The 225,373-nt window shown below is 44.2% G+C and overlaps 8 protein-coding genes across 14 annotated transcripts in view; 2 read left to right on the forward strand and 6 right to left on the reverse strand.

Moving 5' to 3' along the window:
• Positions 1–4,594: 4,594 nt before the first annotated feature.
• DCX (doublecortin) lies at positions 4,595–87,560 on the forward strand. 4 transcript variants are annotated; one of them, XM_068152003.1, is made up of 7 exons: positions 4,595–4,702; positions 6,255–6,645; positions 16,832–17,172; positions 60,664–60,766; positions 64,659–64,796; positions 73,902–73,996; positions 76,392–87,560. In XM_068152003.1, the coding sequence occupies exons 2-7, from the start codon at positions 6,282–6,284 to the stop codon at positions 76,446–76,448; spliced, it is 1,098 nt and encodes a 365-aa protein (XP_068008104.1). In that variant the 5' UTR covers positions 4,595–4,702; positions 6,255–6,281; the 3' UTR covers positions 76,449–87,560. The 4 variants fall into 4 exon arrangements, with proteins under 4 accessions (XP_068008104.1, XP_068008106.1, XP_068008107.1 ...); XM_068152005.1 differs by having other exon boundaries at positions 64,659–64,781; XM_068152004.1 differs by lacking the exon at positions 4,595–4,702 and adding an exon at positions 5,330–5,392.
• A 9,814-nt stretch (positions 87,561–97,374) lies between these two features.
• On the forward strand, positions 97,375–156,482 carry CAPN6 (calpain 6). Of its 3 annotated transcripts, none has more exons than XM_068152007.1 (13): positions 97,375–97,456; positions 104,496–104,666; positions 129,358–129,489; positions 130,305–130,513; positions 130,852–131,044; positions 134,771–134,964; positions 137,124–137,201; positions 138,447–138,642; positions 142,379–142,501; positions 143,925–144,127; positions 144,768–144,889; positions 151,437–151,573; positions 152,114–156,482. In XM_068152007.1, the coding sequence occupies exons 2-13, from the start codon at positions 104,502–104,504 to the stop codon at positions 152,294–152,296; spliced, it is 1,935 nt and encodes a 644-aa protein (XP_068008108.1). In that variant the 5' UTR covers positions 97,375–97,456; positions 104,496–104,501; the 3' UTR covers positions 152,297–156,482. The 3 variants fall into 3 exon arrangements, with proteins under 3 accessions (XP_068008108.1, XP_068008109.1, XP_068008110.1); XM_068152008.1 differs by lacking the exon at positions 97,375–97,456 and adding an exon at positions 97,730–97,850; XM_068152009.1 differs by lacking the exon at positions 97,375–97,456 and adding an exon at positions 100,669–100,708.
• Positions 153,154–155,371, reverse strand: LOC137447976 (nucleolin-like). 2 transcript variants are annotated; one of them, XM_068152015.1, is made up of 5 exons: positions 155,264–155,371; positions 154,613–154,738; positions 154,099–154,399; positions 153,654–153,896; positions 153,154–153,258 (listed from the first exon to the last, which is right to left on the reverse strand). In XM_068152015.1, the coding sequence occupies exons 2-5, from the start codon at positions 154,735–154,737 to the stop codon at positions 153,190–153,192; spliced, it is 738 nt and encodes a 245-aa protein (XP_068008116.1). In that variant the 5' UTR covers position 154,738; positions 155,264–155,371; the 3' UTR covers positions 153,154–153,189. The 2 variants fall into 2 exon arrangements, with proteins under 2 accessions (XP_068008116.1, XP_068008115.1); XM_068152014.1 differs by lacking the exon at positions 155,264–155,371 and having other exon boundaries at positions 154,613–154,758.
• Positions 156,022–162,042, reverse strand: LOC137447977 (serine/threonine-protein kinase PAK 3-like). Its single transcript, XM_068152016.1, has 6 exons — positions 161,880–162,042; positions 160,817–160,865; positions 160,205–160,314; positions 159,987–160,104; positions 156,651–156,750; positions 156,022–156,218 (listed from the first exon to the last, which is right to left on the reverse strand). The coding sequence occupies exons 1-6, from the start codon at positions 161,957–161,959 to the stop codon at positions 156,022–156,024; spliced, it is 654 nt and encodes a 217-aa protein (XP_068008117.1). The 5' UTR covers positions 161,960–162,042.
• Positions 161,958–171,757, reverse strand: LOC137447973 (serine/threonine-protein kinase PAK 3-like). The gene is made up of 13 exons (XM_068152010.1): positions 171,559–171,757; positions 170,840–170,965; positions 170,501–170,626; positions 169,841–170,287; positions 168,376–168,532; positions 168,018–168,081; positions 167,596–167,644; positions 166,984–167,093; positions 166,763–166,880; positions 165,546–165,645; positions 164,917–165,113; positions 163,453–163,590; positions 161,958–162,136 (listed from the first exon to the last, which is right to left on the reverse strand). The coding sequence occupies exons 2-13, from the start codon at positions 170,939–170,941 to the stop codon at positions 162,047–162,049; spliced, it is 1,698 nt and encodes a 565-aa protein (XP_068008111.1). The 5' UTR covers positions 170,942–170,965; positions 171,559–171,757; the 3' UTR covers positions 161,958–162,046.
• Positions 171,758–183,846: 12,089 nt separating this feature from the next.
• Positions 183,847–202,095, reverse strand: LOC137447975 (serine/threonine-protein kinase PAK 3-like). Its single transcript, XM_068152013.1, has 20 exons — positions 201,897–202,095; positions 201,178–201,303; positions 200,839–200,964; positions 200,203–200,625; positions 198,738–198,894; positions 198,380–198,443; positions 197,958–198,006; positions 197,346–197,455; positions 197,125–197,242; positions 195,908–196,007; positions 195,279–195,475; positions 193,815–193,952; positions 192,240–192,496; positions 190,374–190,422; positions 189,762–189,871; positions 189,581–189,658; positions 186,084–186,183; positions 184,802–185,756; positions 184,151–184,276; positions 183,847–183,937 (listed from the first exon to the last, which is right to left on the reverse strand). Exons 2-13 carry the CDS (start codon positions 201,277–201,279, stop codon positions 192,407–192,409), a joined length of 1,674 nt encoding a protein of 557 aa, XP_068008114.1. The 5' UTR covers positions 201,280–201,303; positions 201,897–202,095; the 3' UTR covers positions 183,847–183,937; positions 184,151–184,276; positions 184,802–185,756; positions 186,084–186,183; positions 189,581–189,658; positions 189,762–189,871; positions 190,374–190,422; positions 192,240–192,406.
• A 14,694-nt stretch (positions 202,096–216,789) lies between these two features.
• LOC137447978 (serine/threonine-protein kinase PAK 3-like) lies at positions 216,790–224,361 on the reverse strand. The gene is made up of 6 exons (XM_068152017.1): positions 224,202–224,361; positions 222,335–222,383; positions 221,723–221,832; positions 221,505–221,622; positions 218,151–218,250; positions 216,790–217,718 (listed from the first exon to the last, which is right to left on the reverse strand). Exons 1-6 carry the CDS (start codon positions 224,279–224,281, stop codon positions 217,522–217,524), a joined length of 654 nt encoding a protein of 217 aa, XP_068008118.1. The 5' UTR covers positions 224,282–224,361; the 3' UTR covers positions 216,790–217,521.
• Positions 224,277–225,373, reverse strand: part of LOC137447974 (serine/threonine-protein kinase PAK 3-like) — a 9,803-nt gene continuing 8,706 nt past the window's right edge. The window contains exon 13 of the mRNA XM_068152012.1: positions 224,277–224,458. Within this exon, the coding sequence (XP_068008113.1) occupies positions 224,369–224,458 (90 nt within the window). The 3' untranslated portion in view covers positions 224,277–224,368. The remainder of the gene's footprint in view (positions 224,459–225,373) is intronic.

Here is a 225,373-nt window from a genome sequence, read left to right on the forward strand (position 1 = left end):
GAGTGACAGACAGGATCTATGCTTGAAAGAAAGCACCTTGCATTTCCAACTTGAATGTGACATGAGCCCTTGTGATGGCTTTGGGATTTTTTTTATTCCATTATTTAAAATTCCATCAGGAACATCCTAACTGTAACCAATGTTACAGTTAGCAGGTATTTTGAAAGAGGCTGGCAGTCAATTCTATTCAATTAGAATTACTGTATAAAATGGAATTACTGGGAAGTTATTAAATTCTTGGCCATGAGGCTCCTAACTACTATGATGCAGCCCATGGACAGCTTCAGAGAAAGGAAACATCTGGATTTCTTGTGGTTACAATTGTTATGACCATGGCTGAGCCTTGCAGACCATATATCATACATAATTTGGTCAGCAAAAATGTTCTGACAACCTCAGTGAGGCTCTGCATGTTCCCCAGGGTATAGGCACATGGCAGACGTTTCCATGGTTTTCTGCAAGCTTTGCAAATAGCTGTTAAGGGAAAGTGTTGCCACTGAAATGCCACCAGAATTTGGCTTGTAGAACTCAGGGGGTCTGGCAGGATTTATCTGAGATATCCTGGGGTGTGTACTGGGGTGGGATGCTTCATTTTCTGCAGTCAGGGAATTTGTTTTCAGCTGGGAAAGTTTTAATGATTGTGATGATTTGCTGGTAGTAGGGAGGGGATGGAGCCAGTAGAAATATAGTGCAGAAGATATTTTCTCTTGGATGACTGTGATGCATGTTAACGCTTTCTTGTATTTGGATGTATTGAGACTCTCTTGAGTGACTTCATCCAATAATTCATTATGAGTTGCATCATTTCCAGATACTACAAAGGGCTTATTAGCACAGGAAATGGCCTTTTCACTTGCAGCCTGCTTCTCCTTTATACTTCAGAGGATGCAAATGCCTCTTTCTCCCAAATTTCAGCAGGAGTTTGTCTGAAACCAAAGTCATCTGTTGAGATTGAGGGCAGCTGCCAAAGTCTGCAGCATTGACTCAGCACAACCTCTGCGGTCTGGAGGAATGACAAGCCTCACCCAAGAGGCTTGTGGAGCACAGATAAGGAGCTCCACATTGTTGGGCTGCTGGATGTGGCCTTGGAGCCCAGTTTCTTCTTCCACCCTCTCCTCCTTCCCCAGACTTTTGCCCCTGTTGCTCCTTGAGGTTTCCAGTGATTTAGGCTGTAGAAAGGTCCAGCCCTCTGACTCCAAGATCTGAATAGCCTCTGCATATGGTTACAAGGCCTGAAGTGGTGAATCTATGCTATTGGAGGTGTTCCTTCACCCTTCTCTCCCCAGCATCTGAGCTGACTTTGGCTCACTAGCATTAGTATTTAAAAGACTTTCAGATGTGTGTGGTCCCTGTAAAAATAAACCTCCAAAGGAAACAAATGTTATGTGGGGAAAGTCTGCCAAGTCCCAGTTGCTCATTAGCTCATAGTATTATGTAGGAGAGACATAAGTCTGTAGTCTGATATAGGGTGATTCTTTGAACTATCACCTCTTCTGACAATTCAGGTCTAAAGCCTGTTGCTCTGTAGGGTCAAGATTGAGACATTGGCTTTATGGGCTTTCAGTTTTGAGTGCCTTGATTTAGTAGAGCCCTGAAACATTAATTTGTCATTTGAGAGGATTTTGATGTATAAGTTGACAGCAAGCAAAGCTTTGAAAGAAATGATCAGGAATGACATGATGACATTTTCAAAGCAGACCAGAAGAAGAGAGGTTAAAATAAATGCATCTAAATAGACTGACTTGAAAATGATGAACCAAGACTTCTTTTAAAAGCATTGATCACTTGATTAAAGTTTTTCTGGAATTCTCGTTTGTGGTGCAGCCAGACCTCTGCTGCTTATCACCTTAACTTACATGCTGGGCTATCAGATGTCATTTTTTACACAAGTCAGGATGATGTATAGCAAAACAACTGGGCATTGACAAAGAGCACTTAATACTGAACTCCCAATGATGCTAGAAACTGGATTTTTCCAGTTAGCGAGGAAGTTAGCACAAACCAGTCTCAAAATCCCTTTTACATGTACTCTGTCTCTGTCCCTTTCCAGATTGTAACAGTTGCTCAGCAATGTCAACAAACAAATCTTTATACAGATTTAGTTACACAAGCCAAAGTCTGAATGTTGGCTTCCTGAAGGAAAAATTATTCACCTGATTTAAAGCAGATAATTTCATCTGAAGAGCTAAATTTCTCTTTCCTTTTTAGCTAAGTGAAATTATTGATGGGAATAATTTTCTTTCCAGTTCTCAGTCACTCATAATGCTGAAAATGGTTCAGATTATGGTGTCTCAGGGGGTGAGTTTCTTCTGACGTAAATAGGTTTTGACTAGCATTAACTCCTTAAGGCCAGCAAAGAAGCTCTTGTGCCTGACCAACAGCAATGAAGTAAGGAACAGGCCCTTGTGTTTATCAAGAAAGAACTATTTATTGCTGTGACTTGCTGCATAGCTCAGCCAATGTCTGTCGTGTGAGGTGATCCTGCTCCCATCTGAAGAGAAGCAAATATGGTGTGATTCCACTGAGAACATGTGACATCCATCTGGCTCTAGGGCTCTTCACCTCCAACAATGCTCCAGCTGCTGAGATCCTTCTTGTTTCATGGCAGGATTAAAGAAGGGCTACTGTATGAAGGTGATTTGGGCACCTTTTAGGAATAACTTGAGATGTTACCAAAGATGAGCATTGCCATCATTTGCTATATAAACCTTATCCTTTGCTCAAGAGCAAACACCAATTCCCCTGCTGAAGGAATTCTGCTTTTAAAAGGGAGTACCCATGCTCTAAAAAGCTTCTGGCAGTGCCCTGAGCAGACAGATCCTTGTAGACATGCTTCATCTTCTCACCAGCGGGTATGGTCTTAGATGTGGAAAGAAGTCAAGAGCCATCTGTTAGTGCTGTTTGAGCCCCCTTTCTGTCTTCAGAACTCTCCATAAAAGTCAAAAGTGGGAGATGAAGAAGTTGTACAGTTGCACTGACTACATGGGTTTACATCATCCTGTCAGGGTATGTGGTACCCTGAGGTAGTATCTGGATCCTTAGACATCATCCCAAACAGTCTGCCCTTATCTGTCAAAGTTCTGTGCACCACAAAGGCTGAGTTTGGGTCTTTTTTCTCTGTTTTTGCTGTTACTGTACTTAGCGCGCACACACACACACACACACCCCCCGGTTTGTGTCTGGCACATTTTTGAAGTATGAATAAATTTATATTTACAGCAGTAGTGTGGTCCAGGGAAGAATTGCTGATCCTGGGTAGATTAGTCACATAGTTATTACCAGATCTTACCTAATTTGGAATGGGATCTAATGGGGAGGACAAGGCTTAAAGTCCCACCTACCTCTCACATTTACAGCCAGAGACTTGCTGAAACACACCCCGGAGAGTGCACAGACCCTGCTCTTCTCTATGGTCTTCTCAAATGCTAATTCCTGAGGGAGTAGAACAGATCTGTGGTGTCCTCTGTAATGATCCCACCAATCACATAAGGAAGCAGCTAGCTGCTGCAGAGGAGCCTTGGAATAAAATGATGGCTTCAGGGAATAAGAAGCTTTTTACAAATGTCATGTGTGGAAGTTGCTGGCAAATGAAGATGAGCTTCCAGTGCGTTTGTGTCAGCGTTGCCCAGACCGTCATGGACAGGACAGACAAAGCTGGAATAAATACTGATTTTTCCTGTGTAAATATGATACTGCTGTGGTGTGCCAGAATGACAAAATCTGATATTTTCATTCAGAATAGACAGTGTTGCTAGGAAAGATTCCCTTCTACAGATGGAAATATTGTCCCATTTCCAAATAAAGATGGGACTAGCAGAAGTAGGGTTAGAAATGGGGTTAGGGGTGTGGCTCTGCTAACTGCAGGATAGAAATCTCTACCCAGAAAACAAGTGAAAGATTTTGCTGTCACAGTGAAAGAACCCAGTACAACTTTTTAACAGCTGAGTCCTCCTGCAGAGGGATCAGAAAAGAAATTTCTCCTCTTTGTTTGGGACATGAGCCAGATTGAATGTGTTGGGTTAAGCTTGTGTTGAATTACTCTGTCCTGAACCCCTTGGGGATTTGAATGAACTGGGATTCAGAGCTCTGGCTTTGGCTTGTGTCCAATGTTAATGAAGAAAAATTATTCAGGGGCAACACATGCAGAACCACCAAGTGAATTCCCCCTTTCTGTTTGCCAGTGTAAACCATGAATGCTGTGTAAAACCAGTGCAGCAGCAGAACCGTGCCCAGTTCCACTGGGCAACCTTTTCCTTAGCTGATTTCCCAAGGCACAGGAGACCATCACCTCTGTGTACTGGTAATCCTATAATATTGGTACATCGGGCTGATTATGCTCTTTTTTCAGTGAGGGCAGATGCTTTTTTGGTGAAGACAGAGCCAAGGAGAAGTTTGCACCCTTCAGAACATCACCCTGAAACTTACCCCTTTGAACTTTTTGTTTGCCTATCCATTAACACATCTAGAGGTGGAATGAACAGATATTTTATTCTCAAACAGAGAAGACTGCAAGCAGCTGACTGATGATGAGAGTAAAAACCACTGAGGCAAAGTTACCGTGAAGGGATTGAACAAGGCACTAGGACCTAGGAGGCGTCTCATCCACCCTGGCAGGAATTTCTTGCTTGGAGCTCAGACAACAAAGGCAGAGTGAGCCTGGTTTTCTTTCTCTCAGCATCTCCACCCTGCGCGCTGAAAACCGGTGAGTAGAGCTTTTTTTGGAGTGACTTGCATGCAGAAAAGTAACAGATGTCAGAAAGAAAGGAGCAGTCTTTCTCTCAGTACCTTACGGCATCTGCAGTTCATTTTAAAATCAAAACGCCTCGCATCCTCTGATCCATTCCCGAAGTTGCTTGGATGTTTCATTGTTCAGTGCATGACACCAGACTCAATCTACCCCAAACAGTATCGTGGGGAAAAGGTTCTCATCTTTGGGGTTTCTGTGCAGATTGCCTGCATTGTCACCTTCTGCTGTACTGCAGATTGGGGACAATGATTTTTCTTACACAGCTCACGCTGACGTTGTAAAATAGAGGGAAGAAGCTTTGCTCTGGCAGATGTAAGGGGTGGGGAAGAGATAGCAACAGCTTTTCCCAGATTTATACCTGGCTGCCAAGTGCTGGTGTGAACCCCCCTTTTGCCCTGTGCTAACATGTAAGCAACGTATGTGAGCTGCATGTTTTTGGCTGTGCTGGAGGAGTGGAAGGGTATTTCTGTTGCAGGGTTGGGGGTTCCTCCTCCTTTTTGTGTGTGGGGTAGTGCAGGAGATAGGTTGTTTTGAGCATAAACTAGCAATGGTGCAGAAATTCCTGCTTGCTGCATGCCAGCTCGTCTCAGCTTTTCTGTGCTAGTGGCTGGCGCTGGGAGCCCCCCGTGCTCAGAACAATGAAAGGTGAGCAAGCAGGGGCGGCGTGTCTCTTGGGAAAGGGGCACTTCCAGCAATTAAATCACTTACGGCTGGAAGGGAGGTGGCAATAGCCCCTTTCTTTTCTCCTCGTTAAAGGGGAGCAGAATGCAATTCAGAGGAGGTTCAGACTGAAAGCAGCTTACCGAAGCCTCATTTCAATGACAGACTTTTTTTTTTTTCTTTCCAGTCATTTCTTCTTAGAGATGTAGGCTGGTCCTGGGAATTGATTGATGGGCTAGGAGGGGGCTGCGGATAGGGGGAAGGGTGGGCTGGATCTCATTGCTAACCCTTATTGAACAGGCTGTCACAAAGAAACTGCTTATTCCCCTCTGACCATTCTTTCATAAATGCCAGTTTATTCTAATGTTAAACATTCAGACGTTCTGGTTCCTTCCTTGATTCGATAGATTGAAGGGCTGACTTACTGGGATCTCCTTGTTTTCTGTTGCCAAAGGAAACCTCGCAAGGCTCGGAGGTGTAATTCATTGCCAACTGGTGTTTGGCCGAGTTTTTGGGGACTGAGTTGTGATTGCCATATATCGCTTTGGTCCCGGATCCCAGTTTACTGCACTTTGAAAACTCCCAGGTGCAAGAGCAGACAGCTCTCTGGAAACGTGTTCCCTTCCCCCAGCACTTGGATCCCTTTCAAAATGCGAGGACCCCTCCTACCCTCAGTCCCCAGAATCGATACAAATCTGGGTCAGGGGAGGGGGCTCTTCCCAAATGCATCTGTCCTGCTTCAGACACAGCTCTCGCATTAGTGTCGTTTTGCTCTCTCAGTTGTAGCTCTGCTTAGCTCTAACCGGCCCCTTTGCACTCCCTCTTTCCTCATCTCCTTCCTGCTCAGCTTCAGATCTTTAGGGTTCACCAAACTATGGAACTTGATTTTGGACACTTTGACGAAAGAGACAAGGCGTCCAGAAACATGCGAGGCTCACGGATGAACGGGTTGCCCAGCCCCACTCACAGTGCTCACTGTAGCTTCTACAGAACCAGGACCTTACAGGCACTGAGTAACGAGAAGAAAGCCAAGAAGGTGCGTTTCTATCGCAACGGGGACCGCTACTTCAAGGGGATTGTATATGCCGTGTCCTCTGACCGCTTCCGAAGTTTTGATGCTCTCCTGGCTGACCTGACCCGATCCCTGTCCGACAACATTAACCTGCCTCAGGGAGTCCGTTACATTTACACCATTGATGGCTCGCGGAAGATCGGGAGCATGGATGAGCTGGAAGAAGGTAATTGTCATCGTTGGCTGGTGCAGTGAGGAGGCGGGGTGGGAAGGGGGCTGCACCATTTGGGGATGCTGTTGAGGTCACAATTCCTCGGATGTGGGGATGTTTTTACCCTCTGTGCTAAACCTTTCACCTTCCTCTCTGCAGAGGTGCAGGCGAAGGTGGCAGTGCAAGGGCTGACACCGAGGTGTCCCCTAGCACACTCACTCGGGTACAGATGTAGAGCCAGAGGGGTGTGTCATACTCTTGCCTAGCCATGGCTGTGTCCACTGCCCCAGGGGCTGCTTGAGGATGTCCCCACGTCTGTCCAGGCAGGGTGGGTGGGTGATTCAAATGGATGCAGGTGGTGGCTGGGAGTGATGTGGGTTTTGCACTAGGGTGGATGGGTGTGAAAGGAAAACCAAGGGGTGCTGGGGGATCTATGCAGTGTGTGTGTAATGGGAGTGGGTGGGATTTGTGTATGGGGGTGTTTTGAGGGGTTTGAGCACAATGTGTGTGTAGGGGTGTGGTCAGGGCTATGCAGGGACTTGTGTGTGTGGAGCAGAGTGTTGGGGTACAAGCAATGTGTGGAAGGTGGATGTGTGGAAGATAGGGTGTTAAGGGTTTGAGGAGTGTGTGGAGGGGTGTGTCAGGAGGCTATGCTTTACAGGGGCACTTAATGAACAAGGTGTGTGTATGGAGAACGTTGTTTTGGGGAGGTTGCACTTGGTGAAATGTGGGGGTTGATGTGTGTAGTGTTGGTTTTCCTTGAGAGGGTTCATGCACAGGGTATGCTGGTTTGTGCTGAGGGAGTGTGTAGAGGTGTCTTGGGCTGTGTGAGCGTAAGAAGATGGTGCAAATAGGGTCTGTATGGAAGGGAAGCGTATCAAGATGTTTGGGGCAGGGGAAGGCATAATGGGGGTGAATTTGGGAAGTGTTTCTTCAGGGACTGTGTGGTGGGGTGAGCTGCTGTGTTAGGTTCGTAGGGGAGTGTGAGATGGCATCCCCTGTGAGTCAGGTCTGAGCGTATCCCTGTATCTAGGGAGGGTGTCAGTTTGCCTGTTCCTCTGAGTGTCACTGTCTGTGGGATGAAGGATGTATCAAAAATCAGTCCTGTCCAGAGTAGGTGGCCTGAGGACTGGCTTGCTCCTGTAAAGCTCAGCTGCCTGCCTTGTCTGTGCCTGGGCAGCTGCCTCTGCAGCAGTGGGCTGTGGCCATGGGGGCTGCATTTCTCCAGGGCCATCAGGATGAAACTGTTACATGGCCAGTTCTGTCTCCTTGCCCAAAGCATGACCATGGGCAAGCTCTGCTAAGGGCAGAGACAGAGTGGGGTACACAGAGGACACCCACAGACATCCTGTTTTTCTCCTCCCTGAGCAATTCAGATATTCCCTTCTTTGTTTGGACCTGGAATATTCCAATTACACTGTTACAAGACAGGAGTTGCTCTTCCCTGCTCTGTGATGGTTTTTCTCCAAGCAGGTGACCTGGCTGTTTGATAACTACAGAAAATCCACAAGTTTTTCACTTTTATTAAAGACAATGGATGTGTGTGAGGCACTGAACTGCAGGGGCAGTGTCGGCAGTGAGTCATTGTGTGACCTTGACTAAAGCATCTCTTCTCTATAATTCCTCATCTGCCAACTGGGGTACCAGTTCCCCTAAAATACTTCATGGAAAAAAGCATACAGAATAAATATTGTGTTCCATAGAGGAGTTTTGCTGTAAAGAAATTGCTGCTTTTCAGAGAGAGAATGCAGTCCTAGTGGAGTTATTCTCAGCCCAGTTACAGCTGTCAAATGGAGGTGTGGCCTCCCTTAATTTTAGAGATTCTGCCATGTTTCATTCTAATCTCTTAATATGGCCACAGCCTTCCTCTAATGGCAGCTCTCAGTCCTGCTTTTCCTAGGTTTTGTGTAAATCTCTAGGAAGAATTCCACAGGAGAAAATGCAGTTCTTTTTTCTTTTTATACTCCTGTTTTTGTCAATGAAACCTTTAGTTTGATATGCCTGCTTTACACTGGGTTTTGCTTCAGATAAGAAGGTAGCTAGGTCCTGAAAACATTTTTTTACTGGTTAAGGTGCAAACAGGAGGTGCTGGTGTTTGGATTCTGGCTTTGTTCTGCTAAAATGGTATCTGGAAACAGCACTGGGGAAGTGGCACTAAAACAAAACCAGTATTATCTCTATTGCTGTGTCCTCATAAGAGCATCAGCTAGGAAAACACAATCAGAGTGAAAACAAAGGAATCCAGTGCTTGAGAATGCAGAAGTAGATCTGTGTGCTATTATTGACAGTTTAATCATAACATTATTCCCATATTTCTACACATCTGTTGTAGACAATCTGGAAATGACATTACTTTTGATTTTATAATGCCATGGTTGTAACCAACCTTGTGTAAGCTATGTGGTTAGCTTGGATGTTCGTGTAACTGTGTGCTAGGTACATGCAGGGTAAACCAGAAATTCCAAGTTCTTGTGCTGTGGCATACAAAACCAGTACACATACGTTTGCTGTATAAACTAGCTTTCTGGTTGGAGATCGAAGGTAGCAAACCCACTTCTGGTTGCTATAATGTGACTAATTTATTACTGTAGCTCCCATTAAACAAGTACAAGTTAGGAAAAGAAGTCATCAGAGAGGTTTACCTCAGTATTTTGATTACAAAAGTTGGTGAATTACTGAGAGTTTTCATATTATGTTCTAAGTACCTGATTACTTCTGCATGATTTGAAAATGTTTTCATATGGTGTAGTCTGAATATATTTTTGGAGCGTAGAGAATGGTATTGTACAATAGCAATATCTTTGAAACATTTCAGGTGAATGAAAACCCCTCAGTATGCTGCTAAATAAATGGGAGTTGGAAATAACCCTTTTGGTCTCAGACCCAGACTTGATAGTCTTTCCCTGCTGGGCATTTGGAGTTGTTCTCATTTGGTTCTGCATGGATATTTTATTTCCTGGTCTGTCCAAGATGGATCAAGTGAATTCTGTCTTACTCCTTGATCACATCCCTCCTACCTGCCAGTCAAGATGTTCCTCTCTTGTTCCTGTTTTGGAAGCCCACCAGGACTCTGTCACATAGGTGGGTTTTGTTGCCTGATGAGTTCTTCCTCACCTATCACTGGCTGTTTTCTCCATGCTGCCTTCTGAACCAGAGGGCTGGCTGTCTCCCAATGACTTTCTGTCTAATCTACCTGTCTGATAATTCTTGTCTCCCTCCTCTCACTCATAAGGTTGAGGGAAGTGATTCTCCCCACTCTGCTCAGTTGAGACCCCACCTGGAGTACTGTGTCCAGCTCTGGAGCCCCCAACACAAGCTGGTATTAGAACAGATCACATCATCACCCAAGTTTCTGTTGGTCTTTTTGCCTTTGTCATCTGGACAAGGTGGCTTATTCCTTGGTCTGTTTTGAGACTCTATGTTCTTGTAGATCCATTGTGGCAAGTTGGCAAATTCCCTGCCTAAGCTCTGATTGCTCTGTGAATGGGAGGCTGGATAATGGAGGAAGCTGATGTCATGCATTGACTTCAGCAGTAAAGATGGCTTAAGAAATGCCGTTCTTGGCCACGTGTTCCAAACTCAGATTGCAACTTGCTGTCTCCATTGTCCCATAAATGAGTTCCTCGTGGGACAAAAGATTTTTAAAAAATATTTCTTTAGTCCTCTCCACATTTTTGCTGGTTTCCCATGTGGCCCCACCAGCAGTTTCTAGACATAATGAAAGGAAGAGTGACCTGCAACTTGAGAGTGAGGGAAAGGCACTAGGTAGACTCCTGGCTGCTGAAGCCATTGCAGCCCTGACTTAATCTCAGGACTGGTTTGTTTGCTCTGGAGGATGGGACTAACACTTCCCCAGAAGACAAATTTCCCACTTGTAAAGATTAGCCATTTATCACAATATATTTAGAGGTGCTGACCAAATGGGGCGTCCTATGTGCAAGGCACTGTTTAAATGTATAAGGAGAGTTCCTGCCTAGGGAGACTATGGTCAAGGTGGAAGAAGGTGTTATTACTGGTGAGGAACTGAGATGCAAAAAAGCAGTCTGACTTGGTTGTTCAATCTGTAGAGAAGACAAAGGTGGAAGCCCTTCCTGAGCCTTCTTCATGGTCTGGTCAGTGGTTTGGAGGTACTTGCACCTTTCAGGTTTTTTACTGTAAGTGGACTTTGAACCTGCTTCTAGTTACTTGCTGATTTCATGTGAGTTAGGTGTCCCATGTTGTGTATGGTCATGGTCAGAAATAAACATGAAAATAAACCCATCAAATGCAGCATGGATTAGATGTGGTCAGTAAAGGGAGAAATACAGGCATAGATTAAAACTAGAGCTCTAAAGGCTCAGTATTTAATTGAAGCTGTAGAGCTCCTCCCTTCTGAGCTCCTGGTGTGCTCAGGCTGTGGGGCAGGGCACAGCTACTCTTTTGTAGTGGTCCGGGGGCCCATCTGAGGGTGAATTTATGCCCTTGTCCTGTGCTGGGCTACTTGTCTGATACTTGTTCTTATCTCAGATTAAACACTAGAAAAAGTGGAATAAGGTTTTATTTTGCTCAGTGGAGTTTTATTGCAAATGTTCCTGGGCTGTGTGAAATATTCCAGAAAGTGTTTCCAATATTTTTTTATTATTATTATTCTGTTATGTCCTGGGGAATCTTTTCCAAAATCTTGTCCAGGAGTGTTTAAAGTAATCATGGGAGGGTCTCCACCCTGGAGTGTATGGAGCCTGGTGTGTGCTGGGACTGAGGGGTTTATAGGAACAATATTGAAAACTCCAGCCAATGCGTGTTTGTTCCATTTTGCCTGGAAAACTGAAATCCATGTAGTCCAATAATGAAGTCTTGGGAACCTGTGGCATTGTTTTCTATGGCTGCTGTCCTGACAGCTTGGCTAATTACATCCTATGTAGTGAATGTATCCTTGTGATTCTGCTTTATTTTCTTGCACATCCTGGCTGTCACACCAGGACTGGTGTGGTCCCATAAATTCTTTACAGGCATCATGTGGTTTTGAAGGTGATTTGGTAATCATGCATTTCCTTCACTTTTTCAATGGAACAAGAGGTGCTTCTCTCTCATGAGAGAGAGAGCTGTGGAAGAGCCAAAGGAAGAAAGCTCTTCCAGAGTCAATTTTGATGTGGTGTGGGTAGGTCTTGAGGCAGGGAAAGATCCTTTTTATGCATATAGAAGGAAGTCCATTTGAAACTAAAGGCCTACTTTAACACCCTATGTAAAGAACTCTATGAGGTGTTTAATCCACTTAATTCCTACTGAAGTCATAGTCAATCCCCCAAAATATAGGAGCTGGGCACAGCATCACAATCTTAATTTTACAACAGCTGAGTTTTTGGACTAACCATGAGCAGTTACACTTTCAAAATGGCCTCAATCCTGCTTTCCTGATTTTTCTTGCAACTTCTGCCTGCAGTTCATCATACTTGAGAATTTACTGGTGCATGCTGAGAAGGGATAACTTTTTTGAAAGCACAGCCTGTCATTTTTAGTATTGTCACAAGGAGCTGCTGTAAGAGGGTTGAAGGATTAACGCTCATCTTGAGCTTAGAGTTTCTCTAAGAAACCTTCTCTAAGGCATACTTTATCTTTGCTGAGATCATCCCTTCTTTAGGAGCTGAATAATCGCCTTGTGCTTCTATCAAGTTGGTAGCACAGTCTGTGTAATGCACTTGTTGCAACAGTAATTCAGTGTTGCAACCCAGGGCTTCAAACGGCAAATATGCTGATGACAACTAAGGTCAAAAGTCTACGGTCTGTCCATCTATTGCTGAGGGCAGGATGGAAGGAATAAATAAATGCCTCATCTGTCTGGTGGCATGATAGAAATTGTGACACCTCTGGAGCACACTGTCTTGATGACAAGAGCACATTATCCTGCAGGGCTTTGGCTTCGCAGTGCAGAAAGGGCATCTGGCATTGACCTGGCACTGCACTACAGAAATGCCCATGGTGTGGTGGTGTTCACAGCACGTTTGGTCTTGTCAGGATGGCACTTCTCACTATTACAAAAGCTTCCCACTCCCAATGAATGGATGTGAGTCTCCCACTCCCAATGCATGAGTCTGAAGCTTCCATTTGGGATTTTGTTAGAAAATAATGACATAGCTGTTCATCAAACCTTCCCTCTGCCTGCAGCTGGATTTCTGCATGTGTACACAGCTGCTCACTGCCTAAAGATGTGTTCCTGAGAGCATTTGTGCACAGAGAGATTTTTACACTTAGGGCTGGGAAGCAACATACCTCTTGGAGCTACTTCTTTTGCTTTGGACAATCTCATATCCACCTCCTTCCCTTTCCTTCTGCTATGCTGTGCACATCTTCTGCAGCCACACTCTGTCTATCAGTTCTATTTCTTTGACTGGCACAGTTCTACACCTTGATTTTTCATTATAGTCCTGGCAATGACAGAAGTAGCATAGAAACTGACAAACCTGTCCTCTTTCTATGGTAGTGCTACTGACCCTATGATTTCTCTTTTGTGGTCTTCTGTGTTCAAAGCTGGCAAATTCACAGGTCTTCACCCCATGCTTGTGCAATCCTTCTGTGACTTCCTGGTAAGTTATGGGTAAAACTCAGCTGTGAGAAGTGAAACAGCACATGTTCCTAGCTGACAGATGGTAAAAGGGATGTGCCTTAATATGGAAATTGAATGATAATTTTGCTGTTGTTTGAGGGTGATAAACTGAGTTTGGGAAGACATCAGTTGAAATTAAAACTCAAGGTTACACCTAGGTGAGGGAAGAAGGAAAGATAAACTCCTTTTTCTTGGAGCTACACTGCTACAACAGCAGAAATGTTACTGAGAAGAGCTGCTACTCTGATCTGCTACTCTGAAGTGTCAAACAAACTTCTGTCCAGTTTTAGAATTCAATAAAATATTTGCTAGGGCTTGGGTTGTGACAGTTTCAGGCTATGCCTTTAAAGCTAGCTGCAAACCATCACACGGGTTAAATGGAACAAAGTGAGAAAGAGCAAATTACATTTTCTGCTTGTGTCTGTAAGCATAATTTGAATAGTCAGTGTGTATAAATGCACAACTAATACCACATTTGTGGAGACAAAGCCTAGAAGAACAGTATTTTCCTCATGGCACTATTGCCTCCAGTGTATACTCTGGTAAGTACAGCAGAGAGCTGTGATGTGCAGTGAGGAATTTCCAATGACTCATCTGGAAGTAAGAGTAGTAGTACTCTATCAAACTGACTAATAATCCCTTCTGCTTACTTTAAAACAGATAATTTATGAATGGGAGGTATCCTCTATATCTATCTATAGAATATAGCACAGATATATACTTCCTTTCATTGTGCATCTTCTCTCCCAAAATATTACATAAACACAGATGAAAGTCAAGCTCTTCAGTAGCAGATATTGATACTTCTATTTTACAGGCAGGGAAGCAGAGGTGCAGGTGAGGGGAGAAGCTTCCATAGGGGCAGGGATGAGAGTGGGATTCAAATCACTTATTCCTAGAGTTGCATTTAAACACAGAAGTCTGTTTTCTCAAAGGATAATGCTACAGTTCTGCTGAGCATGCTTTTACAGGCTCTGCACTCCAGGTATTATGGGCTGGGGGCTGGTCTCAGGTTCGTGGGAGGGCTGAGTCCCTGTGATCATTTCAAACTCTAGCTGTAAGACAGAAGTGTGGGCCTCTCTGCACCAGGTGCTGCTTGGCCAAAGCAGATGAACAAACCACAACTTATCATTTATTAATCAGAAAGGCTTAAAGTATTCCATGCTTCTGGAAAACAATATCTCTGGTGGGAATTCTTTTTCATGTATAGTACTCTGTGGGCTGTCTTTATGCTTCTACTGAGTCAAATTCAAGATATGTAAGGAATGAAGGAGAATCAGCTATGGGTCAATTTATTGAGGGCTTCTGCTGACAGAATGCATGCCTCAAATTGAGAATTTTATTGTTCATTCAACCAGCCAGAACCTCCTGTAGGGATTATTGTGTTAGTCTGGGGTACACTGGTTGATAAAATGCCCAACTGGCAGTGTTCTGCATGAACCTGTACAGTTTTTTTTCTGCTTTCCGTATTTCTCTTCCATCTTCAGATGGGACAACAGGATATCTGCTTCCTGCTGAAAATTATTTTGATCATTTTATGCAATGGGGAAGACAGAGAGAAGCTGCAGTTAGTGATGTAAACAGCCTTAGACAGGGTCCCCTAAGTTACAGGCAAAACTTGAAACTAATTTTGGATAGGATATGGAAGGGCTTTATCATGACTTACTAACAAGAATGTATTCTCTACCATGTATTCATAGTTTCATAGTTTCATTCAGGGTTGGAAGGGACCACAAGGATCATCTAGTTCCAACCCCCCTGCCATGGGCAGGGACACCCCACACTAGATCAGGCTGGCCAGAGCCTCATCCAGCCTGCTCTTAAACACCCCCAGGGACGGGGCCTCGACCACCTCCCTGGACAACCCATTCCATACTTTATGAAAGCTGGGTACAAAGTTAAGGTTAAAAAAAAAAAATGTTATCATCCTGCATATTTTCTATGGTTGTGAGTGGCATCAAAGATTCAGCAGTGATAAGAACACAAATACTACACAGACCATTGTCTAAGTCTGTTAAAACCTTCTGTTTATTGTGTACCTGATCATGGTCTCTCACTATCTGTTCTATGAAGGCATTGTGTCGGTGCCTCCATCACAAATGCGATTTAGAATAGAATAAACCAGGTTGGAAGAGACCTTCAAGATGATCGCATCCAACCCATCATCCAACACTACCTAATCAACTAAACCATGCAACCAAGTACCCTAGTCACCAGAAGGATGACTATGGACATTATACTGGATGTGTTACAGACCTGGACCATAAAATTCTATGGAAATTAGTGGGCTGTTTGGAAATCCACATTTAGACCTTTGAAAATTGGATGTCAAATCCTGCCCTAGAGATCCTATAGTGGAAAGCAAGATTCAGATATTTTGTGAGCTTTTCAAACATGTTCAGGCCCTGAAGTCTGCAGCAGGGACCACATGAGGAAATGCAGTCTGTTTACATAAGGAAGGATTGTTCTTGAAAAGAATTAAATCAATTTTGATTTCAAACCTATCATAATATTTGAAGACCTTCATTCTATAATGCCAGCCCAATGAAACACCAAAAGAAACTCAGTAAGATCTTACAGGTACCCATGTCATGCCTTCAGTTCCTATTAAAATTTTATCTAATGGCGAGACAAAAGTTTCTTCCTCCAGCAGTGACTGACTTTTTTTTCTGTGTCCTCAGTGCTCAGCAGTCTGAGTCATTTCAGACTAGACAGCTACATTCCCTTAGGGATACTGGTTTACAGTCTTATTCTAGTAGTAACTCTTCTAGCATCCATCAGATTTGCAGGCGCAAAAGAAGATCCTGCAAATCCTTTAAGGTGCTTCTAAAGCCTTAGACAGGGTCCCCTAAGTTACAGGCAAAGCTTGAAACTAATTTTGGATGGGGTAGGGAAGGGCTTTATGATGACTTACTAACAAGACTGTAATCTCTACCATGTCCAAATTGGGACTGAATATATTTTTGGTTAGTATCAGCCATATAAACCAAAGCAGTGGTATTTGGTGTAGTGTTTTATCATAGCTGCCATGAAGTCTGTCCTCTAATAAACCACTGACACGATAATAAAGTATGTTTGTTATGCCTGTTAGATTTATCAATGCTGCTTTTGGCAGAGGCTGTTCAAGTACCAGATTTTTATTCTTTTTCAGCCATGGCACAAAAGATACTCCTGATATCTTCTTGGCAGGGGAGGAGAGATTGAAGTAGTAGCTAGGACTGTAAAGGTGGGGAGAAAGTGGGCAAATTTGCAAAATACTGTAGGTGATAAAATGAGTTTGGTGTTTAGGAGCTTTTTAGACAGCTTAGTTACATCTTCAGGTACTTAAGTACCTTTATTAACTCTCAACCTTTTAACCCCTGTTTTACATGGATTGGGTAGTAGTATGGATTTGCTGATGTAAGCTATGGATGACTTAGGTACTTTGGGGAAAAATTAGTCACAGTTTAAATAAGCATAAATATAAAATGAATATAAAATGTTTTAATAAGCTGTCATGGAAGTGCTCATGAAAACAATTAATGATTGACACAATTAATGGGGGAAATGCATAGTGTCTATTTTTTAGCAGTCTTTCAGTCATAACTGTAGAGTCAGGCTGTTGTTCATTTCTTTCTAAAGGGGAGAGTTACGTCTGCTCATCTGACAACTTCTTCAAGAAAGTGGAATACACCAAGAATGTCAATCCTAACTGGTCTGTCAATGTAAAGACATCTGCCAACCAGAAAGCACCTCAGTCTCTGGCCAGTAGCAACAGTGCCCAAGCAAAAGAAAACAAAGATTTTGTACGTCCCAAGCTGGTAACCATCATCCGCAGCGGGGTGAAGCCCCGGAAGGCAGTCCGCGTGCTCCTGAACAAGAAGACTGCCCATTCCTTTGAGCAAGTTCTCACTGACATCACTGAAGCAATAAAACTGGAGACAGGAGTGGTCAAAAAGCTGTACACCCTGGATGGGAAACAGGTAGGAGATTTTGCAGATGTTACACCTTTTTCTTTCTCTTATCTTGAGGCTTTGCTGACTCAGAACAATTTTTGAAGCCTAAAATTAACCCAGGATGATCACTGCCATATGTTCACTTAGAAGTCAGGCTTCTCATGCCAGTGGTTACGTTACTAAATTTTTGCTGATATTAATATCAAGTAAAGAATGCAGCCAACCATCTGAGCAAGACAGATGAGTTGTCCTGCACGCCAGCATGCAACGTGTGTCTTCCGGACTAGCTAAATAAATAATGTGGGGAGTTCGGCCCACAGCCACCAGTTGATTTGGCTCTGAAGTATTTGCAAGAACTCTTCAGCTTTAAATGTGCTGAGAGAAAATGTGTCACTTGACTTTTCTTGTTCTCAGATGAAGGCTTGTGAAGATAGACTAACTGATCCAAGTGTGGCTAGTTTCATAATTAGCAGGAAAAGCATGGAACTATGTTGTGGGTTTTTGACTAAATGCACGAAGAGGTAACATGCAGAAGGGAATTTGGGTCTAAAATATTTAGTGGGTCAACATAATGTGCTTCATGTCTATATTTTCCTGGAACTGAAGGGAACATCTGTCTCTTGTTAGCAGCTACACAGCCATAAGCCATTTCATATTGCTGTAAATATGAAAGCCCTTAAAGGAATGCTGAGGATAACTTTGGGGACTGGGAAGAACTAAATTCTTCAAGGACAATTCTGAGCCTGATTTAATGGATTATCTTGGTTTTGTCACTATTTTTCTTGCTTCAGCAAAGCACTTGTGCAGGGTTTGGACACTGACTATTCTAGGTATTGATGCTATTGCTTCAAAATCCTGACTCTGGCGAAAATAATTAAAATTCTGGCTCTTGAAATGCCATTCCAACCCTAGGCAATATGTCCAACTAACAACATGTAGGCTTTGTGTATGAAAATGTTCATCTTTCCAACCACAAATATAGGCTCATAAAGTGTCCTGCACAGTCCAGGTGCAGTTGTCTGGGAGCTGGAAGCGGCACATCACTCTAACCTGCCTGATATTCTTGCTTTGTCTCAAACTCTGTACCCTGCACATTATTTGGTGGATACTGCTGGTTTCAGATATACAGAAATCTCATCTGCTTGTCAAAGCTTTTCTTTCCACTTGTCTCAACCCACTATTTTTTCTTTGTAAGATGTGTAGTTTGTAGATGAGTGGGTGACTTTCCAATTAGACTGTCCATAGGTACAGTACCATGCTGTAAATAAGCACTGATACAGGGAGTGATGCATGGGAAATCTTGAAAGTAGCTGGGGAAAGAGGAAAGAGAGAGCCAAATAGTTTGTCTTCACTGAGGAAATCACATGTGGGCACAAGACCATGAAGTTTTGAATCCCATCAACAAATGATTTAATAGATGGATCTGACCCAAAGTTGCTGCCTTCTCATGCTGACATGGAGTACTGCTGCTCTTACAATTGTGAATGAGGATCTTAATCTGAACCTGTAAATTTATAGAATCATAGAGTGATTTGAGTTGTAAGGGATCTTAAAGATACCTACGTTCAATCCCCTGCCATGGGCAAGGACACCTCCTATGGGACCAGATTCCTAAAGGCCCCATCCAACCTGGCCTTGAAAACTTCCAGGGTTGGAGCCTTCACAACTTGTTTGGGCAGCCTATTCCAGTGCCTCAGTACCCTCATGGGGAAAAATGTTTTCCTAATGTCTAATCTAAATGCAGCTTCTTCCAGTTGGCAGCCATTACCCCTTGCCCTGTCACTATTGCCTCAGTTGTTTCAGAACAGCCAACATTTTGGAGGTGAGATGTTGCTTTGGCAGGTGTGCAGAAATAGGGATGCACTATGAGCTTCCATCAAACTGCATCCACCTTTTAGCTAGGTACAGGAATAAATGGTGCTTCCCCCTCCTCCACTTCTGACTGGAGAGCAAAATCAAATCAGCCCATAACCGACAACTTCAACACCATTTTTTTGTTGCAGAAATGTGATTTCAGTAAAGTCTGAGTACTGGTACCACATTTAAATTGTATTCTTGGTGTTAGAATTCACCATTTAATGAAACGTGATATTTCATGGTGGGCTAGAGACACCAAGGGGAGTTCAGTGTAAGCAAACATACACATGCCACTGCAGGCATTGAAAAGAGGGAGACCTTGATTTGACAAAAATAGAATGTTTGATATTTCTTTGTGGCATCAATTACCATTGAAGATTCCTGAAGAGCAAACCTAGTTCAACCAGGCTTTGTTATTGGAAGGTTTCCTTCAATGTTTGGGATTTTTAAATGTAATTTTATTTGATATCTTCCACCTTTGAGTGTTTTTAGGATTGAAACTAGAGCTAGAAGATTCTGCTATGGGTGCAGTGTTTGCTGTTAGAGTTTCCATGACACATTGCTCCATAAAAATCTGACCTTCTGACATGATATGAGAGGGGTTTGCACATCTGACTCTGACATCAGAAAGAGATTCTTACATGCCTAATTCTGAACAACAGCATTTTATTTTCAGGAGTAAATATTCATGCAAAACCACAAGCTGCTCAAAGCTGAAATACTGACAAGCATCCTGACAGTCTGTCTCTTTGAGTGTCACCAGAGGCACGTTACTCCCTCTGTTGTGAGATGATAAAATTTACAAAGGGGACGTACAAAGAGAAATCATCCTTCTTCAGTCCATGAGCTGTAACTTAATGAGAAGAGATGATTATTTTATTTATAGGCATTTCCATGGTGCTCATCAGTAGAGTAATCAAGATGCTTTAGAAGCACAGACAGTAGAGGCAATGATGGAGTGGTGTGTAAATAATTACATTTCTATGCACTGCAGAGCTGCTGCATTTGGAGTGAGAAAGCAGTTAATTGAGAGCTGGATGGGCTGTGTTTGAATTAATGTTACACTCCAAACAACAGGGAGGTGGTGAGGGTTTTTTAAAGAAATTTTGTTTCTTTTTATGCCTTGGGGTTGCCTGTAAAAATATAACCCTTTGGAAACTGCTAAATTTGCATCTCATTAATATGAAAAGCTATCGCATTTCATAAACTAAAAGTAATTTTTTAACTTGATCTTGCACATGTTTCTAATGCCTTGTGCCTTGTCTGTACTCAAGCTCCTTCCCTCCTTGGAACATATCATCACCTCTCGATGGACACACTAGAACTCAAAAGGGATTTCAAATTGTTGACCATAATGAGTTGTGACAGAGAATCACAACAGAGGTTTAACTTTTGAACTTTTCTGGCCATAGAGGAAGTGTTACAGGTCAGAGAATTCAGTGCATTAAATACTGAGGTGGATTGAATTCAGTAGTTGGCTTCATGGCTACAACTGCTGTTGTGTAGAGATGTGTAATATATATAACTGATGTATATATATGAAGGATTTAATTTGGTCTGATCTGTGGATCATGTGGGTCAATGCTTATCAATATCTAAAGAGCAGGGGGCAAGAGGCTCTATTCAGTAGTGTCCAGTGACAGGACAAGGGGCAACAGGCACAAACTAGAAGCTAGGTTGTTCTGTCTGAACATGAGGTAAAACTTTGCTGTGAGGGTGCCAGAGAGGTTGTGGAGTCTCCTTCTCAGGAGAGATTCCAAACCCACCTGGAGATTGTGATCCTTGACAACCTGCTGTGGGTACTTTAGCAGGGGTGTTGGACTAGATGATCTCCAGGGGTCCCTTCCAACCCCCACCATGCTGGAATTCTGTGTAATTCTATGATCATGCTGGGAAACAGTTGTGTTGGTAGATTCTTTTTCTTTTTTTAAACCCCTTGTTACACCCAGTGTCCCAAATAAGTCTGAATTCCTGGGAGCACTGGATACTTTATAAGCACATGGTGACGGTTTCTGCCTCATGTCATTAATAAACAAAATTAGAAAACAAGAGTCTGAGACTGTGGATGAAGTTGCACACAGATATTTTGGATGCAATAGTCTAAACTAGACATTGCCACTGTTATAGAGATTTAATGTCCTGTATGTGCTTGCACTTCTTTCACACCATGGTGTGAAATAAGTAGGTGTTTTTCTGGAAAGGAGGAGGCTGTTCCACCATTGACAGCCCAGTGCCCATCATCTGCTTTCTGCACCCTGCTCTGCAAGTGATGTCTGTCTGCATCCATTCCTGTTTTTAAGAACAGACCTGTAAAAGCTAATGTCTTCTGTAGCTGCCGAACTTCTATTTTCCTGCACTACTTCGTATTTGAAAGTCTGTGGGTTGTTCAGTGAGAGATGTAGCAACAAAAATCTGGGGGTTTTGGGGTGGTGGTGTTGTTTGGCTGAGAGATCCACTGGAAAAACCAGAAATTCCCCAGGTGTGTTCAGTTGTGCCTGAGCATAGATACTGTCTGTAGTATGAAATTCCTTCTGCTTCTTCTCTAGCTGATATATTGCTATGTCTTAGCTAAATACCCCATTCTGTGAGCCATCAATTAACATCACCAAATGAACAGAATAAGGGGCTGTTCCTAGTGGAAAGCTTGTACACATCAGTTGCACATAAATAGAGATGTTCTCAGTCAACAATCAGGGAAATAAAGGTCGTTTTAGCCATAACAATTTCCAATGGTCTTTTCTGGACTTTGAAATCTTCCAGCACAGGGAGGAGTCACACATGTACTATTCACTGGCTTATACCTAGCCCAGACAAACTGCTCCCATTCCAACTGAGTGTTAGCTGTCTTGTCAGCGGAAATTACATAAATTTTTCATACCTCAGGACATTTGTGACTGTACTCCTGAAAGAATTTCTGATCTTAATAAAATGGTCCCCTCTTGCTTTGATAAGGATTTCATGTGGTAGGTGATGAGTGAAGGTCATCCTCTGTTTGCAAAGCTGATGCAGATGCCTAGGAGGCCAGCCCACCTCTCCTGTCCAGAGACGAAATTGCCATTTCATTTCAGATGACTTGCATTGAGCAAGGGCAGCAGCCACAGAGGAATAAGCAGGATGACTAAGCTCACGACAGTTTAAAGGTTGGGATTTTAGGTTCAGAGCCAACCAACTAGTTGATAAATCAGCTCCTAGTATGGCACTAGCAGTAAAAACCTACCTTAGATGCATCCATACAAGTTGCAGTGGAGAAACCAATCAAACTTTGCAGGTGCTCTATTATTTTACTGCAGAAATCATATCACTATGACACAGAACAAGGTTTGTACCAAATTATATAAATAGCTGTAACAGCTGCAAGCTGTAATTGATGCTCAAGGAGAAGGAGAATACCTCCATGATGTACCTAGTAACATCTGCATTGCTGAAAGATCAGAGGGAAATATTCCCTCTAGAGCCCTGGAGGTAGTTAACTTACACCCTGAGGCATGAGGTTCAAGGTTACAAAGCAAGCAAATTGGGTTGTGTTTTAACATATGTCAAGAGGTGGGATGTCAGAAACTTCTCATCCTTCTGAGACTTTGTAATTGATTTGCCCTTTTGGATACTGGAAAACTGCACTGAGGAAGCCCCAGAACACATCAGTTTGCTTTGTGTAGTCACATAAAGCTCGGATCTACCCCCAAAGCAAATGAGAGGGAACAGCAGGAGCTGGGTGCGAGTGTGTTTCGTATCCTGCCTCCTGCAAAAGGCTCTGCAGCAGCCAGCACTAACAGAGGTGAGGCCCATCTCCCTATTGCATAAAGCTATAACAACAAAACTGTATCTGTTTTGCATCCTCTTCTCAGTCCTTTCTTCTCAGTGCTTCTTAACTGCTGAGATTAGGCAGGCCTTGCATAAAACTCTCATTTTGATACCCAGCAGACAGATCTGGATTGCAAGCCCTAGCAGAGGAATTTTGCAGGCAGGATCTTTGCCCTTAGTAGGGTGGATCTCTGCAATGTGTTGGGTTAGATCTGGAGAGAAGGTCTTATGAAGAGCAGATGAAGAACTGGAGTTGTCTAGTCTGGAGAGATGGAGGCTCACAGGAGACCTTGCTCTCAACAACTTTGTGAAAGGAGATTGGAGTGTGTCGAGTGTTGGTCTCCTCTCCCTAGTATCAAGTGATAGGGTGAGGGAGGAAATGGCTTCAAGTTGCACTCGAGGAGGTTAGGCTGGGTATTAGAAGAAACTCCTTCACTGAAAGGGAACATTGGAACAGGGTCACGAGGGATGTGGTTGAATCCTCATCCTTGGAGGTGTTTAAAAGATGCTGGTTTAGAATCAGACATGAGAGTCAATAGCTGGACTCAGTCTTAAAGGTCTTTTTTCCAACCCAAATGATTTTGTGATCATTCAGAGTGAGGATGAACTCCCAGGCTCATTCCTCATTGCTTTTTCAAGTTACTCTGGGTTTGGGTTTTTGCATGAGATGATTCTTAACAACCATGTGTCATGCAAGGAAGGTTAGTAATAATGTATGGGCCGAAGAACTTCTGAACCCAAGTCTCTCACAGTGCCAGACAACACAACCTAGTTCTCTGTCTTTAGGGAGCTCTTAGTCTGTGCTGGGGATTCAGCATTGCCTGATTCATGATATGACTAGACACTAACACAGACAAAACCAATTAGTCCTCAGGTATCCCTTAAGGATTTCATCATTCGCTAGAATGAATAGGCCAAGCTTCCAGGAATGTGTGTCTAAGTACTTAGGATAAAAAATTCAGAAGACCTTATGAGATGTTATTCAGAAAGTTTAGGCTTATTAATTTATGTTTACTTAAGTCTCTGGGCCACAGAGTCTGGGTGAGAAGTGCCTGCCTGCATTTTAAAGTGGAAGTAGTCTGATCCCAGCAGCTGAAGTCTTGATCAAATCTCTTTTCCCATGAGCATTGAGACTGACCTGGTTGCCATTAGTGCAGTTTCCAACCAAGTCCCTAAGGCACATGTGGAGCAAGGGGAGACAGGACAGGAGACCACCACCTTCCAGATTTCTGTAGATATTTTTCTATTGCTTTGCTTCAGCCTCAGGTTCTGGAGGTGTCCTGCTCCCACCTGCTAGCCAACAAGGCATGATGCTGTGTATTTATTGGCATTTTATGTAAACATGGGCTAAAGCTGCAGTGACTCCATTGTTCTCTTCCAGCAGTGAGGCTCCAAGTCCAGCAGCAGCTCCAGAGTTGCACTGCTGCCTGCTGAAAATGGTGGTTTTTCTGGAAACGACCTTGCTAGTAGAGATGTACTGACCAAGATCCACATGAGCACCTGCTACTTGTGTCACAGATGGCAGCCTGTCAGAATTACTGAAAGATGCAGTCAGATCTGACCTGCTGACCCAAAAGTACATGGCCCCTATTACTGAATCCTGGTGCTATTCACACCCCAAAAGAGATGTATGCTAAAAATTCAATCCTCACTAGCATCTTTATTTTGGCAGTTCTTTCTGTCATACAGAGTGACATGTTCCTTTTTTGCTCTGAATCCCAGGAGAGAAGAGGATTATTCACTGCAGAGCCAGAGGGTCTATCTAGGAATAAATGGGCTGAAAATGAGCAAGGGAAATTAGGCTGAATATCAGGAGCATAACAAGAAAGCCCTGAACTTTTTCCCACTGCTGGTTTGTATCATCACATAAAATGACGTTTCTGGTTCTTTTGTGGTGCTCAAGATGTCCCACCAATGTGAAGAAGAGTCTTTCCTGATCTGACAGGGAGCAGATTATACTGAATGACTTCTGAGAATCATCTACCTTAATGTGTGTAGTCTAGCAAATGTCTTATTTCTTTTGATCATGTAGAATAATTAAATATGTGTATTTTCCCTGTTTGTAATGGGGATATATCTTGCTCATTTTGATACGCTTGAGTCCCTAGTCTTAAGCAGTGAGTGGCATCATGTACAGTATGTTTGCTCACTTCTCCCTATCTGCAGTAGCTCGGAGTGTGTGTATACTCCCCTGACCTCACCCAGAGCAAGACACCTAGAGACTCTGAGGGCAGTTGGTGCCATATTCCACATCTCGTAAATTCCACCCATCTGCCTGAAACCACTTCTTCCCTTTTCAGGTCAAACTGGCCTTTGATTAGAAGTCTGTTCTCACTCTACAGCAGGTTACTTATGACATAACTCACACTTTTCATAGAATTGTGGAATGGTGTGGACTGGAAATGACCATCTAATCCAACATCTTCAGATAGATCAGGTTGCTCAGAGCCCTGTCCAACCTGACCTGAAATGGTTCCAGGGATGGGGAATCTATCTCCTCTCTGGGCAACCTGGATCAGTTTTTCACCGCCCTCATTGTAAAACATTTCTTCCTTAGATCTAGCCTAAATCTGTTTTCTTTAGGGAGAGCCTGCACTTAGATGTGGGTAAAGGCACACAGCCTCATAATAGAGGTAAGAAGTAGTGTGATAGAGCTGTCATGCAGCACAACAGTATCTCCTTCTTGTCCCTGAAATCACACATGCAGAAGTGAACCAGTGGTTATTCTTTCTTGTATGTAGTGGGTGCATCTTGGTGGAGCATTATGTGTTAAGGAAATGAATCTGTGTTGCAAAGGGCCCAGACTGAGTGTGACAGGTTGTCAAAAGTCTCCTTATCTTGTAGTTTGAACATGTTGTCAGCATTGTTTAGGGATCTGTGTGTGGGACAGTGAGGGAAGGAGACGTAGTTTTGCTCGTGTGCAGAGGATAATAGCTTCCATCCACCCTTAGGTCTGCCAGGGGTGACAAAGATATTGGCACAGAAATGTGTGTAATAAAAGTATGTCTAAAGGAGTTGAGGAGAAACTAAGTTGGATCAAGTCCATCCAGATTTTCAGAATTGGCTAGGATAGGGCTGCACATGTGGGAAGTGTGGAGACAAGCCGTGAAAGCTGAGGACCATTCCAGCTTGTGTCAGGGCTGCTCAGGCTGCAGCAAATTGATTAGCATACAGAGCTGGGACTACAAGCCTGCTCCTGGAGATGTGCTTAGCTCTGGATTCAGACTAAATAGGGAAAAACAAATGAGGCTAATAACCAGAGCATTCACTGCTCCAAGCCATGAGACACACCCTCTCCCCTGTGAGCATACAGCCAACCCTTTCTGAGTTAATGCACATAGTTCTATTTCCCTGGTTAGCATCAAGCACATGCACATAGATCTGTCTATAAATACATGTTACTAAGTGCTGCAGAACATAACTCTGAAACTCAACTTGCTGACCTAGCAACCTACACTCTCCTTTTAGTTAAAGAATCCCAGAGACTGTTTTGCTCCAGCAGTGATATCCTCATGTTACTGTTTTTCTCTTATTCTCATAAACTAAAAGTGTTTTACTGGAGTCCTCAACTACACTTTGAAAATGTTTCCCTACTTTTAAGTTATTCTTTGAGATAAATGCAAATCTTATTGTCATTAACCTTTTTATAATTAGCCACACAATCTAAAATAAATAGGGAATTTGTATGCATTGGCTCATGATGTTTTCTCATATTTTATCTTGAAAGCTACTTGAGATCAAGGATATTTCAGCTAGAATGGGGAGTGGGCATGCTGCTCTTTATTAATTCTTTTTTCTTTTATTTCCCCAAATGGGGGACTTAGTTATGAACAACATGGCCAAAAACCAGACATGGGGAAGATGAGATAATATGCACTACTCATTAGAAGGATTTTTCCTGGGGATTTTCCTTCAGTCAGAATTGGCGTGAGAGGTCAGTCCTCCAGGTCTGAGCTCTGTTATCTGGAGGACAATGAACACAAGGAGCTTTATTGGCTCCACAGGAATAATTATGCAGCCAGGGAGCCTGCAGGGCAGCCAGGGAGAGCAGGGCTCCGGGCTCCTTCTCCACTCCCCTGCCCTGACCATCTGCTCTGTGCTGCTTATCTGGCACTCAATCCCCTGTGGCTGCCAGGGCCCACATCTCTGGTTCTGCTACTGCCTCACTGTGGACTTCCTTGTTGTGAAAGACCATTTCAAGCCACCATGTGAAACACCTAGCCATGCTAACTGTGCTACTGAGAGAACAGCTTCTGACTATGGATCTCTGTCTTTCATTGGGTTCTCTGAACAGGAGAAAACAGTGGGGTTAGGAAAGCATCTTGTGATGCATGCATGCTTCTGTGAAAGAAGCACTTCTTCATGCTATTGCTGTACCCCTATGCTTGTGACATCTCTCCTGCACCCTTCCTCACTCCCTCATGCCCATAATGTTGCTAGAAGAGGATGAGAGAGGGCAGGAATGGTGATCAATGGGTGTACCATTCTGCTCTCCATTCAGCAATGAAAATACAGTAGGAAGCTTCTGTACTAGATAAATCAATTGAAATGGAAGTTAAAATTGTGCAATACACGACATGGCATAAGAGGCTATGAATAAACAGAACTTCTGCAAGAAAAAAGTTTCACCTTGGTGATATATTAGTACAGAATAATAGAACAAATAGCATCATGGGTAAAAGAGTGGCTATTTGAATTTTAAAAAATCATGAGGAAAGGCTCCTTCAAGAACCTACTAAGGAACCTGAAGTAGTGATAAGAAAGGAAAATGTCACAGATGGGAAATCACTTGGGAAAAGCAACCAGGTTAGAAAAATTGTTATCAGAGTGAAAATTAAGTATCAAGATACAAGTGGTATTTACGGTGTCACCTTTAGTGATCAAGATATGAAATACTTGAAGATGATGAAAGAATAATTGTCATAAAGTTGGGAGACAAATGAGAGACCTACTGAGATGAACAGGCAGTATAATGAATGATCATGACTGCAAAGCAGCATACACGGATAGAAATTACTCTTATCTTTTAAATTAAAAATAATTATCCTGCAGAGAGGACTGGTCTTGAGGCAGGCTAGTAAGGAATATCACAGGATTGAAACACCATGTTAGAGCATATGGTGTGCATTCAAAATTCAGGCAGAAAGGAACAGCTTTTTGAAATACTGGGGTGTTCCATTTACCCTTCCACTGCACCTCTCCACATTCGGAAATATGTCTCAAAATATGGAAAGTAAATTAGAAGTTTCTCAGTGCCTGTGCTGCATTGCAGCCCCCTGCAGCTGTCCCATCTTCTCCTGAAGCAGCTAGAAGGGCTGTGGTAGCTCATGCAGGCATGTGGTAACTCTCTTGTTAATGAAGTATGTTAGAGCTACATTTTAAGCAGGTTACAAATGGTCAGAGTGTGCATAGTATGGAGTGTTCAGTGCTAGATAATCAGGCTCTCCAACATGGCTCTCCAAGGCTTCTGATTCTTGGTATGGTTTTGTTCCTGTAAGTACGAAACTGGGATTTTGCCTGTGGCTGGGTTATGGAGGTGACCTCACACCCAGTAAATTTGCTTTCTTCACAAGTCCAAAGTATCTAGTTGTGCAAAGATGTTGCAAGAAGCTGTAGCTCTACAGTTGGGGAATACCTTAACTTTCTACAGACAGTTTACACAAGTCATCATACCACCATTAGCACAACGGAACATTTGAAGTGGGTTTGTTTAACCTGTATGGAGTGGTCCTACCTTTTACACTACCATCATAAAACATACTGCTCTTCTCCCTTCTTCCATGCTACTTAGTATATAAAACAACTTGTGAAGTATTTTAATAATGGAAACAAGCAAAAATACATATAGCCACTTCGACTTTGTCAAGAATTTTATACCTGGCAGATAAATTATTTGGGAACAAATGCTGAGAAGCAAAAATCTTTTTGAAACCTTAAACCTGAGCAGTCTTCCATCATGGAGTTCAGCTTCCTAGAAAGGCAGTAAGAGGACTAAACTTCCCTCTCTCAAATGTGCACATATCAGGAACCTTATCAACTGCTGGCAGGCTGTAGGATTACATGTAAATGAAGTGTGTCAAAGAGTCGAGTTAGATAGTCAACATTAGGAGCTAAGAATGTTATTCTTGCCTACTTGAAAGCCCTTCATAATGGATTAGAAACAAGAACTTAGATCTCTTAATACCAGCTGAAAATTGAGGCATCCTTTTGCTTCTAGTGATTTTCAATACTTTGAGAGTTGATGGTACTGAGGATTTCCTGCATTTTAGACAACCTCAGTCACAGAGGGTTGCAAAATTATGTGTGTATTTCAATCAAAATGAAAACCATAAGGCTGGCTGAATTTTGTATAAGAGTCTCAACAGAGTTGGTGGCATGTGTTATTTTTAGCACTGTAAAGCAGCAAAGATCTTTACAATGTTGGCATTTCTTGCAGTTTTAAAATGGAGAACAGCTTCTGAAATGTCTGCTTTTCCTTGGATTTCTATCCATATCATGAGCTTCTGTGTAAAGTTTTTGCACTGCTCTTGGCAGCAAGTAGTGATTTGGTGTCAAAGAGTGCAGAACTTCCCCCTTTTTATGCTGTTTCTGCAGAATTCTTTTTCTTCCATAAAAAATAGGTGCTGGAAAAAATACCATCTGATCCTGACATTGATTGTTTGGGTTATTTCCAGCTGCATGTGTGAAATGTTGGATCTTGTATAAAATCCACAATAAATAAGGAAAAATAAAGTTGGGGCATAAGTGGATATAGTAAGCACTAATTTACAGATCTTACACTGTCTAGTACTGGTGAAAACCAATTGTTATTGTCTTCTAAGCACAGCTCACCAAAGTCTCTCAAAAGCAGAAGGTAATTGCCACAGGAAATACATTAGTCACAAATGAGAGGGTTCAGTGTGCTTCAGGTATTCAAGCAGCATGATAGGGTCTGGGGGTTGTTGTCATCAGTCCTAGCTTCTGCTGCAGTGTGTGAGCTAGGTTAAAGTAATAAATTTGGTGTTTTCAGACAGGCATGCCCTAACACTTTTAAACCCACAGGGAGGCTGCATAAGTTGGACAATTTGTCTTTAATATTCCAGTTTGAAAAGTTTTTCACACAAGTTTGTTATAGTGTTGTGGTGGTGGTGGCTGGTTGGTTGGTTTGGTTTTGTAAAACAGAAGATGAGTCACTTGTAAGATGTACTGATGATACCTAGAGGGATGATATAGGTCATGGTTTCCCATCCCTTCTGATTTCAAAGAGTTCCTGAGATTCTGTAGGAAGAGCTATTACTATTTCTAATCATTTTCTGACAGCTAACATTTCTATACCAATCAGTACAACAGTCTCAGAGTTCATTTATCTCTCTCTTTCATACCCTCCCATTTTATTCATTCTCTGCTTGAGTCCATGGGGGTTTGCCTGTTTGCTTTGCTCTCCTTGCCATATTGTTTCAATTATCAGACAATCTTTTTTCACCTCCACTTGACTTACATGTGGATTTAACTTACAACTGGGACAACATAGTTATTCTGGCAGCTGTACAGGGGACCAACTTATGTTGCTTTTTGGACCACCAGTGAAGATTAATGAAGAATACTAAGTTTTGATAGCATCATAATAGACTCAATCCCTCTTCTTTTCATTGCCTCCAGATACCATGTCCAGGATACCTTGGTATAGCTCTCCAAGAATCTGTCCTCTAAAACAAAATAGGTGTCTGGGCTCTGCTTCCTCAGTGGGTGAGATCCATTGAGGGTGATCTCCTCTTGTATCTGGTGCCATATTTAGGCAGGAGACAAAGCAGAGATTGATTCAGTCCCAACCTTCACATGTGTTTCCTCTCCATAAGTCATGCTTTCACTTCCTTTTTGTAGTCTGGCAGCTGCAAGGGCTGGTTGCTTGGTGACGCTCTCAGCAGCACAAAGAGCTCTCAGCTGGGAGGCCAGGTCTGTCGGCCACAAACAGCTGGGATAATTTTATTTGTCTTTCTCTTGTTCCCTTTAATTGCAGGGAGCTGAATCAAAGTCAACAGAATAGAAAAAGGAGCACTAGCAGGTACTATTTATGGCTTCTTTAACATCCACCTTTTTCTTCCTATGTCAGGGGAGTGCCAGTGTGTGCCAGCAGTGCCCTGTTATTCCAGAAACACAGGAATACAATTAAAAGACACAATTTCCAGTTCTAGTTCAGCAGGCTCTCACCAGGTCCCATATAAAAGCAACATGTGAGGCTGTGGTTTGACTTTATGAACTGATGTTCCTTAATCCATCATGTGACTGCTCACCTTTTATTCCTTCTAATACCCATATGCTGTGCAGGTCATGCCTATGAAATAGCTGTGAATGACTTTACCTCAGAAGGATACACCAGTGCTTGGATTTTGTGCAAGATAAATATGAATAACTTCCAGAGGTTGTGATTTAAAGATCTGAGCACATGCCTTGGTTTCATGAACACCTGATTTCTCGTTTCTGCTCCTGTATAGACTATATCATCCTAAGTTTTTTGGTACTTCCGATGATTTCTACTTAGGATCAGACTGTCTGGACCGAGACACAAGAAGGTATAGAGGAAAAGGTGACAGGGGACACCAGTGTTACTGGGCTTGTGCTTTTGGAGTATCTGGACTTCCGAAGCCAGTGACAGCTCACTCTGTGTTGGGCCTCAGTGTTGCGAAGTGCTGAGCATGCTGGCTTAGATGCATCACAACATTTAAGCATGTGAATAGCTCCCTCCAAGGCAGTGTGTGTGGAGGTGCTCTGCAGGGTTTGAGGGGCACTGTTAAGCACTGGGGGAAAGCAAGGAAACTGGCCATACCTGAACCCGGTCTCTTATTAATACCATTATATTTAATAGTGAGCAGTGACTACATTCCTGAATTACTGCAGCTGTAAGCTCTGCTTTTGCAGGACTTTTTTCTTATTTCAGGCATAAATCATAATATATTGTTGTCAGTTGTTAATTCTATGCTTTTGGGTGGTTTAATTATGCAAGGTGCTAAGCAGTACAAGTAAACCCTAACACTGAATATTTACAGTTCACTGATTAAATGCACACTAAGATGGACAAGCTAAGTCCAGAAAGTGTTACTGGTTTGTGCATTTTCTTCCCTGATCAAAAGCCCTGGGGTACCAAAGAATAAAACTACCTTTTGAGAGTTTAGGCCACTCTGTTCCTCGGGCTAAAGTCAAGGGAGGCTGAAGAACATGAACTGAAGTGGAAATGTACCTACCTAGCACAGTGCTAAATCTAGCATGCAGAGCTGCTGAGGGAATGGACTAAGTTGGTGTCATCTTATCTAAGGGTGAAACTGAGTGCTCTAAATTTTAGTGCTTCACATCTATGAGCTGTAATAGTAGGTGTTAGAGGAGATGTTCTGAAAGTTTGGATCTCTTTTTTTATGCCTATGTGCCTGCAAAGAGCCTTGTTACATGAACCTTTTCAGTGAAGAGACAGCAGCCCAGGTAGTATTTCTTTGCTAAAGTGCATGTGCTTGAGCTAGTGTCTCTTTTTCGGTCTGAAAACATCCATGTAATTATGACATCATTTTCTTCCCTGAGCTAGTGGGCATTTTTACATTCATGATTGTTACATAAATTTTGTTGATTCTAAATCTAACAGTTTTTTTTTATCAACTACTTTCTGATTTACTACTTCAGATGTAAATGTGCCAAGGCAACAATCAGGGCAATCCCATAGCTCATGCTTTAGGGTTTAGGGTGATCCCTGAAGGGATCAAGAAAGAATTGGCCTCTCCAAGCAGCATCATGCAAAAAGATGTAAGTGCATTTGTGAAGGAGGAGCTTCCCTTTCTTCTGAAACAGCTTATTAGCCCCTCATGGAGGCTGTGCATCAGCCCCCCGATGAACTGATTCTCTGTGTCAAATCCCTATGTAAATGCAGCAGTCTAATCCCCTTGTCCTAATAGGAATTTCACACCTTAATCCTTGCTGTGTTCAGGGGCAAAGACATCCCCACTAGGCAGTCTGACAAATGCACCCTATTTTGAGAAAAATCACTGCATATAAGTTTGTAGTCTCCAATTTGTATGGAAGGCTGAAGCATGTCACTAATAAAAGTGAGGGGATTATGTTCCTAAATTGTCAGTGGATTTTGGAGGATTTGCCACACCAAATGAGACCATTAGCTTACTAAGTCCTTTGTTTTGCCCCTAGCCAGCTCTTTTTGCTTTAGCTGGAAATGCTCCTGGCCAATACAGCTGTAACCTTAAAGAAGTATTAAACAGGCTGAAGCATGGCACACAGGGAAACCTGGGCAGTGGCCCAAACTCATCCTTTTCTATTATTGATAGATGTGAAGCTTTCAGTACGGATATTTATTTCTTACCCAGCTGCAGAGCCTCATCCAAACCTCGCTGAAGTCTATGGAAGACTTCCGTGGGCCATAACCTCAGTCTGATGGTCCAGTGAATTCAGGGCCTTCCTAAAGGAAAAGAGCAGCACTGTTCCTGAATTGCCACCTCTGAAAAGAAGGATGCACCAGTGTCTTTCACATTGCAGCTCACAAGCAATTGCATACACTCCTTTTCTTGGACTCAGAAGGAACATGCTTGTATGTCTTGTGCTCCTGCTTATGAGGAGAACTGTGAATGCAAACCATGCAGCTGGGTGTGCTGTCATTAATCATCATTGCTCCAGTCTGTCTGCTGGATGCCTTTTCAAGCACATATGGGCAGGGTGGATCTTAATCATCTGTGGATTAACCACTAACACAGCAGATAGGATGTGCACGGCTTTACCAGCAGCACTGGCTAGCTGGACATTTGGAAGAAACCTGTGTGCATGAGTCCTGTTATTTCCACTGCCAAAGCTTTCCCAAACCAGCTTTTTGTTTTAGTTTGTTTCTTACTGCAGAAGCTTATTGTTCCATGCCCTGCTCTCTTGTTGCAGCTCCAGTCCCTCTTAGCTGCTCTTTGTTTGCTCTGTTGTTGCTAGATGCTTCATTTTGGACTTGCTTCTCACTGGTACACAAATGAGGCTCTTCAACAGTCAGGCCTTTATGTCTATTCTCTGCAGATCCCATTCTACCAGTGCAACCCTTTCAGCATTTGCATCCAAAATGCCAGTGCACTGAGTCAAATCTGCTACTACACAAGAGAGTCTACACAAACTAAGCCTTGAATTTCTTTTTTTCCCAGGCCAGCTGGCTGTGGAAAGTTTTGTTCTTTGTATCTCTAAATACTTGTGTGGTTTTTAATCAAATTTGACTGTAGTAGTATTTGTGGCTTTTTCCTAGGAGTGATATCACTGTCCTAGCTAGCTCCTATAGAGCAAGGACTGGAAAATCTGCTTTGTGACAAACTATACTTTAAGAGTCAGCAATGTCTGATGTAGCAGGAAATGCTGTTTTGGAGGGGAAAGTGTTACACCATCATTTAAATACTTCTGTTGTTTAGAATAAACCCATCTCTAACAGCAAAGGTCACAGCATCCCAAAGAGCTACTTTTTTATTTCTTTCTTTACTCATCTCTAGTATGAAGTTAGTAATCTCTGTGCATCTGGCCCCACAGAAGGGCTGTCCTCTCATGCAGATCTTTTTGTCTTGGCAGGGACACTTGAAGAACCTCTCAGAAATCAGTCTAGAGAAAGCTGTGATAATAGTCAAATCTCTGTGTGGATCTTCTGCAAATGCAATAGTTTCTGGGTTGTTTTAATGGTTTTTATAATTGCATGTCAGTTTTGCAGCCTGATTAAACAATTTCTACTATTTCCTGGGACTGTGCCTGTGTGGCCTGCCCTAGGTGATCCTGTTTTGGCAGGGGGGTTGGACTCAGTGATCAGAGGTCCCTTGCAACCCATAACATTCTGTGATTCCATGATGCCCTGCAGCATCATTTTCTTGTACTAAAGGTGCCTAAGCAGACTGTGTTTATTTCCACACTCACCCTTTTACATCTTTACCATGTATCTAAGTCAAATGTTTGAAATAATTTATTATAAGCTTATAAGGAAGGGAAAAGCATCTCATTATGCTTCAGGCAGAAATGACAAAATCAAGAGGTTTCTTCCAGCCTCACTGGATCATTTCTTTAAGAGATCTTCAGATGTTGTGTCAAACCTGCCTCGTTGGCCAGCACCTGGAGGGAGAGGAGCAATGTTTACTCTCTCTGCCAGTTCTCATGCTCCACTGAGCACTTCACCAACATCATTCTCTGCTGTCTCAGCACTTTCTACTTGTTCTCACATAAAAATAATGTAACCTGTTGATTGCAGAAAAATACATGGCTGTTGTCTCTTCTCTGTGCCATTGTACCACATTTTAAATAGTATCAAGACAGAAAATATCCTACAGAGCCTGTAAGCTTAGGGAGAGGCTAAGCTCCATGACATGCTGCAGACCAAGACCTTGGCCCCAGCTTGGGAACATCCATATTGCTGCAGTCTTAACACCTTCTCTGTTCACAAGGGTAGCATCTCAATTCAGCCACCAGCAAGGCTTTCTTAATGAATTCATGTCATGAATAGCTGGAGTCTACTACAGGCAGGCTAAAGCTTCTCACTTTGCCTGCCAAATGGAAAGTTACACCAGTTGCAAGTGCTGATTGATATAGAGGAGACTGCAGGTAATGCAGGACTGAAGGTGGGTGTTTGTGGGTGTACTAGCAGAGAACAAATGGCAGCAGCTGGTCAGTACTGCCTCACATTTGCTTCTCTGAACAGAATACTTGAAAATCAACACAATAACCATAAATAGCCTCAAGGGGTTTATTGTTTCCATTACACTACAATGCAGTTGTAAGAGCAAAGAGGACTGCTGAGCCAGATTCTCAGCCTATGCCCATTGGCCTTGTGCTTAGAACAAAGCTGTTTGAGGCACCATCCTCTCTGGGGGATCAATAGTGGTTGGTGTGTGCACTGACAGCATCTTTCAAGGGTGTTAGACCGGAGTCAGGTGCTAGGCTTCTAGTGTCACTGGGGCAGCAGATATTTCAAACAGCCATTGCTGCACCATTCTGTGGGACCCAGAGTGCATCCTTTTTGTGCCTGCTAGATGGTGCAGAGTGGGGTTTCACTTGCCCTCACCATCCTCTCACCTGTTTCAGCTGTCTCCTGATGACCTGGCTGTGCTGGATTCCCCTGATCATTGCACATCAGTAATGCTGATGTCAGGTCACATTGGCTATGACTGGTGTTATTTGGGCACCTCACTTAAATATTGGAATTCCTTGCTGAGAAGGCCTTTTTTGTGTTGCTATCAGGGCTAGAATCAATGTGAGATGCAGGAAGCTATATCCTCAGCTACCATCAATTACCTGATAAATGGAATTGCAACAACTAAGCATGATACTCTAAGGTTTTTATCCCCTTTCCTCCTTTTAGATGGATAATTGGGAGAGAGATACTGAACTCTCAGTGGACAGCTGTAAAAAAATTATTTGTGGGTAGCACCCAGATAATTGTCCCTGAGTTGGCAGAGTGGTAGAGATGCTATTTCTGAGGGCACTCAAAACAGACATATTCTCAAAGCACGATACATGCAGGTCTTGAATGTACAGAAATCCATTAATAGGATTTATGGGAGTTGCCTGGATATCACATTTTGGTTTATGTTTGCAAGAAATCTGTTAGAAAAATAGATCCTTCTTGACAATAGAGTATCCCCAAAGCAAGATTTTGAGATGCTGTGAGTGGAAAGGTCTGAGGTGCTATTCAAAGAGTAAAAACTGATATAAGCCTGGAAAGCACTATTAAAACCAATGCAGACTCATTGATTTGCACTAGCTGGTAATCTGCTGCTAAAGCTGCTTTTAAAATCAAAGGAATGTAGTTCTTATTGCTTGTTCTTGTCTTTCCTAACGCTGTTACATCCGTACCTTGCTTAAGTGCTGACAATTTAAAAATGTATTTAGAAAGGGCATTCAGAGGATTTTGAACAGGATACTGGTAATGGGAGCATTGTTCTATCTGTCTCAGCAATTACCCAATGTCCTTTTAGGGCAAATGTGCCATTTTATCCACTTAGGCACCAGCTTACCACCTTGTGAAACAATCTTCACTATTTTCTCCCTGCCAAGTAACACCCCGCATCCGAGGCAGTTCCAAACAGGAGGTTTGGTGTTTGTCCTCTTCATTGCTGGAGAGAAAAAAAAATATGCAGAAGGAAAATCTCTTCTAATTTATCTGATCTGAGCAGGTCAGAGTAATTTTTAAGCAACTGCAGCCTTATAGCACACTTTCCTCAGTAGAACAGCAGCTTAGCGCAGTCAGCCTGGTACTGACCATTCAGCATCTCCGTTGATATGTAAATCATACCTCCTCCTCAGCAGCCTGCCAGAGGCAGCAGCAATGATGTAACCAAGCTCCCAGCAAATCCTTTGTTTAAGCGATTGCTTCAGCTCAGTGGAAAAGCTGAGCCGGCTGGGCTGTGGCAGATGAGCTGCATTTCACAGGAAAGAAAGGAGCTCCAAGAAATAACTGAGGAAAAATTTCCTCAGAGGTGCTTTACTAATTATCTTGGATTTATTCTGTTTGTCAGAGGTAGAGAACTAGCCGTCCAACCTCCTGGTGTTCAAAGCTTTCCCTAGCCCAGGATACAGCCCATTTTCCTCTGCTACATCAGCAGGGGGTAAGAGAAGTAGTTTAAAGATTCTATTTTGGCTCAGTGATTTACAGAGTGTAAAAAACCATAGTGAACAGACAGACTGGACTAGCAAGGCAGTACCAGTGTCCAAATCTCATCGGAGACTCTGATAAACACAACTGGACTTGGTTAACCCAAAAATTTCTATATTTACACTGGAGAAGAGAAAACAGGCTTCTGATTTCAGGTTTCCTCCATTCCTATGGAGGTGATTTACAGACTTTTACTTACTGAGAGAACATCTGCTTTGGGTTGCACTTGGCTTGTCCTTTTTGCAGAGGCCTTTAGCAAGCACATGTCATCAGCACAGCAGTGAGTGACAAGTGAACTGAACCTGGTCAGAGAGGGATGAGGTAGAAATCCACTTAATGTGCTGAAAGGAAAATAGGAAAATGGATGATCAGAGAGGATGAGGGTGTTATCTTGAATTTTCAAATGCAAATATGCATGTACCAAAAGGCTCAGTGTGCTCATTCAGAGCAAGCTGTCACTTGCAGCATCAAGCACTGCAAATTGAGGGCCTGGCCCCAATCTGATGATTTGTTAACTTGACACACATGTAATCTAGCAAGAGAGTGAATCCTATTAGCAGAGGCGTTTGTTTATTGCTCAGTTGGCCATAAAGACTCTGAGTTTCTGTCTGCCTTTGCAGCCTGCACTCACTTTATGTTGGTGTAAATGACTGAACAAAGCCGTGGGCTGTAGGCAATTCGGTCTGAGAAGAGCACTGGTAGTGTGGGTTCCCCAGAGGTACAACAAATCATAAGTGAAGTGAAAACAGTGCTCTTCTACCTTGCTATGTTAGCACCACTCTGGAGACAGTCTTGGTTCACACAGGTCATTGCCAAAGTGCTTCACCAGTTCCTATTAGTATGGTTGGCTGATAGATGATGAGCAACATCCTCCACATGTGACTATGGAGGGAGATTGCACACCTCAATGGACAAAGAAGTCAGGCTCTTAAAACACATACCAGCACAGGAGATGAAAGGGTCCTAAACTAGAGAAGTTTTAATATTTTTTTGCATGGGGGGGGGAGGCATCACTAATATTCAAAAGTTGGTTAGAGGAGGTATCCAGTTTGGTTAGCATTTCAGCCTTATCAAATAGGTTACCTGCATTTGCTTGCTACTGTTGACCTCAAGTGTGAAAGGACTGCAAGTACCTTGCACCTGCTCTGCCAGGAGTTTGTTCACTGCAGAGTAAGGAAAGTGAGCAGTGCTTTTTGCTTGGCATCCATGCCTGTGAGTCTGCACTGCATTTATATAAAATGGGCAGACTGAAAAGTAAGCTCAAACAGGATTTGGCACTTGAATGCCAGTAGTATAATTCAGTTATATAGAACAAGCAATATTTGCCTCATGGGAAGATACAATAATTCTTGCTTTCTATCCTTCTCTTTCTCCCCTAGAATAAGAAAGTATATGGATACTGAAGAATGCAAGTTACCAGTGCATGAGCAGAAAGAAAGGGGTAGGGGGGAGGTGCGTATGTGAAAGTTACAGTCTAACTTAATGCAAAATAATCTTATTTGCCTGATGTAATAGAATAAAAAGAAAGTGGTGGAAAGGGAGCCAAGTAATTTTCTTGTAGTCTGCAGGAGGGAAATTCAGTGCATCTGGAAGGCAGCAGTGCAAAGAAAGAGTATTCGTAATTGAAGTGGCACATGGCAAAAGAAGCGTTATGGCAAATCTGCGTCAAAATGAGGGCAGTGTCAAACTGGGCTCAACTTCAGTAATCAGAGGTGCCAAATGGAAGAATTTAAGTCCAAAGTTTAGAACTGTCATGATTACTGTGGTTATTCTGGGTTAATTTTTCAGACTGTCCCACCAGGCAGTGTGCAAGATTAAAAACTTTAATGTAAGGACGGTTGCAGAGAAAGAGAGACTTTGTGCTGCAGGAATTTAGAGTGACAAGTTCAGGAAATGTTGATGAAATGGAGAAGTACTCGTGGTACAGTACAGTGAAAGACACTTCTACATTTTCCAGCACTCAAAAGCTAGGTGGTAATTTGCATAAATGGATTTGCACCTTAACAAAATAGGATTACTTTGGCTAAGCATACATGTTAATTTGGGGGGGAAAAGAGCACCTTCCAAAACAAGCAATTAGCCAAGCTTAAGAATGTTTTAGGTACCACATTAAGTTACCAGATTAAGTTATTCAAGGGTGAGACCAAAACCCAGGAAAATCAAGGCAATTTGGAGAAAAGCATCAAAGGGATCTTGGTGTTGGATGCTGGAGATGATGCTGCATCCTCTAGAAGCATGTTACACTACAAAGGAAGCTTGTATTACTGTCCGTATTTTACAGCTAGGAAATGCTCACACTGATCCTCCAAGTGGCCAAGGGCCCTTCCCTTCACCTGTGTTTGCCTTACATCCTCAGTCTGCTTGGCTTAGCAAGGTCACCCAGAGGTATGACATTAAGTGACTTTGTCATTCCCCTTCCTCCTCCCCTCAGATGAGTGATCCTTTCCCACACCATCCCCCAGCAATGTTGCCTTGTTCCCCCCAGCACTTGGAAGGTTTATTTCTATTTTCCCTTGTCAGTTAAAATGAACTCCCAACTGCACTGTGCTTAACTGCTACACCATGTGCACTCCATACCTGCTCAGAATTTTCCTCTCTAGACAAAGAAAGTAACTAGGCAAAGTTCATATATCAAAGTAAGGACTTTGGGAAGATCACAATTAATTTTCACTTATTGCTGGAGCACTATGAGGTGCAAATGGGTCTGTAGGTGTGAACAGATGCAATAACTTCATTTTTTTTCACAACCCCCAAATGAACAAAGAATCCCTTGTGGGAAAGAAGTGTGCATGGAGAGCGATGCAAGATGAAAGAGAGGGCAGCAAACAGCCTGGTGACCCAAGGCTTGAGGTTATTATTTGCCCTGAGCATTGCTGGGTAGGAGACCCTCTTTCCTACAACATTAGTGTGCCACAGGGATCACAATCTGAAAAAGCAGGAGAAAGGAGAAGGGAATTAGCTAAAATGGAGTGAGTAGTGCTTTTTCAGCATCCTTTGCAAACACTGGAGTTAACTATTTATTGTAGCAGAGCACTAGAAGGTGCTGTTTGAGTCTTTCTGCTGATTAGACAGATGACCTTAACTGTTCCTGTTAGCACTTGGGTGCACAGGGAATATTCAGACCTACCTGGTCAAGTCTGCTGGCAGCAAGAATGGTTGGATGTCTGAATTCCATCTGCCCCAGTCTGGATCACACTGAGGCTCAGTGTCCTTACCTCACCACTGCTCCATGTCATCATCCTTGCATTTTCCTGTTAGATCTCTGGAATTTTGTGTCCATTTTCTTTGATGCTGTGTAGGATGTAGCACTGGATGGAGGAGACAAGCTGGGTTATGTTACTTACATTGAGAGAGTGAAATGCTTTCTACTAACTAAATTCAGTCATTGTAGTATCTGTGTTTGGTGGCCAAAAAGCAAACTGACTGAAGCCCATTCAGACAAGATTCTGGCTTCTAGTACGGTCATGGAAGGGATCTCGATTTGTTCTCCCTGTGCACTTGTCACAGCAGGACAAGCTTTGTTCCTTGAATTGCCCAAGAGTTTCAGTGTCTGTGATATGCAATCCCAAGGGACTTCTGTGGCCATCTGCTTCTGGTGAACTGGGTCTCAGCATGCTAATCTGTCTCTTTGTAACCTGTGAATTTGGTCTTTGTTGTCTTGCATTCTGTGCAGGGAACATCAACAGGAGGGAAAGAAAAGTGTAAGGCTGTGGCTGGTTAGTACACGTTTTGTTTGGATTCCCCCACCCCCCATTCTTTCTTGGTTTTTAAATTTCCTTCCACTACATTTGGAATCCCAATTGAGTGTATTGTCTGGGATTCACAAAACTGCAGATAGTTTGGGGCATGAGTTCCTAAGAGGGCTCCTTTTACTTTGAGCACTGAGGCACCAGCTACAATCAGCTGAGTGCCATGAATGCTCCCTAGATCTAAAACTTCAGTGATTACTTTCCAGTGAGGGGCCCCACAGCTGGAAGCCTTGGATTGCCTTCTCCAGTGTCCCAGGCAAGCCTGAATCACTCAGCACTGATGAAATGTCAATAGTGCTGTTCTCTCTTGTGTCTCTCAGGCCATGGTTGGATGACCACAAAGATGGTAACCTTAACCCTTACACAGAAGCAGAGTACATGTGTGTAGGGTTTTAATTATTTAGTATAAATCTGCCCTGAAGTGTGTTGGGAGGAGGATGCAGTTTGTCCTGCTAAAAATAAATCTGTATTCTAGATTTCTCTGAGGGGAGCTGGCTAAAATTCCTGCATTAAATCTGAGTGCAAAATGGAATTTGATTTAAAAAATATAGAGCTGAATGTATACTGCTTTTAATTATTTTAATATATTCATGGAGCTTTTTTTTCCAAATGCTTAAATCTTAACATGAGTGATTAAGGCCACTGGTGGATTCTGTAGGCAACAAAGCACTTTCTTAAAGGAACTAATTTGACAGCATAGGAACTTAAATAGCTGCTTTAACATCTTGTCCTTGAAGAGCTGATGGTGAAACCATTTCCTCACTTCGCCTCTAATATTGTCAAATATTATATCTTACGTTCTTTGAAGATGTCAAATTGTCTTTGTGCAGGTGTACATAAGTGCACAAACATTCACACACCTGTACAGCTCTGCAGACCTGCACTTTAATGTCTTTTCAGATAGCTCTTTATAGGATTAGCTTGGACTGTGGAATCAGATGGCTGAAATCATCAGATTATGCTATATATTCTCCTTGCACAGCTCTCAAAAGCTAGGAGACTTCTTTGGTGGCTTAAATAGCATTTTGGAAATGACATGCTTCACAACTGTTCATGGTTTCCATTGCCTAGTTTTTCAGAGCATGGTGCACTGCTGCTGATGGCCAGCCCATGAGCCAGTCTCTTATGTCAGAAAGAGCAGCTCAGAAAAAGGTTGATGGTGAACTTTGGTTTATATTTTGTGCAGATATGTATGTTTTATATATATTTTACCACATAATCTGCATTTCTATGAATAAAATGTATCCCAACAAGGAGGACTATGGGTGAAAGTAAAAGTTACAAGACCTAGTTTATAAAGGTAGAGTGGCCACGGATTTTCTGTTTGTAGGAATGGCTTGAGTGGAGCTTGGGAAGATGTGTGGAGTCACTGTTGTTCTAATGGAGAACACATGGTCTGAGCAACCCCAGAAGAGAGAACTAAGCTGGAAGCAGGACAAGAGCATGAATAGGAGTATGGAAAAATTAGCCCCTCCTAGGGACAGGAGAGAATCGCACAATTCTCAAACATACACAAGGGCTAGATGCAATCATGGGTTATTAGACACCATTGCAAAAGCGGCATGCTAGAGGAATTGGTACAAAAAGTGTAATAAATTATGTATTAACATGATAAAATATGTATTGGAATGACTACTGAGTGGGATAAGCATGACTCTCAATCAAAACAAATCTGGCAGGCTATAACTGGCTTACAGAGAAGCCCCATTGCATGTTAGCCCAGTTCAGATGTTGGAGAGCCTCCATGATTTGTCTTATTGCACAAAACAGCCTTTCTCTAGGTTGAGACTACACTTTAAAGGGGAATTTAGCACTTTTTCTTTTCCCCTTAAAAAGGAGGGCAGACAGGGAGCTGCCACAGCCTCCTGAGGAAGGACAAAATGCTGATGCAGACTTCAAGCCACAGAGATGTTCAGCCTGGAGGTGAAGTATGTTGCCTGCACATACACAGTGACAGCCTTTTCTGTGACAGACTTTTACAGAAAGAAGAGGGCAGAAATGAAGTATTTTCTGTAACTCATTCCCATTCTGACACATTGAGAGAACACCACAGAAAGAGTGAGGCAGACCCCAAAGGAGAAGTCCTGGGCCCAGTTCTACTGACTTATGTCATCTTCAATTTTACCAAAAATATTAGAGTTGCATGGGGCATAACAGAGACAATAACTTGGGACTTAGAGTACAATGCAACTCCAGTGCTAGGATCTCTTACTTCCAACTCTTAGTGTGATGTTAAGGCTGCCAGAGGTTTCTAGCAGAGTGGCCAGAGTGATTCAGAGGAATGGAACTCCAAGGCACCTATGGTCATGATTCTTAGTAGCTGTTTATGGGCTTGGCCATAAGCCTGTTGTGACTATTGCTATTAATCATATTACTATAATATTCCTGCAAAGCATCAGGGAAGGTTTTCCAGACAGATTAATCACTAATGAATTTGTAATCTGGCTTTGATCACTCATTCCTTTTGAGTGCTAGTAGGTGGAGTTTACATGCCAAGATTTTCTGAATAATGAAGATGCTGCCTCTAAGGATCCTTTGGAATTAATTTTTCATATTTGGATCTAATATGCAAGATGGGCTCCCAGAGATATTTTTCTCCTGATTTAACAGTGACAAGAAGGGACTTGGGCAGACTGTACAGATATGCAGTCCTCCACCTGCTCCTACTGAAATAAGCAGTGGCAGACAGGTTGAAGTGCTTGAAATCATGAAGGCAGACAGAGAGTTATCAGTGTGAGCAAATGGCTCTTAAAAGTGACCAACAAAGGTTCAATCTCTAAGCCTTCCACAATGCTTTTTACAGCATTGAAACCTTTTACATTGTCAGCAGAACCTGGCACCAAATAGCCAGCAAACAGTTATGGTCAGCTTTGACACAGTGAAGTATAAATCTTGTTCCTGGTGAAGCATATATGTCAGAATACTGTCTTGCACAATAGCCCAAAGGCTGTGTAAATTGTAATTAAAAGCATTTAATTTAAGTTAATCTTCATTAATCACATAATTATGTCAGCACACAAATTGCTTCAATGTAACTGTCAGTTGTAAATAACTAGTTATATCAACCAGCTTTTCTTTGGGATAAACTGGTTAAGAGATTATCAATTCTTTCAGAGCAAAAGCAGAGGGTGTCTGTTAGTGTTATCTGTAACATATGAGCCCACAGAATTGAGCTGCATTCATCATCCTTGTGCCTGCACTGCAAACTGGTACCAGTTCCAGTTCACACATCCCCTGATGAGAGGATACCATCTTGGAAGTTCAGTAATGTATTAGAACTTGGTTGTAGAAAAGCAGGGCTAAAGGTCCTCCCCCTAAAATGGGTCACACTTGAATTTCTATGGGATGTTTTACTCTACAACGCCACTGGCTTTAGCCTTGATCCTGTCTTGTAGGCATGAGAGTACATGGGATGCATCAACCTTCCATAAAGTTGTCACTTTCTAATAAGATTAAATTAAATTTATATGGGGACTTTGCTGTCCTCATGCCTGTGGGAGAACTACACTGGATGTTAGGAAGAAATTCTTCATAGGGAGAGTGATTGCCCATTGTAATGGGCTGCCTGGGGAGGTGGTGGAGTCGCCATCATTGGAGGTGTTTAGGAGGAGATTTGATGGGGTGCTTGGTGCCACGGGTTAGTTGATTAGATGGTGTTGGATGATGGGTTGGACACGATGATCTTGAAGGTCTCTTCCAACCTGGTTTATTCTATTCTGTTCTACACATTGCAGAAGCCTCAATCAGCAATGTTCCTCTGATGGAACCAGGCCAAATATTCCATTGGTCAAGTGGCAACTACCAATCTAGATTACTGTAATCTTTCCTTTCAGGTGTCATGATTGCTCTGAGGATTTAAGGCCTCATCCAATGCGTGTTGCAGTCAACAGGGAACTTTCCCTCTCTGTGATCAGAATCACATCTATTCTAAAGGAGGGAAGAATGTAATTCATGTTGGTTTCTGCAGAAAGCAATCTGACCTGAGTCCTAGGAGGCTGAGAGTAGCTAATGCAAGACTTACCTTAGAAAAGGAATCATGTAGTCTTCTTTATCACCTCAGGAAACAATGCCATTGAATGCAGGTGAAAAATTAAATAGCATTTGGTAGATGGGTAAAAGCAGTCTTGTAAGTGGGCATGAATGATTGAAATGGATGTCTTAACACAGCTTAGAAGTAGGAAGAGCTCTTAACTGTTGTCACTACTCTTCCCAAACAATCTGTACTGTTCCTGCTAATTGGCATAAATCTTGCTCATAATACCCATAGCAGAGATTTGCACCGAGTCCGTTGCTAATCCTATAAACTGGTGAGTTTGATAAAGTGGGTTGCTCTGGGCAGTGCTAATTTTATTTTAATGCTTCCACTTGCTGTCATTCATTAGCCCCCAGACAAGCTGGTCTGTGTATACAAACAAGGGAGCAACAGTCATCTTATTAGTGGCATTAACTGTGAGTGCCTTTCCTTGTGTGTTGGTATGATGCTAAAAAATTGATAGGTTCTCATCAGCACATGTAACATTAAATCTAGTACAAGGAAACTCTATCTTGAATGGCATTATTTTTCACATGGCTTACTACTTACTACTATAGCCCAGGCACCACAATAAATAATATTACTGCTCTTTGTAGCTCATTGTCTAATTAATTTAAAAGTATGTATGTCATATTGTGAGAATTCTGCACCACATGCAGTTATCAGAGCAGCTATTGAGCACTTGTGTAGGGCTCCAACCTGTCTGTGAGTCTCACTGGGTGTATTACTAACCAGAGTGAGTTCAAAGACCAGATTCTGGTCTTACAATGGATGAGACATCCCTTATCAGTGTTAGAGGAGATGCCAAAGACTGAACAATCACTGCTAGGGTCTTTTTAGATAAGTCTGTTTAAGGCAGAATTAGAGTGTACCCCTGAAACACAGTGTAAATATGCTTTAAGTCAATATAGGCAAGCTGGGTCTCTTAAAGAGGATGACAAAAGCAAAGGTTCAGGCTGTCAGATAAGACTTCCCTGATTTCCATTTAGATCCTGTAGAGAAGAAAAATCTGTTCAGGAAAAGACTGGAAACTATCTGACCTCCACTGGCCTAAATTTTACATCTAATAGCCAGAATAACATAAAAATCCACTTTTCCTTAAAAGTCAATGTCTTACTGTGATGCAGTGCTTGATTAGGTGATCACCTGGTAGTCCTTAAGTAATTGTATACTGAAAAAGTTAGGTTTTGTTTCCAGTGAAGCAAGTTTGAATGCAAAAGGGCATCTCACTAAACTAGGGGCAACCAGAAGAGTTAGATTTGCACACAACTACCTGGAAGCTCTGCTCTGGCTCCTGGGTAGTATGGTCCCGTGCTTGGCAAAAGCCCTGTACAAAACACATGTGTGTACCAAAGCAGGTCAGAACCCAACCAAATGAAAACTGTGACTTAATTGCAACTCACTAGAGGGACAATGGCTGGATCTGCAGAACCAGGTCAGATAACTAGGAAAATGGACAGTGTACTTCTCAGTGAAACTTCAAACATACAAGTCAGCTTGGATAAGAGAAAAAGCAGTTGCAAAGCAGTTGCAGAGGACAAGACACCATTTGTTATCTAAAGTTAATTTTCTTCTTCTAGACAGCCAGAACTAGTTTTTTATCCAGGAAAACGTGGATAAAATGGTTTGGAACAAAACCAGTATAATGGTGTGGATTATGTATTCTCTGGAGGAAAGAAACAAAATATTTAGCCTGGTCTGCAAAGGAAAAACAATGTCAGGTTTATAAAATTATTTGCATGTGTTGGAGTTCAAGACAGCACAGCAAATGCAAAATGCTTGTTAAGAGGGTCTGCTGTGCCAGTAGCATGGTAGATTTGATGTTCCAAAAACTGACTGCATCAGCATGCCAATTGTCAGGCTATGATTTTGAATTTTTTTTGTAAAGGATGTTCATGTGTTGCCTTATTTGGTCACAGATTTTTCTTGGTACAGAAGAAATCTAAGGGTAAGAACAACACTTGGTGTAGTACAGGGACATTTTAGTGAACTCCAGCACCATGTTCCCTGTGGTAATAGATATTCTGGACTGAACAGTATTTCTTCAGTGACATCAATGACAATATAACACTGGTCTTCTTACAATTACCCCTCTCTACTTCCTCCTGCTACCCTATTATTGACAGATATGTGTATCTTGAGTTGTTACTGAGCCCAACTGGAATTACAGACACTCAATATTTCTTAAACACAGCTCAGTGCACTCTGTCTGCACTAGTTTATGAGAGGGCTGGAGCAAACTGGGAGCACACCACTGTGGGTCTCGAGAGAATCTCCACGGGAGAGGCTGATAGTGCTGGATTACTTGTCAAAAATTATCGGAGATGAAAGGGAAAGGGCGAAAAAGGAAACTAGAAAATATCTGAGGGAAAAAATAAAAATACAAAGTTGGAGGAGTGCTGTCAGTATAATCAGGGAGCAAAATCAGATTGATGCTTTGTCTAATTCTTTTGACTTCAGTAGGTTTGTAGCAAGAGGCTTGTATGCCAGTGCACATTTGGCCCTTTGGTTTACAATGTTTTTCACAACCACGTTCAGTCTTTATGCAATGTCTGCATATGAATTTATGTACAAGCAGTCTTTCCATCATGAGCAGACAGTAAGCCTCGATCTTTCTTGGCATCCACAACAATATTAAAAAACCTACATGCACGACAACAAACCAACCAAACAAAAGACCTGCATCTTTTAACTGACATTCATGTATCAGCTTTGCAGAGCCCACCAAGGGATTATTTAACATCTTTCTGTTTTAACTGTAGTTGCAAAGTTAGTGAACTCCATAGTCACAATGAGGACTTAGAATTGGTGTTTTGACTCAGGGCTGCTGGTTGCAAAAAAGAGATTAGAAACTGACTCAGAATTTGCAAGAAACAAGAAATACTTCCTTTTCTGATATGAGGATCAGTAGAAAGGGTCAATGGAGGAAAGAATCTACAATACCTGCCCCTGGAGAAGTGAAGGCTATTGTAAGGTGCTATCTGTGCTCATTATTTCCTCACACCAGCCTATCACTGAGAATAAACAGCCCAGTCCAGTTTCTGTTCGTGTCAGCAGCAGCGGAGAGAAGCCTCGTGTGGGCAGGTGCCAGGGTGTGTCCTTCACACCAGCAGAAAGGATCCACTTATCATGGAAATTACATCATCTAGAGAACTGAGAGCTGATGAGGAACTGGAGAGCGAAGGGCAGGTGAAGAGCTGACGAATTTGTGCAGCATTGGAGAAAGGAGGAGAAAATCCAGATTGTGTTATTTCTGTGGAACAAATATCCTGGAGCCAGTGAATAAAGGGAATGGTGTAAATGTGTCAGCCACTGCAGCTGGCTGACTGGTGAGCTCATTTAGGCACCTCTACACCAGAAGAGGTGGAATTTGCTATTTCTTAGAGGCTGGGAAAGAAACAGACACAGTTCTTGTAAGTCTCTTGTTGCCTCAAGTTTCGCTTATCCTATATCTCTTGGGGGAATCTCGTAGCAATTAGCTTCTAATTACTTCAGTAATCTACAACTCATTTTATGAGAAATGCCATCCAAATGTAATGGTTCTAACATGTTTCACAGAGGCAGTAATTAATTGCATCATAATTTTCAAACCTCTTCTTTCTCTTCCCCCTTCTTCCATCACAGAATACTTCATATCTCAAAAAGGTAAAATATTAAAAAGGTATGTTTCCCTTTTGTATCAAGTTCTCTCCTACCACTGCTCACTAGCAAAGATTCACCCTGACAGAATTATTTTAATGATATAATTTGAATGATACTCCCAAAATTATTGTGGACCCTTTAATACCTCTCCCAGGTGCTATTTAGCTGGGTTAAGAAGGTTTTAACCTTCTGCCTTTCGGAATCTCCCTAGTAAATCAACTGCATCTTGGGATCATCTCCAAATGAAATTTGCTTGCTAGGCAGCAGCGAGAAGACGTGATAGGATTGTAAAACAGGACTATTTTTCACTGCAGAAATGCTTGAACTCACTCCAGACAATTATGCAGCCTGCCATTTTATACATCATCTATTTCAGTATTCCTGCATCAATTATTCCATTAACATCACTGCATACTAAGCTAGAACCTGACATTGGTCCTGCAGACATGGAAGGGATGGGATAGATTTTAAACTAAATGAAAAAAGGTGTGTGGGGGAAGGCATTTGGTACATTCATTTCTGCAGCCTTGCTGCATTTTCTGTGCAAAGTATTTTTATCTCCCAGAGCTTACCATTGTTAATTCCTACCCTAATATGGTTTAGCTCAGGACATAATGCTGCATTTTCCATTACTTTGTTAGCTGTCAGTGGAATTGAAAAGACCTGTTAATTAGAAAAAAATAATAGCTTTGTTCAAAGATTAACAGAATTTAGGGTGAAAACAAAATTGTTCTGATAGGGAGGGCATCTGCATTTGCTGTAAATTCAAGAACTCTCCCAAAGCACAAAGAACGTGTTCAGAATTATAATTAAGGAAGAAATTTTCGCTCCCTGAAAGAACAGCTTGATGGCAGTTGTTACATTCCTGTAGATTTAATGTAGCATCTGTTTCGATTTAATTTTTAAAGGACACCATTTTTAATTTCCATTAATCTCTAGAATTAGCACTGTAATAAAGATCCTTGCAAACAGTGAAATTTAACTAGCCAAAATGCCTCCAGGAGCCTTTACAGAATATTTTAGCATTTGAGCAACAGCTTTGATGCCATGGGTAGGGTAAAATGCAAAGCCAGTGTTAATTAAATACAGAAATGGTTGCATCTTCTTATGTTCTTCAAGAATGAGGTTGCCTTGGATCCATGGGCTACAAATGAATTGCACTGCTGGAAGACAGAATGGTTTGTTTATTATCAGGTTGGATGACGTGTATTAGAAAGGATGACTTGAAGGTTCAACACTTCATACTTGTGTCTTTTTTCCCTTAACACTGATGGCATGAAGTAGAAATGTTAGTGTTTCGCTGCCTCATTTGATGAGAAAGTGATTTGGATTTTGCAGATATTGAATGAAACCGAGGAGAACCTGTACAAAACATGAGCCTGGTGACGCAGAATCCCAGCACAGTGGGGGTTGGCAGGGAGTTCTGGGGATCATCTACGCCAATATCCCTGCTAAAGCAGGGTCACCCACAGCAGCTTGCCCATGACCACAATGTCCAGGCAGGTTTGAAATCTCTCCAGAGGAGACTCCACAGCCTCTCTGGGCAGCCTGCTCCAGGGCTTCAGCACTCTCACAGTAAAGTTTTTCCTCATGTTCGGAAGGAATCTCATGTGTTCCAGTTTGTGTCCATGGACCCTTGTCCCATCACTGGGCACCACTGATAAGAGTCTGGCCCTGCCATCTTGTGTTCCCCTGCCCCTTTACTCTTGTTGAGCATTGAGGAGATCCCCTTTCAGGCTGCTCTTCTCCAGGTTAAACAGCCCCAGGTTTCTCAGTCTTTCCTCTTCAGAGACATGCTCCAGTCCTCTCAGCATCTTTCCAGTCTCTGTTTACTCTTTTCAGTAGTTCCCTGAATCACATCCAAAAATTAATAGAAGAAGGATCTGTAGATATTGTAAAAATGGCAGAGATGTTCAAAAGCCTAGGCTGCTGGAGACCTAGAGAACAAGACAAGGATGAGATACAAATATGTGTGTAAGCTGAATTGACAGACCAGTCTTGTCTGGTCAGAAAAGGTTTTTAATTATAACTGATTTAGAGTACATCTTCTTCAGGAAAAACTGTGATAATACATTGCCATGATCCTCATTACCATATGCTGCCTACCAGAAACACCGGGGAAGACAAAGTTATCCATACTGACATGTGTTAGTGTGCTGGTGTGCTAGGGAAGACACAGCCACTTCAAACCGTGCTGCCTTCAAAACCAGCACTGATGCCTGACTTAACCTGAAGTGTCCTCAAGCTCTCCTGATGCACTAATAATAACAAGAAGCCTGACACTGATTTTTCCCCAGCACTTACTTTGGAAGGAAGTTACTGATGTCAGCAGGACTCACAACAATGTCAAATAATTACATTTCTTAGAGAGGCTGCCTCAGTGAGTAAAAGACATCCACTTGCTCCATGGAAACCAGATCTGTTCATATTTCATGTAATTTTGTTTCTCACTCTGGGTGATTGTCGAAGGCAGAATTTCCCCTCTTACATCTTTCCACACTACATCACAAACAGGCTGTAGGAACAAATCCTGTACAATTGTGTGATCATCTTCAATTGGACAGAACTTTATTGTGCCCAAAAGCATTGCACAGGAATTCTGCTCTCTGCTTCATGGCTCCATACTGGTCAGTAGTTAGGCAGAATGGGTAGATTATAAGATAGTAGACTTACCCTTGGAAAATGGAAGTACATGAATAAATTAGTTTTGTCCCCTTGTGAGGGTTCATCTATGGCCACCACTGTAGTGGGCTGAAGTCCATAACTCTCTCCAGCTACGTGAAAGTACAAAGGGAGCTCTTTGGTAGCTGCACAGTGTATTTTCCTTTGAAATGTCTGGGCAAAGATTCAAGTTCCTCATGCATCTGACCATGGAAGTAATTGACTGGAGGAATTATTTTTATGTAATGCTGACTGATAAGAGAAAAGAAGGAGCAGGAGCCAGGAACACTTATAAGACATTGAGGAGGGAAATGCTCTCCTAGGATACCCTTCTATGTAAGGAAAGCAGAAATGTTTTCATAGTCTTTTAAGCAGCCAGCATACAGTGCATGTGGGGATGGGAGGAGTTCTTTCAGGTACAGGGTGTTTTGTTTGAGTTTACTATGGTAAGAATCTATTTACCAGTGCCTCTTCATCACCATTGTTACAGCTAAATTAAAACTTGCACAAAGCTGAGCAAGAGCCTTTCTCTTTTAGGAAGATGAGCACATCAGGACCAGCAGCAGCTCCGGGTTTAGGAGCTTGTTGCTGGAAATCCCATTAAATGGAAATTCCAGCCCATTCTTCAGCATGACCTTGAATAGGCTGGTGGGGTTGCTGTTCCCCTACTTTCCAGACTCCTATTTCAAGAAGTGTTTCTTCACGTTGGCTCTGTAGTCATGCTATTTCCAAAGTCTCTGATGCTCCTTTGTAGTCCAGGACTACTGTTTAAAGAGTGACAAAGAGGGATGATCAGGAAGAATGGTTTCACAGTTCTTACATGCTACCTGATTTGGGGCAATTTGTACTGAAAATCTTTCCTGCAATAGTCTTAATCCGTAACCTAGAATTTCTGGTTTTCTAACTGGAGAAAGGGTAATCTTTTCTATGTTGGTTTTGATGGATGTGCTCTTTATGCCCCCACACTGCAGAGCACATTTATACTCAGCCTAATACCCTCATGAATGCAAGAACAAGCCTTCCTTCTACATAAAAAGAATCAACAGTCTGAATATCTGTCTCATATTCCCCTCCATATGTATAGAGAATGGGGATAACAAACTAACCTTTCTTCCAGAGGCTAATTGGATTTCACACAGTTTGGAAGCACCACTGATTCACCAGATACATTAAATTCAGCATTAACATTCCTACTGGGTAGCTTGGCTATTATTGACCTTCCTCCTCCATGCTTTCTATTCTATTCTATTTACAATGTACCCATTTCAAATACTTAAATAAACAGGCACCTTGTGCTGCAGCCCTTTTGAGAGTAGTATTTTCTTCATACATGAAGTCTTGCAAGCTGCTGTGCACATACGTGAATGCTTATTTCTTATTCCACTTAAATAAGCACTACAAATCCTTATTATGGAAAACACACATATTGGTCAGAAGCTGGTGTCCCTACTCTGGTTTAGTCACATAACAAAACAGTCCAAGTGGACATAAAGCACTAATAATCAACCTATTTTCATCAATAAAAAGGTGTAGATCTTCCTTCTTGCAACACAGAAAACACTTGATCATGCTGACTTGCCCACAGTTTTCTCTTCTGAAGGTGAGACAAGAAGAAAAATCTTCCAGGGATAAAAAAAAAAAAATGTTTTAAAGAATGGAAATCTTGCTGCATGTTTCTGCTGAGAGGTCAGATTATGGGCTCTGAAACCTAGATGGTCAAGATGTTTTTTTCTGCCCTTCATGATGGCTCACTGCAAACATAGTAGCAACAGGTGACCACAATCCTGTCTTGCCAGGTTTCCACATGGATGTTTGGTGGCACAGGAGAACACAGATGGAAGAGCAAATGTCACCAGAGTATTCTTCTGTTACTGCTGGGTAGCTCAGAGATGGGCTTCCCAAAGTGCAACTGCACGTATCTCCATGGCATGGCAGGGAGGAACATGCAGGAGTGCTCCTGATCCAGCTTTGAGAGTCAAGATCCATACTTCTTCTGCCCTTCTTTCTATTGCTTATTCATAAAAGCAGAGAAGTAGTTCTCTTTTTGTGAATGCAAATGTGGAATCTGTTGAGAGGGTATGTGCATGCTTTAAAGAAATAATTGAATCCAAACATCTCTTCTTTTTAAATGCAGGAAACCAGAATCTAATAAAATGTAAATCAATTCAGCATCTGCTTTGGGCTTGCAGCCTCCAGAATGAAAAAAATTAATGCATTAAGTGCTGTGCATTCCAATATCAACATCTTCATTTTCCATCCTACTTATGTCTTCTGAAATCTTGTTCTTTCTGGACACGTGGTGAAGATCTTGTCAGTGAAGAGAAAGCAATCCACTTGAAGTCTGCTCCACATATTCATTAATTCCCAATACTCACTCTGGCACATGGACCAGTTCTGGGCCCCTCAGTTTAGGAAGCATGTTGACTTGCTGGAGCGTGTCCAGAGAAGGGCAACAAAGTTGGTGAGGGGCTTGGAACACAAGCCCTATGAGGAGAGGCTGAGGGAGCTGGGGCTGCTTAGCCTGGAGAAGAGGAGACTCAGGGGTGACCTTATTGCTGTCTACAACTACCTGAAGGGAGGTAGTAGACAGGCAGAGGTTGGTCTCTTCTCCCAGGCAGCCAGCACCAGAACAAGAGGACACAGTCTCAGGCTGTGCCAGGGGAGGTTCAGGCTGGAGGTCAGGAGGAAGTTTTACACAGAGAGAGTGATTGCCCATTGGAATGGGCTGCCCGGGGAGGTGGTGGAGTCACCATCAGTGGTGGTGTTCAGGAGGAGACTTGACAGGGTGCTTAGTTGCATGGGTTAGTTGATTAGGTGGTGTTGGATGATAGGTTGGACACGATGATCTTGAAGGTCTCTTCCAACCTGGTCTATTCTATTCTATTCTATTCTATTCTATTCTATTCTATTCTATTCTATTCTATTCTATTCTATTCTATTCTATTCTATTCTATTCTATTCTATTCTATTCTATTCTTAAGGAGTCTTTCTGTGGGTCTGTTTTCTGTGCCATGCTTTACTGATTGCAAATACTCAACTGATGAATTGTAAAGCACCATTGCCTTTGTGATTTAGGTCTTTGGATTCTCAGACCTGAAATAAGCACAGCGCTGCCAGTTTGAGTTGAGCTACAGGTGTTGGAGTATAAATAAGCCCATCAGATTTCTGGTTTGAGCTAAAACAGAGTTTAAACAGATTTTTGTTACATTGTCAGCTCAGTTTACTCTCAGTGTTTTTCTAGCTGCTAGTCTGATTTCCTCAGCTCCATCTAGCATCTAGTGCTGAAAGAGAAAGGGCATGAGGAGGCATCTGAAATACGTTGTCTTTAGCTAACAGATGGTTAGACGTGTTCAACTTCATAGCATTTATCAAAGCAACTTAGAAAACAAGGGTATGTTCTTAATTCAGTTCTGCTTTTGATAGGCTTTATGTATGTATGGAATGCAAGCTGTCTTCTATGGTCTTCCTGGTCTTAAAGGAAGGTGTTTCTGAAAAAAGTTTTTTTCCCCCTGAATTGTGGAAGCCAACAAGCTGAAGAAGTATGAAGATTTGAAGAAAACAAATGGACATCTCTTGAGCATAAACATGAGACCTGCAAAAACTCAGAGAACAGTTTGAAGCTACCTGTGTAGTGGTCTTTTAGACTGGTTTGGGTTGGAAGGGACTTACAAAGGTTATCTAGTCCAATCATGCTGTAGTGAATAGGGACATCTGCAACTAGAGCAGGTTGCTCAGAGCCCCAGACAATCTGAGCTTGAATGTTTCTACTACTTGTTCTGCTGTCTAAATTCTTAAGGAGGAGGGATATTACAGACAGAACAGTTAAAGTCATTATGACCAAGGGAGAGAGAAGCAGAGGGTGAAGCCTCACATTGCCCTCACTTATCCCAAGATTTATGCAGAATCAAGCAATTGGTTAAAGATGACTGCCTCTGAGATGGAAGATATTAAGCCCCCAGGTCAAACCTATGGTGTGGTTATTCTATATCTCCTTTGCCAGGCCTCTGCTGGCAGTTGAGGCAGAGGTCTTTCCTCACTCCATGACATAAGGAAGAGACAGAACACCTGGAAGCAGGATGGTGTACATAAATCACTGTTCTGAATAATCACTAGTTACAGCCTCTGATCATTTATCATTCAGCCTCACTAAAAATAGGAACCTCTGATAAAGACATTTCTCAGAAAGGTGACAAAGTTCCATTAACCCTCCTGGTGACATGTTAATTTTCAAGTCATGTTCTCTCATCTTCTTGGCAAACAGTGATGGCCAAGCCAGAGGCCTCCTGCTAAAGTGGCAGCCACAGGAGCTGCAGAGCTTGATCGAGCAGTGAAAGCAACCAAAATGTCTGGAGCCTGCTGTGTTCTTGCTGTGACAACATTCATACTGTAGTTGTAGAGAGTGACAATGAAGGCAAGCCGTGAGCCACACAGACATAGGCAACTGTCATTCTGCAGGTTATGAAAGGGAGCAAAAGGAGCTGGTTAATCATGACAGCCTTTTAAAGCACAGAAGGTTCTGCACTGGTAGGTGATTCAAACTGAGGCTTAAGTCTTCAGGTTTTTTATTCTAATTATTTTAAATTAATATATTCAATGTATTTATTTATGAATTATAATTTTTAAGTGCTGGTGCTGCCTCCTGGAGGATGGCAGAAATAGCCAGTTATTGAGAGCCATTAGGTATATCTTGTGTATTTACTCCTCCTTCCCCAGAAGATCTCAGAACATCCACAGCACCACAGTTATCTCAGCAAACAGAGTTCACAGAGAGATGCTTGAGACAAGTTTCATTTTGTCAAAAATCCTGAAAAGTGCTTAGTTCTACAACTACTGTATTAAAACATCTCTCAGAAGTCTCTGTCTTTCCTTTCTGCAATTAAATTGCTGCAGCAGGACTGTCTCTGCAGAAATCCCCTCTTGGAAATCCAAGCTGTATTGTCCTCTCAGGGAAGGGTTGTTTTGTTGTTTTTTTTCTATAAGTAGAGAAGGATCTCATTTAACAAGAAAAGAAACCAGCCTTAATGAAAACCTAAGAAACTGCACAGAGTTTTGTATTCACTAAAATCTCTGCTAGTCTCTACCAACTCCTTTTTCTCCCATCATAAGTTAGAAAGATCTTAAAAATCAAACCTTAGAACAAACAAAACTGATACCATCAAATATATTAGAAATAATTACTTTATTAAAATTAGTTTGTGCCACATAGAATCAGAGAATTGTTTAGACTGGAAAAGACCTTTAAGTTCATTGAGTCCAACCATTATCCAAACACTACAAATTCTGGTGGTAAACCATGTCCCCTAGCACCACCTCTACACATCTGTGAAATGCCTCCAGTGAGGCATTCATGATGATTCAACCACTGTACTGGGCAGGCTGCTCCAGGGCTTGACAGTGAAGAACTTTTTCCCAAATATCCAACCTAGACCTCCCCAGGATAACTTGAGGCCATTTCCTCTCATCCTGTAACTTTCTGCTTGGGGAAATGGACCAAGCTGTACCTTGCTCAAACCTGCTTTCAGGTAGGTGTAGGGAGCAAGATCTCCCATCAGCCTCCTCTTCCCCAGGCTGAACAACCCCAGTTCCCTCAGCTACTTCTCACAGGGCATGTTCCCTAGATGCTTCACCAACTTTGATGCCCTTCTCTGAACTTGTGCCAGCACCTCAGTGTCTTTCATGTAGTTAGGAGCTCAAAACTGAAACCAGTATTCAAGGTGTGGACTTACCACTACCAAGTACAGGAGGACAATCACCTGATCACTCATTGACTAGCATGTGAAGATTTAATATCCCTCACTGGAATTCCTTAAGCTACAGAAACTGGAGAGAAACCATTTCATGCAGTATGATCCTTTTAAATTCAATATTGTCTTTTAAATCCCAAATTTCAATTTAAATACTGTCTTCTTTAAACAAAGGCACACACATGTATCTTGGAAATCTAGTGTGTTTATCCTTTCTACTGCCATTATATACACAAGTTTAGTTTTTATTAGAAATAAAAAAGTTCATAGACTTAGAAGTGGAAGAAGACACAATCTTATTGATTTGATGGCTTCCAGTGTCATTGCTAAGGGTGCATGATAAGGGTCACCATCAAACACCCATTTTTCTGGCAATAGCACAGGTCTTTGCATCTGCAGGCTGCTATTGGGCTTTGTTTCATGCTTTAATAAATTTCTAGCTAAGCACAATGCTTTCCTTAAAACCAAATCAAATGATTTTCAGGTTATCAGCTGGGGTAAAGTTTTGTGAATGTGAACTTTCTTTCAGGCTTTTCAGTGGTGTTCCAGACTAATTATTGAATGTAATTAGATCAGTAGATTAGAGTAAGCCGAAGCAGTACATATGCTTTCAAAACAATCCAGACTGCTTGGGGGAGATTTGTACTATTTTGTTTTTACTGATAAAACATGAGAATAAAGACTTTTGAAGAATAGAGATAAGAATACTTATAAGGTTATTCAGGAGCCTCTAAAAACCCCTAAACCAGTTAATGCAGAGTAGAGGTTTGGCCTTGCTTGTCAAGAGCAACTCTGAAATGTTCCATATTGGCAGCTGAGGTCTGAAACCAGCTTCCCCAACAGAGCATCCCATTGTCCCACTTCCCATCTTGCAACCTCCTGAGCTTCACATCCTTCAGGGAATGAGCAAATCAAGGGCTTTTTCCCAGTGTTTTCCTATGCACCACTTAGGCAAGCTGGGTCTTTGTGCTGGCAGATCCAGCTCTTAAATCTCATGTTTGCCCAAAGAAAGTTTATTCCAGCCACTTTCTGTAGACAGCTTTACATATGGAACATGTTTCAGGGACATGTAGTCATGACCAAAGATTTAAGTTTACTAAACAATAGGTAAATAAAAAGTACCACATATGTGGTGAACATAAGCAACAGAGCTAAAAGTGCTTGCTAGGTGTCACCTGCTGTTTTCTTAACTTTGCAGTGTTTTGGACTATTTCATGCGAGTGGCATTGGGGTTTGGTGCTCTTCTCTACCATGTTGTGGTGAGTTCTAAATAGTGGAAGTTACAGAAGGAAACAAAAAAAAGGAACAAATAAAGCAATAGCAGACGTTATTGTTCCCTGAACATTAGGAGCTCAAGAAACAGTTTGTCTCATTTCTTTACCATCCTCTAGTACTCATCCAGCCAGTTGTTCATAATTAAAAAATACACATAATAACCTGTATCTGAAGGGACAAGAATGCAGTGAAGTCAACTGCAAGTATCTCTGCTTGACATGTAATCAGGCACCCTACTGAGGCCACATCTGGAGTATTTGGTCCAGTTCTGGGCTACCTAATTCAAGACAGACAGAGAACTACTGGAGACAGTAAGTAGAGGCTAGAAAGATGCTGAGGGAACTGAAGCATCTCTGCGAGGAGGAAAGACTGAGATACTTGGGGCTGTTCAGCCTAAAGAAGAGCAGACTGAGAGGGGATCTTATCAATGTTGATCAGTATCTAAAAGGTGGGATCAGGAGAATGGGGACAGACTCTTCAGTGGTACTCAGTGACAGGAGGTTCCATCTGAATGTGAGGAAGAACTTTGCTGTGAGGGGGCTGGAGCCCTGGAGCTGGCTGCTCAGAGAGGTTGTGGAGTTTCCTTCTCAGGAGAGATTTCAAACTCACCTGGACATTGTGATCCTGGGCAATCCGCTCTGGGTGAGCCTGGTTAGCAGGGGTGTTGGACTAGATGATATCCAGAGGTCCCTTCCAAGTCCCACCATGCTCATATTCTTGTGATTTCATGAATCAGTACCACTGTCCTCAGGGGGAGAACTGTAGTACCAAGTGCTGGCTTGAAATCTCATGTCTTCCATTGGAAAATTCTCTATAAATATCATTAGCTATTTTCAACCTAATTTTAGGCAAAGAGAAACTGGAATTCATTGACGTTTGCAAAGAAAATTCTACCTTTGATCAAAGGCATAGCAGATTTCAGCTTGCTCCATTTTGAAAGCCATGCCAATGTGAAAAACAAGCTTTTTGTAATGTTTGGCACCACAACCAGAGCTGGCACTCTTAGGCAGTGCTTTAATTATACATTACATTAAACTGTGTGAAATGCTGAGTCTTATTAAGATAGCCAAAAGCTTCTTTATAGTTGATTTATTTGAGCTTGAAATTAACTTTTCATAGTCCAGCTCAAAGAGATCAGTAGATATGAAAATTCAGCTCTGTCTGTAGTACATTTCCACATGGATATCACCTGCACTCTCTAGTTTCTTGCATTGCATCTACCCTCTGTAAAGACTCCAGTGCCTAGACATGCCAACCAGCTAAGCATCAGCCATCAGTCTCATTCCTCCATTATAAGTGGTAGTTCCAATCTTGAGGTTGCTTGGAATGGTCTCCTGAAGAAATAGAACTTCCATGTTTATTCTGGGCTTACCCAGGTGCCCACATGTGTGCCTGGTGGGCTGCACCAGGCTGGCTGATGATGGAAATGTTTCACTTTGGCATGTTTGCAGATGAACATTTTTTATATTCCTGACACAGGAGCTCAGACTGTCCAGAAATTCAGTTGTAGGCAAAGTCAGTTGGACAGAGGTACTTCAGTGACCTTCTAGGCCTTGGAGGCAAGTGCTGTGCTTCACACTTGCCTCTTGAATAACTACATGAAAGCTTTAAAGTTGCACTTTCAATCATTTTCACTGTAGTATTTTTCTCCTCTTCAAAATAAAAGTGTTGCTTTCTACTTCATAGGAGTTTTCAACGCATTTTCTGAGGATGGCAGAGCATGATCTTTCATTAGGCTGTTGGTACAAAGCTACTCACCAGCATGGGCAGTGGGGTCCCAGCCTTGCCTCCAACGTGGCATGGCGGGCACCTGGCTTTAGTAGCTCAGGAATGTTTGTGCCATTCCTTAGGATGACTAATGCATTCTGTCAACTCCCAAATAGGCTGGAAATGCCAGACCTCAGAGAATTTGCAGGGTAGTTGGGATTTTGACTTTCTTCTTTTTTTTAATTACACTTTTACACTTGACTTGTCCATAGAAGCTGGGAGTTGTGCACTGAGCTTGCAGAAAGCAGGACTGAATTAACATGGGACAGGGGAACAGCAGAGTCAGCTCCTTCCTGCTTAAATTAAAACTAAGCCACATCAGAATGTTGCCAATTAAAAATAAAATGAATGACTTTGCTCTCTCTGTAGGTGACCTGCCTCCACGATTTCTTTGGGGATGATGATGTGTTTATCGCCTGTGGTCCAGAAAAATTCCGCTATGCACAGGATGACTTTTCTCTGGATGAAAGCGGTAACAGCAAACACACTACTCTGTGGTTTTGTTTGATTTCCTTTGATTTGCTTGTATCAGATAACAATGCTGCATGCTATTGTTCTGGTTTTAAGACCCAGTAGATGGAATTTAACATCCTTTTGTGATCGTTGTACAGTCAGCAAATGTTATAATGGGGGTATATATGAGGTAGCCCAAGTCAGAATAGACTCCTACACCATTTGGCATTTACTGCAGAATCTGGGAGTGTATCCCTATAATTTTATCCAGTTGCAGTGAGACCAATAGATTTTTCTTAAGAACTACACAGTAGAAGGATTCTTATCCTTATGTACACAAGTGAGTATTAAAAAATGAGAACAAGCACAGTTAAAAGAAAAATTACACCCTCCACTGCTCTCTTCTGCCAATTCAGACAGCAGGGCAATAATTCCCTCTTTGGGGGAGGGAAGGGGAGCAGACTGGCACAGCACCATTTTTTGTCCCTGTTACAACTGCAAGCTTAGATCTGAGTGTCTCTTAACAGTTAAGCCAGGAAATCTTTGGTATCACAGAGTACTCAGATCTTGCTTGTAGAAGTTACCACCTACCCTACCTGACAGCTGTACAGACCAACTGGCTGGCTGCTGGCGCCACTGAATGCAGCAAGATTAAAATAATGCAACTTTGACCATTTGAGTTAGAAGAAAATGGGGTCTCCAAATATTCAGGCTCATTTCCCAAAGCTCCAGTATCCTATATAAGGAAGAAGAGGCCCATGCTGTCTCATATGCCATGAAGTGGCTCAGCACCAAAGACCAAAGAGGATTTTTGCTGTACAGGAGCAGTCTCTAATCTTACAACACTGCATTTTTATAACTCTTTTGCAAGCCTGATTTTATTTGATGCTGGTACTTCTGACCTGCGTACTCCAGATGAACCCATTTGATGATCTTAGGTAATTCAAACAAAGTTTCCAAGACTCAGCTGAAATTTTGCAGGCCAAGAATAAAGCCTGTGTCAGGCTGGGGAAACAATCTGTAACCTGAGCATCATATTTTTTTAACACTCACCGTTTGAGTCAGCTTCATGGGGAGTTCCATGCTGTAAAACAGTTTGGATGCAGTCCTAGCAGACCAACTTGATGGGAAGCCCATCTCACTGCCTACACTCCTGGTTACTATTGACTTTTCCAGCTTGGATTTCTCTAACAAAAATATGCTAAGCCTTCTGTTGGGAAGGCGCCAAGTAACTGCAGCTCTCAGTGGTACTACAGGAGAGCAGGGGTGCCCTGCACCTCTCAAGAAGCAGATGAGGAGCTCTGAGCTAGCAGCATTTTCTCTTTATACACTCATCATCCTTCCTTGTTATGAGTCAGATGCCGCAAGAAGAACTCTTAAGTCCTGAGATCTAGCAGATGAATGTCACTTATTAAAACCTCTTGTGTCATGGGGTACTTTTTCTTTCCTGTTTGGATGACATGCACTTGGATTGCTGGTTATTATGTTCACTCTGGCAGGACATCAGGAACCAAAATGAGAAATAGCATAAGAGAGGATTATGTCATCTTTTTCCTCCCGACTACCCACCACAGCTTCCTCCCTATAGTCCTTGTTGCTGAGCACCTTCCAGATAAGGCTGCTCTATCTCTTTCCTACCCACTGGTTTCAGCATCAGTCCAGGGGATGTTATGCCCCCTGTGATGTTCAGAGACCTATTCACACTACCTTCACACTGTCAGAACCTTGTTTTGACATATGCAAATGCTCAGTGATTGCTTTTAGGGCACAGACATTTGCCAAGGGCTGAGCTGGAGGAATCCCTGAGAATCAGCCTTTCTGTGCTGGAAAATGCAAAGCTGATTTTGTTTCAGGAAATTACTCCCCTCGGAAGAAAATCAATGTGAAAGCTCTTGAAAACATGCAACATAATGTATTTTCACTTTTAGGGTTTACTTTTAGGGTAATTCAGGTCACTAAATATAGATATCTGGCACCCTTTGAAACCCCCTTGGTTTCTGAGATACCCACATGATATATGATTGACAGGTATCACACAGGGGCACCAAGAGACACTCTGCTCCAAGGAGGTTGTACTCTGCTGTATCTCACACAGTATTTGGTGCCTGTTGCTGGACAAAAGAGTCCTGTTCCAAGATTGAAATGTTGCACTGTTCTTATTAAACAGCTATATGTAAGAGCCTTGAAAAATATTACCTCTGCAGTGACTGAAGATGATCTGCCCCCATGTTTTGGCTTGGCTGGTTATCACCAGGAGCAGCTATTTACACACTCCCTAGTGCTATTTCACAGAGTATCATCTCTTTATCAAGGAGGGATACTGAAAAGGATTCATTATTAAGGTGGATAGTTGACCTCCTATACTTCCCCCCAGAGTCATTACTGCTCTTTGTGTATTAAAAAAAAGGTTATAGTGGTGCTGAATCCCCACAAGCCTTTCAATGGCATCACCTGGGAAAAATAAAGTACCATTATTAAAAACCCACATAACTTTTTCTATTCTTGATTTACAGTTTCCAAAATTCCTTTAGCAGGAGACAGAATAAACTCACTGTAGATTTAGTTATTGCTATGCAGCGTCCCCGGAGCACTGGGCAGCCTCTCTGCATGACCCAAGAGCAAACTCTCTTTCAAACCATCTGGAAAAAAGAAGAGACTGACTCTGGACTGTCTGAGGGAAGCCTGGGGAAAATTTAAGGCAATTACATTCTCATAGATATACTGATATATAAATAAATAACATATACATTTAGGTCAGACAATTAGTTTTCAGCTGACCAACTCTTTATCTGCTCTGTGCTGCCTTTAGTTGATTCCCGTTAGGGAATCTAGTCGAGGGAGTCCTCAGTCCAGCCCATGCATGCTGAGCTGAGCTCCTCCATTTAAGAAAAGTCTATATATGGAACATTTAATTCACATCTGGTAAAAGACCTGGTTGTCAGGTCTCAGGGAGGACAATCTGTTGTAGGAGATGAGGTGAGACCAGTTAGTATTTGACAAAAAGGAAATCCCCTTTTTATTGCTGCCTCCTTAACTGGGTTAATTTAATAACTTGAGGGGTGGAAAGTGCTTTTTTTCTCTTGGCTCTCAATGTAAACAAACCCTGGGTTTGAAGGTCTGGCATGCCTGAAAACCTGGGACACACAGATTTGTTAGCATTTCAGTTCCCTTCTGCACAACACTGTGGATCACGTTTACATTTTCCACATTTCCCCTGGCCTATTTATTTTTCAAGAAAACACAGTTGGGGTTCTCATCTGCTCAAGTCTTTAAGTACACAAATCTATCAGACTTGTTTATACAAACCTTTTGGAAAGGGGTGAACGGCCAGGACAGAGGATGTGCTTTGTAAAACCATTTTGTCTTCTTTGCTTTTTGCATCCGAGAAGTTTCAGCTTGTTGAAACTACAGAAGAGGTTGGTGAAAGTCCCATCGGCCAGTTGGAGACCTTTATGTCATGCCATGAACCGTTTGCTCATAAATTGCACTCATCATTCCTGCTCCTAGGTCTTCATGGAAAGGTTACAGCAGACAAACTGTATTTTAGGTCTGATTCTTCCCTCAGTTATTGTTGGTCATTTTCATTGTGTTCACCAGTTGGTGAGAACCAAGACACAGGGAAGGGCAGAAAATCTTTGGCAGGATGTGGTACGGAGATGGGCTTTGTTAGGGAGCCAGCCTAATCTTGATTTACACCATCTCAGTGCTTCTCTAGAACAGAAAAGCTGTTCCTCTTTTTGTATTCCCCTTAAAAATCCTCCTTTCAGAACATGTGGAGATATGAGCTTTTAATGTTTTCCACAGCTCTTGGGAGAAAGAGCACTAAGCTGCCCATGAATGTTTGATAGCTGATGTCCATAGGCAGTGAGAATAGGTAGGGAAATAACCACAATTGCTGTCTGTTTCTTTAGAATGTCGGGTGATGAAGGGCAGCCCTGCAACTGCCACGGGCAGTAAGTCATCTCCCACTCCTCAGAAGAGCTCAGCAAAGAGTCCAGCCCCCATGCGCCGGAGCAAGTCTCCAGCCGATTCAGGTAACCATCAAGATGGTGAGTGATTGCTTTCTGGTGTCTGAACACTAACTGTGCTCAAGAGAAAAACATCTTTTGTGTATGCTTGGATACACTGACCTTGGGGGGTTGCATACACAACTTTGGCATTTCTTAAAACCAAGAAGCTGATGCTAGGGTACAGGGGCACTTAGTAAGGCCAGGTTGGATGGGGCTTTGAGCAGCCTTGTCTAATGCATGATGTCCTTGCCCATGGCAGGGGATTGGAACGAGATGATCTTTAATGTCCTTTCCAACCCAAACCATTCTATGATTCTGTGAAGTACTGGAGAGGAATTCTCTAGTTGATTAAGTGTAGTGATGGCTTTAGGCCATGCCAGCCACAGGCTCCACAGCCTCACAGCCTTCTGCCCTAACAAAATTGTAAAAGAGTTTTGCATTTCAGAGGCAGGAAATCCAGGCCCACAGTGCTCCTGTATGTTCCCTGTAGATACAGACTGACTTAGAAGACCCTCCTGTGCAATGCAAATGTTAACTACTGGACAGGTCAGAAATGTCCCATTCTAGTCCTTGTCTAAAGAAGATCAGTGACCTTCCAGTTGGAGAACTGGTGATGGGTTTAGGAATCCTAATTCACTGCAGCAGCTTGCACCATTTGAAATGCCTCTCTTCCTCTCCAGTAGCACCTGGATTGATCCTGGAAAGCTACAGAGCCTCTAAATTGAAGGCCAGGCTGAATATCACACTTCTGGTAGTTGATAATTTTCAGTAATGATGGAGAAGGCAGATCTCCCCACGTGTCATCTGTCTGCCTGTTTTTTCTCCCCAAAAGAGAACCAGACATGGCCTTTCACTAAAATGGCCAAATGACCAAATAAGCACTTCAGGATTCAAGCAGAGCTGCATAGCTTAAATTCAAGTGACCCACGGTATTGACACAGAAATTGCTTTATGGCTTCATGGTAAAACTTTGCACACTGCATGTGAACACCACACCCCAGCTGCCCAACAGCAGATATTGGATATAAAATGCTCCTGACAGTATTCAGAATGACTTTCTCTGGGAAGCAGTTTATCTGTTAGGGCTCTCTTGATATTCTTCAGCCTCATAAAGAGACAATGTGAAATTGGTTGGCACATGCAAAGCCTGTGATTTAAAGAAGTTATTTCTCTGTAAGCTGATTTTGCATTCACAGTTTTCCTTTGGGATTTTAGTTTTGGCTGTCATTAAACTCAGGCTACTGTAATCTAATAAGCTTTAAAATCCCAAGTGCATGGTCAAGTTGTGTAGGTACATGAAAGGCAAGATTGTTGATTTAAAAAACCCAAACAACTTCCATTCAATGATCTGGGAGTCAGCTCATGCATGAGCTGTGAAACAGCATTTAAGCCTTCTCCATAAGTATCAGGTATTAATTACCACCACAACTGGACTTCCCTGCATGGCTATGTAGTCTAATGTGGAGCGGCAACTATTGTGTCCTTGATTTTAACTGATTGCATGACTCACAGGAACCAAAATCATCTGATGAAGTTTAATGACCAGTTAGTAGAGCCTTTCAGAAAGAGATTTAAATAACCAGAAATGCTGAACAATAGCCAGCTCCTGTAGTTAAGGCCAGTAATGAAGGCCAAATCAGGTTTCTCTAATCCATCTAGACAAGGGTCTCTCATACTTCCCTGTGATTTCAATACAGAAAAAAATTGGCAGCTTAATGAGAATAGAAAGACTGAGCTCTTTCAGCACTGGAAAAGTAATCAAAGACCATTGTTTTCTGAGGACAGAGGAAAAAACAAAAGGAATGTAATCTTGTGTTCTTGTCCTTGAATTCATAGTAAAGTAAGTGGGTTTACCCATTGCTTAAGAGTCAATATTTATATCTAGCTGGATTTTGAAGTTATCAGATTAAAAAGGCAAGGAATACTGAATGAACCATGGTTAATAAAAGACTGAGTGTTATTTTAATCTCCTTTCAGAAATCTCACCTGTTTAATGTGTGAAATTATTTAAATGAAGCTTTATTTCAAGTATATTGAATATTTTGCTATGTGTTTGACTTCTTATACATTTGTACCTTTCGACGTTTCTGTCTTTCACTCTGCTGTGGCTCTTCTATCAAAACTTGGAGTTACCATGATTTTGTGTTGCTACCTTCTGTTTGTATCAGTTCTTTTCCATGTATATTTCTGTTTGTTTTTTTTAATCCTCCCAGTCTCTAAGGCCATTGTGACATATCTGGGCTGTGACGTAAATGCAGACTCTGAAGTAAATCTCCATGTTTGTGTGAAAGGGGTCTGAACCCTCCTCATTACAAGCACACCACAGCTACAGAAGAGGATGTTGCCTTCATCCATTTCTCATCCTAATTATTCCATTTCTCTATTAAATAATGTACCATTTTCCCATATGCTTTATCAGGGTTGACATGTGGACAGTGGTCTTATGTGTTGCCCACAGAGGCAGCTAAGGCTCAAAGCAGATTGTGTGTGCACACTGAACCTCACTCCTTGGCAAGAGCTTTGATGCTGCCAGCAGATTGTGGCCAAAAGTAATGTCACTGTTACAGCACAGAAGGAACACAAAAAAACTGCTTCACAGAGCTTGCTAGTGCTAATTCTGATGATGTTAACACTGACAGCATGAAAACACTGCATCCACTCTCCTTTCTACTCACTGGGGGAAGGCTTCTGCTCTTTATGTGTTAACACAAATAAAACATCTCTTATTCAAAGCTGTGGAAACGCTGTGTGCACCAGCAGCAGCTATCCTCCACACAGACAAGGGTATCTGGGGACTTCTGCTTTCCTCCAGTTTCTTCCACTGACTTGCTCTGTGGCTCTGAGTACATTATTTAAGCTGTTCATGCCTTCTTTCCCAATGGATCATCCAAACCAGTGATAACCAATCTGTATACAGAACACTGTAATCTGTGGAATCTTGCCCAAGGAAGAGCTTCAAGGCTTTTATTTGGGGATTTTTGTGTATTCTGAAGGCATTTGGAGAATAATATCACTAAAACCAAAGACAAGAGACATCTCTAGCAGCAGAATGACTGCAGCATGTGCTCCAGACCTTCCAACAGAGGCAAGGCCAGTGGAGCAGAGACCACTCCAGCAGCCTGCACACTCCAATGCAGTCAATCCTGCCACAGTAACCTCTCAGGTTATGCAGATCAATGGCTATGTCTGTATGGCTTGACATTGTGTTAGCTATCTTCACAGACTGTGCATCACTATCTGAGCTGATCTGTCAGCCTGGAAATTCCCTATGTAGGGATCTGCCTTCTCTGACAGACAATCTCCATTCATTTTTGCTGTTCTTTACTCTTTCTGGTTTTAGCTGTGGACTTAGAAATCTCCTCAATGAGAAACACAGATGCAGCTCTAAATAGCTTTCTGAGAGAGCTATAGAGATAATGTACTCCTGGCTGAAGTCTAGGTTTCCCTGATGGCATTAAAATCTTTGTCCCTGACTGTGGTCTCTGGGACTACTTCTGAGTCAGAGTGACAGGAGAATACAGAAGAAAATATATGTGGGAAGTCTGTAAATCCAGCATTGAAAAGGAAGCAGCTTCTAAGCCCTTTAACTGCTCCCATCACCACTGAGATGTGAAATGTAATGTATTCTTTGACTGTCTTGTTACAGCAGTTCCAGTAGCAAGCCACCTAAGTAAGTGGTTAGCTACCATTCCAGAATAACAAGGATTATCATGGAGCAGCAAAGCACATATGAAATATTTTGTTATAAAATGTCAGGACAAAAGGCTCTGCACAGAAGCACAACCACACTTGAGGGTGCCAGCTCCCAGCTGCAGGGAGCTAAGTTCACTGGTTGAACTGCTACCGTCTGCTGGAGGTAATTTGCCTCCTGCCTGCATGTGTCATGGCCTCACCGTGAAAAGCTCAATTCCCTCTAGGCAGCCAGAGCCCTTCAGTTCCAAGGACATTTAAAAAATGAGGTAGTTTATCCACAGAAACACGTTAAACACCATTTTCTTCCATAGTATGTTCATCTTTTCATTTACCATACAGTCATTTAAATGAATGAATGAATGAAAATTAAATGAATGAATGAAAATTAAATGAATGAGAAGAATGAAGAAGTGTCCTGCTATAAGCAAGTGGTAACAGACCACAGTCATTATATTCCCAAGGGGAATCCTTTCTTCCTTCTCACATTAGCCCCCAACCCATATATACAGCTTTTCAGCACTAGCAGTGTGTTTCTGCTTTGACCCAGCTCTTCCTCCAGCCACTGTGCTGATCATTCCGTCATGGGGCTGTTTGCACCCCTTCATTCTATTTGATGGGAAGGCCCTGGCTGGTTTGCCAGTAGTTGCCACTCTGCTTCCAATATATCCTTTAGTTTCCGATCTCTGGTACTGGAGCTGTGGTACAGTCTTTCATCTGTATCCTCCACCTAACTGCCCCAACACGGCACTTCCAGCAAGGTGTGGCTAGCAAAGCACAGCAGGATTTTTACCTTTCCCTGTACAAGAAGGTATCCAAGTGCCTTTCTCTTCTCTGTCTCCCAAACATTAGCTGGTAAAGCTGAACTAGTTTCTCACACATCAGGTGTGAATTGAGGCTGGAAGGGATGGCTGTTTCTATTAGACTGAACATGCTGAGAAAGACACAGGCAAAGTAGACAAAATCCAGAAGAAATTTCCTAGGGTTCAGAAACTGCTTTGGGAGGAAAGGTTGAAGGCAGGGGATAGATTCGGGTTGGAAAAAACAAAGAAGACTGAGAAGGGGTAACCCTCTTCAAATGCATATGAAATATGAAAAAGAGAGTAAGGATCAATTTTCATGGGTGTCTGTGAGGAATAGGATATGGCTCTGGTTTAATCCTTAATCAAGGATGTATAGATCAGACATTAGGAATGTCTAAGAATTATTCTTTTCAATGATAAGCATCTTAATCACTGAAGCAGGTCTCCTAGGGAGCCTGGAAGTGCCTGTCAGACTTGGTGCTTTTAAAAAATAAATCTCTATTGACCCAAATATATCTGATCCCACTTTAGAGTACAGCATTAGAGTTACTATGCTTCTGTGGTTGTTTCTAGATACTATTTCTCTTTCTGTGAAATCATATTTGCTAAATGACACAGCTTAGAGAAATCAAATCCAGACTAAACTAAACCTGCAGTATATCATCCGATTCCTTCTCCTAACATGACATAGGAAAACTCAGCCTAAGGATGTGTCTCTGTGCTGCTGCTGTGGTCTGTGAGATTTAGATGCAGTAGAGTCAGCATGAAGTTTGGCAAAATTTCTTTAACAGACCTCTCCAATAAGAACTCAAATCAAACATAAGACAGAACTAAAGCTCAGGGGGGAAATACAGGATAGAAAATAATGATGTCATTTGCCATTACTTCTTTATTATAAAAAGATTAATTTATCTTACAGTAACTCACACAACAAACAGGGGATCAATGGTATAAATACATCTGCTGTGACAGGAGACTTTATAGGTTTTTAAAGCCAGCATAATCCTGGTCCTTTGCAGTGCAGAGCCACAGGTACCTGAGCTGAAATGTGAAAACGTCTTTCACCATCTTTGCCTGTGAACAGGGCTCTGAGGCACTGCTGCAGGACTTGAATTTCTCAGTCTTCTAATGTAAGGGTTTGGACAGAGAGACAAAAGCATATTCAGAAGGCAGCAGCAATTAGCAAAACAGATACAGACTGTCAGTCTGTCCTGACTGCAGATCTGACTCCCCAGGGTCATTATATATGAATGTGTTAAAAAGGCGGCAGATGTCTTTTGCATTGCACACAAGATAGAGCAGCTTGTCAGCCCACTTGTGCTTCATTACGTTCTGTTAGCTGACAATCCACAGCACACATCCAGCAGGGAGGTCCCCCTCACAAAATATGATGGGAAAAGGGTGCCAACACTGTGGAGCAGAGTGCTTGGAAGTTAGGACCCTAAGCAAAGGACGCCTGTGCAACCTCAGTGCTTCCATTCCTGAATAAATACTGTAAGGGAGTCTTCATTTTTCCCACAGGCTCCTCAGTTCTAGAGGACAGGATGGCTTGTGCTTACCAAATGAACTGTCATTCCCACATTTGCTTTATGCTGTCCTTGTTCTGGTAGTTGCTTTTCTTTATTTTCTTGGTGAAGCTTCAGACTCTGACTTGGACACTAAACTATCCACATATTTAATGGTTCTGTCTTGCACACCAAAGGAGGTGAGGATCCCATGGAAAAACAAAAAAAAGTAGTGCATGTGTTCATGCAATTAAAGGATGTGTCATATGCACAAAGGGGTTTTAAGGTAAAGATAAATTGAGGCAAAGCAAATGCAATGACATAAATAAGACATAATACACAAACAATAACATGATGGGGTAAAAATAATGAATTCAAATGATAGCTGATTATAAAGAGAGTTTCCAATTGCTGAGCTTCTGTGAGATCCTTAGCAACCATAAGTCATCAGCAGGTTCCAGTGAAGCAGCAATGTTATACTCCACCTGGGATCTGCTCTTGGTCTCATTTGAGTTCAAAACAAAGGAGTCCAAGTTTGATTATGAACACTGTTCTTCATTAGCAAGGATAGAGAAAATTGAACTGGCTTCTTAATTGTCGCGCACCTGCTGCAAAATTCTCTGTGTTTGTGATGATGTACATCCATCTTGTGCAGTTTCTGATTTGGATGCCACAGCTGGTTTTTTCATTGATGCTCATAAAATATTAACATCCCTGCTGTAGCCCTTAAAAGTTTCATTGTATTAGGCAATTTCTCTCCCTCCCTGCAGCAACTACACCTATTTGCTGCACACCGACTGTTAGGCATTTTTCCTATTAGTGGAAGGGAAATTTGGGATCTTTGTGGAGTTGCTAAGTGGTATGCTTCATCTTAGGAAGGATTCCTTCCCGCCTCAGGATCGGTGACAGCAGGATATAAAGAAGAAAGACATATTTTAGAAATCAAAGATGGTTTCTGGCTAATACAGATAGTAGTAAAATTGTGCTCCATGTATTTTTTAATAGAAAACCCAAAGTCACTTGGGGAGAAAAAGTTCTTTTTTTTCCTGAATTACCTTCATTATATGGTATATAGTTAGCAAATTCTAGGGTTTTTTTCCCCCAACCTTGAGGGCAGCACTGGAGCAGAGTGACAAGCATCATGTCACCGTGCAGGGACCCATGTGTAACACTTCCTGTCTTTCCATATCTAGGCTTTTCCCCTCACCAAAAAAGAATGGTCTGAGTGGAATGGGGAGGTGATGGGTCACACTGTTCCCCAATTACCTGTAAATCATTATTTCTAGCATCTTTTAAGAAATATCGCTTTCTTCAGCAAGGTACATTTGCAATGGGAAATGCATCTGTGAACAGCCTTCTCCTCCAATAGTGTCCTCTACATGGGAATGATGGATATGGAGACCCACATCACCATGGATCTGTTGAGTCTGAGCTGCTTTAACAGCAGCTGTTCCTCCTTTGCCCTGTGTCTTAGAGCATATTTCTTTACAATTACTTGAATTCACATGTGTGACCTCAACATTTGGGGCAGTGGTACCATTAAAATCTTAACTGTCCCCTATTCTTCATGAGAAGAAGACAGAGAAAAGCAATGAGGCTGCCTCAAATTTAACGCAAGAGCTATGCTAGTTTTGCTCTTAAACATGCAACACCTTCATGCTTCTTACTCTGCATGATGCTTTCCACACTTCTTAGGTGTCTTCCACTCAACTCAATAGTATAGAGAGGTACTGGGTACTTAGAGAGCTGGACAACAAGCCTGGATCATTATTTGATTGTCTTCCTCTCTCTGGGGGAAACATCAAGACAACTAAAAATGCTGTCTTTAAAAGGGGTGGGGGTGTGTGTAGTTTTCTGGAGGGCTGGGAACACTATTGCCATTTAAAGAAATGGCAATCAGAATATTTGAGATTTTGGTTTGTGGCTTGTGCTGAATATGTTCACATCTGGATTAGGTTTTGGATGTATCACTTCCTGTAGACTTGATAAGGATGTACTGTTTAATGCTCCTAAGGCCCCCAGCTTGTTGCTGCTTGGATAGCAAAAAGAAAAGGCCACAGGAGATAATATACTTGGACACAGCCAGCATGAGATGGAATTTCCTTCCTTCAAATAATGCTGCTTGTGCTGATGGAACTATGTGTGTCCGGTCCTGTCTGTATCCCTGGAGGTGATACACAACCTATGAATGTCCATGTTCACTATGTGTATGTCCTTATGAAATCCCTAGTGACACCTGGCAATTACCAAAGGCATTAATTTACATCAAAGAACATCAGTGGTAGGAAAAAAATAATTAATCCTTATTTAATTTTCTTTCCTTCATTTTTCTGCATAATTAGCTGTTTACTTTGCTTCCTTTTTGGTCCAGTAAGTGTATAATAGCTTGCCCTGACATAGACCTAGGGCACTTTACTTTAACTAAAAGCCAGGTCTGTGAAGGAAGGCCTCTACAAACAACCCTTCAAAAGCTGTGTTTTAAAACATGAAGATTAACTCTGTTTTCTTCAAAGTAACAGGAACAAACATAACCCAAAAGGCCAGATCTTGTCTTGCCCCTTCTTTTAATAGACCATGTTCACTTCTCTGGTGCAGGCAGTGGAGAAGCAGCAGACCCAGCTCTGGCCTCTCCCCTGAGAGGTGAAGAGGGACATGCCCACCTGGGCTTACTGTAGGGCTTCAGAAGGGTTCTTTTGGTCATTGAATCCCAGCCACAGCTAAATACACAAATGCACCCAGGGCATTCCAGGCAGCTGTAATTTGTAATGTATGCATCTGATATCTAACTTGTGTTGGATGCAGGATATCTGCAGCCTCTGGTTTCTACTCATGCCCCTAAATGCCACGTGTTTTCAACTGTGTTAAACTGATTAAGAGTATAGAAATTGTCTCTCTGTTTTTCCAGTGATGCATATCCTAGATCAATTTGGTGAATATTTGTAGTGCAGATTGCTCCTTCAATGTATTCTGCATTTCACTGTATTTTACAGTCTGTTACTTTGGACAGCTGAAACAAGTTGGGTGAATAGCCATGGTGTTCACTTGGTTTTATTCTAAATGTTTTCATATCTTCTGTCTCCCCAAAGGAGAAAGAAGACCTTCCTCTTGCTTGTCCGATTGCTAGCTTCTGTCTTGTTTTCTGACAGCAAATGGGACCTCAAGCAGTCAGCTGTCTACACCCAAATCAAAGCAGTCCCCGATCTCCACACCTACCAGCCCAGGGAGCCTCCGTAAGCACAAGGTATTACGTTTCTTATACCTTACTACAGCTGTTTCTTCCTTCACCTACGCATAATGTGGCAAATATTCTCTGGAAGCACACCTCCTTATGCTGAAACAGGGGAGAATTTGGCCCATTGCCTAAAAGGGTTGTCACTGTGGGCTCTATCAAGATGGTGAACAACAAATCAATGGAGTTATTAATGTGTGCTGGAGAGCATCCATATGGATCAGAAGAGAGAACCCTGAGCTTGTGTCAGCATCTCAAAAAGCTCGCAAGTATAAATCCCCCTCTCTTGAAAAGACATGCACATATTACTGAGGCTCTAAGTCACCAATTGCGATGCTTTTCAAGTCTTGGTTTTTTACCTTAATTAAGGCCATGCTCTTTTTCAGGAACAAGTGATATTTATTTTTGCAGCTGGTATAGTCATTGTGTTCTGGTAGAATCACTGGTAACAAACAGTATGTCTAACAGGTAGCATGGCATCCTCACAGAGATCAGCAAACCTCTGCTGGCTCTCAAGTAATGCAGGTATTGATTTATTTAAAACCTCTAGCAGCAGTCACAGCTTTTTTTGTTCCTGTGACTCAGGACCATTATGCACTGAGTCCAGTCTGTCATTCCCATGGGCTGTCTCATTTCTGGAATGGCCACAGTGCTAATTCCAAGTCCTTACTTAATAGAGAAATGGGAACTTGGACATAAATGTGAGAGGCTGACAGTGGGTTTTCTCTTTAGTAATCAGAACGTCCCTATCAAATATGACTGGGAAAGCATTCTTGACTTGAAATTCTGGAAGAGTTGTTAAAAAATGATGATAGTATAGTGGTGAGGTTTTGCAGTCAGGCAGCCACATTAAATTCCCTGTGGTCTCTATTATGTGGGTTGGACTCATTTTCTTTGAGGATGATACTTTTCCTCAAAGTGAGGAGTAGTAGCAGTAGCTGGACTGAAGTTGTTATGATGGTGGAACAGAACATGGAGAGGTCAATGGGAAGAATCCCCAAAAGTCCAATGGGCTTTGGATTATACCTCTTGCACTTATGATTTTTTCATTGCAGACCTTGGGTCATGGGATTGAATGGTACTGGGGGAGCCTGAGGTGGATTTCTGGCTTCTCAAAAATTGGATCTTGAAAACATTCCAAACATATGGAGAGGCTGTAGTCACTCAGCTTTATTTGACTCTCTTTAATAAAGGCATAGCTGAATCCACATGAAATCTGTATTTTCCTTAGGACTTCATTCTGGTCTCAGCTGCTCAGTCTGTATTTGAGGAAACACAACAGTTTTAGCACAATGGGTCCAGATTTACCAGTAGTATATAACTGAGAACAGCATCTGGCCCACAGTCTGACTTCAATAATTGTTTATGTGTATTTCAGGATTTCTTCCTGGTAAAGACAAGTCAAACTCACCTTCTTTAATGGTTTAAGTAGGTTTTCAGCTGGCTGATTTATGACCTTTCCAGTGAAGCCCCCAGAACATTTGTAATAAATGGTGATTGCTGAGGGCTAAGGACTGCTGAGCTCTCCACTAACTTAAGCCAATCAGCAAACACGAATGTAGCATTTGAGGTTACCAGAATATTCATGCATCATTGTCTTTCTCCCAGGAGCATTTTCTCCTCATGCTGAAATCACTTTTCTTTTTTTCCCCTAAAGCTCAAGTGATAAATGCTTAGGTTGAGTTCACTGCACAGCCTTATTTTACCTCCTCTGATCCCCCAGATCATTGTGAATTCCTTTTCTGTGTATTTGGGATTTCTTCATTTTGCACACAGATATTACCTGTGTGTGGGTTAGAGTTCAAAAAGGACCCAGGAGTGCTTTAGCCCTTGAGCCAGTTTGTGCACCTCATTCCATGCAGAACTTTAAGGAAGTGGGATAAGTTGGTTACCCCAAAATGAGACCCTGGAAAACTTTTACATTCAGCATTTGATCCAAATAGTAAACTTTGGGTTATCTTCTTAACCCTTCTAATCAATCAGAAATTATTTAAAATAAAGGACAAACCATGGCAAATGTGATTCTCCTAAAGATATTTCCTAAGGGCAGCTGTCAAATCAAGGTAAGACTTTATTGTGGACTTAGGTTCAAAGAAACCTGTTTAAGGAAAGGTCTTGTGTATGCTACAATGGGCACATTGATCCAAAAAAGTACTTCTCAACTTCCCACTGAAGAATTATCTTTCTTCTGGTATCAGGATTTCCTTGTTCCACTGTGCAAGTGACCTGCCTTGAATTTAGCCTTGAACTACCTGGACAGCTAGTCACTCATCCAGTAACCAGTGCATGAGTCTCCTACCCTGTCCCTCCAAAATGAGTGGAATTGGACCATTCCACTGCTCCCATAGGCACGATCAAAGGTGGAAAGTGATTGTGTGAGTTAACATTTTCTTCTTTCTTCCTACAGGACTTGTATCTGCCCCTGTCTTTGGATGACTCTGACTCCCTTGGAGATTCCATGTAAAGCAACATGAAGCTAAATGTCCATATTGCAAGCTATGTTTAGGATACAGTAGAGTACTTCTGCCCAAATAAGCAGATAGGTGACTGGTGCTTTCAAAGCAGACAAAGGACACACAGTTGTATGTCATTTTTTTTCTGTGATTTATCCTCTGTGCCACAAACCAACACCTACCAGTCTACAGAGATAGAGGGATACCATTTTTGTAAGTCATAGGGGTGCAAAATGGACATTGCAAGCAATTTGGGGCCAATACACCAATGATCCTCTGCATCTCCCATTTTCTTCTATTTCTTCTGCTGCTGCAACTCTCATTTTCTTAGTGATAGTAAAGTAGCTCCCCTAAAAGCGTGCAAAGGGGTCACTTGCTGACTGGTCTGCAAGCCCAAGTAGAGCAAATGATCTTCACCTGTCCAAACTGCCAGCATTTGCCAGCTCACTGCTCCTCACCTGCAGCCCTGATTTTAGCACCTGCATCCTAACTAGCAGTGGGTCCATTCTGTGCCAGCAGAAGCTTGGGCAAGACTCAGAATGATTGCAGAAGATGCTAAGGTTAGTGCAACAGTGATTCAAATATTGGGGGTTTTTTTGGATGATATTTTAATGATTAAACAATGTGGGTCATCTGAGTTATCTGGAGTGGAACATGTTGCCCATGTGATCCAGTGATCCTGCTAAGCTGGTAACAAGTTTTACACCTCCCCTATGGTATCTCTCTATCTCTCTGTGTGACAGCAATGCCTTCTGAACAGCCAACACTGAAAACACTGTGACATTTTGTTTTCAGGTTTGACACCCTACAGGTCACTTTTTATAGCAAAAAAAAAAAATCAATACACTTTTTATAAAAGAAAACCTTGTATCTGTGTTTTGGGAGTAAGGACTCAAGCTCCTTTTTTATAAATGCTGGTGATTTTCTTTTGTTTAAAAAACATGTTCAGAAAAATGTACAAAAAAAACCCAACAACTGACAACTGCAGAACAAGAATAACAACAGCTCAGCTTAGAGATCTTCTTGTCACTGCCAATACAGACACATATGGGGGGGGGGAAAGTCAGTTCAAAATATTAAATGTTTTGATAGTTTTTGTAATGTTTAAGACTACATATTTGGGTTTTTACACTTCAGTATTCCTTACTATGGCCAGCTTCTCTACTTCTATAAGAAATGGAATTTTGTGGTGTTCAAAACCCTGTATTTTAAGAAACTCTTCTATCTGACACAAAAACCTTGCTGTATTTAGAGAAACCTTTTGCTTTTATTAATCAGTAATAACTCCTGCAGAATGCAAAGTTCATCTATTCATGCAGGGCTGGTGGTTTTGATGCTGACAAAGCTTTGTCATAAGCTCACTAGTATTGCCTCCTTTCCTCATGGAGTAAGCTTTTGGTGAAACTGGTGATTACAGAACTTTACTTAAATGAAATTTGTGCAATCAGATCTTTCTTTGTTGCTCTATTTGCCTTTGTTTCAACAGACTCACCTGTTCCCTCTTGCCTTGCAATCCCTTGTGATTAGAATGAATTATAACCTTGTGATGCTTGATGCTACATGAACACCATTGTTCCCAAAGCCACTCCATGTTTTCTTTGTTTGCATTCTGGTAGGAAACAATCTGTGCAGGCTGCATCTTCGGAAGTTCATGTGATGATACATATAATGCAACTTGAAGAAGAGATTTATCTGAGAGAGGACAGGATTGGGAATTATCAAGGGGTCAGACTTATAATGCACCATATTTGCACCCAGTAGTCCTAGTGCATGATCATTTACACCCAGAGCTTTGCACAAGAAATCATTTGTTCCCACAAATAACTTCATTTAATTGATTAACTCTCTGTGCAACTGCTAAATGATCGTTTCACCTGTTGTATATAGAAGCTGGGCTTTAGTTCAAAGGCTAAGGGCTCATCACGTTGAAGGTTTGTGAGGGAAAGGATGGTCATGTGTGGTGGTCAGGATGCCTTCATTTAGCCCTTGGCTTTGCTAAATGTAATGTCTGAACAGGAGCAGGTCTCTTAGTAACCCTGTGCCTCAATCTGTCTGTCTGTCCCTGCAGGGACAACACTGTTCTACCTCACTGGGGGTTGTGAGGCCAAATGTTGGTTAACATTTGTAAAGTGCTTTCAGATCCTCTAACAGAAGGTCCTGAAGTATTCTGGGTGCAGATTTGGTTATGGGTGCTAATTTTTGGTTGTTTATTCCTGTGAGTGCTACTGTAGACGCTGGTCGTGAGAAAATGTGACCTTTTAAGCATAAGGTTGTCAAAGACCACGGTTATGCTAGCTATTCATCAGAGCTTTTGCCTTGGTAAAAGTGTTTGTGGAACAGAAAATTCAACACGCTTTTACCCTCTCCTCTGTTCTGTTGCTGGTGATCTCAGAGTCCCTTCCCATGTCTCTGCCTTTCCAAGGACCCTGACTAGCAGTCCTGGCCCTGTTAGAGATGATGGATTTGTACTCCAGTCAAAGGTGTTGTCACCCCAGTGACACAGGCCATTCCTGTCACAGTCAGGATTAGCAGGTCCTGCCACCTTTCCTCTGAGTCTCTGCTAAATCAAGTGACCAGCCACAAAATCACATCCAGGTTCTCTTGCTATTCAGTGGGAGACACTCACCACAGATCCACCAGGAAAACCTAAATCTTTGGCATCCATAAGAAGACTGAACTGCTAGAGCTGATGGTGGTGGGAAAGAAGTCCTAGATGTGCTTTCATCCAGAATCTGAGTTTCTGTAAGATAAAGCACGATCCCAAGGGGTGAATGAACCTTTGTGTGGATGGTTGTTGAGGTAACTGTTGAGAAGTAATATCTTTCCTTCCCTGCCACAAGTTGTGTTTGGTTATTTGAAGATGCTTGTCCTGGTGGAATATGCTAATGAATCACTAAGGCCTTCTTCATGACCTGCACCTAGTGACAGGTCTAAAACCTGATCCTGCAAGTGCTCCCTTGGGAGTGAAGTTTTGTTTGCCTGAGGATCATCCTGGGGTGGGGCTGAGCTCATCAATTCCTTCAGGGAATTAGGAGGATCTTGAAAAGGCCCAGAAGAAAGGGGGCAGGGGGGAAATATTGTTTGGTGGGGAAAATAGCCATTCAAACCAGTAGAAGCCACAAAGAAAACAGGGTATGAGGTCAAACTCCTGAGTTTTAGAAAGCAATTTTCTAGGTAGAAATGCCTGGGCAGTAGGAGAAGTCAGTGAGCACTTCAGCTGTAATATAAAGTGAAGTCTGTATTAATGCCAGTATTGCATGAGTTCTTGTACAGAAATGCATGTGGAAAGTTACCTCCATTTAAAACTAGTTACCTTTGGCTTTGTAGAATCCCTAACATAGATTTGAACACAAAGAGGAAACAATGCACAGGCACCAGACCATAGTCATTTAAATTTAAGGACAGCCCTGATTCAGGAAAGAACTCAAAGCCATGCTTAAGTTGTAGCATGTGCTTTATTCCTGTTGATTTCATATGAGATAGAAGCTTGGGTTTGGTCAGAAAGCTTTCCTGAACTGGAATGAATTAGTAATTACTTTCAATACATGTCAATAATTCCAGACCCTGTGAGATCCTGGAGCAGTTGATAGTAAGTTCACTTTATACTTCAGAGTTTTACCTCTTCTGTTTTATTTTTTTCCACTTTTACAAGCACATAAAACTCCACAGGATATGAGGATTTGCCATGTTAATTCTGCTATAAAACTCTTCTCTAATTTGCCTCATGAGACTGCTTTTACTGTTTTCAGGGACTAATTGAATCACCAAAACCATATTGTTTTAAAACAATACAGTATTTAAAAGCAAATTTGAGGCACTCTTAAAGTAGTAGGGCTCTGTTTCTTCAAAATATGCCTTTATTCACTATCCAGTAATTTTAGCAAACTGGCATCTACAGTGAAAATACCTGTTTCAGAGACAGTCATTAGTAATGAATTAGCACCTCCAAGCACAGGCTGATGTATTCAGTGTTTCTGGATTCCAGAGATGATCCTGACTGTATGAGATCAGGGCAATGCATCCAAATCTTCAACCTTAGGATTTTTGTCACATGTAAAATATCTATAATCCTGACATTTCTGGGTTAAAGCCTCATCTGTTGTAAGATTTGGAGCTCACTCAGTTCCACCAGCTGATCAGCCAGCCAAGATTCTACACCTTAAAGTAGTTTTGAATGAGTCTGGTAATGGGATTTTCCTTGGCCCATTGCAGTGGGAGATGGAAATAGCTTTGCCCTCCATTGATTGCTACATCTGCACACGATCACAATCTTCTCAGGAGCTAGAAACACTACCTGTGTTATTTTCACAGCAGAAGAATAAATCTGCTTAGAAAACAACTTCCTCATCTCATATGTAGCTAATGCACATGCATGCATGTGAAAATCACACACACAGTCTAGCTGCTATTTCTCTCTCATTTTCTTGACCAGTACCTTTGAAGAAAAAAGGGAAGTAGGACCAAAAATTGTGGCAAACAGCAAAACAGTGCTAACCCCAGGGCTTTTCAAGAGGTAATAACGGCATGAAAGTGTTGGTTTGTTCTTATCCATATGGATACTGACAACATTTTCTAGGATGCCTTGGTTTTCCTTTTTCATGCCTTTGGGGTCAGTGCTGCTGCTCTTCCTACTTCATGGAACACCTTGTGAAACTGCCCTGCTGAATCCCTGCAGGGACACTGTTCCAGCAATGGCCACCCCTGGATGGAGCACCCTCTCTGCAGGGACATGGTGTGGACTTTACAGTAGGAGACTTTCATTGCACTGAAAGCACATGAGTGCATTTTGTCACTGACTTCTATTCAAGACAAATGAAGATTTGTCTTTTACTATAGTAGAGGCAGGATCATTTTTAGAGAAAGAAAAAAAGGAAATAGTCAAGTAAAGGAGGTATAAAATGAGTCCAGAAAGTGTCTCCTCAAACTAAGACAATCCACAGCAAGAGAAAAGCTATAGAAAGGTGCATTTACCACATATAAGGTGTATCCAAGACAGAACAGTTTTTTTTCTAGTGGTGATTTAGGCCTAAAATTAATTTCCTGGTCACTGATGGAAGCAGGCTGAAACAGTGTTTGGGACTGGTGAGGTTCTTTGTAGGAGCAAACAAATGGCACAAAATCTTGTGAGGCCAGTCCATGCAACAGGATTAGTGCTTTCCACAAGATACGTAGAAGAGATCCAGCTGCAACACCACCTTGGTGTAATAAGACCAAGAAGGTTAAGACTTTAAGTGCCTTCCATGTGCATTAGGCTTCAGAAGCAGGACTTATACTTGTGCCTATCTCACGTTTATTCAACCAGCTCTTGAAAATTACTGTCTCCAGAATCACAGATCTCCTCTGGCTGATGCCACTGTCCCATCTATGAATCTGAGCAGGCTTCCCCAGGGTATCTCATGAAATGTTAAAGTTGAGTCTCGTGTCTCACAGTACAACCACTCCTCAGCAATTGTGAACTGGGCTGGGTTCTGCTATGGTTAATTATTCAGATATTGTTCACCTTCCTTCTTCACTCCTGGCTTGAGATCAGGTGCATCTCATCCCAGGTGCCTCCAGGTGAAAGGCTTGGGCCAGCAATGTGTATAGATTCCTCATTTTATTCTGGTTTGTTTCCTCTGGAACAGATTTAGTAATTTGATGTTTGTCTGAAGTTCAGGGCCAAGATGACAATAAAATGTGTTAATAGGGAGAGAGGAGATGCTTGGAGATTGTTAAGAGGGTGGATGGAAAAGCTTTTTTCAGCAATGCCATCTCATAGCTTCTGACAGAATCCCAGTTGCAGGGTAGGGTATGAGTCTGCAGGTAAAAATGCAGAGCTTTGGGGTCACAGACCACTGTCCACCCCTCAGGAAACTGTTTAGAGAAGATAAAAAACACTGACACAAATTTTTGGCCAGTGGATGAGGCTCTGAGTAAATGAGAACCAAACCTGGTGGATTCAGCAGTGGAATTTCAGGGCCATTGGGATTTCAGAGTTACTGGGTTTTGATCTTATTGTGGACAGATCAGTCCTCTTTTTATCCTGGCAAGAAAACAGTGGGCCTGTTGTTGAAAGCTTTCTTGTTTAGAAAGTGTTGATGACCACATGGCTTCATGAAAGAGTGGCCTTTCAGTTTTCTCGCTTAGTACACTTAGTTGAACTAACCTTGTCTGGCTCTTCCTCTAGACCTCAATGACCTATAACTCCAGACTCTCAAGCCAGTTCAGAGCTTCCCTAGGTCTGACAGTTTATCACTCAACTGAAGAAGAGGGATGCTCAAAGGCAATTAACAAATCTTTGTGGTAATTAGTCTGTCAACTGAAAAAAGAAAGTTGGCATCATTAGAAAAATATGCCATGATGGCCAGTGTCATGAGAAGCAGAGGAAAAGGCTTGTTTCTAAGAGGAATGGTAGGGGACATTTGTTAGGAGATATTCACTGAATGATGGAATGAGCTTGAACCTCACAGAAAATCAAATGGAAGGGGAAGCAGGAGGCAGGGGAGGTTTTCTAGTATGACTGGAAATGTGAGTGCTATTGATGTCTGAGAATAATAAAAGACAAAAGGCCAAGAGCTTCCAGAGACAAACAAAAGGGGAGGCTGGGGGTAGCTGAGGATCTGCGGCTTGGTTCTAGACAGAAGAGCAGCAGGGGTTCCCAGCTGCATGCTGAGAGCGTTATGGCTCTGCAGGTATCTAAGCCAGGCTGTGGGCTATCTGCTACAGTGGTGCGTGTCCCACTCCCGATGGCAGAAATAAGGTCACACTTGGCCGCAGGCAGGAGAACATGATTTGAAGTTCCTCCCCTGCTCCTGTTTTCCTCTCCTGTCAGCTTGTCATCCCTAAAGGGGGAGGGAAGATCCAGCCCTTTGCTGAATGACAGCACCAACATGTGGTCCAATTTCCTCCCTATCAGATCAGGAATAGAAATTCATCAGCATAGCCTGGCCTAGAGTACAGGCCTGGCACACTGAGGAATAGCAAGGCATGTATACGGGAATAGCGAGGGCACCTCTGAACCTCCTGTCTCTTCCCATGGAGCTCAGCAAGCTGTGGGGAAAAGTAGCCACCCAGTCACAGCAGGGTTAACAGCCAAGACAGACTCTTGGAAGAGGTCACCTTCATTTGCCATGCAGGCAGAGGGGGTGATGATGAACAAGGGAGGTCTGTGTTTAACACCAGGTTTCTCAAGAGATCTTTTTTCCAAAATCAGTGAACTTGCAAGGCTTGTGAATTTAATCCTAAAAGGCAAAACAACTGACTTATCTGAACACTTTTTGCTCTTCACTCTCAGATAGAATTTTTCTTTTTTTTTTTTTTTGCATAAAGATTGTGCCTCTTTGAGCATCTGTTGAAACAATCTAACATGAACGAAACCCAATACACTTAATTCTCTGCTGCTTTAACCAGGCAGAAGCTCCCCTGTAATTAAGGGAGCTGAATCCATGTGGCCCAAGGTTGGTCTCCTATTTCAAAAATCGATGACTGTCAATAACTCTTGTGTGACTGGTTACTTAAGTGCAGATTCAGTTTCCTGAGTGACAGCTGCAGACTTTGCAGAGAGACCCTCACTGACCTTAGCTATAAGGTGATCTCTTGTATGAACCTTTAACAGCAAGCTATGGATGGGAGATATTTTTTAGAGTTTTATTATATTTCAAGATAAAGCTGAAATGATTTTCTTTGTTGAAATACTTGGAACCTTTCAAATAGAAAATTAAGCAAGGAACCTGAGCAGATCAGGATCTTCTCTATTTTCTGGTTCTGGAGTGTTGGCTTTATGTCACTTTACTTTCACTAGACATGCCCTGAGCCCAGCAGAATTTCAGAACGAGAAATGGCATTTCTATTTCCTCCAGTGTTTCTGCTCTAGTCTCAAGCAGAACAGACATTTTGTTTGGCGTGCTTTTTAGAGAAAAATGTTACCAAATGTCTCCGAACATAAGAGGGAAGATTCAGTTCATTTTAGGTGACTCAACTCACGGCTGCTTTTGATTTTTATTCAGCCTGGTGCTTCCATCTCTATTTGCAATGGTTATATATAGGAAATAGAGATTAATTTGAGTCACATTTGAGCAGTGCAGCTTTTGCAGGTCAAAGGGATTTACCTTGCACATGAAGTCAGAGTGAAACATGTTGGTGGCATTTGGTCAGGATGGGCCTGACCCAAACTCTGTTTCTGAGCCCCTGAGTTTCTAAGAAACTGATGTGCAGAATCAAACATGGGAAATGTCTGCCCTGGATGAAGTGGACTCGAGTCGGGGTCCAGACCCAGTTCTTGATATGAAGAATTTTACCTTCAGAGAATCCTGCAAAACATTTAGTAATTTTTTCATTCTGTTGGTGTTTTGGGGTTTTTTTTATTTGTTGTTTGTTAGTTTTAATTCCAGCATGGCTGCTTTTCTCCATCTGCTTCCAACCACAGCACAGCAGATGTGGATGGGTTTTAATTAATTTCCCTTTGCAGGTGGCAGTTGAAATGTAGTGATACGTTGTCTCCCTCACATGCTGACCACACAGTCTCTGAGAGGTTGAGGGGCTACAGAACACATAGTTTTTTTTCCCTGTTTCCCCTCCCACTCTTTACAGTAGAAAATCTTTTCCCAGATTTGGTGTGATGTGTAATGATGCATCTCCATCTAAATAAGAATGTCTAGGGAATTCATTGCACTGCTAATCGGTGTTTATGGATAAGGTGAAGCAGAAGTATTGAATGTAAGAGTTAAAATTACATGCTGAATTATGACATGTGAAATTGTTGTTAGTTTGCTTCTTACTTAAAGGATGTGTGATCCAAGCAGTTTTATCACCATAGCAGCACTAGTACAGCTGCAGTTATCAGCTCAGAAGACAAGCAGGGTCTTCATGAAAGTGGAAACCTGTCTAGCCAAACATCCTTCTATTCTCTAAAATGATGACACATTCCCCTCAACAATACTCTATTTGATGGCACTGTCTAGTGTAGAAGCACAGGAACAGAGTATCAGCTGGCTGACTTTGCTGTTACTAGCCTTTGCCTACTTTCTTAATCACAAGTGTATCCCAAAGTAGGGTTAGCAGCTCTCATTGCACGTGCCCGAGTTCTTCACATCACTCTTCTGTGAAGAGCACCAACTGCCTTCATTCGTGGCCCCATACTTGTGGCTATGTGCTCTGAGCTGCAAGTCTGCCCAAAAGTGCTGAGGGAGGGAGATCTGCAGCTGAACTGGACCCTGATCATGGATTACTGTCTGAGGTCATTCATTGCATTTGTATGATTTCACCATTAATGACAAAGCTGCAATATAATATAATATAACTGAGAGGCCATGATGTATTTTCTAGTCAATGGGTGGGGGCTGGAGCGGTGGCCAGGTTTAAAGTTTAGCTGGTATACTTTAAATTCTGTGTACTTACCCCTGGAGGACACCTGGGTGGTAAAGGTTTGGCTGTCATTTTGTTGGGATTGGTAAATACCTGTGTGGTTTTGTTTAAATAATAAGGTATTTAATCAATGCCACTGTACAAAGAGCTATTAATTTAAATGGTGCTTTTGTTCTCCTAAACCAGATCTGTCTAAGCTTTCTTTTTAGCAAGCCTGCAGCAATGCTGATCATGCTGACTTTTGTACCTTGGGGGAGTGTGAGGAAGGGGAGGGCAAATGCTTTTCTCTTCAGACAGATAATGTTGCCCATCATTAACTTTCTGCTTGGATATCAACCTTGAATTCCCTTTACACTGAATTTTGGTGTGAAGTTCTCCTAAAGGAACAGAACAAGCAGAGGTTATTCCAAAAGATCTCAACTGTATCATCTTGTAATATATTGCAGCTTTATGCCAATGATTCCTTGCTTACCTGTACACAGTCCATGCATGTTTTGAACTAATTTTGCATTCCCCATTTGTGGTGAGTTATTTAGCATTTAAACCACCTTTTGTGACATTCAACTTGTACAGAAAACATTTTTATTGGCATTTTAAAGGGAGGGGGAAGAAAAGGAAAAAAAGCCCCTTCTGCTCCCTAGTTGTAGGTAGAACTCAGTTACTTAGCAAACAGATGTAGATGAGTGGTTGTAGTGTTAGAAATGTTAGCTTGCTCGTGAACAAGCTTTTGAGAGTAAATGCATGGTCCTGTACCTCTCTCTTCTTAATTAGCTCTTCCTTTCCTCCTGGAAAGATTCTCTCTCTCTCTCTCTCTCTCTCCCTCCCCCACTCTCTTACTCTGTCTTTGTCTCTCTCATGGTTGTAAAGTACAGATTTGGGCATAAATAAAATGATCTACAATGAGGTTTGAAAAGCAGTTCTCAACAGGTTCTCTCGGGGAACTTATTTCTCACAGCGCCTTGCCTTAGCACTTCAATTAGACTTTAACTTCCAAGATAAACCAGATGGATATCAGTCACCTGATGCCTCTGCTTGAACTGGAGAACAAGTTGAACACATCTTTGGAAGTTTTTGTCACTGGGAAACAATGAGATCTTGCTGATCCATTGCAGCTGAGGCATGTGGTGTACAGGCCGTGGCTCCCAGGCCTGGCTGTTCTAGCTGGGAGCAGTCCCACGGCCCCTGACTTGCGGAGTTTGCACACACTTTGATTTTCCTGGCTACGCAGCGGAAGGGGGTGGGGGATGGTATGTAGGAATTATGTTGGTAGGGGTTCTGTAGACAGCTCCTTCTCCACGCTCCTAAGCTCTGAGTTGAGTAAGCAGGGCTTACTGTTTAATAGCTGTGGTTCTGATGGCAACATAGGACAGAAAACAGCTGAAGTCTTGGAAGAGAGGGGGTCACTCACACAGATGGATTTTGTAAGAAATGGACTTAAAAAACCCCCACAAAGCCCTGCTATAAACCCACAAAATGTACCTATATCCACACATCTACCCCCACCCCCACGCCTCTTCTCCCTTAGCAGAATTTCCTTTTGTTAGAAGATTTGACTTTCTAGATGATAAATTCCATTTTTGTGAGGTGTTGTGAACTGTTTTTACTACTTGTACTAACCATCCCAGGTCTGAGTATTCTTGTAATGCAATGCCATGCAGCAGAGAACCTGTCCACTTTATAGCTTTGCTCTCAGTATTTGTTACTTATTGTTTTCTCATCTAAATGTACATTTGCAAGATGTGTGTAATGCCATTTTCAAAAAATAAAATTTGGTTTCAGTATTTAGGCTGATAAAAACCTTTTGAATTCTTTTATTTGGCAAGTGCCTGCTAATTGTGACTTGTGAATTACACTGCTGCTTGTTCATTCCAATCCGTCAGCTTTCCCAAATTAGTTCCACTTGTCCAAATGCAGAAAAAAAAGACTGGAAATTTGATGGCCCTGAGTTAATCCAGATCCACATCTGCCTGACTGAAACAGCTCAATCTGTACAAGACTCTGTTGACTAAGGGGATGAGCTCAGCATAGGCCCCACTGCAAGAGATACAGGGCAGGTAAAAGGGCAGCTCTTCCCCACATGCAGCACTTCAGCCATGGATTCAAAGTAACATGACCTGCCCTCCCCCTGAACTTTGTCTTGGCATTCAGGGCCTGGCAAGGCCTGCTGGTCCCATATTAGCTTTGGGAAGTGTGGTGAGATTGGAGAGACACTCTGTGTTTGTCCTTGCCTTCATACACAGACCTGAAGAAGGTCCAAGTTCTTCGCAGCTGCCCTGTCAGAACCACAATGAAGACAGTAACATTTTTCCTGGTAAGCCCTGTTCACATTTTTCCAGGCTTAGATGTCCTAATTTAATTTTATGTACAAGCCACTTTGCTATTTGTTTCTGCTTTACATCTGCAAGATTAGAAGTGAGTCAGCTGTGGTCCCTGCTGCAGATAGAGCTGCTGTGAAAGAGCTGAGATCCTTCCCAATGTTTCACCCTTGGATGGAGCCCTTTAATCCATTTCTCCCTGTGGTCACTGCATGTCAGCCCAGAGAGGGCCACATTCTGCACACTATTATCTGGAGGAAATGCTGTGCCAACAGGCAGACAGCACTGAGCCTACCAACTCATCACCTCTCTTGGTCAACTGGTGGCACCCATTTGTGATTAGCATGCCATGCTTGGAGAGGCCCAAAGTGCGCACACAGTACAGTCCTGTCTGCAGTGAAAAGCCACACTAAAAAGCTCTGCCCTGCAGTTCCCAGAATAAAAACAGGAGGAGAAAAACTGCATGAGAACAGCCTTCATCTGAATGTGTACAAACTGAAACTGAAGCAAATGCTATCAGAAAAGCAGAACCAGTACCTTAGAAAACACGCTGCCTGTGTCTTTATGCACCCAAGAGGCAAACAAAGCACAATGGTGTCTTTTCTAGTGGCTATGTAGCAGATAAGGTCAATAAAAAAACTTGAGAGGTAGTGCTCCTGCTCATGTCAAATGTTTTGAAAATGGCAGCTTTAAAGCCCTCACCCCACTGTGTGCAGCTATCACACAGGGACTCTAGACAGGAAACCTGGAAGGTGACAGTGTGGGACCAACATCCAGCACTGGAAACCCACAAAAATGCTGCTGCTGTCTTAGTGTGAACCCCACTGACACATAAATGACAGCAAAATCAAGTTTCCAAAGTCCAGCTTTCCTGCTACGTTGGCTTGGATCCATACAAAAATGTCCATCAGGTATTCCTAAGTATGTTGTTTCATCAGCACAACAGTGATTGCTTCCTAAAGGTCTTGGTTCAAATCTGCTGGTGGCATCAGTTGTTTGGACTGAAATGTTTTGGACCAGTCGGAAAACCTTTGGCTGGTCTCTTGACCTGATCACTGTTAGCTGGTGCTCAGCCACAGCTCACTGTATAATCTGGGTCCAACCAAAGAAAGCACACTCTTTGTCAGGCTTGCCAGCTACTAAGGACCCAAGTTTTCTCTGTTTGCTGGCTTTGAATTGCAGCCCAAAATACAGCAGCCAAATCCATGTGTAATAGGACGTTCACTGGGCTCTGTCAGCTTAGCTCTGTGAAACGCTGAACACTGCTGTAGTATCAACTTGATGGCTCACTATGTAGTGATCATTAATCTTACCTTTTCTGTAAATAAAACACCTTAAAAAGTCAACGTATGTAGACTGTTTACATGGTTTCTCCTACAGTCTGAGCTCTGTCTTGTCTCCTCCACTGCAGACATCTGCTTCCCCAGCCCAGCCTCTCTCAAATACACCTACACTTCAAAGCTATAGTTTTCTGTGCCAGTATCACCTTTACCGTGGTGAGACACTGCACACCTGCAAACAGATGTCCACTGGGGATAGCTGGGTTTTCTTTTTAAAATGGGAACCAAATCAAAAAGGTCTCATTTTAGAGCCCAAAAGTAAACGAGAATTCCAATGACTTGAAATTGTAGGCACTCAGCCCTGTATCTGCAGTCTTGTTAATATGAGTGATACCTGGGCTCAGTGTGGTACATCAAACAACTGAAGTCTCAGTGTTACACCTCTATAAAATTATCAACTCTTTGTGTAAGTGTAGGGAGCAGGAGTAATGTTTTACAGAGTATGACTTCAGTTACCACACACATCCCTTTGCCCCTGCAAATAACAATAATCACTCACTGGTAACCTGTGGATTTTATTTGCGAGAAGCTCTACTGAGTTTTAAAATGTTTGACAGAAATCTGTTCACCCTGAGTCCCAGGAACATTCTCCTCCACACTGACTGTGACTCTGCTCCTCCCCAATCTGCAGGTTTTAAATGATGCAAGCATTTGCTTCAGTGTATCTCACTTTTCTGAGGCCTCAAACCTCACTGATGTGTCTGGGGCTGAAAAGAAGGAAAGGTCTTGCAAAACAGATTTTTACCTCTGCATGGTACAGGCAGCCATCAGGAACACAGCTACAGTCACATGCTCACAGCCTGAAACTAGTGTGGCAATTGGACCCTGCAAAGCCTTCAGAGAAGCACATCTCCCTGCAGGGGTTGAGCAGTGACACCCATTCCTGCTCCTTTCAAAAGTCCAGTGTTTAGGCCACTAGCTACAGCTGGGTTTTACTACAGTGTTTTGTCATTGTGAAGAAGCACCTTCTCTCTCCTGCTTTGCTCAGGATGGAGTCCCCCAGTCAGGCCACTGCTGTGCTGCAAGGTGGTTGTAAATAATGAGATGCAGTGAAGGATGCTGAACAAGTCAAATCTGCTTCTTGCTTGTGCTGGAAATCCATTTAAGCATAGATCTTCACACAGCTGGTGCACCCAAACAAGTGTTGGCACTCAAACTGCTGTTTAGAAAAGATTTGAGTTTTTTCTTCTAACAACTGTGCTCCAGTCATGACGTGTCAGCTGCTAATTTCAGTGTTTAGAGGGTGCTTTTAGCACCTACATACAGCCATGTGCCATTAAGCTGGTTACACCTCTGCTCTTCTAGTCACTGGCAGAGAGAGACAGCCAGAAAAGCAACCGGAGCAGAGGAGGAACAGGTTCTTTCCAGAGGTCCCCAGCAACGCATCAGTTTGGTGACACAAGCTGCCACTCACAGCAACAAGATTTCACAGCAGGCTTACTGCTTTGAATGGCATGTGGAGACTGAGGAGGATTTTGGATCACTGGAAATGATGTTCAGCATCTGTATTCAACTCTTGGGTCTTCCTGAGTCCAGGGCAACCCATCATGAGTTTGGCCATTTTCTCAGGTCCACCCTTTCCCCATGTGGCATAAAAATCTCGAGATTTAAACAGTTTCTCTCAGAGGTTGTCACCACAGGCTGGCTGCTTGCTGGTCTCTAAACACACCAGTCAATGTTTATCCACCTTCTAATGCAGAGATGTCCAAAGGGATAGAAGTGTTCCTAACCATGAGGAGACCCTCTGGAGAGCTGCAAAAACACATTAGTAGTCTAAACACCCCCGTGGTACCACTTCAATTGCATCACTGCTTTATCAGTCCCATCAGACTGACCTGCATCTTTAGTTGCCTTCCCACTGAAGATGCATACACAGCCAAACCTCTAATCAGCCTGTAAACTAGGATTCTTGCTATAGTGCCTGTAGATCAGCATCTGTAGCTGGATGCAGCAACAAAACCTTGATTTAAAATTGACAGATTACCTTTGGTAATTAATGGCCTTTGGAGAACCATGCATTTGTACACCCAGGACAGAAAATCTTTGGAAGATGCTGTTCTGTCACAAATTGTTCATGCCTTAATTAAGAAGTCCTCATCAGGGAAGAAGATAACTGAGATATGTGAGGAGAGGAACACACTTGATCTCTAATGAAATCAACTCTCAAATGAGGTCGACCGCCCATGTACTACTGTGCATAGGCAGCAGGAAGATGAGCCAAATGCAGTCAGATGAGGACAAGCTTTTGTTGCTCTGCAAATGAGTAGGTTGTCCTTTGGATGGGGAGAAGACCTGAAAAGGGAGGTAGTGCTGGAGAACTTGAGAATAATGGCAAATTTGTCCTCCCATGCCCTTCTCATAGCTACATTTAAGGACAATTCCTTATGCTAGTGCCTCATGACAAAGTACAGTGGGACAGACTCCCACCACACATGGGCAAATGTAGCAACCCTCTCATGGCTTATTCCACTAAAGCTGAAACTAAGTAACACCTTTTTGTCCCCCTGACACACATTTAGATATAGAAAAACAAGCCTGCCCTTAATATCCTTAAATCTCTAAGTCTAAATGACTCAAGATACTCTGCTGCTGGTCAGAAAAGTAGATCAGCTGTGACTTTTAAAAGTGTTAGGAAATCACAATAGGGAAAGAGTAATTAGACCAGTAGGCTACAACTCAGGAGAGCTAGTTTCAGCTCCCAATGTGGCCACAGATTTCTGTGGGATCTGAGGAGTCACCAGCCAAAACACAGGGCAGATGACCAATGGGCTTAGAATTTCTTTGGATTTCAGCTGCCAGAAGGAGGGAATCTGAGTAAATCTTCAGAATCTGAGTAAAGAGTTTCACATGTAAAAACCAGAAGAGCTTCTAAGAGTTATCAGCGCCTGAAATCAGTAGCAGAGATGAGATCTAAAACTGCAAGAAGAAAGGCTTTCATTTAATAATAAATAAATAAATAAATAAATAAGTGGTCAGGCATTCAAGGGAAAACTTCAGGGGCTCTAAACCTGAGGTGAAGTGCAGTAAGCATCGCTAGGGTAAGTGTTGTAACTGGGAAAAGCAAAGTGAACCTTTAGCCTGGGAGCTCAGCGCTGCACTGCACGCTCAGGAGAGGCTCAGGACACGTTCCTGCTGCAGCTGCAGCACCCCACAGACCATGAGTGACGGAGCAGGCATGACCAAGTCCCCTTCTAACTCCTGATGTTAAAGGAGGCTTTGATTTAAGCCTGCTTCAGAGGGCCGCCGCTCCTGGAGGTCTCAGCTGGAGAAGGGGAAAAAAAAATCAGCCTCAGAGCTTTTCTCAGGACCCTGAGACAGGACCAGCTTTATCCAAATCCCATCGACAAACAAGAGTGATACAGGCAATGTTTTAAGTATTTTGTGTGTACAGAACACTCGGAATACAAATGGCAATTCAAAGAGAAGGAAACGCCTGTATGCTGCAAGCCCCTCGGGGAGTTTTCATGTGTGTTTTTCAGCACGATTGACATCTGCCTACACTAATGGTAAATGGCAGCCTATCATGTTTCCGGCGTGCCTCCGAAAACGTCTGTCTCGCTGCCCTGCCGCAGGGCTCTTGCTGCCAGGGTGAGCTCCGCACCGCCGTGGACAGCTCCAGACCTCCACGGAGAGCATCTGCCATGTCACTCGTGGCGAAAAACATGCTTCATCCACGGGACCACAAGAAAGCAAAATTAATTGCCGAATGGCACAGCTGCCTGTGGAGGGGGAGCCTGCCTCTTCCTCCTATCTCAGTGCCACTTTCCTCTCTGTACACTGCTGGGCACAGACTCAGGGACGCGGTCCACTCAGACTACCGCGGCTCCCCGGCGCTGCCATCACCAAGATGGCGGCATGCAGAGGCAGCGCGAGAGCGCCTCGCTTGGCTCCAGCGGCCAGTCGCGCACCCTTGGGCGGGCTCGCCACCTAGCGGCCTGCGGCGGAAGGCCAGTACCGCCCGCTGCCGGAGGCGTGGATCCTCCCGAGCCTTGGCCGCGGAACCCCGCAGAGCCGGAGGCGTTGGCGAAGGGAGACCTATTGCAAAGAAAGGTGTAGAATTGCGCACCCGCCGACCCAGTCATGGAGAGGTAGAAATGTTTAGGTAGAAAAAAGACCTTTAAAATCATTGAGTCTCTTTTCAAGGAGTTGTAGAGAGTGAGGTGTCCCATCAGCCTCCTTTTCTCCAGGCTAAAGAAACCGAGTTCCCCCAGCTGCTTCTCAGATGACTCTTCTCCAGATGCTTCACGAGCTTTGTTAGCCTTCTTTGAACTCCTTCCAGCACCTCATTGTCCTTGTAGTGAGGAGCCAAAACATGAACCCAGGATTCAAGGTGTGGCCTCACCTGTGCCCAGTACAAGGGGACAGTCCCTGTCCTGGTCCTTCTGGCCATACTATTGCTGATCAAGGCCAGGGTGCCATTGCCTTCTTGGACACCTGGGCACCTGCTGGGTCATGTTCAGCTGCCTGTTGACCAACACCCCCATGGCCTTTTCCACCAAGCACTTTTCAGCCACTGTGCCCCAAGCCTGGAAGGAGGTTGTTGTGACCACTTGGCACCCAGCACTCAGGTTCATTGAACTATATAGCTCTTCAACTCACCCCTCCATGATCCTGCTTCCAGTCATAGTGGTCAGCATGCACTATGTGCCTTTGCAGAGGAGACAAGTCCCACAAGCCCTATCCTGCTCACAGAGATGGCTGTGTCTCTCTTTAGGGTCTTGCACGAGTTTGCAGGATACAGCCATGGTGCTGCAATGGTGAGCACAGGCTTCCCTGCTGTGCTGAGCAACTGTTTTGCTGCGGAGGGAGAGCTAAGCTCTGAAGCGCTCATAGGCAAGCCAGCTTTGTATCTGAGAAGTCCTGGGCCCATTCACTCATGCTGTGTCTTCTCTGGAGCCCTGTTCCTCTGATCCTCTTTAGTCTCTTTTTTCCCCATGACCTGTCTGCCTCAGAAATAACTTCAAATGCCTGCTGTTAGTCTTGCTCCTCAAGGAATTCTGAGAGATGTCAGTGCTGCCTTGTTTTTCCCAAAGCCTGCAAATTGCAGGCTTCTGTGGGAAGTGGGAGGTGTGCTGCATTTACCACTTGGGATAAAGGGTCAAGTTGATCCTAAAGGAACAGCTTTTTGTCTAATCATTAGAGCTTATTTATTCTAGTAGCCACAAGTAATGCTGATATCCATTAGCACTGTCATTTGGGACACCTCTAACCACATTAGTAACTGTTCAAAGATTCTGCTCTCTGCCTTGATAAACCCATAGCTGTTCTGTGTACGGTTTTTCTGATAACTATACAGGAAGGCAGAGCCAGAAGACACTGCTTGGGTCAAAACAGCTCCTTATAGCCATATCAAGGCTGCAATGCAGCCAGATTGTAGCAAAGAGATGTTGCAAAGTCCTCTGCAGCTGTGAGTGATCCTGTATTAGGCACAGCTGACAGCATTCATCAGCACCACCTGCTACAGGAGAGTGATTTCTGTGGAGAACTTGGAGAAGCATAGAATCATTAAGGTTGGAGAAGACCTTGAAGGAGGTGCAGATGGCAAGGTTTCCCCTTTTAGGGAAAGGCATGTATTTATGGGGATATGGATGAGTTCTGAGCATAGGCACAGGTTTTTTTCTTTGCTTGTTCTGTGTCTTTATGCAAAGGACCAGCTCTGGGCTTCTGTTTGCCTGCTGAGGGTGCAGGCCCAAGGCAAATTTGGAAAGCAGCAAGTCTAGAGCAGAGGAGAGGGTGGTAGGGCACTGCTCTGGGGGTGTTAGCAGGTTGCATGAGACAGCAATGGGAAAACTGGACACACCCAGAGATGCAACACAGTCATGGATGTAAACCAGCCTAAAGGAGTATGTGATGATCATGCTCAGGACAACAGGAAGGCTAAAGGCTACTGGGAACATCTAAGGATTTCAGGTATGATACTGGAAGGTTAAACTGTCTATTGTAAGTGAGGCCTCTTTCCAGACTATGCAGTATATGTAAGAATGTCTCCTTGAATGTTTTGGCTTTTCCTGCTGAATTACAAGCTTCTTCTGCCATGGTTCTGCAGCAAAACCAGAGCTGTCTGTTTGTCTTTGATTGCTGCCAAAGTGGCTCATCTTGCTGCCTGTCTAAAGGCATTCCTGTTTCTGACAAGGCTTCCAGCAAGAGCTCCTCCTCAGCCCAGATAAATCACATAAAATTCTGGGATTATGCCCCCAGACTTAGTATTTGTATGAAAAGTTCTCAAGGTTTTGTTCCACACTGGATCAAAGGCAGCTACTGTGAGTACATGTCTATATAAGCTGTGAGTATTTATCATCAGCTCATGTAAAGTAGAATTTTGTTGTACTCATGGGTTTTTTCATGTTCTTTCCTCACCTGTGCAAATGAATCACAGTGTGTGGTGTGTGTGTATATATATATATAAAAGCAAATGTTGAAATTTTTATTATGATTTAAACTCCAGGCTGCTTTCTCAGTCACAAATTGAAAACACATGCCTGTAGTACGTAGGCCTTTTTTACCCATTAAATGTTAAAACTTCCAGGCAGCTTTCAGGGACTTTCTGTCCAAATTTCAGCATGCCTTCAAAAGGAAGTTGGGTAAGTGGTTTGTAAGAGAACAAACATTCCTGCAGCGACCCTTGCAGTACAAAAATGTATGATACTACTTAACATTTCATCTTCAAAGTATTTTCTGGATGTAACTCATCCCCTGAGATCAAAATTCCTTTAGGCAAGTAGGAGATTTGCTGAATAGCAAAGTTTGAGAGAAGGAATGGACCTATTTGTAAACACAGACCAGTTATGATAAAATTAAAGAGACTGCTTAAACCTACTGGCACAAATGAAATGTGGTAACCTGTTCTGAAATCCTGCTTGTTCAAAAATTGGACTGTGTTTACTAAATATAAATAAAAGCTACATAATGGTAAAATGAAAGTGTTATAATCCTCAAAGGAGGAAAAAAATCATGTCAAGTTCAAATACTTAGGATTTATACATAATGAGTCTGGGGCTGAGCAGAGAAGTTTTCTTAATGGGAGTTTATTTTTGTCCTGTCTTTCATTTTACCATAGACAGACAAATGTATTACTTCCAGAGTTCTAACCTTCATTGTTATCCTCAGGAAGTGATATCTCTTCCTTTACTATCACAGGGTCAGAGAAGCAAGATGGGATGAGTGTTTGCACAGGGACGGGCAGATTCATGAAGGCTCAGAGATAACGGCAGCTGAATTGCAGTGGTGCAGAGCCCAGGAGCAGCTCAGTTTCCTTAGGGCTGTGGCTAGGGATCTCTGGAGCCTCTTCTGTGGCTCTCCCATACATACATGGCTTCTTCCTCATTCAGGTCAATTCTCTCCCCACAAGTGAAATGGGAACAGCATAATTAGGCACTTCTAGATCATAAACAGTCAAGCCAGGAGAAAGTCCCCAGCAGCAAACAAGAGCTGTTCCTGAGGTGCTACAAGCTCAGCATAGTGCTGAGAGTCAGGGGCACAGTGCCAGCCACTGAGTCTGGCTGCATCTCCTGATCTACCCAACCTCATCCACCTGTGAATCTCACAGAAGCTGTCTGTGACTCTTCTCTACAGTCTCAACAGGCTATTACTGGAAGGGACATGCAGAGGCATTGATGATGCCTTTATGCAAGTGAGGAATAGCGTGCAGCCTAATAAGGAATATATTTTTTTTCATGGTGCACATTAATCTGCACTGTTTCTTACACACAAAAATATTGCCAGCAACTCTTGCCAAATGGCCTCGCCTCATCCCCGTCAGAGTTCATTTACAGTTGCTGCCCCAGTCACTGCTAATGAACAGTTTACCAGGAGTAAACAAGGCTCTGCATTTTGGGTCAGCTTAGAGGGTTTCCTGATGTCCCTGTGACTCATCACTTGAAGGGTCATCCCAAAACACACCCCTCTGGTGATGTGATCTTGGTACAGTCCAAGGAGTCCAGGTTAAGAAGCCGAAGGGATCTTTGTTTGCAGGAGTCGTTTTGGAGTTTGGTGTGCCTGAGAGCAGGGACAGACCTCAGCCAGGTAAGTACCAGAGGTGGCCTGTAAACTGGTGTTTACTTGATCTGCACCTTTATCACCAGGGTGAAAACTCTGTGTTGCTCATAGTCAGCAGTTCAGCTGGCACACTGAGGAAATGCTTTTGTATACTGCAGTAATGCACATTTCTTTCAGAAAGTCACATCTCGACTGTGTGCTAACCCTGAGCCAAGCGCTCATTGTGCTTTATTGCAGAGCATGGTTGCTCTCATTTCTTCTGGGATAACCAGTCTAAAGCTGGTCTTCTCTCGACAGGCATCATTAGCAGTTATACTTAATAAGAGGGCCAGGCTGATAAAGTGTGATTTGATCTCAGTGCTCATAATTCCATTCTCCATCCTGTTTCTGAGCTCCGTGGATTCTTCATTGTGAAATTCAGGTGGGTATTTCACTTTGTTCACGGGAAGAAGAGATTTTTACACTGCATCTAAAGTAATATATAAAATAATGGAGGGGCCTGGCAGGGAGTTACACATTAATTTTCCATCATGGTTTTATATTAAACTGACATTTATGAAAAGGCAGAATTGGGAAATACTGGAATTCTGATGAAAGTTTTCTTCCCATGGCTCTGTCAGAAAAGCTGTGCTTATGCAAATCAACAGATACTGCTCTTAGGGTTTTCTTTAGAGCTTGTTACTGATCTCTTGATTTGGATTAACAATTGACATCTACTGTATGAAATTACAGGCATGGTACCTCTTTCTCCTTAGCTGCAAATATGTCTGGTTTTGAGGTGATAGTGGAAGACACTGGAGGGGAAGTTTCTTGAAGTATGCAGGCACCTGTGCACTTTGGAAACTCCTGACTGCCTGCATATCCTTATAAATGTCTCCCATAGCCACTTTTGTCCTCAAGATGCAATATACAGTGCCCAAAACAGTGCTCCTTTCATTAAGAAAACAAAGCAGCAGCATAAAATGAGCAAGTGGCAATTGCTGTCCTGAAATAGAAAAGTCCACCCTGAGTACTTGCTTCAGAGACCTGTTGGAAAGGTAGCACATGGTCACAGTGCTGATGCAGGGCTGTTTAGAAAAGCATTTTAATCTTGAATGTCAGCTGCAGTCAAATGTGAATATGTTGATTTGTTCCACATATTCCTCCTTGCACTGCCACCCAGGGTGCTCTAGGAGTCAGACTCTCAGACTCCTGATGTGTGGAGAGGTTTGGATTTCTGGGTGCTCGCTGAGATTGAGCAAGGAGCTTGAGCATCTGCAGTGGGGACAGACAAACCTTGGGGCCTTAAGGCTAAGATGTAGTAGTCTAAAAGACTTGATTCAAGCTACTGCTTAATGCCTGAACTGTTAAGTGCCACATATGCCTATATCTTTTGGACTTTGTGTACCTTTAACTTAGTACTTGTTCAGTACCACAGAGCTGCTTGATACACCATGGATTCCCATTTGTGGCTGTCAAACAAATTGTTCCTCTGGCTGAGCCCCTTGGGGTCTTGGAAGCCTTCCAGCAATTTCTGTGTGAACAGAACCAAAAGCCACACAAAATAGTGGTCAAATGCACACTTTTCTAGTTTGATTGGAGGGAGCAGGGTAGCATGTGCTGCTTTTTGACATCAATGGCCTCTGCCTTTTCTCTGAGAAGTAATTCTGTGTTTGGCATGAGCAGTCGGGCTGTTGGGCTGCCCTTGAGGCACCCTTCCTGCTGCAGGTCTGCATGCCAGCTCAGGGAGCTCAGGCCCTGGCATCCTGGTCCTTGCAACATTCAGCTGATTTGAAGGAAAGGAGCCCTGGAATTTTGTCTCTGCTCACAATGCCCTTGAAGCATTGTAGCCATTGAAGGCTTCACCTGGAAACTGATTAGGTGGAGACAAAAGTGTGCTTTGCTGCTGACTCTTTAAATCTTTGCCCAATGGTTAAAAGCTATTTCATAGGCAACTATGCTGGGATTAAACTCTCACAAAAGGCAAGGAGAGGAGAGAGGGAGTAAAGCCAGTGTTTACTCTGAGCTAGACAAGCCTTTATACGCCTATACAGAGGCCATAAATAGTAAAGTTTACCCTATTTTGTTGAAAAACCCAAAAGCTCAATGAAAGGAGGGCTAAGGCTGCACAATCATGGTATCCTCAGAGCATGCAATAAAACTTGGCATTACATGCCTTGCCATCCAAAATGACTGAGACTAAAACAAAGCCCTGAGATCACAGCCATTAATACCAGACTAGGTGCTATTAAATTATCTTATGCTTCAAACCTGATCCAAACTGAATACGTTCTCACTAATGCAATTGCACACTCTCACCATATGGATTTAGTGGTGACTTTACACTTTATATTGGCTTATACAGAAGAGAAGTTACCCAATCCATCATAAAGACTCCTAGGGCAGTCACCATGTTTTACCTATTTAAAGAATCTTACCAGTAACAAGGCTCTATGTTATGGGCAGTGATGCTTTTGATCCACCAGTACAGTGAAACAGTCAAGATCATGAACCTGCAGCGTATGTGAAGTGGCAGCTTGTCTACTGCTTTAAATTCTCCTGCCCTCTGAATACAGATTTGCAAAGTCACTGCTTTGTAAGGACCTGTGATTCTTCTGTCCAGGAAGAGAAGGCAGTAACTTTTTCCAGCTGGAGCCCTGGAAATGTCTTTAATTGGTTTAAACCAAAACAGTAATTTGAAGCTTTTGGCTGCAGGGCTACTTTTGTGGAAGCACTCAGTATTCTGAAGCAAGCTCTGAGTTTTGAGAAAGATGTTTGGGAACACACTAAGCAATGTTTGCAAATAATGACATACCTGAGTCCCTGTTTTGCTCTCATAGTAGCTCTGAGGTTTGGTGATAAGTGACTATTGAAACAACATAGTTGGAGGGGTGGGGGGTGTGTTTGTACATTGCCAAGGTAGAGGTCCAACTGCAGTGATGAAAGAGCAACCCAAGAACCAGGTGTTGACTATTAATGCTAAGGCTACTGTTTGCATGAACCAAAAGCAAGCTGGTACCTGCAAATGGATTAAACCAGAGCACAGTGTATGCTTTCTGGCATTCCTCTGTGGCCTTTCTAGACAGGGGCTCCTGGAACTGCAGGAATGTGGTCCCGAGGCTGGGGTGTGACTGAGCTTGGGCAGTTTCATCTCAGGATCTACTTGCTGGAAGAAGCAGCTTCATGTTCTAAGCTGTTCAACTGTGGTGTTAAATACTGGCTAGAAATGCACTTTGCTCTTTTAGTCCTGGTCCTTTGCATGGAAATTCCTGAGTCCTGCAACTGGAACAGAAAAGTAGGGTGAGTGATAAAATTTCCATGTTGTGATGCACCAAGCCTTTTCCTGGAAGAGGAGTTTCATTGAGGATGGAGAGTACACTGCAGCTGCTTGGCAGTGTTTGCCTTGGAAGTGCTTGCTGTCCCTGTGTCCCTGAACTCTTCCTGCAGTAACTTCTCTCTCTGGCATTTTACCCTGTGTACTGCTTAGTTACATGGAGTAACAGAAACGAGCTGAGATTACTTCTGATAGTTTTTGTGTGCTTATTGCATGAATTTAATGGTAGTGAGAGTGTAATTTTCCCTCCTGTGCCCATCTGGAGAGTGAGTCAGTCTTGTTTGCTGGGGATATTCTGCAGCATCTGGGGAGGAAAAAGTTTAAAGCATCAAAATGTGAACATAGAGAAATGTAAGGGATAGTGGAAATAGTACTTGAAGTTCAGCTTAATGCTCCTGTGAAGAACTGAATTTCAAGTGAATGTTTCTTTAATTGAAGGCTGCTAATAATGCCAGGAGCTGGTATTTGCCACTGTGGTGAATGTGATTTAGCTCTACTCTTGCTGGCTCTGACAGTGGGAAGCACCTCTGAGATTAACTGTAAGTAAAATTGAAATGCTCAGGCTGAGGAGGGGACTCTGCCGAGCTCGATTTCAAAGGGGACCTGCACTGGCTCATCTTCACTGTTCTGCTGAAATCCTTTTTTCCAATCAAAATAGGGATCTCACCAGAAAAAGAGCAACTCTGACAAAGACTTAAAAGCTCAGTGGTTGCAAGCTGAGAGATGTAGGACCTCCTGTACTCCTGCTGATAGCAGGGGGGATTATTTGCCATGGTTTTGTAGACCCTTGGGGTAAGCTGTGGGGCTACTCACAACAGAAAGGTGAAATGCTGGGGAGCTCAGCCCAGAGGCTGGAAAACACACAAAGGGATTTTTGGGGGTGTGTGGATGGTTGGTTGGTTTGGTTTTGGTGGGGTGTTTTGTTTTGTTTCTGTGGTTAGGGAAATAAACCAAAACCATAAGCTGGTTGGGGCTTCCACCCCCATCTCCTTTCTCTCTCTTCTGTTGCTCTTCTGGAGTGCTCCCTTTCTCTCCACACAGCAGTAGTGGGTCTCTGAACTATGGCATGGTATTTTTAGGACTGTGCTTCTTAGCCCCTGTTAGGCTGTGCACAGCTCACTCTGTATCACATGACAGTGCAGGGAGCCCAGGAAAGAGCAGCTGCCAAGCACTGCTTGGTGTTTGCTCAGCCCAGCTGGACTTCACAAGTGTCAGCCAAACCAGAGTGCAGAGTAGGGGAAGCTCTGCTAGTGTGTTGTAAGCTCACGAAAGAAGGAGGGAGTGAGGTTCTTAGTTCAAAGGTTTCATTGTTCAACGGAGGGTCAAAACTAGGAGCTATTTGAAAATAAACCTTGGAGTGGGAGCCTGGTGCCTGCAGTCTTAGCTGGGTTAGGTCATGTCTGGGTAGGTGAACACCCCAGAAGAGGAGGGGCTCAGCTGTGGTCCTCCATCTTCAGTGCTCAAAACACTAGGCTGCTGTATAGAAGCTGCATTTGCATTCCTTGTTGTAGAGTTTGCAACATGCAGAAGAGGCTTCTGTTGTGTTTCTAAAGGGTGGTTTGGGTTCCTGTGAAAGTGGGCTCCTACTGGGTCACCAGATGGTGATGGGACTCCAGAGCTCAGTGTGCCCTGAGCAGATGGGAAGCAGCTAGCAGCCAGGCTGGGGCAGCCCTGGGAGTCTGAGGCTCTAAGACAGGGACTTGGTTGTTTTCTTAGGGTGATAGAGAGAGCTGGACATGGGCAGATCAACAGCTTAGCAGAAGAGTCCTACACCTCTTTAGTGTTCCCCTTGGTGAGCACTGCCCCATGGAGCCCAGGATCAGGCAGGCAGCAGCTTGATTTCACGTGCTGTGATCTGACCACACTCTGTGCATTGCTACAAGACTGGCTGTTGTGTAATGGGTTGTTAATCCTGGAAGGACTCAAGCCAGTCTGGCAGATAGAAGGGGAGAAAGGGTGGGGGGATGAAGTCATTAAAGCCCTATCTCGATGAATTAGGCAGTAACAGCTGAAAACCTTATCACCCAGAGGCTCTTTTGAAAACAAGCATGACTTGTGAACAGGCTCAGGTTAGAATGTCAGTTAGCTTATGGGGAATTTTTAAATAAGCAAGAATGCCAGTTATTGTGATATCATCTACATCCTACCCAAATTAGCCAGCCTTTTTGTCCCTGAGCTGTATAATTGACAAGTTGTTCTGCACTTGCATTTGAAGAACTGCTTTATGGGAGGAAGCCTTGGGAGGCTATCTGACAAGTGAGATGCTTTGTGACTTTCTTCTTTCAAAGGAGACAATTAACAAGAAATTAGCCCTTTAGAAAAAGGAAACTGCCAAAACTGACATAGTATCAGTGAGCCAGTTGTATGCTTTGTTGTGTGACATTCTGCTGGTAGGAATCAGGTGGCACTTCCACTTACTGGTGATTCCAAGGTGTCCTAACCACACTCAGTAATGGGTACAGAATGACAACAAGGCAGGAGAGCACTCCTGAATACTCTTCTCACTCCCATGAGAGAAGGCATTAGAGCAGCATTTCTCATCCTTGAAGGACCATCTAATTTATCTTAAAGTGGGGGGAAGAGGAGTGAGGGGAGGGAGAGAGAGCAAGGGTGTTAAAACCAGCACTAGGCTGTTACATGTACAGTAGGTTCCACTGACAGTAAAAAAGACCAAAATAAATTTGACATTTCCACATGTTCTTTGTTACTCTTCAGCATTTCTCCCATTGTGCTCACTTGCATGCCATGAATGGTTTGTGCCCAGCTTGGTTTAGTTTTCTCCAAACTTGTGGAATTTTATCCAGCTGGTTCTGCCAGTGGCTTGTGTGCTGAAATCACTGCAGGACACAAGAAGGAGGCTCCTAGGACAATGTGGTGCCATCTTCCTTTGCATGCATGTTGTTTAAATTTCATGATCTTCCATCAGGACAACCTGCATTTGTTGAAGAATTGATGCACAAGGATTTCCAAACAGTAAGTTCAGATCCTCTCTTCACAGCCTCTCCTAAAAGAGAGGTAGGATTCCTCAGGTCCCTCAGACTTCAGACTATCCTGAGTGATTTCTGTAGTTGACTTCTGATTTATAGATTTTTTTATAAAGTCTGTGACCACAGACTTGCCAAGTTAGTCACAGTTCTGGGAACTGAGGCCTGAGATCAAGTTGCTTGGGTTTGGGGTTTTTTTTTGTTGTTGTTGTGAGGTGGGGTTTTGTTGTTGTTTTGGTTTGGTTTTAATTCTCATCAATTGTTGCAAATATTTGCTGCTCTGGGAATTCAGTTCCCTGAAGTGTAAGGGAAAGTTCAAAGACAGTAACACCAGCCAAAGTATTGTCAATTAAATTAAGATGCAAAACTGTGGAGATCTGGTTTCCATTTTCTTTAGGTGTTAAGTAGAACAGAAGGCTGATCGAGCCCTTCAAACAGGGTACAGGCTGAGATACAAACCTCCTCTGTTACCTTTCCTGTCAGTTAGACAAAGCAAAATACTGGGTGTGTGCCCGATCCGGACACTAATGTTTCTCCTGGTAAGAGTTCTCTTCAGCCAAAAATGCCATTCTAATATACAAGATCTTCTTGGGGTTTATGGTTTTTCTAGCCTGCTAATTTATCCTGTGTTTTTTTACCAGAAATAAGTAATTAATCTTGTTTAGAACAGGTTATAATGCTCTGTTGTTAAAGACCAGTGGGTGGCATTGTCTATGGACTTTAAAGGGCCTTCATAACTTACACAAATGCCAATATTCTTCTTATCTAGATAGAGATGTCTTCATCAGTGCAACTCTTCAGAGATCAGAAGTACCACGAGCTGAAAGAGCAATGTATCAAGCATAAACAGCTCTTTGAAGATCCTGAGTTCCCAGCCTCAGATGAGTCCATTTTCTATCAATCAGCACCACCAAGGAAAGTTGAATGGAAGCGCCCAAAGGTAACTGATGTTTTCCTTGGGTAGAGGCTGTGTTTGTATTGTTCTACTTCTACTACCTTCCCTGTGCTAAAGCACAGTTGACTATATTCTCTCTCCCTTTTTCCCTTTGATTGCTGTCACTGTGTGATTCAGACAGCAGCCTCTGTGTCACGCTGCTGTCCAAAATTAAACCCATGCCTTACTGTAAAAAGACCAAAATGGAGCATTTTGTGCAGAATAATCATGTGTTCATGGCTGATAACAAGCAGCAGTGTGAGGTGACTTCATCTGTAGTGATGTTTAAATCAGCCTTCTATTTAATTCAGAACTCCAGTAATTAAGAATCTCAGTAACAGAACAGTTAATTTCCTGCATCAGTCTGTGGATGTGTGCCTGTCAAAGCTGCTGTGTTGACAGAAGTGGTTTTAAGACAAGTGAAGTTTCTCTTCAGTTTCTGGTCGCTTCTGATGGCCTGGTGTGTACACACAGCAATTGTAATTAAAAAAAAAGGTGTTATTTATTCAGCAAATAAAACCTGTCTTTCTGTCTGGTGCTACCCAGTTCACCATAGTTCACCATCCTTCACCATCTACACAGGCAGTGAATAACACCTCCAGATGCTGGCACCTGTACAGTGCACACAGAGCTGGGGGTGCTGCTGCAGTTGCTTTTGATGGTGTGCAAACAAGTACATTTGGGATCAGTGAATCTAAAACTTTTCTGAGGAGAGGTGAAAGCTGGCATTTTAGTTTCAATGCTACAAATATGCTCATGCTGTTTGCACTTACCCTAAATGCTTTGTGGTGGTCAGACACAGCAAATGCTTAGGAAGAGTATTTTTATGGCCAAATGGGGTTTATTCTGAGCTATTAGGAAAAGGGGTGTAAGTGAGAGAGAAAAGGGGAGGAGGGGTAAAGGGGTTCTATTTTGTTTTTGTCCTTGGATCTGCACCTGCACTGCCAAATGTGTTCTGTTTGCTCATTCCAGTCAGACTCACAGTGATAGATCATTAACAATCTGACATTAATTACTTGTTTTGTGCTTATAAAGTCTCTTTGGGAAAGAGAACAAAGACAGGGTAGTGTTACTTCTGTGGCACCCCGGTATTAAGGAACTGGTGAACACAAAAGGCACTGTGTCATTACTGGGCAGTCTCCCTAGGACAGTGTGACTTCCCAAGGAGAAATGTTACAGAAAGATCATCCAACAAATAAGGGCACTGTGCACTGCTATGGGAAGTACTGGGTCTTGGTTTCTCTGGGTGCAGTGTGGCACAGTGTGCAGCTGGCAGTCCAGGCTAGAGGGCTTTGATTGTAGAGGGGAGCTGCTAATACTCTACTTCAGTACTGGGTAGTAAATGTATTCAAAAGGTCTGACCCCACCTGGGTCTGCAACAGTGATGGGTTATGGAAAGTAAAAACAGTATGAAAATGACAAATTGTTTTTCACTTCTGGGGGAAAAAAAAGTCTGTCTATGAAATGAAGTCCAGCATTTCCAAAATCACCTTTGTCAGAGTGACATTTTCTGACAGAATTATTGACAGATGACCCTCATGTCAGGCTACTGGCTGTGATTTCCCTGGCAGTGTCTTGTCCCCTGCCCTCTTGGCCTGCTGTAGCCCAGGGGAGGGGAGGACCTGTTCTGCCAGCCCTTTGGTTGATCAGCCCAAGGCAGTTTATGGTCATTTCAGACAGGACTTGCCTTGCCCAATGTCAGATATTCATGTCTGATGGATATGGGGCAGTCACTACCAGCTCCCATTACAGGCAAAGGAGAGGAATTAATGTATTTGGGGTGTGATTTAGCTGATATACCTGAGATGTTTGCTTCAGGCTGAGATGACTCATACCACACAAGTGCCTGGTCTCTGTGAACCAGAAGTTCAGAGGGTGAATTCAGGTGTTGATGCCAATGCTGCTTGTAGTAATCCTTTGCTGCTGATTCAAGACATTTGGTTCTGTTAATATCTCAGTTCCTCTGCAAAATAATGTCTGAGATGAGAATGATCATTTCAAAGTCTCAGCATCTTCCAGAGCCCTTCAGTGTGCAGGAAGCCTCCTTGCTGTAACATGTCTTTATACAGCTTACTCCCCTCCCTTTGTTACTGACACCACACAGGGAGGTGTTTCCTAGTGCTTCTGTGCTGTTCCAGGCTGCCGCTCAGGGGGAGGGGGGTCAGTATATCCCCACCTTCCTGTTGCAGCACCTGCACTTGCTGCCCTCTTGTATCATATCAGAATTGAGTATATCCTTCCCTCTTCCTTCTGTTTGCTTCACACAGGGAGACAATCTCACTGCCTCTGGTGGGGGAAGTCATGCAGGGGCTGCTCACAGAAGGGCTTAGTCTGTCAACAAGGATTTATAAATGAGATTTTGAATAAGCAATTTTAGAACCTAATGCAGGACTGATGAGTCTCATTTTTAGAACTACCTATCATTTAGAGCAAAAGAGCAAGGTAAGACACAAACCACCTGACATTTTCTGTGAGGAGGACCCACTGGTTTCTTAGAAGAAAGAATCTTCCCCACTGGTGGACACGTTTCCTGCCCACTGATATTAGCATCAAAGCCCACCCTGCTCTTTTCCTGTCATTTCCCTGCAGTTTCTTCCCTCTGCCAGGCTGAAGTGGGGCTAGGGGCAGCTACGTCCTGCCAAGAGGCAGGAGAAGCCTCTCTACCCCCTGCTATCTCTGCTGGCCTTGGGATGTCCTTGGCCACCTGTCCTAGTTAACCCTTCACTGAGGACAAATACTGCCTCTATATGGTGGTCTTGGTCAGCATCAGTTTTTAGGATCAGAATTGTATTTTAGCAGCAAGCAGCACTAGTGAAAATACTCAGGAGCAACAGTCATGATGCTGAAAGGATGTTTTGTCTGTCTTATTTTTAACTAAACTTCAGGTTTGTCTCAGTTTTATCACTAAGCACTGACTCTGCAAAACATATTAAATCCCAAAGACAGCTTTGTCAGCACTGAACAAACAGCAGTGATTCCCCAGCCAGGGCAGGCATCTGTGTGGGGAAAGAGTGGATAAGCTTGCTTCAGAGATAAGCTTTGTTCTTTAGTTATTCATAAAGAAAAATCATAGTCTGATTCTACAGATTGAGTCTTTATCATCTGGTTTCCCTGCTTGACCCTCTTGTTTTATAAGCCCTGGTTTTTTTGCTGTTGTCTGCACCTTCCTTTTACGAAAGGACTGTGATTGAACCCTTATGTTCTGGAAAGACCAAGCTAATTCTTTTTCAGTGAGACAGCACAGAAAGACACTGACAGTACTGCTGAACTGCTTCTCAAGAAACCCCTCCTGTGTCCCAGGCCACAGGAGGGACTGCTGCTGCTATTCATAAAATCACCAGTGCCAGCGGTCCAGTACAGACTGACAGTGGAGAATTGCATACCCATGTTCTTAGAAACACTGCATACCAACAGCCTGATTCTCCACTCTTTGCACTAGTTTTCTAGCGCTTTCAGGGGCAGTTATCACCATGCAAGTGAAACAGCTCAAGAAATAAGGAACTTTGTTCTGGGATGATACACTGATGGGAATAAACAGAACAAATGTCACTTCCAAATGGGCGAGTGTGGGACAAGGAGATTGGTGACCTTATTTAGGGCAGTATGAGGGACTGAGGTGCCAGAGAAGTCGGCAGCTCCAGCTTCTGGAGGCACTAGCTTTTGTTTGCTTCTAACTGGTGGAAAATGATAAGCTGTCTCAGGAACTAAAACATCTTGTATTTGCAAGTGCTGATTGAACCTGGAAAGCTTTCCCACCTCTTGTACACATTTTAGAAGATTTTGCTTTCCTTTGGAAGGCAGAGGAGACTCAAGGCATAACTGCCTGGGCACTTAAGCTGCATTAGTTTTGCCTATTGGGCATTAATATTCTTTGTTCTATGTATGTTCTCAATGTCAGGACTTGTGGTCATGGTAAGCAGTCCTCCAGAATGTTCAGCAGGATCCCAGTGCCCGTAAATGTCTGCTGTCAGGTGCAGGCATGCCTGGGTTACAAGCCTCTCAGAGGCGATACATGGCTTCATCATTGGATTCCTTTTTGGGACTGCATGGCTGCAATCTGACCCTTTTTCTCTTTTGACTCTGAACAAGACCAGAGACATCTGTTTATGTTTGAGACTGCATGTTGGAGTCCAGTAATGCCTGCAGGAGAGGCACTGGAGAGGGAGGTGTCCTGGCACTGCATCTGGATTTGAGTAGTTGCCCAACAGCAAGAACAGTTTCAGGGCAGGGAGTGGAGTGACAGCTCAGGCACCCTGGGACATCTACCAGAATGAGGCCTGGGGACAATCCAGAGCAGAAGGAGAGTGGAGATTAAAGGAGAATACCATAAACAGTCATGACAAAGTGATGTGAACTCTTAGCAGTACACTGTAGTTACATTGCTGCCTTCTGTGTGACAAACTGGTTTGATTGCAACAGCCTCTGTTTGCTAGATTCCCTCCCCATGTCCCCAGCTCCCTTCTGGAGTATAGCTCTTGATTTAATGATTTTTTTATTATTATTTTTTTCCAGAGCTGAGTGTGCTTAATCTCCTTTCAGCCTCCTCTTTCCAGTTAAAAATATGAGGCAACACTATTGCTCTTGCTTAGTCAGAATAGAGGTCCCTTGCCACACACCCCTCTTCTCTCTCCTTGCCCCTCAAGCTTTGCAGGATCCAATTATTGTTCTTCTGTGAAAAGTATGACTTACTCTGCAAAAGCTGCTGACACCCTGAAATAACCAATGTTTGGGGGTTTGGTTTTCTCTGTCTACACATGGAATTGTTCAGGTCTCTCTTGGTGGTGGTTGCTGACTCTTGCTGAGTACAGCTGAGCACAAGGTGCAAAGCCCTGTGTGCTGGGATGTTTGTGTTTGTACTTGAAACACTGGCATGTGTGGCAAGTGCCTGAATCTGAAAGGTGAGGAAATATGTTTCAAAGCATGACAGTGAGCCTCTGCTCACTTTGAGGGACCTCATAAACCTTTTTATGTGCCTCAAACATATGTAGGTAGTGATGGGAATACAGAGGTGGTTTCAGGTTGCAGGATGTGTAAGTCACACACCAGTGTCTTGCAGCTTGGTTTTGTTATGTTTCTCTCCAACATGTTCATAGGAGAAAAGGACTCTGAAACACTTTGCACTAATGTGAAATAAACCTTAACTGGCTCTTCCTTTTGTATCTGTCACATCCTAGGTGGTAACACCTTGGATGCTGTCCTCCACAGGCAGACCAAGTGAGTCTGAGTTGCCAGCTGTGACCTTCAGGGAGTGAACTTTCAGATATAGATCCATTACTGGTGCTGTGTGAGTCTTCCCCAGGATTACAGAACTTCCTAGATTACACTATTTATCATTTCAACAGGACATTTGTAAGCTGTAATTAGATGTAATTGCAGCAGTGCAGTAGCAGGAAGGCTGTTTGCCCTTGTTACAAATAGCTTTACTTGCCATTAAAATAAGATTTAGCTTGTGATCTGGAGCTCCAGCTTGCTTGGCTATGGAGAATATTAATGCAGTTGTTTCTTTGCTAAACATACATATGTGCATATGTAAAGGGGCAGGTGGAGTGCACCTTAATCTTACAGAAGAGCATAAGCCTTGAAGGATCACATCAGGTACAAAAGGTCATAGGCAAAGTGGGCTCTGACCTACGTTTAAACCCTTAATTTCTTTCCAATTTCTGTAAAATGAAGAGCTAAACTCTGGGAAGCAGTCTGCCCTGGAAGATAATCTGAGAGGTTGATGGGAAGGTTTCTGTACACATTAATCATGTTTTATAGGTTAAAATGGTAGAGGCAGAGAGAAGACCATGTAGATCTCTAGATATGTTGCAACTTTCTGTTAGTACTGAGTGGGTGGGTGAGGGGACAACAGGTAGTCGGGAAACCACCAGCAGAAAATTATTGTTAAATAATGGTAAATCATCTCTTTCCTCATTAGCTCTGTACATGATGAACTGTGTACCCCATAACCTTCTGTAAATGGAGCCTAGCACTGCTGAATGTTTGATTTGATAAAGTGTTACAGCATCTTTGGCGCTTGATTATGCTGAGCTTGGCTGCAGCCATCTGTCATTCTGAGGCAGGTGCCAATCTGCGAGAAGTAGCTGCTTACCAAGGGCTGGCTGTGTAGCTCCCACCCTTGAGGCAAGGACAGGCTGCTTCTGGGGAGGGAGATGTTAAATCTGTTACAGCTGTGGGAGCTCAGATGTTGTCACAGCTCCTGAAGATGCATGTGGCAACACAAAAGAATGCTCTTCACACCCGTTGCCCTAGCAACTGCACATTCAGATGTCAGTTGGATCCTGTGGAAGATGATGCAGTTGCAATTAAGTCAAATTGTCTTCAGGTTGTTAATTTTGAGCTAGGGAAGATGGGGTGGGGCGATGGGTGAACATTAGTGGTATAAACAATGAGCTGTCACCCATCTGAGATCCTGGTGTAGACAGGACTCCATCATATTGTGTTCTCATTAAGGGCAAAATGAGTACTGACACTTGGCTTCTGAACCTTGTGCTTTTGTTGGACAGACTAGAAAATCTGCTTGAGGTGCTTGATTAGTTTAGTGAGGGTAGATTTAGCAGAGTTAGCAGTCTTCTGCACACTTCGGCTACCTCTGTTCCTGTATCCTGGTCATCTACCCACACTGGAACAGGAGGGTTTACAAGGGCACTGTGGCACTGGACTACTAGAAGGAGGCATCCAAAAGTGGAGGACGAGGCCTCTCAGATCTAGGTCAAATCCTTACTCTACAGCTGTAATTCTAGGCCAGCTGGATTCAGAACCTACTTTCTTCTTGCCTTATTTGGTGAAATCCATTGATTCGGATTCTTTTCACCAGCAATGGGAAATGTAATGTTGTAATGCTCAAGTGGAATGGTTCTCACTTCATTTTGCCCTGGAGTGCTGAGACAGGGATGGTCAACTATGATTTGATGTGAGGGAGGTACCACTGAATCCACTGAAAATCAAACCATAAAGCACTTAGCAGCACCCAGGCATGTCTTCAGTCTGCTGAGACTAATGTTTCTCATGCTTTTAAAGCCCAGCAACACTTAATCAAATACAAGAACACTTAAACAATCATTGCTTAAAATGGTTCATACAACTGGTTTTATTCACTGTCAGTTGTAAGGTCCTGAACTGGTCTCTAGTTACACTTCAGAAATGGTTTTCAAGCCAACTGGCTGTTCATGATCAGTATAGGCAGTAAAGCACTCTCTTTGTGGAACTTAAGTGCTGTGAACAACCAGGTAAATGTGGGGTGCCAAACACATGAGAGAAATGGCATCAGAAATTACTGTCTTGAGTGTGTTTTCTGCTCCTTGGGGGAGGGGGGAAGGACATGAATACCAAACCATCTGCCTGTGTTTGAACATGATGTTGAAATCTAAATGTTACAGAAAAATTAAGGATGAAGGTGAGTCCAGCCTTTAGCATCTGATTTAGGTATTAATAATTTCATCTGCTGATTTCTCCTTGGAGAGAATTTCAGTTTATGCCTATGAGAAGGATATTTGTGAAGACAGGACAGACTCAGGGAAATGCTGTGAAGAGGACATTGATGTGCTTCTGTGTATAGTCTCCTTAAGTGAGCATAAACTCTCATGTGGAGGATTGTCACAGAAAAGCATTGTCATTCCTATTGCTACCCTGGTATGATCCCTTAACCGTTGTAAAATTAATAGTCCTGCCTGCCCCAAGTAATTGGTCTGTTTCAGGAGCAAACTCCTTTTGAAAGAAAACAGAGGAGGAATGGGTTTTATCTGGGGGCAATAATCAGTTGAAGCAATCTCTTTCTTTTTTTTTTTTTTTTATGTTGCAACTTCCCCCCCCAAAAAAAAAACCAACAAAAAACCAAAACCAACAAACACTAATAAAAATGAGATGTTTCTTGAATTCTTTTCTTGGAAGCAAGGAATATGTTCCAGCTCTGAAGGGACATCCCCTGCTGATCCAAGGTACTTGGAAGGGCATATTCTGGTGGTGTCCAGTCAAGTAATTCCCTGAAAATATCATGGGCTTCATTTTGTTTGTTTCTTTCTGCTGTTAATATTTTACTCTGAGTTTTTAAGGTGTTCTCTTTCTCTCTGAACCTGTTCTGGACAGAAAATGACATTTCCCTTTGCAAGGAAACGCACCTTCCCATGATCTTCCTCTCCCTGTCTGCTCGTTATTGCTGTTCTTCTGTATTCCTCCTCACGTGACCTTTTTTTTGCTTATGTTATTTGTAGAAATAAAGGAAGCAAACTGTCTGGGCAAATCACCCAAACTGCTGCTATTTGTGGTGATGATCAGGGCACTGAGGAGCGTCATGCTGGGCTCTTCCAGCCGTTTTCTTTTACCCTGTGCTTCAGGATCTATTTTTAGGACTCGATCAGCATAATTGCCTTGCACAATAAATAGGTCTGATGTGGTGAGGGTACCAGAGTGTGCATTGTGTGTGTTTCTAGCTCTGATTATGGTGATTTGCTTTGAGTTTGAGGAAGAAGGAAAGGATGGGGAAGGAGGTAGAAGATCAAATAAGGGTCATCCTTTTCAGCAGAAGAATATCTGTGACCTGCATCAAGATGCTGTTCCTTCTGTGTCTGCGATAAGCTGTGTCCTGCTGCCTCGGAACTTGGGCGGGTGGAGCTGGTAGCCAAAATGAGAAAAGAGCAGGAGGAGACACCAGAACCAGTGTGATACCCTTGAGCAGCACCCTGGCCGAGGAAGGTAGTGAGCTACAGGCAGTTGGTTCATACAGTCCTCACTTGGCTGATAAATGGCAAAGGTGGGGTTGTTGTGGGATGTGCTTGTGTGTCTCACTACTGGGAGGAGCTGTTTAGAAAAAGGGGAAACAAATATGACTATTTTTGTTACATCAGCCGTGTAAAACATGGTTGACAGCTTAGAATATCTGAAAGCAGCCTGGGGAAAGAGAGAGACTCCAAAGGAGATGCTGAGGAGCACACAATTTAGTCTCCTGTTTAAGATTATTATTCATCTGTTCTTGTTAGCCTGTTTCTCATCAATTCAAGTTCTGTAGAGTGAAGGGAAGGGCCTTTATTGCCAGAACAAAAGAGACAGCTGCCACAGGATATCCCTTCTCACATACTTGAGGTCTCATTATGTTGATCACAGTGCAAGGGGAGTACCCCGGATGGGAAACTGTCCTGGGTCAAAGTGTGCAGGCCATGGCTGCTGTGCTAGTTTGTGTTCAGCATGACACTGATCCTTTCACAGTGGCTGTGACATGCTCTGCTGCAAGTCCTGTCTCCTCTTCCAGCAGGCACTCTAATTAGAGATTATTGTCAGAGGTTTGGATTGGAAAATGCGAGTTGACTTTGCAGATTTGGCCTGTTGTTCTTCTAAAGTAACACCAAAATGTCAAATTAATTATTAATAGGCTTGTCTCTGGAAGTCTGCTGTGCACTGAACTCTGCAGGAATTTTGTTAACAGCAAATATTTTGTATTTGGTCACATTTTGCAGAGAGAGAATCTTAAAGCTGAAGCAATATAATTTCACAATAATGTATTGGTGAAAAATGTAAACCTCCAGCAACCTGAAATCTTGATTGAATTGAAATAGCATTTCCATCTGTGATGTAAATATGTCTGTGGGTGCCAAAGTCACTACACATTAAGAATTTTTGTGTCTGGTCCCAGCGACTGTTAATAGCTGCAAATGCTTCACACTCATGGGTCCTCACCAAGAGCAGGCAAGCATTGATGTACAGATGTGGACATCTGACAGCAGCTTGGGAAGCAGAATGGTGCAGTGGGACAAAAGATGAAGCAGTGCAAATCTGTGGTATTTTGAAGGCAGACAGAGCCAGAAGCTGTGCTATATTATTTGAGTGGTGTTATGGGGATTTAAAAATCTTTTTTTCTCATTGGGGTGAGTCAGTGTTTGTATGAGCTAAGAGTAGTGATGGGAAAATATTCATATTCCAGATGGACAGTACAGCCATCTGCTTGTCTAGAGGATGGGTCCAAGAAGTATAGAAAAGTTATTGGACAGAGCAATCATCAGAAGCAAAGAACTGATGCAGATGTGTTGTTAAATGCTTGCTTTCCCAATTGTTTTGTTCTGGTAGTGAGGAGGTGAGCGGAGCTCTGTATGGTGCCCTGAGGACTCCTCTCACACAAACAAACAAGGAGGGATCTCTTAACTCCCTTAATCCACCCAGCAGTTATCATTGGAAGTGGCCAGGATTCAAGTCTAGGAGGAGTATGTGCAGCTGTGTGACCCTTGTCCATGTCCCATTTTCCTACACCAGAAGCTGCAGTTCAAATCAAGGCTGCGGTGTACCAGGAAGTCAAGTGTGCTGTGGCCCAGCCATGCTCTAAATAAAGAGCCTGAAGACTTCATGGAATTTCATTTGGATGGGCCCTGTTTCTGTGTTTGAGAAGCTTCGTAAGAAGTAGGATCAGAATCATAGAATTATTTAGGTGGGGCAAGACCTTTGAGATCAAGTCCAACCACTAATCTAACACTACCAAGTTCATTGCTAAACGATGTACCTCAGCAGCATGTTTACATCTTCTAAATACCTCCAAGAAATGATGGTTCAACCACTTCCCTGGGCAGTCCGTTCCAGGGCCTGATAACATTTTCAGTGAGGAAATGTTTCCTAATGTTTTGTTCTAGGTTTTTGTGCTTCTCCTCACCTTTCTGTAGCAGCCTGGTGATGCCCAGCTCTGGCAGTATCCTTAGCCCTGGTGAGGCCTTGCTTGTGCTTCTGGGTATTAATCAATTTGAAGAGTGAAAACATGGGAGAACTTAGTGCTCTAGAACTTGGGAGGGGAGGGGCTCACTTTTGTTGAGATGTGTTTAAGAAGTGCTCTTGGAATTTAAACAGATACTGGTCTATTTTCCTAAGGATATTGTTTTAGAAAGCACCTTCTTCTAAATAATAAGATTTTATGAACTTAGTTTAACTTGCTCTCACACACACAGTATTCAATTCTATGATTCTATCACACACACACAGTATTGCCAAGGTTGGAAGAGACCTCGAGGATCATAGAGTCCAACCTGTCACCACAGACCCATGACTAGACCGTGGCACCAAGTGCCACGTCCAATTTCCTCTTGAACACTCATTTCCATCAATGCTATAAGGTGATGCACCTCAATATTAAAACGTGTTCTGGAGAGGTGAAATCCTTGGAGTGTTCTCTGAGGTCTGGTTTATCACCTTGCCTTTTCCCAGCAGGCTGAGTATGTATGGGAGGCATCATAAAGACCTTGTTTGGGATGTTTCCATCGTGGTTTCTGACTAAATAAACTATTCTTCCCAGAATATTTTGTCCTTAATGTTTTCTTCTGGGGAAGTTGTGACATGTTTCTTCTGAAATTGCCAAAACATGCCCAGAACGGAGCTGTTGCTCATGCTTATTTTTATTTTGTCTGGAAAATCTTGCAAAGATGGAGCTTCCCAGAAGAAGACATGAGCAAGGAACTATAAAGCCTTCTGCCATCAGCAAATACCCTATGTCTAACCTCTCTGTTACAGTCTGTGTGGACTCTATATGACATGAATTTGATGACTCAATCCTGGTGTCACTTCAGACAATTCTTTGTTCTTAGTTGTGCCATTCTGTTGGCTATGTCATGACAGGAAGCAAAAACCATGGTGGCACCTTGCCAGCATCCTGCCTTCATTCCTCCAGAAAGCTTGCCAAAGAATTGGGAGTTCAATGGACGTCTTACTACACAGCTACATCCTTCATCCCCCATGTCTCACAGGTACTAGGACAGTGGGAGGTGTGGGTTCCCCTTTTTGGTGGTGACATCCTTAGATACAGCCGCCCTTCAGTGAGTCTTGGGTTGCTTTAAATACGGCGGAGAGACAGCATTTTTGAAGTGGCATCTTCCTCGGCAGTGTTATTCTCTCAAGTCTTCCAGGGATATAATTATGAGCAAACATTTGTAAATGACATGCACACTTGCCAAGCAGACAGCTCTCCAGATGCCAGTATTTTGTTATCTTCTCTCTTGGCAGTTTTTCCAGTTTACATTTCCCTCCTTCAGATTGGATGGAGGCTTTCTTATGTTGCTTGTGGTTGTTTTCCGCTAAAGAAAAAAAACTAAATGACCTTAGTGTCACTTCTAGAACATAAACAGCACAGTTCCAAGGGTCTGAATGTTTCTTTAAAGTGTCAGGTTTTATTTACTGGGTTCAGTTGTCATTAGATGGAAATGGGTTTCTCAGAGTCAGCTTCTGTTTGTGCTGAGGCGATGTGATGATGGTGGAAATGACACAGTAAGAATTATTTTGAGCCTATAGAACAAAAAGCCAAGGATCACATTCTCAGTGAGTGTAAGTCATCTTACAGTAATTGTTAGTGCATTGATTTAGTCATCCTAAAGAATTAAATGTCTGGAAAAATTATAGCCCAAACATGCCAGTTACAAAAGAAATTAAGGCACTGTTCTCTCAACATTCTTCCACAAGAGCACAAAGCATCTACACCCAAGAAGTGCTTTGTCTGTGAAGAGCTTTATGCTTCTCTTATTTCTGTATCTAAAAGCATATTTGGGATGAGTAAAGTCCTGGAATTCAAGGTTTTGTAAAGATTATCTTAAATTTGTGGAATAATTTGTTTGAATTTGCTGCTTCCTGCTGATTTCCCTTCAAGTTTAATTCTATGGAAAAGTTAAAGATGCATGTTTATCTGACTGAAAAGAAGCTTTTAAAAATCTTTCAAAGCTGAAATTGTTTCTAACTTAACTTTATTTCTAAACAATCATAAACTCTAAAACATTTTGAATTTGCATCTGTTCAGGTTTGCAGGAAATAAAATGCTCTCTCTCAGGAAAATACAGTCTTTGTTAACAGCAAATTTTATCATTGGAGTTTTATGTGCTGGAAACCTTGGTCAGGTGTCAGAGGCCATCTTGGCCTACTCATGTGGATCAGGAAAGGGAATCTCTGTCCTAGCAGATACTCGAAAGCCATCTGGGCATTGTTCTGCACAGCCTGCTCTAGGGGACCCTGCCCAAGTAGGGAGGCTGGACAAGCTGACTTCCAGAGGTCCCAGAAAACCCAAAATCCTCTCTAGTGAATATGACTGCACCTTAAATTAACTGTATGGCAAGAAAAAGCAACATTTGCTGTCCTCAACATGTTAGAAACAGGCCTTTCTCCTTGTCTTCTGAGAGTGAAGATATGTTGATGTTTCCTTAGGTTTTCCACAAATTCTATTTTGACTGTTAGATCCTGATTGAACAAAATAATGTGATTGATAGCATGAAGGTGGGGTTAGGAGGTGACTAATGATGTTCTCTTCGAAGTGGTCTGTGGAGACACAAATGATCCAGAATGATTTCAGTGTCCCTGGTGGGGTGTAGAGTGCCAGCTGGCAGAAATGAAACTTGACAGGAGATGAGCAGTGCTGGAGCTGGAGGGGTTCTGCAGCACCCGAGGTGGAGCACTGTGTTCTAACACTAGCTGGAATTTGATGTCTAGTCAAGTTCATGTTTGCCTTATCAGTAAGTCTTAAATTTCTCTTCTTTGGAGACAAGCAGATCATTTATCACAACTGAAGACTTTGGGAGGTTTCTGTCTTCTCAGATGATGGGAGGCAAAAAGTTCTCATAACAACTCCTAAATGTTCACTGAGAACCTTTAAAGGATATTTTATAGTGCTTTGAACACACTGTAAGAGGAGCTGCAGGTCTTGATTCCTTGTTTTATCTAGAATATAACTTCAAATCTGTAATTGTAAACCAAACGGTTTGTACTCTCTGGAAAAGTGTTGTTTGGGGAATGTTCTGTGATCTGCAAGGCTGATCAGTGTCAATGGAGAACATTGAGCAAGTAGCAATTTACCAGCAGGCTCTTGTTCCTTTCAGTGTTTTTTTGAGGAAGCACAATTATAGTTGATGTTGTCTCCTAGTGCGCATGGCGTCTGTTGCCCTCTTACCCCACTACGGCTTTACTGTTGACCAGTATCAGCCCAGCCTAGCAAATAAGTAGATATCTTGGTGAAACTGCGCATGCCATGAAAACAGACAGTTGAGTGGGAGCAGGATACTCTGGAAAAATGCTTAGCCTTTATTAGATTTCAAAGCCCACAGGAGAAGCAGATACTGGAGAGCAAGTTTCTTAAATGGATCTGAGAGACATGAAAGTAGTTTTCTTACTGATTCCTCTTGAATTGTGATGAGTTGGTAACAGAATATGGGGAGGAAAAGCAAATGTGAGAACATAATGAAAGTCAGAACTAGAAAGGAGATCGCCTGGTTAACTGTGAATCATTGGAGGTGTTCGGGAGGAGACTTGATAGGGTGCTTGGTTGCATGGTTTAGTTGATTAGGTGGTGTTGGATGATAGGTTGGACACGATGATCTTGAAGGACTCTTCCAACCTGGTTTATTCTTTTCTATTCTAAAGTGAATTTGTGGATATAGAGGCAATAGTGGCCATCATTTGGCATCATCAGCTGCTGAATGGTGTGTTAGTCACACAATTACTCTTGACAAGTTTGCTCTTTAGCTCCTATTATGGTTCCTTAAATTTCAAAATCTTCCTGAAGTTTTGATGTAGTTAGTAGGAAAGGGGTCTATAAAGAAATTATTAGTTTCAGTCCTCTAACAGTGATCTGTCCTAGGAAAAATAAAAGCTAACCTACATGGAGGGAAAAGCACGTGCTTGACAACTGTGACTTTGTTTAAGCATCTGACTTTGGAAATCCTTGTTGTATTTAATTTTCATCACTCAAAACTGAAGAAATTTTATCTTGTGTTGATAACTTTGTTGCTAAATGAATACATTTCCAAGATAAGGCTGTGAAAGATGACTTAGAAACAGAAGCTGCTGTTTATTTTCAAGATGTGTAAATAAAATCCTTTCTAGTAGTTTCTGTGAAGTAGGAGAGATGCTCTGCTGATTTGTCTGAGTCATAAAAGTGCTTTTAGTGTTCAAAGTAAAACAAATTCTGTGGTATCATTTTTGCTGCAACCTTTTTTATAGCTCAGAATTTGAACTCAGGCAAGCAGTGAAATTCCTTAAAGTGAGCAGGTGGTTGATTATTCAGACTATCAAAACTACATATTGTAGGTTCTCTCTCCCCACTAATCTGTTTGCTTTGTTCCTTAGCAGCATTGTCTGTGTTACTCCCTTTGGCTGTAATTGACAACTCCAGTGACCTTTCTGGCCACTCCGATAGGTGCTGGTGTTTATCTTCACTTCCTAACACTTTGCTGCCCTGACCTTTGCTAGCATCTGGTCATCACTAGATGCTGGTGCCAGTCTCCTGGCTGCAGCTCACACCCAGTCTGGGCAATGAAGGGAAGAAGTGAGCTATACCAGCTTGTAGGTGAGTGATCTGATAAAGTTCTATTGGTGTGAAAGCACCATGATGCTCTGCAAGATATTGGACTTACATATCCATGTTACTAAAAGGCAAATACTCTGTTTTACATGACCTTAGGCTGATTTTTGCCAGAAAGGATGTCCAGACTCAGTCTGATCTATGTCCTGTTCTGAGAGGCACCATTAATTCTGACATGTATATGCTCAGAAAAGTTGAGTTGTGCTTGCTAGTACAACTTTTCTATTTTAAAGAGGTAATTAATCCAAAATGTTATATATTTCAAGTCATCTAGTAGTTTAAGAAGCTTTTGGTTTAGGATTTTCTATCCAAGTTTACAGTTCCTCTTTTTATGTTATGAAACAAACATCTGTTCAAGAAAGGTGTGACACATATCACAATCCCAAATGCACTGTTATCCCAGGCATTAAAGTGTTTGGGTTTTTGTTTGTTTGTTTGTTTTAAACAACTAAGTGGAGAAGAACACCTCAAGGTGCTGTCTGAAAAAAGATGATGAGACTGGAAAAAGAATATAAAGTATTTTTATCTTCAAGAAAGTGTCTGAGATAAATGCCACTATTAGTAGGAATCTAGGCTCAAACCAAACCCTGCTGGAAAAGGGATGGGGAAAGGCAGAAATTCTTGCTTAAAGAGAGATTTCTGCTTTTTAGTGTTGTGGTTTAGATCTATGCTTTTTAACCTTTTTAAAGTCTGTATTGCTACTGGACAAGGAAGATATGTCTCCTTTCAAGTAAAATAAATCTACCGTAACCTGTGTTTTCACTCCAGACAATGTTTCTTAGATGACCTGGATTTGACACACAGTGCTAGATGTAGTAATAACAAAACCAAACCCCCAAAAAATCCACAATGTAACAACAAGAGTGACTTTGTGGAAATCTACCTAATACCTTTTTTTGTAAACAGCATATTCCCTTCCTCATAAAGGGCAAGGATGAAGAATTCAGTCTGCATCACTTACCAGCCCCTTGAGACATAGCACAAGGTCAGACTGGACAAGCCTAGAAAGGTCATGGCCACTGAGCCAAAATGATGCTTATGATTAGGCAAAGCAAATAGCTGCCTCCTCAGCCAGAGACAAGCAGGCAGGCAAGCAGACCTGGGAACTGTTTGTTCCGTGCTGGTCCTGCGCCGCATAGTTCGGTGTTGTGAAAAATTGTGTGACGTCTTTCAACCTCTTTTGCTTATTGCTTTTATTTCCCATCTTAGGAAACCAGTTCAAGAACTTGATTGAAAAATATGTTTTAAGGAAGCTGTAAAAAAACCCAGTTAAACAGTGGGTGGCCTTTCAGTCTGCTGAACTGTGAGTGGACTTGCAGCCCGTGTCTGACCTCTGCTACATTAGTGTGTGCCTGGAAGTGATGTTGGGGATGTGTGATGCTCTAAATTATCTTGTCTTTGAGCTTGTCCACCTCTCTTTTACTTGCAGTTAATCCAGAGGTATTTCCACTGCTTTGGTAGATTACTCTTTGCAGAAACGGATTCACAGTGGTCTGGGTTGAAAGAAGCCTCCAAAGGTCATCTAGTTCAACCCCCTCTGCAGTAAGCAGGGGCATCCTCAACTAGATAGGGTTAGGATAGCATTAAGGTGACTTGCATTACCTGCTTCTCAAAAGAACTGCACATTCCTTGAACAGTTTTTGTTGAAAATGCCCTCAATTACTTTCCTCTTCACTTGCAGAAAAATGGTCAGTCAGTCTGAGATCCCTGGACTGCTGGTTTGGAGCAGTTATAACTTGCTGAGTAGCCTTCCCAAATCAATGGTTACAGCATACATACAGACTAATGACGTAGCTCATGTGCCATGAGTCTGGCTTGTCTGGGGCCCTTCTCCCTATGCTGTTGAACACATTCCAAACTCTAATAATGATTTGGAACTCATTTATGATTTATAATGTCCTTATTTCTGATGGTGGACAGCTCATCCAACAAAAGATCTTTTGGTGCCTATGCTCACAGCAGTAAGTGCTGAATATTGTCAGGCCTCCAGTAATATATCCCCTGTATATACACCTGTTTCTCATGGAGCATCAGCATCACAAAATCACAATAAATTCTTGTAAAACCATTTTACATAAAAACTTCAGGTTAATGGCACAGAAATTGTGTCTTTTCTGATAGAAAACAGTTGTGGGGGTTTTGGTTGGTTTGTTGTTGTGGTTTTTTTCCCCTCAAAAATTGAAATATATAACATTTTAAGCAATTGGAATTGTCTTCTGGGCACTGGGGAGTTTAGATATCTGGTTGAGAGAAGGTGACTGTTTCCTGAGGTGAATCTGGTCCTAAGAATAGCATCTCTGATTCCCACTCATGAAGAAATGTTACACAAACTGTAGAACCAAGTTTAGAGAAAGGGTTAGGTCCTAGGGGAAGAATGCAAGAGAGAAAGGCTGTTGTCTGCAAAGTCCACGTCTGCAAGTTCAGTGAGTTCAGTTTTTCTCTAAAAGTAAAGCATTATAAATGTGCTGCAGTTCTGTAAAGTGTTGCTATAAAACAGCACAAACTAAGATAGTGCTGCAAGAGATGGCATGATATACCTGAAAGAGGCTCCTGGGAGAACAGTAAGTGTCTCATCATTGCCTTGAGTGATTTCTGGGATGAAATGGCAGATGATTCTTAAGAGCTGCAGTGAACATTTTGTTACTGAGGTTCAGGAAAAGGTCATACCTCGAGCACACCATCTGTATCCTTTGCAGCAACCGTCAGTATTCTGGATGGGAGCAGCTCTAGCTCTCCAAGGGTCAGGTGAACTCTGGAGGCAGCCAAGATACACACCATGTTGCCCAATGTTTGGGTTTTTTCCCTTCCAAAATATTGATTCAGATCCTCCCCAATACACATGTCCCATAGGCAGGGTAAAGCTGAATCCCCCAGTCTTCAATGAGTATTAGTCACCAAACTGGAAATGGAAAAAAAGAAGGCTATAAAAATGTCTGTGATGCATTTGGTTTTTTAACAGGATTTATTGGAAAGGGAGGAGAGGAAGAAGCATTTCTCAATCCTTAAATAACTTTTACACAAGGCTGGAGCAAACTGGCACACTCTTCTCCATGCATATGTATGGTTTATTTTTGTATATGGGTTTCTGTTTGAAGCAGTATTGGGCATTGTCTTGCTCTCAGGAACTGGTGTTGCTGGACAATGGACATGAAGTTTACAGAGCAATTGCGCATCCTGATTTCAGAGTCTACAGACAGAAACCTGAGGGCTAAATCTTTCTTTTGTTGATTACATGGCACAGCGGCACTGCTGATAAAGACCTTTCAAGCAAGGGTGTTTTAGTCAGGGTCATATTTCACCCTGTTTCTCTTTGATGGAGATTTCTCTGAAAACTGTCCTCAGGGCAGTTAGAGCTATACCAAAGGGCATGATTGTAACTGAAAACTTCTCATTTTTTCGCTCTATAGGCAGAGTTTTTGCAGGCATGACGCGGTTGCAAAAGGCATTTTGCATGCCTTGAAGTATCTAGCACAACTGGACTTGGTTATTTTTCTTTTTGGAGCTTAGTGCAATCACCTTGGCAAACAGCCTGATCTGGAGCGGGTTTCTACAAAGATGCCAGCGCAGCTGGGATTTATTATAGGATAGACAATCTCTATTACCTCGTACTCTACACAACCTCAAAATAAGTGCTGTCTTTGCTGCCTTCCTTTTAGAAGAGCTTGGCTTGTAGTTAGCAAGAATTGCTTTTCCCCTTGCTTCCCCACACTGACCTCCATCTTTGCAGGAACTGACTCAATATCATCTCAGGATGGAAGAAGGGGGGGGGGGGGGGGGAAATGAAAGAATACTGAGCTTTTACAAAATTCAAATTGCTTCAGAATGTTAAGGGAATGGTGCTCTGGGATTAAGATCAGGCTGATAGAATCAAGCCTGTCTCCATAGGTCTTGAATGCAAGCAAAGGTAGATTATTGTTTATATTATGGCTGGACTGGCTCTTTAAAAAGTGTTGCAGAAAGTAAGCTCTAAATGCTGCTGAATTGTTTTTTAAAAATTTAGTTGCAAGCATAATTATTGAGTGGTTTTTTTTTGTTTGTTTGTTTGTTTTTTCATTCTTCCCTATCTCTGAGTCTCTTGGGTTTTCTATCTGAGACAGCTGAGAGACATGGATCCACTGAAAAATAATCTTTTGCTTTCTCAGACATCTCTTACAATGTTTTACAGTGGAGGTTCAGTTAATGTCTGCGAAGACACATAACAAGTCCATGAACCCTCTGAGTGTCTCTCCCCCTGTTTATAACCTGTATTGTGCATTTTTTTGTTCACTGATATTGGTATTACTTGTGCTGAGAGATATATCTTCAGAGCTAAGGGGAACTTTTCCCTCTACCTAATTTACGCTAAGATGCAAAGTAGCACCACAAATTAGTATATGTAGTTAATAGTTATCTCCTCTACTTTTCTGTGGGGCTTCTGATCTCAAGTAAAATCCATCCCTTTTATTTATTTGCTTTTAGGGAATTGTTACAGAACAATGTACAAACCATTTCCTAGCTCCAGTGAAATGGATGTATGTTGTCTCCCATGGTTTGTGTTGTTTTGAAATTTCTTAAGGAAGATATGTTGTGAAGCCACATTGCCATCTTTCAGAATTGTCCTGTAGTCCAAACATTTTGTATCTCAGCTGAATTCCTGGCTGCAATTGATCAGATCTAGGCAGATGACTGATAGTCTGATGCTATAGATTGTATTACAAAAGAGTGTTGTGTCATATACACTAAGATGTACCAGCTTGATTTCCTTCCAACATATGGTGGGACAGTTCTTGTGACTGAGAGAGGAGCAGCGGATCTGCTATAGTTTGTCTTTCACAACACTTTTGCAATATCTCATGTATCTCTTCAAACTATGAAAATCTGGATTTGTTCAAGCTTCTATAATGAGGGTGGAGAGCCGATGAAATACAACTGGGAGAACACTCATCTGGCATTGTTTCGATGGATTCCTACAGAAATCTCCCTTAGTCTGGAACACTTCAGTATTTTCATCATGACTTGGATGAGAGGTTACAAAAGCACATATGAGACACACTGGGATAACATTGCAGTGCAGTTGACAGAGTTGAAAATTCAAACTTGGGAAAATAGTGTGGAACAAATAGGATGGATTCAGCATCACTTTGTCAAGGCAATCAAGTACAGTGCTTTGCTATTAAGTGACTGTGGCTCATTTAGGAAGAATGATGAGGCAGCAAGTCCACAGAATAGGATCAGAGGGTGGATCACAACCTGAACACAAGTTAAATATGTGAAGGTCAAGTCAAAAAGACAAAAATGGCACCTCAGGTTCAGTAAGCAGGAACACTGAGCTCTGCTTAGCACTGTTGAAGTCTCAGTTGGAGCATAGTGCCTGGATTTGGGCACCACGCTTCACCAAGTGATACAAAATATTAAGAACCTGTTATCAGGAATTCAGAAGAGAGACTTTTTAGAGGTTTGTAGATTATATGAGGGGGTGCTGTACAAAAGGAAAGGTATTGACTGTTCTCAGCCTTCAAAGAGGTCTTGGGCTTGTAGTGCAGCTCAGTGATGCGCTTCTTGGCTGACCGGTGGAGGAAGCATATGGACTTTAATGCTGGTTAGGGAAGCTTCAGTCACAAGTAGGTTAGGGACAGCCAGTTTGGATACTAGGTAAGTATCGGGATTTACTAACCTTTCAAGGTTAAATAACTAGCTCACACTGTTATTTCCTGAGATCCCAGACTAGGTTCCTTATCTCCAGACTGCTCAGTGTTCTCCCAGTCTGCTCATTAATCAGTTAATTTACTTACTCTGTTACAAAGAGATGAAGCAATTAGAACCAGAAGAGGCATTTGTGAGCCACTTTTTCTCACACCATCAGTGGCTGAGTTACACTAAATGTCAGATATTTCGAGCCTAGATAGTACAGCAAGGATAGGAAGTGACACAAATAGCTTTCTGTCATGCAAATGAAAATCTGGTATGAAAATAAGAGCTTCAGGGTTTTCAGCAGAGCCATGTAACCTCTTACCTCACTTTCAGACTCTGCACAGCCTAATTATAGTCCTGCAGATGGTGTTTATTTTATTATGCACATGTGTAAGGGTAGAGCTCTGTCTTGGCTGATGGAATGCTCCCTGTGGGCATAAATAATACAACTGCTTTTGTTATCTGTGTTGTATCAGAAATAGTGTGACTATTATATGTTAATGACAGCCAGTAACATCCTTTAAACTCTCTTGCAAATGTAAGGATCTTTCCCATTTTTACAGCATGGATGATGCAGGCTGACCCTGAGAAAAGCGATTGGGGTTAAAGCACTTTGTTTGCAAAGGAGGTACTTCTGGAGGAACTCAGAACCTAAGTGCTTAGGTTCTTAGATTGCAAGGGAGAAGACATCAGATCTCTGAAATGGCTTGGCCATATCTGACATCAGTTTGTCTTCCTTGTAATTTCTGTGATGGTGGTTGGCTCAGCCTTCAACTATCCTAAGTTATCACTGCATTATTGGAAAAGCAATTTGGTTTCTTAATTTTAATATTTTTAACCTGTTTGGGACAACAAAAATCCTAAATATCCTCACAAGGACTGCAGGATCATGTGTTTAAATAGCACATTTCTAACAATGATGGTAGAATTGTGTTTAACTAGCTAATTCCATCTTAAAATGATTCCTTAGAATTTGCTATGCTGCCTAAGTGGTGAAAAGCAGAAAGCCCAGAAGAGAGCATACAGCTGAAATTAGCTATAGCCTGCTCCTGAGTATTACTGTGCATCTCCTCTGAGCCACACAGTGACAATCATCATAGAAACTGTTATAATGGCTGTAATTAATGACAAGAGAAAGAGAACTGATGTCATTTGCTTGTATTATCCTTTTGTCTCAGAAGTCCAGGGCTCCTAGGCAGTTTCATGTAAAGGGTTTATCAAGCAGGATCCTGAAGAATTTCATGACTATGGTACAAACAGGGAGGTGCTTCCATGTTCTGCTGTTCCATGTTTGCTTTGGAACCCAGTGGTCAGCAAATGCTAATCTTATCCATATGTCTGGCTGTTGACACATGCTGCTCTCTGGTTTTACTCTGAGGACTGTGTGAGATGCAAGACACACTTCCATTTAAAAACAAAAAGAAAAGAAAAAAGTTAATATGGTTGTTCTTTATCAAAACAAATAAGAGATGATATTTGTAATACATAGTAGTACTGAATTTATTTCAAAACCAGTAACAGTTTTGGCTTCCTCTAGTGACAGAAAAGGTTGGACAGTTTCAACCTCGAAGGTTTAACTTATCCCTTGTTGATTACACTAACAAAATTATCTTTTTAAAGGAAAAACAAGCTAGTAATTATTATTTCCAGAGATGCATGGAAACATGATATGAAACTTGAGCCCATCCAAGCTGGGTTTGAAATGTGTACTACCACTATTAAGGCTACGTAGTCACCAGATGTCGACTCCTGTGACAAGCAGCCAGGTTGATTGACATCAGCCAAAGTGCCAGCCTGAAGTTCCTGCTGGCATTCTGTACCAGAGCATCCAGGCAGATTGAATGACCCTATCCATGATGCAGATGAGTATCTCATCTCTGTTCAGCTTTCCTCATAGGCATCATTTTGGTATTCATAATTTTATTAAGGTGTCTTAAGAGGCTTTGAAATTTCTTTAAATGAAGACACATGTAAGAAATACTGACAGAAGAGCAGTGACATACAGTGATCAGATACTTGTTTCCCCAGAGGCACTTAAAACTTCTACCAATTGTTATTTAATGAGAAAAGCCTCATGCCAAAACCATCATTTTCTTAAAGAAAACATCAGCAGCTCCATGCATTCCATACTGTGAGCTGACTCTGGACTACTGTCTGCTAAACCAGCCCAGAAAAACAGGCTTTCAGCTCAGCACTGAGGTGGTTCTTTTCTCTGAAAGTATGTTCAGCTGGCACTGATTTGTTACAGTCCAATCAAAGGGATGACTGAGAGGTTTTGTGGTGTGTAGCCAGGCTTGGATTGCAGTCCTGGTATTTTGGGATCATTATCTATAATTATCAAAATGCAGTGAGAATCTGAGATGTAAGGAGCACAGCTTGTTATGCTTCTGCTGCTAACAAATTGGAAAGACTGCAGTAAATCTGGAGTCTCTGGCCATTCTGAGGTGAGAGGGAGTTATTTATTCTGCATTTCAAATGTCTGGATATAAGATAATTTCCACAGTGTTGAAAATCAGGATTATTCTTATAGTGTGAAAGAGCATAATCTCTTACCACTATCTGCTCTTCTGTCCTCTCAACCAGTCAGGAAAGGCAGTGAGTCACATGAAAGTGTCCTGAGCAGTCACTGGGTCAAAGCCAATAGGTTCTGTGTCAATTATGGGACAGTCAGATTACCTGTTTTCTGAAGTGTTGCTTGGAAGGTTTTCTCTGGGACTGTGAGGCCACATGTGTATCCATTCAGCACAACACTCCACCATGAATTTCTTGATAACAAAACCAATAGTGCTTCAAAATGTACCCCTGTGGCTTTCCCATGTCCAGTGATACGTAGAGGTGCTTGTTTTAGTACCCTGATCTTAAGGCTATAAAGACACTGCATGGAGCAAGCTAGTGAAGAAGAACAGGGAGACATCACAGGAAGAGGCAACTATGCTTTGTTAATCTGCATGTAAATAGAGATGGAGCCAGGAAAGCAGTGGGAGAGAGGGAATGAGTGGTTCTAATAAGAGATGATAAATGAGAAAGATGAGACCCAGAGAATGAGAGGCGTATTTCACAGACGTGTGTTCTCTGCCTTCTTTGGTGCTGAGTGGCAGGGGTCATTGCAGTAACTTATGCTGTTGATGGAGGAGGCTTTCCACTATGTCAGTCAAAAGAGTGTTGATGATGGAAGAGAAGCATATAGAGTTCTGGTGTCAGTAATGTAATTTCCTGCTGCTTTATGGTTTGTGGGGTTTTTTTGGGGGGGTGTTGTTTTGTTTTGGGTTTTTTGTGAGTGGTTTTGTTTTGTTTGTTGGTGTTTTGGGTGGTTGTTTTTTTTTTTGGGGGGGGAAAGCATTTCCCTGTTATACTTCTCCTTTCACTTGCTTTCAGTTCATTAACTGCCCCAATGCCACATCAGTCTTCCAAATATCGAATTCATTCCACTCCTCCAAGATCACTTTCAGCTGAAGGCAGAGGAACTCTGGCAAAAAAAAAGAAAAGATAAATCCTGGTGTTTAGATATGGCGACACAGTCCGCTTGTAAGAATGTAAACAATCCTGCATACCCTGACTTTGAAATGTACTTAGTGCCAGAGGGCTTCTGATGAAACTCTCGCTACAGGAACTCCACAGTTCATGGGAACATGATGCAGAACAGGTCTGGAGAGGAATAGCTGGAAGGATACTGTGATCGTTTCTGGAGTGAAGTCTCTAATAATCTCTGGTTGGCTTTGTTAGGACCTCTGTGAGGACCCCCACCTGTTTGTGAATGGAATCAGCTCCCATGACTTACATCAAGGCATCCTGGGGAACTGCTGGTTTGTAGCTGCATGCTCCTGCTTGGCTCTGAGGAAGACCCTCTGGCAGCAGGTAAGGTGATCAATGTGTTTGGTGCATGAAATAAAGCTAATGAGCATTGGTTGTTTCCTTACCTATAGGATGGTTTAGGTTGGAAAAGACCTTGAAGATCATAGACTCCACCTGTTAAGCCAGAACTGCTAAGTCCACCATTAAACCATGTCCCTCAGCACCACATCTATAGGACTTTCAAATCTCTCCAGGGGTGTGGACTCCACCACTTCTCTAGGCAGCCTGTTTCAGGGCTCAACAGCCCTTTCAGGGAAGAAAGTTTTCCTAATGTCGAACTCAAATCTCCCCTGCCACAACTTGAGGCCATTTTCTCATGTCCTGTCGCAAACCAAGGTGGCCTTCCCTGAACCTCCTTTTATCCAGGCTACACAATCCCAGTTCCCTCAGCCGCTCCTCAGGAGACTTGTGTCCAGACCTGTTACTAGCCAAAGGGTTTACCTCTCTAGCTAATGTGCCCCTAATGGGCGGTGAATTCTGGTGGATTAAATTCTCCCTTTCTTTAGAAGTTAACTTTTCATGTTCAGGGATCTCCCCACTCCACAGTCCCACTGAGCATCAAAGAGATACAGTAAAGTCAAAGAATGCAATAGGTTCTGTTTGTTTTTGCAGGTGACTTTTAATTTTACTTTCCTAAAGATTCATTGAAGTGGGACTACATTTGACTTCCCCCCCTCCCCACTTCACTGCTTCGTCTATTTAAAGTCAACTGCTCATGAAGCTGAACACCTGCATAGTGCATGCTCCAGGGTACTCTGCCCTCTGAATAAATCTTAACATCTTGTATGTGGTGAATTTTCTCTTGCATGGTTTTTCAGGTGATTCCAGATGTCAGTGAACAGGAATGGGACCCTAAATTCCCAGAGAAATATGCTGGGATTTTCCGTTTCCGTTTCTGGTGCTTTGGAGAATGGACAGAGGTGGTGGTTGATGATCTGCTGCCAACAATGGATGGGAAGTTGATCTACTGCCATTCCAATATGAAAAATGAATTCTGGAGTGCATTGCTGGAGAAAGCTTATGCGAAGTATGAGCTAGTTCATTGTCCTTTTAGTCCTCAGTGCTGTCCTTTCTAGTCATCTGTTTTGTCTTCCAATTCTATCATGCTTTCCATAGTTTTAGGTTTGCTAAACTTAAAAAAGATTGAAAGCTCCTCCTTTAATCTGCATGGGGGAGTTGAATCACAGAACTCTACTTCAGCAGCCCTTTTCTAGAAACCAAGCAAAGGTTTATCTTCAGTCTTCTGTTTTGGTATTGGGTTTTTGTGTCTCTTGGTGAGACACAAATATTTAACCTTCATTCGAGCCAAATTACAGCACTTCTAACTACCACTTAGTGCCTGAGAATGTTCTGTTTTGCCTCCAGGCTGGCTGGATCTTACGAAGCCCTAGATGGAGGCAGTGCTGCGGATGCAATTGTGGATTTCACTGGAGCAGTGGCAGAATCTGTTGACTTGGTACAGGGCAAATATGGTGAGATAATTTCTGAGCAGATGAAGCTGTTTGAAGACTTGATGAAAGTACATAAAAGAGGCGGGCTGATCAGCTGTTACATTGCGGTATGTATGGAGAGATGGATTTTAGTTCATTTCAATGAAAAACATGGGGAAAATACCATTATTGGTGTATTGACTATTTCCTTCATTTGTATGCTTTGGAAAAGCTTTGTGTATAGAAAGCTAGCAAGTTGGCAGTGCTGTCTGCTAAGTACAACTCCATGAGCTGCTAAATACAGTCGCAAAACCACAAAGCCATTGGTGCTGCTTCTTCATTGTGGATCTGAAATGGATTCTTTCTGAATGGTCACAGTTCTGTACTGACCCGAGGTTAGTCCTCCTGCCCTAATTTACAGGCCAGAGGGCAGTTTTCAATTCTGTTGGGAAACTGTTTACAGACAACAGTTCTGCCGGCCTGAGCTACTTAGACTTCTGGACATGGGGTTTTGTGAAACGGTCATCTGCGCAGCTCAGCACTGGAGCTGAACTGAAAGGCTGCGCTCAATTGGTTATTCAGATGGTGGTGTTTGTTACTAAGACTCCTCATTAAAACTGACCAACAAACTTGCCTTTGCTGGCCAGTATGAGGCATCTAACTCAGAAGCCTACATTAGGAAGCCCTGAAGTTCCCTTAGTAGAAAGGGCATGGCATCCCCAAGGGTGATACAGGGTTGCCTTCTGTGTAAGCTTTACCTCTTTCCATTCACTTGAGGTGCTAAAAGGCAGATGAGTAGCAGCTCTCAAATGGTGCTGTATACCTCACAAAGCACAGGCAGACAAGGGCCTCTCACACCCCCTTGCCACAGGAGGGGAACCAGAGATAGGTAGGCTTAACTTACCTTATGTTGAAGTCTGAAATGTCAGGCTGTGACGTGATAGCACTGAAATTCTCATCTTGCCTGAAGCTGTTTCCAGATATGAAGGGCTAACAAACTGCCATGACACCTGAAGATTTACCAAAAGATCGCTTTTAAATGATTTTTAAAGTGCAGCCTGCAAAAAAGGGATCAGACCTTATAGCAGCCTTCAGGTATTTGGAGGGGGCCTACACGAGAGTGGGAGAGGGACTTTTTACAAAGGCATGGAGTGACAGGATGAGGGGCAATGGCTTCAAACTGGAAGAAGATCAATTTAGATTATACATTAGAAAGAAATCCATCAGCATGAGGGTGATGAGGCACTGGAACAGGTTGCCCAGAGAAGCTGTGGGGCTCCTGTCCTGGAAGTTTTCAAAGCTGGGTTGGATGGGGCCTTGAGCAAGCTGGTCTAGTAGGAGGTGTCCCTGCCCATGCAAGGGTAATTAGAACTAGATGATCTCTAAGGTCCCTTCCAGCCCAAGCCATTCTGATACTCTGCAAGTTTGCAGGGTTGGTATCTAGGTACATTTTTCCATCTTACTGCCATGCCCTCTGCTTCCAATTTAAGTCCTTAGCTAAGGCTAATCTTACATGGATTCAGTTAAATCACTTAAATGCTTTGCTTTAAATTCCCTGTCTGTGAAATGAAGATCATATTACTGTAGCACTTAACTATTTCATACCCATAGTGTAAACTGGTGGACCCACAAACATCAGTTCATTCAGAAATTCTGGCAAGTATCATGGTAGTTGTGCAATTGTCTAGAATAACAGAAAATCATATTGGGAGATGCTGTTTAGCTGGCCCTGGATACACACTGCCCTGTGCCAGTGCCATGATACCAAAGAGGAACGCCTGGTATCTTGCGGGAGGTAAATTTGAACATAAGAATTCAGCTGGCGTAGCACAGGACTCCTGAACTATTCCTCCCAGCAAAATCAGGCAACAACTCAGAAACAAAACCGTCTAGATCTTTGGTGTTTGTTTTACCTATTTCACAAGGTATGTTTTTTTATTTAGAAAGTTTTATCTGGTTTGCTCAGACCAGGCTGGCAGATGAGACTTCCTAGTGTGAACTGTTGTTGTGAAGACTGTTTCTGAGGTGATAGGTAGCTCCCAAATGCCAAGGCAGCTCAGTTTCTTAATGTGGATCTGATGAGGAGATGGGGTAAGCACAGGGAGCTATATTTTAAAAAGCAATTAATTAGTTGTACCCCTTTCACTTCTTCCTAGCATTGTATCTCTACCTGTCAAACACAGATTTTTCTAAACACTAATCACACAGAGGCTGTTCCTCTTGGGTTTGTTTGATTCAGCTGCATTTATGATTTTTTTGGTAGATGTATTATACACACAACAAAGCTTGCTATGTATAGAATATTTAATACTCAAGTGGCTTCATTGCTGACTTACAAACATGTTATCAGTTTCCCTGGATTACAAAATTGCCCCAAGCTGCACCATTTAGACATTTGAACAGACACTAGACATTTAAGTAAATAAATGTCTTCAGAATGACGTGGGAAAGAGAGCCCAACAGTGAGAAAAGCCTGGGTGATAATACAAGTAGCAGGAGAGCTTACAGGCTCCTTTGCTGTCACGGGCTTTTGTTTGCTTTTAGTTGTGAAAGATGCAAGTGAAAGCGTTACACTGGAGAAAGCCCAAACCTATTGGAAATGTCAGCCACTCCTGGTATAACATGAGCCAATTCTCTAGGAGCCACTGCTGGGTAAATGTGAAGGGGTCTTAGCAAAAGTCTCTCAGTGGGCAGCCCATCTGCCAGGTCCAATTAGATATTTTATATTTTTTCGATTTCTGATATCTTTGGGGGCTGAACATTGTTGTATCAGTGCAACAGCTGCCTAAGGAAAAGGACCCTGACTGTTTAGACCAGGGACATTTTGAAATGGATAAAAATGCCTGAAAAAGCACTATATGACTTTTATAACTATAAGAAGTCCAAGAGCTTGTTTGATTATTGATCTCTTAATTATTACAAATTTATATGCAGGGAGCTGTACTGAGTCGGAGCTGTACTGAGTCAGAGCTTCCTTCCCGGCTGTGCAAAGGAGTGTCTTAAGGCCCAATGGGTTATAAGCCAGCCATTCAGAGCAACTCTAGCATATGACACTGCTTTTCTGGTTTTAGATGTACTTAGGAGATTTTGATCTGGACATTATATGAAATTTTGATCTTTTTTCAGAGCCTGACAATTTGAACATATTCTTAGGTCAGCACCTGATCAGGCCTATGTCATCCAGCAGGATAGTTTACTGCCTGATTGCTGCAGGTAATTAGGCTTCTTATGTGAGGTCTATGAGGCAAATGTAGTTCCTAAGAAAGCCTGTAGATCTGCCTGTTGGCATGCAAAAGATGCCTGCCAGTGAGGTACAGGACAGGTTTGACAAATAGCTATGAAGCTTTCTTGTCTGTGCTCTCTTTTTACCTACTGCCAGTAGCTCTTCCTGGATATCAAATTTACCCCAATTAAGAAAAAGGCATTGGACTCACCCGGTAAATCCTTAGGCCCTGCAAAGTCTTCAGTCGAGGACACCACTAGACAATGCTATGTCTGAGTACAGTCATCATACCCAGGAGTCATTTTGTAAAGATTTGGAAGGGCTGACTTAGTACTTAACTCTCTAAGGCTGGGAAGGAGACAAAATGACTGTAGCAGGCAGTGTTCTCCTATGTTCTGAACTTCTGTCTTCTAGGACTTGGCACTATCATGCAAAAGACCAGACTAGTGAGCCACTAGTTTTAAGCCCCAGTGCTGTGTTTTCCTTCATGGTCAAGTCATTTGGGAAAAGATTGTACAGCTCTGTGAAAGAAAACTAGCCTTCCCCATCCTGCCCCTTGAACATGTAGCTGTCAGATCCCTCGGTGATGTGAATTCTGGTTTGTTTTTAATTATCGTTCTTGGTGCTAAAGGCTTCCTCTAGCAGGACCAATGAAGTGGAGACGGAGATGGGCCTTGTCATCGGCCACGCCTACTCTGTGACTGCAATTCGGAAACTGCGCCTTGGAGAAAGGGCCATATTATCCTATAATGCAGAAAAGCTGTTCATGATCAGACTGAGGAATCCCTGGGGAAAGAGAGAGTGGAATGGTGCCTGGAGCGACAAGTAAGTGCTGCAAATCCAGCGTCTAAGGAATGAAACTGTGATTAGGGCTGCTGGACACTACATGCATGGCTAAACACTGAGGCACGATGTCTGCCCACAGTACTCGGTGATGGATGAACCTTTTGTGCCATCTCTTCCCAAAGAGAGTGTTCTCTGAGCAAATGAACACAACCTGGAGAAGCCTGGAGGTTATGTCTTCCTGGACCTTAGTTTACTGTAAGCATTATTGTTCCGGCATGCTGGAGCAGGAAAACTTTCTGCAATTAAGGTGATGAATCAAAAATGTGAGGTTTCTTCCCAGCTTCACCACTGAATTTTGTCTTGTGGCTTAAATTATCTAAGAGACTTGTGCCATTCCCAGCAGCTAGCAATTGCAGATCAGAAACTGAGTAACTGTTGGAAAATTATGTGAAATTGGCACATTTGTGATTTCTTGAATTCTTTTCTAATGAATTTTAATGTGGCCTATGAGCTTACCAGGCACCCCTACAGAGACAGAAATGATTGCTGGAGGGGATGTGTTCCATCACTGGCAATTTACACATGAAAAACGTTTAACTAGGATGTTTCAGTTGAACTCTGTGCTTATCAGCCACTGCTACTATTCAATAATGCAGTGCTCTTAACAACAGCATATTAAGTTCTTACTTTCCATACTTTATCTGCCAAAAATCTATTACTTTCAAAGAGTTTGTTTCAGGTGAAATACAAAGAATACAGAGAAGAGCTACTGTGTCTTGTTGAACATGTGAGTCCCCACTAGCCCCTGTCTTGGCACAACTGTCACTCATTCCATCAGAAGAAAGGACAACTATGAGCTTGGCCCATGGCTTATGGGCTTACAAAATTAAATTGAGAATCTTCCAAATAGGTTGAGAAAATTGCTGTTTGTGGTGGTACAATTCACCTCCACTCTTGGACCACTGCATGGTGTGACTCTCCTTCCCCTGGGTCACACAGCAATCCCTTTCAAAGTCAGGTATGCATTATGAAAGGCAGTGGACCAGAAAGTTGAGGCACCCCCTTAATGTACCTGGCTCCTGCTTCCTCTGTATTTGGGGATAACAATGATGGTGACCTCCTGACAACCCAGTATAAATCATAAGCAGAGGATCAGAGTGCTGAAGCACCCCCTCAACACACCTGGATCCTACTCCCCTCCTCATTGCCTGAGAGCATTAATGACAATCGCCCTTCTGACAGCCTCTTCTACCTACCTCCCTACCTATGTGTGTGATTATACACATTCATGAGGGTGGGCACATTAGATACAAATATTTCTGTCTGTGTGCACTTGTACGTTTTGTGCTTATATACACACTTTGGTCTAGGATTCCCTGCACTGAGATAGCATGAATCTTGAATCTGTCATCAACTCACTGTCTTATTACAACATTTTACTGAGTCACTTGTTAGTCTTTAAGTTGGTTAATTATTAATTGCTGGTAAAATTAAACCTTTAGGTTTATCTTATTAATAAATTGTGATTTGCTGTTAAATTATAATCATGTCAAGTGGATCTATGATGCTGTTATGACAAACAGCTTCCCTTCCCTCCTGCCAAACACCTTGAACTTTATCCTCCAAGTACTTTTGGAAAGAGAGTGAGGAATTGTGGTTCTGCTGGTCTGCTGTAACACATTAGGGAAGGGGGTCATGCTCTCTTTGATGATTTTGTCTGGTTTCTCCTGCAGACAGTGGAAACTAGACTCTAGTCTGCAACAGTTTCTTCTCAAAGGCATTTTGGGGAAATCTCAGACTTAAGGCCTGTTTTATTTAAGGAGACTGAAAGATAAAGAGAATACTGTCATCTAAGTGAAGTGTTCAATAAGATCCTGAGGAGGAAATCCAGGCTTCTCTTGAAGCGTCCTTCAGGGAATGAAGTCAATCTCTTATGACCTTCCAAACTAGCTGCTGAAGTGTTCTAAGGGAGGATGTGACAAAGGAAAACAATATGGTTCTGCTCTGTGCCAACCAGTTTCCCATTTTTATAACTCCTCCTGTAAGCCCCACACTTTCTTCCTAAATGTCATTTGTCTTTTTAGTACTCTGATGTTACCTTTATAACAAGGGATCATGAAAGAATTGTACAGGTTTTTTCCTAGTGAGGATACTTTATCATCTTTGTTGGTCTTCTCCCCCTCCTTCTCCCCACTTAGTTCCGAGGAGTGGAAGAAAGTCAGCAATTCAGAACGTAAGAGCTTGGGACTCACTCTTGAGAATGATGGAGAGTTCTGGTGAGTGGGAGTCATGAAAGGTTTGGAGATACTGTCTATACTGAGTAATTGTCCTTAATTGTGCCACTTAATAACTTTGAAACCAACTTCCCCAAATGCATCCATTACATTTTATATTTATAAATGCATTTGATAAATCCTATATTTCTAAAGTTATCCAGTCCTGGCACAAGGTCTGTTTCTTGTAAACTCTCAAGAAATAACAGGAAAAAAATTGATTAAGAACTAGTAAAATAGAATTAGTAACTCCTACTAAATATAAGCTTCAACCTCCCTCAATCTTTTATCTATATTTAGGACATTCACTCAGAATCCAAGACAATGCATGTTGGTTTACATGACAGAATGACAAATACTGAACACACTGTCAATCCTATTTACTGACTACTATGCTTATCTGTAGGATTTCTAAGTCAGCCATGATTGAGTTATCTGTAAATACAATTGCAGCCAATGAAGTTTGATATTTGTTGGCATTTTCCAGCATGAGAACTGTCCATCTTCTACAGAATCTCTGAAATTAATAGCTTTAACTCTGCTTAGAGCTTAAATATGCTGAGCCAGCCCAGCAACTTCTTCAGCAGATCAGCATTGATTCAAGGGTCCTAGTAGGGCTCAGTATGAAATACTTTTTATGTGTTTGGCTTTGACAGAACCAGCAACTGGAAGTAAGGTTTAGGAAGAAAGTAAGTAGGGTTTAGTTCTGGGCCGTTAATAAGCCAGGGCATGATGGTAGTTCAGAGATGCCAAGCTATTAGGGGAGGTGAATGTGTTTTAACTGCTCTGCAGTCCAGTTTGTCACTTCAGCAGGTGCAGGTTATAGCACTGAGATAGTGCTAAATAAAAGCTATGTCCAGAGTACAGAGGTTTGAATCATGCTCAGGACAACAATAATGAGTGGATAGTGCTTTGCTTGCAGGTAATCTCTTGCTTTTGCAAAATTAAAGTTATCAAATCCAACCTGGTAGAAACAACTATTATTTAGGCTTAGGTGCTGCAACAGAATATATCTAGAGCTGACCAAATAAAATTGAGGTGGTATTTCTCTAAATTAAGTTGTAAGATAGGATGATTGTGGCTTCACAAGTATTTCCACAGGGAGAGCTTTCCAGTGAATCAGTTTGTCCTCTGGACAGTTTCTTCTTAAAATGCTGGAAGATTTTGCCTGTTATTTTGGCTCTCTTTGTGTAAGCATCACTGTTATTTTTAAGTAAACCATGACTTTCCTGGTGTTCCATGGAATAGGATGACGTTTGAGGACTGGTGTAAGAATTTCACTGATGTGGACATCTGCCGGATTGTGAATACCTCCTACTTCAGCATCCACAAGACCTGGGAGAAGAAAATGATGCATGGGGCTTGGGCAAAGAATTCAGAGCCCCTGCTAAATCGCTCTGGTGGATGCTTTGATAACACAGACACCTTCCTTCAGAATCCCCAGGTGGGAGTCCCTGTATTTTGTGAGGTTTTCAAGCATATCCATGTTAGCTAGGGCTTTGGAAGTATCCACTCTGTTTAGGCATGAGCAGTGACTACTTGACAGAAGTCTCACTGCCAGTGTCTGTCCTCTGGGACTATGCTGGTTCACAGCATGTTTCAACGATTTCTGTGAAATCTCTTAGAAGAGTTTAGTTATTTGTTCATGTTTGGGGCCCATGAGTCAGACACACTAGGATTAGTAAAGTCCTGCCTGGACTTCATTTAGTTTCTCAGTTGTAGAAAGGCTGCAAGTCTGATTTTTCTAATGACAGAGCTCCATTCAATTAACATCCTCAAGCAGCTGGAGGATTTGGTTCACTGTAGTTAGTTAGTATCCTTTTGCATTAATCTCAGATTCTGAAAGTCTCTTCCCCAAGCTCATCCTCTCAATGGCTTTGCAGAATTTTCCTTGTCTCATACTACCTGATTACTCTCAAGAGATGCAGTCATCTGTTCATCCATTCTTACTCTATTTCTCACCTCCCTGCCCTTCTCAGTGTTCCACATTTTCATCCCAGTGCACACATACAAATTCAGTTGTAAAACTTCCATTACTGTCAATGAGATCTGGGCACTAACTGCTTTAGTTAGTATGCTGTAAACTGGCATTCTGTTTTCTTGCCATTCACCACATACTTCAATTAAAGATGATGTTCTGCTTGCTTCTCTGCACTTGTATGGGAGGTTTGTTTGCACCCCTCAGTTCTCATATCAGGATACTGAAATGCAAACTTTGCTGTTCAGACTAGCAGTGAAACTCAAGCTGCCAGCTCATCCAGTCATACAGGTGTAGATGGAGCAGCAGTTCTTCATTGCTCTGTCTTCTGTCTGCCTCATTTCCAGCAGGTGATGTTATTCAGATATTCCTCTGTATGATGTCGGATGCGTTCCAAGGGCTTGTCTGGGTCTCATTTGTAAGTGTTTAGCTGCTACAGAGAACAAAATATACATATATGTAATATACAAAATATACATATATGTAATATACAAAATATATGGTTGAGTGCAATGCCTGATGCAATGGAAGTTCTTTTTATTCCAGTGTTATCTCAGGGCTAGTTGATTACATCTCTTAAGAGCAGTACTAGAACACATTTATGGTAACTTAGGGCCATTATAAATTACTGTGGCATATACTATCATAGTACACAAATAATCTGTCTGTTCTCCCTCAGTGAAATGCCTTGCACTGAGGCTTCCTGTGAAGTTCATCTGTACAGAGAGGGAGTGTGACACTTTCAGTCCCTTAAAAATTAAATCATTCAAGCCAAGTCTAAACATATTCCTGCAGCCGCCTATTGATCTCCAGACTGTTACCCATTAGGAGAGCTGAAATTTCACAGATGAAAGACTGCAACAGTTGCATAGCTTTCATCAGACCAAGGGAGTTCTCTTGCACTCTCATAGTTCCCCTTCCACACCTGCATTTGCCCTGGAACACTCTAAGCTATCTGACAAGGTAACACTGCACATGGTTCAACAAGGACAGGAATCAAAATGAGCCTTAATAGGCATTACTGCATATTTATATCTTGCTTTTTAGATTCTTCCTGCGGAGGCTTTTTACAGCCCCTAGGACTCTCCCTCAGGGTCCTGTGCTTCGATACACCATACCAATAAGAGTACAAAGAAGCACCGAATTTACACCAAAAGCCAGGCGGCCCAGCCAGCAAGAAGTAGTTCTGGAGGAGGTCAATCTGGACTGTAAATACTATGAACAACTAATGAAGCCCAGGGGCTTGGAAATGTATTGCTTTTCATTCCAGTACTGCTGTGCTTCAGCCAACTCTGCTAGAGGTTGGTGCTTCCTCTGTGTGGGTGTGACTGCTAGAACAGTGAGGGTAAGGGATGAGAAATGGGATGGTGCATTATTTTGCAGAGCTCTAGTTGCAGAGGCACGTGAAGTTATTACAGGGAATAGTTCCACAACAGTAACCCAAGGCAATCTCAGTACCTACCTCAGAGCAGAGCTGAGAAGATCTGCATTTATAGCAGCCCTTGAAGGAGCAGGGAGGGGAGCTTAACCACTGATGACATTCCTCTCCATGCTGTCATAGAATTTTGGCTTAAATCAGAATAAGTGGTGCACTTCATACCCAGCTGTGCACAGCTGCAGTTTTATGCTTTTATGTGCTTGCTTCACATTTAAAAGTCTTTGAGCATGGAAGAACATGGCATCTGTCTAAACTTGGCATAGTGTTGTTCTTCCCCCGATTTGGGGGCCATTGGGTGACGAATGAAGGCACAAACTCTGTTGCCGTATAGCAATGAGATTCCAGAAATGCAGAGAGCAGAGAATCTCAGAAGTCATTTATTGCTGCAGTGCATTACAGAGTCTTAGAGTGCCATTTACAGAAGTAGTCCCAGAAGCCCTTAACAGCTGAAGCAGCTAACAGAAGTCCCAAGCAATGATACATGCCTTCTGCTTTTTCCATATTTATAATCATCAGCCAAAACTTTCAAACGATAGACACAAGCAACAAAGTTATCACTATCCCTACAGCTATAAAAATCCACCCCCTTAAATTTAAGCCACTCAACCAACTTTTTAGATTTAGCTATTGGAGATTGCTACTTAACTATGATATTCTGGTGAGTTAACACACAAACCCATGTGAACATGTTCCCTAATCACACAATAATTAATCAGTTGTGGTATTCAGTGCAAATTCAAATGTCTTCTGGTTTTATTTACATGCAGTCAGCCTCAGATCAATGCCATCAGTCTCAGTTAGCCTTCATTCAGCTGTGGTGTTTCTAGTGGTGTTTTGCCTATGTGTTGAATCCTGTGTTGTCAGCTGAGATGTCTGCAGTACCAAGTTGTAGAACTGATCTCTCCAGCTCATGACATGGCTTTACTTTTCTTGCTGGTATCCCTGAGGGCCTGTAGGTGATAAAACACACACACATCTCTTTCCTACACTAACAAATCTACTGGCCTTTCTACACTAAATCTCTCTCTATGTGATGGCTTAGAAAATTCCCCCCCACCACCTTTTTTTTTTTTTTTTTTTTGTTAAATCTCAACATCATCCTTATCTTAAAGCACTATCCTATCATGAATATAAAGAAAAGACTGAAAAACATTCTGTAATATCCCTTGGCCTAACCTATGCTAATACTAGAAATCAATGCTCAACCAAAAGAACTATATTAAAATCAAATCACTGAATTAACCTCTGAAAAAGAAAACAAAAAGATTCTGTAGTCTATAGCACACTTTTGAAATGCCAGGGCACACAGGAAAAATCCTAAATCACTCAACCTAGAAGAGACCTATTAACCTATGAGCTTACCTTATTAATCTTACTCCTATTGTTATTGTCTATTCTCATTATCTACTCTTATTAATTATCTTATTCTTATTAATTTTATCTTGCTCATTATTTTTATATAGCTATTTAAAAAAAATTAATCCTTCATCTTTTGTTTTCAGAGGAATGTTCTCTTCTGCTGCCTCAACAGTTGTTTTGTAATACTGTTTCACACGATCCTGTGTGTGAATTACCTGGTTTAGTGTCTCTGATTCTTTTGGTTTAAGATGCTTATCATGCCAGAAACATCTGTTACACAGAGAACGCTTACCCCCAGTGTATTTTCATGTGCTTCCTTTGTATGCACATATTTCCTTGGTGATGTCTTTGCCCTCAGGATCCTAAAGCATTTCTAACAGCTTACCTTCTTCCCTCTTCTACTAGTACATCTTTGATGTTAAGAAGACTGAGGACAAAGTGTTGGTCTCATTACAACAGGAGGATCGCCGCAAATACAAGAAAGAAGGGAAAGGGGACATCATCCCAATTGGCTTTGAAATATTCAAGGTAGGTAGCCATCTGCACTCTTGGTTTAGAGTTTGTCCAGCAGCTCTGCTTTAGCCTGGCAATAAAATCTATGGCATTTAGAGAAATTATTATCATGGCAGAGTCTGGCTCTCCTCTCAAGGTGAGCTTTGAGTGTGTACTGCACTCAGGCACCAAAGTTGACATTTGACAGACTATTTGAACTCACCTGAATTTAGTTCAGTGAAACTCTGTTTGAACTAAAGGAGCATATGTCATTTTTCCTTATTGCAAAATAAGTGCTTTTAAGTGCTTTTCAGTGCTTTTTCTACCCTAAGCTTTGAAGAGAAAGGAAAAAAAAATGTTAGCATGGAGTGGTTTTTTCTTCTTCTCACTGGAGGCTCCTGCTTCCATTTCATCAGCAAATATAGCCATGAGAATGAGTTTGAAAAGTCTGCAGTTTTTCTTTTGTCACTTAGGAAAAAGAGTCAGGAGTGTTTTTAAATAGGAAATGACCCTAAGGAATAGCCAGTCTTTAACGGGTGTAGCTGCTGACATTGGTATCACACTATTCCTTTGACAGCACCTGCTAATCACATGTTGAAAAGTGGCATTTTGGAAAGCAGCATAATTCACCTTGCCTTGTTCATGCCTGTGTGGCTAATTTGGAAAGGCTTGGAAAAACAGATCATACCTTCAGAAAAATATCAGTGCTCTATCTCTGTTTCCATTTGTGGTTTTGTTTTTTTCTATTTCAGAAATGTTCTAACCCAAAGGCTCATTATCATGACTAAAGGCCTCCCGAAGAGGTCTAACTCATCTGAAGATAAGAGAACTACTAGAGGAATGCAGGGCTCTCTGTGCCTGCAGGAGTTGCTTAAGAAATAGATATATATTATAACAGTGGTGTGGCAAGTACCAGTCCCTGAAGAGTGTGTTAATAGTTAAGAACAGCTTCAAGCATAGAACAAAACATAAACAGTTATTCTGTGGCTTTTGTATTCAGGAAAGGGCAATTAAAGTACAGTTTTGTGCATCTGGGTTGAGAGCCTGCTCTGCAAGGCTGGTATGCTCTCTTACCATAGTGAAGGAGGCAAATTAATTTTAGCCTCATGTAAGATGGCAGCATAGCTCAGCAGGCAGAGTCCTTGGAGTATCTCTCACAGGATTCAAACCTCCACAGCCACATTATGTCTCTGTTAGGATGCATGTCTTTGCCAGTCCCAGCCTTTTACCTCCACTTAGGGGTATACATACATATGCTGATGCAGTAAAGTGCAGAACAGCACTGCTTGGAAGCCCATGAGGACTATCTTTGCCACAGCTCCAGTGGGGAAAAAATATTTGCCTTTGTTACACATTGTCTTTTCTGCCCATGAAAGGCTGTGCGATGAGCAGAGGAACTCGTGACTGTTTGCTCTGATATCCATCCCTGCATTAATCCCATATTGCTCTGTGACTGTAGGTGGAGGATAACAGAAGCTATCGACTACACAAGCTCACTGTACAGGAGAGAGTGGCCACATCTCCCTACATCAACACACGCACTGTGTTCTTGAGGAGGATCCTTAAGCAAGGCCGCTACATCCTCATCCCAACTACCTATCATCCTGGTGTCATTACAAAGTTTATCCTGAGGCTCTTCACGGATGTGCCATCAAAACTCAGGTATGTTGCACTTAGAGCTGCATGAGATCCTCTGTTGCCCACACTGGCTGCACCCCCTTGGAAATGGTTGTCTGGTTGCCTAGCTCATACTGCTCCAGAACTAGGCCCTTCAGATGATGAAGGTCACCCCCCAAAATTTTCAGATGGCTCCCTGGGATTTGTGCACGGTCAGGACATTTTTACTTACAAATTCTTTTGGGCAAATTCAGTTCCAGTCTTTTGACCATTTAGTTTGGCTTTTGTAGTTTCCAGTCCTAGGTCAGAACACTGAGCACAGGTGCTTGCAGCTGCAGTTGATACTGTTTATATCTTTGGCCATCTCCTTTGAAACCGTTGGTCATCTGCAAGGGCAAAACTAGTGTTAAGTGAAATCAGACCCACTGAATTTTGCTTTGCTTTGGTATTATTATGCAGGATTTGAAGTGGGTTATTTTCACCACTCTTTAACTGTTGTGTGAAAGATGTCACAGATTTGGGTTGCTCTGCTCTGTTTATTTCTGTCATTTCTGTACCACAAGCTTCCAAAATGGCAGATGGGGAAAGAGTATAAATCTTACGTTCTGAAAATGCCAAATTTCCACAACTATCAACTGCTTTCTTGACATTTGTTGCTTCCATTGCTTTTTCCATGATTTTTCAGGGAGCTGAAGGCAGATAAGCCTAAAATTACATGTTGGAGTCTTCTTTGTGGCTACCCATGCAGAGTCACCCAAGTCAAAATCCACTCTGCAGAGGGCTTACAGAAGCAAGACAGATCAGGCGGTAAGTATAAATCAAGCCTGGAAGAGTGGAAGGGATGTCTTCAGTCTTCCAAAGGTGATCTGCAGTGGTATGTAAGCAGTGAGAAGCTATCCTAACAAACTGATTTTGTTATTGTTGTTTGGTGTGGGGTTTTTTTGAGCAGTAAAATCTGCTCAACAGAAGACATCAGATGAATTAGATGATGCAGAATAGCAAGAGTTTTGTCATCTATGCTGGTCCAGATGGGCAGTAGTAGCCAGATCCTCTTGAGAAGCTTTTTGTTGGGATTAATAAGAAATTCACCTTTCAGGGTTATGTGTTTCCTAAATGGAAAATATCCAGGGAAACAGCTGAATCACACTGACTCATGTAGTGTATTACACTTACCTCAGCAATGTCATTCAGGGCCTTCAAAGCACTTTGTTATTCATTACCACAAGCTTAATAGCACTTCAGGGAGGAAATTATGGTTTTCAAACAACTATTTTCAGCTGGTTTAAACTAGCACAGAGAGAGGTGAAAAGATTTGTACAGGGCTGGGTGTCTGTATGTCAAAAGAATTGTCCTGAAGGACACAGAAATATCTTTCCGGCACCTGATGTTGACAACTAATTAAGAGACTTGTCCAGTTGTTACTTACATCCTTGTTTTCTACTCCTACTCTCCATCTGTCAGACTTCATTTCCCATGAATAGTGGAAAAGAAGAAGGTAGAGACACCCAACACTGAGAGGTTGGTAGTGAGAAAGCAAAGGTGACACCATGGTGAATATGAAATGGGAAATTAAAGAGGATCCTGAAATATCTGTTCTGTTTGCTCCAGATAACTCTTCAGCTCTCTGCAGTTTAAGATGTGGAGCTTTATTGCATTTACTTTTTCTGGCATAGAAGGTAGTAGACTAAAACCTGTAGTACAGTTCCTCTACAGTTTTACTAAGTAGCTGTAAAATTTCTGCCACCAGCTGGTTACAATTTTATTCCAGTCCCCTTTTCATAGTTATTCCTGGCACCCACAGAGTAGTGACTGAATGTGACTTGCACTGTGAAAGCTGCTTTCTGTTAAGTCTGGTTGTTTCTTCAGGGGACAGGACTGTTGGAGGGAAGAGATACAGGAAATTGATTCAGATAATATTTCTTGGTGTTTTTCTTGAGAAACAGGAGCCACAAACACCTCAGTCAGCCAAGTGGTATGGCTTCATGTTCTCAGCAAGGCAGGACAGGTGGCTCAGACTGAAGGGGCTGTATGTGCAGTGCATTGGAAAGAGGCAGCATGTCCTTTTTCGTGCTCTGTGATTCATCTAAAAGTGTTTTGGGGTGGTTTTTTGCTTTTAAAATTCCATAAATATTTTTCTCTTAACATTCCCTGCAGTAAAGCAATAAAAGCCAATTCTCCACCCTTAACATTTTGAAATGCTTAGCACAATTAGACTCTTAACAAGATCATTAAAAGCAGTTGTCTGCAGCTGCCAAAGACCAGGCTTGAGCTCAGAGGGCATAGTGGGATTTGGTGCATTTTGACACAGACCCTCAGGAATATACAAACAGGACTTAGAACCAATGTGTAATAAATACTAGTAACTACAGCAAAACCCAAATAGGACCCAGTACTACCACACATGGTCAGGCTGAGTTGAAGCATCTTCTTCTATTTTGATTGCAGCACCCAGTGTGGGCTGACAGAAATGAAAACTATTGTGGGAACAAAACTATTGTGGGTAGAAGAGTCTATAGGAAATGGACTCACTGATTTTCTGTTTCAACCTGAGCAAAACTTCTGCTTGTTTATTTTATCTGCTGAAAATAATTTATAATTAGGTCAAGTCATACTATTTGTGAATTGGTACTGAATTAATCAAGTGACAGGGAAAAAAAAAGTCTATCATTGCCAATTTTTTTTTCCTGTTTGAAACAAGATGCCACTTGTGAATTCATCAAAAGCACAGGGGGGTTTGAACAGAAAGCCTATAAGAATATTACTGCTTGTCTTTGAATAAAACTTCGAGAAAAACCCACAATCTTCCTTTTGTATCAACACAAAGCTTTCAGGAAAAGGCCTTTGTCTTTTTTCAGCCTGTAGTTCCACGTCGTTCATTCAGGGGTCACTGATAGAGACCTGAGCTACTTCCCTTCAGTAGCTTCCCCATTATCTTGAATTCTGCTGTGAAATATCTGTTTGTATCTTTCTTTTTTCCCTTCTAAGTACCTCCAGCTCACAGAGTTCACATTCATAGATTATCTTGAAGAATGCCATATCTTATAGCAGTTTCAGACAAACAATTCAGGCAGTGTGTGTAAATAAAACCACCATGAAGCCAAATGTGCAGTGCAGGTGTTTGTGCTACACAGTAAAATCAAGCTGTGTGATGACCAGGATAACTTCCATAGCTGGCATCTGCCTTCTAAGGGCACCTTCCTGGGAAATATGGCAAAGCTCCTGACTGATACTAGAGTCCATTTCTGGTAACATAAAAACCTGCATATTGTACATGTTTCTTACATTTGGGGGGCTGTTTTTTTCTGTAGATTAAAAGAGTGGATGTAGAAATTCCTTGAAGCCTACTATCTGGTTGGATTGTAAGGGGTTTGGAACCCAAGTCCTATGAGGAGAGACTGAGGGAGCTGGGATTGCTTAGCCTGGAGAGGAGGAGACTCAAGGGTGACCTTATTACTCTCTACAACTACCTTAAGGGAGGTTGTAGGCAGGTGGATGTTGGTCTCTTCTCCCAGGCAGCCAGTACCAGAACAAGAGGACACAGTCTCAGGCTGTGCCAGGGGAGGTTTAGGTTGGATGTTAGGAAGAAGTTCTATACAGAGAGAGTGATTGCCCATTGGAATGGGCTGCCCGGGCAGGTGGTGGAGTCACTATCATTGGAGGTGTTCAGGAGGAGATTTGATGGGGTGCTTGGTGCCATGGGTTAGTTGATTAGGTGGTGTTGGATTGGTTGATGGGTTGGACGTGATGATCTTGAAGGTCTCTTCCAACCTGGTTTGTTATTATTATTATAAATTAACATGCCCAGGGGCATTAAATAACCCATGTTTTACCATTACTTCCTAATAAGTGCTTCCAACTCCTTATTTCTGGTGTCCTCTCTGGCTTCTCTGGATCCATGTCTGGTCCTTCTCCCATGCCTCTCTCAAGAAGAAATAGCAGCCAGGCACTGGAAAAAGACCAGCTTTCTCAGAAGTGAGCTCAGACCTCAGTCACATGGGCAGTCACTGGAATATGTTTTACCTGCTGCTCCTGGAGCATTTCCTGATGTGAACTAGATTTGAAAGCCAACAGCAGCCTCCTGTCTAATCAATACTGAGATGAGAGAAGAGGCCATGCAGCAACTGCAATTGGGACTGACAAGTAAGGGTTTCCTTTTAGATTAGGCATAACCAATATGTTTATTCATGTAGAAAATAGGTAGATTAAGTGGTTGTGTTTGCCTACTGCTAAGTGGACCTCACACAAAGGTTACTCATTTTCTGGTGATAAGGTTGTTAGCATCTTGTTTTTATGTGAGGTGCTGTGTCTGCTTAGCCCTGCTGCATTTCACAAGGGTTTCCTGACTTCTTCACATTCTCATTTGTAGCATCTCAGCTCTCAAGAAGCTAATATTTAGTAGTCTAGTAAGCCTGTGCTGTGGCCTGAAAGTTCAAGAGTTTAGGCTGCGTTCGGTGTCATGTCATGCTCTGACAGACTCCCGCTGATTTAACATGATTTGTAAGACAAGGGTATTTTGCAGATGCTCCTTTGTTGTTTGTGCACATAGATATGGGGAACTGTCTGGTTCTCCCCTTCCTCTTCCAACCTCCTTCAGACAATTTTTCCTTTGTAAAGACACCGATTACTTTTAATCCCATCATTACAATCATCCCTTAGGATACAGAGAAGAAAGGGGTTTTGCCTTTTGCAAATTTCTGGTTTAGTTCCTAAGGAAGTTTGTGTTTCAGCACTGTCTGCTCTGTGTGGCCCATGCCTTCTTCCAGTGAGTGAGTTTGTTGTAAGAGTGGTCTAGCTGGAGAAGACTGGGAATGTCCCTGAGAACTTTTTCTTAAGAGCATTTTCTAGATAGGATGTGAAGGTTAGGTCCACAGCCCAGTTCTCAAAACCCTCCCCCCCAAAACCAGAACAAACACTACTGTAGACTGCTGTGCATAGATTAAGCAGCTGGTTATACACAGCAGTGTTCAGCACATAGTTGAGTCTTGTGTGTGCTTGAGAGCTCAGCTCAGTCCTCCTGCAACTGCCAGAGCAGCAGCTCCAGCTGTTTCAATTCTCAACTCAGTATGAGTATTAGGATGTTGCTTTTCCACATTCATAACCCTTTCTGCATTGTCTTTGTACTGGAAATAAACCGGTCCCAGAGCTGCAAAGAACTGGGCCAAATGCAGCTGAGAAGATCCCTTGTCTCATCGATGCCATATGTGCAGCTCTCCCATTTCTTTCCTTCGTTCTGAACTGGAGTGGGACCTCCTGTCATAACTGACCACTCACTGCCACCGTGAGGTCGTGCTGTGCAGATGCCTTTCATGTTTTCTCCCTCCATCTTTTTTCCTAGTTCTTTCTCACAATGCAAATCTGTTTCTTTCTAATGTTGTTTCCTTTTCTCTTCATTTAGCAAGTCCCTTCATTAACGGCCCCCTCATCCAGTAGATAGGCCTGTCACCTCTTCAAGCTCTGCATCCTTTTCTTACCTCCTCTTATGACCTTAATTACTTAATTACTGTTAATGATCAGGTGTCCCTTTGCTCTTTGCCTTTAGCCAAAGTGGTTGACACCATTTCATACAAGCCCCATTTTATTCAGATCCATTTTCCAAATCTCTCTGAAGGAGGGGGGAAAGCTTTTCCATCAGTAATCACACAGAATGGTGCAGCCCCATGTCCCAGAGCTAAATCCACACACTCAGTGACAGGAAGTAATTTTCTCTCAGAGAAGACAATAGGTTGGTACCTGCTGCAGAAAGTGTGAGATGATGACAGGGCAACAGCCCTGTCACATCTCTGGACAGGTGTACTTGGAGTGCAGCACAGGGGGAGACTTTTCTTCACAGAAGTGGAATTACCTCCTGTTTCACATGTTTTGTTTGCATGAGATGTTGGCATCCAGTCCTACAAATGAATGATGTGTTTGAGAAAAATCATCCCGGGTATGAATAGTTAAAAAAACTAAAGCTGCCTTAAAACTATTACGGCTGTCATTACAGCAGCAGCATTGCCAAGTAGATGATGACAAAAGCGTGTAAAGAACGATCAGGGGTCTGACTTAGTTACACACATCGAATGGGTTTATTTAAAACCTGTACCTAGAAGGTGGCAAAGTGTAGAAAAACAGATATGCTATCACTAAGTACAGGAATGGATAGAAATAGTTGTGTTGAAATAGAAAACAAAAAGATAGTGCCTGTGTTTAACTGAAAAATAATTAGGAAGTGGAGTGCTCTGTTGTATTTGAGGATAAAGAAAGGAGTTTCCAGATGGGCTCTTGCACCCTACTGGAATGGGAAAACATTAGCAATATTTATAAAACATAAAAATGTTCAGTCTAAAAACAATAAAACATTTTCAGAATGTTGATAATCTCAGGGGGTTACATATGATTAAAATGTAATTTAAAACTAGGACACAAATGTGTTGTGATAATGAGACTTTAAATGCGCATTGATCCAAATGATAGAACCAAAGACACTGTCTCAAGTTCATGTGAATGAAGGAGAAACTGGGAAGGGCTTCCTTTTACGGTTTCCCACAGAAAATTTCATTGAAGCCTGTGTACCCCTTCAAAAGAATCTTCTGCATTTTGACAGTATTTTACTTTCTGGAAGAAAAAGTGCTTCATGAAAACTACCCCTGAACACTAATATCTATATCAGAATACAGCAGACAGCACTTTCAAATGTGGGCATTAGGATTGCATTCAGTGATCTAAAAGCAGTTCTGTGCAGTTCCCATCCTTGCTCTCCCTCCACAGGAACTGTGGATGGTCAACAGTTCCTTACTTTCCATTTTGGCCCAGGGGCCCAGAACTACGTGTCAAATGCACAGATGTGTTTTGGCTCTCACATATAGAGCAAGGTCAGGAAGTTTAGTTTCACTGGAATGGGTTGCCCAGAGAGGTGGTTGGGGCGCCGTCCCTGGAAGTGTTTAAGACCAGGCTGGACGAGGCTCTGGCCAGCCTGATCTAGTGGGGGGTATCCCTGCCCATGGCAGGGGGGTTGGAACTAGATGATCCTTGTGGTCACTTCCAACCCTGACTGATACTATGATACTTTGAAGACTTTCTGTTAGATGAGCCAGGAGGATGCAAAGGAATGTGGAAAGATCACAATCCCCGTCCAGGATTAAGATGGGCAAATGGTGCTTGGTTTCTAGCTCTGAGCATCCTGTTGTTACAAGAGTGGAGGATTTCATCTCTGCTGGTGATGGGCAGCTAGCAGTGGGTGTGATGTGCATTGGTGTGCTGTGTCTGTGCTCGGTAGCAGTGGAGCTGCCAGGTACACAAAATAATTGCTTCTGCTGGGTTTCTAGGCAAGTGTCAACTGCCATTCTGTGTCCAAATAGTTGATGATGTCTTTCAGGGGCAGATCCCTATGTTCTTATCAAGTGTGAGAACCAAACCATGCGCTCTCCTGTGCAACATAACACAACCAGTGCCATCTTCAACACACAAGTGATTTTCTACAGAAAGAACATTGACAGTCCTATCATCATCCAGGTGAGATAAGCTATGCAGGGTGGGCTGCTAAAGACAGGTAGGGGAGAGCACAACAGCATCACTGGGCTTACTGTGTGCTGATTCTTCCTTCATTTGCCTAATAGTCAAGGCATATGAAGGAGGAGTGAGAACCTCTACTCCCGTTACTGTGGAGGTGCTAACAGAGTCAGAGGAAAAGCACTTGAAGACCCTGCAGAGTTCAGCCCAAGGAGGCTGCAGGGCACAGGCTGACTGCATGTAGATTTTTATGCCTGAGGAGTTCAAACAGGTAATTTTTATTCCTTTTCTAGACAAGATGTGACCTAGAAAGCAGAAAGCTGCATTTAGCTCCTTATTTGCAAAGCGTATGTAAATGAACATGCAAACCTAAAATCTCCCACATGGTCTCTGGATAGTTAGCTAAATATAGATGCAGGCCCCCTCCTCACTGTTTCTTCAAGGGGTTAATGGGGGTGACCCTTCCTCCAGTACAACCCTTTCAGGTGGAGTGCAACAGAAGCACTGCTTTAGTTGGGTTTATTTCTATTGTCTTATCTCTAGGTCTGGAACAGCAATGTCTTCTGTGACCAGTTCCTTGGGCAGGTGGTGCTGGCAGCTTCACCCAGTGACCCCAGAGAACAGCAGACTCTGCAGCTCCGAGGGAGAAGCAGCCAAGAAGCTGCCAAGGTGCCAGGTCACATCACCATCAAGGTTTTTTCCAGTGATGACCTCGTGGAATTATGAATACCAAAGCCCCACAGAGCTGTCAGCTCGCAGCAAGGGGGCTTGTCAGTGCTCTCTGTGTGAAAGACTCGGGAGGCAAAGGTTGCACATAATCATAATGGCTTTAAAAAGAAAAAACCCTCTGCCTCTCTCCACTGTCATGGATAATGGGGAGAGGTGCTTTTGAAAGAGGGGGAAAAAGCACATTTATACATATATATGTCCATGATACAACAAATAGACAAGCTCAGTGATGTCACCATCTGCCCCAGCAGCACCTTTCAGGAGCTCTTGGCATGTATAAAAGCACATGTGACTGTTCTCACACATTCCCAGTGCATTGTCAGCTGTTCTCAGCAGCAGTACTGTGGCTGAAATGAAGGAGGAGGTCGCAAGACTAAGGACTATAAGGCAATGTGAAAGGGAGATAGACTCAGAGAGCCAGGCTCTGCCATCCCTGAGGGAGGGGCAGCAGGTACAGACTGCACAGGAAGCAGGGGATCCCATGTTCTCCTGCCACTCAGAAAAAGGAGACCTAAGAGTTGGGGGGGAATGAAAGCTGGTCCCTCCCTGGGGAGGCAGGCGAGTCCCCTCCCAATCTCCCTCATCTTTCCACTTGCCCATACTCAACAGGTATGGGACTCTAGAAACAGAGGGCTGGGTGAACAAGCATGGAGATGGAAGGCCATCAATGCAGTTGCCCAGAACATATCAGCCAGTCCCACAACTTAGGACTAGTGCTATCAAGAAAGAAAGGTGATACTAGCAGGGGATTCCCTTCTCAAGGGAGACCTTTGCAGAACTAGTTCACACTGATGTGACTTCAGATTTTGGCTCATGGGAGACAAAACACGCTACAGATTAGAAAGATAGTGGAATCTATTTATTTGGCCCTCACCCTGTGAGGACTTTGATCAGAATAAGGAGGTACTCTCTTCACTCTCTTCATGCTGTTTCTGATGCTGGTCCTGATGCTGTTTCTGCTAGAATGAGAGAGTAAACAGTGGGGTCAAGGACTGGTAGGTGGTGGGAAAGTGAAGAAAAATGGGTACAAACATCTCAACAAATAGCTTTCTATTCAGCAGGATGGGGTCATCTGGCCCACCTAGGGCACTGGCCACCTCTCCACAACTGGGCTACCAGCTTGTGTTTCAGCTCACTGTGATCGAGCCCACTATATTGCATGATAGTCACAAACAAAACTGCACCACAGCAAACTCATGACTAAATGTGAGAGGTCAGTGCAGATTTTGCTTGTGTCAGTGGCTTGGCTGAAACACTATTATGTCAGGGTAGGACTCTGGCAACAACTCCAGGTGTTGCCAGATCTGAATTACACCAGCTGTAGCTGGTGTAGCTGACCAAAGCTGGGACTTACTGCTTTTGCATCTTTGGGCCGACTTCCCATAACAGATGGAGGCTGGTTACTATCTCTCATATTATCTTCATCCTCATCCTTGCCCTCCTCCTCCTCTTCCACATCCTCTTCACTTTCTTCATCAGAAACAGAGGAAGATAGTTTGAATTCTGATGCTGTTCCTGATGCTGTTTCCCATGTTGTTCCTGATACTGTTTCTGAAGATGTTTTAAATGCTGTTTCTAATGATGTTTCTGTACTGCTCTGTGGACAGATGGGAGCATGAAAAATGGTCACCACTCTGGCACTTGGGAGGTTGGTAATCAATCTGCTTACACATGAGAAACCAGCCTAGCCGTGCCTGTAGTCCTACAGGCCTCTAAGATACACTTGGCACATACGTCACAGTAGTCTTCATCAAAGTGCTGTCTGACCAGCTACAGTGCTGACCAAACCTGGGACTTACTGCTTTTGCATCTTTGGGCTGCCTTCCCATAACAGATGGAGGCTCATTATTATCTCTCTCATTGTCCTCCTCCTCCTCCTCATCATCATCCTCATCATCATCCTCCTCCTCATCCTCTTCACTTTCTTCATCAGAAACAGAGGAAGATTGTTGGGATTCTGATGTCGTTCCTGATGCTGTTTCTGACATTGTTCCTGATGCTGTTTCTGATGCTGTTTCTGGTGCTGTTTCCCAATATTGTTCCTGGTACTGATTCTGAAGATGTTTTAAATGATGTTTCTGATGATGTTTCTGTACTGCTCTGTGGACAGACAGGCGCATGAAAAATGGTGACCACTCTGGCACTTGGGAGGTTGGTAATCAATCTGCTTAGACATGAGAAACCAGCCTAGCCGTGCCTGTAGCCCTACAGGCCTCTAAGTTACACTTGGCACCTATGTCACAGTAGTCTTCATCCAAGTGCTGTCTGACCAGAGTTACACCAGCTACAGTGCTGACCAAACCTGGCACTTACTGATTGGGTATCTTCAGGCTGTTGCACAGCTGGAATTTTATTGTCCTCTTCCTCATTTTCTTGATCTCCATCTGCTTCTTCAGAAACAGAGGGACCTTGCATGCATTCTGGTGCTGGTTGTGCATTCTGTGGACAGACAGAGGCATGAGTGATGGTCACCATTCTGGCACTTGGGAGTTTTGGTAATTACACACAACTTCAGTCTGCTTAGACATCAGAAACCAGCCTAGATATGCCTGTAGCCCTACAGGCCCCTTTCCTCAGCACAGTGCAACAGAAAGGGAGCTCCGTGTAGTTTGGTTAATTCATCTTGGTGGCTTTCATTTCTGCTCCAAACAGCTAAATCATTCCTATGCTTGGTCAAAGCCTCATTTCACAAAATGCAGTGTTTGAATAGATCACAGGAAGTCACTTCCAGTTGCCTTGTTAAGTTTTTACCAATTGCTTTAAAGCAGGGTCCGAGAAGCCGCTTACAACCCTGAGGCAAATAAAGGCGCTGTTCTACACATTCACATCTCCTTCACTTTATCTTTGAAAGGCATCCATATGGCCCAGCATGAATACCAGTAAGGGACAATGCACAGGAAACAGGAAGACCTCATCTTCACACCTGTGTTTTACTGTGTTGACTGTATCGCTACCCTACCCCACCTGGTTTCTTCATTTCTTCATCCCTCCATCTGCCCTGCAGCACAATAGTTGAAGTTTTTGTCCTCAGGCCTTGCTTGGAGCTGCCACAGACAGAAGCTGGCCGCAAGCACTAGTGCTTGCTCTTCTTACTCAGTTCCTTTTCCTGCGAGGATGAGGGGAGTCAGGCTGGCGAGTGGCTTGGCTAATGTAAAAAACAGATACTGTCAGAGTAAGAAAAAGAAAGGAACCACAGGTAGGACACAGCCCATCATCCCATTAATCTATTTGGCTCAGCTAGATGGGATTTTGGCCCTGCCTGTGCCTCTGGGATTGCTGATTGCTGTCCCAGGGCTTTCCTTGCCCCTTTCAAGAAACTCCTTGGAGAAGGCTCCAAGGAGATCACAGAATCACACAAACATTCACGTTGGAAAAGACCCACAGGATCATCAAGTCCAGCCAACAACCCTGCTCTGCGATGTCCACCCTTAAACCATATCCCCAAGCACCACATCCAAACGACCTTTAAAAACATCCAGGGTTGGTGACTCAACCATCTCCCAGGGCACCACATTCTTCCTTATGGTGGCCTTTCAAGGGAGGGACAGCAGCTATAGTCTGTGGAGGAATTAGGGGATCCTATGTTCTCCTGCCATCCAGAAAAAGAAGGAGACCTAAGAGTTGGCGGGGAATGGAGTATGGTCCCTCCCTGCAGAGGCAGGCAAGTCCCCTCCCTATCCCCCTCATCTTTCCCCTTGCCCATACACAACAGGTATGGGACTCTAGAAACAGAGGGCTGGGTGAACAAGCATGGAGATGGAAGGCCATCCATGCAGTCGCCCAGAATGTATCACGCAGTTGCATTGATTTGGGGTCCATGTGCATCTCGCCACTTCTGGTGCCATCCAGTGAACAGTCCCAACTAGTGATTTCCTCCTACTCTTCTCAGGAGTGATCTGAGCAGAGATGCCAAAATCAGCTGAGAAGAAAAACAAGTATTGTTAGAGTCAGCTAGAAGGATGAAACCAAGCAAAAGCAATGCCCACTACTTACTTGTCCTGAGAACACGTGGTTGAACCTATCCGGAGCAGCAGCCATGAGCTGGTTACTTAGTGCTGTAGCCAGTGAAATACTGAATAGGCCACTTAAAAACAAATCCCTCAAGCTGCATGCAGTGGCTTTCATTCACTTGAAGCTTTGGAATGTCACTCACTCACTCTTGAAGGGACCTACCCAAACCACTCATTACACCTTTCTACATCCTTCTCTGCATGAAGGAGCTACCCTCAGCCTTCACCAGTGGTCAGTGCACAACCACAGGCCTCAGTTTGGGGTATCTGGCAGCCAGTTACCCAAACTGGCAGCCCCACACCACATCCTGGGAATGCTGTTCCTTGCCAAGAACACCTACCCCGTTTGACAGACCCATCCAGTCCAAGGAGGATATTGTCACTTTTGATGTCTCTATGAATGATGTTGTTTGAATGAAGGAAATCCAGAGCTTGCAGGCACTGACAGGTAAAAAAAGAAACATGAGGGTAAGGATTGATGACCTGATTTCATCACACAAGAAAGGAAATGGTTCTAGAAGATTTAATTTCTAGATGAATGTGAGCAGGACCAAAATACTGTGCTGTCAAGAGGCATAGCTTGCTGCTGCTTCTTGCCTGACCAAGGTCTAGCCAATCAGACAACAGATCTTACTTTAAAGCAACAGCAGTCCAAGACTGGGCTAAGGATGAAGAAGGAATTCAGTGAGTATTCCACACTCCACACTCTCCTCAGGCAAATGGGATAGTAGAAAGAACAAATGGCATGTTAAAAAGATTTTTGAAACCACATGAAGCTGGATGGTCAGGATGCTTGCAGGACACAGTCAAGCATGTAAATGACCATTGAGGTATAAATGCATGCCCTTAAGCTTACAGCTTTCTGCCCAAAGCCACCAACTTGGTGGGGAGATGCACGAATGGAAACAGGTCCCTGCTCGGGGCATCGGGCAAATCCTCGCCAGGCCTCCCTCCCCTTCCCAATTGCCCTTACACAACAGATCTGGGGCTCTCAAAACAGGCAAATGAAGATGTAGGTGAAGGGGGGGGTTGCCTAGAGCAAGTTACCAACAGACACTAATTCGGCACAAATTCAATATAGCCTTGAGACAAGGTAAGCCAGGGCAACTTTAAAATACAAAGGCAGATCCTGCAGTGCCTATTAGAACATCACAGCAAATAAGGTCTTTGCCTTCATAAAGGCTCTCATACTGGCTTTTGTCATCTTCTATTTTTCACCTCAAGCTGATAACTCACCAGTTGCTATCTCTCAATGAGAGAAAGGTACCATATGATTCACAGAATCATAGAACCATTTGGGCTGGAAAAGACCTCTAAGATCATTGAGTCCTGCCATTCACAAGTCTGGTGCGAAACCATGGCCCTCAGCACCACATCTCTGCATCTTTTAAGTACTTCTAGGGATGGGGATTCAACTACCTCCCTGGGGAGCCTATTCCTGTGTTTGAGAACCCTTTCAGTGACTAAGTGTCTTCCTCATAACACCTGTTCTCCAGCCACCTCACCAGTCTCATCACCCTTCTTGGGACCCACTCCAGCACCTCTGTATCTTTCTTGTAGTGAGGACCCCACATTGGACTACATTACACAAGGTGGAGGCTGAACCCTGGCAGGAGTCAAGTTTGACTCAAACTTTTGCATTGCTTAATTGCTGACAGAGCTGATGTTTTTCAAGTTTAACGTGGTTATAATGCAGGACAGATATTTCACATTTCCTTCAAGGAAGGATCCTGGTACAAAATATCGTTGAACTTTTCCACAGAGCCTGCCATTAGGGTTTCCTCGCAGCAGACATTTCTGTGAGCCTTGTGTGAGCCTTTGTCAGAGGTGAACTTGATGCTGCTGACAGCCCCATGGGCAGGTGTAGCTGTTCTCTGGAAACACATAGCTCAGAGCTGCTCACTCAGCTATGTTTGTAGATTGCTATTTTTTGACAGAAAGCATAAACTTTGACAGACCAAAGCTCCAGCCAGCCACACTGGCACAGGCAGCCGTGGGGGCTGCTCAGGCCCTGCACTATGACCTGGGAACCTGGCTTTTCCTCACAGTTTATGCCGTGGTAGGTGCTTCTCAGCAGCGCCACCATATGGGTGGAGAGCACCCTGCTGGCTTCCAGAATGCTCACAGCCCTGCACTGCCCTTCCGACAGCAGCAAAGGCATCCAGCGCAGGATCTCGCAGGAGGAACCTTTCCTAAGGCGCCAACAGCGCAGGGAGAGCGGGCGCCAACTGCCAGCCCCAAGAGCGGGAAGCGCGAGCGCTTGAGCACCACCGGCTGCGCCTCAGCGCCGGCCGGGACAAAGCTCTCGTACAAGCGCAGGCAGCACCGCGCGGCTGGAAACCGCCCGAGGCATGGCAGCTGGCCCAGGCAGTTAGGGCAGCTGGCACAGGGCAGTTAGGGCACCTGGCACAGGGCAGTTAGGGAAGCTGGCACAGGCAGTTAGGGCAGCTGGCACAGGGCAGTTAGGGAAGCTGGCACAGGCAGTTAGGGCAGCTGGCACAGGGCAGTTAGGGCACCTGGCACAGGCAGTAAGGGCAGCTGGCACAGGGCAGTTAGGGCACCTGGCACAGGCAGTAAGGGCAGCTGGCACAGGGCAGTTAGGGCAGCTGGCACAGGCAGTAAGGGCAGCTGGCGCAGGGCAGTTAGGGCAGCTGGCACAGGGCAGCTCAACAGGTGCTCCCCGCCCTCCCAGAGGGAAGGGGTGGATTCTACTCCAAAAACTATCTCCAGAAGGGCTGTGAAGACCCAAATGGAGCGTGCATGCAAACCTAAAGCTGTCAGGCTGCAGGGAGTGCCAGAGGGCAGCAGAAACAATACCCGTGTGCAGTGCCCTCATCTGCTGAGCCTGGTGGCAGGGCTGAAAGAGGAGCTGGGAAGGCTAAGGAGTATGGGGGACTGAGAGAGGGAGATAGAGTGAGTGGTAGGGCCACACCCTGAGGTAATGGCAACAGGTGCAAGCTCCACAATAAGCAGAGGACCTGCTACTCTCTTGCCACAGGGCAGAAGTAGGGGGCACGAATGGAAACAGGTCCCTGCTCGGGGCATCGGGCAAATCCTCGCCAGGCCACCCTCCCCTTCCCAATTGCCCTTACACAACAGATCTGGGGCTCTCAAAACAGGCAAATGAAGATGTAGGTGAAGGGGGACGTTGCCTAGAGCAAGTCAGCCACAGACACATGTTTCTATTAAGGAGAAAGAGTAACTGTCATTGGTGAGTCTCTTCTGAGGGCCCAGTGTGCCATCCAGACCCATTCCACAGGGCAGCCAGCTGCAGAGTCTGACAGTTTTGTCTGTCAGAAGGCAGCAGTGGTGTTTGGGTGGAATGCTAGCTATCCTTCCAAGCTGAGGGCTGTGATCAACAAGTCTCTGTGTTTCTTGGCAGTTAGTTTAAAATTCTGCCACCAGCATGTTTGCTTTTCCAGGGAAACAGAGGCAAAGACGAGAAACAGTAAAAGTAAAATAAAAAAGGAGATGGTACAATGAGAGTACATAAGCATGTCACAGCAGAGTTTCACAAGATACTGGCAGACAGTTCGCTGAAGATATCCTTTCCTCTCCATAGTGTAATAGCAACAGAGACACAAAAGCCTCTGCAGATGACGTTGCTCATGTTCCTACCACTTGTTGAGGAGTCCCATCCTGTCCAGGCGATCAGAAACACTCAGAGGATTCCTTACCTCCCTGCAGACAGCTGCTATCTGTCCTTCATCCAGACACATGACACTAATGACATCAGCCAAAGCGCCTCCAGGCATGTATTGTGTCACCAACCAGAGCTGATCACCGACTAGGTAGCTGAAAAGACAATGTCAGAGTAGATAAAGAGGTAATTTTCTGCTAGGGAATCTTTGGCTTGCAGCGTGAACACAGACATGATACTAACATGACTACTTACCTGTCTAAATAGGTCACAATATTGGCATTCTTATTTTCCTTCATGACCAGGATTTCTCCTATTAATTGTTTTATTGGTGTGTCCCTGATTTTCATTTGCTTTATGGCCACCTGAAATGACATTAAAAACCATGCAGAAGCAATCTGTTACACAAGGTCTGAATGAACATGCAGTGAGCATCTGTGGATGTCACAGCCAAGCTCTGCCAAACTGGCTTATTGTTAGGCACAGGAGCTCAGTGCCCTGCATTACAGCAGTGTACTTCTCTGCTGCCTTGGCTGCTAGTTACAGGATACATGGCCACATGGAGATGTGGTCTACGCTATTTAAAGTCTGCCTCTTGTCTCCTCTGTCTAGTCTTGCTCTTGACATGGCACAGAGGAGACAGACCACCCCTTTGCTCTCTCTCGTTTCTACTTTTCTATAGCAAGATTTTGGGGCAGGGTTTGCATACATCCAAAAATTCTATCTTGGAAAAGGAAATGAATGTTAAGATGCAGAGGAGCAGCCTTTGCAGTAAAAGTCTACTGGCAACCTGAAAGCTCCATCCCCAGTTCACACCCATGGGGAATGCTGAAGACCTGCAGAATCTGCTGGACTGTTGACTCTTACCTCTCGCCCTGTGGCATACTCAAGTGCGCGATAAACTCTTCCTGATGCCCTAGAAACAAAGCAGCAGCAATGAGAAGAGGTTTAGTCCCCCTGAGTGAAAGCAAGCCCAGGCTGGAGATAGATGTCTGCTGCCTGTAGTGCTTCTAAACCAGCTTTGTATATCCACTCCCTCAGCCAGCAGTACACAGTGCAGCACCCAACCAGCCCTGCTTTGCAGGGTATTCAAAATCTAATTCCAACATAAAGAAAAAGGGCCAGGGCAGCAGTCCAGTTCCTCCTGATCATCCTCTTTGATTACCTTTGTGATTATTTTTCTGGAGGATCTTTCCCCATTACTCAAAATTGACTTGCAGCATCACAGTTACGAGCTGGTTATGGCAGCTCTTGTGTGCTTCTGTGTAAGCAACTGTGATGGGACTTACCCTTCACCAATTTTGCCAGTAAATGAAATCCATAGAAATCTCATCAAGAAAATGCAAACTGTACTTCAACAGTCACTGCTGCTGCTGTGCCCAAGTGATAGTAAAGCAGCTATTTTTTTGAGGGGGGTTAGCCTGCTTAGAACACTGAGGCCTTATATAGTGGTAGCGTGACTGTTACATCGCAGTAGCAGCAAAGGAATGAGAAGAGGTTTTTGATCATGGGGAGGTTTATATAGCACCAGGCTGGCTGCCAACAGATGGACTCCAGCTATCTGAAAGGGGAAAATAGATTCTCACCCATGAGTTGGCAGGGCTCATCAAGAGGACTTTAAACTAGGTTCAAAGGGGAAAGGATCAGTGGGATGAGGTCAACTGTATGAAGTTGAACAAGGCCAGGTGCCACATTCTGCACTTGGATCAAAAAACCACCATGACCACTACAGGCATAAGCCAGAATAGCTGGAATCTCCCCAGGGCTACCTTGGTTGCATTACCCCATGTCTTTTCATGGGGCTGCTTGGAAAAAGCAAGCCTCCACGTTGTCTGTCGCCAGCCTATAACTGCTTATAGTCACCCTTTAACTACTGAACCACGGTGCTAAGGCCTCCCCTACGCCACCTCTTCTCAATGCTGATCAATACCTGGTCTCCCAGGGTTTCCCCATATGGCAGCTCCTCAGTTCTTGGATCATCACCAGGACTGTGACTGCTGGTTTCTTCATCCCTCCATCTGCCTTGCAGCACAATAGTTGAGGGGTTTTGTCTCAGTCCTGGTCTGAGCTGCCACGGACGAAAGTTGGCCGCAAGCACTACCGCTTGCTCCTCGTATTCAATTCCTTTGCTGCGATGATGAGGGGAGTCAAGCTGGAGAGTGGCTTGGCTAATTGTATAAATGGATGCTGTCAGAGGAAGAAAAAGAAAGGAAGCATTACTTCCCAAACCCAGTTACTTACAAGCTTACGCAGTGTTCCTCTAATTACTAGGACATGCACAAACCGGCCAAGGGGACCGTCTGCACCTGCACGTTCATGTCTGGTACCTTGCTACCACAGGTAGGACACAGCCCATCATCCCAATCCATTTCTCACGGTGGGCTCAGCTAGATGGGATTTTGGCCCTGCCTGTGCTTTCCTTGCTCCTTTCAGGAAACTCAAAACACTTACTTAGGTCCCTGTTTTCTAGAGACATGGGCTATTGTAGGCATCAGAAAAGCTGAGGGGTATCAGCCATTCCTCAGGGAACCCCAATACCTCCAGGAAGTGTTATCCCAGTAGCATCTAGGCCCTTGTGCTGGTCTGAAGACCACTGAGGGACATGTCTCCAGCACCAAGACGGGAGCAGGGAGACAGGTTACAGATATGATGGACTCAGATCTGGGTTGCAATGAAAGTAGCACCTGCCTGGTATTGCACACAAATGATTTTGCCCCCAGGTAAAACTGCCTATACTGCCAACATACAAAAGAGCCACAAAAAAATGAGAGGGCAGGAGCACCTCTTCTGTGAAGGAAGGCTGAGAGCTAGGCTTGTTTAGCTTGGAGAAGGCTCCAAGGAGATCACAGAATCACACAAACATTTGTGTTGGAAAAGACCCTCGGGACCATCAAGTCCAGCCAATAACCCTATTCTGCAAAGTTCACCCTTAAACCATATCCCCAAGCGCCACATCCAAACGACCTTTAAACACATCCAGGGTTGGTGACTCAACCACCTCCCCAGGCAGCACATTCTTCCTTATGGTGGCCTTCTAATACTTAAAAGTGCTGTAAGAATGATGGGGAGGAGCTTTTTAGCAACCTATGTTGAGAGAGAACAAGGGATGATGACTTTAAAATAAAAGAGGGAAAATTTAGACTAAATGAGGGGGAAAATCTTTATGCTGAGGGTGGTGAAATACTGGCACAGGTTGCCCAAGGAAGTGGTAAATGCCCCATCTCTGGACACAGTCCAGGTCAGGTTGGAAAGGGCTCTCAGCCACCGGTTGTACTTGAAGGTGTGCCTGCTTTCTGCAAGGGAGAGTGGACTAGATGACCTTTAAAGGTCTCTTCCAACCCAAACCGGTCTGTGATTCTACTTTTCATTTGAAAAGCACCATGACTAGAGAGCACTAAGTGGGGGAGGGGGGTGTGTGTGTGTCTGTAGATGCCTTCAAGTTTAGCTGATGAGAAAGCCATCCATAGTGTAGCTGTTTCACTTGCAGCTGCTTTGCACTTTACCTGCAGAAGCTCGTTGGCAGACCATCTCCTGTTCTCATCCACCTCCAGGCAGCAGTTCAGAAAGTCACACAACAGTGGGGACTGCTTCCTGGGCTTCTGCAGCTTTGGTACTCTGTTTTGGGCTATCCATTTTAATACCTATAGAGAGAGGAAACATGAGACTCCACCTGTTTCTTTCATTTCCACAAGTGCTCATAATAGACCTCTCTGATTTTTATGGTCCAGTCTCCAGTAGCCATTTCTTCCCTGGCAGAGAGTTAGAGATGATGTTTCTCTACCAACAAATAACCCTTCTAATGAAGCTGCAGCTATTCCAACATCAAAATGACATTGCCATGACAGGTGATTGCATTGGATCGCTTAGTTATGAACTATACCAGCAAAAGCACATTTTATGTTCATAAGAGTAGTCCATTTTTTTTCTCTGTTCTGCATAACAATGGTAACCAACCTCATAAACTAATCTGATTATCTTATTCCTTGGACAAAGAAATAGAACCACTTGGAACCTCATTTTTAACACAGACATGTAAGCTTCACACACAAATATATTACTGAGAAAAGGCATAACTGGGCAGACAGCAGCCACCTGCAACTGTGCCTTTCAGCAGTCTCCAAATTCCAGGTCACCTTCACTTATGTGGTGAAAGAAAAAATTGCAGTGGTCCAATCAGAACAATGAGTAACTAATTCCATCCCTGGGGAATGGAAGTAGCAAGCAAGCAATTGCCTGTAGAGATCTTGCCGAGGTTGCAACCTGGCCAAAGGCTGCTGTTAGGAAAACTGTGGGCACCAAGACACAGCAGACATGAAAACATGTAAGCAGACCAGGGCTCTGGCTGCAGAGAGTGCCAGAAGTGGGCACTTGCAGTGGAGGGTGGAGGAGAGAACACCTGTGTTAGATGTGAACACTCGGATGATCTGCTCAGCATGGTGGCTGAACAGAAGGAGGAGGTGGTAAGACTAAGGACTATGAGGCAATGTGAAAGGGAGATAGACTCAGAGAGCCAGGCTCTGCCATCCCTGAGGGAGGGGCAGCAGGTACAGACTGCACAGGAAGCAGGGGATCCCATGTTCTCCTGCCACCCAGAAAAAGGAGACCTAAGAGAAGGGGGAGAATGGAGGCTGGTCCCTCCCTGGGGAGGCAGGCGAGTCCCCTCCCAATCTCCCTCATCTTTCCACTTGCCCATACTCAACAGGTATGGGACTCTAGAAACAGAGGGCTGGGTGAACAAGCATGGAGATGGAAGGCCATCCATGCAGTTACACAGAACATATCAGCCAGTCCCACAACTTAGGACTAGTGCTATCAAGAAAGAAAGGTGATACGAGCAGGGGAATCCCTTTTCAGGGGAGACCTTTGGAGAACTAGTTCACACTGATGTGACTTCAGATTTTGGCTCATGGGAGACAAAACACGCTACAGATTAGAAAGAGAGTGGTATCTATCTACTTGCCACTTACCCTGTGAGGACTTTCATCAACGTAAGGAGGTTCTCCTTCCACCATTTCGATTACTGTGATGCCAAGTGACCAGATGTCCACCTTAGGACCATAGACTTGTCGTCTCGCCACTTCTGGTGCCATCCAGTGAACAGTCCCAACTAGTGATTTCCTCCTACTCTTCTCAGGAGTGATCTGAGCAGAGATGCCAAAATCAGCTGAGAAGAAAAACAAGTATTGTTAGAGTCAGCTAGAAGGATGAAACCAAGCAAAAGCAATGCCCACTACTTACTTGTCTTGAGAACACGTGGTTGAACCTATCCGGAGCAGCAGCCATGAGCTGGTTACTTAGTGCTGTAGCCAGTGAAATACTGAATAGGCCACTTAAAAACAAATCCCTCAAGCTGCATGCAGTGGCTTTCATTCACTTGAAGCTTTAGAATGTCACTCACTCACTCTTGAAGGGACCTACCCAAACCACTCATTACACCTTTCTACATCCTTCTCTGCATGAAGGAGCTACCCTCAGCCTTCACCAGTGGTCAGTGCACAACCACAGGCCTCAGTTTGGGGTACCTGGCAGCCAGTTACCCAAACTGGCAGCCCCACACCACATCCTGGGAATGCTGTTCCTTGCCAAGAACACCTACCCAGTTTGACAGACCCATCCAGTCCAAGGAGGATATTGTCACTTTTGATGTCTCTATGAATGATGTTGTTTGAATGAAGGAAATCCAGAGCTTGCAGGCACTGACAGGTAAAAAAAGAAACATGAGGGTAAGGACTGATGACCTGATTTCATCACACAAGAAAGGAAATGGTTCTAGAAGATTTGATTTCTAGATGAATGTGAGCAGGACCAAAATACTGTGCTGTCAAGAGGCATAGCTTGCTGCTGCTTCTTGCCTGACCAAGGTCTAGCCAATCAGACAACAGATCTTACTTTAAAGCAACAGCAGTCCAAGACTGGGCTAAGGATGAAGAAGGAATTCAGTGAGTATTCCACACTCCACACTATCCTGAGGCAAATGGGATAGTAGAAAGAACAAATAGCATGTTAAAAAGATTTTTGAAACCACATGAAGCTGGATGGTCAGGATGCTTGCAGGACACAGTCAAGCATGTAAATGACCATTGAGGTATAAATGCATGCCCTTAAGCTTACAGCTTTCTGCCCAAAGCCACCAACTTGGTGGGGAGGGGCACGAATGGAAACAGGTCCCTGCTCGGGGCATCGGGCAAATCCTCGCCAGGCCTCCCTCCCCTTCCCAATTGCCCTTACACAACAGATCTGGGGCTCTCAAAACAGGCAAATGAAGATGTAGGTGAAGGGGGGGGTTGCCTAGAGCAAGTCAGCCACAGACACATGTTTCTATTAAGGAGAAAGAGTAACTGTCATTGGTGAGTCTCTTCTGAGGGCCCAGTGTGCCAACCAGACCCATTCCACAGGGCAGTCAGCTGCAGAGTCTGACAGTTTTGTCTGTCAGAAGGCAGCAGTGGTGTTTGGGTGGAATGCTAGCTATCCTTCCAAGCTGAGGGCTGTGATCAACAAGTCTCTGTGTTTCTTGGCAGTTAGTTTAAAATTCTGCCACCAGCATGTTTGCTTTTCCAGGGAAACAGAGGCAAAGACGAGAAACAGTAAAAGTAAAATAAAAAAGGAGAGGGTACAATGAGAGTACATAAGCATGTCACAGCAGAGTTTCACAAGATACTGGCAGACAGTTCGCTGAAGATATCCTTTCCTCTCCATAGCGTAATAGCAACAGAGACACAAAAGCCTCTGCAGATGACGTTGCTCATGTTCCTACCACTTGTTGAGGAGTCCCATCCTGTCCAGGCGATCAGAAACACTCAGAGGATTCCTTACCTCCCTGCAGACAGCTGCTATCTGTCCTTCATCCAGACACATGACACTAATGACATCAGCCAAAGCGCCTCCAGGCATGTATTGTGTCACCAACCAGAGCTGATCACCGACTAGGTAGCTGAAAAGACAACAGTGTCAGAGTAGATAAAGAGGTAATTTTCTGCTAGGGAATCTTTGGCTTGCAGCGTGAACACAGACATGATACTAACATGACTACTTACCTGTCTAAATAGGTCACAATATTGGCATTCTTATTTTCCTTCATGACCAGGATTTCTCCTATTAATTGTTTTATTGGTGTGTCCCTGATTTTCATTTGCTTTATGGCCACCTGAAATGACATTAAAAACCATGCAGAAGCAATCTGTTACACAAGGTCTGAATGAACATGCAGTGAGCATCTGTGGATGTCACAGCCAAGCTCTGCCAAACTGGCTTATTGTTGGGCACAGGAGCTCAGTGCCCTGCATTACAGCAGTGTACTTCTCTGCTGCCTTGGCTGCTAGTTACAGGATACATGGCCACATGGAGATGTGGTCTACGCTATTTAAAGTCTGCCTCTTGTCTCCTCTGTCTAGTCTTGCTCTTGACATGGCACAGAGGAGACAGACCACCCCTTTGCTCTCTCTCGTTTCTACTTTTCTATAGCAAGATTTTGGGGCAGGGTTTGCATACATCCAAAAATTCTATCTTGGGAAAGGAAATGAATGTTAAGATGCAGAGGAGCAGCCTTTGCAGTAAAGGTCTACTGGCAACCTGAAAGCTCCATCCCCAGTTCACACCCATGGGGAATGCTGAAGACCTGCAGAATCTGCTGGACTGTTGACTCTTACCTCTCGCCCTGTGGCATACTCAAGTGCGCGATAAACTCTTCCTGATGCCCTAGAAACAAAGCAGCAGCAATGAGAAGAGGTTTAGTCCCCCTGAGTGAAAGCAAGCCCAGGCTGGAGATAGATGTCTGCTGCCTGTAGTGCTTCTAAACCAGCTTTGTATATCCACTCCCTCAGCCAGCAGTACACAGTGCAGCACCCAACCAGCCCTGCTTTGCAGGGTATTCAAAATCTAATTCCAACATAAAGAAAAAGGGCCAGGGCAGCAGTCCAGTTCCTCCTGATCATCCTCTTTGATTACCTTTGTGATTATTTTTCTGGAGGATCTTTCCCCATTACTCAAAATTGACTTGCAGCATCACAGTTACGAGCTGGTTATGGCAGCTCTTGTGTGCTTCTATGTAAGCAACTGTGATGGGACTTACCCTTCACCAATTTCTTGCAGTTGCCTGTATTTCCTGGTAGGATCTCCCTTGCTCACAAGACTCCCTGAAAGAAACCAAAGTAAAGATGCTTCACTTCAAAACGGAGAAGATCACATCACAGTCTTCTGTTCAACCAGAATCAATCACTGGTTTTGCCTTTGGCATATGTAGAGGGAAGCTCAGGGAAATCCAGCCCAGTCACAGCTGCCCTCAGAGGCAGAAGGGATACCCAGAGTGTTCCTTACTGTCTCCAAGTACAATGTCAGTTTCTCCAGAGAGGATGAACGTTTGATACACGTAGTCTTGAGACATGCAGACCATGCACTGCTTGGTCAGACACCACACACAGAATACGTACTCAGTTGCTCTAGGAGGAGGCGTGCCTTTCGTCTCAGCATGGATTTCTTCTGCCTGTCTGACTTGCTGCATGAAGTCTTTCTTGCTGAGTCTTGAGGCTGAGGAGTGATGGCTTTAGCTGCTGCTCCTGCTGCTGCAGCAGCAAGTTTGATTGATGTCTGTGACAAGAAATTGATCTGGGTCAGAAAGTTGGTTTGTAGAGATGCCCCAGAAGTGACATTTCAAATGCAAACCCTTAGGAAGGTGCTGTTTGTCATATCCAGAGCTCTTAAAATGTTTAGGTTTGGTGTTCACTTCTCAAACTGAACAGGTGAAAATTAAAGGCTAGTTTTACACACATCCATGGCTGGTTTCACGCTCAGTTTTCACTGATTTTCTGAAGGATAACGGAAACCATGAATGTACCTAGTAGCAAGGACACCGAAATAGATCTGTCCTGGAATCCACAGCCTTGTTGCTACATAAAGTGTCTGAACAGAAGTAGGGAGCATCTCTCCTTTCTGATCAGACTGTTGAACTGACTTTCTCATCAGTATTGCCGGCTTGAGGAACTGCATTCCAGTCCTTCAGAGACCTTCCTTTGCTCTACAATGCAGAGCTGCGTAGGATTCTTCACACCAGTCTTCAGCCATCTAAAAGTTATGGGTGTGATCTCAGCTGTCCATTTAGCTACTTAGAGAGGCAGTGGAGAGGGACAGGTTGGGACAGGTACCTCCAGGGGACACATACTTCCATGGATCCTGCAAGGTTGTGGTCTGCTACCGACAACCGCTCTCTCCCTGATGGCAAAGAGCCTACACAGAAACTTTGGACACCAGCAACATTCAAAGACACCACCACCACAGCTGATACTGTGCTTAATTCACAGTCCCTGTCACAACCACAGGGTGGGAACCCAAGGGAAGCAGTTAATGGGCTGTTTAGCTGGCCTTCACATCTGTGCAGGAACACAAGGGGTGATAAGTGATAGGACCTGTTGTGCCTCAGAACTGTGGGAGAAAGGATGGGAGCGTGGGGATAAGGAAATGCTATATCGCTGAAACCAATGGGAGAGCAGTTGGGGGGAAACCGCTAGAATGAGAGTGTAAACAGTGGGGTCAAGGACTGGTAGGTGGTGGGAAAGTGAAGAAAAATGGGTATAAACATCTCAATAAATAGCTTTCTATTCAGCAGGTTGGGGTCATCTGGCCCACCTAGGGCACTGGCCACCTCTCCACAACTGGGCTACCAGCTTGTGTTTCAGCTCACTGTGATCGAGCCCACTGTATTGCATGATAGTCACAAACAAAACTGCACCACAGCAAACTCATGACTAAGTGTGAGAGGTCAGTGCAGATTTTGCTTGTGTCAGTGGCTTGGCTGAAGCACTATTATGTCAGGGTAGGACTCTGGCAACAACTCCAGGTGTTGCCAGATCTGAATTACACCAGCTGTAGCTGGTGTAGCTGACCAAAGCTGGGACTTACTGCTTTTGCATCTTTGGGCCGACTTCCCATAACAGATGAAGGGTCATTATTCTCTCTCTCATTATCCTCTTCCTCATCATCCTCTTCCTCATCATCATCCTCTTCATCATCATCATCCTCTTCATCATCATCATCATCATCCCCCTCCTCATCCTCTCCACTTTCTTCATCAGAAACAGAGGAAGATCGTTGGGATTCTGATGTCGTTCCTGATGCTGTTTCTGACGTTGTTCCTGATGATGTTCCTGCTGCTGTTTCCGGTGCTGTTTCCCATGTTGTTCCTGGTACTGATTCTGTAGCCGTTTTAAATGATGTGTCTGATGATGTTTCGGATGATGCTTCAGATGATGTTTTGGATGATGTTTCGGATGATGTCTCAGATGATGCTTCAGATGATGTTTCGGATGATGTTTTGGATGATGTTTCTGATGATGTTTCTGTAGGGCTCTGTGGACAGACAGGAGCATGAAAAATGGTCACCACTCTGGCACTTGGGAGGTTGGTAATCAATCTGCTTAGACATGAGAAACCAGCCTAGCCATGCCTGTAGCCCTACAGGCCTCTGAGTTACACTTGGCACCTATGTCACAGTAGTCTTCATCCAAGTACTGTCTGACCAGAGTTACACCAGCTACAGTGCTGACCAAACCTGGGACTTACTGATTGGGTATCTTCAGGCTGTTGCACAGCTGGAATTTCATTGTCCTCTTCCTCATTTTCGTGATCTCCATCTGCTTCTTCAGAAACAGAGGGACCTTGCATGCATTCTGGTGCTGGTTGTGCAATCTGTGGACAGACAGGCACATGAAAAATGGTCACCACTCTGGCACTTGGGAGGTTGGTAATCAATCTGCTTAGACATGAGAAATCAGCCTAGCCGTGCCTGTAGTCCTACAGGTCTCTAGGTTACACTTGGCACATATGTCATAGTAGTCTTCATCCAAGTGCTGTCTGACCAGAGTTACACCAGCTACAGTGCTGACCAAACCTGGGACTTACTGATTGGGTATCTTCAGGCTGTTGCACAGCTGGAATTTCATTGGCCTCTTCCTTATTTTCTTGATCTCCATCTGCTTCTTCAGAAACAGAGGGACCTTGCATGCATTCTGGTGCTGGTTGTGCATTCTGTGGACAGACAGGAGCATGAGTGATGGTCACCATTCTGGCACTTGGGAGTTTCGGTAATTACACACAACTTCAGTCTGCTTAGACATCAGAAACCAGCCTAGATATGCCTGTAGCCCTACAGGCCCCTTTCCTCAGCACAGTGCAACAGAAAGGGAGCTCCGTGTAGTGTGGTTAATTCACCTTGGTGGCTTTCATTTCTGCTCCAAACAGCTAAATCATTCCTATGCTTGGTCAAAGCCTCATTTCACAAAATGCAGTGTTTGAATAGATCACAGGAAGTCCTTGTGAACCCCAGGGAAATCCAGAGCACCACCAGTGCCTGTGCTCCAGGCAGTGGTCTGTGCTCCAGACCAATGGTCTCCAGGACCACTCCGAGGAGGGTCCCACCTGCTCCTTCCAGCCAAGCCGGCCTCGAAGCCGGTTGCTGCAGGGCCGACCCCGTCCAGGCATCAGCCCTAGCGGCCCTGCCAGGCCGGCCCCGCAGGACTGCTCCCTGCCCTCTGGAGGGAGCCTACGTTCTGCCCCCTCTGCGCCGCCACTGGAAGGACAAGGTTGCTCGCCAGCCGCTCTGCCGCAGCCTAGCGACTGACCTTGCTACAGACAAAGGACGCCGCGTACCTTCCATGTGCTTTCCACTCACTAACAATCAGTTGAAAGCACCCGCGCGTAGCAGCGTAGCATTTCCAGGTCAAGCCTCTGACACATTGTGCTACCCTCTGTATATAGTTAAGCAGCCGCCAGAGTCCAGTGGAGTTGCCGCCTGGTGGACAAGCGGCAGAATTGCACCCTTCGTTCCATTAATAGAAATTAGTTCTGGAAATATTCTAGTTGGGTCCAAACTGTAAATACTAAACTACTTATGGGATGTATTTCACAATCGTGCACTAGCTTCTCTATATGAAATAATGATTATTTGGTTATTGATAATTTTAATTATAATATATTTATATCATTCATATTTCATGTTCCTAAATTAATAACCTCCTCCTCACACATCCATATGGTCCAGCATGAATATGAGTGAGGGACAATCCACAGGAAACAGGAAGATCTCATCTTCATGCCTGTGTTTTACTGTGTTGACTGTATCACTGCCCTACTCCACCTGGACCTGAGCACACTGTCCTATGTCTCAAAACAGAGCATTGTAGTTCCTCGAACACTCAGTTCTGATTGATAGTCAACTTCTAAGGGGGCTACTAGTCTGTCCAAAGTAGGCAAAGGCATATCAGACATTCTGAACACAAGCTGATAGCATGCTCCACTGTTCTTAAATGCTCTGAAAGTAAAATGTCATTTCCACACTCACTGAACGCTGGCGTCCTCTGAACACACGGGTGATTTTACCTGCAAAGTGAAAGGTAGAATTAACCATATGTTGCAATAAAGACACCTGGGGTGGGGAATCCCCCAGAACAAATAGATGGCATCTTTCTTTACAACATCTCTCCAGTAGCAACCATTGTTTTACACGGCAAGCAACGTAACAGGGCAATATTATACTAGAGGATTATTTTGCTACAGTTCCCTGTGTCTTTTTCTGCCCAATTTTGCCAGTAAATGAAATCCATAGAAATCTCATCAAGAAAATGCAAACTGTTCTTCAACAGTCACTGCTGCTGCTGTGCCCAAGTGATAGTAAAGCAGCTATTTTTTTGAGGGGGGTTGGGTTTTGGTGGGGTTTCTTGTTGTTGTTTTCTAAATAACTTACATGCATTGATCCTTTCAGGGGCTGAAAAAGTTTCCCCCCAAGAAAGCTTCCCCCCAATCCCCTTTCTCCATGGCAGTTGTGTTCTGACATAGCACAGGAACAGCTCCCAAGGTCGGGAGCTCACACCCCAGGTTTGGAATTTTGCACTTCCTCACTGGAGTAACGGCTGCTTTAGTGAGCACTCAGTGTCAGGTTAGACAGTCATTATGGTATTCAGACAAAAAGATGCTTCCCCTCTAGAGAAGAGCACTGTTAGTAAACTCTGGAGATGACAGCATGGTTTGTGGAAGGAGCTCGGATGAACTCTCTCCATTTGCATTGGGGACGTTGTTGGGCTGGCTGAGCCGGCAAACTGAGAAACTGACAGGCTCCACTGCCACAGAGCTGGTGGTTCCACATGTAGGGAACTGCACCACTGCAAATTAAATTTCCATAAGAACCAACACATTTTTAAGGCACACCAAAAGAGGACATCGGTACAGAAGCCAGGTTTGCTGCCGTACCAGTGAGCTCTCTACTTACTTGCTAACAGCTCTGTCATTGCCCAGGGCCTGTCATCTAGCAGAAGATTGAGAGCATGTGCGAAATCGCAAAGAAAGCAAGCTGCATTGAGAAATGCGGCTGCCATGTTTGCCGTACCACACAGCAATTTTCCAGACTCTACAGTCAGGGGAAAAGTGCCGAAATCCGGATGCTCTTCCGGGAAAGAGCCGGCGTCCGAGACTGCTCTGTACTCACAGACTGCTCTGAACACCAGTGGAGCCTGCTTAGAACACTGAGGCCTTATATAGTGGTAGCGTGACTGTTACATCACAGTAGCAGCAAAGGAATGAGAAGAGGTTTTTGATCATGGGGAGGTTTATATAACACCAGGCTGGCTGCCCACAGATGGACTCCAGCTATCTGAAAGGGGAAAATATTCTCACCCATGAGTTGGCAGGGCTCATCAAGAGGACTTTAAACTAGGTTCAAAGGGGAAAGGATCAGTGGGATGAGGTCAACTGTATGAAGTTGAACAAGGCCAGGTGCCACATTCTGCACTTGGATCAAAAAACCACCATGACCACTACAGGCATAAGCCAGAGTAGCTGGAATCTCCCCTCCTGATCATCCTCTTTGATTACCTTTGTGATTATTTTTCTGGAGGATCTTTCCCCATTACTCAAAATTGACTTGCAGCATCACAGTTACGAGCTGGTTATGGCAGCTCTTGTGTGCTTCTATGTAAGCAACTGTGATGGGACTTACCCTTCACCAATTTTTTTCCCCCCAAGAAAGCTTCCCCCAGTCCCCTTTCTCCATGGCAGTTGTGTTCTGACATAGCACAGGAACAGCTCCCAAGGTCAGGAGCACACACCCCAGGTTTGGAATTTTGCACTTCCTCACTGGAGTAACGGCTGCTTTAGTGAGCACTCAGTGTCAGGTTAGACAGTCATTATGGTATTCAGAAAAAAAGATGCTTCCCCTCTAGAGAAGAGCACTGTTAGTAAACTCTGGAGATTACAGCATGGTTTGTGGAAGGAGCTCGGATGAACTCTCTCCATTTGCACTGGGGACGTTGTTGGGCTGGCTGAGCCGGCAAACTGAGAAACTGACAGGCTCCACTGCCACAGAGCTGGTGGTTCCACATGTAGGGAACTGCACCACTGCAAATTAAATTTCCATAAGAACCAACACATTTTTAAGGCACACCAAAAGAGGACATCGGTACAGAAGCCAGGTTTGCTGCTGTATCAGTGAGCTCTCTACTTACTTGCTAACAGCTCTGTCATTGCCCAGGGCTTGTCATCTAGCAGAAGATTGAGAGCATGTGCGAAATCGCAAAGAAAGCAAGCTGCATTGAGAAATGCGGCTGCCATGTTTGCCGTACCACACAGCAATTTTCCAGACTCTACAGTCAGGGGAAAAGTGCCGAAATCCGGATGCTCTTCCGGGAAAGAGCCGGCGTCCGAGACTGCTCTGTACTCACAGACTGCTCTGAACACCAGTGGAGCCTGCTTAGAACACTGAGGCCTTATATAGTGGTAGCGTGACTGTTACATCACAGCAGTTGCCAGGTAGCCATAGAGTAACTAAGGCTGGAAAAGCCAGTAAGATCGAGTCCAGCTGTCAGTCCAACGTTACCATGCTCACTAAACCATGGCCTGAAGTACTGCGTCTACAAATTTTTTAACACCTCCAGGGACAGTGACTCCACCACCTCCCTGGGCAGCACGTTCCAATGCCTGACCACTGTTGCAATAAGGACATTTTTCCTAATATCCAACCTAAACCTCCCTTGGCACAGCTTGAGGCTGTTTCCTCTTGTTCTTTCACTAATTTCTTGAAAGGCCAATCCCCACCTCATTTCAACACCCTCTCAGGGTTATAGAGAGCAACGAGGTCTCCCCTCAGTCTCCCCATACTGCTCAGTAGCTTTGTTGCCCTTGCCTGTTGCATAGTGACCTAATATTCTCTACAGCTGGCACACAAATGTCCTTGAAAATAGTCCTGTATCACAAAGTATCACCACGCATCCTCATATTCCATAACCTCTTGATCAAAGGATCCAGGAGTAACTCACACATGAAGGACAGAGGTGTACCACATATGTCAGTCCAAAGACTGGGAGAGAACAAGGATGCAAAGAAACAAGTCAACACAACTTTTGGCCACTAATGCTTCTAAGAATGGTAGCAATTGTTTGTGCTGGCTTGGTGTCTGCCAGGGTTTGGTAGTGGGAGAGGGGCTACAGGGGTGGCCCCTGTAAGAAGCTTCTAGAAGCTCCTGTCTGTAAGTCAGATCTGCCTCTGGCCAAGGCTGCGCCAATCAGTAACCATGGAAGCCTCTGTGTCATAATTAAGGGGAGGGAAACATCCTCTAGAGAAATTGTTGGAGAGGAGGAGGATGTGAGAGGAACAGCTATATGGGTGCTGGGATCAGTGGAGAAGGAGCAGGGGAGGTGTGCCGGAGCAGGGGAGGTGTGCTGGAGCAGGGGAGGTGTGCCGGAGCAGGGGAGGTGTGCCGGAGCAGGGGAGGTGTGCCGGAGCAGGGGAGCTGTGCCGGAGCAGGGGAGGTGTGCCGGAGCAGGGGAGGTGCAGGGGAGGTGTGCCGGAGCAGGGGAGGTGTGCCGGAGCAGAGATTCCCCTGCAGCCCGTGAAGATTAATGGTGGAGCAGATGCCTACCTGCAGCCCATGGTGAAGACCAGTGCAAGCCAGGCTGTCCCCCTAGAACTCATGGAGGTCCAGTGTGGAATGGATACCCACCTGCAGCTCATGGAGGACTCCATGCCGGTGCAGGTAGCTCCACTTGAAAATGGCCATGAATCCAAGGGATGCCTGCACTGGAGCAGATCATCACTGGGAGGACTACAGACTGCAGAAGGGACCCACAATGGAGAAGGCTGCTCCTGAACAGATGTCTGCACCCACACTGGAATATTTGTGTTAAACTGCAACCAAAAGAGATGGACTCCTTTGGAGAAGTTCAGGAAGGACTGTCTCCTGTGGAAGAGAACCTTGTGCTGGAGCAGGGGAAGAAGTCCTCCCCTTGAGGAGGAAGGAGCTGCAGAGACAACATCCGATGAGCTGACTGCATCTCCCAATCCCTTGTTCCCCTGCACCACTCAGCAGAAAGTCGTGACAGCTGGGAGCAGAGCTGGGAGTAGTTGTCATGATCTTAACGCTGATCTGGTTGGTCAGTGGGTGGTGGTTTTGTTGTGTAAATTAAATGGATATCTTTTGCCCATGATTCTGATTGGTCAGTGAGCCCTTCCTGTCCATGTCTCACCTCTCTGCTGTTCACTAAATACTTCACACCATTCTCTCTGCCTTCAAGATCACAACTACTCCTCCCTTTTCCCCACAATGAGTTTCCAGCTCATTGCAGTCTCCATTGTACTTTAGCCTTCCTTGCTGTCCCCCACCATGAGAAACATCAAGCCCCTGATCTGGGGACTCATCCTGTGCCTGGCTGCACAACAGCACTGTCTCAGCAGTCCTGGATTCTACAGAGTGGTTCAGACCCACTTGCCAGCCTTCAGCAGAGTGCTATTTGTATTCTTTAGTTGTTACTTATTTTAGTGAAGCACAGTTTTTGTCCTGACTGCTGTGTTCCCATCCCCTTTCCCCCCTCCCACCAGGATGAGCTCTCTGAATCTCCGCCACTCACCCTCTTAGGGTGAGTGAGGCTTAGGGTGACATTTGTCTGGCTACTCCAGCATACCAGCTGGGTCACTCCTGTGGGGAATAATGGACTGCCTTTGCTGACCACAGGACACAGCATAGCTGTTGAGGCTAGAAGAGCTCCAGCCAACCCCTGTTGTTGCTGCTTGTCTCAATTAAATCCTCGCTAGTTTGAACTCTGGGATGACTGCAGGGTCGATAGAGCGCCTGGTTCCCACAGCATCACCTCCTGGGTGGGGTGCAGACATAAATGCTGAGCAGTCAGAGCTGTAGCTTGCAGCCAGTGTTTTGTCAGTCTTGTGTTACCATCTCCTGCAACTTCTAGGGAAAAGAACTGACTGTTGGTATGGCTGGGTCAGTACTGCTCCTGCTGGCTATGAGTTATGAAGGCTGAAGGCCTTTTCTCCTCCAAAGCAGTCAGCACTACACCTGACATGGCCTGGCAGGTGCTGTGCTAGGAGCTGCAGCACAGACCTTTGCATTTCTCCTTCTGCCTGTCCCAGGAGCACCATGTCATGATAGCTTGGATGTAGGAGATGCTGCACTGGAAAAAACTCCAAAGGCTGAGCTGGGTCTTCAGCTGGTCCAGGCTGCTCCCACAGGAGCATGACCTCCGTAGGCAAGCGTCCTGGTTTGAGCTAGAACAGAATCAATTCTCCATTTAGCAACCTGTCCACCTGTATCAGGAATATTGAGTCAAGCAGGAGTAGAAAAGTGATTGTGCCTCCACACTTGGCACTTTCAGTTTTGGGCCCCTCTCTACAAGAAGGACATTGAGGCGCTGGAGCATCACATATTGGGGACTCCACCACTTCCCTGGGGAGATTATGCCAATGGCTGGTTGTTCTTCTTGTGAAAAATTGTCCTTGTTTCCAGCTGGCATCTCCCAAGGGCTAACTTGCTCCCATTACTCCTTGTCTTTTCTGTGTGACTGCTTGTAAAAAGGGTGTCTCCACCTGTTTTGTGGCCACCCTTTAAGTATGGGAGCACGGTGACAAGATCTTCCCTAAGCCACCTTTTCTTGCAGGTTCCCAGGAGGACCAGCAGAGTGGGAGCCCCAGGGCCACAGCAGAGCAGGTTTCACCAGAGGCTGCAACCAGGAGAGCTGGCCATAGGCTCGGAGAGGCACTTGAGGGGGCAGGTGGTCAGGCAGCCTCAGTGGAGCTCCAGGCTGGTGGTAGCAAGTAGCTGGACTCACATCAAGACACTGAACTGTGAGGACCTGGCATGGAGGTCAGGCTGACATGCAATAGAATGAGGGATGTACACTCACCTACACAGCTGACTGAAGCCCTCACTTCCTGTAGCTCATCACCATCTGCATAACTTTTTATACTGATCAGGAGGGGACACTGGTTCTTTATAAATTACATAGGGAGCAGTGGCAACACAACCCTTTTCTACTGCCACAGCACTCTGGATCAGTGCAAACTAGGGAGCAGTAGGAAAGCAGAATGGCTGCTTCTGCAGACACACAAGATACAAGGAGCTCCAGTAGCAGAGGGCAAATTGGGCTTGTGGCAGATGAATTCCTGTTTCATGACACGCTAGTGGCATAGCACAAAGCTACAAGCACACACAGCTGCGCAGATCAAGTCTGACTCTGTCGATGGTCAAGGCTGGTGAATCTTCAGCCAGCACTGACAATACTTTGACAACAGCAGCAGGAGTTGCATGGGAGAAGTTGCAGTCACACAGTCCATTGGTATTTATAACTTTTATTTGCAATACGTTAGGTCCAGTTTCAAACTGCAATATTTTTACACTCAAGACACAGTCATGCACAATCCATATTTCAATTTTCTATTGCTTCAACCACATTTAAAATAACTTAATATTGGAAACAAAACCCAAAGTCTGTCAAAAAAAGGATGCTGAGGTCAGTAAGATGGAGCCATGCCAAGAGTAAACTTTTTGACAAAACTAATGCTGCTAACACACAATACCTGAATCCAGCAGACAGAGTCAGAACAATTTAGGTTGGAAAAGACATTGAAGACAGTTGAGTCCAGGAGTTAAAGCAGCACTGTCAAGTCTACCACTAAACCATGTTTCACAGCACCACATATACAAGGCCTGTAAATCCTTCCAAGGATGGGGACTCCACCACTGCCCTAGGCAGCCTGTTCCAGGCCTTGACAACACATTCCAGGAAGAGCTGTCCAATCTCAATCTCCTCTGGTGCAACTCCAGGCCATTTCCTCTGGTCCTAGCACTTGTTACATCGGAGAACACACCGACCTCCACCTGGCTCCAACCTTCTTTCGGGGACTTGTACGGAGTGAGGTCTCCCCTCAGCCTCACTTTTTTGTGGCTAAACAACCTCAGTTCCTTCAGCTACTTCTCACCAGACCTATTCTCCAGACCCTTCACCAGCTTCACTGCTCTTTGGGTATGCTCCAGCATCATAATTTCCTTCTTGCAGTGAGGAGCCCAAAACTGCAGCCAGTAGTGGAGCTGTGGCCTCACCAGTGCCCGGTACAGGTGCACAATCACTGCCCTAGTGGTGCTGGCCACACTGTGGCCAATACAGGCCAGGATGCTGTTGGCCTTCTTGGCCACCTGGGCACAACACTGCTGGCTCATATTTAGCTGGTTGTTGACTAACACCCCAGATCCTTTTACAGCAGATAGGAGGGGAAAGAAGATGGGAAGGGCCAAGGAGATAATTCCAAGAGAATGAGGTAACTCCAGAAGGCCAGCCCAGTGACAGCAAAACCCAAGAGGAAATCAAGAGACTACCAAGTGATTGGTCTTGAGGATCAGGTGAGGAGTGGTAAAGGTATAAGTGAGGCAGGAGTCCCTCTCTGGGAGCATCCAGCTCAAGTTGTCAACTGAGAACTAGTAACAGAGGAACTGTAAATCTTCACTTGGACCTTTCATTAATCAGCAGGATCTTAGGGGTGGACTCTGTTTCAGTGGTCAGTGTGCATAAATCTGCAGCATTAGAAAGTGATTCAAAGGGGTGTTTGCATGTGCCCAACAGCCCCTCTGACACATTCAGAACTGCCAGTCAAGGCCACTGCACCAATGACATGGGTTTACTCATGCACTCATGACATGGCTTTACTTTTCTTGCTGGTATCCCTGAGGGCCTGTAGGTGATAAAACACACACACATCTCTTTCCTACACTAACAAATCTACTGGCCTCTCTATGCTAAATCTCTCTCTATGTGATGGCTTAGAAAATTTCCCCACCCCCTTTATTTTTTTGTTAAATCTCAACATCATCCTTATCTTAAAGCACTATCCTATCATGAATATAAAGAAAAGACTGAAAAACATTCTGTAATATCCCTTGGCCTTACCTATGCTAATACTAGAAATCAATGCTCAACCAAAAGAACTATATTAAAATCAAATCACTGAATTAACCTCTGAAAAAGAAAACAAAAAGATTCTGTAGTCTATAGCACACTTTTGAAATGCCAGGGCACACAGAAAAAATCCTAAATCACTCAACCTAGAAGAGACCTATTAACCTATGAGCTTACATTATTAATCTTACTCCTATTGTTATTGTCTATTCCCATTATCTACTCTTATTAATTATCTTATTCTTATTAATTTTATCTTGCTCATTATTTTTATATAGCTATTTAAAAAAAATTAATCCATCTTTTGTTTTCAGAGGAATGTTCTCTTCTGCTGCCTCAGCAGTTGTTTTGTAATACTGTTTCACACGATCCTGTGTGTGAATTACCTGGTTTAGTGTCTCTGATTCTTTTGGTTTAAGATGCTTATCATGCTAGAAACGTCTGTTACACAGAGAACGCTTACCCCCAACGTGTTTTCATGTGCTTCCTTTGTATGCACATATTTCCTTGGTGATGTCTTTGCCCTCAGGATCCTAAAGCATTTCTAACAGCTTACCTTCTTCCCACTTCTACTAGTACATCTTTGATGTTAAGAAGACTGAGGACAAAGTGTTGGTCTCATTACAACAGGAGGATCGCCGCAAATACAAGAAAGAAGGGAAAGGAGACATCATCCCAATTGGCTTTGAAATATTCAAGGTAGGTAGCCATCTGCACTCTTGGTTTAGAGTTTGTCCAGCAGCTCTGCTTTAGCCTGGCAATAAAATCTATGGCATTTAGAGAAATTATTATCATGGCAGAGTCTGGCTCTCCTCTCAAGGTGAGCTTTGAGTGTGTACTGCACTCAGGCACCAAAGTTGACATTTGACAGACTATTTGAACTCACCTGGATTTAGTTCAGTGAAACTCTGTTTGAACTAAAGGAGCATATGTCATTTTTCCTTATTGCAAAATAAGTGCTTTTAAGTGCTTTTCCTACCCCAAGCTTTGAAGAGAAAGGGAAAAAAAATGTTAGCATGGAGTGGTTTTTTCTTCTTCTCACTGGAGGCTCCTGCTTCCATTTCATCAGCAAATATAGCCATGAGAATGAGTTTGAAAAGTCTGCAGTTTTTCTTTTGTCACTTAGGAAAAAGAGTCAGGAGTGTTTTTAAATAGGAAATGACCCTAAGGAATAGCCAGTCTTTAACAGGTATAGCTGCTGACATTGGTATCACACTATTCCTTTGACAGCACCTGCTAATCACATGTTGAAAAGTGGCATTTTGGAAAGCAGCATAATTCACCTTGCCTTGTTCATGCCTGTGTGGCTAATTTGGAAAGGCTTGGAAAAACAGATCATACCTTCAGAAAAATATCAGTGCTCTATCTCTGTTTCCATTTGTGGTTTTGTTTTGTTCTATTTCAGAAATGTTCTAACCCAAAGGCTCATTATCATGACTAAAGGCCTCCCGAAGAGGTCTAAATCATCTGAAGATAAGACAACTACTAGAGGAATGCAGGGCTCTCTGTGCCTGCAGGAGTTGCTTAAGAAATAGATATATATTATAACAGTGGTGTGGCAAGTACCAGTCCCTGAAGAGTGTGTTAATAGTTAAGAACAGCTTCAAGCATAGAACAAAACATAAACAGTTATTCTGTGGCTTTTGTATTGAGGAAAGGGCAATTAAAGTACAGTTTTGTGCATCTGGGTTGAGAGCCTGCTCTGCAAGGCTGGTATGCTCTCTTACCATAGTGAAGGAGGCAAATTAATTTTAGCCTCATGTAAGATGGCAGCATAGCTCAGCAGGCAGAGTCCTTGGAGTATCTCTCACAGGATTCAAACCTCCACAGCAACATTATGTCTCTGTTAGGATGCATGTCTTTGCCAGTCCCAGCCTTTTACCTCCACTTAGGGGTATACATACATATGCTGATGCAGTAAAGTGCAGAACAGCACTGCTTGGAAGCCCATGAGGACTATCTTTGCCACAGCTCCAGTGGGGAAAAAATATTTGCCTTTGTTACACATTGTCTTTTCTGCCCATGAAAGGCTGTGCGATGAGCAGAGGAACTCGTGACTGTTTGCTCTGATATCCATCCCTGCATTAATCCCATATCGCTCTGTGGCTGTAGGTGGAGGATAACAGAAGCTATCGACTACACAAGCTCACTGTACAGGAGAGAGTGGCCACATCTCCCTACATCAACACACGCACTGTGTTCTTGAGGAGGATCCTTAAGCAAGGCCGCTACATCCACAAGCTTAATAGCACTTCAGGGAGGAAATTATGGTTTTCAAACAACTATTTTCAGCTGGTTTAAACTAGCACAGAGAGAGGTGAAAAGATTTCTACAGGGCTGGGTGTCTGTATGTCAAAAGAATTGTCCTGAAGGACACAGAAATATCTTTCCGGCACCTGATGTTGACAACTAATTAAGAGACTTGTCCAGTTGTTACTTACATCCTTGTTTTCTACTCCTACTCTCCATCTGTCAGACTTCATTTCCCATGAATAGTGGAAAAGAAGAAGGTAGATACACCCAACACTGAGAGGTTGGTAGTGAGAAAGCAAAGGTGACACCACGGTGAATATGAAATGGGAAATTAAAGAGGATCCTGAAATATCTGTTCTGTTTGCTCCAGATAACTCTTCAGCTCTCTGCAGTTTAAGATGTGGAGCTTTATTGCATTTACTTTTTCTGGCAGAGAAGAGAGAAGAGAGGCAGGCGAGTCCCCGCCCAATCTCCCTCATCTTTCCACTTGCCCATACTCAACAGGTATGGGACTCTAGAAACAGAGGGCTGGGTGGACAAGCATGGAGATGGAAGTCCACCCATGCAGTTGCCCAGAACATATCAGCCAGTCCCACAACTTAGGACTAGTGCTATCAAGAAAGAAAGGTGATACTAGCAGGGGATTCCCTTCTCAAGGGAGACCTTTGCAGAACTAGTTCACACTGATGTGACTCCAGATTTTGGCTCATGGGAGACAAAACACGCTACAGATTAGAAAGAGAGTGGAATCTATTTATTTGTCCCTCACCCTGTGAGGACTTTGATCAGAATAAGGAGGTTCTCTCTTCGCTTTCTTCATGCTGTTTCTGATGCTGGTCCTGATGCTGTTTCTGCTAGAATGAGAGTGTAAACAGTGGGGTCAAGGACTGGTAGGTGGTGGGAAAGTGAAGAAAAATGGATATAAACATCTCAATAAATAGCTTTCTATTCAGCAGGATGGGGCCATCTGGCCCACCTAGGGCACTGGCCACCTCCCCACAACTGGGCTACCAGCTTGTGTTTCAGCTCACTGTGATCAAGCCCACTATATTGCATGACACTCACAAACAAAACTGCACCACAGCAAACTCATGACTAAATGTGAGAGGTCAGTGCAGATTTTGCTTGTGTCAGTGGCTTGGCTGAAACACTATTATGTCAGGGTAGGACTCTGGCAACAACTCCAGGTGTTGCCAGATCTGAATTACACCAGCTGTAGCTGGTGTAGCTGACCAAAGCTGGGACTTACTGCTTTTGCATCTTTGGGCCAACTTCCCATAACAGATGGAGGCTGGTTATTATCTCTCTCATTATCTTCATCCTCATCCTTGCCCTCCTCCTCCTCCTCCTCCTCCCCCTCTTCATCCTCCTCCTCTTCCACATCCTCTTCACTTTCTTCATCAGAAACAGAGGAAGATAGTTTGAATTCTGATGCTGTTTCTGGTGCTGTTTCCCATGTTGTTCCTGATACTGTTTCCGAAGATGTTTTAAATGCTGTTTCTAATGATGTTTCTGTACTGCTCTGTGGACAGACAGGAGCATGAAAAATGGTCACCATTCTGGCACTTGGGAGGCTGGTAATCAATCTGCTTAGACATGAGAAACCAGCCTAGCCGTGCCTGTAGTCCTACAGGCCTCTAAGTTACACTTGGCACCTATGTCACAGTAGTCTTCATCCAAGTGCTGTCTGACCAGAGTTACACCAGCTACAGTGCTGACCAAACCTGGCACTTACTGATTGGGTATCTTCAGGCTGTTGCACAGCTGGAATTTTATTGTCCTCTTCCTCATTTTCTTGATCTCCATCTGCTTCTTCAGAAACAGAGGGACCTTGCATGCATTCTGGTGCTGGTTGTGCAATCTGTGGACAGACAGGAGCATGAGTGATGGTCACTATTCTGGCACTTGGGAGTTTTGGTAATTACACACAACTTCAGTCTGCTTAGACATCAGAAACCAGCCTAGATATGCCTGTAGCCCTACAGGCCCCTTTCCTCAGCACAGTGCAACAGAAAGGGAGCTCCGTGTAGTTTGGTTAATTCACCTTGGTGGCTTTCATTTCTGCTCCAAACAGCTAAATCATTCCTATGCTTGGTCAAAGCCTCATTTCACAAAATGCAGTGTTTGAATAGATCACAGGAAGTCACTTCCAGTTGCCTTGTTAAGTTTTTACCAATTGCTTTAAAGCAGGGTCCGAGAAGCCGCTTACAACCCTGAGGCAAATAAAGGAGCTGTTCTACACATTCACATCTCCTTCACTTTATCTTTGAAAGGCATCCATATGGCCCAGCATGAATACCAGTAAGGGACAATGCACAGGAAACAGGAAGACCTCATCTTCACACCTGTGTTTTACTGTGTTGACTGTATCACTACCCTACCCCACCTGGTTTCTTCATTTCTTCATCCCTCCATCTGCCCTGCAGCACAATAGTTGAAGTTTTTGTCCTCAGGCCTTGCTCGGAGCTGCCACAGACAGAAGCTGGCCGCAAGCACTAGTGCTTGCTCTTCTTATTCAGTTCCTTTTCCTGCGAGGATGAGGGGAGTCAGGCTGGCGAGTGGCTTGGCTAATGTAAAAAACAGATACTGTCAGAGTAAGAAAAAGAAAGGAACCACAGGTAGGACACAGCCCATCATCCCATTAATCTATTTGGCTCAGCTAGATGGGATTTTGGCCCTGCCTGTGCCTCTGGGATTGCTGATTGCTGTCCCAGGGCTTTCCTTGCCCCTTTCAAGAAACTCCTTGGAGAAGGCTCCAAGGAGATCACAGAATCACACAAACATTCACGTTGGAAAAGACCCACAGGATCATCAAGTCCAGCCAACAACCCTGCTCTGCGATGTCCACCCTTAAACCATATCCCCAAGCACCACATCCAAACGACCTTTAAAAACATCCAGGTTTGGTGACTCAACCATCTCCCAGGGCACCACATTCTTCCTTATGGTGGCCTTTCAAGGGAGGGACAGCAGCTATAGTCTGTGGAGGAATTAGGGGATCCTATGTTCTCCTGCCATCCAGAAAAAGAAGGAGACCTAAGAGTTGGCGGGGAATGGAGTATGGTCCCTCCCTGCAGAGGCAGGCAAGTCCCCTCCCTATCCCCCTCATCTTTCCCCTTGCCCATACACAACAGGTATGGGACTCTAGAAACAGAGGGCTGGGTGAACAAGCATGGAGATGGAAGGCCATCCATGCAGTCGCCCAGAATGTTTCACGCAGTTGCATTGATTTGGGGTCCATGTGCATCTCGCCACTTCTGGTGCCATCCAGTGAACAGTCCCAACTAGTGATTTCCTCCTACTCTTCTCAGGAGTGATCTGAGCAGAGATGCCAAAATCAGCTGAGAAGAAAAACAAGTATTGTTAGAGTCAGCTAGAAGGATGAAACCAAGCAACAGCAATGCCCACTACTTACTTGTCTTGAGAACACGTGGTTGAACCTATCCGGAGCAGCAGCCATGAGCTGGTTACTTAGTGCTGTAGCCAGTGACATACTGAATAGGCCACTTAAAAACAAATCCCTCAAGCTGCATGCAGTGGCTTTCATTCACTTGAAGCTTTAGAATGTCACTCACTCACTCTTGTTTGGGGTATCTGGCAGCCAGTTACCCAAACTGGCAGCCCCACACCACATCCTGGGAATGCTGTTCCTTGCCAAGAATACCTACCCAGTTTGACAGACCCATCCAGTCCAAGGAGGATATTGTCACTCTTGATGTCTCTATGAATGATGTTGTTTGAATGAAGGAAATCCAGAGCTTGCAGGCACTGACAGGTAAAAAAAGAAACATGAGGGTAAGGACTGATGACCTGATTTCATCACACAAGAAAGGAAATGGTTCTAGAAGATTTAATTTCTAGATGAATGTGAGCAGGACCAAAATACTGTGCTGTCAAGAGGCATAGCTTGCTGCTGCTTCTTGCCTAACCAAGGTCTAGCCAATCAGACAACAGATCTTACTTTAAAGCAACAGCAGTCCAAGACTGGGCTAAGGATGAAGAAGGAATTCAGTGAGTATTCCACACTCCACACTCTCCTCAGGCAAATGGGATAGTAGAAAGAACAAATGGCATGTTAAAAAGATTTTTGAAACCACATGAAGCTGGATGGTCAGGATGCTTGCAGGACACAGTCAAGCATGTAAATGACCATTGAGGTATAAATGCATGCCCTTAAGCTTACAGCTTTCTGCCCAAAGCCACCAACTTGGTGGGGAGATGCACGAATGGAAACAGGTCCCTGCTCGGGGCATCGGGCAAATCCTCGCCAGGCCTCCCTCCCCTTCCCAATTGCCCTTACACAACAGATCTGGGGCTCTCAAAACAGGCAAATGAAGATGTAGGTGAAGGGGGAGGTTGCCTAGAGCAAGTTACCAACAGACACAAATTCGGCACAAATTCAATATAGCCTTGAGACAAGGTAAGCCAGGGCAACTTTAAAATACAAAGGCAGATCCTGCAGTGCCTATTAGAACATCACAGCAAATAAGGTCTTTGCCTTCATAAAGGCTCTCATACTGGCTTTTGTCATCTTCTATTTTTCACCTCAAGCTGATAACTCACCAGTTGCTATCTCTCAATGAGAGAAAGGTACCATATGATTCACAGAATCATAGAACCATTTGGGCTGGAAAAGACCTCTAAGATCATTGAGTCCAGCCATTAACAAGTCTGGTGCAAAACCATGGCCCTCAGCACCACATCTCTGCATCTTTTAAGTACTTCTAGGGATGGGGATTCAACTACCTCCCTGGGGAGCCTATTCCTGTGTTTGAGAACCCTTTCAGTGACTAAGTGTCTTCCTCATAACACCTGTTCTCCAGCCACCTCACCAGTCTCATCACCCTTCTTGGGACCCACTCCAGCACCTCTGTATCTTTCTTGTAGTGAGGACCCCACATTGGACTACATTACACAAGGTGGAGGCTGAACCCTGGCAGGAGTCAAGTTTGACTCAAACTTTTGCATTGCTTAATTGCTGACAGAGCTGATGTTTTTCAAGTTTAACGTGGTTATAATGCAGGACAGATATTTCACATTTCCTTCAAGGAAGGATCCTGGTACAAAATATCGTTGAACTTTTCCACAGAGCCTGCCATTAGGGTTTCCTCGCAGCAGACATTTCTGTGAGCCTTGTGTGAGCCTTTGTCAGAGGTGAACTTGATGCTGCTGACAGCCCCATGGGCAGGTGTAGCTGTTCTCTGGAAACACATAGCTCAGAGCTGCTCACTCAGCTATGTTTGTAGATTGCTATTTTTTGACAGAAAGCATAAACTTTGACAGACCAAAGCTCCAGCCAGCCACACTGGCACACGCAGCCGTGGGGGCTGCTCAGGCCCTGCACTATGACCTGGGAACCTGGCTTTTCCTCACAGTTTATGCCGTGGTAGGTGCTTCTCAGCAGCGCCACCATATGGGTGGAGAGCACCCTGCTGGCTTCCAGAATGCTCACAGCCCTGCACTGCCCTTCCGACAGCAGCAAAGGCATCCAGCGCAGGATCTCGCAGGAGGAACCTTTCCTAAGGCGCCAACAGCGCAGGGAGAGCGGGCGCCAACTGCCAGCCCCAAGAGCGGGAAGCGCGAGCGCTTGAGCACCACCGGCTGCGCCTCAGCGCCGGCCGGGACAAAGCTCTCGTACAAGCGCAGGCAGCACCGCGCGGCTGGAAACCGCCCGAGGCATGGCAGCTGGCCCAGGCAGTTAGGGCAGCTGGCACAGGGCAGTTAGGGCACCTGGCACAGGCAGTTAGGGCAGCCGGCGCAGGGCAGTTAGGGCAGCTGGCACAGGCAGTTAGGGCAGCTGGCGCAGGCAGTTAGGGCACCTGGCACAGGCAGTTAGGGCAGCTGGCACAGGGCAGTAAGGGCAGCTGGCACAGGGCAGTTAGGGCAGCTGGCACAGGGCAGTTAGGGCAGCTGGCTCAGGCAGTTAGGGCAGCTGGCACAGGGCAGTAAGGGCAGCTGGCGCAGGGCAGTTAGGGCACCTGGCGCAGGGCAGTTAGGGCAGCTGGCACAGGGCAGTTAGGGCAGCTGGCACAGGGCAGTAAGGGCAGCTGGCACAGGGCAGTAAGGGCAGCTGGCGCAGGGCAGTTAGGGCACCTGGCGCAGGGCAGTTAGGGCAGCTGGCACAGGGCAGTTAGGGCAGCTGGCACAGGGCAGCTCAACAGGTGCTCCCCGCCCTCCCAGAGGGAAGGGGTGGATTCTACTCCAAAAACTATCTCCAGAAGGGCTGTGAAGACCCAAATGGAGCGTGCATGCAAACCTAAAGCTGTCAGGCTGCAGGGAGTGCCAGAGGGCAGCAGAAACAATACCCGTGTGCAGTGCCCTCATCTGCTGAGCCTGGTGGCAGGGCTGAAAGAGGAGCTGGGAAGGCTAAGGAGTATGGGGGACTGAGAGAGGGAGATAGAGTGAGTGGTAGGGCCACACCCTGAGGTAATGGCAACAGGTGCAAGCTCCACAATAAGCAGAGGACCTGCTACTCTCTTGCCACAGGGCAGAAGTAGGGGGCACGAATGGAAACAGGTCCCTGCTCGGGGCATCGGGCAAATCCTCGCCAGGCCTCCCTCCCCTTCCCAATTGCCCTTACACAACAGATCTGGGGCTCTCAAAACAGGCAAATGAAGATGTAGGTGAAGGGGGACGTTGCCTAGAGCAAGTCAGCCACAGACACATATTTCTATTAAGGAGAAAGAGTAACTGTCATTGGTGAGTCTCTTCTGAGGGCCCAGTGTGCCATCCAGACCCATTCCACAGGGCAGTCAGCTGCAGAGTCTGACAGTTTTGTCTGTCAGAAGGCAGCAGTGGTGTTTGGGTGGAATGCTAGCTATCCTTCCAAGCTGAGGGCTGTGATCAACAAGTCTCTGTGTTTCTTGGCAGTTAGTTTAAAATTCTGCCACCAGCATGTTTGCTTTTCCAGGGAAACAGAGGCAAAGACGAGAAACAGTAAAAGTAAAATAAAAAAGGAGATGGTACAATGAGAGTACATAAGCATGTCACAGCAGAGTTTCACAAGATACTGGCAGACAGTTCGCTGAAGATATCCTTTCCTCTCCATAGTGTAATAGCAACAGAGACACAAAAGCCTCTGCAGATGACGTTGCTCATGTTCCTACCACTTGTTGAGGAGTCCCATCCTGTCCAGGTGATCAGAAACACTCAGAGGATTCCTTACCTCCCTGCAGACAGCTGCTATCTGTCCTTCATCCAGACACATGACACTAATGACATCAGCCAAAGCACCGCCAGGTAGCTGAAAAGACAACAATGTCAGAGTAGATAGAGAGGTAATTTTCTGCTAGGGAATCTTTGGCTTGCAGCGTGAACACAGACATGATACTAACATGACTACTTACCTGTCTAAATAGGTCACAATATTGGCATTCTTATTTTCCTTCATGACCAGGATTTCTCCTATTAATTGTTTTATTGGTGTGTCCCTGATTTTCATTTGCTTTATGGCCACCTGAAATGACATTAAAAACCATGCAGAAGCAATCTGTTACACAAGGTCTGAATGAACATGCAGTGAGCATCTGTGGATGTCACAGCCAAGCTCTGCCAAACTGGCTTATTGTTGGGCACAGGAGCTCAGTGCCCTGCATTACAGCAGTGTACTTCTCTGCTGCCTTGGCTGCTAGTTACAGGATACATGGCCACATGGAGATGTGGTCTACGCTATTTAAAGTCTGCCTCTTGTCTCCTCTGTCTAGTCTTGCTCTTGACATGGCACAGAGGAGACAGACCACCCCTTTGCTCTCTCTCGTTTCTACTTTTCTATAGCAAGATTTTGGGGCAGGGTTTGCATACATCCAAAAATTCTATCTTGGGAAAGGAAATGAATGTTAAGATGCAGAGGAGCAGCCTTTGCAGTAAAGGTCTACTGGCAACCTGAAAGCTCCATCCCCAGTTCACACCCATGGGGAATGCTGAAGACCTGCAGAATCTGCTGGACTGTTGACTCTTACCTCTCGCCCTGTGGCATACTCAAGTGCGCGATAAACTCTTCCTGATGCCCTAGAAACAAAGCAGCAGCAATGAGAAGAGGTTTAGTCCCCCTGAGTGAAAGCAAGCCCAGGCTGGAGATAGATGTCTGCTGCCTGTAGTGCTTCTAAACCAGCTTTGTATATCCACTCCCTCAGCCAGCAGTACACAGTGCAGCACCCAACCAGCCCTGCTTTGCAGGGCATTCAAAATCTAATTCCAACATAAAGAAAAAGGGCCAGGGCAGCAGTCCAGTTCCTCCTGATCATCCTCTTTGATTACCTTTGTGATTATTTTTCTGGAGGATCTTTCCCCATTACACAAAATTGACTTGCAGCATCACAGTTACAAGCCGGTTATGGCAGCTCTTGTGTGCTTTTATGTAAGCAACTGTGATGGGACTTACCCTTCACCAATTTTGCCAGTAAATGAAATCCATAGAAATCTCATCAAGAAAATGCAAACTGTACTTCAACAGTCACTGCTGCTGCTGTGCCCAAGTGATAGTAAAGCAGCTATTTTTTTGAGGGGGGTTGGGTTTTGGTGGGGTTTCTTGTTGTTGTTTTCTAAATAACTTACATGCATTGATCCTTTCAGGGGCTGAAAAAGTTTCCCCCCAAGAAAGCTTCCCCCAATCCCCTTTCTCCATGGCAGTTGTGTTCTGACATAGCACAGGAACAGCTCCCAAGGTCGGGAGCACACACCCCAGGTTTGGAATTTTGCATTTCCTCACTGGAGTAACGGCTGCTTTAGTGAGCACTCAGTGTCAGGTTAGACAGTCATTATGGTATTCAGAAAAAAAGATGCTTCCCCTCTAGAGAAGAGCACTGTTAGTAAACTCTGGAGATGACAGCATGGTTTGTGGAAGGAGCTCGGATGAACTCTCTCCATTTGCATTGGGGATGTTGTTGGGCTGGCTGAGCCAGCAAACTGAGAAACTGACAGGCTCCACTGCCACAGAGCTGGTGGTTCCACATGTAGGGAACTGCACCACTGCAAATTAAATTTCCATAAGAACCAACACATTTTTAAGGCACACCAAAAGAGGACATCGGTACAGAAGCCAGGTTTGCTGCCGTATCAGTGAGCTCTCTACTTACTTGCTAACAGCTCTGTCATTGCCCAGGGCCTGTCATCTAGCAGAAGATTGAGAGCATGTGCGAAATCGCAAAGAAAGCAAGCTGCATTGAGAAATGCGGCTGCCATGTTTGCCGTACCACACAGCAATTTTCCAGACTCTACAGTCAGGGGAAAAGTGCCGAAATCCGGATGCTCTTCCGGGAAAGAGCCGGCGTCCGAGACTGCTCTGTACTCACAGACTGCTCTGAACACCAGTGGAGCCTGCTTAGAACACTGAGGCCTTATATAGTGGTAGCGTGACTGTTACATCACAGTAGCAGCAAAGGAATGAGAAGAGGTTTTTGATCATGGGGAGGTTTATATAGCACCAGGCTGGCTGCCAACAGATGGACTCCAGCTATCTGAAAGGGGAAAATAGATTCTCACCCATGAGTTGGCAGGGCTCATCAAGAGGACTTTAAACTGGGTTCAAAGGGGAAAGGATCAGTGGGATGAGGTCAACTGTATGAAGTTGAACAAGGCCAGGTGCCACATTCTGCACTTGGATCAAAAAACCACCATGACCACTACAGGCATAAGCCAGAGTAGCTGGAATCTCCCCAGGGCTACCTTGGTTGCATTACCCCATGTCTTTTCATGGGGCTGCTTGGAAAAAGCAAGTCTCCACGTTCTCTGTCGCCAGCCTATAACTGCTTATAGTCACCCTTTAACTACTGAACCACGGTGCTAAGGCCTCCCCTATGCCACCTCTTCTCAATGCTGATCAATACCTGGTCTCCCAGGGTTTCCCCATATGGCAGCTCCTCAGTTCTTGGATCATCACCAGGACTGTGACTGCTGGTTTCTTCATCCCTCCATCTGCCTTGCAGCACAATAGTTGAGGGGTTTTGTCTCAGTCCTGGTCTGAGCTGCCACGGACGAAAGTTGGCCGCAAGCACTACTGCTTGCTCCTCGTATTCAATTCCTTTGCTGCGATGATGAGGGGAGTCAAGCTGGAGAGTGGCTTGGCTAATTGTATAAATGGATGCTGTCAGAGGAAGAAAAAGAAAGGAAGCATTACTTCCCAAACCCAGTTACTTACAAGCTTACGCAGTGTTCCTCTAATTACTAGGACATGCACAAACCGGCCAAGGGGACCGTCTGCACCTGCACGTTCATGTCTGGTACCTTGCTACCATAGGTAGGACACAGCCCATCATCCCATTAATCCATTTCTCACGGTGGGCTCAGCTAGATGGGATTTTGGCCCTGCCTGTGCTTTCCTTGCTCCTTTCAGGAAACTCAAAACACTTACTTAGGTCCCTGTTTTCTAGAGACATGGGCTATTGTAGGCATCAGAAAAGCTGAGGGGTATCAGCCATTCCTCAGGGAACCCCAATACCTCCGGAAGTGTTATCCCAGTAGCATCTAGGCCCTTGTGCTGGTCTGAAGACCACTGAGGGACATGTCTCCAGCACCAAGACGGGAGCAGGGAGACAGGTTACAGATATGATGGACTCAGATCTGGGTTGCAATGAAAGTAGCACCTGCCTGGTATTGCACACAAATGATTTTGCCCCCAGGTAAAACTGCCTATACTGCCAACATACAAAAGAGCCACAAAAAAATGAGAGGGCAGGAGCACCTCTTCTGTGAAGGAAGGCTGAGAGCTAGGCTTGTTTAGCTTGGAGAAGGCTCCAAGGAGATCACAGAATCACACAAACATTTGTGTTGGAAAAGACCCTCGGGACCATCAAGTCCAGCCAATAACCCTATTCTGCAAAGTTCACCCTTAAACCATATCCCCAAGCGCCACATCCAAACGACCTTTAAACACATCCAGGGTTGGTGACTCAACCACCTCCCCAGGCAGCACATTCTTCCTTATGGTGGCCTTCTAATACTTAAAAGTGCTGTAAGAATGATGGGGAGGAGCTTTTTAGCAACCTATGTTGAGAGAGAACAAGGGATGATGACTTTAAAATAAAAGAGGGAAAATTTAGACTAAATGAGGGGGAAAATCTTTATGCTGAGGGTGGTGAAATACTGGCACAGGTTGCCCAAGGAAGTGGTAAATGCCCCATCTCTGGACACAGTCCAGGTCAGGTTGGAAAGGGCTCTCAGCCACCGGTTGTACTTGAAGGTGTGCCTGCTTTCTGCAAGGGAGAGTGGACTAGATGACCTTTAAAGGTCTCTTCCAACCCAAACCGGTCTGTGATTCTACTTTTCATTTGAAAAGCACCATGACTAGAGAGCACTAAGTGGGGGAGGGGGGTGTGTGTGTGTCTGTAGATGCCTTCAAGTTTAGCTGATGAGAAAGCCATCCATAGTGTAGCTGTTTCACTTGCAGCTGCTTTGCACTTTACCTGCAGAAGCTCGTTGGCAGACCATCTCCTGTTCTCATCCACCTCCAGGCAGCAGTTCAGAAAGTCACACAACAGTGGGGACTGCTTCCTGGGCTTCTGCAGCTTTGGTACTCTGTTTTGGGCTATCCATTTTAATACCTATAGAGAGAGGAAACATGAGACTCCACCTGTTTCTTTCATTTCCACAAGTGCTCATAATAGACCTCTCTGATTTTTATGGTCCAGTCTCCAGTAGCCATTTCTTCCCTGGCAGAGAGTTAGAGATGATGTTTCTCTACCAACAAATAACCCTTCTAATGAAGCTGCAGCTATTCCAACATCAAAATGACATTGCCATGACAGGTGATTGCATTGGATCGCTTAGTTATGAACTATACCAGCAAAAGCACATTTTATGTTCATAAGAGTAGTCCATTTTTTTTCTCTGTTCTGCATAACAATGGTAACCAACCTCATAAACTAATCTGATTATCTTATTCCTTGGACAAAGAAATAGAACCACTTGGAACCTCATTTTTAACACAGACATGTAAGCTTCACACACAAATATATTACTGAGAAAAGGCATAACTGGGCAGACAGCAGCCACCTGCAACTGTGCCTTTCAGCAGTCTCCAAATTCCAGGTCACCTTCACTTATGTGGTGAAAGAAAAAATTGCAGTGGTCCAATCAGAACAATGAGTAACTAATTCCATCCCTGGGGAATGGAAGTAGCAAGCAAGCAATTGCCTGTAGAGATCTTGCCGAGGTTGCAACCTGGCCAAAGGCTGCTGTTAGGAAAACTGTGGGCACCAAGACACAGCAGACATGAAAACATGTAAGCAGACCAGGGCTCTGGCTGCAGAGAGTGCCAGAAGTGGGCACTTGCAGTGGAGGGTGGAGGAGAGAACACCTGTGTTAGATGTGAACACTCGGATGATCTGCTCAGCATGGTGGCTGAACAGAAGGAGGAGGTGGTAAGACTAAGGACTATGAGGCAATGTGAAAGGGAGATAGACTCAGAGAGCCAGGCTCTGCCATCCCTGAGGGAGGGGCAGCAGGTACAGACTGCACAGGAAGCAGGGGATCCCATGTTCTCCTGCCACCCAGAAAAAGGAGACCTAAGAGAAGGGGGAGAATGGAGGCTGGTCCCTCCCTGGGGAGGCAGGCGAGTCCCCTCCCAATCTCCCTCATCTTTCCACTTGCCCATACTCAACAGGTATGGGACTCTAGAAACAGAGGGCTGGGTGAACAAGCATGGAGATGGAAGGCCATCCATGCAGTTACACAGAACATATCAGCCAGTCCCACAACTTAGGACTAGTGCTATCAAGAAAGAAAGGTGATACGAGCAGGGGAATCCCTTTTCAGGGGAGACCTTTGGAGAACTAGTTCACACTGATGTGACTTCAGATTTTGGCTCATGGGAGACAAAACACGCTACAGATTAGAAAGAGAGTGGTATCTATCTACTTGCCACTTACCCTGTGAGGACTTTCATCAACGTAAGGAGGTTCTCCTTCCACCATTTCGATTACTGTGATGCCAAGTGACCAGATGTCCACCTTAGGACCATAGACTTGTCGTCTCGCCACTTCTGGTGCCATCCAGTGAACAGTCCCAACTAGTGATTTCCTCCTACTCTTCTCAGGAGTGATCTGAGCAGAGATGCCAAAATCAGCTGAGAAGAAAAACAAGTATTGTTAGAGTCAGCTAGAAGGATGAAACCAAGCAAAAGCAATGCCCACTACTTACTTGTCTTGAGAACACGTGGTTGAACCTATCCGGAGCAGCAGCCATGAGCTGGTTACTTAGTGCTGTAGCCAGTGAAATACTGAATAGGCCACTTAAAAACAAATCCCTCAAGCTGCATGCAGTGGCTTTCATTCACTTGAAGCTTTAGAATGTCACTCACTCACTCTTGAAGGGACCTACCCAAACCACTCATTACACCTTTCTACATCCTTCTCTGCATGAAGGAGCTACCCTCAGCCTTCACCAGTGGTCAGTGCACAACCACAGGCCTCAGTTTGGGGTACCTGGCAGCCAGTTACCCAAACTGGCAGCCCCACACCACATCCTGGGAATGCTGTTCCTTGCCAAGAACACCTACCCAGTTTGACAGACCCATCCAGTCCAAGGAGGATATTGTCACTTTTGATGTCTCTATGAATGATGTTGTTTGAATGAAGGAAATCCAGAGCTTGCAGGCACTGACAGGTAAAAAAAGAAACATGAGGGTAAGGACTGATGACCTGATTTCATCACACAAGAAAGGAAATGGTTCTAGAAGATTTGATTTCTAGATGAATGTGAGCAGGACCAAAATACTGTGCTGTCAAGAGGCATAGCTTGCTGCTGCTTCTTGCCTGACCAAGGTCTAGCCAATCAGACAACAGATCTTACTTTAAAGCAACAGCAGTCCAAGACTGGGCTAAGGATGAAGAAGGAATTCAGTGAGTATTCCACACTCCACACTATCCTGAGGCAAATGGGATAGTAGAAAGAACAAATAGCATGTTAAAAAGATTTTTGAAACCACATGAAGCTGGATGGTCAGGATGCTTGCAGGACACAGTCAAGCATGTAAATGACCATTGAGGTATAAATGCATGCCCTTAAGCTTACAGCTTTCTGCCCAAAGCCACCAACTTGGTGGGGAGGGGCACGAATGGAAACAGGTCCCTGCTCGGGGCATCGGGCAAATCCTCGCCAGGCCTCCCTCCCCTTCCCAATTGCCCTTACACAACAGATCTGGGGCTCTCAAAACAGGCAAATGAAGACGTAGGTGAAGGGGGGGGTTGCCTAGAGCAAGTCAGCCACAGACACATGTTTCTATTAAGGAGAAAGAGTAACTGTCATTGGTGAGTCTCTTCTGAGGGCCCAGTGTGCCAACCAGACCCATTCCACAGGGCAGTCAGCTGCAGAGTCTGACAGTTTTGTCTGTCAGAAGGCAGCAGTGGTGTTTGGGTGGAATGCTAGCTATCCTTCCAAGCTGAGGGCTGTGATCAACAAGTCTCTGTGTTTCTTGGCAGTTAGTTTAAAATTCTGCCACCAGCATGTTTGCTTTTCCAGGGAAACAGAGGCAAAGACGAGAAACAGTAAAAGTAAAATAAAAAAGGAGAGGGTACAATGAGAGTACATAAGCATGTCACAGCAGAGTTTCACAAGATACTGGCAGACAGTTCGCTGAAGATATCCTTTCCTCTCCATAGCGTAATAGCAACAGAGACACAAAAGCCTCTGCAGATGACGTTGCTCATGTTCCTACCACTTGTTGAGGAGTCCCATCCTGTCCAGGCGATCAGAAACACTCAGAGGATTCCTTACCTCCCTGCAGACAGCTGCTATCTGTCCTTCATCCAGACACATGACACTAATGACATCAGCCAAAGCGCCTCCAGGCATGTATTGTGTCACCAACCAGAGCTGATCACCGACTAGGTAGCTGAAAAGACAACAGTGTCAGAGTAGATAAAGAGGTAATTTTCTGCTAGGGAATCTTTGGCTTGCAGCGTGAACACAGACATGATACTAACATGACTACTTACCTGTCTAAATAGGTCACAATATTGGCATTCTTATTTTCCTTCATGACCAGGATTTCTCCTATTAATTGTTTTATTGGTGTGTCCCTGATTTTCATTTGCTTTATGGCCACCTGAAATGACATTAAAAACCATGCAGAAGCAATCTGTTACACAAGGTCTGAATGAACATGCAGTGAGCATCTGTGGATGTCACAGCCAAGCTCTGCCAAACTGGCTTATTGTTGGGCACAGGAGCTCAGTGCCCTGCATTACAGCAGTGTACTTCTCTGCTGCCTTGGCTGCTAGTTACAGGATACATGGCCACATGGAGATGTGGTCTATGCTATTTAAAGTCTGCCTCTTGTCTCCTCTGTCTAGTCTTGCTCTTGACATGGCACAGAGGAGACAGACCACCCCTTTGCTCTCTCTCGTTTCTACTTTTCTATAGCAAGATTTTGGGGCAGGGTTTGCATACATCCAAAAATTCTATCTTGGAAAAGGAAATGAATGTTAAGATGCAGAGGAGCAGCCTTTGCAGTAAAGGTCTACTGGCAACCTGAAAGCTCCATCCCCAGTTCACACCCATGGGGAATGCTGAAGACCTGCAGAATCTGCTGGACTGTTGACTCTTACCTCTCGCCCTGTGGCATACTCAAGTGCGCGATAAACTCTTCCTGATGCCCTAGAAACAAAGCAGCAGCAATGAGAAGAGGTTTAGTCCCCCTGAGTGAAAGCAAGCCCAGGCTGGAGATAGATGTCTGCTGCCTGTAGTGCTTCTAAACCAGCTTTGTATATCCACTCCCTCAGCCAGCAGTACACAGTGCAGCACCCAACCAGCCCTGCTTTGCAGGGTATTCAAAATCTAATTCCAACATAAAGAAAAAGGGCCAGGGCAGCAGTCCAGTTCCTCCTGATCATCCTCTTTGATTACCTTTGTGATTATTTTTCTGGAGGATCTTTCCCCATTACTCAAAATTGACTTGCAGCATCACAGTTACGAGCTGGTTATGGCAGCTCTTGTGTGCTTCTATGTAAGCAACTGTGATGGGACTTACCCTTCACCAATTTCTTGCAGTTGCCTGTATTTCCTGGTAGGATCTCCCTTGCTCACAAGACTCCCTGAAAGAAACCAAAGTAAAGATGCTTCACTTCAAAACGGAGCAGATCACATCACAGTCTTCTGTTCAACCAGAATCAATCACTGGTTTTGCCTTTGGTATATGTAGAGGGAAGCTCAGGGAAATCCAGCCCAGTCACAGCTGCCCTCAGAGGCAGAAGGGATACCCAGTGTGTTCCTTACTGTCTCCAAGTACAATGTCAGTTTCTCCAGAGAGGATGAACGTTTGATACACGTAGTCTTGAGACATGCAGACCATGCACTGCTTGGTCAGACACCACACACAGAATACGTACTCAGTTGCTCTAGGAGGAGGCGTGCCTTTCGTCTCAGCATGGATTTCTTCTGCCTGTCTGACTTGCTGCATGAAGTCTTTCTTGTTGAGTCTTGAGGCTGAGGAGTGATGGCTTTAGCTGCTGCTCCTGCTGCTGCAGCAGCAGGTTTGATTGATGTCTGTGACAAGAAATTGATCTGGGTCAGAAAGTTGGTTTGTAGAGATGCCCCAGAAGTGACATTTCAAATGCAAACCCTTAGGAAGGTGCTGTTTGTTATATCCAGAGCTCTTAAAATGTTTAGGTTTGGTGTTTACTTCTCAAACTGAACAGGTGAAAATTAAAGGCTAGTTTTACACACATCCATGGCTGGTTTCACGTTCAGTTTTCACTGATTTTCTGAAGGATAACGGAAACCATGAATGTACCTAGTAGCAAGGACACCGAAATAGATCTGTCCTGGAATCCACAGCCTTGTTGCTACATAAAGTGTCTGAACAGAAGTAGGGAGCATCTCTCCTTTCTGATCAGACTGTTGAACTGACTTTCTCATCAGTATTGCCGGCTTGAGGAACTGCATTCCAGTCCTTCAGAGACCTTCCTTTGCTCTACAATGCAGAGCTGCGTAGGATTCTTCACACCAATCTTCAGCCATCTAAAAGTTATGGGTGTGATCTCAGCTGTCCATTTAGCTACTTAGAGAGGCAGTGGAGAGGGACAGGTTGGGACAGGTACCTCCAGGGGACACATACTTCCATGGATCCTGCAAGGTTGTGGTCTGCTACCGACAACCGCTCTCTCCCTGATGGCAAAGAGCCTACACAGATACTTTGGACACCAGCAACATTCAAAGACACCACCACCACAGCTGATACTGTGCTTAATTCACAGTCCCAGTCAGAACCACAGGGTGGGAACCCAAGGGAAGCAGTTAATGGGCTGTTTAGCTGGCCTTCACATCTGTGCAGGAACACAAGGGGTGATAAGTGATAGGACCTGTTGTGCCTCAGAACTGTGGGAGAAAGGATGGGAGCGTGGGGATAAGGAAATGCTATATCGCTGAAACCAATGGGAGAGCAGTTGGGGGGAAACCGCTAGAATGAGAGTGTAAACAGTGGGGTCAAGGACTGGTAGGTGGTGGGAAAGTGAAGAAAAATGGGTATAAACATCTCAATAAATAGCTTTCTATTCAGCAGGTTGGGGTCATCTGGCCCACCTAGGGCACTGGCCACCTCTCCACAACTGGGCTACCAGCTTGTGTTTCAGCTCACTGTGATCGAGCCCACTGTATTGCATGATAGTCACAAACAAAACTGCACCACAGCAAACTCATGACTAAGTGTGAGAGGTCAGTGCAGATTTTGCTTGTGTCAGTGGCTTGGCTGAAGCACTATTATGTCAGGGTAGGACTCTGGCAACAACTCCAGGTGTTGCCAGATCTGAATTACACCAGCTGTAGCTAGTGTAGCTGACCAAAGCTGGGACTTACTGCATCTTTGGGCCGACTTCCCACAACAGATGAAGGGTCATTATTCTCTCTCTCATTATCCTCTTCCTCATCATCCTCTTCATCATCATCATCCTCTTCATCATCATCATCATCATCCCCCTCCTCATCCCCTCCACTTTCTTCATCAGAAACAGAGGAAGATCGTTGGGATTCTGATGTCGTTCCTGATGCTGTTTCTGACGTTGTTCCTGATGATGTTCCTGCTGCTGTTTCCGGTGCTGTTTCCCATGTTGTTCCTGGTACTGATTCTGTAGCCGTTTTAAATGATGTGTCTGATGATGTTTCGGATGATGCTTCAGATGATGTTTTGGATGATGTTTCGGATGATGTCTCAGATGATGCTTCAGATGATGTTTCGGATGATGTTTTGGATGATGTTTCTGATGATGTTTCTGTAGGGCTCTGTGGACAGACAGGAGCATGAAAAATGGTCACCACTCTGGCACTTGGGAGGTTGGTAATCAATCTGCTTAGACATGAGAAACCAGCCTAGCCATGCCTGTAGCCCTACAGGCCTCTGAGTTACACTTGGCACCTATGTCACAGTAGTCTTCATCCAAGTACTGTCTGACCAGAGTTACACCAGCTACAGTGCTGACCAAACCTGGGACTTACTGATTGGGTATCTTCAGGCTGTTGCACAGCTGGAATTTCATTGTCCTCTTCCTCATTTTCATGATCTCCATCTGCTTCTTCAGAAACAGAGGGACCTTGCATGCATTCTGGTGCTGGTTGTGCAATCTGTGGACAGACAGGCGCATGAAAAATGGTCACCATTCTGGCACTTGGGAGGTTGGTAATCAATCTGCTTAGACATGAGAAATCAGCCTAGCCGTGCCTGTAGTCCTACAGGTCTCTAGGTTACACTTGGCACATATGTCATAGTAGTCTTCATCCAAGTGCTGTCTGACCAGAGTTACACCAGCTACAGTGCTGACCAAACCTGGGACTTACTGATTGGGTATCTTCAGGCTGTTGCACAGCTGGAATTTCATTGGTCTCTTCCTTATTTTCTTGATCTCCATCTGCTTCTTCAGAAACAGAGGGACCTTGCATGCATTCTGGTGCTGGTTGTGCATTCTGTGGACAGACAGGAGCATGAGTGATGGTCACCATTCTGGCACTTGGGAGTTTTGGTAATTACACAGAACTTCAGTCTGCTTAGACATCAGAAACCAGCCTAGATATGCCTGTAGCCCTACAGGCCCCTTTCCTCAGCACAGTGCAACAGAAAGGGAGCTCCATGTAGTCTGGTTAATTCATCTTGGTGGCTTTCATTTCTGCGCCAAACAGCTAAATCATTCCTATGCTTGGTCAAAGCCTCATTTCACAAAATGCAGTGTTTGAATAGATCACAGGAAGTCCCTGTGAACCCCAGGGAAATCCAGAGCACCACCAGTGCCTGTGCTCCAGGCAGTGGTCTGTGCTCCAGACCAATGGTCTCCAGGACCACTCCGAGGAGGGTCCCACCTGCTCCTTCCAGCCAAGCCGGCCTCGAAGCCGGTTGCTGCAGGGCCGACCCCGTCCAGGCATCAGCCCTAGCGGCCCTGCCAGGCCGGCCCCGCAGGACTGCTCCCTGCCCTCTGGAGGGAGCCTACGTTCTGCCCCCTCTGCGCCGCCACTGGAAGGACAAGGTTGCTCGCCAGCCGCTCTGCCGCAGCCTAGCGACTGACCTTGCTACAGACAAAGGACGCCGCGTACCTTCCATGTGCTTTCCACTCACTAACAATCAGTTGAAAGCACCCGCGCGTAGCAGCGTAGCATTTCCAGGTCAAGCCTCTGACACATTGTGCTACCCTCTGTATATAGTTAAGCAGCCGCCAGAGTCCAGTGGAGTTGCCGCCTGGTGGACAAGCGGCAGAATTGCACCCTTCGTTCCATTAATAGAAATTAGTTCTGGAAATATTCCAGTTGGGTCCAAATTGTAAATACTAAACTACTTATGGGATGTATTTCACAATCGTGCACTAGCTTCTCTATATGAAATAATGATTATTTGGTTATTGATAATTTTAATTATAATATATTTATATCATTCATATTTCATGTTCCTAAATTAATAACCTCCTCATCACACATCCATATGGTCCAGCATGAATATGAGTAAGGGACAATCCACAGGAAACAGGAAGATCTCATCTTCATGCCTGTGTTTTACTGTGTTGACTGTATCACTGCCCTACTCCACCTGGACCTGAGCACACTGTCCTATGTCTCAAAACAGAGCATTGTAGTTCCTCGAACACTCAGTTCTGATTGATAGTCAACTTCTAAGGGGGCTACTAGTCTGTCCAAAGTAGGCAAAGGCATATCAGACATTCTGAACACAAGCTGATAGCATGCTCCACTGTTCTTAAATGCTCTGAAAGTAAAATGTCATTTCCACACTCACTGAACGCTGGCGTCCTCTGAACACACGGGTGATTTTACCTGCAAAGTGAAAGGTAGAATTAACCATATGTTGCAATAAAGACACCTGGGGTGGGGAATCCCCCAGAACAAATAGATGGCATCTTTCTTTACAACATCTCTCCAGTAGCAACCATTGTTTTACACGGCAAGCAACGTAACAGGGCAATATTATACTAGAGGATTATTTTGCTACAGTTCCCTGTGTCTTTTTCTGCCCAATTTTGCCAGTAAATGAAATCCATAGAAATCTCATCAAGAAAATGCAAACTGTTCTTCAACAGTCACTGCTGCTGCTGTGCCCAAGTGATAGTAAAGCAGCTATTTTTTTGAGGGGGGTTGGGTTTTGGTGGGGTTTCTTGTTGTTGTTTTCTAAATAACTTACATGCATTGATCCTTTCAGGGGCTGAAAAAGTTTCCCCCCAAGAAAGCTTCCCCCCAATCCCCTTTCTCCATGGCAGTTGTGTTCTGACATAGCACAGGAACAGCTCCCAAGGTCGGGAGCTCACACCCCAGGTTTGGAATTTTGCACTTCCTCACTGGAGTAACGGCTGCTTTAGTGAGCACTCAGTGTCAGGTTAGACAGTCATTATGGTATTCAGACAAAAAGATGCTTCCCCTCTAGAGAAGAGCACTGTTAGTAAACTCTGGAGATGACAGCATGGTTTGTGGAAGGAGCTCGGATGAACTCTCTCCATTTGCATTGGGGACGTTGTTGGGCTGGCTGAGCCGGCAAACTGAGAAACTGACAGGCTCCACTGCCACAGAGCTGGTGGTTCCACATGTAGGGAACTGCACCACTGCAAATTAAATTTCCATAAGAACCAACACATTTTTAAGGCACACCAAAAGAGGACATCGGTACAGAAGCCAGGTTTGCTGCCGTACCAGTGAGCTCTCTACTTACTTGCTAACAGCTCTGTCATTGCCCAGGGCCTGTCATCTAGCAGAAGATTGAGAGCATGTGCGAAATCGCAAAGAAAGCAAGCTGCATTGAGAAATGCGGCTGCCATGTTTGCCGTACCACACAGCAATTTTCCAGACTCTACAGTCAGGGGAAAAGTGCCGAAATCCGGATGCTCTTCCGGGAAAGAGCCGGCGTCCGAGACTGCTCTGTACTCACAGACTGCTCTGAACACCAGTGGAGCCTGCTTAGAACACTGAGGCCTTATATAGTGGTAGCGTGACTGTTACATCACAGTAGCAGCAAAGGAATGAGAAGAGGTTTTTGATCATGGGGAGGTTTATATAACACCAGGCTGGCTGCCCACAGATGGACTCCAGCTATCTGAAAGGGGAAAATATTCTCACCCATGAGTTGGCAGGGCTCATCAAGAGGACTTTAAACTAGGTTCAAAGGGGAAAGGATCAGTGGGATGAGGTCAACTGTATGAAGTTGAACAAGGCCAGGTGCCACATTCTGCACTTGGATCAAAAAACCACCATGACCACTACAGGCATAAGCCAGAGTAGCTGGAATCTCCCCTCCTGATCATCCTCTTTGATTACCTTTGTGATTATTTTTCTGGAGGATCTTTCCCCATTACTCAAAATTGACTTGCAGCATCACAGTTACGAGCTGGTTATGGCAGCTCTTGTGTGCTTCTATGTAAGCAACTGTGATGGGACTTACCCTTCACCAATTTTTTTCCCCCCAAGAAAGCTTCCCCCAGTCCCCTTTCTCCATGGCAGTTGTGTTCTGACATAGCACAGGAACAGCTCCCAAGGTCAGGAGCACACACCCCAGGTTTGGAATTTTGCACTTCCTCACTGGAGTAACGGCTGCTTTAGTGAGCACTCAGTGTCAGGTTAGACAGTCATTATGGTATTCAGAAAAAAAGATGCTTCCCCTCTAGAGAAGAGCACTGTTAGTAAACTCTGGAGATTACAGCATGGTTTGTGGAAGGAGCTCGGATGAACTCTCTCCATTTGCACTGGGGACGTTGTTGGGCTGGCTGAGCCGGCAAACTGAGAAACTGACAGGCTCCACTGCCACAGAGCTGGTGGTTCCACATGTAGGGAACTGCACCACTGCAAATTAAATTTCCATAAGAACCAACACATTTTTAAGGCACACCAAAAGAGGACATCGGTACAGAAGCCAGGTTTGCTGCTGTATCAGTGAGCTCTCTACTTACTTGCTAACAGCTCTGTCATTGCCCAGGGCTTGTCATCTAGCAGAAGATTGAGAGCATGTGCGAAATCGCAAAGAAAGCAAGCTGCATTGAGAAATGCGGCTGCCATGTTTGCCGTACCACACAGCAATTTTCCAGACTCTACAGTCAGGGGAAAAGTGCCGAAATCCGGATGCTCTTCCGGGAAAGAGCCGGCGTCCGAGACTGCTCTGTACTCACAGACTGCTCTGAACACCAGTGGAGCCTGCTTAGAACACTGAGGCCTTATATAGTGGTAGCGTGACTGTTACATCACAGCAGTTGCCAGGTAGCCATAGAGTAACTAAGGCTGGAAAAGCCAGTAAGATCGAGTCCAGCTGTCAGTCCAACGTTACCATGCTCACTAAACCATGGCCTGAAGTACTGCGTCTACAAATTTTTTAACACCTCCAGGGACAGTGACTCCACCACCTCCCTGGGCAGCACGTTCCAATGCCTGACCACTGTTGCAATAAGGACATTTTTCCTAATATCCAACCTAAACCTCCCTTGGCACAGCTTGAGGCTGTTTCCTCTTGTTCTTTCACTAATTTCTTGAAAGGCCAATCCCCACCTCATTTCAACACCCTCTCAGGGTTATAGAGAGCAACGAGGTCTCCCCTCAGTCTCCCCATACTGCTCAGTAGCTTTGTTGCCCTTGCCTGTTGCATAGTGACCTAATATTCTCTACAGCTGGCACACAAATGTCCTTGAAAATAGTCCTGTATCACAAAGTATCACCACGCATCCTCATATTCCATAACCTCTTGATCAAAGGATCCAGGAGTAACTCACACATGAAGGACAGAGGTGTACCACATATGTCAGTCCAAAGACTGGGAGAGAACAAGGATGCAAAGAAACAAGTCAACACAACTTTTGGCCACTAATGCTTCTAAGAATGGTAGCAATTGTTTGTGCTGGCTTGGTGTCTGCCAGGGTTTGGTAGTGGGAGAGGGGCTACAGGGGTGGCCCCTGTAAGAAGCTTCTAGAAGCTCCTGTCTGTAAGTCAGATCTGCCTCTGGCCAAGGCTGCGCCAATCAGTAACCATGGAAGCCTCTGTGTCATAATTAAGGGGAGGGAAACATCCTCTAGAGAAATTGTTGGAGAGGAGGAGGATGTGAGAGGAACAGCTATATGGGTGCTGGGATCAGTGGAGAAGGAGCAGGGGAGGTGTGCCGGAGCAGGGGAGGTGTGCTGGAGCAGGGGAGGTGTGCCGGAGCAGGGGAGGTGTGCCGGAGCAGGGGAGGTGTGCCGGAGCAGGGGAGCTGTGCTGGAGCAGGGGAGGTGTGCCGGAGCAGGGGAGGTGTGCCGGAGCAGAGATTCCCCTGCAGCCCGTGAAGATTAATGGTGGAGCAGATGCCTACCTGCAGCCCATGGTGAAGACCAGTGCAAGCCAGGCTGTCCCCCTAGAACTCATGGAGGTCCAGTGTGGAATGGATACCCACCTGCAGCTCATGGAGGACTCCATGCCGGTGCAGGTAGCTCCACTTGAAAATGGCCATGAATCCAAGGGATGCCTGCACTGGAGCAGATCATCACTGGGAGGACTACAGACTGCAGAAGGGACCCACAATGGAGAAGGCTGCTCCTGAACAGATGTCTGCACCCACACTGGAATATTTGTGTTAAACTGCAACCAAAAGAGATGGACTCCTTTGGAGAAGTTCAGGAAGGACTGTCTCCTGTGGAAGAGAACCTTGTGCTGGAGCAGGGGAAGAAGTCCTCCCCTTGAGGAGGAAGGAGCTGCAGAGACAACATCCGATGAGCTGACTGCATCTCCCAATCCCTTGTTCCCCTGCACCACTCAGCAGAAAGTCGTGACAGCTGGGAGCAGAGCTGGGAGTAGTTGTCATGATCTTAACGCTGATCTGGTTGGTCAGTGGGTGGTGGTTTTGTTGTGTAAATTAAATGGATATCTTTTGCCCATGATTCTGATTGGTCAGTGAGCCCTTCCTGTCCATGTCTCACCTCTCTGCTGTTCACTAAATACTTCACACCATTCTCTCTGCCTTCAAGATCACAACTACTCCTCCCTTTTCCCCACAATGAGTTTCCAGCTCATTGCAGTCTCCATTGTACTTTAGCCTTCCTTGCTGTCCCCCACCATGAGAAACATCAAGCCCCTGATCTGGGGACTCATCCTGTGCCTGGCTGCACAACAGCACTGTCTCAGCAGTCCTGGATTCTACAGAGTGGTTCAGACCCACTTGCCAGCCTTCAGCAGAGTGCTATTTGTATTCTTTAGTTGTTACTTATTTTAGTGAAGCACAGTTTTTGTCCTGACTGCTGTGTTCCCATCCCCTTTCCCCCCTCCCACCAGGATGAGCTCTCTGAATCTCCGCCACTCACCCTCTTAGGGTGAGTGAGGCTTAGGGTGACATTTGTCTGGCTACTCCAGCATACCAGCTGGGTCACTCCTGTGGGGAATAATGGACTGCCTTTGCTGACCACAGGACACAGCATAGCTGTTGAGGCTAGAAGAGCTCCAGCCAACCCCTGTTGTTGCTGCTTGTCTCAATTAAATCCTCGCTAGTTTGAACTCTGGGATGACTGCAGGGTCGATAGAGCGCCTGGTTCCCACAGCATCACCTCCTGGGTGGGGTGCAGACATAAATGCTGAGCAGTCAGAGCTGTAGCTTGCAGCCAGTGTTTTGTCAGTCTTGTGTTACCATCTCCTGCAACTTCTAGGGAAAAGAACTGACTGTTGGTATGGCTGGGTCAGTACTGCTCCTGCTGGCTATGAGTTATGAAGGCTGAAGGCCTTTTCTCCTCCAAAGCAGTCAGCACTACACCTGACATGGCCTGGCAGGTGCTGTGCTAGGAGCTGCAGCACAGACCTTTGCATTTCTCCTTCTGCCTGTCCCAGGAGCACCATGTCATGATAGCTTGGATGTAGGAGATGCTGCACTGGAAAAAACTCCAAAGGCTGAGCTGGGTCTTCAGCTGGTCCAGGCTGCTCCCACAGGAGCATGACCTCCGTAGGCAAGCGTCCTGGTTTGAGCTAGAACAGAATCAATTCTCCATTTAGCAACCTGTCCACCTGTATCAGGAATATTGAGTCAAGCAGGAGTAGAAAAGTGATTGTGCCTCCACACTTGGCACTTTCAGTTTTGGGCCCCTCTCTACAAGAAGGACATTGAGGCGCTGGAGCATCACATATTGGGGACTCCACCACTTCCCTGGGGAGATTATGCCAATGGCTGGTTGTTCTTCTTGTGAAAAATTGTCCTTGTTTCCAGCTGGCATCTCCCAAGGGCTAACTTGCTCCCATTACTCCTTGTCTTTTCTGTGTGACTGCTTGTAAAAAGGGTGTCTCCACCTGTTTTGTGGCCACCCTTTAAGTACGGGAGCACGGTGACAAGATCTTCCCTAAGCCACCTTTTCTTGCAGGTTCCCAGGAGGACCAGCAGAGTGGGAGCCCCAGGGCCACAGCAGAGCAGGTTTCACCAGAGGCTGCAACCAGGAGAGCTGGCCATAGGCTCGGAGAGGCACTTGAGGGGGCAGGTGGTCAGGCAGCCTCAGTGGAGCTCCAGGCTGGTGGTAGCAAGTAGCTGGACTCACATCAAGACACTGAACTGTGAGGACCTGGCATGGAGGTCAGGCTGACATGCAATAGAATGAGGGATGTACACTCACCTACACAGCTGACTGAAGCCCTCACTTCCTGTAGCTCATCACCATCTGCATAACTTTTTATACTGATCAGGAGGGGACACTGGTTCTTTATAAATTACATAGGGAGCAGTGGCAACACAACCCTTTTCTACTGCCACAGCACTCTGGATCAGTGCAAACTAGGGAGCAGTAGGAAAGCAGAATGGCTGCTTCTGCAGACACACAAGATACAAGGAGCTCCAGTAGCAGAGGGCAAATTGGGCTTGTGGCAGATGAATTCCTGTTTCATGACACGCTAGTGGCATAGCACAAAGCTACAAGCACACACAGCTGCGCAGATCAAGTCTGACTCTGTCGATGGTCAAGGCTGGTGAATCTTCAGCCAGCACTGACAATACTTTGACAACAGCAGCAGGAGTTGCATGGGAGAAGTTGCAGTCACACAGTCCATTGGTATTTATAACTTTTATTTGCAATACGTTAGGTCCAGTTTCAAACTGCAATATTTTTACACTCAAGACACAGTCATGCACAATCCATATTTCAATTTTCTATTGCTTCAACCACATTTAAAATAACTTAATATTGGAAACAAAACCCAAAGTCTGTCAAAAAAAGGATGCTGAGGTCAGTAAGATGGAGCCATGCCAAGAGTAAACTTTTTGACAAAACTAATGCTGCTAACACACAATACCTGAATCCAGCAGACAGAGTCAGAACAATTTAGGTTGGAAAAGACATTGAAGACAGTTGAGTCCAGGAGTTAAAGCAGCACTGTCAAGTCTACCACTAAACCATGTTTCACAGCACCACATATACAAGGCCTGTAAATCCTTCCAAGGATGGGGACTCCACCACTGCCCTAGGCAGCCTGTTCCAGGCCTTGACAACACATTCCAGGAAGAGCTGTCCAATCTCAATCTCCTCTGGTGCAACTCCAGGCCATTTCCTCTGGTCCTAGCACTTGTTACATCGGAGAACACACCGACCTCCACCTGGCTCCAACCTTCTTTCGGGGACTTGTACGGAGTGAGGTCTCCCCTCAGCCTCACTTTTTTGTGGCTAAACAACCTCAGTTCCTTCAGCTACTTCTCACCAGACCTATTCTCCAGACCCTTCACCAGCTTCACTGCTCTTTGGGTATGCTCCAGCATCATAATTTCCTTCTTGCAGTGAGGAGCCCAAAACTGCAGCCAGTAGTGGAGCTGTGGCCTCACCAGTGCCCGGTACAGGTGCACAATCACTGCCCTAGTGGTGCTGGCCACACTGTGGCCAATACAGGCCAGGATGCTGTTGGCCTTCTTGGCCACCTGGGCACAACACTGCTGGCTCATATTTAGCTGGTTGTTGACTAACACCCCAGATCCTTTTACAGCAGATAGGAGGGGAAAGAAGATGGGAAGGGCCAAGGAGATAATTCCAAGAGAATGAGGTAACTCCAGAAGGCCAGCCCAGTGACAGCAAAACCCAAGAGGAAATCAAGAGACTACCAAGTGATTGGTCTTGAGGATCAGGTGAGGAGTGGTAAAGGTATAAGTGAGGCAGGAGTCCCTCTCTGGGAGCATCCAGCTCAAGTTGTCAACTGAGAACTAGTAACAGAGGAACTGTAAATCTTCACTTGGACCTTTCATTAATCAGCAGGATCTTAGGGGTGGACTCTGTTTCAGTGGTCAGTGTGCATAAATCTGCAGCATTAGAAAGTGATTCAAAGGGGTGTTTGCATGTGCCCAACAGCCCCTCTGACACATTCAGAACTGCCAGTCAAGGCCACTGCACCAATGACATGGGTTTACTCATGCACTCATGACATGGCTTTACTTTTCTTGCTGGTATCCCTGAGGGCCTGTAGGTGATAAAACACACACACATCTCTTTCCTACACTAACAAATCTACTGGCCTCTCTATGCTAAATCTCTCTCTATGTGATGGCTTAGAAAATTTCCCCACCCCCTTTATTTTTTTGTTAAATCTCAACATCATCCTTATCTTAAAGCACTATCCTATCATGAATATAAAGAAAAGACTGAAAAACATTCTGTAATATCCCTTGGCCTTACCTATGCTAATACTAGAAATCAATGCTCAACCAAAAGAACTATATTAAAATCAAATCACTGAATTAACCTCTGAAAAAGAAAACAAAAAGATTCTGTAGTCTATAGCACACTTTTGAAATGCCAGGGCACACAGAAAAAATCCTAAATCACTCAACCTAGAAGAGACCTATTAACCTATGAGCTTACATTATTAATCTTACTCCTATTGTTATTGTCTATTCCCATTATCTACTCTTATTAATTATCTTATTCTTATTAATTTTATCTTGCTCATTATTTTTATATAGCTATTTAAAAAAAATTAATCCATCTTTTGTTTTCAGAGGAATGTTCTCTTCTGCTGCCTCAGCAGTTGTTTTGTAATACTGTTTCACACGATCCTGTGTGTGAATTACCTGGTTTAGTGTCTCTGATTCTTTTGGTTTAAGATGCTTATCATGCTAGAAACGTCTGTTACACAGAGAACGCTTACCCCCAACGTGTTTTCATGTGCTTCCTTTGTATGCACATATTTCCTTGGTGATGTCTTTGCCCTCAGGATCCTAAAGCATTTCTAACAGCTTACCTTCTTCCCACTTCTACTAGTACATCTTTGATGTTAAGAAGACTGAGGACAAAGTGTTGGTCTCATTACAACAGGAGGATCGCCGCAAATACAAGAAAGAAGGGAAAGGAGACATCATCCCAATTGGCTTTGAAATATTCAAGGTAGGTAGCCATCTGCACTCTTGGTTTAGAGTTTGTCCAGCAGCTCTGCTTTAGCCTGGCAATAAAATCTATGGCATTTAGAGAAATTATTATCATGGCAGAGTCTGGCTCTCCTCTCAAGGTGAGCTTTGAGTGTGTACTGCACTCAGGCACCAAAGTTGACATTTGACAGACTATTTGAACTCACCTGGATTTAGTTCAGTGAAACTCTGTTTGAACTAAAGGAGCATATGTCATTTTTCCTTATTGCAAAATAAGTGCTTTTAAGTGCTTTTCAGTGCTTTTCCTACCCCAAGCTTTGAAGAGAAAGGGAAAAAAAAAATGTTAGCATGGAGTGGTTTTTTCTTCTTCTCAGTGGAGGCTCCTGCTTCCATTTCATCAGCAAATATAGCCATGAGAATGAGTTTGAAAAGTCTGCAGTTTTTCTTTTGTCACTTAGGAAAAAGAGTCAGGAGTGTTTTTAAATAGGAAATGACCCTAAGGAATAGCCAGTCTTTAACAGGTATAGCTGCTGACATTGGTATCACACTATTCCTTTGACAGCACCTGCTAATCACATGTTGAAAAGTGGCATTTTGGAAAGCAGCATAATTCACCTTGCCTTGTTCATGCCTGTGTGGCTAATTTGGAAAGGCTTGGAAAAACAAATCATACCTTCAGAAAAATATCAGTGCTCTATCTCTGTTTCCATTTGTGGTTTTGTTTTTTTCTATTTCAGAAATGTTCTAACCCAAAGGCTCATTATCATGACTAAAGGCCTCCCGAAGAGGTCTAAATCATCTGAAGATAAGACAACTACTAGAGGAATGCAGGGCTCTCTGTGCCTGCAGGAGTTGCTTAAGAAATAGATATATATTATAACAGTGGTGTGGCAAGTACCAGTCCCTGAAGAGTGTGTTAATAGTTAAGAACAGCTTCAAGCATAGAACAAAACATAAACAGTTATTCTGTGGCTTTTGTATTGAGGAAAGGGCAATTAAAGTACAGTTTTGTGCATCTGGGTTGAGAGCCTGCTCTGCAAGGCTGGTATGCTCTCTTACCATAGTGAAGGAGGCAAATTAATTTTAGCCTCATGTAAGATGGCAGCATAGCTCAGCAGGCAGAGTCCTTGGAGTATCTCTCACAGGATTCAAACCTCCACAGCCACATTATGTCTCTGTTAGGATGCATGTCTTTGCCAGTCCCAGCCTTTTACCTCCACTTAGGGGTATACATACATATGCTGATGCAGTAAAGTGCAGAACAGCACTGCTTGGAAGCCCATGAGGACTATCTTTGCCACAGCTCCAGTGGGGAAAAAATATTTGCCTTTGTTACACATTGTCTTTTCTGCCCATGAAAGGCTGTGCGATGAGCAGAGGAACTCGTGACTGTTTGCTCTGATATCCATCCCTGCATTAATCCCATATCGCTCTGTGGCTGTAGGTGGAGGATAACAGAAGCTATCGACTACACAAGCTCACTGTACAGGAGAGAGTGGCCACATCTCCCTACATCAACACACGCACTGTGTTCTTGAGGAGGATCCTTAAGCAAGGCCGCTACATCCACAAGCTTAATAGCACTTCAGGGAGGAAATTATGGTTTTCAAACAACTATTTTCAGCTGGTTTAAACTAGCACAGAGAGAGGTGAAAAGATTTCTACAGGGCTGGGTGTCTGTATGTCAAAAGAATTGTCCTGAAGGACACAGAAATATCTTTCCGGCACCTGATGTTGACAACTAATTAAGAGACTTGTCCAGTTGTTACTTACATCCTTGTTTTCTACTCCTACTCTCCATCTGTCAGACTTCATTTCCCATGAATAGTGGAAAAGAAGAAGGTAGATACACCCAACACTGAGAGGTTGGTAGTGAGAAAGCAAAGGTGACACCACGGTGAATATGAAATGGGAAATTAAAGAGGATCCTGAAATATCTGTTCTGTTTGCTCCAGATAACTCTTCAGCTCTCTGCAGTTTAAGATGTGGAGCTTTATTGCATTTACTTTTTCTGGCAGAGAAGAGAGAAGAGAGGCAGGCGAGTCCCCGCCCAATCTCCCTCATCTTTCCACTTGCCCATACTCAACAGGTATGGGACTCTAGAAACAGAGGGCTGGGTGGACAAGCATGGAGATGGAAGTCCACCCATGCAGTTGCCCAGAACATATCAGCCAGTCCCACAACTTAGGACTAGTGCTATCAAGAAAGAAAGGTGATACTAGCAGGGGATTCCCTTCTCAAGGGAGACCTTTGCAGAACTAGTTCACACTGATGTGACTCCAGATTTTGGCTCATGGGAGACAAAACACGCTACAGATTAGAAAGAGAGTGGAATCTATTTATTTGTCCCTCACCCTGTGAGGACTTTGATCAGAATAAGGAGGTTCTCTCTTCGCTTTCTTCATGCTGTTTCTGATGCTGGTCCTGATGCTGTTTCTGCTAGAATGAGAGTGTAAACAGTGGGGTCAAGGACTGGTAGGTGGTGGGAAAGTGAAGAAAAATGGATATAAACATCTCAATAAATAGCTTTCTATTCAGCAGGTTGGGGTCATCTGGCCCACCTAGGGCACTGGCCACCTCCCCACAACTGGGCTACCAGCTTGTGTTTCAGCTCACTGTGATCAAGCCCACTATATTGCATGATACTCACAAACAAAACTGCACCACAGCAAACTCATGACTAAATGTCAGAGGTCAGTGCCGATTTTGCTTGTGTCAGTGGCTTGGCTGAAACACTATTATGTCAGGGTAGGACTCTGGCAACAACTCCAGGTGTTGCCAGATCTGAATTACACCAGCTGTAGCTGGTGTAGCTGACCAAAGCTGGGACTTACTGCTTTTGCATCTTTGGGCCAACTTCCCATAACAGATGGAGGCTGGTTATTATCTCTCTCATTATCTTCATCCTCATCCTTGCCCTCCTCCTCCTCCTCCTCCTCCCCCTCTTCATCCTCCTCCTCTTCCACATCCTCTTCACTTTCTTCATCAGAAACAGAGGAAGATAGTTTGAATTCTGATGCTGTTTCTGGTGCTGTTTCCCATGTTGTTCCTGATACTGTTTCCGAAGATGTTTTAAATGCTGTTTCTAATGATGTTTCTGTACTGCTCTGTGGACAGACAGGAGCATGAAAAATGGTCACCATTCTGGCACTTGGGAGGCTGGTAATCAATCTGCTTAGACATGAGAAACCAGCCTAGCCGTGCCTGTAGTCCTACAGGCCTCTAAGTTACACTTGGCACCTATGTCACAGTAGTCTTCATCCAAGTGCTGTCTGACCAGAGTTACACCAGCTACAGTGCTGACCAAACCTGGCACTTACTGATTGGGTATCTTCAGGCTGTTGCACAGCTGGAATTTTATTGTCCTCTTCCTCATTTTCTTGATCTCCATCTGCTTCTTCAGAAACAGAGGGACCTTGCATGCATTCTGGTGCTGGTTGTGCATTCTGTGGACAGACAGAGGCATGAGTGATGGTCACCATTCTGGCACTTGGGAGTTTTGGTAATTACACACAACTTCAGTCTGCTTAGACATCAGAAACCAGCCTAGATATGCCTGTAGCCCTACAGGCCCCTTTCCTCAGCACAGTGCAACAGAAAGGGAGCTCCGTGTAGTTTGGTTAATTCACCTTGGTGGCTTTCATTTCTGCTCCAAACAGCTAAATCATTCCTATGCTTGGTCAAAGCCTCATTTCACAAAATGCAGTGTTTGAATAGATCACAGGAAGTCACTTCCAGTTGCCTTGTTAAGTTTTTACCAATTGCTTTAAAGCAGGGTCCGAGAAGCCGCTTACAACCCTGAGGCAAATAAAGGAGCTGTTCTACACATTCACATCTCCTTCACTTTATCTTTGAAAGGCATCCATATGGCCCAGCATGAATACCAGTAAGGGACAATGCACAGGAAACAGGAAGACCTCATCTTCACACCTGTGTTTTACTGTGTTGACTGTATCACTACCCTACCCCACCTGGTTTCTTCATTTCTTCATCCCTCCATCTGCCCTGCAGCACAATAGTTGAAGTTTTTGTTTCATAGTTTCATAGTTTCATAGTTTCATTCAGGGTTGGAAGGGACCACAAGGATCATCTAGTTCCAACCCCCCTGCCATGGGCAGGGACACCCCACACTAGATCAGGCTGGACAGAGCCTCATCCAGCCTGCTCTTAAACACCCCCAGGGACGGGGCCTCGACCACCTCCCTGGACAACCCATTCCAGGGTTTCACCACTCTCATGGTGAAGAACCTCCTCCTCACATCCAGCCTGAATCTCCCCACCTCCAGCTTCATTCCATTCCCCCTAGTCCTATCACTACCTGACATCCTGAGAAGTCCTTCCCCAGCCTTCCTGTAGGCCCCCTTCAGATACTGGAAGGCGACAATTAGGTCACCTCGGAGCCTTCTCTTCTGCAGACTGAACAGCCCCAACTCCTTCAGTCTGTCCTCATAGGAGAGGTGCTCCAGCCCTCTGATCATCCTCGTGGCCCTTCTCTGGACACGTTCCAGCACCTCCACATCCCTCTTGTAATAGGGGCTCCAGAACTGGACACAGTACTCCAGGTGGGGTCTCACCAGGGCTGAGTAGAGGGGGAGGATCACCTCCCTTGACCTGCTAGCCACACTTCTCCTGATGCAGCCCAGGATCTGATTGGCTTTGCGGGCTGCAAGTGCACACTGAGAGCTCATGTTGAGCTTTTTGTCCACCAGCACCCCCAAGTCTCTCTCCTCAGGGCTATCCTCCAGCCAGTCACTGCCCAGCCTGTATTTGTGCCTGGGATTGCCTCGACCCAGATGCAGGACCCTGCACTTGCTCTTATTGAACTTCATGAGGTTGGCCTGTGCCCACCTCTCCAGCCTGTCAAGGTCCCTCTGGATGGCCTCCCTTCCCTCCAGCGTGTCTGCTGCACCACACAGCTTGGTGTCATCAGCAAACTTGCTGAGGGTGCACTCAATGCCACTGTCCATGTCCCCCACAAAGATGTTGAATAAGACAGGTCCCAGGACTGATCCCTGAGGGACTCCACTTGTCACTGGCCTCCACTGGGACATGGAGCCATTGACAGCCACTCTTTGGGTGCGGCCATCAAGCCAGTTCCTTATCCATCTAGTGGTCCACCAATCAAACCCATGTGTCACCAGTTTGGAGACCAGGATGTGGTGTGGGACAGTGTCAAAGGCTTTGCTCAGGTCCAGGTAAACGACATCAGTTGCTTGCCCCTCATCTATTAATTTTGTCACCTGCTCATAGAAGGCCACCAGGTTGGTCAGGCAGGATTTGCCCTTGGCAAAGCCATGCTGACTGTTCCCAATCACCTCTTCACTATTCTTTTGAGCGAGTAGTGACTCCAGGAGGATCTGTTCCATGATCTTTCCAGGCACAGAGGTGAGACTGACTGGCCTGTAGTTCCCTGGTTCCTCCTTCTTGCCCTTTTTGAAGATGGGGGCAATGTTTCCCCTTTTCCAGTCTGTGGGGACTTCACCAGACTGCCAGGACTTTTGAAATATAATAGAGAGGGGTTTAGCAACCTCATCTGCCAGTTCTCTCAGTACCCGTGGGTGTAACCCGTCGGGTCCCATGGACTTGAACACTTTCAGGTTCTTCAGATGATCACGAACCTGATCTGCACTTACAATGGGCAGTTCTTCCTCCCCGTCCCTGGCTTTGACTTTGTCCTCAGGCCTTGCTCGGAGCTGCCACAGACAGAAGCTGGCCGCAAGCACTAGTGCTTGCTCTTCTTATTCAGTTCCTTTTCCTGCGAGGATGAGGGGAGTCAGGCTGGCGAGTGGCTTGGCTAATGTAAAAAACAGATACTGTCAGAGTAAGAAAAAGAAAGGAACCACAGGTAGGACACAGCCCATCATCCCATTAATCTATTTGGCTCAGCTAGATGGGATTTTGGCCCTGCCTGTGCCTCTGGGATTGCTGATTGCTGTCCCAGGGCTTTCCTTGCCCCTTTCAAGAAACTCCTTGGAGAAGGCTCCAAGGAGATCACAGAATCACACAAACATTCACGTTGGAAAAGACCCACAGGATCATCAAGTCCAGCCACCAACCCTGCTCTGCGATGTCCACCCTTAAACCATATCCCCAAGCACCACATCCAAACGACCTTTAAAAACATCCAGGGTTGGTGACTCAACCATCTCCCAGGGCACCACATTCTTCCTTATGGTGGCCTTTCAAGGGAGGGACAGCAGCTATAGTCTGTGGAGGAATTAGGGGATCCTATGTTCTCCTGCCATCCAGAAACAGAAGGAGACCTAAGAGTGGGCGGGGAATGGAGTATGGTCCCTCCCTGCAGAGGCAGGCAAGTCCCCTCCCTATCCCCCTCATCTTTCCCCTTGCCCATACACAACAGGTATGGGACTCTAGAAACAGAGGGCTGGGTGAACAAGCATGGAGATGGAAGGCCATCCATGCAGTCGCCCAGAATGTTTCACGCAGTTGCATTGATTTGGGGTCCATGTGCATCTCGCCACTTCTGGTGCCATCCAGTGAACAGTCCCAACTAGTGATTTCCTCCTACTCTTCTCAGGAGTGATCTGAGCAGAGATGCCAAAATCAGCTGAGAAGAAAAACAAGTATTGTTAGAGTCAGCTAGAAGGATGAAACCAAGCAAAAGCAATGCCCACTACTTACTTGTCTTGAGAACACGTGGTTGAACCTATCCGGAGCAGCAGCCATGAGCTGGTTACTTAGTGCTGTAGCCAGTGAAATACTGAATAGGCCACTTAAAAACAAATCCCTCAAGCTGCATGCAGTGGCTTTCATTCACTTGAAGCTTTGGAATGTCACTCACTCACTCTTGAAGGGACCTACCCAAACCACTCATTACACCTTTCTACATCCTTCTCTGCATGAAGGAGCTACCCTCAGCCTTCACCAGTGGTCAGTGCACAACCACAGGCCTCAGTTTGGGGTACCTGGCAGCCAGTTACCCAAACTGGCAGCCCCACACCACATCCTGGGAATGCTGTTCCTTGCCAAGAACACCTACCCAGTTTGACAGACCCATCCAGTCCAAGGAGGATATTGTCACTCTTGATGTCTCTATGAATGATGTTGTTTGAATGAAGGAAATCCAGAGCTTGCAGGCACTGACAGGTAAAAAAAGAAACATGAGGGTAAGGACTGATGACCTGATTTCATCACACAAGAAAGGAAATGGTTCTAGAAGATTTAATTTCTAGATGAATGTGAGCAGGACCAAAATACTGTGCTGTCAAGAGGCATAGCTTGCTGCTGCTTCTTGCCTAACCAAGGTCTAGCCAATCAGACAACAGATCTTACTTTAAAGCAACAGCAGTCCAAGACTGGGCTAAGGATGAAGAAGGAATTCAGTGAGTATTCCACACTCCACACTATCCTCAGGCAAATGGGATAGTAGAAAGAACAAATGGCATGTTAAAAAGATTTTTGAAACCACATGAAGCTGGATGGTCAGGATGCTTGCAGGACACAGTCAAGCATGTAAATGACCATTGAGGTATAAATGCATGCCCTTAAGCTTACAGCTTTCTGCCCAAAGCCACCAACTTGGTGGGGAGATGCACGAATGGAAACAGGTCCCTGCTCGGGGCATCGGGCAAATCCTCGCCAGGCCTCCCTCCCCTTCCCAATTGCCCTTACACAACAGATCTGGGGCTCTCAAAACAGGCAAATGAAGATGTAGGTGAAGGGGGGGGGTTGCCTAGAGCAAGTTACCAACAGACACAAATTCGGCACAAATTCAATATACCCTTGAGACAAGGTAAGCCAGGGCAACTTTAAAATACAAAGGCAGATCCTGCAGTGCCTATTAGAACATCACAGCAAATAAGGTCTTTGCCTTCATAAAGGCTCTCATACTGGCTTTTGTCATCTTCTATTTTTCACCTCAAGCTGATAACTCACCAGTTGCTATCTCTCAATGAGAGAAAGGTACCATATGATTCACAGAATCATAGAACCATTTGGGCTGGAAAAGACCTCTAAGATCATTGAGTCCTGCCATTCACAAGTCTGGTGCGAAACCATGGCCCTCAGCACCACATCTCTGCATCTTTTAAGTACTTCTAGGGATGGGGATTCAACTACCTCCCTGGGGAGCCTATTCCTGTGTTTGAGAACCCTTTCAGTGACTAAGTGTCTTCCTCATAACACCTGTTCTCCAGCCACCTCACCAGTCTCATCACCCTTCTTGGGACCCACTCCAGCACCTCTGTATCTTTCTTGTAGTGAGGACCCCACATTGGACTACATTACACAAGGTGGAGGCTGAACCCTGGCAGGAGTCAAGTTTGACTCAAACTTTTGCATTGCTTAATTGCTGACAGAGCTGATGTTTTTCAAGTTTAACGTGGTTATAATGCAGGACAGATATTTCACATTTCCTTCAAGGAAGGATCCTGGTACAAAATATCGTTGAACTTTTCCACAGAGCCTGCCATTAGGGTTTCCTCGCAGCAGACATTTCTGTGAGCCTTGTGTGAGCCTTTGTCAGAGGTGAACTTGATGCTGCTGACAGCCCCATGGGCAGGTGTAGCTGTTCTCTGGAAACACATAGCTCAGAGCTGCTCACTCAGCTATGTTTGTAGATTGCTATTTTTTGACAGAAAGCATAAACTTTGACAGACCAAAGCTCCAGCCAGCCACACTGGCACAGGCAGCCGTGGGGGCTGCTCAGGCCCTGCACTATGACCTGGGAACCTGGCTTTTCCTCACAGTTTATGCCGTGGTAGGTGCTTCCCAGCAGCGCCACCATATGGGTGGAGAGCACCCTGCTGGCTTCCAGAATGCTCACAGCCCTGCACTGCCCTTCCGACAGCAGCAAAGGCATCCAGCGCAGGATCTCGCAGGAGGAACCTTTCCTAAGGCGCCAACAGCGCAGGGAGAGCGGGCGCCAACTGCCAGCCCCAAGAGCGGGAAGCGCGAGCGCTTGAGCACCACCGGCTGCGCCTCAGCGCCGGCCGGGACAAAGCTCTCGTACAAGCGCAGGCAGCACCGCGCGGCTGGAAACCGCCCGAGGCATGGCAGCTGGCCCAGGCAGTTAGGGCAGCTGGCACAGGGCAGTTAGGGCACCTGGCACAGGGCAGTTAGGGAAGCTGGCACAGGCAGTTAGGGCAGCTGGCACAGGGCAGTTAGGGCAGCTGGCTCAGGCAGTTAGGGCAGCTGGCACAGGGCAGTAAGGGCAGCTGGCACAGGGCAGTTAGGGCAGCTGGCGCAGGCAGTTAGGGCAGCTGGCACAGGCAGTTAGGGCAGCTGGCGCAGGGCAGTTAGGGCAGCTGGCACAGGGCAGTAAGGGCAGCTGGCACAGGCAGTTAGGGCACCTGGCACAGGGCAGTTAGGGCAGCTGGCACAGGGCAGCTCAACAGGTGCTCCCCGCCCTCCCAGAGGGAAGGGGTGGATTCTACTCCAAAAACTATCTCCAGAAGGGCTGTGAAGACCCAAATGGAGCGTGCATGCAAACCTAAAGCTGTCAGGCTGCAGGGAGTGCCAGAGGGCAGCAGAAACAATACCCGTGTGCAGTGCCCTCATCTGCTGAGCCTGGTGGCAGGGCTGAAAGAGGAGCTGGGAAGGCTAAGGAGTATGGGGGACTGAGAGAGGGAGATAGAGTGAGTGGTAGGGCCACACCCTGAGGTAATGGCAACAGGTGCAAGCTCCACTATAAGCAGAGGACCTGCTACTCTCTTGCCACAGGGCAGAAGTACGGGGCACGAATGGAAACAGGTCCCTGCTCGGGGCATCGGGCAAATCCTCGCCAGGCCTCCCTCCCCTTCCCAATTGCCCTTACACAACAGATCTGGGGCTCTCAAAACAGGCAAATGAAGATGTAGGTGAAGGGGGGGGTTGCCTAGAGCAAGTCAGCCACAGACACATGTTTCTATTAAGGAGAAAGAGTAACTGTCATTGGTGAGTCTCTTCTGAGGGCCCAGTGTGCCATCCAGACCCATTCCACAGGGCAGCCAGCTGCAGACTCTGACAGTTTTGTCTGTCAGAAGGCAGCAGTGGTGTTTGGGTGGAATGCTAGCTATCCTTCCAAGCTGAGGGCTGTGATCAACAAGTCTCTGTGTTTCTTGGCAGTTAGTTTAAAATTCTGCCACCAGCATGTTTGCTTTTCCAGGGAAACAGAGGCAAAGACGAGAAACAGTAAAATAAAAAAGGAGATGGTACAATGAGAGTACATAAGCATGTCACAGCAGAGTTTCACAAGATACTGGCAGACAGTTCGCTGAAGATATCCTTTCCTCTCCATAGTGTAATAGCAACAGAGACACAAAAGCCTCTGCAGATGACGTTGCTCATGTTCCTACCACTTGTTGAGGAGTCCCATCCTGTCCAGGCGATCAGAAACACTCAGAGGATTCCTTACCTCCCTGCAGACAGCTGCTATCTGTCCTTCATCCAGACACATGACACTAATGACATCAGCCAAAGCGCCTCCAGGCATGTATTGTGTCACCAACCAGAGCTGATCACCGACTAGGTAGCTGAAAAGACAATGTCAGAGTAGATAAAGAGGTAATTTTCTGCTAGGGAATCTTTGGCTTGCAGCGTGAACACAGACATGATACTAACATGACTACTTACCTGTCTAAATAGGTCACAATATTGGCATTCTTATTTTCCTTCATGACCAGGATTTCTCCTATTAATTGTTTTATTGGTGTGTCCCTGATTTTCATTTGCTTTAGGGCCACCTGAAATGACATTAAAAACCATGCAGAAGCAATCTGTTACACAAGGTCTGAATGAACATGCAGTGAGCATCTGTGGATGTCACAGCCAAGCTCTGCCAAACTGGCTTATTGTTGGGCACAGGAGCTCAGTGCCCTGCATTACAGCAGTGTACTTCTCTGCTGCCTTGGCTGCTAGTTACAGGATACATGGCCACATGGAGATGTGGTCTACGCTATTTAAAGTCTGCCTCTTGTCTCCTCTGTCTAGTCTTGCTCTTGACATGGCACAGAGGAGACAGACCACCCCTTTGCTCTCTCTCGTTTCTACTTTTCTATAGCAAGATTTTGGGGCAGGGTTTGCATACATCCAAAAATTCTATCTTGGGAAAGGAAATGAATGTTAAGATGCAGAGGAGCAGCCTTTGCAGTAAAGGTCTACTGGCAACCTGAAAGCTCCATCCCCACTTCACACCCATGGGGAATGCTGAAGACCTGCAGAATCTGCTGGACTGTTGACTCTTACCTCTCGCCCTGTGGCATACTCAAGTGCGCGATAAACTCTTCCTGATGCCCTAGAAACAAAGCAGCAGCAATGAGAAGAGGTTTAGTCCCCCTGAGTGAAAGCAAGCCCAGGCTGGAGATCGATGTCTGCTGCCTGTAGTGCTTCTAAACCAGCTTTGTATATCCACTCCCTCAGCCAGCAGTACACAGTGCAGCACCCAACCAGCCCTGCTTTGCAGGGTATTCAAAATCTATTTCCAACATAAAGAAAAAGGGCCAGGGCAGCAGTCCAGTTCCTCCTGATCATCCTCTTTGATTACCTTTGTGATTATTTTTCTGGAGGATCTTTCCCCATTACTCAAAATTGACTTGCAGCATCACAGTTACAAGCCGGTTATGGCAGCTCTTGTGTGTTTCTGTGTAAGCAACTGTGATGGGACTTACCCTTCACCAATTTTGCCAGTAAATGAAATCCATAGAAATCTCATCAAGAAAATGCAAACTATACTTCAACAGTCACTGCTGCTGCTGTGCCCAAGTGATAGTAAAGCAGCTATTTTTTTGAGGGGGGTTGGGTTTTGGTGGGGTTTCTTGTTGTTGTTTTCTAAATAACTTACATGCATTGATCCTTTCAGGTGCTGAAAAAGTTTCCCCCCAGGAAAGCTTCCCCCCAATCCCCTTTCTCCATGGCAGTTGTGTTCTGACATAGCACAGGAACAGCTCCCAAGGTCGGGAGCACACACCCCAGGTTTGGAATTTTGCATTTCCTCACTGGAGTAACGGCTGCTTTAGTGAGCACTCAGTGTCAGGTTAGACAGTCATTATGGTATTCAGAAAAAAAGATGCTTCCCCTCTAGAGAAGAGCACTGTTAGTAAACTCTGGAGATGACAGCATGGTTTGTGGAAGGAGCTCGGATGAACTCACCCCATTTGCATTGGGGACGTTGTTGGGCTGGCTGAGCCAGCAAACTGAGAAACTGACAGGCTCCACTGCCACAGAGCTGGTGGTTCCACATGTAGGGAACTGCACCACTGCAAATTAAATTTCCATAAGAACCAACACATTTTTAAGGCACACCAAAAGAGGACATCGGTACAGAAGCCAGGTTTGCTGCTGTATCAGTGAGCTCTCTACTGACTTGCTAACAGCTCTGTCATTGCCCAGGGCCTGTCATCTAGCAGAAGATTGAGAGCATGTGCGAAATCGCAAAGAAAGCAAGCTGCATTGAGAAATGCGGCTGCCATGTTTGCCGTACCACACAGCAATTTTCCAGACTCTACAGTCAGGGGAAAAGTGCCGAAATCCGGATGCTCTTCCGGGAAAGAGCCGGCGTCCGAGACTGCTCTGTACTCACAGACTGCTCTGAACACCAGTGGAGCCTGCTTAGAACACTGAGGCCTTATATAGTGGTAGCGTGACTGTTACATCGCAGTAGCAGCAAAGGAATGAGAAGAGGTTTTTGATCATGGGGAGGTTTATATAGCACCAGGCTGGCTGCCAACAGATGGACTCCAGCTATCTGAAAGGGGAAAATAGATTCTCACCCATGAGTTGGCAGGGCTCATCAAGAGGACTTTAAACTAGGTTCAAAGGGGAAAGGATCAGTGGGATGAGGTCAACTGTATGAAGTTGAACAAGGCCAGGTGCCACATTCTGCACTTGGATCAAAAAAACACCATGACCACTACAGGCATAAGCCAGAGTAGCTGGAATCTCCCCAGGGCTACCTTGGTTGCATTACCCCATGTCTTTTCGTGGGGCTGCTTGGAAAAAGCAAGTCTCCACGTTCTCTGTCGCCAGCCTATAACTGCTTATAGTCACCCTTTAACTACTGAACCACGGTGCTAAGGCCTCCCCTAGACAACCTCTTCTCAATGCTGATCAATACCTGGTCTCCCAGGGTTTCCCCATATGGCAGCTCCTCAGTTCTTGGATCATCACCAGGACTGTGACTGCTGGTTTCTTCATCCCTCCATCTGCCTTGCAGCACAATAGTTGAGGGGTTTTGTCTCAGTCCTGGTCTGAGCTGCCACGGACGAAAGTTGGCCGCAAGCACTACCGCTTGCTCCTCGTATTCAATTCCTTTGCTGCGATGATGAGGGGAGTCAAGCTGGAGAGTGGCTTGGCTAATTGTATAAATGGATGCTGTCAGAGGAAGAAAAAGAAAGGAAGCATTACTTCCCAAACCCAGTTACTTACAAGCTTACGCAGTGTTCCTCTAATTACTAGGACATGCACAAACCGGCCAAGGGGACCGTCTGCACCTGCACGTTCATGTCTGGTACCTTGCTACCATAGGTAGGACACAGCCCATCATCCCATTAATCCATTTCTCACGGTGGGCTCAGCTAGATGGGATTTTGGCCCTGCCTGTGCTTTCCTTGCTCCTTTCAGGAAACTCAAAACACTTACTTAGGTCCCTGTTTTCTAGAGACATGGGCTATTGTAGGCATCAGAAAAGCTGAGGGGTATCAGCCATTCCTCAGGGAACCCCAATACCTCCGGAAGTGTTATCCCAGTAGCATCTAGGCCCTTGTGCTGGTCTGAAGACCACTGAGGGACATGTCTCCAGCACCAAGACGGGAGCAGGGAGACAGGTTACAGATATGATGGACTCAGATCTGGGTTGCAATGAAAGTAGCACCTGCCTGGTATTGCACACAAATGATTTTGCCCCCAGGTAAAACTGCCTATACTGCCAACATACAAAAGAGCCACAAAAAAATGAGAGGGCAGGAGCACCTCTTCTGTGAAGGAAGGCTGAGAGCTAGGCTTGTTTAGCTTGGAGAAGGCTCCAAGGAGATCACAGAATCACAGAAACATTCACGTTGGAAAAGACCCTCGGGACCATCAAGTCCAGCCAATAACCCTATTCTGCAAAGTTCACCCTTAAACCATATCCCCAAGCGCCACATCCAAACGACCTTTAAACACATCCAGGGTTGGTGACTCAACCACCTCCCCAGGCAGCACATTCTTCCTTATGGTGGCCTTCTAATACTTAAAAGTGCTGTAAGAATGATGGGGAGGAGCTTTTTAGCAACCTATGTTGAGAGAGAA

The sequence above is a fragment of the Melanerpes formicivorus genome, unplaced genomic scaffold (assembly GCF_026170545.1).
Source record: "Melanerpes formicivorus ecotype bairdi unplaced genomic scaffold, bMelFor1.0.p_v2 SCAF_22, whole genome shotgun sequence".
NCBI classification, from domain to species: domain Eukaryota; kingdom Metazoa; phylum Chordata; class Aves; order Piciformes; family Picidae; genus Melanerpes; species Melanerpes formicivorus.

What these genes read in the sequence shown, in the direction of transcription:
- DCX (XM_068152003.1), top strand. Translation starts at nt 6,282, where the DNA reads ATGGAACTTGATTTTGGACACTTTGACGAAAGAGACAAGGCGTCCAGA. An exon ending in TTCAGGTAACCATCAAGATG is followed by an intron (nt 64,797 to 73,901) that starts GTGAGTGATTGC and finishes GTTTTCTGACAG; the next exon opens with CAAATGGGACCTCAAGCAGT. An exon ending in GGAGCCTCCGTAAGCACAAG is followed by an intron (nt 73,997 to 76,391) that starts GTATTACGTTTC and finishes TTCTTCCTACAG; the next exon opens with GACTTGTATCTGCCCCTGTC.
- CAPN6 (XM_068152007.1), top strand. Translation starts at nt 104,502, where the DNA reads ATGTCTTCATCAGTGCAACTCTTCAGAGATCAGAAGTACCACGAGCTG. An exon ending in TTGAATGGAAGCGCCCAAAG is followed by an intron (nt 104,667 to 129,357) that starts GTAACTGATGTT and finishes TGGCTTTGTTAG; the next exon opens with GACCTCTGTGAGGACCCCCA. An exon ending in ACAGTCCTATCATCATCCAG is followed by an intron (nt 151,574 to 152,113) that starts GTGAGATAAGCT and finishes TCTTATCTCTAG; the next exon opens with GTCTGGAACAGCAATGTCTT.
- LOC137447976 (XM_068152014.1), bottom strand. Translation starts at nt 154,758, where the DNA reads ATGCCTCTGTCTGTCCACAGAATGCACAACCAGCACCAGAATGCATGC. An exon ending in AGCCTGAAGATACCCAATCA is followed by an intron (nt 154,400 to 154,612) that starts GTAAGTGCCAGG and finishes GTCTGTCCACAG; the next exon opens with AGCAGTACAGAAACATCATC. An exon ending in GGCCCAAAGATGCAAAAGCA is followed by an intron (nt 153,259 to 153,653) that starts GTAAGTCCCAGC and finishes CTCTCATTCTAG; the next exon opens with CAGAAACAGCATCAGGACCA.
- LOC137447977 (XM_068152016.1), bottom strand. Translation starts at nt 161,959, where the DNA reads ATGAAGAAACCAGCAGTCACAGTCCTGGTGATGATCCAAGAACTGAGG. An exon ending in TAGCAGCTGTCTGCAGGGAG is followed by an intron (nt 156,751 to 159,986) that starts GTAAGGAATCCT and finishes TTTACCTGTCAG; the next exon opens with TGCCTGCAAGCTCTGGATTT. An exon ending in GGATGGGTCTGTCAAACGGG is followed by an intron (nt 156,219 to 156,650) that starts GTAGGTGTTCTT and finishes TTTTCTTCTCAG; the next exon opens with CTGATTTTGGCATCTCTGCT.
- LOC137447973 (XM_068152010.1), bottom strand. Translation starts at nt 170,941, where the DNA reads ATGCAAGGTCCCTCTGTTTCTGAAGAAGCAGATGGAGATCAAGAAAAT. An exon ending in GGCCCAAAGATGCAAAAGCA is followed by an intron (nt 168,533 to 169,840) that starts GTAAGTCCCAGC and finishes TTCTTGTCACAG; the next exon opens with ACATCAATCAAACTTGCTGC. An exon ending in ATTGTGACCTATTTAGACAG is followed by an intron (nt 166,881 to 166,983) that starts GTAAGTAGTCAT and finishes TTGTCTTTTCAG; the next exon opens with CTACCTAGTCGGTGATCAGC.
- LOC137447975 (XM_068152013.1), bottom strand. Translation starts at nt 201,279, where the DNA reads ATGCAAGGTCCCTCTGTTTCTGAAGAAGCAGATGGAGATCAAGAAAAT. An exon ending in AGCCTGAAGATACCCAATCA is followed by an intron (nt 200,965 to 201,177) that starts GTAAGTCCCAGG and finishes GTCTGTCCACAG; the next exon opens with ATTGCACAACCAGCACCAGA. An exon ending in CTGCCAACGAGCTTCTGCAG is followed by an intron (nt 192,497 to 193,814) that starts GTAAAGTGCAAA and finishes TTCCTCTGACAG; the next exon opens with CATCCATTTATACAATTAGC.
- LOC137447978 (XM_068152017.1), bottom strand. Translation starts at nt 224,281, where the DNA reads ATGAAGAAACCAGCAGTCACAGTCCTGGTGATGATCCAAGAACTGAGG. An exon ending in AGTATGCCACAGGGCGAGAG is followed by an intron (nt 221,833 to 222,334) that starts GTAAGAGTCAAC and finishes ATGTCATTTCAG; the next exon opens with GTGGCCCTAAAGCAAATGAA. An exon ending in GGATGGGTCTGTCAAACTGG is followed by an intron (nt 217,719 to 218,150) that starts GTAGGTGTTCTT and finishes TTTTCTTCTCAG; the next exon opens with CTGATTTTGGCATCTCTGCT.